The following is a 269,521-nucleotide window of genomic DNA, read 5'->3' as shown; positions in this document are numbered from 1 at the left end:
TGAACATGTTTACTTAATATCTGTACACTATCTAATAATATCTATTGGTCTAACTTCTAACAACAATCGTTATTTATGTACGAGCATATACACATATTATATAATATCTACGTTATTTTTATAGTAAACCATTTAATGTATACGTATTAAGTTACATATTTTAGTAATTTTTAGTAATGTATGTCGAATAAATCGAGTTATAAGCCATAAATAAACTTAAATGACTTCGGCTTACAAACATTCGAGTTATCGAGCTTCCATTGTATTAACAATATTATGCATAAGTAAAAGTTGTGCACAAGACTTGATTTACGTAATCGAAAGAAATGAAGGGGAGGTGCATGAACAATAATTATGTTTATATTAGAGACAGATGTTTTTCAGCACCAGTTTTATAGAATCGTTCGAGAATTTTTAATAGTTTAATTTTTTAAAAATAAATTGCACGAAAATTAAAACACAATCATTATAATAATTAATAATATAACAATAATATTAATTAGTTGGAATTACAAAATAAAGCTTCCATAATAAGGATTTTGATTACCCGATATGATTTAAAATAATAAAACAAAAATATTAATGAATTAGACGTGAATAAACGTAAGCAATATTTCTTATTTTACAACGTAATAATTTGTATATTATGCAAGTATAGTCTCAAAATGTCCTCACTAAAACGTAATTTTTGGTTTAAATGTGTTGCTAATTCAGTATAACATGCGCTGCTTACCATGGATATTATTGATTTATTGTATACTCTAAAAAGAGAAAAAATGGAGATTGATTGACATAATATTCTGTATCAAACGTTTCAATGCTACTGTTGTTTTTTTTACAGTCGAAAATCTATTTGAATAAAAAAAGGGAAAAAACCACTATAACAATTTCGTTTTACATTACCCAAAGTGCGGGGGTAGAATTTTTTTTAACGGCCGCACAGACGCAAGTTGGTTAACAACCATTTCGCTTGATAAATAAAAAAAATAAAAAATATACTCTCGAAAATGTATTTTCCTTGTCGGGTGTGCAATTTTATCACGTGTCAAAGACTAAGTCACAAGTTTCAATGTGTAATGTGTATGTATAAAAAAAGTACGTATAACGACATCGGTTGGTATTTCTTTTGATGGCTAAGAAGTAGCGATCATTAAAGTTACGTCTCCGATTTCAGACGTTATAATATATAGGTATACGAGTATATATAGTTAAGTTTTTTTTGCATTCAATCAGGACACAGAATATTGTTCATTAAGGACACAAAAACGAATACTTAACATTTCTATCAAATATTTCACCGTTCTGTCAATGTTGAGTTGAGGATTATGCAAACTCCTATAACATAATATATGTCTTTTATATATATTATACGTTATACAGTATATAAGTTTATAAACTTATTGCCACTTAATGACTTACGCAGTTACGCATACGATAGAATTTCAAATATCGACTGAAACGATTGATAGTCAAGTTAGAAATAATAAAATGGTCTTAAATTAAAGCTGTAATTAAAAATAAAATAATAAAATGATGGAGTGATTTTCCAGTCTATGCAATAAAATAGTAGAGGTAATAAACGTCCTTACGTCTCATTTATTGTAAACAATAATTCCTGGTTTTAAATAAGAGATTAATTAAACGATTTGAAAATGTTACTACATAAGGTTTTAGTTTTTCCTTAAAGATATAAAAATATGATTTAACTACAAACAACACCGCACAATATTGATTTATATTATTATTTCGAGGTAAGAACAAGAACAATATCAAATACGCATTGCGTGTGTTAATACTTTACATTTTGTGTCTTTATTGGCTGTCAGTAAATTAACTGTAATGGTATTAAACTCGTAAGTTATTCCTTTGTCATAAGGTATAATAAAAGTTTCCATATAATGTTTTTGGTTAGGTACTGGATTTAATATTTTACCTTACGTACACTATACTCATTGTTTAATATTGATATGCCACTTTTATGAAATTGCGTGAGAATAATAAACGTCGTTGAATTAACCTTTTCATTGTAAATACGAGATTTCATTAAATTTTATTTTACAAAAAAACATAATATATTACGTAAACACCAATACTATTCATATATTTAAATATTTGGCGTACAGTGTACATTACATATGATTTACATACTTTATTTAATATTTATATTAAAAATAATGAGGTCTTTTTAATTTTGCTTGTGAGTTAAAATTTATACTTCAATTATAAAGATCAAAAAATTGCACATAAATATTTTATCACAAATAACCAAATCATCAAAACTCATAATATATAATATATAACCCAGTAAAGGTTATGATATGAATAAAACGAATTTTTTTTTTTTTGGGGGGGGGGAAATTTAAAGGTAAATGTATATTTATTATAAGATATAAAATATTATATAATATTCCTTGCTGGAAGATTATTACCAGTTGGTTTTCATTTTTCTTAGTAATTTGTTATTTTTAATAACGGTTTATTTGTGTTCGTTGTATTCTGTATTTTTTTTCAAAATTTTTCGGAAGGTTATTTTCAATCACTAAATTAATGTTCATTAAAAAAAATATTTCATCTTAATTGAATAAAATACTTTAAATGAATGGCCAAATAGTAAGTAAGAAGTTTATTTATAAATTGAGACTTCCATTCGGTTTGAAGCTTCCACGATGTTTATTAGTTCGTTCTTCACTTTCTTTAACTCGATTGGAAAGATGAAATATTTCGGAGAAAAACCTGTAGTTTTTCATTCAGCGTGGCTGTAATTTTTTTTGCCGATGTAGTATTCTTCGAACTAATTAAAATAGGTAGAATATTAGTCTAGTACTTCTTCCAATAGATCATTACAAGTATCTAAACCAAGGATAAGAATTAATGCCAAGGCACAAGTATATACATAATATAGGTATGCATTTAGTAAAGAATAAAAAAAAATCATGATTTTTATAATAATTTAAACTCGTTATCTATCGTAAAATATTTTTTGATCATAAATAAAAATAAATTTAAAAAAATTGAATTGATTTAAAAAAATAAAATATTGATCAAAAATCGTGTGTAAACAATTAGTATTAATTGATCATATACTTTGCTTTATTATACTGAAATAGTTTAAGGTAGAAATAAAAAAAAGTCATTTCATAAAATAGAAAATTTAATACAACTAGTTAAATTTGTTTTGATAAGACTATATATTATTATCGTTCAACTCATTTTACAATAAAGTTTTCAAGTTTCTTAAATCAAATTTAATTTCAATATAATAATATTTATTTTTTTCTTGGAACCAGAGCATTTATATTTAAATCTTTTATTCACTATAATATGATTTGACATTGTGCAAAAAAATACAGTATAAGTATACAGTTTTCTTTATGCATTGTTGTATAATATTATTATTAAAGGCTTTTATGTTTTATAGGTACATATTATAACGTAAGAAGTATTCTTAAAAACATTTCGCTTGGGTTTTTTTTCAGTATTACTAATTCAGTTTGAATTTTTGATAGATAACTCGTTTTGCCTATAATAGCTTGAGTAGTTGAGTGTAAAATATATAATTAACAGTTATCGCGAGTAAATTATAGCTGAATTATGTACTCATAGGTAGTGACGACTGACGAGACCTTGAACACTGCGTTTCATTGTAGTTATATTTTTTATATGAGAAAAAATAATATCACAACTTCGACAAACGGGAAAATTAAATTTTTTAATGTTAGTATAAATGATTTGGCGGTTAGATAAATATCTACGTAGCATATATTTTTGAGTATGGAAAATTTGTAGAAAACTTAGTGTTTAGTTGGCAGTTTTCACCGGTTTAGGATACGGTATCCTTTCATTTATTTAGTGTGTTTTGTAAATACAAAAGTGTAAAGTTGACAGTTGACTTTGAGTTCCTAGTTATCAATCATCTCAAATGATATCGATGCTTGTTTTTGCAATTCAGTTGCGACTGCAGATTAGATACGGTGCTAGTGTTTTTCGGTATAAGTGCAATTCGTTTTGTGTGCAAGTAGCACGTCACGTATAGGCAATCCATCTTTGGCGAATTGCGGACAACGCCCCGGTGCTTGTCTGGTATTTTTTTAAACGTAAAAAAAATAACAAGTTTAAAGATGAGTATGAGTGTAGTTATTAGCCAACTTAAATGAAAATCGATCCCAGATGGGGTAATCTGTTTGCAACGGATTGGATACGTTGCCTTGGACATTTGTTTTTGTATGTAAGAAAGCGTTAAGTCAAAATTCAGAATTAAAAAGTTGTTTTTAGTTGCCGTTGTCTACCTTTGTAAATCAGTTAATGTGTATTTTAATGCACGGGCTAATCGGAATCTAAATTTATACAATCACATTATTTATCAGTGATTATAAGCTATCTATTTAATTTTATGTTAAATTAATATTAAAAGGTAACTTATAACTAATAGATTTAGTATTAAATAATATATTGCTATCACCATAAGTGGAAATTTGATGAAATTACTGGATGGGCTGAGCAATATATGCTCATTACATCTATATGCACTACTACTGTACTAGAGCAGCTGTACCTTAAATTTCTGGGGGGCTTAGTCCCCTCAAGCTCTCTTTTCGATTTCCGCCTATGATTATGACATTATGTCATAACTTAAGAACAGTGCAATTTATTTGATCAATAATATAAATACATACATAGATACGTCACATGTATAAAGTACATAATAAAGCACTATCAATAATAACATTTTAATGAAAATTTAAAAAAGTGATGATGTAAATCGATTTTGCATAGCGCGTCAATGTTCTTGTTCCTGGGAATATAACAAAAAACAATCAGCTCAAAATAGAAAAAGTTCACAAAAATTTAGCAGTATTGAATAGTTTCCGAAACGATTAATGGAAAAACGTTTTGCTTATTATTAGCTTGCAACTCAACAATTACACACAGTTCCATTTATAGTTTAAAAATTAATTTAGTTTACGTTTTATGTACCTTTATAGTGATGACGAGTGACCTTGAGTGACCCAAGATTTTAATACTTTGGGAAAAGCCTAGCTCAAGAAAGGAAATACATGTTTAATTATACTTATGATATATCGTAATTCATTTATATTTATGACTGTGTCCTCGAATAAGCTAATATAATGTCCCCAGTGACTATATTATAATTGTTACCTACAAAACTCCTAAAATATAAAGGTTTGGATACCAATCTAGGTCATTGTTTGTATTAAGCATTTACGCATTTGCGGGTCCATTGTATCGCGTCAACTGTTTAGTTGCGCTGCGACCGTTTTTTACTTACGCATCGTCTCTGTAGTTTTGGCGGGGAGGGGTGTTATGCATATCACACAAGTGTAATTGTATCCATTATTGTGCAGTTATACGGTTCTATTGGTTCAATCGGATTAGCAATGTTAATTTTTTACTTAAACATAACTCGCTTGAAAATTAAAAATATTATATAGTAAAAACTTGATGAGGAAACACATAGATATAATATTTTACTTTAATAATAGGTTATAATTCACTCTAATATTAAAACTAACAACATTAAAACGCGACAGTTGAACAAACATTTGCTATATTATACGATTTTAAGGCGGAGACAATATATTTGGGTGTTGGTATTCTCTTAAACACTACACAGAGTTATGTGCTTTGATATTCTATATAACATTATACCAAGATACCACGACGTAGATAACACATTCCTGAATATAACGAGGAAATGTAAAGTTCAAAAACACTAGATATATAAATATATTTTAATCACTGATTTTACAGAGTTTGATCAAGCATCTTCACGCCAGACGTATGTCAGGATTTGATTATTTGGAATTAAAAAACACTAAAAAATATTTTCAATAAAAAAAACTCTTAGAAATGATTCATTTAATTCCACTCGACAACTATTTGACGTATTCGCGATTTGATTGTATCGTGTAAGATATTTCTAATGAAAATTCGGAATTATATTAGAAAGAGGTCAGTTGTTTAATTTGAATCGTATACATAATAATATATTACTATGTACGGTTCATTTTCATGAGCGATCGGAAGTCTAAGAAGAAACCAGCAACTACAATGATATGAAAAACAGAGATTGTGGATAAGTGGTAACTGTCATAGTATACGGTTTACACATCCACATAGATACGCGTTTTCAGTTTCTATAGGTGACCCCGTCGTACGAACATATTTTTTACGGGTAGCTCAACACGATAATATTATACTGTTATAGTGTGTGGGCGCCGGGATTGTTTACTCTATCCAAAATATCTCAGGGGTAACCGTACGGAAATAGGATTATCGTTTTCGATATTGTTCATAAACATAACAAATAGTGGCAATAACAATAATGTGTGTGCACGTATACAGTCTGCAGGTTGTGTTTTTTATGCGTTTAAATCAGTCGATCAACTACGAGTTGAGTGTATATTATATTTGTCGAGTGCCAAATGGTGTGCACGGGGCCGGACTGGGTTATTTGATATCATTATACTGCCGAGTTTATATTATTAAATTATTATTTACATTAATTGTACTACGTAATTTAAGCCGTCAGTCGACAGCGACGAGTGGTGACAGTATAGCATACTGAACGTTTCATTTCATCTATAATTTAGCAATTGGATGTACCTATGCGTTCATTGTACCAGTGCACATTCGATCCGTTATAGGCGTATAACACTACAAAGCTATTAACGATGATTGCTGTACGCGGAGCACATCAGTCGATTCGTGTATGTATATATATAATATGATATCTACTTATAATTTAATTTAATGCTATTAGGTCAGGTGCGCGAGCATACAGTATCATTATTAACCTACGATTATATACGTGGATATTACCATTTGCGGATCATACGATTTTGATAATTTTATTGGTATAAAATTTGGTAAATCGGTAAAAAAGTCAAATCAGTTTTTTTTCGTGTGATTTACTAACTATCAACCTTACCTATTCCCCAAATTTCTTATGTTGACATAAATTAAAGGTATTATAATCTGGCACGTATCCGGGGGGGGGCACGGGATCTGGATCCCTCGAACTTTTTAAAAATTAAAAATAAAAGATATATTTGTTTATTAGTTATCTCTATTTATCTCTCTTTGGTCCTTATACTAATAGACGGAACATAAGTTAGTGACTACGACGTAGTTTGCGAGGTCTTGTTTGAAAAAAAAAATACAATACAATACCTTTTTAAATTTGGCAACGTCACCTGAAAAAAAAAAAGAAAAAAATAATCGCGATCGTTCGTTTTTCGGCTAAAAGACAAGCCGGATTTGTTCGAAATCGTCTTACAAAAAAGGTAAAACGTTCGCAGTCGCGTTTCATTCCCACGGGACTGCATTTATAATAATTACAGTTTAACCTAACCCATATATTATTATCCATAATAATACGGCGCATACAGAAAGTTCAAAATTTCACCTTATCAATAATAAGTATGAATCGCATAATATTATAGGTACATACGGCAGGCGATGACACGCGAGACGCCATCATTATGGATTCGATTTGATTCAATCAACGATCAATTTAACATATCATTATCGGCACTAGAGTAGCTGATCGTCGGGCGCGTACAACCATGACTACGGAATATTGTGTACGGATCGAGTTTATAAACTTTCTCGATTCGGATCGTACGTTCGCTAACAATGGGATGACGAGTGGTTGGCGGGGCGATAGAAGTAGTCGGAACAGTGCGGAGGGAACGCATACGACGGATATTTATGGCGGCGATGAGCGACATCGGGCAGAGGAGTGACGTATCACGGGGTTATGGTTTTCGGCCGGGAGAGAAGAAGCACCGAGAGAGGTGTGCTTCTTGGGGGGGGGGGGGGCTTACCACGCGTGTCGTGACTCTGAGCAATTAAACACCATCGTCGACACCACGCGTGGCTTTCCGGGTGGCTGCGAAACTTCCGCTAATAACACAATGGATATAATAATAATATAATGTGTATAACGTGCGGAGTTCACTATACTCTATAGTGACTACACATATAGTCGCGTTTCGGGAAGGGAAACCGTGTAAGTTATGATAATATGACGCGTGCTCGTGAAATCACGACGCCGCAGAAAATGTTTGACTTTAAAACTTCATTATACTCTCTAATCTGCCAACGTACTTTTTGAATAATATCGCCAAAACGCCTAAATTTTTTTGCAGCCACTAGAGTTGCCCACAATGTTGACATAAAAAATTAGTCGGTATTTAAGTATTTCCGTGTTGAAATTTTATACATAACATGAAGGTATAGTAACTAGTAAGACAGCCTTTCTGGGACCTTCTTTTTTTATGAACACGAACATAATATTATAAAAAAAATAGTGAGCATGAGCGTACTATTATTATTAAAATTTTAAATTATTGATTATTAAATTAATTTGTTGAATACCTAATACTATTATATAATAGGTACTACATAATTTTCTACATTATATTAGATATTATTTAATATTTTTAACTTCAAGAGTCTACACTTTAAACATTTGGAAATAGGCACGTATATTTTTTTTATTTTATAAAATATGTATTTTAAAGTTTTGCAAAAAATTTATTTTGTTTTTAATATTAATTTATAAACTTTAAATTTTGGACGAGTTGTTATAACTATGTTTAAGATTTTAATACGAACGAACAAAAAGTAGGGTAATGTCGTATTGTTTTGGTTATTATTTAGATAAACTTCTTTGCATTCCTACATTTTATTTGCTTATCAATAGTAAACTAATCGTTCTATATACAATTTTTAATTAAAATTTAATTTACAAACATTTTTATAAATGTATTTTCATAATACTTAAAATTAGAAAAATTGAAATAATATAAAATATAATAAATCAATAACACACGTAATACTTAAATAGTGAATAAATGAACAATATTAAATTTTATTTTCAAATATACATCTAATGATTTGTATTATTAATTATTATTACTAGAACCAGATAAAAACTAAAAACATAACATTATAGTAAGTTATGTTATACATTTGTATGATATCAAATTAAAAAAATTCAATATTTAATCAAAAAATGGCTAATAACGTTCACAAGATATTTTACATTCACAGTATATTCAGCACACCGATTATTAATTAATAGTCATTGAACAATGAACATTGAACATCTATAATTTTTATAAAACAAATAGCACTTTATTCAAGTGACAGGTGTGATGTATGTAGTTATACACGAATTTAAGAATAGTGAAAATACCACAAACCCACACTTTTATTTAAGATCGCAGTAGGTACTTGATATCTTTTGTGTGCCTATCTTCTTCAAAATTGATTATTTCATAATGAAAATTATCGTTGATTGTGTCTTGAGAAATAAGGAAGAAAAATGCCGCAACTTATATTTTGCCTTTGATTTGATGAAATCTTCCACCAGAGAACCATTCATCTACTCCAAGAATAAGTTAAATTAAATTTCATCGATTTTTGTGATGTAGTCAGAAATTATATCAGAAAATCATCAGTCTAGTATTGATAGTTTAGATACTGATGTAAGTTTAGTACGTATTTTTCGATGATTTGATTGGTGTTATATAATCGGCAAACACTTTTAATACTGCCATACAAAAAACAGAATAAGATATGACAAAGTAAGTTAGTTGTTTTATTTTATTATAAGTAATAACTAATAAATAAAAATTAATATTGCAGTGAAATCAGTACCTAATTATATTGTCACTATAAAGTTTAATTATTGTCGTCAGCGAATCTATATTCCATCCTGATAAAATATTTTGGATAAAATAACTCGAAAAATATACTAATTTTAATTGTTAGCACGCAATGTGAATCTTAAAATCTAAAAAATAATTCGCAGGTAGAAGATCAATACCATGGTGAAAAAATATTTCATCATTCGAAAAATGACGGTTTAGTTCATCTAACGTTCTTAATATCAATAAATAATTATTTTAAATTCATTCATTTTCGTCAAGATTACGGTTGTTATTATTTATTAATAAAATTAATTTTTATCGTGTTAGATTAGGAAAAAAATTAAATATAGGTAGTATAATATTTTAGTTTGATGTTTTTATTTTTTATTGAAAATCACTATTGATAATATAAAATTTAAAAAAATGATATTCTACATTTCAGTAGCGGAATTTAGTGGTGGGTAAAGGGTACATAAGGGTGCACTTACACCTACGGTAATTTTTTTGTGAGGGCAAGAGTATCATTTTTCACCCACAGACAATAGTCTGAAATATTATATTTCATAGGTAACACAGTTCATAAACTGTGGTTTAAGTAATGAGCATATTAAATCATAGACCACTTCAATAGTTTATAAAAATAACGACAAGATTATACTTAATTTTTTTTAATTTTACTTAATTTTCGTAATGATGATAAAATAATAGGCGGTTATCATATTTGGACTATATGGTTTTCCAATACCTAAAATAGCAATAATAAATCATTATTATTTTATATTATAGTAAGTATATTAATATTTAATATCTATTAATTATATTTTTTCTATTTGGTATATGCAATAGATACCTATAATGCCTAAATAAGTTTAATTAAAATAAGTACTTACTCATTCGTATTGGTCCTGATTCCTGTATAGTAATTATTTAAAGATTCATAACGATTATGGAGTATGGAATTTTAATTAAATAAAATCTACATTTTTTACTTATCATGCAGCAATGCGAGTAAAATATTGGTAAGAAATTGGAGGGATTAGGGACAAGCCTCTCAAAGATTTGTAAATCATGATAAGAGATTGCACCAACATGAGTTTCTACCAAGTGCCGCTTAATTCAATATACACATTCATTACAGCTTTTACAGATAAGCTTTATAGTCTACAGACATTTTTCAAAAATACTATAAAAAACCTTAATTAAGGATAGCTATTTGTAGGAAATACACTTTAAGCTGTTAAAACTTCAATCTTAACCGACCTTAATTCACTTAAATAATATAAGTCCTGGTATTGAATCTTTAAAACATTCAGTGCTATAGAGAATACCTTTTATTTAATTTTTTTTATATAGGTACATTAGATTATAATTAAGTTAATTTTTAGCTTTTAAATCTACTTAAAAATAAACTGAATATTTTTGTAATTTATAAAATTTATTTAACATTATTTATTGATAGTATATTATATACTTAGAACAACTGTTTTAATGGTTTGAGATAAATAGTTTACTTTTATTAAAAAAAAAAAATTGGTTTCAAGATCCTACTAAACTTTTGATCAAAAACCATTTGGGGGTTTTTTTATGGTCCTTGGAACTGAACTATTTATTTTGAATGCTGTGCAAAAATTCAGTTGTACGGACCAGAAAACATTTTCGTTAAGGTGAGTAGAAACTCATAAACAGAATCGACTTTTTATTTTTTTGTGGACAATCCTAGAAGTCAATTTCAGTTGACCAATATCTCGTTTCGTGTTTAAAAATGACTTTTCTTTTGCTTTTTATCTTGAAATTTCCATAGGTATAGTTCAATTTCAGTTTTATCAGTTTTAAGTTTTAAATTTTAGATACCTATCGTAAAATATCATAAAAGTGTTGAACTTTGATATTGAATTTATTTATAAAGCATTTTGCATATAGTATATTATATTCTATATTCTATATTATTTTTCTTTACACATCAACATAATACACATTACACTTGCATTAGTATTATTTAAATTTATTTATATACTGACATGGCGACATGTAAATTTGTAATAGGACAAAGAATAAATTGGGTGTATATATACTAGTATGGATGGTACTTATTTAAAAAAATATATATTTTGGAAAATAGTGATTAAGTATTACTATAATGCAATAAAAAAGTTATATTTAAACCCAATTATTTTAAACAATAGCGATTTTAGTTATTTTGTATTTTTTAATTGTTCTATGGACTTTAATATTATAAAAACAACTGATTGATAACTATTTAATGAATTGAAAAATAATAGGCATGCTTATAATTTGTGTATCTAATTTTCTAAAATTGTTAATTTCCAAGAATTAATGTCAATATCTGGTAAATTGTAATATTTTTATCAATTTAAGCTATACAATATGTAATTGGTTTAAAAAATAATATTAACAAGTACATGATTTTCAGACAAATAGTTATTTATCAGTAATTATAATTGTGTGATAACAATCTTCTTAACCTTTTAAGACCTTATTGATAAAATTATAAAAATATTCGAGTATTCAAAATTATAATTTGTTGTGTCTCTAATAGTGTTTTTTATCAATATCATTCAAAAATGCATCATCTATATTTTTTTGAACATGCACGAGTGGAATTTTTAAACAAGGTCATTACATATCTAATAGATACGTATGTAGATATTATTATGTATATAATGTAAACTATGTATGGCCCGAAAAATCAGATTATCTATTAATATTTTCTTTTACTTTTTAGTTTCTTGTGTATATTTTAAACCACAATGTATAGTACAAAAAATATAGTTTAACTACATAATATATGTTTGTATACTCAACAGAAATAGTAATTTAACTTTTAAATATTTGTATGAATTATCTCATAATTTTATAAACACTTAAACAAACAATAAATTTTATTTGATTTGGTTTCACTTAACTTAACATACTAAAAATTACCTATATTTTTCTTACGGTAATAAACTAATAATCTAACAAATATAAATTTAAAAATAGTTATTGACGTAAACAAATACGGTAAGAAACTATTGCACATACCTACAGAATTATATTGATAAAACCAAAATTGTTTTCACATTTATAGAAATACAATAGCAACTAGCCGACATTAAATACATTTTTTAAATAGATATCATTTCTAAATAAAAATAGGAAACATTTTAAATTTTCAACTCAGTTATGATAACAGTTGTCATCTCATGACAAAAAAAAAAAAAATTAAAATTAAAAAAAACACGAGTTTGATTTATAGTGTTCTGATTACAGTTTCGTTAAAATGACCGATAATATCATAATCTGAAAATCTGGTGAATACAGTAGGTAATGTTTGAATTCATTGTTATTATGCATTTATTTAAAGTAATAGATCAAGAAATAGGAATAATTCTTATTTAGAGGTATTTATATTATGTACCATATAAATTAATCAAAGAATTGTATACAACTTACAAGTGTTTTGTGCTTACTGCTTAGTGATTAAAATGTTCATCTTTAACACGTTTTACTCTCTTACAGTATAATATGGTGCTTGAATAATAAACTAACAAAATTAATATATACCCATTTGTTATCACTGTTTTAATCGATAGATTAAAGCAATCATTCAAAAATATTCTCAACAATTTCTAAAAAATCTATCGTTACTATTCAAATTAATTTTAAACATACTTGTTGAATATTGTTTTGATTTATAACAGCTTGAATAATTTGCTCTATTGCGTAGGTAATATAGATTTAAAGTATTTCTTGTTGATTACTAAAGCATTGGATGTGTTAAATTCAAATTTATCGTCAAATAATTACACATGAAAAACGATTTTGAGCCTCTATAATTTATTTATACTATTATAATTTGTAAGTAATTTTTTTCTTTTAATTATAATCATGAAAAGTTGAACTCATTTTTCTATAAAATATCAAATATTATACTAATTATTTATATCGTATTTGATAGTTATTAACTTCTATAAGTCAATATTTACGTACAGTAGTACGTATACTAGTAGCATACAAATTTTAAATTTTAAATAGTTTAAAAATTTTGAATTTTATTATTTATATTAAGTAATATTTTTGGTTTAGATATTCAGATTTGTCAAAATTTAAATTTCAAAGTTTTATAAAAGAAAAAAATATGAAAATCTATTTTGAATATTTTTTAATAATTTTAAAGGAGTCCTTATGAGTAATTTTGTATTAAATGTTTATGCATTTTTATTTATATACTTAAGTTGTATTACATATAAAAAGAAAAAAAAATTAAAAATTCAAATTGACTATGAATAGAACTATTGCAGAATGATATTAATATTAAAATAAATTATCCAATATCGATGTATAATTAAATACGTTGATATTTGATATTTCGATGCTAATATTAATGTTTTATAATTTTTATTTTAAATTTAAATTTTGATATGTTTCAAACTAATAACTTGACAAATATGATAGTGTGTAAGATTGTAACAATATTTTTATAGTTTAGCCTTGTTTTTTACATAGCTGTTGTTTTTAATATATTTGTTTAAACTTTTTGTTATGAATTTAAGATGCCTTAGGTATTACTGTTTTTTCATTATTTTCTCCGATTATGCTAAAAATTACTGGGAACTATTCACCTTCCAAAGTACATTCTCGATCAATTTTCTAGCAGAAACCACCTTCAAATTTAAAGATTGAAAATCCATGAAAGCCACTGCTTATTTAATAATCATAAATCAAAATAATCATTGTAAATGATAATATATATTACTATTATTATCTACTGTTATAAACGTCACCGGTAAAGGTCATTGCTCTTTAAATATTTAAAGCTTAATTGTCCCCTACCATAAATACTCAGTTTCTATTGATATAGGTAATACAAATAAATATACACTGATCATCAGTTATTATATTATACACATACATTTTGCTTCCATCTGTTTGTGTTAGTTGTTGTCATATTTTTTTCTTTCAATACTCGTTAATAATATTGAAAAATATACAAGTTCGTTAATGATACATTTGTGAACAATATACGTATTATGTTTTTTTTTTTTACTGAAGTATAAAGTGTGGTTCGATTTTTAATGGCTTGATTTTTTATTAAAAATGTATTTTGGAGCACAATACAAAAAAAAAATTGAAATCACGCCTCAACGTGTGCCTTGAGGCTTGAATAACTAACTACATCTCATCGTTCTAAAGAAAATTTGAGTTCCTTATCCCGAAGTACCTATTGTAAGTATTTTCTAGGATTTGATTTACTATAGTTATTTTTAGAATTTTCACAGTATGTTTTCTGTATTCTATATTATTATACTGGTTAGGTTAGGTTAAAAAATACAAGTTAAATAGTATAACCTTTTTAAAATAAATGTATGATACATTTAATAATTTAAAATTATTTGATTTATTATTTTTATTTAATAAATATATAATATTATGAAACTACTACGTTCCCAACAATTAATTATTTATCTATTAGATTCCATTTGTCATTTGATAACTATTATTAGATAATTCGATAAAATTTAAATAAATCTTCATGGTAATCATATTTTCCATTGCAAAAATATCTGTTACATATTTAAGTTATACTGTACTAGGTACCATTCGAGTTTAGCAAGAAATACAAATCTTAGCAGTGAAAATTACAGAGTATCCATCATTTTTATATGATTTTTAATTTAAATAATATTTTATTATTTTTTCTATACATACATCTATTCTGTTATCACATGATATTAAATTTAAAATATATAACTACTTAAATTTCATAATAGATAATAATTATTTTCGTAAATATTTGACATTTAGCTAGATAATTTACTATTTAACACTTCATATGTAGGTAAACACACATTAATTTTTTTTGTTTTTTTGAAATAAATGAAACAAGGCATCTATTATATATATAGTTAATTAGCATTCATGTAATGTGAATAAGTTTGGGATTTAATTTTATACATTATAACCAATTCGTTATTTTGTACATGACTGCTATCACAAAAGCAAATTAATTTAAATTGAAACCTTTTTTTTTACATTAGATAATACTACTCATAAATTCATGCGTAAGTACTGGATTGTAGATTTTAACCTTGAATATAATATCATGGCTACACAAATGACTAGCGAGTATCATCACATAGAATCATATAGAAATGTTCGTTATATGATCAGTAACTAGTTTCACCACCACGTGATATGAAGTGTTTGTGTTTTTTTAGTTCATTTTACTAACGAAATGTTGCAATAGTTTTTATGTTCTAAAAGCGTGTATGATAAAGTATCCAGTATGGTTGAAATTGACTAAGAATGTAATATTATTATAATATTATGTACAAAACATTTACACAACCATAAAATTAATTTTTCTTTTGTTTATTTTCTATTGATATTTTATACCGACAATACATATAATACTTATAATATTATTCGCATTAATTATACATAAATATTAGATGTTGAAATATCGATTTTATAGTGGTATGTACCAATAATTAGTGAAAATATTATTTCTAGCTTTTATTATTTGAGAATAATATTCTATTTTTCAAATTAGATTTCATTAGAGTGGTATTAATTAAATTAGTTTAGAATTTAACACGTATTATCAAAATGTTCATAAAAATATATTTTTTTAAAAACATGAATACCAAGTATAAAATATTATAGATTAAAAAAATTATGCAATTTGTATACATTTTCAATTTTTTCAATAATTTTTATAATTAGAAAAAATTATTAAAAACTGAAATATGTTAAAGAATTTTTGAGTCAGTGCCTAAGGTTTTCAATGAGAAAAAAAATATGAATCTTTTTAGCACTAACAATGATTATAAACATCCCGTGAATACATTCGGATGTAAATTATTTTCCTTATTTTTGTGTTATTGTACTATTAATCGTTGCACATTATATTTTAAAATTCATAGGTACTTATCATAACTAATTTTCCTTGTGAATATTTTCTAGGTAGTTAATAATAACGTTAATAAATGTATGGTTCTAATAATTTCAGGTTGCACATGAAAAATAAGAACATAAAATAAAATACAATTATGAAATACATTACAATATTGGTAATTTTACTAAACTTTTATGTTCACGCGATAAAAAGTTCGAATATCCTTGTTTTCGTGCCATCGCCATGGAAAAGTCACATTATTGCTTTCCAGCCATTATTTTTGGAATTAGCGAATCGTGGCCATAATGTTACAGTAATATCAAAATTTACTGTGAAAGATCCACCACCGACATATACACAATTGGTTCCTTCTTATAATTTTGATATTGATGGAAGTAAGTTAAATTTATTTTCTATGACGTCGTATCTGTAGAACACAATTTTAGAGTCAGAAAAATCCGTTATATTTTGTTATTTTTAATATCACTGTGAATTTAAAAGTAAGATTATTATTCATAGTCCAATTTAGTTTTTTATCATATTTTGATTTCAATGCTATAGTTACGAGCATTTTAAATGTTTATGCAATTTAAAATTCTTATAATTTGCTCCAAAAATAAATTATATAAAGCCTACGGAGAAACCCTCGCTGTTAAATTCGATAATGAGTCAATTTACTTAAATATAAAATAAAAAATACAAAGTAAAGAAGATTTATCTGAAAGTAAAATTTGCTAAGTTATGCGTTCGAAAGACAAAGAAAAAGATAACATAATAAATAATATATACGACGTCATCTTAAAAAAAAAATATTTAATTAAATGACTATAATATTGATACTAATTATTAAATTTTAAAATATCATTGATAAGTATATAAAATTATAAGATACTATTATATGTTTTCACATATTTGATTATTTAATTTTTAGGATCAGATTACTTATTTCGTGAACGGAGTATGTATTATTCGTTTATTGAAGATCCAATGACACGTAGCACGATACTAGTCGACACAACACTTATGTTTATGTCAGATCCAGTAATACAGAAATTTATTAAGTATGATCAATCATCGTTTGATTTAGTCATGATTGAATCATTTTTTCAAGAGTGCGCAGTAGCGTTGGGACACAAATACGGAGCACCAGTAATTTCAATCGTACCCGTAACTCCTTGGATAAGCGTATCTCGGTGGGCAAACAATCCTGCAGACTTGTCTTATATTAAAGACTTTATGCTGGACGGTGGGAAGTCTCTGACTTTCTGGGAACGATTAGCGAATAGCTTTATCGGGTTTTACTCTCTATTTGTCGAACCCATTACATATCTTCCGAAATTGGAAAATATGATGAACACCTATTTCCAATACCCTGGATACGAAAATAGACCTACTATGGCGGAGATGCTAAAGAATATATCGCTCAGTCTGATTGACTCTGATATTACGATTTTTAGTTCTCGGCCCTATGTCCCGAGTTTCATTGAAGTACCAGGTATCCATTTTCGTCCTAAAAAGAAAATGGATAAGGTATTGATTCATATTTATTTTAGCAATTATTATTTTTGACTAGGTACCTAACAATTGTTATTTATAGTTTTATACAACATGCGGTATTTTACGTATATAGAAACTACAAGAATTTATGGACAAAGCTAACACGGGTGTTGTTTATTTCAATTTTGGCACTATATTAAATGTGACAAGTATACCTAAGCCGTCTCTGCGCATTTTGATTAATGTATTAGGCCGATTAGAACAGAAAATTGTATTTAAATGGATTAATAATAGTACTCAAGATTTTCCAAACAACTTTTATGTCAACTCTTGGCTCCCTCAAAGTGAAATCCTGAGTAACACTTTATTTGAGAATAATAATCTAAAAAAAAATTTATGTTTTAATTATAATTTATTTTAGACCATCCAAATTGTAAAGTTTTTATTACTCACGGAGGAGTCCACGGTATTATAGAAACGATAGATGCCGGTGTTCCAATTATTGGATTTCCTGTTTTTGGAGATCAGTTTCAAAACATAAAAATTAGTGAAGAAAATGGGATCGGTATTATGAGTAATATTTTTACGATGACAGAAGAGACATTTGAAAAAGAAGTTAAACTTATAATCAATGATAAGAAGTGAGAAATTATGAATTATGAATAATATTTAACTTAATTATTAAATTCTGATATCATAGTAATATATTATTGATTTTTAATTGCATTAAATTAAACTTAAAATGTATAGAATCACGTGCATAAATTTAAAAAGATAAATAAAAAATAATAATACTTTGAGATTAATTAATTTAAATTACCTAATATAAATTTATATTTATTATAAAAACAAATCTTAATGAATTTTCACTTTCAAATTATTAGATACAACTAAATATTATATTTTATTTAAAATGTTTGTTGACAAAAAATTATTTATGAAGTACCAACAAAAAATAATATTTCAACTATATGATGGAATATTAATATTTAACTCAAAATTATTGAAGAATATAAACCGCATGAGTTATTAGCTCCTATTATGAAATATTTATAATATTTTCGAGCGGCACCATTGAGTTTTTTTCTTTTAATACATTTTTATTTGCTGTGTAGGTACAAAAAATTATTTATTTAATGTATAATTTTTACTTAGCTGCTATAACATTGTAAGTTATTTAAAATCTATAGTAAAAACAATTTTTTTCAGATGTAACAGAACACATTAAAATATTTTGAACTATTTAATTTTTACTCAATTATAAATACATACTTAAGTACTTTAAAACAATGGTCTTAGTTTTTAAATTAATACATTTAAAAATGCAAAACAAACACTAGCACATTAAATTGAAAATTGAACAGATTGTACTTTTATGGAGATTTTTTTTTATGTCTCAGTTAATCTAACCTATTTTATTCTCGATCATTTTATTTTTATAAAGGAATGTTTTAAGTTTCTATAATTGTTGAATTTGAAAAATTAAATTACAAAAATTGTTCGAAAAGAAATCCTTTTATACGTTTAAATACCTAATTCCATCAATATTTGCACTTCAAACATTCATACGAAATTAATGTGGTTTTATGCTAAACTATTTTTTTAAATTTTAGTAAGAATAATTTATAAGGAATCTTGTATTACACTTTTAAGCCTTAGATATTAAAATTAAAACATATTTCATGAATGTTTAAATAAAAATTATTGCATATTATTTTATTGATTTTGACAAATTTTGTCTAAATGGTGAAAATTACAAATCTCTATGGTTATTCAATTTTTAAATAACAACCATAAAAAAAAATAAATTTTTTTGAATTGGAGTTGTGGTAATCTTCCTGATTTTCTGACTTTTCTTGAATTTTTTACATTTATTTTGAAACAGTACTATTTATTTTCTATTTCTACCCTTTCTAAGCACCAATAAAGTTCATTGTTTTTTACAAACATTACCCTCAAAGTTAAAAATAAAAACATTTTTTTCTCTTAGTAATGTGATAAAATGCACATAAAAAAAATATTGATGAGAAAGAATTGATCTATTGACTCATATAATACAAATGTGAAATAAAAACGATGAATAATTCCGAATTTAAATTAAAGTTTTAAATAAGCTAATTTAACGTTATTTTAAAAATACAAAAATAAAATATAAAATATTTTTTTTTCCTAAAACAAAACTGCTTAATTAACTTTAATATAAGTTTATATTACTTCTTTCAGGATAACAACTAACTGAGATTTGTGGTGGAAAATAATTTAAAAAAATATTTTTAATTCTAAATTCTTAAAGATCTGAGTTATGATTAAAATTAATAAATGAATAATAATTATGTGTATGTATAATATAATTCGCAGTTTGTATTATTACTAAATAATGACCTGTTATACAAATACAAAATATAAATAAGTAAATATTTTAAATATTAAAATAAAACAGAACTCGTGTTTCGAAACATTTAACCGTATAATATCACAGGTATAACAAGAAGCGTAAGAGTTTTGTTTATAAATATATTATGACGTCTACTTTAAAAACGTCTAATGTATTATAATATTGTAATAATTGTAGAATGTTATTAAAGGTTTTCAGAAAATGTTAAAAGAATGTCTTCCATATTTCATGATCGGCCGATGTCAGCTCTTGAAACAGCGGTATATTGGGTGGAATACGTAATCAGAAATAAAGGAGCTCATCATATTTTACGTTCTGCAGCAGTTGATTTTACGTGGTACCAATATTATTTATTAGACGTTATTGCATTTCTTATTATAATTGTATTGTTTATTGTCTGTATTTTCTATTTTATTACCAAACGGATTTTACGGCAAATGTTTAATTTGTTCCATAAACAAAAAATTAATTAATATTTTGTAAAATTATAAGATGTATTATATTCTTACACTTCCATGTATAATATTACATTGTCACTTGTTTATGATGTTAAAAAAATCCGTTGTTTATAATCATAAAATTGTTCGTATCAATTATTAAAAAAAAAAAAAATGTTGAGCTGTAAAGTACATACTAGTCTTATATTCTATAAAACAATACTGTTTTGTTTCTAATATTATTATACTCATATTTTTTACAAAGAAACTAAGTTCTTCTTTCACTTATCTAACGATCATCGATAATATTGACAGTTGCATTCGGCCATGAAAAATTTAAAATGTTCACAGAAAATTAAAATTACGGTGACAATTTTATATCATAAATAATTTCTATTTAACAATATTTTGTATCAAACAAAATAAGAAAGTTGTAAGAAGTTTCTTTATGATATGACTTTGTTGTTATTGCCCACGTGACTTCAAAGTATAGAAGTTTCACTAATAAATTGTTTATCATTTATCATTAGTCATGCCTGCGATCCAAAGTCACCAGCTGGATTTGCATCACAATGTAGGTAAAAGTAGAAATCTATAAAATTATTATAAAGCTTTGACAAGTTTTTTCTTTTATTATTACTTTTATATTTTTATCTTGTGTGGTACGCATATTTATAACATCATTATTATTATTAATAATATTTCTTGGCGTAGAATTCCATATAAGAAATATTAGATATATAAAAGTAAAAATTATATTTTAAGAGTATTGAAATTATGATAATAATTAACCATGATATAACTATTTTAAAATTTCTCATGTAGTGAGTTGAAGATTTATAACTATTTTTAGATACTTTTATTTTATTTTAAACTATGCAGTCAGTCACAAAAACAACTAATTTGGGCAAATCTTCATCAATTGAAGATGTCAACATTGATTGGACTAATCAGTTTGATGGACCAACTGTTGCCTTTTTACATTTTTTTTTATGTATATTAATAATTTAATTATTTAAAAAAATATATAAGGGTAAATTCTATTTTTATCATGTTTAATGAAATAATTTTTATGTTTTTGCTTTTTTGAATGGTAATGTACAATTTCATGTTCAAGAGTTAAATATTTTTACCAGAAATTTTAATATTTAATATTAAAATTTTGAACGATTATCTAATTAATCATATAACTGTAATTTATTATTATTAGTACCACATGGGAACACACGCACGTGGGTACCCATGTAATCATGGTCCATGACTTTGTTTATCTGAATTTTTAAATACTTATAAATTGTAAATTCATAATTAGTTAATTAATTAATTATTGTTAATATTAATGATCTATTAGGATTAACTTCAACTTTTATACATTGAACATTTTCAGAAAAATATTGTTCTTTTGAGTATAAAATTATAAATAATGTAAATTCTGTTGTTCCAAAAGTAAAAAACTTAAAACATGATTGTATGATAAAATAATAAAAGTTATAATTTTTTTTAAATGATTAAAAATTATGTAAAAAAATATTTTTAAAAACATTTATACCTTTATAAGTAAAAGAGAATTTTTTTTTTAAAAAAATAACTTTTCTTGCGTTACATAATAATTATTAATACATTTGAATTATACTTATAAGTATACTTACATTCTACATATTGTATTCTGTTAGTTTTCTAGAAACGTGTTTTGTGATTATGTTAATAAAGTAGAGCCAAGTTAGTAGTCACTCCCACTTGCGCAACTCAGCTATACACGAACCTTGGTGGCTTTCGGTTTAATCAAGACAATGGTAACAGCAATGTCTTTATAAATTTTCAAAAATCTATGTATTATTAGGTATACGATAATAAAAATAAAAATGTATTATTACCTAAAATGTAGAAAAAGAGAGTAATAGGATTTTAATTTCAAACCTTTGTTTGGAACTGTCCAAATCTCTGTCTGTGTAAGCCACAAATTAATTTTTTTTATGATTTATACATTTTTAAAAAGGTATTATATTATGTGGCAATCGAATTTATTTTTTATTTTTTAGTGGAAATGGTAAGTATTTTTATTTATTTTTATTCAATTGTGGTTTAAACTAAAAGAAAAAAAAACATTTAAATTGAAAAGAAATTATATATATTTCAAGGTCGTACGTATTTTTAGATAGTTATGTGAGCTCTGACCTACTATTCTATGTGCTGTATGTAAGTTTTTAACAGTCTTCGTGTAACTCCCGTTTTGTAAACATCTTTTACATGCAAATATTTTCAAATTTTTATGATACAATTTTAAATTTATTGAAGTATTTTAAATGTTAGATTAATAAAAGATATATGTTATTTATAATAATTAAATCAGTTATAGTTAACTTAAAAACGTACGATTTAAAATTCTGTTTTACTTACTATAATAAAGTTAAATGTAAGTAATTAAAATATTGTTTAAATTAAGATATTGTATTTTCTAAAGAAATTAGATTGATTTGAAAAGTACTTATTTTTCCAATAAATATACAAATACTTTTTTTTTTTTTAGAAATAAAAATGAATTGGTAAGACTACTAAGACTTATAATTTTATTGTGTAGAGTATAGAATATAGATAGATATTGTCTATGTTGTATAATAACATTTTGAATCATAACGAAGTAATCACTTATTGTTTGAATATTTGAAATATTTCTAAAATAATTTGACAATAATGTTTGTATTTATAATCATTTAACTTTCGACTTATCGTATTCATACAGTATCCTGTTATACACTAAACACTTTGATAAACATCACCATAATAAACATTATTTTGGTTTTATTTTAAATCGTTTAAAAAATGCTTATAAATTATTAATTTATTACCTTTATCAATTGATTACCTATCAAATTTCAAACGATGTATATCACACAGGTTGGTTAGGCACACATTAGTTAAAATGATACAACACAACATTGTTTCTTGTTTAATAATATAAAACATTTTAAAATCATTATTAATTTTATTTTACCAAGTATGTTATATTATTACTTATTTCAGATTAACAAAAAAAAAAACTTGGAAGCATAAAGTAAAAATGAAATTTATATCGATATTGGTATTTGTAGCAATTCATTGTGCTTTAGAAATAAAATCTTCAAATATACTGGTTTTTGTACCTTCACCTTGGAAGAGTCATGTCGTGTCGTTTGAACCATTGTTTTTGGAATTGGCACATAGAGGTCATAATGTTACAGTGGTATCATCATTTCCTATGAAAAATCCACCTTCGAATTATACACAAATCGTTCCCAAATATGAGCTGGATTTAAGACCAAGTAATTAAAAAAAACTAAACCAACTGAAACAAATATGTTAAAATATGATATTAGTAAATACAAAAATTATAATTTAGTTTATCTAGTATAAAATATGTTACGTTTATTTTTAATGAAAAATATAATAACATTACTAATTATTTTTTATTTATAACCTTATCCTTTATGATATCTATTTTTTAAATTAAAATATTTAATTGATTCAGGTACATTGATAACTAACACAAAAACACACCAATACAGCCTTAACCAGTTATCCATATCTCTTTTCAGTTTATTGTTAGTAACATAATTATAATTTTTAAAGCAACCAATAGATTTTAATGTTTATATTATTTTTTTTTATTTTAGTAACGGACTCTATCATGCAAAATAGAAACAAATATCTATTTTTTTTGGAAGAAATATATATACGAAATATATTTGGTATTTATGTCACCAAAACTTATGTATCAGCTCCAGAGATACAAAAGTTTATCAAAGAAGATCAAACCAAGTTTGATTTGGTAATAATAGAATCGTTTTTCCAAGATTGTACCGTAGCCATGGGTCATAAATATGGTGCCCCAGTTATTAGTATCATTCCAGTAGCGCCTTACGTTTCCATTTCTCGTCATGCTGCCAATCCCTCAGATTTTTCTTATATTAAAGATTTTAAGTTGAATGCTGGCAAATCAATTGATTTTCAATATCGATTACTTAATACATTGTTTGGTTTATACAGTCTGTTTATTGAACCAATCACGTATATCCCACTATTAGAAGAAATAATGGATAACCATTTTCAATACCCTGGATATGAAAACAGACCAAAAATGACAGAGATGCTCGAAAATATATCGCTCAGCTTTATTGATTCCGATGTATCAATTCTTAGCCCACGACCTTACGTTCCAAATTTCATCGAAATTCCTGGTATTCATATACAACCTACAAAGGAAATGAAGAAGGTACTGTTTTTTTTTTTTTTTTTTTTTTTTGATTTGAGTGTTTGTAACATAACAAATTTACACTTAGTAATAGATTTTGTTTTATGCGGCAGACTCTACAGAACTTCATGGACACAGCTCAAGCTGGAGTTGTGTACTTTAATTTTGGTACTTTATTAGATACATCTAGACTACCAAAACCTACACTGGAAGTTTTCGTAAATGTTTTGGGACGACTAGAACAAAAAGTTTTGTTCAAATGGACTAATAACGACACCCAAGGATTCCCAGATAATTTTTATGTCGACTCTTGGTTTCCACAGCTAAACATTCTAAGTAATAATTTATATGAAATTTAAAATCGTTAAAATATTTTTAATTGTTCTGATATTATTAACTTTAGGACATCCAAATTGCAAGCTTTTTATTACACACGGGGGAATCCATGGCATAATGGAAACAATAGATGCTGGAGTTCCGTTTATCGGGTTTCCCTTTTTTGGAGACCAGTTCCAAAATTTAAAAATTAGCCAAGAAAATGGCTTTGGACTTATTAACGATATTCATACACTGAATGAAGATAGTTTTGAAAGAGATGTTAAATTAATATTGACTGATATGAGGCAAGTACCTATACTATGATTTCACTATACAAACGTAAACAATTAGTATGTGACACTAATATAAAATACAATAATATTAGTTATTTTGAACAGAGTGGACAAGTAAGTTACAGTAATTAACTTGAGAGTTGAGATTGCTACAGTGGTGGACCTAGGATTTTGTTTTGGGCGGGGGGGGGGGCAAATATTTTTTTACATTAGTACATCGTGAATTGTGATTATAAATTTTACGTCACAATTATATTCTCACACAACTTATGGGTTATGGGGGGGGGCAGGCCCCTCTAGTCCCTTCCTTAAATCCGCCACTGGATTGCTAGATACGTTAAGTTATACTCTAGTTAATTTTATTATTAATTAATTATATATTATAGATAAACATAAACTTAATTCGATTAAAAAAAGATAGGATTATTTAGAATATTTTTCTATTAGTTTCCGTGTTTTAAGAAAGTATTATTTGTGTTGATTTTCAATGTTTTAAATAATTTTGTACAAAATTCATAGTCACATTTATAATATACTTATTATATAATTTTCCTAATTGACTAGATTGATAACAATTTATCTAAAATATTTATCGGTAAAATATCTATAAGACAACAACTTAAAAATAAATTTGTATCAAATATTTTTAAGTTTTTGGTTGATTTAAGTAATTATATAGAATAAAAACTAAAAAAAAATTTAATTTAAAATACTTATAAATAGCTTAAAAATTAGCGTATCTGTTTAAAAATTTGCATTTTTTAAAAAAAATGATTATTAAAGTAATATTGAAATATTTCATGCAATGGAACTAATATAGAAACCGGATACTCTTGAAATTTGAATTCAATAAATTTTTGATAAATAAGGGCTCTAACATATTAATGATATCAAATAAATATAAGTTTATAAACAGCTAAGTCTGTATTGAATTGGATTATTATTGGGTGTATTTTACTATTTTTACGTGGTCCAAACTATACTCTTTAAACTTTTCTGGTTTCTCTAAGAACAATTTGACATCTTTGTCAAAATCGGTCGAGTAATTTTGGTGTATACAACCTATAAGCCTACATTTATTTTTATATTATATATAGATTATTTAAAAGTTTCTTTTATACCCGTAACCAGTGGCAATTCTATATAAGAACAAAAAAAATATTAGATTTTTGTGAGCCAAAACAAAATTTATATGTGAGCAGCCTTATGACGGCCTATAGGGTGGAAAAACGAAGCTGTATACACATTTCTCAAGTCTTAATGGAATATGTGTGCCAATTGGTTTAGTATTTTTCATTTTTTCAATCTATATAATTATATATATAATTTTATTTTATCATTATTTACATTTTAGACAGTACATTTCATAACATTTTTTGGATATATGAAAATAATATAATTTTGATATTTTTTGTAAAATTTATAATCAAATATGAAAATAATATATTGTTGGTTTGGTTGGGAGGTTGATGACACTTATTTCCGTTAGTAAAGGGACCTAAATGATATAGTTAGAATACTACTGGTTTTATGTTTCTGCAGTTATTATTATTTTTTTTTTGAACTGTGATAAAAAAAAAAAAAAAAAAATCGATTTGGACGAAAACTGTTGTTGATTAAAAATTCACATTTTTATAATACTAAGTTATTTTTAAATTACTTTAGGTTTACAGAAAATGCAAAAAAAATGTCCACAATATTTCATGATAGGCCGATGTCAGCTCTTGATACGGCAGTTTATTGGGTGGAATACGTTATTAGACATAAAGGAGCTCATCATTTACGTTCTACGGCTGTGAAACTAACATGGTACCAATATTTATTATTAGACGTTATTTTGTTTTTTATTGTTATTTCATTATTACTAATTTACATCTTTTATTTTATTACTAAATGTATTATAAGATCAATACTTAAACTGTTCATCAAACAAAAAACAGATTAACATTTAGTAAAATAAAATTATGCTCAGAGCCGTGCCATCATAATTTAGCGCCCGGAGCAAAATTAAAAATATTCGCCCCTTTCATTAATTTCTTATTTAACCTTTTACTTTTTGTCACCCCTTAAAATTTGCGCCCGGGGCATATGTCCCTTTGCCCTCCCCCCAATAAAGTGGCTCTGATTATACTTATTGAAATATATTTGCTCACTTTATAATGCCATTTACTTGGGTTATCTATAAACAATAAAAGTTTTTTTGTTTGATTTTAGTTTTTATATATAATATACTATTGTTGAACGACTAGCTGTTACACTATTTACAAATAAGTTACTAAAGTTAAAAAAAAAAAAAAACCATTTTCTTAAAGTTGTAAACAATAAATTACTTATTAAATGCTTATTATTATAACTGTATAAAAGTTATAAGGTGATATTAAAAAAAAAGTAAGATAGTTTTATATTTTTTTATTATTATATTTCAACTGTCTAAAAATATATTATGATGCATTATTATGACATGTTTTGTACATTTTAAGTTTTAAAAAATATATATATTATATATTTTTAAGTACTTTTTTCTGTATTGTATATTTATTACTAAAATAATTGTGCTTTGTTATAAATTATAATATATTATAATGTAATATTATGATTTTATTAATGATATTTCTTTCGTCGACCAATTTAATGTCACTATTTATATTATGGTTGTGTTGTAGTTTTATAAAGAAATATGAGTAAGCTTAGTTCTAGTTAAATTTTGACATTTTTTTTAGTCAACTAAATTATACAAATAAATATTTTTTGAATACAGTGCCTTTGTTTTCAGATAGAATATTACTTAATATCCAGTTTCACTTGTTATTTTTTAAATTAAATTAATATTCAATTCTACATTGGTAGCACCCACTACTTATATAATCCTATACCTAATGTATAAAAATCATATTATTTTATATTTGTTTTAAATTTGTCCTATATTATAGATATTTATTACAAAGAAAAAGAAAAATATTCGAGTTTTTTTTTTTGCTTTTATATATTACTATAGAAGGAAATATGGAATGATACTAATAAAATAATAAATTTTATTATTGGTAACCAGGACGTATTAAATATTTATAAAAAATCCTTCAGCTTTACTCATTTTTGTCATTATCTAAATAACTAAAATAATTAATAATAAAGTAACGAATTTACATTAATAAATAAATAACTACATATACTAAGCCGATAAATAAATATTGACATTGGTAACTACGTTCAGGAATATTGTAAAAACGGGTGAATGGTTAGAAACGATGGGGATATAATAATAGTTATTAACTTTTTTATAGACCTAATACAATAGATTATTGGATAATGGTATTTGAAAAATAAATTATTATTGATATCGAAAACCAATGCAATAAATGAGTTTTAGTTCTCTTACAAAAAAAAAAAAAAATACTTATTTTATTAAGAAAAAATATGAAGATTTATTTAATTTCATATTATAGTTATATTGTTATAGGCATTGGTTAATTTTATGATTTTTGAAATTAAGTTAGATTAATAATATGTGCAGTGAAACCTCCCTTATAACGGACATAAATAATATAAATGTAAATAACGGTCACTTCTATGGGGCTATAGTTTGATCATATTTATTGTAATTTATAAAGTATATTTTATTACAATGTGCATTTTCCGTATCATTATAGAATAATATCGTTTGGAATGGCCATCTCATTCGGTAATTGATTTTATTTCAAATAATTATACATATAAGTATATGCATACACACAATAATATAAAATATATACCTACGTAATAATATTATGTGTTTCATTGTTTCGGTGTATTTTGTTACTGTTCATTTTTTAGTGTACTTTCCCTCATCCAAATAGCGAACAACATTTTAACGATTGAAAATGTCTGGTACTTATAGATTTCACTGTGATATACATTTTGTAATTTCGTGTGATTTGAATAAAATAAGTTCTAGTTTATTTATATAAATAGGTAATAATTAAAATTTATGTCGACTAGTAAGAGACTTGATGAACTTGAGCCATTTTCATGTGTAGTATTGAGTCATGTTTGTGTGGTGATTGAACACGCTGCCTCTCTCCGACACTGTGACACCGTGACAAGTGTGACAAATGTGAAGGATAAACCAACCACTCTCCCGTACTGTGAGTTATAATCGGTCACAGTTTGGACATTCAAGGGGTGGTGAGCTAATCTTCCACTATCGAATTAGACAGACAGCAGGATAGCCGTCAGATACTCGGGGTCTCCGTTCAGCATTAGATCCTGGAAACCCCTGAAAGGTTTGCTGGAGAATTATACGGTGAGATGCTGAGTGGCTACTCGACTGTCAAATTACAATAACACTCAACAACGCATGGAATTACGGATCTGATGGTTTTAATACGACTACTCGAGATAAAAAGGATCTTATTACTGTCAAGGAGTGGGTGAATTTTTATTTTGACTCTCCTATCAACCAAGATACAAACATTCTTTACATTTTCAAACTAGCTTAAGGTGTTTGAACCCCTACAATCATCACAGTTACTTCAACCGCTGTCTGCTTACTATTATAAGTTATAAAAATTTTCGGCTGTCCTTTGTTAGCCTCCGTAGCTATCAGAAACGTACTGATGTCATCCATTTGATCTACTGACTAAGGTATTTCTACTTTAATTTTTTTACCGTAGTATTAATTAAATTTATTTATTCTTGATATAAAATGTTCCTACAAATTAAGATTTAATATTTAAATTCAAACATATTTACATTTTATAAATAAGTAATATAAAGTAATCGTACAACTATTATTTGTAAAAAATAAAAATCAAAAAATAGTGTTATTCTCAATATTTCAAAAATATTGATTTTATTTTGTTTTTTTTTTAAACTATATGACATTGTAAGTTCCAGATTTATTTTGGTGCCATTTTAGTTTTGGTGTGATATATTTTTGCATAAATTAACAAATAATTAGCCACATTTATGAAATTGTTTCTAATTTCGATAATTTATTTATTTTTTTTTAATTTGCATGTTGATATAATTTTATATTCAATGAATTGAGATGAGTTCTCAGAATTCGGTTTCTGTACACCATCTAAAATTTTTAATGAATTTAATTGAATGTAGGCAAATGAACAATTCGTAATACTCTCTGTTTAATGTTGTACTAGTTAGTTATATAAGATTTTATACAGAAAGAGACGACACAGAAGTTGTATACTTCAATTTCGGTACTATGTAATGATGCACGTGACTAGCTTACAAAAAAAGTTTTGAATAATATGTATCAAGCCGATTGAAACAGTTGTTCGTGTTCAAATGGATTAACAACGACACACAGACTAACTTTAAACAAGTATTGTGGGATAATTTTTTCGTTTTCTCTCGGTTTTCACATGTTAGGACACGACATTTTGAGTATGAAGTTAGACTTACTTAATTATTAAATTCGTTTTGTCAAGTTATCTATTAATAGTTTTCGAATTGGTATTAATTTATTTGAGGCGTTAGAAACATTTAAACTGTGCGATCTGTTTTATAACTGCAGCAGAGTGTGTTATGGTCCATATTCCATACCCCATAGCAATATTAATTTTATTTATACAATTATATATTAATATACTAAATATATTAAATAATAATTAAATACATTTTTATATTAGGTATTTACTATTTATCGAAGATAGTTCAAGCAAAAATTACAAGTTTACAGAAAAATCCCACAAATGAAATTATTGTAATTTTTAAAAAAACGACTTCCTGTGAGCATTACACTAATTTTTTTTGTTAGTAGTAACAAATCATTTTTAATAATTAAATGAAAAACAAAAACATAAAAAAACCTTATGTTCTTAAACCGATAGCTTTAATTGTAATCAAGTTATCAAAAAAAGCGGGTAAGTTTTTAATTTTTTTTTTAGCTACAATAAGAACAACTCATAAAGAAACTTGTATTAAATTTTCAAAGTTTTTTAGCCATCTAAAATTTTTTTATCGACACTTTAAAAAAAAATTCTCATAAAAATCGAAAATTACAGTGGTCTATAAATAACTAAAAAAAATCAAACATTTTTTAAAATTTAACTGTATATAGATAACATTAACATAAACATTTGATGAAAATTTCAAGTATTTACAGTGATTAGTTTTTTGAATTACAACCATATAAAATAGTCGATTTGGTCGAACACTGGTTTTGCGTAAAAATTCCCGTTTTTCCTTAATTTTTTTTTAGTTTTTCCCGGTGCTTTTGAAAACTGTTGGGAATTTTAAAAAATGACCTCCAAAAGCACCAACTAGATTCACTTTCGAACCGGAAAAGCTACTGAAGTAAAAAATCGAAGCATTATTTCGACACGTTCTCGTGTACACACACACACACACACACACACACACACACAAAAAAAACACACAACATTGTAAAATCAATATATTTATCGCTCCGCTCAGAATCTAAAAATTAAAACGCTACAACACGGAAGAAGTTCTTCCCACTATGATTTTAATGTTGGTGATTTTAATATAAATATCGAGAGATTAAAGTCATCATATGCAGAACAATTTTTAACTATGTTACGGATGTATAAGATAAAGACAACGAATACGGGTTTGGCGTTTTCTTAAATAGATTTAGATTTTAGAATAAGATACTTTGAAGTTCGATGCATAATGGTTAATAGAAAATACTTGATCAAACAACTGAAATATCTATCATTTAAAAGTTAATTACTTAAATATTAAACTGTCAAACCGGTGCCAGTATGAGTTCAAAATGAATTGTATTTTGATAGTATTATTTTTAACCGATTAAAAGATAATAAATAATATTTGTTAGTCATGGTTTTTAAAACGAAACATTTTTAACGTTATTACGTGTTCAACGAAGTTTTTTTTTTTAATGTATTACTTTTACGGCCAATTGATAACTGATAAATACTAAAATGATTGTTATGATTATCATTTAAAATTTGATTTCAATATACATTATATTTGTACGATGTATATAGAAAAATAACTAATGATTTTAAAAGTTTATTAGGTATTTATCTTTTGTAAATCAGTCATTTAACTTGTTTTATATCTTCAATCTTGAAAACGTTTTACGAGATATATTTTATGAGTATTATATACTTGGTTTTAGCTTAAGTATCTAAACCAATATTATTACAGTTGATGTATCTTGGATATTTATTTAGCTAAAATATATTGCTTAAAGTTGTCATAAATAGGGACAAAATATTATACCTAGGGTTTGCATGTTGATTTCTGTGCTTATGGTTTTAGCCTTTAGGAAAAACACAAATCATTCAATCTTTATTCGTTTCACAATCACGAGAATTTAAATATAATTTTTTTTCCTGCATATTTTTCCATATTTCAATAACTTTATGAAACCTATTGACAATTTTAAATATATTTTCGTATGCATGGACTCTGAACGGAGCAATTAATGTATTAGTTTTACAATAAATTGTGTAATTATAGTTTTTTTTGTGTACGTCAGTATGTGTCATAATCTTTTGAAATACTTGTCATAAATTATTTCAAAAAGTAATTTCAAGTATAAAATAAGGGCTTAAATATTAAATGAAAAGTATTTCATTATTTATTGTTTGGTTATACTTTATATTTAGTATTTTAATAAAAATAATAAAAAAGTATTAAATACTTGAATTTCGTTGTTTTTTTTAATAATTTAAAAATTAATGAGTCATATAAACTTATATAAATACTCAAAATGTTCACCAAATGTTTATATTTTCTATATAAAGTATAATTTTTAAGAGATATTTATCTTTTTGAGTTATTTATAGATATTTTAAATTTTTAAAACAGTTTTTTTCTTTGAATGTCAATAGGTCTTTGCTCTGATATAAACCTTGAAAGTGTAATACAAGGTTCCTTATATATGTTGAAAATAAAAATAATAAAAATCTGAACTTTTTATCTCGTGAATACGTTAAACTTATTTCAACTTATTTTACTACTTCAAATTTTAAATTGTGTGATAAATAATAAATTATTCAAAATTAAATTACGAGTGTTTACGGCATATATTTTTGAGTATAAATTGTTTGATAAAATTACCAAATAAATGTAATAATCAAAATTATGTGTCCGGTTACGCCGAATTTTAAGTCATCAGTTTATCGCTTATGCTTCAAAGCATTTGGATTTGAACGATTTAATTTATTTTAGTTTTACTATTATACATTTCTAACATTTCATGATATTTTGTATTTTAAAATTATGTTACTACTGAGAAATAGTTTGCATCAACTTACCATTGTAAGAATTTACGTAACGGTTAATTGAATTAATTTGTAAAATACCTTTATTAGCTGTAATTCATTACCATTAAAATAATTTCAATAATAATTTATTATTCAAGTGCCATTATTTACACTGACAATTTTATTGCTTTCCGGTATAATTTGTGTAATCCATATGAAAAAATATTTCAGTCAACGACACGTGAATTACTTTTATATTTATATGTATTTATATATTTACCTACATAGTTTATAATATATATATATTATTTAAGCATACTATTTCATTACAACACACATACAAAAAATGGTGAATTGTGATAATGAAATAGTACCTTAATACTTTCCTTTACATCGAGAATGTAATTTCATCAAAGAAAAATGCTACAAATTTATCTCACTTTTAATAATTTTAAGTGTTTGGAAGCGAAATAGATACATAATTCTTAGAAAAATATATTATAAATAAAACTGACTGCAGAAGAATGTGAAGTTTTATGCTGTAAATTATAGAAATATGTACTTTTTTTTTTAATACATACAATAGTGTAAAAAATTGAGCTTCCATATTTCTTTGAAAAATGTATTTTGTATAACTGAAAAAGAGTCGATTTAAAAAATAACTTATTACTTAGAAATATATAAAATTGTAACACTCAACTTAAAAATTTAACTAATTTTATTCATTATGTCAGTTAAAATTTTAATTTTTAAAAGATTTAATCATATTTACATAAACAATTTTTGAAAAAATAATGATATTATGTCATGAAGTAATATGTCGTGAATTATATAATATTATAATATTCAATAAAATAATTATTTAATCTTAATTTGTTAGGATTTATTTATTCGTCTTGAAATTATGGATGAAATCACTAAGAATTACTCAGTGTCATACATGTAAGTTGATAATGGGCTGGTTTTCCAAAAAAAGTGATGAAAGATAAGTCGACATATAAGTGTGTTTGTATGAAAATTTTTGTAATATTTTTATTATAGAATTTTTAGATTTGTATAGGTATGTAAAAAAAAGTTTCTCAAGTATAGAGGATCATATAGATAAGACACGAAGATGTTTTGATTAGAATGACTAAAAGGTTGTTATTTATAATTTATATTTTATATTTTCATACATCTCATAGTTTGGTACTATTGTATTAAAAATCATAATTAGAAATAAGACGTATTATTTAGTGGTAGAAATTTAGTTTCGAATTGGATATTCGATTTTAAAATATGTTAAAGTTTGTGGAGTCTTATGTTGAGGAATTTTCGTTTTGTTCGTATGTAATTGACCACGGTGTTAGTCTTTTTTATTTTTATGAAATAAAATTCGTACCAGGGAGAATGAAAAAAAAATATATGAACTGACTCACTTACATTTATAGCAACCAATTTCAATCTATGTAAATATAATAAATCCCCCTTGACAATAACTTATGTTTAGGATTATGTTTTATTTTTCGTGACTTATCATGACATTATATACGTATTTAATGTTATCAAATTTACCTATTGTACAAATATACCTACTATAGTTTTTAACAAAATAATAATATTAACAGCAATCATTATTAAATACCTATTAATTTATAGTTAATTAATCTCAAAAAGGGAAATTTTATAATTTTTTTTACCAAATTTATTGCGTGAAAATTATTATTCGTTAACAATTCAATACATTACGATATAAATAATCACTAACTTTATTAGTTTTGAACTTCATTTAATTTCAGCTTAAATTTATTTTTCATATTGTGCAATACATCTATTTCTTACAATTGTAATAATAATTAATAGTTTAAATACTTACGTTTAGAGAAATGTAAATGGAAATAATATGTTCAAATTTACGTGTACATAATAGATAAGCCACTAAAGATATGTATTTATTTTTTAATTAAAAATAGTTATTATAAAATTAATTTTTAAAGTATTGTTTTATCAATAATAAATATTGATAAGAACTTTAACTTTGAAGTTATGTTTTATAACAACAGTGGTAGTATTTTTGATTATAGAACTTCGATAACGAATTCAATAATAAATAAATAAAGACATCTATAAAAATTAATTATAGTAAATGTTTTTACACGTGTACAAACTTTTACTAGTTGAAAAGTTAATTTCTATTACTTAGTATATTTTTTTCTTCTTTGCCCTTCACCCCTAACTATATGAATTCAACCATATTGTTAGACATATATAATATATATAATAGTCATATTTTGTGTATATTTTTACAATTTTTGATCCTAGTGATACCTAACCTAGTGCTTTAAAAATACCATTTTTATTAATATTTATTAGTAAAAAATTTAAATAAAATATAGCTCATTGCTCACTAACTAATACGTACTAATAGAATAAATCTATAGTCTTGTCATTCAAATAAGTGTAAAATATATTAACTACTGTTTCCAAGTAATAATATGTGGGACTATTTTCCTACCTACGTGCTACCGGAGATAGCGCAAATAAAATAAAAACTATTGACTGAAGACGGAGATTGGTATGGCAAAAATCTTATTTACACATTATGTACTAAAAATAAGCATTTCAAGATATTTTAAATATCTATTACTGTATGAAAATAATAATTTTAGGTGAAACTTCACCACTTTTCTGGCTGAGTTATGCTTGTAATGTTAATTTACGTCTATATATTTTAAGCAACTATATATAATTATAAAAATGATCTATGAATTTAAATAAAATATAGATAATATTAAGTACTTAATAGACTTTCTTTTAAAACTGTTTACTAAAACGATTGAAAAATAGATCTAAAATACAATTTAATTATTTATTCTGTCCATTTTCTTGTGACTTTTTAGTTCTCCTTTAGTAATGTATAAGAATATCTCGTTTTATTATAATTGTGTGAATTTGAATTAACAAGTGACTAATAAATCAGTGAAAAAATCTATTATCTATATCTTGTGTGTATCTACTATAGGTATAATATAGTAAGTAAGCTGTACTAAGTATATATAATTCGTATATACTACTGCTATGTAACTAATTTTTTTCTTGTGAATATTAAAGAAAATGTTATATTTTATTTTTAATTCTAAAAATACAGATGGATATACAGTGTTTAATTGTTTAAATATCTATTTAATTTTATATAAGATTACTTCCCATTAAATGATTAGCTTGACAATTGTAATAAATAAATATTCTATACAGTTGAAAATAATTGTATACAAAAAGTATTTATTTTACTACATTAAACTGAATACATTTTTTAATAAAAAAAAAAAAAGATTAAATTTGACTCACTGCATTATTAGATGGTAGTTTATTGGTATTTATATTCACTTGATCATCGACACATATTTGAGAAGTAAATAATATGATTTAATAATTAATTTATTATATTATTCAAAATTCTGTATAATATAATCACTTTTTTATTTTTATTGAATTCAATATGCACTAGCTTTTTATTAAATCCATACTTACATCATTGATATTCATACATTATTTGATTTAGAATGAATATATTATCGTGTTAAGTTTAATACAATTCAGTCAATTCATTTTTAACCATCAAAGAACATATTGTTATTTATTATCTTTAAATACTTATTTTTATAATACGCGTAGTGTAAAATATCTGAAGTGAGTTCTAAGACATTATCAAATAGTACTAAGATTCGAAAAGTGACACAAAGTGTAGTTTTATATTGGAATTTATACGTAATATTATAATACATTTACAGGTACTAAAATCATACTTTTTTTAATATAACAGTGTAGATATAATGTACAATTTTACTGAGTATTAAATGAGTCACTTATGTAATTTTTTTGTCCTTTTGATAAAAAAAATTTATTTTAAAAATTTGCAGTTCTCGAAATACTAATTTTTATTATTCTATTTATCATTATTTTTCCCATCATTTTATTTAAAGTAACTTTATATCTCATAAAATAAATATAACTACACATTTAAATATTTTTTTCTTATATAACTATAAAATCGATAAATTTAGTTAATGATTCAATAGTCAATCTATTCAATAATATCAATAGGTATAATAATATGTACAATGTTTTTAATCAAATTCAATTGATTTTTTTCTAAAATTATCATAATTGATTATGTTATCAATGCTGCATACATTTTAAAATAATAATTCTATAAAACAATAATTTGGTAATTATTTATTTTATTCATACATTCATTTCTGGAAAAATGTTTAATCATGTTTAATTATTTTTATTATAAAAATTTATTAAACTAGAAAATTTGTAAATTTTGCTACTATTTATTTTAAAATATTTATACTAGACAGTAATTTCAACTTACAAATAGTCAATTCAACAATTTTAATTACTTTATACATGTCTTTTATGTCTTAATGTTTTTATGTTTCAAGGATTTTAACTTTTTATTGACTGTTATATTAAAATTACAAGTACCTATTTTTTACTATTATATTGTAAATATTTTCACAATATTGTTTTAATATTTTTTATATGTAATGCAATTTGTAGTTTCAGGTTTCTTAAATATATTTTTAATATTATGATATTATAATATTTAATTCTTTGTATGATAAGTATTAAAACATTTAATTTTTATTTAATGCAGTTGGCAATTCAATGCACAATTTAATGGAAAAATACTAAATTTAAATTTATGGCGATTAGCTCAGTCATGTTGATTAATTTAATTACTACATAGTTGTATCATTATGTAATTTTATTTCTTTTTCTTTCAATGAAAAGATGTTTGTAAAAAAAAGTATCAAATAAATTTATCTTGTAAAATTATTGCTTCTTTCATACTTTAGCAGCATTTTAGGAAGTATAATGGCAATTGAGACAGACAAAGTAGAAGCCTTATTTTTATCGGTAGGTTAGGTTATCGTTCAATATTTAAGTATATAATAATATCAATAATTTAAAATATGAGTTATTGTTTAGTATAAGCTCAAGGAACCATATTGTTAGACAATATTCAAATAATCAGGATGAGTCAACCCTTTTTCCTTAAACAAAGCAATTGTTCAAAATATAATTTTTGAAATTTTTAAATATACTCTTTTAAGACCATATTTTCAAATCTTTCAGATTTTTTTTATTAATAAAAGAGTAGATGATGGAGATATAAACATTTAGTTTCAAATAAAAGTCCCTTTTTTACTGTAAATTATTTATTGATTATTATTTTTTTAATATTGATAAACTTAGTTCAAATTTCTTATGAGCAGTTTTTCAATTTTTAAGATGTTTAAATAAAGGATAACAGTTTTAAAAAATGGTTTGAAAAGATATAAAGTAGATTTAATATTGGATCTAGTGTTTATTATACTTGAACTATTTTTATAAATTATAAATAATTAATATTAATTACTAAAATATTTAATTAACAATTAGTCATCATACACGATTCCATACATATTATTATATAAAAAAGAGAGATGAGCATGCTTGGTAGATCAATTTGTATATTTAACAGAAATTGATTTATTTTACCAAAATACAACTTAATAATATCTCTGTTCAAAGTCAAATATTATAAATATTTTTGGAAGTTGAACATTGTACAATACCATCCAAATTTTGACTATACATAAACATTACACATAATTATAATAATTGATACTCCTCTTAAATAAATATTTATAAATTATATTGAATGGTAACAATTCTAATAAATATATAATAGGTTATCTTATTAACAAAATATGTTATACAACAAAATATACAAAATACATGATATTTATATCTAAGGAATAATTTACCATTATAAGATAATAAATTAATTAAATTTATGCCTGTTCTATCACTTGTACCTCAACCTCGTATACCTCGTAGATTTCAGAACTATTTTTATTAATTGATTGTTGTGGTTTTGGCTTTGAAAACGCATCTAGAACAATAATAAAATAACATTATTAGATAATCATATTTCAGAGATAGGTGAAAATATTAAAATTTTAAAATTGGGAAAGTTTTTCTGCAATAAGTATCTATAGTAGGTTTCAAGTTATTCAGTAAGTTACTGTAATTGGGTAGGTTATACTTATACGGAAATAAATTATGACTGACGTGTTACCTTCTGACTCTATTTTTTTATATAATTTATAATGTTAATAATTTTAGATTATTTTTCTACTAAAAAACGGTTGATTTAACAAATATTTGATAAAAATATGTCCTTTATTATGTAAAAATTGTTTTACTATGATTTGGCGTATCATTGTACTAGGTATAAATTTGTTTAAATATTTTGAAAATTGCATTGTGTAAGTATAAGAAATAATAATAAACATGAAGTTGAAACGTTTCTATGATCAATGTTTTTTTAAATTATAACAAAATAATTAAATTCATTATAAATAGTAAATAATGTCTAAAATAAATAAGGTAATAATTTTCTGTTGTGGTGTAATATTTAAAAATATTATTTATATTATAATAATTTGTATACAACATTAATTTATAAACTATAAAATAAATAAGAATATCTATGTTATTTTTAAATAAATTAGGTACCTATTAGCCTGTTAGCTATAATCAATAATTAATATTAAGTCTATATTAATGAATTATTTTTTTAATTGATACCTACAATTTTATTTAAATGTAATACTTTTATTATAAGTAATACATCATTAAAATATAAATATTTAAATATGACTACCACATTTTTGTATCTATCCATTTTCGATTTAACAAATTATTATGTATGTCATAATGGTTAATATATTAGATTAAATTGTAATATTCTTACCTCCAACAAATAATTTCATTACGTTCTTTTGGAATCTATCAAATGGTGATTCAATCATAACATTAATAGCAAATGCATACATGAAGGCCACTGTGGCGTCACCACAAAATCTCCAAAACTGTAGAAAATTATAAAAATTAATTTCATTGGAATAAGATTAGCATTATTTTTGTATGTCAAATATATTTATAAAAATACAAAAAAAAAGACTAAGCACTTCTAAATTTTTTAAGAAATATTAAAAGTAGATAATTTTTTAATATTTACGATTAATGTTAAGCTTTGGTATGTTGGTGTTTCGATTGCTCCAATAGTTTGAAGTTGAATGATTTCTTGGTACATGTAAACGCAAAAAACTAATTTTCCAAGAACATGGAAAACTCTGTGGCCTAAAAAGCCGCTTATACACACTCCTTCACACATAGATAACAAAAATTAAAATGATGTTAAATTTTTAAAATTTAAATAAAATAAGTGTATTACCAAATCCGGATAGTCCGTGACCTATTATTCCGTAAGATATAAGAATAGACCATACGAGTCGGCCGATCGTAAAATATATTGCGTGTTCGTAATTTACATATTGGTGTTTTAATGTAAAAAAAGTTCCAGAACTCAAATAAATAACATTTCCAATCATAAGAACAACTGGAGCCCAGAAAATACGACTTTTCTACAAATTAATAAATATTTAGCATTAATATATAATAATAAATAATAATAGTTAGATTAACGTGTTTTACACTTTTATATAGGATGCATATTGCATGTGATATATTTATTTCCTATTTTATATTTTATTAAAAGACAATAATTATTTAATATTTATCTGTTGAGTTTTTTAAAAATAATATTATTTTTTCATATTATTAAGAGTTAAATATAATAAATTTATAACAATAATAATTAATAATAAACTCTATATTACCAATGACAATTTGTAATCAGCTTCCTTTAACCTCATATACACGTATCCGGCCAAGATTCCAACAAAGTAAGTCATCGACCTCATATGGCTTTTTATATAGACTTCAGTGTAAAATCTTTCTTTGCTGAGATCTTTAAGATTTCTATAATACGGAAATTATGTGTTATATCATGTACATTAATTAATCAGCATAAAATATTAAAATGTTTGTAAATACTAATTTGTTTGAAATTATTCAAATTAAAATCTCTTACTTCTAACTTCAATAAAATGGTTTAAAATAAATATGTGAGTCAAAAATGTTTTACAAATACTTATAAATTAATAAAATATTGATTTATATAGATAATTATTTAAGATAATAATAAGATTTCATATTTATAATAATATTTAAAATATAAGTTAATAGTTATTCATTTTAATATATACATATTAACAATAACAATTGTTAAACTATTTTTCAAATCAAAATAAACAATAAACTCTTTAAATATATTATTTATCCATTAACAATTTAAAAAAAAAGATTAATTTTTCTATCAAATGAAATATACTGTAATAAATTTGAATAAATTAAAATAATTTCAAATTATAGGTTTTAAGTTATATTAATAATGGTATAATATTAGCCGATAGTTAAACTAAAGAAACCGGGTAGGTAACTGATTTAAATATAATATTAGATCAGACCATTTTGATTAATATAAATGCTTACTGCGGAGTAATATCAGCCGTTCCTCGTTGATTCTCGTTTATTATTATATAAGCAGGAATTACTGTTGATAAAGTCAAACACGCTCCAAGTATCACAAGCCCTTGTTTTCTCCACTTCCAAATAGCATAGGTCAGTAGTGTACCAACTATGAAGAAGTGCATATCACAAGCCAAATACCACGAGGGAATAATACACTATCAACATTAGACCATTAAACCATATTATTATGACAAATAATGTAAATAATATATTATAGTTGCGCTTACCAATTCGTCTGTGTGTACGTAATTGTTTATAAAAAGTACGTTTGTCCACCAATTGACTTTACATCTCTCCGATTCCCTGTATACGATCATCCTCCATAATGGACCACTGTTCAGATACGGAAGCACAAAAATATATGTGACAATAAGTGTGCCGTAAACTGGGAATATTCTGAAATAAAAATATTCAATATTTCTCTACTAAATAACGTAATAAATAATAATACTTGACAAATTAAATAATTAAAATATTATACCACTTACCTCAACCATCTGTAAATCATAATGGGTATGAAGTTCAAGTGTTTTTTTTCTGTTAGTTGTTTTGTAATTAGATAGAAAGTGAGGAATCCACTAATTACAAAGAATGTTTCCAAAAATATTGTGCATTTAAAGTAACCCAACCAGAAATTATGAATCATCTAAGCGAAAAACTTTTGATATAAATAATTATGGCCTGTCAATGTTTTAAAATACATATTGCAATCAATTTACCCAATGAGTGAAATTGGGATTCGACTGTGGGTTTCCGAGCTCAATAAACCATCTGTGACCGATAATGACCTGTAGAATCGCGCATACTTTAAATCCATTTATAATTGAAAACTCTTCGGTCTCCGACGGTTTCATAAGTCTTTCAAAGTTAGAGATAAGTGAAAACGGTTTCATGAATTTTTCTAATAAAATAGTAAAACATTACGATAAAGCACAATAAAAATACTATTAAAAAAAAAATAGACTTATCACAAAAATCTATTGACTTGAACTTACTCATTGGTCCGTGTTCAGATTTAGGTCGGTATTGCAAATAAATGAAATCGTATAAAGTGCCTACGATGACAAGTAGTCCGATCAACACGTACATTGCACTACAAAAAAATAAAGAAAGGCATCAAAATGGCACTGAATAATATAAAAGTATTACTTTTAAACGCACCAGACAAAGAAGAAACCCGCAGTGAATTTATATACATTTTCTTTGGAAGTGTGCAACAATGGGTCGATGGTTACATTACCTTCCAATCCATGACGGTTCAACTCTGGTATTAATACGTTGCTCACGATCTTTTGAACGTCTTCCGATTGACAAGTATCTGGTAAACACACGCCCCATTGAAATTTATGCCTTTGTACATAAGCTTCTTGTACGTTGTGCTAAAGAAATAAAATCATTCGAAGAAAAAACTTTTAAGTTATATTTGGAAAAATTTGAACTGACAAACAAATTAAAGTTGAATACACCTAAAGAGTATCAGTCGAAAATATAAATATATATTTATGCGGAAAATTTTAATTATAATAATATGTAATTTTTCGGTAATGATATTAGTAATCGATAATAATGGCCATAAAAACAGCTTTCGGAAAAAATAATCAAAGAAAAATAAGTTACAGCAATGACCAAATATTATATAGACCAACAAAAATATGACCCACAAAAATACATTGTTTTTTAAATAAAATATTAAAATACAATCCATTAGTGTTTTTATTAGTGATTATATTATGATTTGATATTATAATTACCACATGAGAGATATATTCATTAACTATTTATATTGTATGTACAATAAAATTAATAATTATACATAAAACACTTTAAAAAACTATCAATTTTACCTTCAGTATTTCAAATGTCGTTTTATCTTGATCAAATGGTTCATAATCTTTCGAGTGGTCATTGTCATAAAATCCTGGATATAATTGATAACTTGGTCGAAAATCAATGTCTACCAATGTGTATCCTCCAGATATTCCGAGAATTTTAGATTTTGATTCAATGCATTGGTCGAAATTACCGAAACTGAATGTGTTTGCATCTACAAGTCCTTCTGGACCTTTTGATGTGGCATCTAACACTATAATAACCAATAACGATAACATAAATATAAATTTAACGTTTTTTTTTTTTTTTTAGTTTAAGTATATGAGATTTGATATTTTTTAATTTATTTTTATTAAATTATGTTAAAAATACGGTGAAATAATTAATTAATATACATTATAATACGAACAAATCGGTTGTTTATTTAAAGAATTTATTATAGTTGTGTTTTTTTAAAAGATTTAAATGTTTAAGTATTTTTGTATTCCATATGTTTTGATGTGTTTTTTTATTTGACACATGTCAATTGATGCGAGTTATATTGTAGTAATACTGATTAAAAGGTACTAGGTTGTCTAGGTATGATTGTAACATATACATAATATATACTACAAACGTAAAAAATTAAATACGTAAGTGTTCCAATATTAATTGATAAACGATAAGTTTATAATAAAACTAACTATCACCCGCGTGCTCTGCTCCCGTAGATAGCTTTTTGCAGATTGTAGGGCTGTTTATTTGCTTTATAGTTATTTCGGTCATAAAATACTTGCTATGAAGTGTAAATACCTTACACCTACGTAAAATAATAATAATTTAAGGTATTTATAAATTATCATAAATATACTTATAGATCATAAAAACAATTTTTTCGTTAAATGAAAATCAATAATAATGATTATTAAACAATAGCAATATTGGGCATGGAATTTTGTGGGTTTTCGCATCATAAGCCGATCGGCGCGCTATTGATTTACTATATACTACTTTTCTATTGATTATTATAATTATAGGGTGCGTTTTAACCTATTTTAACTACTCTAGTTTCAAGATTAAGTACGTCAGTCGTAGTTAGAATGCAGTGATCTATACTCCAAACTCTGCAGGATCGTTTAAAGCACCGATGTCAGATCTCATATACGTTTACAATAATAATTGATTCATCGTCGATTCTATATACACATTCTAAGGTTATTTGCATAACTATACGCATTTAAAAATTATTTTAATATATTATAATATATAAATATTATAATCAGGGTTTGAATTTTATAGCATTTGCATATTTCTTATGAGATGCTTAAAAATTAGCAAAGTAAGGCAGTAAGCTAAAAATTTGTTTCATGATACAGAAAAATCATATTTTATTTTTGCATATTTTGTGATTTTTTAATTTTTAGTATTTTTTTTTTTTTTTTTGACTTTCTAAGACTTTTTTGTATTTTTACCTGTTGTTGAATCAAAATCGATTTTATTTTATGAAATTATATTTTAGAAAATCGTATTTTTAGATTTTTGTCAATCGAATTATCAAGGTAATTGTAAATTTATAGATTAATATAATATAAGATATTTAGTTGTATAAAGAGTAAGTAAACAGAATGATTGCGCTGATGCAGCGCTGTACAATTATAACGATAATATTTTATATGTTATAGGTATAATTTACTATTACGATGATTTCGAATTAGGTATTTGGTTCTAGTTTTTGTTATTTGCTGATTTTACTGGATTTTTTGTCGATTTCTACTGTAAGATTTCCATTTTTTGCATATTTTGTTGTTTTCATTTAATATTTTTAGCGCATATTATGAAATTTTAAGTGCTATAAAATCCCAACCCTGATTATAATACATTTATTTAGAAATTCAAATTTTACCGGAAAACACAAAAAATTATTTTGTGTATCTTATTATGTTCCCTTTTCGAAATAAATTAAATAAAGATACACATTTTGTTACTATAGGATCACGTAGATATTATGTTTCGTTTTCACATCAAATAGTGTTTTTAGATAAAAATAACATAGTTTTGTAAAAATCTGAAAATGTCAAAATATTGAACATGTCTCCTAACAAAAGTGGTACTAAAACCTCCAAAAAATGGTCAGATATAAAAAATTTGGTAACGATACGTTGAACGGTGTGGATTTGTATGCGTGACAAAAAATCAGGACTTGCTTTCATAGTATAGATAATAATATCTTGTTTAGCGCTATAAAAAAAAAAAAATTAAAAAATTAAAAAGGATTACTTTTTTAGATCTTGGACTTATTGATTTTACAATGGTATTTTTTTTTTCATTTTCGTTCTATTATCGCTTTCTGGAACAGTAAACATGATTCGATTTTAAACTTAAACTTTAAAAGTGGTTTCTGGTGAAGAATTTTCGACGGTGGTGGGATTTATAATTTAATGTTAACTACTTTTATTTATAAATTAATCATCAAATTTTCACGATTTTGATCAATTTTGTCAAAATTTTAGCTTTAAACGCTTATAAAAATTTATCATAACTTTTTGCATTTTTTAAATATCATAAGTAATAAAAAAAACTTTTTGAGTCATTTATTAAATTTTTTAGATTTTTGACGAAAAAAAAACATTTTTATTGTTAAATCTATAATATTATAGAGATCAAAAGATCAAAAAGATTCAAAATATTTTTATTTTTAATTTTATCATGTTAAGAGAATACTTATATAGAAATGTAGTGAATATTTCTAGTATCTATAAGATTATTCGTTTCTACAACATAAAAACAAAATTTATTTTGTACAATAATAATATCGTGTAAAAATTCTCATTTTTATTTAATTTGCTTATTTTGTATTTCTCGTTTATTTAGAAGCTTATTTTACTTTTTACTTCTAAAGTACCAAATATAGATATAATTTCCTATCAGAAACTACACCTTAAGTAAAAAATCGAAGCATTTTCACTGCCCTGAAAGGTGATGTCGAACAAAAATAAAACATCCTTGCTGTAAAATCAATACGTTCGTCATTTTGCTTAGAGTCTAAAAAAAACGTATGTTACAATTTTTCAAATAAACTAGGGTTGTAACTTTTTTTTTATATTATTGCTTTGAGAGTTAAAATTTTAATACATTCATTATAATATCTAAACAATTCTGTATACTTAATTATAATAAAATAAAATGTAAACATTTTAATCGAATCAAAAATAAGACGACATAAGATATAACTAGTATAAGGTGTTACAATCCTACCCAGTTTTTCATACATTATTTAGTATTTGTAATTAGTTTGTCCGATATCCAACAACTTATATTAACTGATGTACATTTCATGTAAATTATTACTTTTTAATTTTTTTTTATGCGTTTATTTATTTAAAAACTTAATTAAATTCAATCAAATTAATCATAAATAAGGAATAAAATATATGGTAAGTAGATACTATTATTATTAGGTGCTCGTTACTACAAAAATAAAATAAATAATAAGCGATGTAATAACATTATTTATAAATATCTAAGTATTGTATTATATATTATATCATTATAAATTTTTTTGCCGTAAATTTGTGAATATTTTTTTAAATATTACAAAAATTTAATATAAGGAAAACGGCACTTGATGTTAATCGTTTTTTTTTAAAAAAACACATATAATATACATTATATACAATTTACAATAAATTATTGAAACCGGTTGGAGGACAGTGGTTTATTTTGGATTTTACTAATTTTCTAATCTATTTATGCAAAATATAATTGAACTGGAAAATATGCATGTTCAGCGAGGACATCCACTTAGATGTTTTATTGGTATCTATACCTATAATAATATATACTCAGATAAAAATGTGCATAAATCCTCAAAATATTATATTATATTTATAAAATACAATAGCATAATAACAATGAATTAAATAGTCAATAGTCATATTATAAAAAATTGTAAATTTTAGTGACTCAGTACTTGTAACGTTTTATACATTAATTTTATTTTTGAAGAAAAATCTTGTCAGTATTATTTTAATACTTCTCATTTAAAAGCTAAATATTAAGATAGAAACATCGTATGAAACTAATAAAACAGAAGCATACATTGTGTTTTAATTTTGTGTTTGATTTATCAAAATTATAACGTACATACGAGTAAATTTATAAAATTAATTATTTGTACTTTATTATAAAAAAATATAAGTTGTGAAGTAGTTGGAGAGGAAAAAAAATAAAATAGGTAGGTAATAAACTTCAAATTACAACGTTGTATTTGCAAAAATACAATACAAATTGTAAAATCACATATTATCACATAAGATTAATGAAAACAATTTTTGGAATGAGGAAGTTAGGTACAAGTTAAGTTACGCTAGTTTCTTTAAATTTAATGTGTTGTAAGACAAATAAAATGTTTAAAGTGTAATTATGTTTGATACATTAAATTTTTTGATCAATGTGTTGAAAATGTGTCGTGTTTAAAAACATTTTTTACCTTTTAATTTTTTATTGATATTTTCTTTTTAAATATTAAATTATTATAATATAATAAAATAGTTTTTTTTTTTTTATTTTTTTTATTGAGATTTTAAATAAATCTATAATTTATTAAGTATTCGCACACACTAAGCATTTCTATGTTTATTTATTAGCTATTTAAATATTTTATAATTTATAAATTATAATAATAATGTATGTATATAATTATGTTGAAATATTTATAAATAAAGCCACTTACTTTTAAATGCCCACAACGTCAAGTTTTGTAAGTGCATGTTGTATAGCATCATGTCTTTTGCACATTTTGAGTTTGTTTGGGGAGCTAACCAGGGGGCTCCATATAGGACGTTTGAGATAATCTGACCCAACAAAATTGGTTTACCAGTAGATATTTTGTTAGTTGTATTTTGTAGGGGAAGTGCTAAGCTCCTGGATTTCGCATTTTGTATCCTCTGTATCCACTGTTTTTCAGTAACTTTGTTAGCGTTGGATGTAGACTCGGTTGGCTCCGTAGTTGTTGTGGTTGGTTCACTTTTCACGTTGTATGAAACATTCAAATCTGGTTTTTCAGTGTTCGACTGATCATTTACATCATATGAAACTTCTGTTTGAGATTGTTCATCTTCATTGGATTTAGTTAGGTTTAACGGGTTGTCAAACAAAGAGGGTAATTTTTCAATAGCCAGTTCACCATCCAACTTCACCGAAACTTCTGCTGTAGTTGTTGTGATTGGCTCACTTTTCACGTTGTTTGAAACATTCAAATCTGGTCTTTCAGTGTTCGACTGATCGTTTACATCATACGAAACTTCTGTTTGAGGTTGTTCATCGGATTTAGTTAGGTTTAACGGGTTATCAAACAAAGAGGGTAATTTTTCAATTGCTAGTTCACCACCCAACTTCACTGAAACTTCTGCTGTAGGAAGTTTTTCAATTATCGGCTGTGCTCCTAGATTCAATGAAATCTCTGGTTGTGAAACATTTTTTTTCGCTTCGATTTGGTCAAGCTCCAATGGCATTTTGGTGAAGAATATCGTTTGATCCGATGGAACTTTTGCAGATAATTCGACATTTTTGTCTAGTTTTAACGGGTTATCTAATAAAGAGGGTAATTTTACATTAGCCTGTTCACCACCCAAATTTACCGAAACTTCTGCCGTAGGAAGTTTTTCAATGATCGGCTGTGCTCCTAGATTCAATGAAATCTTTGGTTGTGAAACGGTTTCTTTCGTTTCGATTTGGTCAAGCACCAACGGCAACTTGGTAAGTATCGTCTGATCTGGTGAAACTTTTGCAGATAATTCGACATTTTTGTCTAGTTTCAACGGGTTGTCAAACAAAGAGGGTAATTTTACATTAGCCTGTTCACCACCCAAATTTACCGAAACTTCTGCCGTAGGAAGTTTTTCAATGATCGGCTGTGCTCCTAGATTCAATGAAATCTTTGGTTGTGAAACGGTTTCTTTCGTTTCGATTTGGTCAAGCACCAACGGCAACTTGGTAAGTATCGTCTGATCTGGTGAAACTTTTGCAGATAATTCGACATTTTTGTCTAGTTTCAACGGGTTGTCAAACAAAGAGGGTAATTTTACATTAGCCTGTTCATTACCCAAATTTACCGAAACTTCTGCTGTAGGAAGTTTTTCAATTATTGGTTGTCCTCCCAGATTGAATGAAATCCCTGGTTGTGAAACAGTTTCTTTCGTTTCGACTTGGTCATTCACCAACGGCAACTTGGATAATATCGTCTGATCCGGTGAAACTGTTGCAGATAATCCGACATTTTTAATTGGCTTAAACGAAAATGCCAACTCCGCTGCCGAAGTATTTTCCGTAAAACACGACAGATGTAGAACCAAAACTATTAAACAAGCCGCGGACCGAAATGATGAGACGCAGAAATACATATTTGATTGATCTCGAGCGTCTCTATTATACTACATTGAATTCATGAAACGATCATATAACGCTGGGTTTTGGTTCGATGTTTAACCTTATTGATATACGTGATATATTATGTTGAGGTTTGTTCGGACCGCAGGACAGGTTTGCGATGCTGTTACGACTGGTTCGCGTTATTCACTGCGACTGGTTTGTGTCGTGCAAATACGACGTACCGACAAACGGAAATAGCATAGGTACAAAACAAGTCTAGAGAACACGATAGCCTACTAAACGCGTTTTATTGGTCGGAGATGTATTAGTAACTTTTGCTCTCGTCAGAACAGGATTATTTTCAAGTTCACGATTCATATATCCTGTAAAATAATGCGTGACATTGATGTTTATACATTATTAGAAACAAACAATAATAAAATTAAAATAATTGGCAAAGATGAAACTTATAATTAGTTGTGAAATTGGCAAGATTCAATTGATTTAATAATAAATGATGAGCATAAAATAAATTTTATTAAACAAATACAAATTTCGATAAAAAATGAATACAATTATTTTTAAAATCATATTTATATTATTTTACCTTGACGAATACTTATTTTACATTGTTCAGTAAATATTTTATTTTTTATTAACAGTTATAAAAGTTATTAACGATTTAACAAAAATTAAATTAACAATTTATATCGTGATTAAACTATAACGATTTTCGAACATTAATCAAATTTTTGAAAATACAATAGCAATTCTATTACATTGTGCATATTTTTGACTTATAATATGAATCGTCATTATAAATGAATACTTTCTGTGAACGGATGATGATATTATATGGTTTTTCGAGTCTATGACGAAATAAAACAAAATATTTTTAAGTTATCAGAGAAAAATATGGTAATAATATAAATTTATGAAATTTTGAAATTTAATAATTTGATTCTCAAATTTACGTAGTTCAAATAAAAATAAGTTTTTAGATTTGAAGAAAGCGTTTTAATATTTTGTTCAAAATCTGGTACCGACGGGAATGGGAATCGGAAGTAAATGCACTCACTGAGTTTTTTAAAGATCTTATTTTTATTAAAAAATAATAATAATAACAAATTAAGTATATAAAATGAAGAAAAAAATGTAGTAAAGAAGGGATCAGTAATATTAAGTTTATCTTTAAATCTACTAAATTAATATTTTTAAGTAATTTCATCTAGAATTAAATATTAATTGGAGAATATAAAAAAAAAAAAAAAACGTGCAGAAGTATAATATTAAATTATATTCTACATCGTGTTTTAATTCTTAATAGTAAGTTATAAATATTTGTTGAACTCAATCGAATATGTTTATTTTTGTGATTAATTAACTAGTAGAAAATAATTCACAAGTTGTTGCTTATTCTACATACATGATGTTACATAATAGGAAATAATAAATAACAATTATTTTACTGTAAAATATTTATTTAAATTATCTTTTTGGCAATTTGTATATACTATATAGTTTTAAGAACTTATTATTTTAAATGTTTTACAATTTAAGTTATAAATAATTAAAACAATTTATAATCACACATATATTTTAGATAACCACAATGGTCAAAATGAATCCAAATACAATAATTATTATTTATTAGATATGATTGAATACAAAGTTGCAAATTTGTTTATAATATTAAAATATTGTGACTAAATCACGATATAAGTAGGGGTTGTTACGCACATTTTCATTAATTTAATTATTAGCTAATAATATTGTCTTAAGTTACAAGATACATTTTTTCGAGACTAATTTCTTACTAAAATTTTTCATCATATTTTTATATTTTATTATTATTTTTAAAATGATGGTGATGAGAAATATTATTCGATGCTAATGAATTATAATCTAAAATACTATAAATATAATATGATGACATTTTTCAATAAAATCTTATTCTATATTGGGATTCATTGTTATATATCGTAGATATACTATATATTAAAGACAATGGTCGTAAATACATAATATATATTAGAGTAGAATTATCAATCATATTTATGAATAAAAAGTATAGTAAAATGCACAATAATAAACAGTTGGACATAATATAGAGACCAGGTGTTCTACACTCGTCACGCATCCCCCATAAATCACCTTATTCGAAAAACGATTCTGAATGGCCATCAATTTATTAAGTTCTTATTGGAAATATCTAAAATTCTTAGTGATCGTAAAAATAATTCATGAGTTAAATATTTTCAAATTGAATGAATATAATATAATAATTATCGCACGATACGAATAATCACATTTGCATTGCAATATATTTCCACGCCTCCTTAAAAAAATAAGGATTATTAGCTTTGTTATATTATATCTTTTAATTTTGCTTGCATATTAAAATATATTTAAGTATTTAATGATGAAATTAATACGAATTTTTGAATTTTATTCAAGTTCTGAATTTAATTAAAAATATCTGAATCGTTCAATTGTTGATAAATGTATACAAATTAAATTATTTGTTCAAATTTATTAATCGTATTAATTTAAATTTAACTGATGTAGACTATATTATGTATTATGCATAAACAATTAAAAAACATATTATTGAATTAATATAAAATAAAAGCCAATTTACATACCGTTTAAATATTTTTGGAGTGTTAAAAAAGCAACAGCTTCGCGGAATATGATAAATTAATAAGGAAATATTATTGTTTTGTGTTATAACGTTACAAATAATATTTAAACTTTTAAAATAATTAAGACAATGTGTCTCATATCATAGATCCTCCGTTGCGGTACAACTGTGTAGACTAATAACCGATTCGGTTTTTAAGACGTTGCATTTGACAAAATCTAACTATTCATTTTAGTAACTACCAGTACTTTAGGTGAGGGTAATCTAATAGAACGTAATTGAAGGTTAAATGACCAAAAAACAGTGATCATTCGATTTTTAAAAACAATTAGAAATATAGGTAACAATATAAAGTACAAATTATGTAGTTATAAATTTTTCATAAACACAAAACTGTCAAAAGATAAGTTGAATCTAAGATATATATTAGGTTAAACTATATCAAAGGTTGTATCTAACATGAGTTATGATAATATTGTTATAACTTATAAAGTACTTGGAATAAAGTTTTTTATAACTTATAAATACTGCTACTTTGTGTGCAATTTTTTTTACAGATATTGTATCTTTTTGACCTTAATTCGACTTTTGATGAATAATTATGATCTCCTAATATGATATTTTAGAATACATTTACGTATGAATTTATTTATCCTTATAAAAATGAGTACATTTTTTTCCATAAAAGTAACATAGAATTATATTTATCTACTTATTTATATTTTTTTTTATTCTCAAATTTTAGTTACACTGGTGTAATTTAAAACAACAATACATTTTACCATCATTCATATTTTTGACCAATAAGAATAAATGCAAACTATAATTATATAGGTAATCATTTATTTCTTTAATTTATATTAAATTTATTGAAAGTACAGTAAATTGTGCGTATAACTTTATAAATGTAACTATTTTTATTTTTATAATACTAATGAAATTAATATTTTTTTATGGAGGTTAGAAACACGTACAACAAAATCGTAGAATTTCAGAACTTTTTTCTTAAAATTTAAATCTTGTTAATGCCATAGCTATGGTGATCATTATCTAGTCAATATCATGACCAAAATTCAAATTATATTAAATTTGGAGTTAAATTAATCTATTCACTTAATTTTGTTTCTCCAATTTTCTACAAACTAAAATTGATTTTTTGCAATCATCCACTTGATAAAATTTAAGACTCTGAATGCTTGAGTAACGTTTTTCTAGCACCATTATAAACAAAATTATAAAGATTTCAATTAGAACCAAAACTAGTTAGTTTTAAAAGGATACACAATACTAAAAAAGTTTTTTTTAGTTTTTAAGTACGGTAAATTCTAAATAATATAATAGTTAGGTTAGTGCGTTTTAAATTCACGAGACTCCCATGGTCGTCTGCCTATTTTATACGAGTAAATGTTGGTTTTACAAACAATGATTTAACTGAAATCTTAAAGTTAAATTGTTCATGTCCTTTATTATTAATTTGATGTGTATCTTGATAACAGTGATGAGATTTTGGCCTAATTTTAAAAATTAGCTGCATAGAATTGAAAATGAATATTAAATAATTATAAATGAATATTCAAATTTTTAAATCCTCCTTAGGCCGTTAGGACAAAAATTAATCTTGGAATCCAAATTCTTGTAGACTCCCTATTCTCTGTTCAATAAATTTTTAAATGTTTAGTTCGAGTTATAAACAGTTGTAGATTTAATTTTAACACTTACATTATACAATATACTACTAATAATAAGTGTTTTCGAAAAAAACTAAAAACAATCTACTATAATACTAATAAAAAAAAAAATAAAAATCTTAATAACAATATAAAAAAAAAACATACACTATATACTTAACGTGTTTACAATGCAACCATAATATTTTATATAAATACACACGTCATACGCGATTCAAGTAAACAATTCATACAATCACTGGACGCACGTACAACCACCGCTCATAATCTAACAGCAGAATAGTAGAATAGTGGGGTTAGCTATATCTCTCTCATCATCTTGCCTTATCAGTGGCAAATTCTCTAGGCATGCTTAGAAATAAAAACGTTATAATCAATAATATATTACGTATTTAAAAAAAAAAATGTTATATTAATTCATTTATTTCTGTTATACTTAGGTATCTATGTATGTTTATCTTTATTTTAATCTTTTATGACAGAGCATGCGATAGATGTGTGTGCCAGCTATACGACCTTTGTCATCGCTATAAAAAAAAAACCAGTTACTCCGAGACCCCTTCTACTAACAGCCGCGTATTCATCACCCAGGACATGCTCATTCTGTTGCGCTTCGTCAACGTAATTTATAAAATGTACGTGTACGAGTAAATGACAATGTTTTTAATTTTAGTTAAAAGATTTAGTCCAGTCTCAATTACAATTATTAAAGTATTATTTAAGTAAGTGCTATTGTATATAATATATATTAAATTAAAGTCTTATTTATAAATTAATACGAATTTGAGTATTATTTATTAATTATAAAGTAAATAGAACTATAATACATCAATACGTCAATATGATAGTTAAGCATGCCCCTATATCAGAGTCAGCATTCGCCACTGTGCCTTATTGCAGCCAAAGTAACGCTATAGACGATTTTACCCTTTAGCCACGCCCAAAAAACGTTTTACATCAAAAATCTACCAAAACTATAAATGTATTTCCCCCTTTGAAGACCATAACAATATATATATATATAGTGGCGTATTCAAGAGTTTGTTTTGCGAGGTTGAAATATGTATTAATCCAGAAATCACTAATTCGTCGTATGCTGCGCCGTCTTTACCCAGTAAATTTCTCTTTAATTATAGTAACTTATTAACATCATAACTAATAAATAAGTGTAAATTTGTTACCAAAATTAAATTTAACATGTTAACTAAGAGATTAAATGGTTTTTCATAATAAAATCTAATGCTTATTACAAAATATAATGAGGAGTTTAAACATTATTAGTTTTTTATTATACAGATAATTCACAACCATACTCATCCCATCTTTTTCAGTACAATAGTAATTAATTAATTTAAATTTTGATATTTAGAATTTTTAAATGAGCTCAAAATATTTCAAATATTTTCAAATTCTTGTACTTTTTTTTTTGAATCATAAAATGTGTGTTCTCTATTAATATAAACTATTATTTTTTAAATGAGAACCTTATCCTCTCTCCTTTTACTGTATTATTTAGTGAATATATTTTTTTTAATGTTGGTTTGCCTAATTCAAACAAGTGGTTTCTCAGTTATTAAAATGTTAATACTTAGGATAAAACACATCTCCTATAGTGTTTATTTTTCTTATTATAGTTGCTATCGGTTTATTGTTATCTGGAAATTAGTTATTTCACCCTTGTATGAGCGATTGGTTAGTTTAGGCTAGAGAAAATAGCTATTATAATTATGGTAACCATAATTGTGCATATATAGTTCTGTAATATTTATATATGATATTATGATATATATTAGTAATATCTCATGTTTATTTTCTCAAAATCAACATTGAACATTATATAAACATTAATTAGGTATTATTGTTATTGACGTCATTCATCGTAAAAACATTTATACACTTTAAGTACTACGAACAGTGTGTATTTTCTGTGTTATAAAAATGCCTATCTGTATAAACATATTATTGTTATACTTCTTTGATATGCAAAACGGTAAAATAAAAGTCACGAAGGGTGATCCATCTTTCTTGAAAATATGTCAACTGTAATATGCACTGAGACTTAAATAACTTGTAACAATTTTCATCTTCAGAAAATAAAAATAAAATGTATTATTTAATTTATAATATAAATATTTTAACTTGTAGTAATTATGTTTTTTTTTTTTGTATTTGTACAATGAACATCAGTAGGTACCATAACACACAATGTAATACACTAATACAATACTTATTTGATTATTTTTTTGATTTCAATAAAATAAAGTCTTGTGACATTGTTATGTACATTAATAAATTCAACAACTGTAAATCTTCAGTGTTACTTAAATAAAATTAATTTGTATATTTGTATTCCATTAAAACAAACTCACACTGACTTATTATTCTAGCACTATAATATATATATATATATATATATATATATATGTGTGTGTGTGTGTGTTTGGTAAAATAGGTACATTATATATTACACATTTTAAATGTTAACTAAGATTGTACTTTATAATATTGAAGAGGCGTTTAGTTTAATGTTTTTGAGCAATTTTAATATATGAAAGAGCTGCATTTAATGTTAGGTCATTACTCCCATCATGAACATTATGACCCCGCCGTGTCCGATTCTTTTTCAGCTAAAAAGTTTCATTTTAATATGTAAATATTAATAATTTGAACAACGTAGACTATTAATATGTTTTATATGTAAAATAAATATTTATACCTTTAAGAAATGTACTCATAAGTTCCTTGAATATTTTTCTGCACGGTGCTTCCACAATGATATTGAAAAATACAGAGTACGATAGAGCTGTTATTAAATCGGCGTTGATTTCCCAATACTATTATTAAATCATAAATCAATTGGTGTTAACCGTTTAGTATTAAATTTTTCAGCATATGCAATGTATTTTATGATTACCAATGTCCAAAAGTTTCCATATTGTGGTTGACGGATTTGACCAATACTTTGCAACTGAACAATAAAATGTATCAGATACAGGACGTACGATAATCTTGATATGACAATGAAAAGTTTGCACTCAATAAAACTGCTGATAAAACCTATTTAAAAATATTTTTGTTTTGATAGGTTTTAATAAAAATTATACAGGTGTGATAGGATTTATTTTTAATTCAGTTTAAGATTTATCATTACTCTAATATTATTGTTATAAATAAAATGAATTTTTTTCATATTATAATATTATATAGAATTAAATTTTTTTAAACAACTATTAAGGCGTTAAATATACAATAAAAATAAGTACTAATAATATGTAGTAGTAATATAATTAATGCAGTTACGAAATTCACTACCTGTTAATATAGTCAATAGAAACCGCAAGTACTAACTGATAAAAAATAATTAATATTAATTCATGTTTTGTATATTTATAGCATGTTATTAAATGTGATTTTACAGGTATAATAAAGTTTATTGGATTGTATAACCTCTGTAGTCTCTATAACAAGTAGGTTTTGCAGCTATGTTTTCTATGTCTTTATTTTCACTACAAATATATTTCGAGATCTGATCTCAGTATCTTAATATATTAATGAAGTATTATTTATTAGTAATTACTAACGGGATTATTCATTAGAAAAGATAATTAATATTTTTTTTCACATAATTACTGAAACATTATACTGTATTATCGGTTTATATGTTTTTAATAATACTAATAAAAATAAAATTTCAGTTATTTTAATCAAACTCTCAAAATATAGTATACTATAATAATAATATATATTCAATTCATACATATCTGATATTATGTTAAAAAAGAAAAAAAATACCTGGGACATAATAATATATTGTACGGTACTTAATAATTAATAATGTCTGCCCAAATAAACCTATATAAATAATCGTGTATCCGAGGAACATTTTGTTTTTTCCGTGGGATATAATGACTTCTTTAATTAATTATTTGAATATATTTATTTCAAACGTAGGTGGTGGAATGTTCATTTTATATTTATCTACACCTGCAGCTTAAAATTTAAAGCAATATGACGTGATAGCTTAACTCTAAACCTAGAAAAGTTTAATAGGTATAATATTATTTTTATCAAAAATATTTTTTTTTCAACATATCGGTGGGATACTAAACATTTTATTTATTTTTTTATGGAGACTTTAATAAAAATAAAAATAATTTTAATAATTAATGAAGGTTGATAAAAAAATATGAAATTCGCTTTATCTAATATCAAATTAAAGATAACATAATGTTAACGGTGATTATATCACTCGGCCATATACATCTTTACACTAGTAGTAGACAGTAATAATAATAATAATAATAATAATAACTGTCGGCATGACGCAACGAGACGTTTACATAATATGTTATATATAACACCATAGCCTGTGGGTACACGAAGTCTACGATACGTACTTATCATCGCCGGTAGGTAGATACATCTTGTCGCCACATGATGAGAATATTGATGAACACAATAATAATATTATTATATGGACTCGGAAATAATAACAAACAAGAACAAGCTTTAATCATATCGATAGAATTAAAATTGGTTAATTATAATGAGTGTTTTATTTAAACATTTTAAACCGTAGAAAACAACCATCTAGGCGGACAAGGCCGCAGAAAAGATATTTGGTGTTTAAGATATTAGATAATGTCATAGGTATCATTTAAAAAAACAATAAGCGAGACAAAAAAATCTCATGTGAACCGTGATGTAGGTACCTATAAGCTTCATACGAAGATGAAAACCGGGGAAAAATTATTTAACGGCGTCATACATACTTAGATTACGATTAACTTTACTCGCGATACGTTGCATAATAAAAATTGTTTGATTAAAATACATTAATATGAAATAAACCAAAATTAAAATATAAATGACTATCAGATTCATAATACTGGATAGTGGATACATATTATATAATCCTAAATAATAACGAAAAGTGAAATATCGGTTGTTTATCACATAACCATATTATTAAATATTTTATGAATGCGTCTATTTATTTGCAGTTTGTTTTCAGGTAGTTCTATGCAATCAAATCTAATGGTTTTGAAATATCTTACAAAAATTTGATACATATGATTATATTAGAAAACTACATTGTTTAAATTGTTTTTTATAAGTTGTATGCCTATTTTGACAAAATCAAAGAAATTTGATGTATAATACTAAGTAGATACCTATATAAGAAAAAATAATATCCAAGAATTCGTTCCAAAAATGTGTGATCATATAAGTGCTACAAATTCATTTTTTTTTTTCATGACGTTATAATATTAAGAATGATATTAAATAATTTTTAGTTTTTACTATTAAGTCTTTTTATAATATTTTAAACTTTAAGTATGATTATATTAATTTATACATATTTACCAAAATTAGATAAAGAGCTGACGACAAGCAAGTACGATATAGTCAATGAATATACAATTCTCTGGAACGTGAAGTACATTATGTGATTCCATGGATTGTACGTAAGGCCTGGTAAATATAAGTAGCCAGTAACGATATAACAGGCGATATGCAGCAAGAAGCAGACCATAAATCCAATTATTCTACTTTCCTAAAAAAAAAAGAAAAAATTTATCATGCAAGTAATCCGATTTAATTAAGACAATGCTATTTTTTTATTACTTACTACTGAAAATTTAAATTTGGATTGTTTGATACGCAAATATATAAACGCAGTTGCAAGACCAACGAGGTATGTAGTAATCCTGTAATGACTCTTTATGTAAACTCTTTGGAAATGTTCAGTTGTCCTGAGGTTTTTAATATTACTAAAAAATCATAATTTGAAAAATTATTTTAAAATAAAAATAACCACGTTTATCGAAAATATAATACTAATGCTTCTATTAAAAATGTGAGAATATTATGCTAATCCACGTAACGTACATTCATATCGAAAACAAAAAAAAAATACAATGAAATTATTGTCGAGAAACATCGTTTTAACACAATATGTATTTTTTTTTTAAATAATTTATCAATGAAAAATTTTACGGATTAAAATACCTACTTTGCTTAGTATTTTTGACTAAAAAAATTTCATACAAATTTATTAATTTATAATTTTTCTTTTTTATGAAATTTTATTACTGTAGAAAATGCAAAAGTTATTTAATAAGCATAATAATAAAATAATATAAACAACAATATTTACACAATTTCTCAAGTGAAATTGACATATTTACCCATGGAAGTATGGCATCACTCCCCATTGTTTATTATCGTAAATTGATTTCGCAGGTATATACATAGATATAGCAAAGAGAACACCATAAACAAAAACACCGGCTTTATTCCATCTCCATACAATATAGGTCAAGAAAACTCCAACTATAAAAAAATGCATGTCACATGCCAAGTACCACGTGTGCACCATACACTGAAAATGATATCATTAAATTATTAAAACACATAGTAGGTATCTATAGTGTTAATATAAACATAGACAAACACGAGTTTGAATGTATTTGAGTTACAGTAATTAATTTGTATGGGTGCGTAAAACAAATGTGATAATAACATATCTGTATAATATTATGTTCTAATTAACTTTATTGCTCTCCTAAAATCATTACTATTATGCGCAAACATTATAATTTGGTCTATTATTATTATTATTATTATTATTATTATTTCATAATTAAACTAATGCAGAATCTGGTTAGATTAAATTGCACTGTAACGTCTGCATCTCGAACGAGTTGACGGTCTCAAGGATAATATGTATGCACGTAAGATAGTATATGATACACAATAAGTATAGGTAGGTATATCACTCGCCATCGTAAAAACCACTCCAGTCGAACTTGAAAAACTAGGTAGCATGTATGAAGGGCATTGTTAGATCGAAATGTACACCTACAGTTTCCTTTTTTTTTTTTAATGCTGAATACAGAATTTAGTGTGTTGTCAATTCATTTATTATAATCAATTTGTAATGTAAGAAAAATACTTTAATACTTTAAATGGTATTAGTATGGTCAGCTATATATAGAGCTATAATTTTATACACAATAAGGTTTAAGTAATATTGAATAATGTATCAAGTTTTTGAATGATAAAATATTATTACAAATTAAATATTTTATTTGATATGTACCTAAATTGTATATGCGGGTATACTTAAACGTAAGCGAAATTAAATATTATGTGACCTTTATTATAGTGTATTTACTTACACCCCTAAAGAATGTAGCATCATAGTATTATTATTAGATAGTGATTATTATTTTTAATGAAATGTTCTAAATAAGCATTTATTAACTTTGACCAAATCATCAACATGGTACCAATATAATTTTATAAAAGGGATTTTAACATTTATAAAATCACTATATCATCGCAAACAAATATAATATTATGTTTTTAAAATTTAAATTCGTAATTAAGTATGACATGCAAAAATTTCCTTGTCAGTCATCAAGCCTTAAAAGTTATGAGTGGTAAATAAATAACTTCCGGTTTTTGGTCATCAAGGTATACCAATTCATAATTACGAATTTACAATATTCTTGATAGCTAGTAGGTACGAAGGCGACTCAAAGACAAAAACTAGTTTTACTTGTTTACAATCTCCGTAGAATTCAAATTTGAACCACGGTTTCATTTATTAAACAAGATTTTAATTTGCGTTGGAATCAAACATGCGCAGTGTGTGTGTATGAAAACCCTTTACTGTGCCAAAATTACAGAGCCCTTAATTTATTCTTTGGCAATAATAAATAATAAATAAAACATAAAATGAAGTTCGATACATGAACATTTTATATAGAACATAAACAAAAGATTTTTTAAGTTTACATCTAATTATTAGATGTATAAAAAGTAACGAGTATTAGGTGAACTATAGCCAAGGTTAAAAGGTATAAAATTAAATTGAAAATGTATCCATTGTAATTTAAATCTCGTAAATCAATAACAATAAACTCAGTTGGTACATTATAAATAAGTAAAAAATAAAGATTTGATAGATTCGTATAACAGTTCAATTTAATCAGATTTTTAATTTACGGGATGCAAGTATGTGTATTTGCATCCCATAAAACATAGTTACTCTTTATGTGTGTATTTTACAGCTTTGTTATTGTAATAAGTAATTGAACACTTTTATAACACAAATAACATAATTATTATTATTAATATTTTTTATTTAATGTGAAATATTTTTTGAATTTTAATTCTGTTTAGTTATACTATTTTAACCTGTTAATATATTCATTGACCATTTTAGGTAATTTAATAAAAATGACCTTAAATTGTTTTAATTTTTCATTGTATAATATGATGTAGTTACTCATTTTTATTTGTGCATAATAAGAAATACGATCAGTTATTAAAACTTGATAATATTAATAGTATATACATATATATATTTAAATCTGACTAATCTGAGTTTACTTACATATTTTGAGTGGATCTAACTACGGTTTGTTATTAATAAATTGTTGATATATTTTATGCAATAATATTATTCAGTAATTAATCGTGTACAAATATTATTTCGATCGAGGAAAGTGCGTACGTTAGACAAAAATCTCTTTCCTGTGCCTAGGGGATTTATATCACTTACATATTACATTTTACTACCTAAACATTATAAGAGTGTAATTGTTTAAATGATTCAATATTAATTGGTTTCATATTCACAACGTTGTTTTTTATTGATAAGGTGGATTTCTCGACCAGATTCGATTCGCACCAAAGATGACTGATAACTAGACACTCAAACTCAAATTTCAGCCAATATAACAAAACTTATTTACTTCTTAGAAGAATTATTTGTTTATACATACATAATATATATTTATTTTAAACCAGTAGATATCATTGACGGGTAATTCAGCTACAGTATCCTTGCCAATGGTAACATCTGGCTATTGTTAACATTAGTTGGATAATAAAATATAGTGAATTTCTCTAATTGGCACCCCCCGAAAACGAATATTATGTATATAAGCAATAGATTTAATTTGTATTATGTTAGTGCTGATATATGCTCAATGTTTATCGTTTAAGCAGCTTTCGTTAATTAACTACAATGTTTTTTAATGGAGGTGTCAGCGAAATGATTAAGTTTATAATGAGATATGATTTTAATTGATCGATGTTAAAACTGATTTGAAGTTTGACAATTGTATAGCTACTTTTAATTAATTACAAATATGTTTTGGTGAGATGTAGTGAAGGTGTTATGTACCTTTTCCTTCAAGTTTTTTAATTAAAAATGAATCATTCATTAGAACTTCAATACTGATTGACTTTTCAACGTTAATACTTGAAATTAAAATTTGAATAGGAGTTGTTAAGATTTGCCAACACCCCCTCTTTTTTTTAGAACGTTTATTCTAAATTATTTGTTTTATCTAACTCAATTCATTTAGTTATAATAATAATAGGTATTCATCATTTTTAAAACTAAAAGTTCCTATAAAATAATTGTTGTATTAGGAAATGATTGTATAGGATTTTATTGTCGCTTGTACTAGATAATTGTATTTTTATATTCATTAACCGACTTACCGAAATAAAGAAATAATAAAAATATCTTTATATTTTTGAAAATATTTTTTTCAATTCAATAAACTTATTACTAACTTATAAATGTTGCTTCAACGGAATAAATCATAACTTATTTAAAATGCTATTATTTACTTTTAACAGAAAAGAATTGTGACATAATATTATTGTTATTGCTTTTATTATTGTAAAAGTAAAATAAGTGGTAACTTATTTTATTAATAAAATATAGCAAGTAGTATCAATAAATACAATACAATAAATACAATTAGTATATACGTAGTATAGGTACACTAACTATTTTGATATTTGACATAGTTGTTCTTAGGATATTATGTACGGTATTGTATTTTTTTAAATAATGGAATTTATTTCACATATCTATAGACTATAACCTATGTAACCAAAAAGTTTTATACAGGTAAAAATATTAATAATTTATAATATAATATAGTCTCATAAATATGTGGAATATTACACTAATTTAATAGATTTTATGTAAGTACCAGTATGTATACTATGTATACATTATTACCTATGCAATCTGTATAAGTATTATTTTAAATTAAAATACTGTAATTTGTTCAATCATTTATTATTTGTTTGTTTTACTTATAAACGATTTTATTTATAGTATAAATATATAGTATGATTATTGATTATTGAGTATAGTTAAGTAAGATAAAATAAATTATTAAAACAAAAACTACTTGAATTTACGCTGGTAGATAATGCAATACATACGGTTACTTATATACTCGGTACCATAATAGTCGATCCTTAAAAATACTTTAATAAAAGCATGATACATTGATACATTTATTATGGTCGATAGATTAATTTTATTATATTGTAAAATAATTTTTATGTTTTAATATAAATATAATCCTATAGATATAATTCACCAAACATTCCATCGCCCATATTTTTCTTTAATAATTAATTAATTCAATTCCTGATTTTTGGAATTTTTAAACATTCTTTAAGTTCATATTAATTTCAAACCCTTATGATTTTTTTTACTAATTCTTAGTGTCCTTTGACGATATAAATTTATATTTTTTAAATTATAACCATATTTTTCTTCTGTAATTTTAGTGTATATACTTTTTTTCTAAATTCAAACGAATAGTTTCTCAGTTATCAAAATGTTTATATTTTTTACTAAGTATAATAGTTGTTAATTATGAATTTAAAAAATAAGTACAATATTGGATGAAAGATGTAGTGTACTTGTACTATTTTTACAAATTGTAAAACATGTTAATAGGTTAATATTAATTATTAAAACGTTTAATTCAGCATGTTTGGTGAAATACACTGTGTATGTTTTTTTTTTTCATTAAGATTTTACAAAAATGTGTATACATTTTAATGTTAACATTTGTAATTGCACGTGTGTTTTAACTAATGTAATAGATTCATTATAGTTTTATTTAAACAAAGCAAATTCGTATAATAACTCGAAAATGAAATGTAAAAATTTAAATATATGATTAAAATTAGGTAGAAAATTACTTTATAAATAAAAAATAAAATAATTACCATTTCGTTTGAATGTACATAGTTGTTTATGAACAATAGATTGGTCCACCAGTTTTTCCGGCAAAACTCGGCTTCGGGGTAAACAATAAGTTTCCACAATGGACCATCACCCATATAAGGCAAAATAAATGCAAATATTACAATAACAGTAATATACATCGGGTAAATTCTAAAAATTAAATAAAATATACATTTTATTGTATTCTTATTTCTGCAAATATTAAATACATAAAATAAATAAAACAATAATATTTTAAATCATAGGCATTTTCGATAAAATCAGAACAAACACGTAGTCTCTATTGATTCGTAAAATACGGTTAAACTATATTGTATAAGTTATTGTTTTAAAAATTATCAAGAAACAACAATAAACATTTATAATATTTAATGTAGGTATATATTATTTATTTAATTGGATAACTTTGTTAACGTAATCGTTTGGATAATTATTATTTATTTTTAACATTTAACGATTTATATACTTCTATGATTTGTACGTCATTAGATCAAAATTAAAATAATAAATAAACTATTTTATAAGGTTGTCTAGATTTTAATCTTAACAGATGGCATATAATATTCATAGTCTGTTGAAAATATTAATTATCATTAAAACTTTCATATAAATGGTTTTAGGAGTTAAGTTTGAATCATAATTCGAGTACCTTTAGATTGTTTGTCCATGTCTAGATATTTAAACTGTCTCAAAATGTTATTAATCAAAATAACATATAGATACATGAATTATCTTTAGTAAATTGACGTATTGAAGAATGAATATTAAAAATAAAACATGAACAAATTTGACTTAAATCTTCAACATGTTATACAATATATTGGTTATTTTTATTAGTTTATCAATATAATATAATATTTAGTTTATCGTTTATGCCAACATTTTGTCTTTTGTCAATTTTTTTTAATATTTCTAAAAAAATATAATAGTATAGAATATATTAGAATTTTAAGCTAATCAGCTACCATTTAAGATTAGAAATTAGATTTTATTAAAATTTTAAATAATGGCATTTAATTTATTTAATACCTGATTATTCGGTAAATCATTAAGAACATGAACTTTAATGATTTTCCATTCCTTAAACGCTCTTCGATTACGATGTATGTAAAAAATCCGCTTACTATAAAAAATATCTCAACTGCAACCGGAGCCTTGAGGAATGACCACCAGAAGTCGGTAAAAATCTTAAAAATAAAATCATTTTTAAATTGATTACAAGGAAAAAATGTTATTATTTCTCATACGCGTTCCGAGTATTCTGGACCAATGTTTGGGATTCCTAAGTTTAAAGCTACTCTATGACCGATTATCACAGAAATTATTCCCAATGTTTTAAGCCCATTAGTTACACCATAGTCTTTGGTTTTTGGATCTTCCATTAAGTTTCTCATATTTGTTACAACCGAGAATGAATGTAAGCACTTGCCTAAAACACCAAAGAGGTCAATGTAACAATGTTATTTTCAATACATTTTACAATTCATCAAAAATTATATTATACAATATTCATATATCTATTGAACAATTATTCACGTTTCCAAACTTACTGGCAAAAGTAGATTTTCCGGGATTCGAGTGATCGCCAAATAAATCGTATATCGTGCCGGAGATCATCAATGCACAGCCCACGATAAATATTCCACTACGACACATGAAAACATGAAACAATGTTAGCTGTCAATGATCGGTAATAATATCTTCAGTTGAATTAACTCAGAAAAAATATCTCATAATGTAATATAATAATAAATCGGGACACACGCGTAAAACATACAACCCTCCGTACTAACTTATAATGATTAAAAATCTGTGGTCATAATCTAAAGCCTGTGATGAAAACGAATTGTGTTGACAGGTACTTATGGATACTATATTGACACATATAATATGTTATTTTTTAATATATTATTTATTTCTAAAGTTATTATTCTAGTGGTTTATTTTTATGTTTAAAATTGTATATATGTGATATTGCACACTAGAGTTAATTCAACTGGGGAAAAAAAAAGGACAATATGTGTCATTACTATTATCAGCCGATTGTCATGATCAATTGCCTATTATACAATTAGATACTCACTAAATCATCAAAACTGCATTAGAATACTTCATCGTCGTGTTCTTAGAGGTATACATCAACGGCGGCACTACGACGTCAACACTGATATTGCGATCCTGAAAAGCCGGTGTCAACGCACGATCGACGGATAATTGTATGTCTTCGTTGGTACAAGAGTCTGGAAAACACAACGCCCATAATAGGTTTTCCGGTCCTACTACTAACGGATCCCTCTGAAATCGGTTTAAAATATAATTTCCAACGCTGCCGTTTGTTATTTTCACGCGCTTTCCTTCCAGTAGGTACATAATTTATAATAACATAATTATTATCATACTTTCGATCGTTCCCAATCCGCTTTGATTATGTCGAATTGGTTGAGGGGTTCGTGAGGTCCTTTGTCTGCAGTTAGGTGGAATCTTACGTTTGCTAAGGCGTACGCTCCGTTAATTCCAAGACTTTTTGATGACACCCGCATGCATTGGTCAAAATATCCCAATTCGTTGACGTCACCGGATAAAATTGTTCCAGGATATTTAGATGAAGAAGTGTACACTATACAAATGCAAAATGATTACGGTTATTTTCTCTTGTACTCAATAGTGATGTGGTTACAAATATAAGTATATTATTTTTTATGATTTATAATACAACTTAAAAATACACAAGCTCTGGTATTTTACGTGCATATAATAATAAAATAAATAAAATATTTATAAATAAAAAAAAACAAATATAGAAACTAAACCATTTATACATTATTATTATTATCCTTAATAAAAATTAAAAAGCTTATTATAAATATACAATTAGGTATAGGTATTTAATATAATTTAGTGACTTATTACGATATAATGTAGTTATATTTTTCCTGATAAAAAATCTAGAGTTATATGTTTTAGGTCATGTTAGTATCTAACTTACTATCATCATAATATTAGAATTTAACTTTGCTTTGCAACAATACGCAATTTAGATTATTGTATCAAGGTATGTACACATTGTAATTTAAGGAATATTTATTTTGATGGCCATTAAAGTTAAATGATCTATACGCAATCCACAATATTACAAATATTCAAGGTATGTATGTGTAGTTAATTTTACAACTAAATAATGGACACTGTAATTATACGTCATTGTGACTAAACAATTTTAATATAACAATTATTTTCACAATACCTTTCGAAATAAATGAATGCACAATTATTTGTGATGAAATAATATTTTACGTTGGTGATTATACTTAAACTTAAGTATATCAGTTATGTTATTTCGCTTAAATTAATATTGGCATCTATACCTTATATTTTAAAATAAATATAGATGTTTTGATAACAGAAAATAATATTATCAACTATTAAGTCATAGAAAAAAATTAGATTATTTTAAAATGTTAATAAAATATCAATTATTCTAAAGATGCTTTACCGAAATTTTATATACAATATTGCTTGAGTTTTTTATAATAATAATTCCTTAGAAAGTTTTGAATGTATAATGTATACGAATTTAAAGTTATATATTATTTGAAAACAAATTTAAATAGGTAGATACGAATTGAAAAATAAAAATAAAATAGTATGTTAAGAAATTCGGTAGAAAATTAAATAAATGCATTAAATATTCATAATATCGGAGGTAGTTATATTAACAGTACAATGATTAATATGTTGTTAACTAAATGACTACTTTTATACAATTATTATTCATTATAAATTTATACGTTCTCACACTTTGTACAAAACAAACAGTAAAATAGGATATTGCAAGAAATATATTATTTCATAACAGGATGCATAATAATAATTTTCATTTTACGAAAAGTGCTAAAGTTTCTATAGTGAATATATAGAAGTATTACGCGCATATTTCCAATACCGCAAGATTTTTCTTTTAGAAGAGTTGCTATAGTTTTACTATTTATACATAATTTTTCTTGGTATATTATATACATACTAAAATGATATTTAAGACTTCTGGAGTTTGATGAAAAGAACGCTTAACGTTTAAAATATCTACGTCTGCGTATCCAAACGAATAAATACTTTATTGAATTATTTTAACTTAATTATTTAATTTGATTTATTAATTCGCCTTTGAATTATCACTCTTAATTTTATTTTTTAATGTACTCGTATAGATTGCAAAATGTATTTCTAGTTTAGTATACGTATTTACAGAATATTTTCATGATGACCATTTTATAATGGTGTTAAAAATGAAAACACAAATTACCACCACTTGTATAATAAATATATTCTTGTTTACATATTAATCGTTGAATCCAAGAATCATCTACCGTGACAAGCAATGAATACAATAATTAATTGATGTTTTATTTGGATATTCGCCGTAAATATATTTGTATAGGTGACATATATAGCTTTATATTAAATACAAATTAATAATAATATGCACCAGTGTTTAGTTGAATCAATAATTATTTAACGATGTTTCAATAAGAAAATTAAACTAATTTATGGTTATGTATACATTTAATATATTATCTAATGTTATAAAATACTTTAAAAATATTATTTATATATTATGTTTTATGTTATATATTAAAACATTTTAAATTTCTATAGGAGTATAAAAAATAAAATTAATAACTATTTTTATAAGTTTTAAATAATAAATAAAAAATGTGTTACATAGTTATTTTAGGTAAATAATTTTTGTGTAATAAAATAATTTTTAGTCGAAATCTTAAAATTATTCAAGTACTTCTGAAGATATCAAAAATATATTGGAAGTAAAAGTAATAAAAACATTGGACTTCATATGTACAGTCTAGTAATTATATGAATTATATGTATAATTATATGTAGACGAGTTAAGTTATTGACCAATAATTTGTGGTTTAACCCAGTGTCGATCTTCCTCGTTCTTAAAAGCTTTAAATACTTATAAATTTTAAGTTAATTCAATTTTTATGTACCAACCTATATACCATACAAAATGAACAATGATGTAGCCAATATACTATATAGATCTAATTTGAATAGATTTACCCACTGACCATCAAGATCAAATTAGTCTTTATCGTCTTTAAAGCAAATTTATAGTTTATTGCCCCCACAAGAACTTGTTTTGTGGGGCCCATTATTTTATTGAAGGTAAATAAAAATTTAACAAAAATAAATATTGTATAAACATTTTAATTTAAAATTATTAACTTTGATTGATGATAATTACGGAAGTGCTTTATGTAGGTACTATAAACTTTCAAAATATACAATAGAATCATAAAATATGCTCGTATAATCAAATATACGTAGTTTAAACCCAAAAATATCAAAATATGCAAAAATATGCACGAAAAGCTTTGAGTATTTGATCACAAACGTTGTGAAATGTATTGAGTAACTTACTGAGCATACGATTAAGTTAACCAGAAAAATATGCATAAAAGTCCTTATTCTACTTATAATTAATTCATAATTCCTACTAAATGTTATTTTGTATATTGAAATTCTCAACAACAACAAATATTCAACGTCGAAGAAATATAAAATAAAAAAGGTATGTTGTGTTTAAAAAAAGTTAAAAGTATAAAAAACTACAATAAAACTATAATATAATATTATAATGTAATGATTTTCAAAATGTTGTGTTTTTTTTTTTTTGTAGTGTTTTTAAATTATGTTAAAATAAAAAATATTTTTCTTAATACTAATACTTTGTAGGAAAATGAGTGATTACTGATTACCTATAAAACAATCATAAAATATAAATATGAATAGGTTATAGACAAATATAAATTAAGTCTTAAAATAACACCATCATTGATACGTATTACCATTGGTAATACGTAACCCAGCTGTCTCTTAAATATAAAAATATACCTATTTTTTTTTTAAACATATTTTTTTTTCTTTGTTAAGAACTTCAAAAAGGTTCTTGTGATAAATAATATTAAGATAAATAAGTATTTATTTTTATAGTTTCTATTAATAAAATAGTATTTTGAATTAATTTTTGGTCAAATTATTGTATTCACTTAAATCAGATATAATTGTTTTATGTTTACAAATACGTCATAATATAGATTTAATATGTCAATATTGATGTACCATAGATATTAGATATAATATATAAAATGACGTTAATAGATTCTGTGATATTATTCTATATATTTAGAAAATGTTCATATTATGCATTAATTAGCCTAATAATGTTCATAGCCAAGTCTCGGGTTAAATTTTTTGAATTACAGCAAAAAAGCAAAAATTATTTTTTGCAGATAAATCTTTATTTGACGTTTGAAGTTAAATTTCATCAAAACATGGTAGGTTAGGTTCTACACTTATAAATATTTACAAAAATTGTCATTATATTTTGAATATTTTAAATCACTATAGATTATTGTTTAATTTATAATAAAATATATATTATATAATATTTATTTTTAAGGATGTTTAATATACCAAAAGGCATAATATATTTTTAAATTTAATGTAAGTAGGTAGGTAATTGTTTTATCCCATTGCTTTTTTCATCGTTTACCTTCCACCTACACAAAAATAATGTACCTCACTACATTGATTTGAGTAATCGAAAAATAATATAAATTACAATAATTGTAGCTTTCCGAGATTCCATAATAAATCTTTTAAGAGGATCCATCTAATGGCTAGTACACATAAACATAACTATGTAAGATATATTTACAGATTGTAGTTTTTTTTTAATCAGGAAATAATTTAATATTGTAAATTATGTACCTAATACCTATAGCGTAACCTATTGAAAACATATTTAGCTCGTATAAAGAATACGTAATGTTTATTTATAAATAATATACCTATGAATCATAATTAATTCAGCCAGTTAAACTGTGATTTACTAAGATTATTTATTTAACAAATTTGCAACGATTTTAATCATGAAAAATATTTATTAACAATTTGGTAATGTATATTCTTTATACAACAAAGTTGATTCTTTTTCTTTTCTTTTTTCTATGGTACTTTTCCATAATTATAATATATTTTATTGGAAATAAGTTATACAAATCAAAGAAAACTAGAATACCTATACCTAATGATAAAAAGTTATTTTTCATTTTTATTATATATTTTCAATTATATTATATAACTAAACCAAATAAATAAATAAACTAAATATTATTTGTAATAATATTTTATATTTAACATAAATATCATTAACTCACTTTTGACAGCCCACAGTGTTTGGTTATTTAAATCATTCACGAAATGTTGTCCATCTTTAGTACATTTTTCATTGACATTAGAAAAAGGTATAAAGTTTTTCATACTATTCGCAATAATATCTCCAAACAGTGTTTGGGTATTAGTTTTGTTTCCATTATCTATAATTTGTGTGATGTTTCTTGTATTTAGTATATCATGTTCGTTGTGAACTATATCATTTCCTAAATGCCGTGTTATTTTAGATTCACTTGTGTTTTGACTCTGAGCATGAGATACACTATTGCTTGTTATTACAGCTACAGCTGTTAATGTTGTCCAAATGTATTCAAACCACATTGTTCTTAAATCTAAAAAAAAAAATCTATAATTTAAACACATTAAAATAAAATAGTATATAATAGTACATAGTATAATAGTTCATAGTAAGAATATATTATCTAAAGCTGAATATTTTAGTGTAAACAAGTATCTATACAAAATAGGGTTCAGGGACATAGTTTCAAACCGGACGGAAATTTATTTAATTATATAGCTAATAATTTTTTTTCATTCGTCTCATAACAGTATAATAATTATATATTATTATATAACATTTGTACATAATATTAGGTATGATCCATAGTGTAGAACTCAGATAAAATAAATTGTGGATTAACGTGTTTGGCAAAAAGTTAATGGACTTTTTATAATTACATTACTGTTTAATAACTAATGATAATTTACAATTCTTTGTAAGTATTCTAAAAACAGTTCAAAATTTTTCAATATTTGAATACTTACACGTATATTTTAACGTACCTATATATAATATAGAATAGTTAGTAATTATAAAATAATTTATTGTAGTCTATAAACAAAATAGTCGTACCTACTTAAGTAATGAGATAATAAAATAATGCAACATCATAAAATTATGGTATTTGATATATTTTTTTTTTTTGATTTAAAGCACAATGTAATTTATATAAAACATAGATTTACTATTTGTTACCTCCATGCTTTACAAATTTAATATAATAAATATTGTAAAAATAGTATAGCATCTACATAAAACCAAATCATCCATGTCTAATAATTACTAATGAAAACATGTTTGTATATCTATAATAATTATCGGGGATATTAATATAGAATTACTGCAGTGTATAATCTAAATACAAAAATATGCTGATGAAAAATTATATATATCTATTTTAATATACCTGTATAACAGTACTAAAATAGTTTATTAATATTATCAAAATCATTATTAGACGTGTGTAATAATAATTTAAATATGATGATGTTAAACTATAACACAACTCCTAACAATTTTTTAAACCGATATTTCTTACTTACTATCATAACTTATAGTATTGAATACTATAATATAGCATAGCTATAACCGGTCAATAGTTTTGTGTTGTAACTTATATTGTTTTTATGATATATTATTATGATAACAATGTCAAACATAATATTTTTAATATTGTATCAACATAAACGGTACAGTATAAAACGCTTTAACGATACACACATTATAATATGTTTAGCCAATGTACGATTAACAGTTGATACACGAACCTAATATCACATCATATGGCTGACTAGAATAATATATGTGTTATAAAGTAGTAATTTAAAATTGTAATTGTTGAAAAAATTACTGTACACGTATTTGAATTTCAAGGTCTTAAGATAATAATAAATTATAGTATGTTACAAATGGACTGATGGCGTTATAGAGTGAAGATTAATACTCATCAATTAAGCCAAAAATCCTGATTGATGAATATAACACTAAAATAAGTAACGGATAACAGGATATTTGAGTGCTATAATTAGAACTTGTTAATAGGTAGATATTAAGGAAAACAATAATTGGTAAGTTACTTGTGGATAGTAAGCATGACAATAGTTCTTAAGTAGCATACAAGACAAGTACTAATATTGTATTCATACCGTTGTCATTTGTCAAATGAATAATATGTTTTACCATCATAGTTATTCTAACATTGAAATCTAAATAGGTAATATCAAACGACTGCTAGGTCGATTTCTAAACCGTTTTTTAAAGATTAGAGTAAACTTTCGGAAACACTGATGGACATACTCGTTATTATTAAAATTTCCCTTAGGGCTGCTGACGTAAATACGCATCAGTATGTTTCATTGTTGTTAACTGATACAATTGCTATTGTATAATGAATTTTATTAAGAATCCAGATATAAAAAAAAATATATATATATTATTCCTATATATCTGATAAATATCATTAAAATAACATTTTTTTTTTATCTATTGAATTGGTTTCCAAAATGTTATCATATCACTCGATGTTCGTGGCCAATTATAACAGGTTGTAACACACTTTTTTAAAATCTTAAATTCTTAATTTATCTTAATTTAAAGAAAAAAAAAAAATTCAAAATCAAAATTTAATGAGATTTATCTTACAATATTAGTAATTTTAGTTTTAATTTTGAACACATTAATTTTATTAGGCCTAGCGAGTTAAAATATGTTAGTAGTTAATATAATTGTTTAAATATGTATATCGTAATGAAGTCTAAAAAGGTTGATACATATTATATTATATTCGTAAGCATATTTTGGCTTGGAAAAATTTAAACAACATGACAAGCTTCCGTGTATCATATTTAAATATTAGGTATTATTAGATATTAATTCGTATGCGATGAAAAAATGTTACCCCCTAGTACGGTGGTGCAGAATAAACTATAATCTATACCAGGCTATATGGTTATAAAATATAGTTTTATTAAAAAAAAAAAGAACAGTCGCCATAGAGATGAGAATAATTTTTGTATAGTAACCACACGAATTTGTAAAGATTCAAAATTTTAAGTACTTGCTATACCGTTTCAACGAAAATGTGATTGTTTTTGACGTCACCTTAAACATAAATTCACGCAAATAGTTTTAGACACATAGACATAATATTATGTATATAATATTTGGTATAATAATAATCCTGCAATAGCTCGAGTGCAATATTTAAAAGTGAGTTAGAATAGTAATGGACTGTCTAGAAAGCTATTGATTAGAATTATATTCTTATCTCAAGGTTTTAAGAAACTTTGTGATGACTTATTCAATAGATGCGGCGAGAGGAAGAAAGAAACTATTAAGTATACGGTAGTGGTGGTTAAGAGGAAATAATAAATTGTAGGTTTCCTGCAATAGGGTAACTATGAGGATGAAACTATGATTTTTTCAAGCTGGTGTTCTATCGATATAACACTTTATGACGGTAAATCAAAAGTTGATTAGTTTTAAAAATACTAAACCGTATAGCATGAAACATGTTATAGTTTTTAGAAATAATGATATTTATAATAAAATATTTAACAAAATATCATTAATACCTTTTACTTTTATACAAACATCGTTTTTCAAAATTCTTGGTTCGTATTACGAATGCATAGCATGTTCAAATTGTTTTCAAGACTTTAAAATGCACCTATTTTATTTTGAATCTAGAGAATATTTCTTTTTAATGTTTATATTTTTTGAAGATATTATCATTGTCAAAATAATCTTATAACAGAAACATTTTTAAACATTATACAAATGATCTAACTTTTAATCACAATATATTTATATGTATATATTGTATATATATATATATATACGATAATCGATAATTGACTGAAATCTATAAATTTGTACCTCTGTTAGAAATACATAATATTATTTAATAATTAAAATTTAAACATTTACTTTAAATATAAATATTTTCTGCCAAATTGAGTTTTCTCTTAAAAACCATGCTCTATGTTAAAACACAATGTGATAATAATAAGTTCGATAATCATAGATATTTCTTTATGGTGAATCTATGAACTTTGAAAATATGTTATTTTTATCAATAATATCGTGTTATACATTATTAGATACCTAATATACATTTTATATTTTATAAAATTGTATGTTTTATATTTTCATATTCTCCATACTATTTACCTTACTATTTACTATTATATATTCTTTCTAAAATGTATTGAGCCCAGAATCAATATGGTTAATATTAAATTAAAACTCAAATATTTTTTAAAAAATATGAAAACTATTTCAAATAAACATTTGGTTTTAAATACAGTTTGAGTAAAAACATTATTAAGTTTAATCAATTTTTAGAATGTTATTATATATTAGTAAACACTTTAAAGGAGTATAAGTATTTAGTATATAGATAAAATATGACGTGTTTAATGTTTATCACAGTATTAGGTAATGTGAAAATTTCAATAAGTTTTATTTAAGATGTTATTTTGATTTTTTTTTTTGTAAATTAATATAATAATAAAAGAATGACATGTATTAAACATTTTATAACATTTACTATACTGTCTCAAAATATTTGATTCAAATATAATACTGTTACTCGTATAAAGGAGTACACGTCATATAATATTTACAATTTATTTATTCGTGTTAACAATAACCTATTACAAAATATAAAAATGAAATATTACAATTAAGTAAAAATAAAAAATAAAAATATAATATTAATGATAATTTTGTATTGACTTACAATTAATTTTGTTGGTATCTGATTTATAATTTTAATCCAATTCGATTATCGCTGAACTTAAATACGTTTTACTAATTTTCAGATTGAAGTTATTGTTATGAAAGTAATATTTTATCTGAAAATTGAAACATCTAAATAACTTTATAAGTTGACCAAAACATTTATCTAATTTAACTGTCACGTTTTTAAATATAAATCAATTGAATTGTGCATTACTATTATGTATATATATATATATATATATATATGTATATATCATAAGAAGGTGATGTACATAATAGCTATTGTGTTACTACTAAACGTAGGTGCTTGGATAGATTCTCGTAAGGACTGTTCATTCAGAACCCCTACCTAAAATAATAAACGTAACCAAATCATATATTAAGACTTCAATACCGGAGACACAAAATATAATATTATTTTCAATTTTAACGTGAAAATGTGTGTATTTACCAGGTAGCAATACTTTATGACTCATGTCAATGAGTAGTGAAAATGTGTAAAATAAATTGATTAGGTACTATAATGTACTTAATGTGCGTAATATATTAGGTAAAATAAACTATTATTATTATAATACATTTGTGTATGAAATAATGTTTAGATAAGTAAATTAAGCTAGTTACATATATTTTAAAGCATTGGAAATAAATGTTAAATTATTGATGTACCTATCTCGGTATTCAGTATAAAACGTAATGACAATTTATAATTTTATTGTTGTTCAAATATACATTTTTGCAAAACTGTTTGTAAAAAATTCCTATTGTTGGTTAATCTTTTATTATGATTTAGGTTGTTATATCTATATATTATAGCCAACACGATATACTATCTACTTGTATCAAGTGATAAGAACATATTTTATTAGTGCACAGATAAACAAAATATATATTAACTGTAATAGAATGTTGAATGTACAAGAATTAGATGGACCGTTAGGATAAATGATTTTAAATTTGTAAAAGAAATCATGTTAAGAGAAAAAAGTAATGTTAGGCTTACTCTAAATTTTATAAATATATGTAAATATAATATATTATATAATATTTATTAGACTTTAAGTGGAGTGGAAAAAAATTGTTCGATTTAAACTTTGAGAATAGTTTGTATTTTAAAAAGGTCAACATTAAAAAAAAATATACCTAGTTCTTTTCAAAAGTATCTAAAATAACACACACAACTAAGGAAAGACGTGAATATTTATTCAAAACCATTTTTCGATTTTCTGTTTTAGATAAACTTAACTTAAAAACAAATAACAATAAATACTAGAAATATAAATAGAATATTTATATTAGTGTTCTATGAATCGTAGGTATAATTTTCTAAACATTTCGAGTTATTTTTGAGTTGTTTATAGACATTTTAAATGTTTGTTTTTTGTTAAATTACAACAAAATAATCGTACACGGGGTAAAAATTCTTAAAAACGTAATACAATATCCCACTAAATTATTCTTAAATCTATAAAAAACTTAAAAACACAAAGGCATAGTTTTTTTTCTATTCATCTTAAGTTCTAAATCACAAAAATTTCAAAACTAAAAAAATAATAATAATATTTTGTAGTACGTAAATTATAACATTTTTAATTTCTATAGCTGAGGTTTGAAAATTGAATAAAATTTATCCGAAATAGTTCATAATGGAATAAAAAATATAAAAAAAAAAATTATACAATCACAATTTTTCACGAATATAATATGATGTTCATATTTCTACAATATTATAATATATTTTAATGATGTAAATTATTTTATTATAATTCAAAACACTTGAGAATAAAAACACTTTTTCGTACGGTATTTGGAGATGACCGTTAAGTCACTGTAAATAAATAATTCTAAAAATATAATAAAAGTAATGTTTTGGGGAAAAAATCCTATCTATTAAAGTAAAATTAATTACTTTAATAGCTAAATCAAAAAACATATCATGAAATGTACTTTGTGAAATAGCCTAATAAACGCCGTTCCGAATTGTTATTTATATACAGTGGTATATCATTGAACTCAAATTAATGTGACCCATTTGACACCTATTATAAAGCAAACCAGTATTCACTTCTCATCATTTTTTATTTTTGGTGTTAACTATTTAATACTTCTACATAAATCATAAATAGGAATTAAGGAGATATTTTGAATTTGTGAACATTCTATTTTCTCTAATCGTAAAAAATCCACTATTGTTCGGTTTTTATAACCTGTAAAATAGATTTATTATTATTATCATATGAGAAACCTTAGATTACAGTTGCCTAATAATAGATATCATGTTATAAAATTATATAATAATTCAAACGGGTCAAGTCCAGGAATCTTAGACGAACTTATTTCTTTATTCTATTAAAAAAAAAAATCGGACTGGATAAACAAATTCAATATATACAATTAATATTCTACAATAATATACCTACATATGTTATAAATATATTTAAAAAAGAAATAGCGTAGTTTAATGAACTTCATCGTTGTTTAAAAAAATAAATAAAAACTTATGGCTAAATATCAAGAATAAGAAAATTTAAACTATTCCAAAAAATAAACTAAAGTCATTAATGTTGTTCTTCAAAAGGTAAATTAATTAATTTTTTATAAAAAATATTAAGTAGGTACTATTATGTATAATTATCACTTTATCAGTTATCACATACATATTTCTATACTATATTATGTTTATTATCACAGTTTTTTTTTTCTAACGTCATGTTTATTCGATTTTTAATGTTGACTAAAAATAATAAAATTGTTAAGTGTTTCAAATAAAAATTAATTTGTGGTACATGCAATGATTTTTTAGTTATAAGAACTTATAAGAATTTACTCACTATGTTAAGGTTTAAATGGCACCTAAAGTTGAATAAAAAAATCAAACAATTTTTGTATTTATACAAATGAATGTATACATGCAACTTTAGATTTTTCTTATATGCAAAAAAAAATGGTATACTATTATAAAACCAATACACTGTTGAGACCTTTCAGAATTTAAAGTAAAATGTGCAATTTTGCATTTATACTAGTATTTGTATTTTAATTTATTGTGCGGATAAATTTGTAGATTGTATTAGTCATATTGATTTAAATTTGTAAAATAAATAAAAAAGTGTTGTTTTGTTTTTAGTTTTGTAAAATATGAATAGTACCTATATTTACATTTTACAATTACATATTTACATTACAATCTATTTATAATATAAATTTTAAACTATACAACAATAAAAAAAAATCGATAGTTTAATTATTCGATTAGTTTAGTGAGCAAAACCTATGTGAGTGTAATTCTTGTCATGAGTAAGTCACTATAATAAATATAATATGATGTGTTACATTAGAATTCAATGATAATTTATAGTATACGCAACCCTAAATGGATACAGTCCATTCAACTAATATGACTAAGTTTGTTTTATTATGTACCAACTGTATTATCTGAATTTCTCAGATTTAAATTGATCTATATTTCTACCATTTTTAGTTTTATTTAAGTTTAAATATATTTTTAATTTTAATTTTGATTAATTTTATGATTTTTACTTCTAAATAATTCTAGACACGATATTGTTGATTTCAACACAAAAACGTGCGATATAAAGAATGTTTAAAAGCTAACATAAATGTAATATCATTTAGATTCGTATTTCATGTTCGTCTTTAAGTGTTAACATAAAAAAATGCCTAGAATTAAAAGCAAATCGTGCTTGAAAATTATAAAAATAACCGCATTTTTATTGTTTTCGTAAGTTCCTATTTGATTTTAATATTTGTTTTATTTTAAACATACATATTTATTTTTAAAAATCTAAAATCTAAAAAATTGTGTGTGCCATATTTCTACTAATTTAAATAGTAAGTAATCCGTAACTAATTGCATCCATTTAAATAAATAAAAATATTCAATTTTTGTTATCTAAAATTAAATTTAAGCACGAGCCCTTATCTATATAATCTATAGGGATTGGAAAAATAAACTATAAACACACACAGATTCTCAATAATCTATTAATATAACTTTTATCGAATACAGTTATTATGAGTTGTCAATAACGATGTATTAGTAATAATAATAGATTCATGGTAATAATAGATAAAATATAAAATAAATATTCTAAAATACATATTGAAAATTTCAATTATCTAACTTAATACCAGAAACCATTTTCAAATTAAAAACCTGAGTATTTTTACTGCTCCTGAAGGTGACGTCAGAATGTCAGATACACTAAAAAAACAATAGGTACACTCATTATTTTATTAAAAATTTTTAATATATAAATAAATTTTAATAAAATATTTTTCTTATTTCTGTATAATTTAAAAACTAAAATATAAATTTTGTTTAAATTGTGTGTTAATTAATATTTTATTTATAAACCATACGTTTTGTGTAAATAATATATATTAATATTATGTATAATATTTTATTTATAAAACAAACATATTGTGCAATTAATATTAATATGTGTAATATGTAGGGATGTGAGTTTCATAATAATATTATAATAGTTCAAGGTTTAAAATACTAAACAATAATAATACGTAAAAACGACTCACGTAATTAATAATATCCCCATAAAATTCATTGAGGGTATATTCAGTACAACTAAAAACTTCACATAGAGTGCTAAAAATAGAGTTAGTCTACTATATTAAGTTACAGCCTTTTATAACAATTTTTCATTTTTATTATTTTTATTTATTTCAAAAAATAAATATATTAAATATATTAATATTAATAAAAAATATTTATAATTGTACATTTGTACTACCCTTTTACATGCATTACTGAATTTAGCATAAGTATAAATATTTATTATTTTAAGATAATTTTTTTTTTATTTACTATTAATATCCAATGATCTAATGAATAGATAATAATCAATGAATCTTAAATTATTTACGAACAAATGGCTTTATGAGTAAATGACGTTATTTTCCAAAATAATAACAATAATTTTGTTTGGTCTTCTCTATAACATCGTTATCATGATTAAATTGGACATGCATTTTTATAATTATTATTTATGGTATTGACAGTTAATCATAAATATAATATTATTTTATCGTCATCAACTTAATTCGATGATAATAACAACGTCATCGTAATACACAATTTTCGCTTTTCGCCGAATGAAAATAATTTCAGAACCAAATATAATATTATGTTATTCGGATTTTGATCAAAACATATCGCCAATTAAAAAATATAATAACAATTGTTTTTTTTTACGCAATTTCATTGAAAAGCATTGAAATTTGAGAAAAACCCTATAAATACCTATGGGAACACAATTAAATATAATATAGTATTGTAAAAAAAGAAAATATTAGTGTTTTTTGTTACATGCGTTTTTAGGGTAACCATATTGAATACATATGTTTTTATTAAAGAGGATGGTTTAAATTTTAAGGACTATTATTATATAGTCACCAGGAATTTCAGAGCTTAGTTTAAGGCGCAAGTTTATAAGTTCTCATACGAAACCCATTAGTTAAAAACAATAAGTACATATAGATATAATATGTTAGTTCTTATACTGTGGAAAAAATAATAAATTTAAAAGTTATTATACATAGATAAATAAAAAAAATAAATAAATAAATCTAAGATAAATATTAAAATATTAAATAATCAAAAAAAAAAAACCAAATTATATTTATGTGTTCAAATATCATACAATTCATTCAAATAGCTTTAAGTAGTGTAACAAATTATTAAACAATATAATTTTGTGATTATTTATTAGAAATATTGTTTTCTTACGTGTAATAACATAGATATTTTTTTTACCATATAAAAATGTATTCATCTCATATTTAGATTTGTTTGAGAAATTACATCTAATTTTAGGAAATAATTAACGTATATAATTTTTTCATTTAGTACCTACTCTTGTGTAAAAACTTAGAACATACTATTCCCAGTTCTAAAGCCATTGTGTCATGATAAGTGTAAGGTTATTTTATCAATAGTAAATTCTCATTACTCAACAATTTATTATTTTTTACCTTTATAGTTAAGGATAAAGGGTTGATAGAAGTTTTACATGTAAATATTATTGGGTACACAAATAAACATATAACTACTTTTGGAAATTGCAAATAATGTATTAAATATTCAAAACAAACAGAAACATATCTAAACAAAGTTAATTATTTTTGATATAACATGAATGGTCTCTATTAAGAATCCTCTGATTGTATCTATAGCTTATTCAGATTTAATATTTCATTCAAATAATGTGATATAAATGGACTTTTATTTAAATTCACCGAAGCTAATCTGACTCGAAGAAAGTTGTTATAATATTCTATTTAATTCTTTGAAAGTATACTAAATTGGTTACACTAAAAAACGTTACACCTAATTGATAAAAATCTATAATAATTAATTATCAATTAAACAGAATCGTGTATAAATGTATAATTATATTATCGAATAATATATAGCTTGCACCTATTGCAGTAATGGCATTAAAATACTCATCGTATATTACTTGTATTTTACATGGCAATAAAATAAAAATGTTTTTACGTCTTTAGAGATACTTTATATAATTTTATATTAAAACATAGACTTCTTTCCCCGAAAAAAAAAACTTAAAATAGATTTTAATAGACACCCATTTAACTGAATTTCATTCGTAACTGATTTATTCTATTTATATAGACGTACTTATTTTATCTGCTTGCAATAAAATATATTTTTTTGATTTTGAATAGAACGTGTTGTGACTATAATTTATTAGTTTTACAACCATGTATTTATTTATTATTTTTTTAGTGGTGTTAACTCCTTATTACACTTCACAAATCATAAGTCTGGATTTAGACGGCACCTATTTTAGATTCATAAACTTTCTATTCTCTGTAATTGTAAGAAATTAAACCTATCTGGCAGTTTTAAATACAGCTATTGTTGGCTTTTTATTACAATACTCGTTTTATGTATTATTATTATTGTTAGATAATATGTTAGATATTATTATTATTAATTATATATTAATTTATAAACAGTAATATTATGAGAGAGTCGCTTAATTTGAACCATTTATGACATTTTGTAGTTTTTCTTATAGATTTTCATGAAACTGTATTACTAAGATACTTAGATATCTAAGCTACAATTTCACAAACATTTTTTTTAAATTTATAATTTTAATTGTGAAATATTTTAATTTAAGTAAAACTCATTAAATGGTCCAATATAGGCAACCGGTATCTTAAAAATGGAAAAATGGACCACCTGTACCTTTATTTGGACCTTTTAGAAAAACAATCAAAATAATAACTTTATTTTTAAATTTATTAAAAATGTCTTTTCAGTCAATAAACCAATATGAACATGACTACAAACATATTAATATCACATCATTATTAATTAAATACTGTAAACAAATTAAAAGTCTAAACTTGACTTGTTTAAAATTTAAAATTTAATTTATATATATTATATACAAAAAAAAAAAAAAACAATCTAATAAAACAGTAGGTACAAATTTATAAGAAAATAAATCTAAATATATTTATTAATTTGTAGAGTTTACGAGAATTGAGGAATAAATGGACATTTAATGGTAAAAACACCATTATGCCATTTACACGTTGGTGATTTAGCATGACGTGATCTACGTATATTATTTTGATGGATTATTAAAAATGTATGAATCATAACAATGTAAAATGTTGCATAACTACTGTAAGAATGTTAGTGCGTGGCTTTTATTTTTAAACTAAGTGAACTATAACTATTTGGTCGAAAAATTGGAAAAAATGAAATAATTTTAACAATAATATTTTTCAAACATATTAATTTTAGGACGTGACTACATAAAAGTGAAAGTAATATACTAATGTATTATAACCACTACACTTATTCTAGACATATTTCTTTCTTGCTATTGTTATTATTTTATCTTCCACACATAAATATTCATTCTTATTATTAATATCCAACATTATTTTATAAATATGTTTGTCATAAATTTAGTTGAAATTAAGAAATTAAGCTAATAATAAAATAAAACTAATAACTGTATACTATTATTATTATCATAGTAATACTATGTATTAAGTTTTTACTAGTGAGTACAGATATTTGGAAATTTTAAATCATTGAACGATTTTTAATACTAGTTAAATAAGTTCTAAGCTTTTACTTTTGAAAAAAAAAACACTTTAGATTTAAGTTAAACGTTAATGCAGTATTTCATGTTATAAAATGTTTGTCGATTACTTTCGTAAAATAAAATCAGCTTTGCTTAGTACAGTTTTTAGAATGTGATGATAATGGCTTTAAAATTGTTTACAATAACCTAACCATTAATATAACCTCTTAAATTGTCCACTTAAAACCACAACTAAAGTCATAACCAACGTGTCATGTACCTATAACAGTGGTTCTCAACCTTTTTTTTGTTGCCAAAGACACCGTTGGGTAATTTATAAAAATACCGGGACACTTTATCATACCACAAAAACATTTTAAGAATATTTTATTTTATCGTGGATTAAAAGTTGAGCAATAATATTTCATTTATTTTCAGTGATTGAAACCAGTATCAAATTTTAAATGTATTGAAGAATAAATGAAATTATTTTCGTTTATTTAATGTGTATTAAAGATTTTTTTGACATTTTAAAACCTACAGAAAATATTACGTATAAATAAGTTTATATAATAGGTATTGATTAATTTCATGGTACCTCTAATCTAACCTTACATCCGATTTGTTCTTGTATTATTTTCTAGTGTTCAATAACCCAACCATACCTCTGATACTATTTTTTTTTTTATGAGTCTATATGCATTGTGCATCACACGTTATGGAATAACATCGATTCAAACATTCTGTAGGACAACACGGCGTCGGTAAGTAAAAAAATCACGTATGCCGACCATAACTCACGTGTAGCTAACGGCAGTCAGTCATCAGCCACGAGGGGAAAATATTATGAAACCCGACAGAAATATTAGTGTATAAAGTACATAAATATTTTAAATTTTTTCGTATCATTATGTTTCTTATGTCGTCACAGTGACAATAGAGTATATTATAACTCCTGTTACATCGTACAAAACGGTGAAATGCATACAATAGCGACCGCCGTTTTTTTAAAATCACGGAATAATGTCATATATTTTGCGCAGAGTTATCGATTATAGTGAGGCGGAGAACCAAGCTGGACATATCCCCGGAAACACATTTTGTGTAATATTATTGTAAACAGAAAATCGAATTTCGATATAAATTCGAGAGCAATTGATGTATATTTGGGTAAATGTTTCATGTTTCAGTGTTCATGTATTGAAATGTACGTTTATAGTGTAGTGATATTATTTGTCAGTTTTATATAATTATTGAAACATTAATAGAATAATATTCAATCTATTAGGTTTAGTAATTGGTAACTCACTTCACTTACCTACTTTTATTTTGTCATAACGCTTAAGTAATGAATATAATATATATTTTTTTATTTATGTACAACTTAAATTAAGTAATACAATAAGTAAATTTGATTAGAAGAGAAAAACATGGTTTAGAAATAAAGAAAAACATGAATAGAAAATATATCCATTGATATTACTCTATACATATGTAATAATAACATTATAGTAATAGTTATCTAAATTTGAGTTCAAGTATTATTTTATATTTTTACTAAGTTATATTATACAATAATTCAATTTTATAGGCTAGTGGTCGGAATCAGAAATGTCTGTCAGGAAATGGGGAGACAACTTGTAAAAACTGCAGATCTCAAAAAAAATAAAAAAAATAATAGGTTTAATATAATAGCCTAATTATTTAAAAACACAAATTACAAAATCTGGATTAAATGCATCATTGTTACTCTGTGGCCTGCTGGTATTTACTTTATATAATATTTGTATATATGTATACAACTAACTACTCAAGTTAGGTTTGTTTGAGAAAGAGTAACGAATTAACAAACATTTTATTTCTATTCCAAGTTAAATATAAAGCAATTACACGGTTGTGTCAACTAAATTATTAAATCAGGGATCATCATATTTTATTTTATTTGCATTTAAAACAGTTGAAATAGTTTTTACAAACTAATTAAAAAAACAATAACTCATTCATTCGTTTAAACTGCATAATAGATAGGTATACAAATTATTTTAACGTAAAGTATTATTATTCAAATTAAATTAAGAAACCTAATTTGATATTTTGCCAGTTAAGTGATAAAGTTAATTAGAAAATTAAGATTTTTAACTCAACATAACATTTTTAATTACTTAATGCCAATCTTTGGTAATCCTTATCAAACCATATTGAATATTATAAAGTATAGTACCTTGTGGTAAACCTCTGCCACTACTTAGGTCTTTTATTAACAATAATATATAAACTTTTCAAGTGAATAGAATTTATAATTTATATTATAATTTTGTTTTCAATATATTTGACCTTGGTGATATAAAATAAATTATTATAATATGCGAAATATTATTTTGAATATTTTTGCATATTTAACAGTTTAAGACTTATAAATGTATGATTTCGTTAATTCTCAGTGTTAATGTTTTTTTCTCTTTAATAATATTTATGAAATTTCTTGATTTTTGATAGATAAAATTATAAATGTATTGAACAATTCTTTATTTTGATTGTAAATTTATGATACAAATGACAATGGTAGTCAGATGTCCTATTGTATACGAGAAATTAGCATTTTAAAAGTCTTTTCCCATATCCTGTTTTTAAAATTATCTCTCATTTTTTATACTTAAAAAATATGTAAAGAAAATTGCAACTGCAATATTAGGCGCCAAAGATTCATCAAAATCCACTAGCTGTTAAGAATAGCTATATGAATATCATTACGTAAATATTAAAAAAGGTCCTTTTTTTATTTTAACTCTGAATTATATTGTTAAAGAAAATTAAAGGGTGAAGGGTGATCATTTATTTTATAAATAAATAAAAATACATGTTTTATTTTGAAAAATAATATAATATTATGATAAATAAATAAATAATCAAAAAAAAATTATAAATATATATATTATATAATTAAACGTAACGGTGTTAGATAAACGTAATAACAAATTAATAATAATTTTACTATACAGTATTTTTTGTACGATTTTTTTTTTAAGTTCACATTTTAGAGCATATTTAACCTGTTTTTAGTGCATTTATTAAATTTTATTTTAGTCCGGATAGTATCTAATATTATGATTAACTTTATTTTTATGCTTAATAATAACTATAAAATATAACATAAAACTAGAATAAAATGTATCAATAATTTCAAATTTCCTTTCATAATTGATATTTAATACATGCGTCCGTGAAAAATTTTCAACTTATTGAAAAAGTAAATCAATAAAGTGAACAAATCGTTGTTTACAACTGTCGTGGTCACTATTGCGTCTATTTATAGAAATCTGCGATGCTGCATCCACCAACTGGTTTTATTTGACGTGGACGGCTTATTAAAACGACGTTAATAAATAAAACAACTGCTGTTGCGTTTATATTAATTTTAATAAAGAAAACGAGTGGTATAAAAGTGTTGTTTAATTATTTGATTCCAATCCAAGTATCGGAACATCTATAGCCAAATTACGTTAGCTTATATAAATAAATTATCTAATCCTGTATGATACCTATGGGAAAAATTGGCTGTATCGTTTTCGGTATTTTTTTTTTTATTGAAAAGATATTTAAACTAATACGTATAATATACGAGTATACGTATATTATCAGTAACGTGTTTAGACTGATGCTTCTGAAATACTTCCAAGTTTTAGGCTATAGTATTTTTATAATATCATAATAAAAACCCTTTAAAAATTAATTTTTAAATACCCATAAAAAAATATTTTTTTAAATTAGTTTATTAGTAGTAAAATAATTGTAGCCATTATTGTTATTCTAATATATTAGCTTCTAGAATCACCACATTATCATTGTAATAATTTAATTTCTGTGTTTAACGAGCGCTTCCGCCTTTTATGGGCCCTAGGTGCACCAAATTTTACACTACGTCACTATATTATAGTGAAGTATGTTTGATATATTTTCATGTATGAGACGATTAAATGTATACTCAATAAACATGTATTTATACGTATATTTGATATATTGTATAATAGTTACATTGAATTATAAACTAATGACTATAATATAGTGTTATATTGGTACGGAACTTCATTCGTAGTTGCGTAGTTGTAGTCACCGCGCGTGTGGAATTAGTACTTGTTCTAGAAATAGTATGTATAGGGATGGGTTGATTTGAAAACGAATTTAATGTCAGGTATAACCAGCTATATAGTCCTCATACAAATATGAGTATGTTTATTTAGGCTGAGTTTGTTCTTGGTACGAATTACAAATTTATTTAGTTTAGACTGTGATCACTAAAGTACTACGGCAGTTGTACCTCTGTAGTACAATTTTCAATAAACAATGCGCATAATATTATTACGATTCAGTACTGAATTTGTCTTAGTACACAAAAAACTACGAAATACAATTTTAAATTAAACACGTCCCCTACCAAAGTTGATATTAAGATTTTTTTTTTGTAATAGTAGTTTTTTAACTTTTTTATCACAATAAAGTGTTAAATAAACAAACGCCAAGATATTTTTGTTACAAACGTATAGCAACGTGATTGATTGCTTAGAACTTATTTTGTTCACTTATGTGTAACTTGAAAACGTGCGTCTATATAGTATATAGATATAATATATATTTTTTAAATTAATTAGCTGAAATGCATTACTAGATTTATTAAATATTATGATAATATTTTAGAAGTCGTATAGTTTTATGAGTTACATTTTTATTCATGGAAGGAATTGTCATCAATGGTGGCTTTTCCATTCAAATTTCTCATGTTTTTTTTTCACTTAGTTCATATACTCTTTTTTATTTTACCTACTGGTATAAATTGGGTATAAATTATAACAAAAAAAAAATATTTTTTTTCTTTATAGGTATACTGTAATAATTATATTGATAACTTACTGTACAGCCAGTTGATTAGTAAATAATTATGAGTGCATACCTCATATACCGATGCTTATAGGTGTACTGTTACAATTAGATAATATTAAGTACTAAGTAGTTGACCTACACTATTATTGTATTCCTATTTATCATAAATATTATCAGATTGTCCATTTTTTGTATAAAATATTAAATAAGACATATAATATTACACGTATAAAATTATTAGGTATTTGAAAATCGAATTTACACCTTAATAGTTAATATGCTGACATACATAGTTATGAATTATGATGATGATAAAAATATACAACTATTACCTATAGGTACTAATGTTATGCCTATTTTTGATATAATTTATATGCCATATAAATCTATTAGACTAAACATTTTATTTGTACACTGCCAACTTCGAAAATAAATAATTATTTATGTATAGTTATTGCAGAGCGAGTTTTGTTATAATATAAAATAGCACGAATTCCTGTTAAATGAAATTAGAAGATTTAATCTTAGGAACTAAAAAATACTGTTGTATACATTTTAAAGTTAAAATTAAAAAAAAAAAATCTTTCCAAAAAACTAATGCCTTACAATAAAGCGTAAGTATAATAGTTTACTAGACATATTATTATAATATACCTATCCTATTATTACGCTGTGCACTAAATCGCTGAAAATATATAAAATGAAGCAAATAGAGAAAGCTATGGTACTTTTAAGACATTCTACACAAATGTGTTTGGAACATCAATTTCCAACTCAGTGCATGCAACGAGTACGAACAAACTTTGGCAATTAAAGTATTTGTAAAGTGTTTATAGATCATTGTGTTTTAAGTACAAACTATAGGGGAAATTGTAATTTGGGGTTTTCGTCCTAAAGTATATGATTATATTGTTGAGAGGAATTTCAGGTATAGTCATTTATTGTAAAATAATCTAATTAAATGTATAATCGGAGTGAATTCTTAACAAGTTCTTAACTTGAACCGCGCTACAAATTCTAAGCTGATGATATTTAATTTAGTTAAAAGTTAGACATCGACATTTAATAACATTGAAAAATATTCTGACCTATCCAAATTTTATTACTTCACAAATATTACTTGATGCATTAGATAACTAATTTAATGGGTTTTTAATGTGTTATGTATATTGTAACCATTGAAAGGAATAAACTAGATATTACTGTATTTTGATTGTTTTTCTAGCAATAAAAATTTTTTTCTGTTGAAATTAAACACAATTTAACAATTTTAACTTAAAATAAAACCGCGATTTTTATAATTTTTTTTTTATAATGTTATTTTGTTTCATTGTTCCACTTTAACTTTTTGTTGGCTCAATATCAACTCAAATAGCTTAAATTTTTACTCGGCTAAACTAGATCCGATTTTCTACCAGAGACCACATGAAAAACATTCCTGAGCATAAAATGACTATTTGCTAAATTTGGTGTTAATCAGAAGAAAATTCCAAAAACCTCTAAGTCTATAGATATTAGATACAACGATAATAATGTAATGTAAAAAAATATAATCCAACCAGACGGTGGACTAATATTTTACGAAATTTCAATATGCCAACTATGGATTAGGGTGGATTAACTAGAACACAAATATTGATCTAACCGGCAGCCACGGTAATAATTATTGAGAGATACAAAATATAAATACATGTACATAATATATTATTAATTATTTAAATAAATTTGGTTTTGATTTAACTTTATTATTTCTTAAGTTATTATTATATATAGTTTACGAAATTCTAAACTAATATATATATATATGTGTGTGTATGTTAAACAATCTATACGTATTTATAAAGTGCCGTTGGAAGTCGTCAGATAATCCGAGTAAGCTTTAACTCTAAATTCGCATAATACTTCTTATATATAAAAAGCATGGAACTCATTGAATTTCTTTTCAGTCTGAACGATAAAACTCACTACTGATATAACCCAGAACTTATGTGGAAAACTATTAGGTTAGGGTAGATAAGTGATTCATGACTTGTATCTGCCAATAGCCTAACTAAATAGGGCGACTAACAGATTGAATATGTTTTGTGCTTAATTATTTCTTGTAGTCAATTAATTCATCACAGAAGAGTTAGAAAAAAGTTGACAATAGGTACTTTTTTTTTTCAATAACATATTTTTTATGAAACTGATAAGTAAGTAAACTATCAGAATTTGTAGTGTTATAATTTTCAATACCTCAATATCTATGCTTATATTGGTACATCAAAATGTATTGAACTAGTATCGTAATCAAAAATCAAGTTCATCTTTACGATTTTCAATATTTAATAGTACATATCAGTACCAAAATTGTAAGTGATATTTATGTATGGTTAACACAAAATAATGTTCATCTCTGAGCTAAAATAAAATAATTTAGATTTTGTTAGGGTGGTGGCTCGAGCTTGGAACGATTCTGTTAGGTTATGTTTTGTCATTGATTCGAACACCATACTAAACGCTTTAAGTTGTTTTTGTATTATCAGCACCGCTTCGTCATCAGATCTAATGTTATAAATGTTGGTGTCAACTTTGACTTTGAACGCTGAATGTGGTGGCTAGAGAACTGTTGTTCACTGAATTATACGATATAGTAAACAAAATAATTTTTAAAACCATAACCAGATTAGAACCAAATTTCTGAATTCTAAAGTATCGAAACCATGCGATTTTTCGTTTACCGTTACTAATGAGGTTTTGGAATATAAAATTGTGAAAAATATTACCAAGCTCTGTTTGCTAATCACTGAAAATTCCAACGATATTTTCATATTGTATTTATTTTTTTTATAAACATTAAGTGTGAATAAGTCATACCAAAGACCAACCGTAAACTTATATTTGATTTAAATTTTATTATGATAATAAAATAATATGTTAAATAGTGAACAATTTTAAGTTTACATTTATAAGACCAAAAATGTATAAAGTGAGACTATTATAATACTTTTTGTTAGAACTATTTTAAACTTAATTTAGGTCAGTTAATTATGAAAGCAGACACATTTTGCATAATTGTCTTGGCTTTTTTTTTTTTTTTTTTTAAAAAAACCTATATTTTATGACTTTTCTTTTTCTAACGTATTATAATAGTAGGCAATACAAAAAATATAATATTTTTAAAATAAAGGTATACTTATAAAATAAACAAAAGGTAGGCATATTCTATATTATGATAATTTCTACCAATTAATTTTAATACAATAGTTATTATAATTTTAATTTTTTTAAGTTCTAATTTTTAAAATATTGGAAACTTAGTGCTCTTTGGAATAAAATTTGTAAGATAAAATAAATCGTTTAAACTAAAAAATGTCGAGGATGATTAGTTGCTTACGCATTTACATGTAAGTATTTTATGATTGACAACTGATAATTGTACTATAAGTAAAATATTTTGTATGTACAACTTTATTAAGCATATGGGGCTAAAAGTTGTGCCTTTGTTACATTTCTACTTTTAATGTTATAATAATTAATCTTTATTTATTGTAAATAAAGTTTAGTATAACGAAACTACTCTAAAACAATGTAATATTACGAGGAATACAATAATTGAATAACTTCAGTATAATGGTACATTTAAATTATATTTTAAGGTTCATATTTCTGTTAAATATATATATTATTTCAGTATCTATTTAAAACTTTTAAAGTAATAGGTATAGTATAAATGAATCACTGATATAGTACAATAAAATATACACTGTATAATATACAATGTTTTGTGGGTATTTTACTCTGTAGGGCATAGTGTAAAAAGAAAACATTAATTACTTCGAAAAGTATTAACGTTTTTAAAAATTCTTTAAGACGTCATCGTGGTATTTTTAAAAACAATTATTTATAAATATTTTCTTTATTAGTATTATAAACATTTTTAATGACTCCATGCATTTTAAATTATATAACCGAATATTACTCTAAGATAATTTCGTAAATATAATTTATTTTAGGAGAGGAGTTTAATCAAAAAATGTATATTTTCATTAAACGTTTTTCAATATGTAACTAAAATAAAATAAATAATTTAAATTTCATAGTACTATACTTAATGCTGATATAGTGTCTGTAGGTACATACTTGTACACTCGTGTTACAGATTCTGTCAGTTTTAATACATAAAAATCGAATTTTTAACTGATGGTGTTAATAAGTAAGTACCTATTTACATTAAATATCATTCAAAAAATCAAAAATAATTATAACAAACAAATTGTAAAAATAAAGGGTTTTTTTTCTAAAGTGTTTTTATTTTAATAATAAAAAAATGTCATAAACACTGGGTTATGTTTTATAATATAGGACATTAGAATAATGAGTTATATAAATAAATAAATTAAGACTTATTATAGTAATCTATTATTATAACATATACCTACACTGTCCAGAACATTCCGCTGAACTATGTATACTGTATAGTTTCCATACCATGTGGAATTGGTCTCGATTACAAAGTGAACGTGGTAATGTGTTGAATTGGCATGTTCTTTTGCTGGACAAACTACAAAGTATATATTTTTTTTTCATAATATTGATCATATTTAATTTGTCTGAGGAGATAATTTTTATTTTATTAGTTTCGAGTGTCTACTCTGTTATTCGTTTTTAAGTTATAACAAATTAAAAAAATCGTTTGATGGGAAATCACGCGTAACATAACGAGAGAATATTCAATTTCTTCAACATTTGAACTTCAGAAGCTCATAAAATACATTTATGTTATTATGACATTTTAAAATTTTTTTTTACCTACTTAGTAATAACAACTAGCGTATTACAATAAAAATTGTTGGATATGAATTATGAATATTAAACATTTAAAGAATTTCTGAATAACCAACATTGTAAGATCAATACAAACATCGCTCTGTTTTAGGTATACTAAAAAAAAATAATAATCGCAATTTCTAAGAATCTGTCTCCTACTCGTCTTTATACGTATATATAGTCTTCGTCGGCAGAGATCATTGTTTTGAAAATCTGCAGCACCGTTTCACCTTAAATCTCATCAATCAATTGTATGGCGTGTTACTTTTTTGTTCATAGTTAAGCACAGACTATACAGGCGCGTGTATGTCAAAGAATATCGATTCGTGAGACTATAATGGATAGTGGTAGTCGAGCTTGTCACTAATTCGGCCGCCAGTAAGGTTTTCGCAAAACGCGCACTTCCCTGTCAGAAACAGAAACTCGTGTTGTCCACGTTCTATATACTGTTTAAGGGCAGAGAACGGGCTTTACTGCAACGGGACGTTATATAGTCTGAAGACAATGGTTATCTCCTCAATCATGACGAACAATGTATTATAGGGGTACAACCGTGAAATGACGTTTGTTTTCTAATAAAATAAAAACAAACAATATAACGCACACTCCGTGACATCATTGATGAACTAGCGAGATATGAGTGGTGTATATATTATATATATATATTTAAAGGTACTTCAATATATTGACTCGTACAAGGTTTGATTGGCAAATGATTTTTAATTATTTTAAATGCGAAAATGAGAGTAACATCCATTAAACGGTACGGAGACGATCCTGACTGAAACTAATTGGCTATAGCTTCACGTCTATTCGAACAATCCAAATGTAAAAATAATTATTTTAAAATTCTATGTATTAATTATACAAATTATTAAATATTTCATATCGTATAACATAAAGTTTATTTGTTTTGAAATTAAATATAGTATATACCTCTATTTGTGAATGCTATTATATTTTATTCAAAACTAATAATAAAATAAAATATATATCATTTTTCTTATTAAACTAATATTATTGTTAAATAATATGCAATTAATTATTATTTATAAGTTATATTATTATTAGATTTACAAATAACCAAAAAACGTTCGTAATTTTACTTTTGCAAATGTGCATAATATACAGCTTAATTAACTTTGTATATTTAAGAAAAAAAAAAACTATATTTATTTTATTTTAAATAATAAAATAAAATTATCTTCGAATCTATCCACTGGGTAATCATACCTTTTTAAAATAAGCAAATCATACGTAATTTTAAATTCCCAATGATCATTTGCGTGCATTATCTTAGCGTGCATAAGTACAATATAGTCGTCTGTCAAGGCCGATACTCCAGTTAAAATAATAATAATTGTAATGATTTAAAACATGCAGGTACCTCAATGTTGAAGATAAATAAATTATTGTTAAAATATTTAATACCACTTGTCTAATAAGACAATATTACCTATTATGTGATATAAAACATGTGTTAAATTATTGTTTGATAGTTGAAATTACATTATTTAATATGTTATTTATTAATATTATTAACAAAATGTTTTTTTACTATTTCCATCTTATTGTTTTATGACTACAGATAACAACGTAATCCTTAAAAAAATTTTATTACTAATTCTGATTTAGTACACATTGTTTTTCTAGACGCAAATATTTAAAATTAATTAGGAATCTCTGCGTAATAGAAATTAAGGAATGGTTTTTCTCTTGGGTAAACTATACGATATAATGACGTTATTTAGCGGCATATTCGTACTCCATTCCTTACATTGTAAGGACTAAAGGTAGTTTTGTTCAACAACCTATTAAGGAATACCCTCGACCTATTAACCACCATAGTTTCAGTTATAATAAAGGTAGTATAAATAACTAATAAATATAATTAATTACACAAAAGCCCGTGCTGGATGAAGAAAAGGGCGAGACAACCTAACGAATATGATTTTTTTTTTTTATTATTAATAAGAAGCTAGTTACCTGTCCATTTTAAAGTATATTAGTATTTATAAAATATTATACTCACCATACTAAAAATTAACTTAGTTTTAGTATTATAATATGCATAATTATTATTCGTAACATCTATAGATACTCAATATTACTCACCTTTATTTTTTCTTAGTGTTATCATCGTGTTTATGATAGTTGGGTGTCTCAATTTTATTACAAATATTTTATAAGTTATGATTTATTCATATGTTTTAAATGAAATATAAACTGTACAATAAGAAATTAAACTATTACTTTAATCATGTACTTAATTCTTAGTTTCGTGATAATTGCATTTATATTACCATAATATTATGCACTAAGATTATTTTAATAATATTATAACGGACTCAAAGTATTGTAGGTTTATACTACTTATATTACTTTAAAAAAAAATAAATATTTTCTTGGATGTATTTTCAATAGGCTATCTAAGATTACCGTTTAAGTATAAGTTATGGTCGTAATGTAGGTTACTATAAGTACATAATATTTTGAGTTTAATTGATTTAGATAAATATACAATAGGGATGGCAATTTTAGTTTTTAAATAACGATCTAAATAAAATTACTTTATTTTTGTGTGATATTAATATATAATTTTCAAAACAATTATAAAATGGAAATAGTATACATATATATATATATACTATATATATTCCTTTAATGTTAAGCTTTTTACCGGATAATACATCAAAGACACGTAAAGTCGCCTCCATGCTGATGGTCTATTCGAATATTCGGTTAATTAACTGATCTTCCATAGCTCTTGACAAGCCTTCAGGGCTTATACAAAGTATATGGATGTAGCTGTAAGTCAACAAAACCCGGAAGTTTTACTTGTGTCTAAAATTTTTACTGGAAATATTATTAAATTTACTTATTTAAACTACAGATTCATCAAAATCTGTTACCATGTATTTTTTATAACTTAATGAATTGTGTGACTGTTATATTATTAAATCACATAAACTATTATAGAATATAAATACCTAGTTTAATATTATAAATTCTCGGTAATTAAAAAACAAAATTAAAATAAAAGTGTCAGTAATTAATATTTTAAGTGGTTTTTAAAAAAGTATCAATGGAGATATCAATTGGTATAATAAGTATTACGTATTTTTTCATTTCTTTTTTTATCAAGGATCATTGATTGATAAATGAAATCTGGCGTATTGTTACTAATGGACATTAATCTGTATAGGGATAAAAAATGATACTCTAAAACTGTAATATTACCATCACTGGTATTAACGTAACAGATTTAAATCATCATTTGTGCTTTTATTTCTTTTAACTGTAGTAAATTACTAATACAACTTTGGTATAATTACTATAAATTGATTAAAAAAATCTCACAAAACAAAAAAATTTGATAAACCACTTAACAGTATGGACAATTTTTGAAAATTCTATTTGTATTATTTAACGTATAATTTCAAAATAAATTTATAATTTTATTATTTATAAATTAGTAGACAATAATATTGTTATTTTCCTTCATGTACAGTCGTATTTAAGTGTTTTTGTTTTTATTCTTAAATATATTTTATAATTTTAATTCTGATATTAAAATATCTAGGAGCTCTACTTCTGACCTTTCAAGGACTCCGAGAAATAAACATTTACATGGTATGAGTTTCAGTGATACCTAACATTTCCTAACTACGTTATACATCCTATATAAATACTTTTGTTGCTTGTAAGTGTTTCTTCAGTTCCTTTTTCAAGTTCAATTTGTATGTTCCGTTGTCTTAGCAACAATGTAAAATCAACATAACATCACAATATAAATGTGACAAGAATTATTTTATTGAATTGAGAGATATTATTTAATAAAATATCATAAATATATGTAGTTTAGTAGGTACTCAACCATTCTAAATAATAATAAAAAAAATTGTTATTTTTAAAATATTATTACAGATAATTACAATTCATATATTTTTGTTTTCCTTACAAAAAAATATTTTTTAGTTGTAACTGTAAATGTAGAAAAATTAATAACCAAATAATAATTTTATTATTTATTATAGCCAATATGAGCTAAAAGGGATAAAATATAAATCAATCTAGCAGATTTATCAAAAGTTTATTAAAAGAGTCTGACAACGATGAAAGTTATTACGATCTTATAATCTCGTAGGAATATCAAAGTTTATAATCATATTTTAATAGTTGTATGTAATACTGAAGTAAGTTAGATGAAAATTATGTGTTGCAAAAGTTGTATAAGTACACACCAACACTATATATTATAATCAGCTACTACATCAAAAGTACCTAAACCTTTAGATTCTATTATTATTATTTTTATAATATTACTATTCTTTTCTCAACATTGTAATATAATTTATAAGCAATGTGTGGAATGAATTGAATATGAAATAATTGTGTGATAGTAAACCTCTGCTATATAGTAAGCTTAAGCATATATATCGTCGTCGAGTAAATCATTTTGATGGGTGTACCTATTCATAAATCATTTCATACTCAAAATTATTTAAGCGAATATTGCGCATCAGATTCTTCTTTTAAAAATATCTTACAATTTGACTATTTTAATATTAATGATAATTTTTTCCACTAGTTATTCGATAAATAAAACGAATTTTTATCAAGAAAATTGAGTAAATTATATTATAATAACTAGATTTCATCCAGCTGATACTGCACCTCTGGCCACCTGTTAGCTCAATCAGCAAATAAATATCTCTGAGTGCAACCCATCTGTGGTGGATTGAGTAATTGCATTAGCAGATGTATTAAGTGTAATTTTTCAGACTAGGTTGATTAATCTACTAACAGTGAATTGAACACAAGGTTTATGTTATTCTGTTTGAGAGCAATATGGTTCGAATGCAAAGTTATTTGTGTGTAAATGTAACGTTTAGGATTTAGGTAAGCAATCTACCTGTATGGATTTCAGACAACACTTCCCAGCTTTTCGTTTTTTTTTTTAATAAAAATGTCTAAAAGTTAATATAGTTAAATATGAGGATCCTAATTAAATACTTTAAGCTATTAATATTCAAAATATTATGCATTTTTAACTTGAAAATGATATTTGTAATAGTAAGTAAGCAATATGCAATAGTTAGGTACCTACTCAATTCCTAACCTCTATTTTTGATCATCTTTATCATTATATTATCATTAGGTACATCATGTTTTTAATATGCATACATAATATTACAACTTAGTTTTTATAAAAAAAAACTATTTGTGTATACATTTCAAATAAGTTTTCAATTTTAAAATACACAATAAAACTTTTTTTATTGCTAATCATTTTATTATTAATTTCATCATAATTATTGTTAGATTATCATACAATTATGTACTAAATAATAATGTTAAATTAATAATTATAATATACCAAGTTTAAATTGTACGTTTATAATGCTATATATTATTATATTATTGAATAATAAATAAAAAAACACGACTGGGTGTAATTAAATAGCCTATCTAAAACTCCGTATAATTCGCATTTTATTATAAAAACATTTACATTTTATTTTTATTTTTACTTTTAATTATCATAAAATACCAAAGAAATTAGCCTATTTAATTGAGTGTTCCTAAGATTGTGTTCTTAAGTATGATCATCTTATTTATATTTTAATACTTTTAAAATAATTTAAAAAATATATATGTTCTTCTATAAATACTAATAACACCATTTGTACAATTATTACATTATTTTAGACGCAAGATTATAAAAACAGGTAGTGAAACGTTTTTTTTTTTGCAATAGAAATAGCCTTATAGTAACATTATAAATAAATAATAACTAAAAAAATTAACTACCTATTTATTTAGACATATTTGTTTTGTATTGCATAGTATGATAGCAAAAATAAAAAACAATCGAAGGGAATACAATAATTAGTGTACACATTTTGTTTTTTCAAATTACAACTAAAATATGAAAAAACCTTACGGGCACAAAGTTTTTTGGTTGTATTTTTAAGACATACCTATTACTTTAATTCTACTTTTTAATGTTTTTGATAGATTTTTATATTGTAAAAAAAATACTGACAAACGTCGAAAATGTTTCAGTAAATACAAGTAAAAGTGGTTTGTAAAAAATTTCGGAAATGTGGTTTTTAATAAGTTGCAATTGAGTTTTTTCATAAGGCTGTAGATAATGTATTTTTCATTTTGTGTAAATTTCAAATATCTAACATTTCTTAGTAAAATATATGATTATATTGTTTCAACTTTCGAGTAATTTCGTTAAAAATAAGTAATAACATAAGGAGTTTCAATATAATATAATGATACAGTAGATATTTCTTTAAGTAGATTACTGCAGCTTCAAAACTATAATCATATATTATAATTTAATAAATTTATGAGTATAAAATAAGACTCCTGGTTTTAATAATTATTTTATATCCCATAAAATATTTATTAATTATTCGGGTGATTTTCAAAATTAATAGACTTTAAGTTTTAATTAGAAATTAATTAAAATAAATCATAATTTATTAAGTAACACAAAACATTTTAAAAACTATATCATATAATAATACATATTCTCTACAATAGATAAATTGGTATTAATTTTTAGAAAGAGATATTATAATATTTAATTTTTTTTTAAAACACTGGGTTGTATAAATTTGTAAATAACAATATTTAAATTATTAAAAATATTATTGAATACCTTATTATTGTATAAATTTTTTGCATCAGATAAAAAAATAAAATCTTATATTTCTATAAAGGTAATCAATACAACCACGTAATCTAATAAATCTATGTATATATGCATTAGAAGATCGACTATTATACTAAAAATAATTTTGATAATAATATTATTAGTATATTATCCATGGTATTAATGTTTAATCTTAAAAGATTAAAATAAAATTTAATTATCTAATCTTGAAAATATTTTAAATAAGGACTTAATATATATATTGAATATTTTTCTTTATAATGGTTTTCCTTAATTTTTTTTATGAAGGATTATTCATCTAATTTTTTAAAAAATTATTGCTTTACATCGGTATTTACCACTTATCAATACTAAATGTATTTTATAATAATTAAAATTAAAAAAACTATATTTTTAGGACAATATTATAAGATTCATAATTAACTAAATAAAAAATATTTTCTATAAATTAGAACCATTATATTTAATATTTTAAAACATACGATTTAAATTATATTTTGTTATACAATATGTCCTAATAAATATTGAAAAATAAATCTTAGAATTTATATGCCTATATAAAAATGCATAACAAAATATGAATTACAAAATTATGTGAGTTCGGATAAAGGATAATTTTTGCTTCAAAAATACATCATAATATATTTAATAACATCAGGTTTATAAATGGTTGTATTATTGAAATTTAAAAATTGATATACATTAAATTATGCAATAAGTCAACAATATCAATAAATCAAATAGGGTAAAAATTAGATTTTTTTGTAAGCAAAGTATAAAACTGAAGTATCTATAAAGAGTTTATTATTTCTTTAATATTTACATATTTTTAAATATGATTCAACTTCAAAATTTATCTCCTAAGAAATAGATTTGAATAAGATTTTAAGTACTTATTATTTTTACCTTCAATATAACCTTAACAATATCACATAAAATCAAATCTTTTATATGGTTTTTATATGAACATTTTTAAAAATCAAGGATATAAGATTTTTATAATTACATTTTAATGAAGTAACATATACAATATATTTTTTAACGTATTATAATATATAAAATATAAGATGATCCATATCAAGTAAATTTACTCCTGTTTTTCCTAAATATACTGAATTAAACAGATCTTGCAGATATTCAAAATCTGATTGTTGGTATTTTTAAATATATATAATGAATATATTTAAACTTGAGATTTTTTTGTATTACTTAAGGTGTACATTTTGATAATACAAACTTCGATTTTTAAAATTATAACGTCCTTTTTATTAGTCTAAAATTTATACTTACATTAGTAAGTGGATCATTTATCTAAAAATGTTTACTTATCAAAATACAAATTCGAACGAGAAGTCTTAAATTTTTTTTCCTTTGTGATGCGTGATATAGGCTAAAATATAGGCTATGTGGATTTTAAAATATTAGTCTATCTACATTAGCTATTTATTAAAATGGTTCAAAACTAAAATATACTTCCAATATCATATTTATTTTATTTTTTTATAAAATCATTTTTAAGGACTAAGATTAACTTTAATATAAACATTTTGATAACTGAAAAACTACTCGTTTGAATTGTTAATTATGTACTAAATAATTTACAGTAAAGCAAGGGTTTCTCGTTTTAAAAACAGAACAAGGTAATATAACCACAGAACACTCCTTAAGTAATACATTCAAATCTCAATCAATTTAAAATATATAGTTTTTAAATATATCATTTGAAATTTTAAGTTTTATACATTTTTATTTTCAATAAATTAATTATTAAAATTAAAATTAATATGAGCATGATAACTGAATCATCCTGTATATAATATATTAATATGTTAAATTATTAAATTGGCTTTTAAATTAAGTACTAATAAATATTATTTGTTAATGATAATATTTGGTTTTTTTTTTTAAATTTATGTTCAATTATACAATTTATTAATCTTTGTTGTTTTGTTGAAAATATTAACTGAAGAAATTTGAAATTACATATTATATTATTATATTTTATTCAAACTAAGATATTTAAAAAAATATTTAAACTTATTTCAAGAATACATTCACACATTTCTTTGGTAGGTAACTTATTGTAATTAATATCTTTATACGCAATGTGATTGTTATAAATTACTACAATCTAATGTTTTAATAAAATACTAAAAATAAGATAAATATAACACTTGAACTATATATATATCCAAATAAATGCTAATCCAGCCGTTTTTCTCTCAAAATCATATATTAATTTTGATGCTCAGTAATATTTATAATTTAATTCAAGTTGAACACAGATATTATACGTAGGTATCTAACTTAAATATTCAATGATGAAGTTATTACGAATTCAATAATTATACAGCAGAGTGAGTTCCTGATTTTTTCTATTAATGTGAAACAAAATACAGCTAAAGAATTTTGTGTTTATATATATACAATATACATTATACATATTAAAGTTAAAACCATTTGATAAACATTAAAAGTTTTAATTTTAACGGTGACCTCAAATACCTTTTGTATAGTTTTTATGGCGTTTAATGATTCAGTGCACTACTGGGACTAAAACGATTTTAACGGAGTGTTAAACTTTACCTTATCTATCACAGTTTAATTTGCGATGTTAAATTTCATTACTTTTAATCAATAAATAATTATAATTAATACGGTAGAAATATACTGAAATAAACTAAATAGATATTGTTCATAGTATTATTATACTGCTTAATTCCAAAGAAATGTAATTCGAATAAAATATTTAAAATTAAAACAAACGTTGAGAGACCGCGTTTTTTAAATCCGATTTTTTTGAATAATATACATATTTTAATATAATAAACATTTTTTCTAAAATGTACCTAAATATTAAACTATGTAATTAATAAGTACCAAACCAGTTTACAATAATATATTTTTAACTTGACTTTAATTGTAGAACCATTAAAATAAAGAAAGTGGCGTATATAACAACAAACTTTTTTATTATAACCATTAACTTTAGAGTACTTAATAATAAATATTAAATACAAATAGCGGTTTTATTTATTTGTTATTTTTAAATTATCATAAGTAGTTTAATTTTATTTTTGGGAGCTCAATATTTAATTTTTAAACTCAAAAACTTATGAATGAAATAATATGAAAACATTTAAATTATCGCTCTATAAATAAATAATTCCATTCCGGACAAGATCGGAGTCACCGTATTTTCAGTAAGTATGTGCTTATGGAATTATTATGTTCATAAAAAGCACTCAATGTAAGTACTTATTTAATTAATTTTATCTAAAATATAAAGTATATTATTATTTTATTTTGCGTACTTAAATATTTTATGAACAGACAGAAGTTATTTGCTGCTTTAAAGTTTGATCTTATTGATATGATATGTGATGCATACCTATAGAATCGAAACAAAAACAACTTATTTGGTTTTTATATATAAAATATGTATTAGTTGATTTTTGTTATATGTAAAATTAGAACTACAGTAATTATAAATAATTTTTATTTGTTTTTTTTTACTATACAAATGTAGTCATTAAAAATTTTGCAATTTATGTAAAATGTTAATGTGAAGATATGAATATATGATTATACATTTAATTCATAAAAATTAAACAACATGTAATATAATTATATATTTTATAAATGAACTGCATTATTTTTGTTATGCATTTCTAATAATATTATTTTATAAAATATTAAGACAGTAGTTTATTTTAATTTCAATGAATATTTTACAGTATTTTATTAATATTTTAGGGTTAACTTATATTTTCACTATAAATAATTTTAAAAATATCGTATTACCCTAATGTCTATACTATTTATGAGTTATCAGTATAAAAAAATTAAATATCGCTAATGCTTAATAATTCTCATAATTTCATTAAAAATTAAAACATCGTAAAAATTCAACGAGAAAACATAGATCATTTTTGTACTTAAAAGTTTGATAATAAGTCAATTAAATTTAATATCAAAACGAACAGTATACTATTGAAACTGATCAACGAAAATGTACTATATCGTACGGATGCAAGACGGAGAAAATATAACGAGCACGATGTTGAATTATTAAGTATTTAGGCGGTATTTTTACAAAGTTTTGATAATAAGTACCTATTTCTTAGAATGGTTATATCTTAATTTCTTTTTATATTTCTAATTGTTCCAATAAAAATAGCTTAACAATAATCCATAATCAAAAAACGTTTGTTCAGTAATTGAATTTAAAAATAAAATTCACTTTATGGTTTATTTTAATACTTGTTAATATACAATGTTTTTTTTTTTTTTTTAGAACATATAAATACAGATTTTCGACATCGTTGCTTTTTGAACATAAATATAATTGACTATGACAAAACATGGTGTATCAAGAGAAGCTCTAATACTCTTTAACTCTTTAACGATTGTCCTTGGGATTTATTAATAATACATGCAAAGATAAGTTTCACTGAAAATTATCGTCTTTCAAAGCGTATCACTTGGTTAAAGTGGTATTTGTGGAATATACACATTTTCATCCTTTCCACATTTAGTTAATATTGTAGCATCTATTATATAATTATTCAAAGATTTCCACTCAATCGAGTCGTATTACATAATTTAGGTGGATATAAATTTTCGTAATAGCATTGCAACTGCCAAACTACATAGTTCAACGTTATATATTCTTTAATTATTTTCGAAATAAGTAGACAAGAAGTGAAAATTAACTTATTATCAGCATTTATTTTTCTATATTCACCATTAATTTTGGTGTTAATAACAGTTTGAAAACCTCCGATTATTATATATATATTTTTCTACATAAAGAATATTTAGTTTAATCCTATCTAGTGACATCAAACATTCTAGGATGATTACAAAATAACACGATGAATAACTAAAAGTTAATCACGAGAATATGAATTTGCAATATGACTATTTCTTATATAACTATTTCACGGGGAATCATGGACAGTTGACTAGCGGTTGCTCATTGAAATATGCTTGAATCGATCATAGGAGTGTATTTTTAAAATTCATTTAATTGGTATTTGTGGAAAGTAAGTCAAAAGCAAAAAACTCTCAGTTATTTTAAAAATAATCTGGAAAAATTAAAACAAATTAATGAAAAACGTTAATTATTAAATTAAAAAACCAGTTTCTGATAAAATCGACTTAGTTTTAATTTCCCAACTCAATAATAATTGAATTTTTATTGCTTTCGAGTTGTTAAAAGTACAATATCTTATTGCTCATAAACGATTAAATCATTTATTCACATCACAATTCAATTATTGTACCAAAATTCTATATCTTATAATGTAATTTCACTACCTTCTACCAATGGATGGTTTCTTCAACTTAAACCTCATCCATAGGTTAGGTTAGGTTATTGTAAAAAAATATAAATATTAACAGATTGTGTAACTTTATATAATACAAAAAAATCCATATATTTTAATAATATTAAATAATTTTAGACATTGACGATATTACAGACTAATGATGTTATTTTCCACTTAGACCGTAACATAATATGTAATACGATATTATGGTCGTTATACAATTACTGAATTAAGTAATAGGTACTAATCAATATTTAAAATTTGTTGAATTAAATGAGTTTGATATAATAATTAAGTAATAATTATTTAGTTATTTATAGGTCTACAAACTTTATTCGGTATTAAATATATTCAAATTAAACATATAAACTATAAAAAAAAAAAAATATATGAATAAAAAAGTAATCTTCTTTTTTAGTTCATGACGGCATAAAATGATAATTTATATATGAAGCACAATATACTGAAATTGTAGTGAATACAGTTTAGTGATTGAATGAGATACATGTAAAAACATTTTACAGTATTTTTACATTTTAGTAACATTTACTATTGTTCCAAAATACTTAGTTAAAAATGACTGAATATACTTAATATTGTCCAATATCCTATTGGAAATTCCATGTGGAGTACCTATATCGCACAAAAAGTCATAAAATATTTGTAACTGTGTTTAAAGAATTGTTTGATTGATAATGGACTAAACACAAATTTTGAAAATAGATAATTTAATTTGGTAAACGAACTTTGAATTGATTTTAGAGTGTAATTTAGCGTTATGTTTAGGTTGAATGATTACAATGTACAGAAATGTTATTTAGAGATATGAATCAACGACTGTAAAGAAAGCCACAAGACTAGAGTAACAGTCAGTTCGAAAAAAAAATCGTAATATAGACTAAGGATACGATGGTTTTATTGGATATGTAAGGATTTAAGAATGCTGAGAATTAAAGATTAAAGAGAAACTGTTTAATATAAGAAAAGACAGAATGTGTATCATTGGTATACTCATAGTCATAATATATTTAGTAAATACAACATAGGTGTACAAGTTGTATTAAATAAGATATTATATTTAATTATTTATACGATAAAAAATGATATAAATCTATCATAAATTGAAAGCAAAGTCAAGATTAGATTATTTTAGGTACTACATTAAATTGTGTAAATGTTTTTACTTTATTTTTTAGTATATAAAATTTAAAAATTACATTATTTTTAAATCATTTAAATATAATTTGAATACGATGTTTTAAAAATAAACTATCATTGCAAAAAATACTTTTACACAAACATATTTTATTGTATGTTATTTTATAAATAGAAATTAAAACAATAATTCCTTGCTTTTTAAAAGAAAAAGGTAATCGAATAATAAAGTAATATGGCATATGAAATTTAGTTCAACGTTTGTTTTAATATATTACAAGTACGACGGAATAAGAAAAAAAAGATTAAAGAGAATTGGATATCGAATAATTCAGATAAAAAGGTCTGTACATAATATACATTTTTCACGATATGAAGGACAGAAAAAGATAAGAAAGAATGCATAAAAAGCTTTAACTTCAAGATAGTAAAAAAAATGTCGATTTCCTACATCAAGTATTGAAGGTTTCAGAAGAATTGAGGTTCAGTAAAATAAATTAAATTAATGACTAATAAATATATTTTATTTAAAGTACCTAACTATATTTGCACAAAATTAAAACACAATTAAATTACATTTTCCCGCGATACTAAGTATTTTAATTTAAGAAAAAAATTACTCGAATAGGTAAATATTTATGTTGATATCTAAGGTACAGAAAAAAATGATAAAATAAATCGATCAAATAATATATAGAAGATTAAAATGTAAAATATTTTGACTGTATAAAATAATATTGAAATTCCGTTAGAGATAAATTCCTTTTAAATCAACAACGATATTGTATAATATCAAGTATCGAAAAATCAATAACAGTATGCCTATGTTGTCGTTTTGTCAGCGCATCGTAAAGACTGAAGACGTGATTCATCAGTGTTATTACAGTGCTCAGTCATCCACGTAAATCGGAATTTACATACTTATCTGACCAACCACTTGGTCAACGCTATATTGATGTAGTACAAAAGCTATACAAACATACCGTCTTCTTAAGCAATTATTATTCTACCATATATTAAAAATATAACCATAAATTTAAAGCGAAATCCCCAAGAAATGTCATCATTGTTAGGTAATATTTTAAATAACAATATAAATCTGGTATACCATTTATTGTTGTTTAAAATACAGTCATACGAACAATTTGTTTTTTATCACTCGAGTTTTGTAAATAAGTATAATATAACATAAAGTTTTGTTGTTTATTCAATGTATAGTTAAATTTTATTATCACGTAGTAAATACAGCTCGTTTTTAAAATAATAATAACATTGATAACTAAAATTGATATATTTTAATTAAAAAGTTAAATTTATAAACATTAATTTATAATTCAAAGAATAAAATTAATGCAGGGAACTCGCTCTGCTGTATAGCTTATTTGAGCCGATCACAACAGTAGTTGATGTGTTAAAATTTTAATTCAATGGTTAATTCTTAAAATCATTGAATACTAAAAAAAAATTGTGTTGATTAGCCTCTATGACTGTCTAAGGATAATTTTTATTATATAGATATCACTATACTATAATACAATACTACTATAAGTATTTTTTTTATATATAAAACCTATGTTGAATATAATTTCTGGCTAAAAAATAGTCATTTTTAATAGTTGTTAGTTATCATAAATCAATACTGAAATGCTGTAAAATGGTGTAATAAACGCATAGTATCAATAGCTTAAAAATACTCATAATATTTAATATGCTGTATCAAAAATGATAATTAAAAAAAAAAAAATTAATTCAAATTTTCGTATAAATGAACTGATGAAAGCCAAACATATTTTGAAAATTATATAATTTCTATAAAATACTAGGTATTATAAATACTTTTTGGAAATTTTTAGTCTCTTTGGTTGTTTATATTTTAATTTACGCCAAAGTCAAATCTATTTTGTCTAAAAATGATGTATTTAACAAAAATATACCAATTTTTCTTTTCTTTTTTTTTTAATTTTTATCTAATATTTTGAAAAATCCTGGAAATATTCTTTTATAATTAACATTCCAACATCCCAAAATACTTACTATAAATAGATACCTACTATATTCTACCAGAGAGCATTCATAGTTTTAATGGTTTTGATTTTATCACTGCCCCAAAAAGTGATGTACTGATAATGAATAAACAAAAAGCACACTGCATTGCGTAAAATCAATATATTCATTGCTCCGCTGAGCATTCAAGAATGTGTAAATATTCTGTTAAAACATTGGAAATTCAAAGTAATTTACATGGTAATTATATGACAGACGTATACTATAAACTATGTGGGCGGAATTCACCATTACCTAATTGTTGTTTTTGAACTTATATATATGTGATATTTCTAAATAAAATTATGGTTACTAAATCAAGACTCTGGTACTACTGCTATCTATATAATTTTATTGACGTGCTAACATATAATAATGATGTTTGAACCTTTCCACTAGGTACCTATATAATAATGCATATTGTTATGTAAGTACAAAGTTTTTATTCATATCAAAATAATTCTATCATAAGTATTTTCTTGTATTAAAATTGGAAGTATTAAATATACATACATATAACATTTATAAATTTCTATTATAGCTGTATTACTCATAATCTTCTTGAGAGGGGATAATTTTTTGAATTCTTTTAAACAATTTTCATTTTAAACGTCGCAATAAAAACCAAACGGATCATACGGGTGCATTCCTATTTTACCACTTATAGTTTTCTGGATGCAGTTAGGTCGGTCGTTTATGACGTAGTTAGGAATGTCTTTCAAAAATTATTTATAATATTATTATACAAAAACTAAGTAATATAAATCGAATCAATATAGTTTCAAAGTCATCACAATCAATATTTTTAATTTCGATCTTATATAGATATTAAGATAGATCGATCCATTATTTGGTATTATTTAATGAGATTAATGTTTGAATAAAATATTCTAAATTTGGTAAATCAATAATATAAAACAAACTGTTTAATGACCAATATCATAATATGATAGCACTATAAGAAATGATTTGAATTAAAAAAGTTATTGCATTTTATCTTATGAATACAAATATTAGTGAAATATTCTAATTCAAAATACGATATTACCATAAACTGTATTTTTAACTCATAATGATATTCATATAAAAGTTATTTTAATCATAAAAAAGGTCGAATACAATTTAAATAACAAACAAATCTATCTGAGAAACACAAAGTATATACCTAATAAAACTTTTTAAAAATTCGATCTTATTATTCGTTTTTAAAATAATAAAACTAATTTTGTTTACAAAATTCACAGATATTACTAATAATAATAATATTTTCTTACAAATTATAACATAAATAGATAATAAAGTTCCAAAAATTAAATTATCAATTAATAAAAATACAAAACCAATTTAATTTTTTAAGTACATTAATTTATATTTAATACCTATTTAGGCATATTGAGTAATTGTTCGTTTACAGTGCGATTCTTTTATCGAACAACACTTTTTACTTTGAAATCTACTAATATTACTGAAAATGTTTCTTTTACATAATTTTCAAAAACGTTAGTAGATTTTAAAATATGTCGTTTGATAAAATATTCAGCCACCAGAACTTGGAAAATATATCACAAACTATTTCAAAAATGGCTTGACTAGATTTTATAGACCGTGTGTCCGTGTACGATGAATAACATCGTCTACTTGTTCAGTCACATTTCATATTTTTATCTCTTGTTATAAACGAAATACATTTAGTAATTTATCTATTTAGTGGTTTAAACCATATATTTTGATACTTGGTTTTACTAAGGACTTAAAAATATTTCGTCTTGCAGAGTTTTGGATTAATGCAATATAATATATACATTAAAAAAAAAAAAAAAACTCAGACAAGTAGATACCGATCTATTGTATACTATAATATATCAATAGTACCACGTTAATGAGAAGGTCAGTGTAACGGATTTGTTAAATTTGAATTCCATGATAAATCATTGTATACGATTAAATATAATCCTCAGCAAAGATGGACTGATATACTACGAAGTACGAGTATATTATGTCTACAAAATAATTTCCTAAAAGAATATTACCATAAATTTTTAAGGTTATCATATTTCAGTCTGATTAAATTAAATAGAAACATTAACTCAAATAATTGTTTTATTTATTATTACATAATGATAACGATGAAAAAAATTGTGACTGCAAGTAAAACTTAAAAGAAATCTTATGTTCAATTTTTAAGTTTATTGTATTAAAAAAAAAAAAAAAAAACAGTTATTTTCACCATAATTCTAATAAAAATCCAAAGTTGTAGTAGTAAATTGTAAATTTTTATAAAAAAGAATCAAAATATATATATAAATTTATAATTACATACTCAAACAAATGTTATTGTATATTTAAAATCCCCTTAATCATTCGGTTTTGAGTTGTAATAATAATAATAATTATATATTATTATTACGAAAATAAAATCGATGTAGTTGATAACTACAACTTACATACGTACAACTTTTGGAATATTTTGGATTTTCAGATTTTTATAATTAATTTTTTTTTTTTAAAAGTACCAGACAATTTTTATTTTGAATTAAAAAAAAAAAAAATATTTGTTATTATAATATTGTGTATTTTTGTGTATTTCTGAAAAAAGAAAGATATGTGAAGTTTTGTGTAGGTAAATAATTTTATATTTTTATTCTTTTTTTATGAAATTCAACGATACTTGTTTATTCTAAGAGTAAATTATATTTAATTTATTCTACTATATCCTCAGAAAGCTACTATAAACAAACTTATGTTAATTATTTTGAGAATTCTTCCGATATTAGAAACCCTTATTAACAGAAATGTTTATAGTTCCCACCAAATGAGAAAATATGTCGAATTCATTTCGTTAGACTTAATAAATTATACGAAACCATAATTTTAATAACCTAATAATATTTAAAATAAATAATATCCAAACATAGTGTTTAATAAATTAAGAACAATAATTGATCACTTATTTTATATATGAATTTACTATTTATGGATAGTTGAAATTATTCTAAAAATTCTTATATTATTCTTACTCTTTTGAACCCACAATCTTAGATTTTTTTTTTAATTATTCATAGTTTTGTTAATATTTAAATAATTGTACATTAAACGATTTTTTTCCATTTTTCTAAACAAACGTGTAAAATTTATTTTCTTACCTACGATAAAATTCTGCAATATCAAAATAATATGAATTAGATATTATATTATTGCTACAAATATACAGATTATCTACAGATGATCTGTTGTTGAACAGATACACAATATTATAATATTTACTATGTATCACAGATAATGAAATGTATAAATTATTTTTCTTACATTTTGTTGCTGATAGCATAGAAATAAAGAAACGTTTCACGGAGTTAGGTAGCCGTATTGATTTATTATATATTTTTGAGTTCTTGACATTTGCGGTAAAATATGATTTCCTATGTGCGTTAATCTAGTCAAATGTTACAGTTGTCACAGTCGACTGTAAAATGCTGGATAAAACATTCACGTCCTTCATTGGCGACCACGAAATCACCCCGACCGTGGCGGAACGCGGTCGCATGTGCCGACGAAGGGTGGCAATACGATCCGCCAGTAGTTGGTGTTGCCATCATAATCAGTCGTTGTTCGGACTCCGTTACGGTTACTTGGACTTCGATACGGTCGCGAATGAATTCTTCGAGTGAGTTGCATATTTACGTGTGTACAATTCGTAAAATGTATTGGTTTAATTTTTAAATACATTTTTGTAAATACAATAATTTAGTAACGTGTTATTTAAGTGTAATAATTTGGATTATCGTCGAATTTTTGTTGCAATAAAATCACGGGTATGTAAACTCGATAGTATGCTTTAAGATATTATGTATAGCAATTACAGTTAAAAGTCGTTTGCTGGAAACAAAACACAATTTTAAATATTAATATTAAATTACTTAAAAATAATAACAATGTTATTATTTTAAATTCGAAGGTAGAAAATTGTATATTATAGATCTTGTTGTTGTTATGTGTTCAAATTAACATTGAAAAGATAGAAATATAGTGTTTCAATAACTATTTCTATAACAAATGAAACACAAACTATAATAGTTTAAAAGTATAATTTTCTTTAATAAGTTAAACTTTAACCGACCTTGTTGTACGTTTTGTTTGAATATTGAATAATAATACTGAATTGCAATGTATATTTAAATTATTTTATGTCACGAGATATCTAAGAATAAAGTCAGAACTCAGTACTATTAAATATTTTACTTTAATATAAAATAACTAGAATTTTATTATTACTCGGATTTTATGTAGTATTATACATTCAGTATTTCCTCTGTAATTTTCTATTAATTTGTGTACCAAAATATTATAATGTTGTTTTTAAATGATTAGTTGGAAGTTCTGGACAAATATTGAACTATTAGAAAACTATTTAATATAAATCATAAAGATACCAATAAACTTCATCAATCATTTTATTTATTTATTTGTTTCGTGAAATAATTGTGCTATATATAATATAGTTGTAAAACTATTGAAATAAAAAAATATTTAAATCAGTTTATTATTTTTATAGTAAATTATAGTAGGTAAATTTACCTAACTTTCAAACAATATAAAACAAATGGCAATTTAAACATATTAAAGATGTTATTTACTCGTTTACCAAATAATTTTAATTATATAAGCACTTTTGGAACTACTTATTGTGTTATTTTTTTTGATTAACACTTATATACATTCTTAAGAAAATGTCTTAAAATTAATCTTAACCGTAAAATGTAACATTAAATTAATATTTTATTTCAAAGAAGTAGATACCTAGTTAGTTTATTTAAAAAAAAGTTAATTGTTTTATCTTTAATTGTAAATATACTTGAAATATATTGTATTTATTAAGAATATAATACAGGTTTAAATAAAATACGTTCAAACAAAACTCAATCTAATTAAAATGATTATTTATATTGTTTTATATAATTGGTATTAAATATAATGTCCAAACGACATATTTGATATTCTTACTATCGTGAATCGATATTTAGTTTAATGTTAATATTTAACTAACAAGATTTTGTATAATGTCTTAAAGAAAGGAAGAAAATAGTTATTATTATTATTATTTAATAATTATTAAATTTAACTTTCTTTCAGTAAATACATTTTATTTAAAAGCAATACAGATATTTTGTTTTTTCACTTAAAATCATAATGATGATTTATGTTTATATTTCTATGTATGGATAACGAATGATTAGATTTTGTTTGATTTTTTATAATCCATGATTGAAGTTGATCATTAATATAATATTATTAAAAGAAAAAAAAAGAAATGAATTAATAATAATCAGTATCTTTGCGTTTTGGTTTTGGTTAATATCTATATTATGTATTTAAGAAACTGAATTATCGAATAGCGTTTTTTAGTCTCTATTATTTATATATAAAACGTGAATAAAAATAGAAAATTAATTTAATCTTAAACGTTAGACTAAGAGACTTTGTACGATTCTTACAAAATGCTATTTTCTTTACTTTATTTGTTAATAAAAATCCATAAACATTTATTTTTATAACAAGCATGTTGATTAGTTTAACAAATGTAAATATATGTATTATGTCATAACTAATTAAATATTTTTTAATGTAATATTTCAATAGCCTTATAGTCTAATACAATCGAATAAATAGTAAACTCAATACAGCAAGTTTTATGTCTTTTTCGATACAAATCCAAGTAGCTTATCAGAAACCAACAATATATCTGAAAACATTTACATACTATTAAGGAGATTCTATGTATCTACTGTATTTTGTTGTACATAAGTTTATATATTTATATTTTTTGTCCACCCTATCAATAAAACTAGTAGTGTGATAAAAAATCTGAAAACATGATACTTGAATTTGTTGTTTTATTATTGATTTTTTGATATCTATCATAACACTTTTTAGTTTTTAATTTAACTTAGTCTTTTAAATTCGATTTTAACTTTTAGTTTTAAATGATAACATTGAAGAGTTTTTAACAGTGGCCAATGATTATATAGAATTTTAAAAAAAAGAAGATAGTAGTAAGCTGGAGCAAACAATCTCAAGTAAACTTCGATGGAAATTTAAATATATGTCCAATGTCCATATTTCTTATCGAATTACAATAGGTATATATAGGTATGTAATATATAAGTACATGTTTTAATGTTTATAATGAAAAATATTATTTCGTTGATCATAGATTGGTCATTAGTGCTATGTTGGTATATTCCAGTATACGTGAGTCTCCCTAATTCTTATATAGTTATACACATTTATATAATTATCACTTGTATGCACACATTTACACAATTCGCACGCACAACCATAAAAATAATTTATTTATATTGAACTTCTTAAAAACGGTCGATAATTGAATTCCCATAATTAAATATTTCTTTATCGTGGAAGAAAATCACTAATCTATTGAACATTGGTTGTAATGGCGTTAGATATTAAATCAGTTCTTAGCAATCTTGTAGATACGAAAAAAGTTTTATAGTATATATATCATATAACTAAGGTTAAATACAAAAACACTTAGGTAATTTGTCTACACATCTCAGACAACAAGTAATAATTATCTTAAAGGGTAGTTAAATTAATCACATGTATGTATTTTACAAATTGCTTGAATGTATAATACAGGTTTATATAATGTATGTTTGAGTTACCTAGAATTGAACAATTAATTTTCAACTATAAAACTAATTTATAATTTTCAAAATTAATTTACTATAGTTGTGTGTTTTTTTTCAGTAGTGCTTGCTTAACAATTATCTACCAACATAATATTATAAAATAATAAAAATATATATTCATAAAATTTAAAAAAAAACAATATCTTATTAGATATTACATATAATTAACTACAATTTTAAATAGCTATAATTCTGTAAATATGAATTAAGGTAATTTGTACAAATGTAAAATAATTTATTATTTATGTTTGTAAGAGTGTGGTAGTATTATAATATTTATTAATATTATTTACCTCTTAAAAGTTTTAATTAAGTTTTTAAAAATCGTTAGTTAATTTCTTTGCAAAATATTATTAGCTAATTATAATAGGTATGAACTAATTTGTCAGTCAAGAAAACTGACAGATATAATTTTAAAAATATGTGAAAATTATACTTTTAACCTTTATAAATAACTATTAATCGTTACATAAATTTAAAAACAAAAATATTTAAACCCATTGCGTGCTTCTATGCTAGATATAATACTTGTATTATAAACATTTTGGTAAATTTATTTTTATACTTAATATATATTTTTTCTTAAAGTGATACAACTACCTTATATTATGTACGATAAAAACCATAAACGTATTTTTATGGTAATTTTTTTTTAACAACGTTACATCTTGTATGATGTTCTGCATTTTTTTTAAATATTCACGATGAGATGATTTCTTTTAAAATATAAAATCTCCATAAAAAATAAAAACAGTTGAAAAACAATACTGTAAATATATTCACTAATAAATTGATGTATTGTATCATAAATTTATTACTTATATAACCATTGATTTCATAATTTGTTAAATAATTATGAATTAATAATAATTATATGGTAAGTTCTTATCACCTACTCAAGTAATATTTTTATTCTTTATGTACAATAATCTATAATGCTAATTTACTAAATTTGGTGTATTATTATTATTATTTTTTTTAACTGAAAAATATATAATTTACATTGAAAAACGAGAAACATGTTTTATCGCGTTAGTATAGTAAATTTAAATAAAAATTTGACAACGTAATTGAATCTTATCATTGTTACCAAAAGTATATGGTTTGTAAAAATCTAATTTTAAACATTCAGAAAGAGAAAAACGTACCGAAGTTTTTTTTTAAACAGGTCAAATTCAATTATTAATATTAACATAAATAACCTGAAAATATATAGGTATAGTAAAAACAATTGAAAACAATGTGCTATAAAAGTTAAAACCCGAAATTCATATTACGTTATCTTCTTTCATTTGCTTTAATAAACGTATTCTATATATTATATATATATATATATATATTTATTTACAATTACTTTTAAAAAAAAAAACTATTTTTTTTTCTATATAGTAAGTGTAGGTTTCGAGTGCACCTCTTCAGTTGGTATAGATGTTTTAAAATAAATATGAATTCAAAAACAAACCACTACATATGTACGGAAATCGATTTTGATCGAAGCAGTGTGTTAGCTACTTTTTTAAAGAATGTTTTATAATTTAATTAGTAACTTATTGTTTGTTATGCTTGCACCGTAAGTTAAATTTTTTATGCTGGTTGAAGCCTTGGGAAATGACCTTTTTCCTTTTAGTGGACACGAAATGTCCGGCGGGCAGAAAAGTTACTGTCCAAATCAGATTAATATACACTATGTATTGATACATTTTATTGAATTCAAGTTGATTCACAAGCACATTTTTTCTTTAATAATCTAGTTATTAAAAGATCATTATTTCAAAATTAAAAAAAAAAAATTTATATAAACGTTTTTGACAATAGAATCTTCTGTTTTTCAAATAAAATTATTTGATGAATAATTTATTTTTGATATACTGCCCTTTTGAAAGTGTAAACAACTAGTTTCTCAGTTATTAAATTGTTAATAATATTAAGAGCAAAAGTAAAAAAAAAAAAAATCGTTTTACAAAAATTAAAATATAATATTATGTATTATTGGTTTTAATACTCATTATACTTTGAACGTTTGTATAAATTATTAATTTTAATACCTACATTAATAAGCATTAATTATTAAAATTTTAAAATCAACATAGCCCATATAATATTATCTTCTAAATCTATTATTGTAGTCTTATTATCTTAATAAGATGTATTGAATTCATTCGAATTTTGATTTTGATACATCAACACTTTCAGAAAAATATCTGTTAAATAACTTACAAAAAAAAAAAAAAAATAGGAGATCTCTTTTATTTAAAAAATATAATTTTGTATCTTCTTAAATTGTACAAAAAATCTCAAGAATTTTAAAATATAATCTTTAAGTTTATTAAGAATCACAAAAATTAAATTTTGAATTATTTCATCATTAACAAAAATAGAGCCAAATACTATCTGGTGTGTAGGTTGCTTCTGTACTAGTCTACGAAACATTTACTGTATGAATCTAGATACCCGCGAGCACAGCATGAACAGTTCATTATGGATTACAGTAATGTCGTTGGAGGCGGTTTCGGAGGCGGTGAAGGCGTGACAAAAATATAGTTACGTGGATCGTGTGGAAAGGCAATTTCTGAACGAAACACAGCAGGCGTCTGCTACTGAAATAGCTCACTTGCCACACGATATTATAGTATTTCAATTAGGTAATACAGTAGGTCCAATCACCTCATTGTTTTCCAACACATCGCATACATTATACAATAATAATTATAATAATATTATATCAAACATTATTGTTATTAACTCATAAGTCAATATTATACATACAGACTATAGTATCTACGTTATGAATAGGTCCCTAGCTGATATATGAAACAAGACACAAGTTAGGAAAGTTCACTCCGTGAACGTGCCATGGTGTCTAAACCTATTTCAATATAACCAAATAAGTTATAGTTTCATACACGACTTAAAAAAAAAAAAAAAAAATAGTTACCTTTTAATTTTGATACCTATTTTGATTTTATTGATTAGTATGAATGGCCAACGAATACCATCTATTGATTTATTCAACTGCAGTGTTAAAATTTCTACCTATTAATACAATTCTATAAAACACTTCTTTATTTATTATGAAGAAATAAAATAAAAAAATACTATTATATTTCTAATATTCTGTTTTAATTTATAAATGCTTACATTAAAATGGTGTATTAAATACGTAAAATGAATAATTATCTTAATATCGACAATCGTAATTAAATATATTAACACAAAATATCTTGGCTATTATAAAATAATTGCAGATAATAAATAAATTTCTTAATATAAAAAAATAGTCACAACAAAGAAAGAAAATTTTTTAAACTTATATTTAAAAACCTTAAAGATTTGACATATTACTTTAAAGATTCCAATGCGTGTACAAAAAAAAAATGTATACACTTACGTTATTATTTGTGAAAAATGCAAAACGTTTGAATAAAATATATTCACTGAATTATAATTTACATCATATAGTAACTAAAATTGTTATTTTTTTATTTAAATATAAAATTTTTTAAAATTCAAACACTAGAGTTTTACAAGCATATTGTGCTTTTGTATTTTTAATAGTTTCATAATGCCGAAGCAAAATGTATGAGAAACATATTGTACTATATTTTTAAGCTTCTGTTGTTGAAAGCATAATAAACATACCTTACACTATAAGTATAAGGTCTTTAGTTAAAAGTGTACATTTTATTAATTTTAAAATTAAAAATAATTTACTTTATAATTTTACAATTTTTTTTTTTTAATTTTAGTTACGTATTTTTGGTATATTTTAATGGCTGGATAAAAATCGTATGCAGTATATCTTATATTACATTTTAGATCAATTGTTTAAGAAAAAAACGTTATAAACATAAATCGTCAAAATGACTAACAAAAGTAGAAATTTCAAATAAACTATAAATACTATAAAAGAGACAAAATATTTTAAGAATTATGTTTTATTTTTCTTGTTTATAACCGACGATGCCGCGGGATCTGCTTTTACTATGCCATCGTGGATCCGTCCTCCTATCTAGAAAATATTAATATAAATATTAAATGAAAATTCAATATCTACAATTATTCTTTTAATACGCATACACACACTATAAAAGGAATATTTATTTTTCGGTCTATTCAGAATCTATTAAGTTCGAACAAGCATTAACAGAACTTAAAAAAAATCAATAAAATGATCTCTCGAAGACATACAAAATTACTCTTATTTCTCAATTGAAATTTTTTAAATATTTACAATATTTACATGTTATGGCTACTATCATATTGTGACAAAAAATAAATAATAATAACAATAAATGCATTTTACGAAATTCGCCTTGGATGTCTACGTATGAAATTTTCATTTTTATAATATAAGATTCATTTATTGGGATTTTATTAAACGACTTTTAAAGCTATTATTCGACAATATATTATTATGTCAAACAATAATATCTAATGTTGCCTTTGATGAATATTTTGCTATCTTAGAAAATAATTTGAATACATTTAATAAGTTTTTCGTCAACGTTAATTCGGCTTTCGATGAAGTCCTACAAACACCTTGAAGTTATGGTTTAATAATCATCAAAAGTTCAACAGTTATGTGCAACTTCTACAGCTTGTAATACAATGTAATGTACTAATATTATCTACTATTTAAACTGTGTCTTAGCTTATAGGCACATAGGTATGTGCTTTGGGGCTTATAGGTCATAGCCATTACATTATTAAGTGATTACAACGTAAATCATGGTTTACGTAATTGATGCCGGTACGGATTCTCGTAATAAATTTGAACGTTCAATGTGGCAGCTCGATCCGTAACGGAGGAACAAGGTCGTATTTAATATTAATCGTTTGTAAGAGAGCAGGAAAAAACGGAAAATTATTGTTAAATGCCAATACACCATTTACATTTTGAAAGAATTATCGAAACCCGAGAGTACTTAAATATGAGTAAAGATATTATATTATGTTATATCTAGTCCAATTCCTAAAACTGTGCTGCACATTATATTTATATATTATGAATATTATGACATGTTAGATCAATAAGCAACCGTCGTTCGTATATTGTTTTTGAGTGGCATCAAATGCAATGGTATAAACACAACTATAAGAAAATAATTATTTACACAAAAAAAAAAAAAAAAATTTATGAAAAACAAATCAAATAATATTAATAATAATAATTATTATAATAATATGATGTAATCTCGATCCACGAATAAAAAAAATAATAACAATGTTAAAAAAATATTCAAGTGATGAAGAGGATGGTACTTGTGTGTGTATGTATAGCACGCGAAAATACATTGTGCTCTCGTGGCCTTGTTACTTTTACAACCAACGCTCTTGTGTGAATTTCATTGTATTCACATAAGCTTTTTCTCTTACACTTCTATCGCATTGTGTGTTGTTTGAGAAAGGGTTTAAAATATGTACACTATCATATACGATTATATTATATATAGTTATACCCTCACTGACCGTTTGGGGTATACTATATTATCGATCGACAAATTAACACAGCGCGCGAAGTTTAAATATTATTAATATAATAAATAAACGTTGACGATTAAAAAAATATTTTCAAGATTTCACCATATTTTGACGATTTATTTTTTTTTATAATAACTAGCATAACTTTACTATGGATAGCTTTTAGATTTGGGTTGAAATTATTAATTTTATCGTTATTGTTATGTCTTACAAATAGTTTTCTTAAAATGTATAATTTTTATTTTATTCAATTTTAAATATTTGTTTTGTAAAATTAATAAAGTCATTAAATCTACAACAAAACGGGTGTACACATTATTATTATATTTTGTAATTGACATTCGGCTCTAGGGATTTAATATTCCCAGTAAAGAATTATGTAAAACAGTTTACGCTCAGATTATCCTTTTTTTTTCGAAGAAAAAATACAAAAATAATATTAACTATCATGCACGTGCCGTCAAATTTAGCCGATTTATTAACCAATATCTCTATAGCGTTTCAAATGATTGATTGACGGATAACTTTTCATGACACATTTGTACATGTTAATGTTCAATAATGAATTATATTATTAACTACTTTCTACGTCTAATAGACTTTTATTTTTTACAAGATATCTATATAATAATTAAATAATATAAATCATACAAGTTCAACTTCTTTTTGTAATAATTCGTTAATTACAATTAGGCAGTAGTTATTAATTTACTTTTTGTAATCGATATAGTTTCATTTAATTCAGATATATTTTAATAATAAGTTTAAATTTGTTTTAAGAAATATTACTACCTCCCTTTTTATATTTGATTCTATTAAAATAAATATTGTTTTATATAATAATATATTGCTATTATGATTAAATTCATCACAATATCTTCTTTTTTGAAATGTTTTTTCGTGGATAATAGAAATTAGTTTTTTTTTTCATATTATGAGACAGAAAAAAGGTTAATCGTACATATTATATTTTATTTATCTTGAAACAGATTATGCAGTTCAACATTATATTTTGTATACTTTTTTTATTTTATATATTAATAGTTTTTATTTTACTATACAAATAGGTTTTGATTTATAAAATGATTGATATATATAATATATATATATGTACTATTTTTTTTCATATAAAAACTAGTACAACTATTAACTATTTTGTATTTAATAGGTAATGATTTTTTCATGCTTAAATGTAGTTATAATTATTAAAATTTACGTTGGAAATCGGTTTCAAAAAAATAATATATTGTACTGAAGTAGCTTAATATTTTCTATAAATAAGAATATTTACAAATATTACAGTTTATCAATAAATTGATAAATTTATGAATTGGATTTCAAAAATTAGATTATATATTAATTTTAGGAATTTATTTAGACTACATGATTTTTGGTTACCCAAACATTCTAAACTCAATGGTGTATTGAGTATAGAACTTAGAAATTGTTGCATGTGCTCAGAAATAATATTCTGAGTTGAAATTTTATACTGATTAAAATAACTATAATCATCAAATAATTCAAAATATTTATGGAATAATGTTTTATAAATCATATGTTACAGTGAATTAAAAGTTTTCAATAATTTAAAGGAAAATAAATTAGCATTTCATAATATATTTTCGTGTGAAACAAAGGTTATTTAACTTACTGATAAGATATGTAAACTATTGAAACAACTACACGATTAGAAATTGTAATATCTATTAATTAAAGTAAATATCTACTAAATGACACATGCAAAAAAACCTGTTTCAATATCTTAAAATTAGTTATTGAAAAATTTTCATAGATATTGGACAATTAATTAGTACTTAATACATATAAGTAATATGTTACACTATTTGAATGGGTAATTTAAATTTAAGTTTGTTTAAATTAACTATACACATACAACCTATATTGTTTTTACTTAAAATAATAGAATATCTTGATTTAGATATCAATAGGTGCTTCGTCCTTACAAACACTTCATATTATTGCTTTAAATAAAACGTTTACATAATTTAAGTACGGGAAAATTACTATTAAGTACTCATTTGTTCGACAACACAGTCATGTCAAATATTCAATGACGCTTTTGCTTCACAATAACAAATAAGTATTTATATATCAAAAGACTAAAATACCGACAGACGTTTTATGGTAACTACTGTAAGCTTATTGATTATAAATATAAAAAACTATATTTAATTGTATTTAATATGCACTATACCTGTATTGTATATATAAATATCAGTCTTGTGTTAAAGCTAAATTATTACTATATTCGAATTTATAATATTAAAAGTCATAAATACGATGCCATGTTACATTATCGAAAATCGAAGTTAAATATTTCACTGTAAAATAAACAAAAGGAAAACTCCGATGGTATTTGGGATCAGGTGTATGGTCGCCTCTACCGTTGTATACACTTTAATATCTATACATACTATAGTATTTGCAATTTGCATATATGTAATATGTGACACCTATATTGATACAATTATACCTACGTACCCGTCGATAAAATGCATAGCAATAATATCCCACTATTTGCCAAAATTGCATTGGACTATATTATTATAAAGGTATGCTGAACAAAACCAATAAACCATGTTTACTGCGGAATGTAATACAAGGAAATATGAGTAATATGGGCAATTGAGAAAGGTAAAATATTTTATTTACTAGTTATTATTGGAGTTATTTGTATAAGTTATATTGGTTAATACTTGTCCACTTTAGGTGAATTTCAGTGACTTATAATGGTTCACACAAAATATCATGTGATTGTGTAAGGAAGTTATCAAACTTTAATTCCGTAAAATAAAAATAAAACTACCATCAAATGTTCCTCAGAGTGTCACTATTCAAACGAATTAGGTTTTGAACTAGGGCATTTATGCTTACATTATAAACTTTTTAAACTCCATTTTTATAAAATCACCAAACTTTTTACAGAGTACGCTGCAGTGGTAATGTAACGAACAGGATCTAAAAAATAATAATTGACGATTGTTACAGCAAAAAAAAAACCTAGAGTACCTACTTCCCATCGGAATGTTTCCTCAGCCCATTCACAGGGATTATTTTTTATTTTTATGTGTCTTGCGGTCATTTTGTACACGAATGAATCCCTGTCTGAACTGATGACAATAGGTCATGGGGCGTGTGACACAACCGCGGTTAATTGATGATATAATGCGTCCTTTATATAGCGCATTATATTCGAGTGTTTTATTAATAGTCGGGCGTGTACCCAAACAATACCTGAACCCGTACGTTCGGAAAATTTGACGTCTATTGGCGGGCGGGTGTGGTAGCTAATTAAATTTGATAAAAATAATAAATAAAACGTTTCTTTAAACCATTTATCACGTGCTCCGAACATGGTTGGAGGGATCAAAGAGGGGGAGGATGACACGACACACTCATAATAATTTAAAATCAAAATCAGACTTGAGCTTCCAGAAATTGGATATTGAACAATTTTTTGATTTCAATGATAATTTTAAAATAATTTTAATAATATGTAATCACATAACAATAAACAATGTTTTCACATCAAAACGGCACAGATAATAATAATAAACAAATCTAAAACGTATTTTGTTTGACTAATATAATAATAAGTAATAAATAATAAAATAGGTTACTTGTGATGAGTACCTAAATGTTCATAAAAAGTATGATTAACTCCTATTAAAATATAATATAGCAATTAAAAATTGATTTTTATTTCAGTTTTTAGTGAATACTAGAGGAAAAAATGTCAAACTTTAAAGTGCTCCTCTGAAAAGTCGTTGGTACAATACAATAATTTAGTAATATTATACTCTTTTGTTCACTATATAACTATGAAGTACTGTAAATAACTCATACAATTATTGTTATCACGTGTTGTTAAAAAAGTCCAAGCAATAGTAATACCCGTAAACAATACAACTTGACATTAAGTTTGGTGAACTGTATAAAATAATATAAATACTTACAGAACTAAATTATTGTCATTTATCATTTCATGATGGTGTTTAAATTACCAAAAACATTGTTCGAAATATGAAATTGAAAATGTTTTTCAGACTCAAAATCTAAAAAGTATATCTATATAAATATTTGACTCATTGACAGAGTAAAAGTTGGTCAAGTATGCATTTTAGCGGAAATGTATAGTTTTGTAATTTGAACGTGTAAATTGTTTATGACAGCTATCAATTTTTGGCTTTTATTTTTATTAAGTGAACATTCCTCCATGTTAACCAAATGAATATGAATATGGTACACTATTGGTTAAAATAAATATTGATCAGAATATAATTATAGGATATAGGTCATTAAATAATAAACGAATTGTAAAAACTAAAAAACAGTATCAAAACAATTTAAAAAAAAATTTAAAAACTTAAGTGAATTGCAATTATATGTAAAAATGATTGTGTTCTCGATATTAGTCTGTATAAAAATGAAATTTTAAAAAAAAAACTGGAGAACTCGTTCTGTTGAATAATATAATATAGGCATTTTGAATGTCATTTTTCATTGAATAACCTACTATAATGTAAATTATTATTGCATTTAATATTAAAGTTTTGTTGGGTAAATTACTATTGATGTTATTTGTGTAATAGGCAATGTATAACATTTGATCGTATTATAATAAGCGTGAAAATACAAATGATTTAATGTAAGCTTAAGTGTATTATAAAATAAATTAACTAAACAAGTAATAACATAGTAGTTAAACATATTTAGCTATTACTCAAATTTGATAAAATAATGTTCTTAATGCGTTTTGGTTATTTATTTATCAAAATAAAAAAAAATATTCAACTTGTTCAATGTTATCTAAGGTACCATTTGTACCTCAACAAATAACAACTGTATTATTGGGATAAGATTTAGATGCATATTATGTAAAATAAAATATTTATACCGATTTAATATAAAAAATGCGGTAAAATTAAAATACAATTACTTTAAGTTACTGATGAGTTATGACATACCTATAAAACATTAAAATGAAATACTAAAAAAAAAAAAACAATAAATTATCATACGGACACCATGTACACGTTGTCTTAAGCACGAAATTGATTTAGTTAAAAAAAAAATCTCGAAGAATAACACCGATAGACAAACACGTGTAACTACTTTTGGGTCCAGAGTATTCATCAGTCCGTAAAATACGATGAAAATCTACATTATATTATATATAAAAATAGTAACATTTTATTAAATACACAGCTATCACCACCCACTACTCGCCCATCACTTCGTATCTACATCGTTCGCCGTCCTGCAAGGACCGTCGGTATATCGAACATCGACCGTTGCCGCTGCCGTACCTTTTGCAAATCCGTTATTTCAGTCGACATTATATTATCCTGCTGGGTCGCGGTGGTTGTTCTGTCAAACGATTACTATATTTTGCCTCGTGGCCCAACGCACTACGGTCCAAGACAAGAACTCCTCGTAATGCGTAAGTGAGGGTATCTAACTATATCTTTTCTCGAGGAACCCCTTTCGGTAGTGTCTACTGGGATTAAACGACAACAACAACGACAAGGGTACAATGCTTATAGTCTACCTGGAGATATATATCCTATATTTATCCTGCGATATTACAGGGTGTAACGGAAAAAACTTTAAAAATGTAATTACTAACTTTTTCTCCTAATCTACATTAAATTGTTTTTTCTTTATGACGTTTATTAAAAAAATATGTACAATATATATGTTTCTATACCCACACATGATATTATATTAATTACCCATACCAAACATCATTATATACCTACTAACTGTCAGTGGTTTCTGTTATATACCCTCTATATTCAGTTATTATGCTAGCCGTATATTTCGGCTCACAAATGACCTGGATAACGATATACATTATTATACATACACAATATATCATTATGAAACGTCATCGAGGGAATCGCCACTGCTGTTCACACAGTGTCTATAAACAATATAAAATACAATATATATTGTTCAAAATTGTAATGTTTGAGTGTAATATTTATAGCTCGTACCAATGTCTTTGACGATTCATATTATGAATATTTCAATTGGGAAATAACAAAATGTAAAAACAGTATACATTGTCACATCCTTGAAATTTTAGCGCAAAAACACACACCGGGATAACAGTAATTACTCCTTTTTGTATAGTGCTTAACATAAAAAACGCGAGTCACATTTCACATTTTAGAGATAATGAAATTTCCCTTTTTATAAAACACCATATCTGTATACAAAAAGTAAAAACACGAATTTTTGTGTATAACGCATACATTGTAAAACAAGCCTAAGTAAAATTGATATGATTTTCTTCAAAATATTATGGATTCTAACGATTTTGAAATAGTTATTTTTTCTCTACACAGAAAATCCACTAGAAGCAGTATAATAGCTTTTTAGTCATTTCATAAACTCTCAAAAATCAACAATGGCAACGTAATGGGATCTGTTATATATTTTTTAAATTTATCCTCAAATATATTATAATTTTTAAATTTGAATGTTCTTAAAATATTATATTATAAAGACTATGTTTAGTCACAAGTAAAAGGTTGGTTGAACGTCCATTCAAGAATATATTATATTTTAATACTAGTTGTTTGTAGTGATATTTCATTGCATTTGTGTCAAAACAATATTACAATATACTCATCATACAAACAGAAAAATACAAGTATTGTATTTTAATATATTATTACAAGGTATATATTCAATGTTTTTAATATTTTTATGACTAACTAGATTTTAATTTTGTTTTAAATTAAAATATAATGTCAAGAAATAAAAAAATAAAAATTATTTTTAAATTTCATGTCTGTTTTCTTTCGAAAAATACGAATGTTTCATATTTAATACAATTTAAAAATATAACCTAATATTAAATTGGTGTTGTAAAATGTTATGTATTGATAGCAAAGTGTATATTTTCAAAAGTTTTAAAAGTAAATTAAGTTTTATCAAATCTAAAGATAAAAATTGTGAATTCTCCGTGAGTTCATGTTGTAAATTACATTTAGTTTGTGAGCAATATTTTATATGATGTATATTATATGATTTTTTTTAAACAAGATCTATTGATAAGACTTTTTGCGTAAAAAATAGACTAAATTTTTAACACATTATTCTTACTCGTCTGCGTATAAACTGAATAATGTTCTCATATACTTATTTTTTGTTTATATGTTTTTCAGTACATATAACCCTTTTTCTTGGCATTAATTTGCGTTTACTCGTTGATAGTATACCCGTGTCATACCACTACTTGTTTTACATAATACAACCATACGTGAAATTATTTTTTTTACTATACAACATTAAAAAAAAAAAATGATATATGTTTATTATACATTGTTCAATATCTCAAGAGACGTTTGTACCTAATTTTCGTATAAGTGTTTTAAAAAAAAAAAAAACAACAAAACAAAAACATTTTTGAATATTAAATTGCACATTTTATAATGTTTTTGTCCTCTTTATTTGTTACTTAAAACTTGATTAACTAGCTTTATTCAATTTATCACCATAATATAATATATCTACTATCATTTTTAATTTAAAACCCAAATACATTATATCTATTTTTCTTAGTTGTATATATTCGTTATCATTAATTAATTTGTTTTTTTTTTATATAAAGAGTATAAGACATAATTATTTTATAAGGTAAGTATTTAATGTGTTATTTGATCTATTATGTATCATATCGATTCATATTGACTATTTAAAATATGGCATACTATTGTTGTATTTGTGTACTTGAGTTAAAAATATTTATAATAAAAATTACGGTATCAATTCTACCAATAAAAAAAATTTAAAAAACTTAAATAAAATATAGTTTCATATAACCATTGATATGGTTGAATGGCGTCTTCTTTATAGTATAGCTTAAAGTCCATTTTTCACGTTCAATAGGCATTTTATTTTATGATAAAGTTCACGTCCACCTTTTACGTAAAATGTCAACTATATTCTTACAGAAATGTCCACTGGATTGACCTTTTTTGCGAATATTAAGAAAATAAAATATTGTGCAAATTAGGTATAATGTCTTATTCTGTTTGTTATAATAATATAATATATAATAGCGACAGCGACATAAAGCTTGCATTCGTTGACCTTCAATATAATACTTGTTATGAACGTATTCCATAATTTGATATGAATAAAAAAGTGTATGCTATATACCAAAAAAAAAAAAAAAAATACATTCAAATATTAGATTCTATAATTCTTCATGTGATATAAATAATTGTTTTAACATAACATGTATCCAATCCAATTCGTTCAAATAAAAAAAAATGAAGTTTATGTTACAATGCATGTGTTTTATTAACTCAATCCTTCAGACCATATTATATCATATCATATTGTATTATATTATATTATAAATTGTAACACTTTTTCTTATTTCATGTCATACACAAGTTTAATACAATTTATGTTTGGTTAACTATGTTTAAATCTAACAGAAAACCTACAATATGTACGTATCTTAAATGAAAAAAAAAAACTGAAATAAACATAATAGTATATTAAATTATAAATAGAAGACAACACTTAAAAAAAAAAACTAATTTTAATAATATCGAAAATATTTATTAGTTAATTCACTTATAATTGAATAATATGCATTAATAAATCTTGTTAACTAGTTAATATTATTTGTTTTTGTGAAATCGCAAATAGTAATCTATCTAGATTATACATCTATTATCAGACTAGGTAGTATGTCTTAAATTAGCTTATGTAGTTCTAATTCAATTTATTTATTTAATCGTTAACAAAAAAACTCGATGGTTTTAACTCTTAAAGTTTTTATATCAATCACTTCTAATACTACCAACACTGCAGTGATACATCTTTTATTGTTGACTAAATCGATTATCTGAAGAAAAATGCCTGTTGGTTACATCCTGATGTGATCTATTAGTTTAACATTGAGATCGTAATCGGGGGGTTTTTTTTTTTATTAAGCAAATACAATTTACAGAATTTCGTAAATCATATTCAACTATACTGGTATAGAATAATTTATAATTGTTTAAGTACAATTTTGTGTTGCAATAAATTAATTTAAAAGTTGAGATACCAAATATTAAATTAATACAATATAAAAAATTAAATTGTTTTATTTATTGAATACATAAAAATATTGTCATATCAAAAATATACTTATTCAACTTTTGAACATTTAATTTTTTTTTAATCTGTATTAAACAAAAAAATAACATTAAATCAAATTAATTAATTATTAACTATAATACTATATTTTAATTTAATTTATTTAATTAGCTGTATAGATTATTTATCTCTAACGAAAAAAATTTAAAAAATCAAAAGTTTTTATGCTCCCTGAAGATCTTAGAGAGTCAATGTGTATAAAACTATCTATATAATATGTGTTATAGCTTAAATAAAACACAGATAGAATAACATGTCAAAAAGACAGCTGGTAGGTGGATATTTATTTACAGTGCAAACAAACACCGAAACACATTAGGATTTTTCAATCATTTTATAATATGAAAAATAAAATCATATAAAATATTATGAATTTCATGTATTTTTAACTCTAAAGTATCTAAAACGAAAAATGTGTAAAATATCAATTTTTTAAATGATAAAAAAAAATCAATCTTTTATGTAAATATTTTTTTTGAAATTTATAGATATTCAAAAGCATATGAATAGCGATAAAATGTATATTTTTACAAGTCATAAAAAACATATACTTGAACATAATATTATGTTCACATTTTCACATGAATTCTATCGAATTAGAGTTCACCAATAAATTTATTATCAAATGCGTGCATGTATCGTTATATTATATGAATCATCAATGATAGAATACAGATAAAAATAAATTCGTTTTTTTTTGTGACAGAGTAATATTATCACTGTTTGTATAAATAATTGAATTGTATTATTTTTAAATTATTAAAAATATTATTATTTTACAATATTGTCATTGGCTCAATTTTATACCTAGCGAACGTTTATTGTGTAATTTATTATTAATCTATTACGATTAAACTTTTAACAAAATATATCAGCATGCGGTGTATGACAGGTGATTTATACTCAGTAGGTACTCGCATATTCATTTTTTTTTTTTTTTTTTTTTTTTTAATGAATATTTATATAGACCTCAAAGTAACTATCTATTTTTTCGGTATATAGCAACAAATATGTGGTAAGTTAAAATAAAGATACCTCTAGTATATGAATGTTAATATTATATTTCATTATTTAAATACAAATTTTCGTTGGAAATAAGTTATAAGTTCCTGTTTCAAGATACTGATTCTGAGCAGTGAAAAATGCAAATAAGCATAAAATTAATCTGTAATTATATATGAAGTTATTCATAATAATATAATTTGCATTAAAAATAATTATACTAAAACATACAGAGATTTTTTTTTATAGTCAGAAAAGTACTTACAATTTGAAAAATATTCCATTCAAATTATAGTAGTACACAGAAGACAGAACACTACTTAAAATTTTATTAATTTGGTTATATTATTTGTTTTTAAATTTCAAATAGTTTATAGTACATATCTACAAACATTATGATTATTGATATGATCAAAGCGAGATAGAACATAATATATACGGCAGTGTATATTTATTACATATTTGCTCATTAACAAGTAACTTTTTTTTAATGTTTTGTGAAAAAAAAATACTGTCACATCGTGATATATATTAAGTACCCATTCGATAACTACACTTTTTACGATTAACTATAAAATAAAGAGAACTTTCAAAATAAACTATTTACAATGTTAACAAAAAAAACACATTTTTTTTGTGAATACAATTTGATATAAGGATTTTTTTTTATGTTTACTATTCACGTGTACCATAAAGTAAACAGAGTAATTACATTATTTAGTTAATTTCTGACCTGTATTAAAATATTCGAACTATAACTTGAATAGATAATTGTATCAATTTTATTATGCTCTTTATTTTATATTTTCTTCTTTAAGCTACCGTATTAAGATTGACAGATAACGCTAATATCCACATCGTTAACGCGTACATACAATATATTGAAAACAAATTTAGGTACCTAGTTTTACTTTTTTTATCGTGGAAATAAAATGTATAATATTAATTTTTTCATAAATAAATATTTATGTTACTAGTCTAATACCATAATTATAAGTAGAAATCAAACGAAAATAACTTAAAGGTTGATATTAAGATCATACAATTATTTAAATTATTTTCTATACATATTATATTTTATAAAATTAAAGATTAAATGCTAAGTAAAATTAGTTTAGAAGCAGGAAATGTATAAGACTAACATTTATTGTGAAAACTGCAGTTTGCATTTTATATAAACTTATCAATATATACTCAAACGATTTTGAGATAATTTCGAAAATAATTTTTATACGTATTTTGTGATTAATACTCTTTACAGCTATGTGGTTTTTCATAATAATTATAATGACCGACTTGAGCAAAAAATAATACAATGGTATAATAACGTACAAATACATTATAGTAATTGTATCAATAGTTCCAAAAGTACCTACAGTTAAACAAAATACGTCAAATTTAAAGATTATGTAGGTATATAGTTATTTTTTTTTTTGAATACCTTAAAAGTATTTTATTGTAATTTAAAATACAATATAATATTATATTATCTCATTTTAAAACGTAAGATTTATTTTTAAAATAAATTGTGTGGGTAACTTGTAATTCATCGTGTTTTATATTGGTTTATTTATTTTAAAAAAATTTCTTTTTATAAACAAATATTGGGTTTACATTTTTAATAATAATATTAAAGAAAGAATAAAATAAATAAATTTCAACATTAATAGTATACCAAGTTTGATGAATACTATAAACATCGTAATTTTTTTATGTACCTACCTACATTTATCTAAGACATTGCTTTTATCTTAATTTATTTGGTCGTTTTCATTTAAGGTGTGTTTTTTGGGAAAAAAAAATCACCATTTTCATTTTTTAAATAAGTATTTGGTTTTAAGTCACTTTTCGTGTATTTTAAATTTTAATTGAATAATTGGATGTATTTAGCAGCTGTTTTAAGTCACACGAAAGCCCAATGGTATACATACTGAGTTAATAGTAAAGTTTGTTGATAAAATGTATTTAAGTCTTAGATGATTCACGAGGAGTATCGATAACGTATATATATATATTTCTTTTTTTGATTGATTTATTATATAGGTTACTATATGTCTATATACAATGTTTTTTTTTTCAGAAAAAATATTTTTTAAGTTTATATACACTAATTTAAATAATGTAAATGTATCAAATATCTGGATAGCAAGTGTTCAAATATAATATATTTGTGTTTTATAGATATGGGCGCATTTATTTAAATATATTTTATATGGTAAAAATAAGTTATAATTATTTTTTTAAAAACAAAAAAAAAAAAAAAATGCATACCTAATAACTAGTATTAAAAATGAAAATATTTAATAGTTCAAGGTTCTATAGTATCTTCTCACGTCAATAAATCTTGACTCGATCAAAGACATGGCTGAGCTCTCGTTTAAAAAACTCTGTTTTTACATTTTTACACCCATGTCTTAAAGGTAATATATTATATTATCATGACTTTCGCTTAAAATTAATATATTGATTATTATAGTAAGTATATTACGACTCTACTTAATTGCATGTGTTATCTTATAGAATTATTTATTCAAAAGATTTGCAAAGAATAGTTATTGCTATTCCTTGTAATAATCATTCTTCTTATGGTTTCAGTACAGCGTAAGTTGTGAGACTTGCAATATAAGAGTGGTTGATAATAAACTATGTTCGAGCACAAGTCATTTATTGTTCGTACCTAATGTTTTGGGCGGTCAGCCATGAGCACGGCATGACTACAACAGTGAAAGTAGTGTTTAGTTTTTGCTTTGCCAATCGCACAGTAAAACAGTAAAGTTAAAACTGATCGTGTATTCTATTACGAGTTCGCAAAACTAACCGACGGCCGACTAGTTAAGGGTGTGCGTACAACAAATTAGTCGGCATTAAGTGTTAAACCAATTATCCCAACTCTGCAGATCGGTGGTGGAGGCAGAGATGGTGGTGGCAAGTTAACGTAATTCCGTTGATGCATTTAGTCCGATTAACCCGGGGAATTGCACGGGAAATATTCTTCGACCGTCATTGAACGGAAACCAATTTCGGCATTCGTTTTAAATATTTAGAACTACCGATGAACTCTTTGGTCTTGGGTCTCAGAATTTAATTATACACAGACATATTTTCATATCATGTCAATTGAAAATGAGTAATAATCACATCGTTGTACTTATGCACACGATGTATTAAAGAGGTCTGTTTCGACTGTGTGTGTTTGCATTATTTGAGTCAAACAATATTGTGTAAAAAAATTATTTCATTTTTTATTAGATTAATGAAATTTGAAGCACTATTGGAGGAAAAAATATTTATAGTTAGTTAATTAAATGTCTCTCACAACCGACCACATAACGAATAATTCTACTTTTCCTTTTAATATGCATTTATAATAATTCAAACTGGAAATTTTAAGCCATGTATTAATTCTGTCAATCTTCAAAATATGTTGGCGTAAAACAATTAATTATAAGCATTTCAAAGGGAATGTATCTTCTTACTAGAGTAATAATATTTGAATCATATTCAAGTATCTATATATGTATATATAGATAAGCAAGTGGTATTGTCGATTAAATACGAAATTTCAAAGACTACTAGACCCATAAAGATGAAATTTAGTAAGTAGGTGGTATATAAGTAAGATATAATGTCCTCTAATAACGGGTTTTAGGAAATTCAACCCCTAAGAGGAATTTACACGGCCCTGGTGGATGTTGGGATAAAAAGTGGCAAAAATGGTAAAAATGGAAAAATTTATTAAATATAATTATTTTGTTCACAAAAAACAGTTATTTATTATTATTAGAAATTAGTATTTAATTTAATATAATATGTTAAGTATCATGCCGTAAATGTGGATTAAATTTGTGTCACACACAAATAAACTACCTTTAAATGCCTCACCTATCAAAAACCTATTAATTATGTACTTTAAATTATTTGAATTTCTACAAAAAATATCATACATTGGAAGATCAGCCCAAATATGGGTAGTTACTGTCAGCCATTAAATTTTGTGGAACATATTAAAAATGAAACGCAAGCTGGCCTGATCGAGCTTCTACTTCAAGAGTTTTAAAGCATAGACAAATTACGTAAAGCTACTATAATTACTGCAGTGATGATCAAAAAATAAAATCGATCTACAAAGATTTGCTTTAATTACGATTAAAAAAATATGGTATCCAATGTATCGTGATGTCGTTGATATTATTCGTCCAATGAATAAATTGTATTTTCATTGAGTTCTGTATGGTTTTCACTCGCATTATGCTAAACTTTAGCATTGGGAAAGGAATTTAATTTGGATGCATTTTTTATTGAAATAAAGTGCTCGAGAACACTTAGTTTATAACATTAGTATCCATCTGTACCAATATAATTGTTATTATAATTTTTTAAATTAAATAACGTACTTAATGTTTTGCACATTAATTCATATTTATTTTATTATGAATGTCAATTTAGATGTTTAGATGTAACCTAACCGCATTAAAACGTAATTGTTGTTAACATGTATATTTTATTACACCCGATGAAGGTGTTAAAATATGTAATATAATAATTCGTAATATTTAATAAGACTCAAAAATATGAATAAACGATAGTAATTATGCACGTATAGCACGCTTTCAAAAATTATTATTAAGTGCCTACTATCAATCTTGAATTCGTAACATGTCAACAAGATCGTAGTCTTGACAGTAAATTCTACTTGACATAATACATCGAAGTACCTTGGTAATAAATTGAGCGAGTTTTATAGGATACACTTACAGATAAGCTTTTATATAATCGTTTAAGTTATGTTTGAAATACGGTTTCCATAATTACAGCAAATGTAATACTGTTTTACAGTGACAATAGAGTAAATGGTTATACTTCTACTAGGATAGCCATTATATATGTAAAATAAAATACTATTTAGAAAATTATACGTAGTCGTTAATTTTATTAATTGAGGTAAAAAAATATACATATTGTTGAACAAAGCCTACACTTTTCTATTTGTTGAACACGACTAAGGTTTTAAAAATTCTCTTCCAAATTATTCAATGGGTAATTAATTTTTATTTTAGTTGAATACTTAAGTATAATTTATGTAAATAAATACTCTTTTTTTTGTTTGCTTTCTCATTATGTACAAAACTCAATTTAGTTAATGAACCCAATTTTCATGAAAATATTTACAAACAAATATTTTGTAATCTATGTTTTGAAAAATTGATTAACATCAAAGCAGTGGTTAGTTTATTCAGCAATATAATACCACTTACTCAGAAATCTTTTTAAGTTTATTTTATTTTTAACAATAATTTAGTAAAATATAAACAAATTTTATTTACAAAGGAAACCTTTAATTTTATCGAATTAACAATAAGTATTTTGTTTCATAAAAATAAATCTTACTTATTGTCATTAAGACAATGTTTTTCGATGAAATATTTTTGTAAGTTGATAATAATATTGTTATATGATACATATACTGTCATATTTTTCTAAATATAAATATTCAGGAAGTATTTTAGAAATATTAATTACAAAGTGTTTTAAGAGTTCAAAATCTTGTTTTTGTCAAGTGCCGTAAGGTATTATTTTGTTTTTTCGGATAATTTCACCAAGGTGGAAAATTAAATACTAAAATATGTACAAAAGCATAATACTGCGTGGATTATTGTAGCTGTTGGGCATTTCTATTATACGGCTGTACACATTTACAAATTAAATGTACACATAGTATATGTCTTAATTTGATCACGTACGTTTAACAAAAACTACACATTTAAATTAACTACTTAAAGTTTTGTAATATTAATATAATTTTTTAATCATTTGTATGATACGAATATCAAAATAGTCCAGAATATAACAATATTTAATTACTACAGCCTGTCTGAGTGTCAAAGCACAGAACAGTTACAATACAACAGAGACGATATTTCGCTTTCATACAATCATCTATGTAAAGGTTCAGCCCGAGAAACAAAAACTGCATATCTTTTCGCGTGACATATATAATTAAATTTATCACACTTAAGTATTATCATTTATACAAAATGTAAATAACATAATACTTATACTATGTTATAACATTATTAACCATGCTGTCGACCCGTAATAATAATACCCTGTGTTAACAAAAAAAAAAAGAAAAAGAAAAAAGAACAAAAAATAAAATAAATACAAAGTGTTTTATTAGATAAACAGTTAGGCGTTTAACAATAAGCAAATAATATTATACCCTCTGTATTATAGTAATTTATAATTTTTCTAAAGCGTAATAATGTATCTGTTTTGCCTATGATATGCGCCGTGTAACATATTATAATACACAAATATAAAAAATAATACTCCGCATAACCATTTTACAGAAAACGATGTTTCGCCACCCGGTAAATGGTTGGTGTTCCCTTTTTCATTGCTCATAATATTATACCTACTCGTTTTAGAATGGTGTATTATTATTTCAATTTCTGTTTAATCAATGATAATTTATCGTATCGGTATACCATAATTGATTATCGGTGATTAAATGTGTTTTAGTCGTTTTTATAATGTTAAATTAATTACAAAATAAATGGTATAAATGCATAACGTTTTTTACTACAAACAGTGTAACAGTGTAATTTGTTACTTTTTCTGACAAACATTGTGCAACAATTATGCAAAATATAAGTTTAAAATAATTATTTTACTCAAGTGTGACCAATCTTTATTTTTTCTGATTTAAAATTAGTAGTCCAAATTTGAAATACAGATGATTAATGATAAGTAAAAAAATTTTCTATATGTATATTTACACAAAAAGTTATATTAGGTCCTTATATTTAATAGTATGGAAGCCAGTATCATTATTTCAATTAATATGTATTTTATTTTTCGATAAAAATTAAAAGAAATGTGTGCTTACAAATACTTATAGTTCTGTGCGTGACATTTTGACACAGTCAAAGATCGAAATTCTCTATGCACTACGGTTGACTTCTTTTTTTAGATGTAATTAAAGGATAAATGAAATACACATTTTGAATTTTAGAATATAAATTACAAAAACTTATTAATTTTACTCAATATCTTACCTAACCTTAGTAGTTAGTACAATCAAAAACGTGAAAATACCAATACGGACACAATAGCCTCATTAGCCACAATTTATATTTTTTTGAAAAGCACTGAACTTATAAACTAGCGATTTATGCTTAAAAAACACTTATAAATAAATTATTAATTAAGTACTACAAAATCATTATTTCGTTAAATTTTAATACTCGTATTCTACATATATCATACAAATTATCCAGGAAGTATACAATACTATTTAAATTGATGCTCATTTGTCAAGGTATACAATTTCAGGAACATAATGCAGTATACTATGTATTACAAAAGGATGTTTTTGATTGTAAATTATTAATTTTATTTGCAACTCACGTAGGAAACTCATTTTTTTAAGTATCTTCAAGTATTATCAGTCATACTCTGAGCACAATATTTTATGACAAAGTTCATTTTTTTGCATTTTGTATATGATCATTATATCGAATTTTCTTTAGTATTTTTTCTTTTGCATAAATGTATTTAAATATTTTAAACTCATTAAAAATAAATTAATTTTATTTACTTATGTTAAGAATTAATAATTGGTGTTTTAAATTGAAATAAAATCAATATTAAGTATTAAATTGCGTTTAATATAAATATCTATAAAAATGTTGAATTTTATAATTTAACATTTAACATATTATGAACGGAATTTTTATTGATGATACTTTAAGTATAGGATTATGTATCGCTAAAATATTTTTATTATTTTAAAATATAATATTTGTGAATGTTTTTAAAAATCTATATTCAATTTATTCACTGGATATTTTGTATAGTTATTAATAAATTATTATTCATACATATTTTCCAATTACATTATTTTCTATTAAAAGGCTAAATATGGTACAGTGACGAATATATCTATCACAATAATATCTTCCTTATCTCAGTTATTAACAGTATCGCTGTTTGTTATGCATTATAGTATAAATTATATTACCTACAAAACGATTTAATTTAACTATAGATTTTAAAAATATGTTTTGCATAAAACCTCAATGAACCATACGGAGAAACATTATTTAAAAAATGTTGGTATTTTTTTCACAATATTCTTTGAACAGTAGTTCACAATGAAGATAGTTTTAACATTGCCAATAGGTATACGTTTATATATGGTACTTAATAAAAAGTTCATATATATATATATATTTAAAAAACAAAAATAGATAGTATATTATAATTCATTTTTGTAATATCATACCTATTCGAAGAAAATATTGTTTATTGTTGAACATAATAAAATAATGTACTTATTTGTATTCATTACAAAAAATAAAATATAATTTTATGTAAAATATAAGAAGAAAAAACCAACACTCAAAGAATTCCTCAGAAAGTTACAATATAAATTGGTCACATAATTCAATAGTCGTCAATGCTATCATGTTGAACCCATTATTTTCTATTTATTTTAATCATTTTAGAATATTCACCGTACATAAAATAATAATAATAATAAATTGTATAATTAAAGTCAAATTATATAAATCTCAAATAATACACTACGGATGTGGCAGCTTAGATAAAAATGCAATTATTTTCTTAATACAATTTTATTATATGGGTGAATAGCTTTTTTTTTACTGCATATAATAATCATTGTCAATATACCAGTATCATTAAATTTTTATTTTGAGTAATAACAATACTGTGACAGTTTATCAATAAAATCCATTTATTCGATTAACCAACCTGAACCTTTCCACTTTCAGTGAAAAAAATAGCTCTATAACCTTATGATTTAACGATACGAACTTTCTCTTTCTGGTGTTTTAAAACACAAGTTTCTGTTAATATTTTGCAAACACGGAATTTTTATTATCTATTATCAAATTATACTTTAAAGTTTTTCTCATTTTTATGTCCCCTATAATTAGGATTACACACTGATACTTTGAAACCAGTGTTTGTTTCACGATTCAAAACTTGATGGTTTCTGACTTGAGAAAAACTATTGAGAATAATGACATTCATAAAACAAACTTAAAACCAAAAGTTTATTTATATTCAAAAATTATTTAAACAGAATAAAAAATTAAAAGATACTCTATTAATGATAAAGTCGGTTATAGTTAATTGTTTGGATTATTTAATTCATCAAAAGAATACGAATTTTTGTACATTATTTTTGATTACCATTGATGCACTTTTGACACTCTGAAGATTTTATACTTCTAAAGGCTAAAAGACACGCGGCATTAATTTAATTATTTTTGTGGTTGCGTAGTGTCCGCCTGCACAACGCAGTTTATATAATATATATGTATATTAAACACACTTTTCAGCGAACAATGATATTATAATTGTCAGTTGTCACTAATTCCGTTCATCCAACCATCTCCGAAAGACCCTCCTCTTCCGAATACGTGACTAAACGGCACATATTATTATAATAAATTATAATTATTATTATACTTGAACCCTTTGTATAATACTCACACCGTAAAGTTGACGGGGAAATTAATTATTCATCGACAAGTATGGGATATAATATATACCTATTGACTACTGTTATATCTGTCGCACACATTATGAAAGACCGGTGGCGTGTGCGGCTGTAGAACGTGTTTTTGTTAGTCATAAATTAGGACATCAATAATAGTAATAATAACAATATCCGGATCCAACAATATGATAATATGATAATATTTATTACTATATAACAATTTCTCATTATTACTAAATCAATTTTTTTCAGTAATATATGAATTGACGATCATCCTATATACCAGAGAAATATTTCCCGTTAATGGCCCATTGTATATTAATCTTGACTTACTTATGCAAACCAAAGCTATTCTGAGACCGTTTAAAGTGTTTAGACTTAAATATATACTCCATGTTACTATATTAAGTTGTCCTACTATAATAGTCATAATATTTTATTCATATAATTAAGGTCAGGCAACTGGTCTCTTACTATTATAGAAATGTTCTATTTTAATAAAGACTATTTGTATATTTTATTTTAGTCACAAAAAGGTTCATATGTGCGTGTTAAAAAAAATATTAATGTCACTAGTTTTTAAATGTATTATTATTTTTATTTCTAAACGTAAATTAATCAATAACTTATAATATTCAGTTCTAAAAATAAAAAACCCGAGATATTAATATTATTGTTTAATATGTTGTAACATTGTTTATAATAAAACTATTTTTTTCATTTTTCATTTAAAGTAAAGGAAAAAGTGTTCTCAAAGTATGAAGGCATCACCACGTATTTTGTTTTCAACTAATTTATTTTTCAACAGCTCTCCTCCCCTTATCAATACTTGGATTATTTTTATTACCTCGTTATAATACATACTATTATGGCTTAGTTCTATGCCCGTCGAAACCATTCACTAACAGTTTGACTTTTAGGTTACCAACTCAACATATTAATATTATGATTTTACGTTATGTTTATAAAAATGATAAAAATAATTAAAATATATTATGACGTATAAAACAATGTCAAAAGTGAAAAAAAAATACCATTACTTATGCCTTATAGTATACTTAAATAATTGGTTAACTGTGTAATTTAAGTGATCTACATAATATATATTAGTGTTGCAGTAGGTTTTGATTAAAATTATTTACGAAATCTACATACCCTCATCGCATAGTATACATAAACTTACACATTTGAACTAAATATAATACCTATATATTTAATATGCATACAACTATGGTTTGAAAATTTAAGATTTTAATTTCTTTGATGTAACAAAAAGTAACCTACTAGTTACCGTAGAAAATTGTAGAGTTCCACTAACATTTAAATTATCGTGTGTTATACTCAACTTAATTTAAGAACTATTTTCAGCTATTTATATTCATTTTCATTTTTTCTTGTGGAGTAGCGAGTGTTTTGATTCAATTGGAAATTCAAGTCTGTATATTTATAAGACTTATGATCTCGTTGACACCATACGCAAGCAAAAAATTTTACCAACCAGAACTATTTACTAAGCAAACTCAATTTCGTCTCTTATTAGATCTCACGCGTGCGTTATCTGGTGTTGTCTGTTACATACGGTGTTTCGAATACTTATGCAATTTCGCGTGGTCGGAACGTCCCCCTGCCTCACAATTCATTCTTTAATTATATTAGTGTACAGCTCTTATTTGATTAGTAATAAAAACATAGTCTGTATCAATAACACAGTAAATCCGTATTTTTTTATATCGGCAAAACCGTTGATTGTATTATTTGTGGGACAAATATTCTACTATATTCTACCTATATTATATACGTCTAATGTATGTAATTAAGAAATACCTACATTCGATTGAACGAGTCTGTACACATCGTGTTTTATTGCAACCAGATACTTGGCCGGTAAAACGGCGTTGTCTATTATTTCTACATTATCCCCCCACGCATAACCTTTGGGAGTGCTGTAGCCCTCCAGTACAACTCCCACCATCTGAGTGTACCTTTACAGCGCTTTAGCGATCGATCGCCCTCAATAGGTCGACTGACTGTATTCGGTAACTCATGTATCGATAATAGTACAATGGCCAAGAGACTCGGCACGGTATACAACCTATAGAATAATGATAATATGTTAGTTTACAGCAAAAGAAATTATGTGAACTGAAATGGTCTGGTATTATATACACCTAATACCTTGATCGGTGCGTGCAACTTTGTATGGTTAAGTTAAACGGTAATTTATGATCGTTAAAATTTTTAAAAATAAAATTTTAGAATATAATTAGTACCTAAGTAATACTTAAAAATTTCAAAAATCATAATTTGGATACAACCATAATGTAATATTTTGCATGATAAAGGCGGGGGAATTCTTTTGAATTACGATGCATATATTATAGTGATCGAGATTTAAAGCAATAATACAATTGTTTATAATTATTTCTTTACTTTAATATTTTAATATTATGAATATTTGGTTTTTATGTAAATACCTACTTATACTCGTATTAGGAACTTATCTTGAAGCATCTAAAATCTCAAGTGTAATTTCATAATATCGATGTCCAGATGTTTAAAATAAATATTATCTTAAACCTATCAACAAAGGGCTGGAAATAATGAATGTATGAAATTGGGGAAAAATATAATACACGCGATAAAAATGTAAATTATACTTTATGTGATTAAGGTATGCAAATCGGTATTCCTTGTACATGAACTCGTTTATAAAAAAGTATTTTATATGCGGAAAATAATAGTAAAAAACTTTTCATACTCAAATTTAAAATTAGTTAAATACTTTTATCTTGTGGAATCATTAATAAGTTATGTTTCCTGATAATATTTTTCTTCAAATTTATGTTTAATGTACCTACATATAATATAACCTATATTTTAAAATTATAAACATATAGAAATTAAAAAATATATACTTTTATACTTTACAATTCTATTATTTGAAAAAGTTTTGATATAAGATATTATTACGACTATAGTATTTTTGTATATACCAACCTACATATTAAATATATTAATTTAAAAATTGAGTTTTATTTTTATATTTTAGCCTTTATAGTTTAAAGTTATCTATATAATATGAAAAAAAAAATACTTTTTAAATTAATATTATTCACAAATATATATATGGCAGTTATATCTTACATTATAAATCTTATACTTTACAAAAACCAAACGAATAATTTAAAAATAAAATAATAATTAATAAACATAATAAATTATACATATATCTAATAACACTTATTCATGAAAATAGCTTATGCACAATTATTGACATTATACCTACATAATTAAATGTATATATAGATAATCATCTAATAAAATTAAAATGTCCCTATATTGCCTTTGTCTGATGTAAAAAAATAATTAATATACAGCATTTTGTACCTTAAATATATATTAATTTAATTAGATAGGTATAAATTATTTCTACAACTGCTATGTTGGAAGTATCTAATCAAAACAAAAATATAAATAAACCGAGTACCAAAATCATGAAAACTAAAGGAAATAAAACATTACATTTTCTAGAATATTCATATATAATTCTGAAACCTCCAAAAAATCAAATTGAAAAAGTTCTTATTTGTCTACATTACACTGTACAAACTTAACATATAGACTTTATAAAGTAAAGAACAAAAAAAATATTCTTGATGTCAATTCATTTATATTGTTTATAACATAACTTTTATACGGTTTTTATTATATTAATCTTAATTTTAAAGATTTACCTTAAAAATAAATAAATACGTTTTGAAGATATAGTAGGTAGGTAAATAAATAATTAAAATCAAGTAAGAAATGAAAATGATTTTTAACATTGAAACTGCAAAACTTAAACAAAAAAAATGTAGATTTATATAACTATTTGTATCTATACAAATTTTAATTTATTACTCGTTAAGATATTTATACATTTTATTTTAAAAGTATCCTTTTTTTTTTATTAAAATTCTAGTATAATACTTTTTTTTTATAATGAAAACGGTGTAAAGCGATAAAATCTATACAATATAATTATAAATTCAATAATAGCCAGCAGATAAAATAATTTGTAATAGATACCTATTATAATACTTTTATAACACTTTATATTATTTTATAAAAAAAAAAAAAATATTATATTATGTTTTATTAATAATATAAACAATATAACGAAGCACAGCATAATATTATGTTGTGCTTCGTTGAAACTGGGTTTAAATATGAATGAGTAAATTGGTGTAAAAAAATATTAAGTTAACATGAGACGAGTAAAAACGTATAAATAATTTATTCTTTCATCTCACTACATTTTTGTATCAGATATTGTCCCATTAAAAATGTAAATGGGGGAATAGATATCGTTTCGAAATGTTATGGAATACCAAATTAGTATAAAATGTATACATTATAGGTACTGTATGTCTATATCATTAATAATAATATATGTAATATGTTTATTTTCATCAAAGTAATCACTAATTTTTCAAACTTATGTTGTATTATTTTTTTGTATTTTTACATGAAGTTTTAACAATTTTTTTTTATCCCTATAGGCTACAACAGTTATTTTTGTAAAAGAAATTTTAAATGTTTAAGTTCAATTTATTATATGATACACTGATACAGTGTATAATACTAGATAGGCAGTTGGTGTATCAGAAAGTTCCTTCTATTCAATATTAATAACAAATATATAATTATATGTAATATATTAAGATGTATGACCACAGTTGGTAAATGGTCAACGGTGATTGTTGATATTCACCAATAATCGCATTGAATGTAGTCAAAATGGTCTTTTTGATTTCATATATATCAGCGATTGTTGACATTTACAATTAGTGTTTGGAAAATATTGACCACGCTCGAAGTTTTGATGTATACTGAAAATAATTTCATATAAATATTCGTATTATTTTGTAGAATTAAGACATTATCATTCTGTCACAATCTACAGACTATGTACTTTTGTACATAGGCTGTCCAATACGACTAGCAGTTATTAATAAAATCGCATGAGATAATCAGATTGTGAATTATTTACTGGAACCTTTGCTAGTATCGATGCTATACTAAACTGAAAGAACTCGTATTAAATATTATTACAATTAATTAAACTTAAAAATATAAAAGGCGTTTTTTATGAAAAGTTTAGTAAAATTTTATTTTTTAAATAAAGTAGATCATTGTTTTAATTCAGCTCTGAAAATATAATGTAATATATATAAATTAAATTATAAACGCTAAAGGAAAAACAATAAGTAATTAACCGATTAGACTGATTACAGACGATAAAATCGGTTTGATGATGTGAATAATGAATATTATGGATAGTCATAAATTAATCTTATCCTTAAAAATCAGGAGAAACCATAATTAATTATTACGTCAAGAACGAAGAACTATACGACACTATGCATGAAGGGTGAACCAGGATTATGAGTAAATTGTAGAACAAATTAAAAAATGTAAAAAGATGTTATATTATTTTTAAGTGTATGTGTTCAATGTAAAACCAAGCAAAAAAAAGGTATTGTAATTAAACCTATTATAAGTCGAGAACTTAATTTTCTGTGTCCAATAGATTTGGTAGACATACAAACTTGCAATGAGACCGTGAGTTAAAATTTATATTAAATTATCAAGATCGTATCCTATACGATAAGACGGTGTTTTTAAGACAGGTATCGACAGTTCCTTCCAAAAGTAGAAAACAAGATTTTATATAAGATGCAATTGTAAAAAAAATAAAAAATGTAACACAAAATATGTAATTGTAAGAATGGGGTAATAATACTTTACAACAGTGAATGCCGTGATAGGGTACTATGTTGTAATAAATAAAACGTAAACAAAATGAATGGCTCTAAAGTCAAAATATATTTACTGATATTGAGCATAAAAGCATATAAAATAATCAAATTACACCATTTTATAAGATTGTGTATGTCATATTATTAGAATAATCATAGCGCTAAAAATCAATTGATTTCATAATTTTATTAAAGCATTAACCAGTGAAAATCACTATTAAATACTCAGTAAATAATAAATATAATCGTGTGTTACAGTGATAGTGTATAATATAATATATATCGTATTGTAAGTTGTAACCCTCACAAATGAATGGCATATTATTATACCCGATTACAGTGGGTCCGCGAGGACGTTCTGTAACAAAATAATAGGCCAGTTTGTTGTTTTATGTCTGTAAATCACGGTTTAATCAAATAACGAACGAGCATTATTATTGCGGATATATACTTACCAGTTGTTCGTGTCAGGAATAAAACTGACGAAAACCTAGTAGGACGATTTAATGTACTTCTACCACGGAATGCGTATGTTGAACTCAATATTTACGGAAACAGAAAAAAATTAATTTCCTACCAGTTTTAAGTTAAACAAATGTATTGGTGTAAAATGAATGATAATACGTTCAACACTTATATTGCATTTCGTATAAAAAAAAATAAAATTGATTTATACAGAATATTTTTAGTATATTAAATTAAAAAAAAAAAATGAAACAAAATAAATGTTAAATAATGAATTTAAAACAATTCAAGAAAATAAAAAAGTACCATATAAAAACATAGTTGTAAGTCACAATCAAACCGATGGATCATTTATTTTATTAACCATTGAATCAAAAACGATCCACTAGTTCTTTGACATAATATTATTTTAAATTGTAATTGGAAGGTCATGTGTACCTACATTTTTCAAGTAAAATTATTATTTTTTTATGTTTGTTTCTTCCATTTCGTGACAAAAAAACATAAAAGTTAAAAACAAACTATGGATTAGATTTGGACATGGGTCATACTGAAGAAATGTCTTAGTTTATTATAAATTTAGTCTTCGTCTTAATTTTTATTTTTTTTTAGATGTTTCCCAGAACTTGTAGTAATATGTATTTAAGAAATTCTCAAGACATTTTAGTGAACGCCAATCCTACTTAGAAGTAGAATGACAATACTTTATTTAGTTATTTTTTTTTATAAAAACTGACCAAATCGATTGTTGTGATTGATTATTTTGTACAGAAGTTCAATCATTCTATCATTTTGTTTGTTTGTTAAAACATACAGAAACTGAACGTTAAAAATTGAGTAATATGTTTCCATATAATAAAAAAAAAAAAATAATATAAATAAATATTTTAAATTCTGAAGCGATAAATGTAGTGGAATTACAATAATGTGTGCTTTTTTTAAAATTTTTTGGATAGTATAAATGGTCGTCAACTTTGAAAGTAACTTTAGATAATAATAAAAAATTAAAAAGTAAAATAACCATACCTAACCAAAGATACTTAAAATTACATTTTTATATACAATTTGTCTATGTATGGTAAAATTTAAAAACAAAATATTTTTGAGTAAAATATGATTTTATTTTTAATTAATATTCGAAATTATAATTTGTAAGTATTTAAAACTTTTAACGTATTTATTATTATATTGTAAACACACAATTGCATTTTTGGAAAAAATTAATTCAATCTACCTTATTACCTACTATAATATAATAGTAAAATTAATTACTTATTAGAAACATAAATATAATATCATAATATTATACTACATGATTATACAGGCTGACAGTGTCTTTGCATAGATTCGTTTTTTTTATAAAATAATTTTTAATCATTTAATTCAAATTTATCTCATATACTACAGTGATTTACTCCTCAATGATGGGATATGTTTAACATATTATCCAGTAGGTACAACAAAAAATAACCTACTTTCCTCCTTTTTTATGTCGATATTATATGACGTGTACAAATTTAAATAACAATATCAACCTAATAATTCTGCAATTATTTTAGATTTATATTTTTTTTATAAATACTTACCATAAAATATTTTTTATCTGTTTAACTTGTATTTAATAAAATAATAAATGCAGTTGATATAGTTTGACATTTCAATTTTCAAAAAAATGACAGAGCTAATTTAAAATTCAATTAATATATTCTATAAATGTAGTAATCAGATTTAGTATAAGATAATGTAAAAGGAAACCATTATTTTCAAGAAAATAATTTTGTGCAATCACGTAGAAAAGAATTTTGCTATTACATAGGTAAAGTTTTCATCTACCCTCCAGAGTGAAAATTAATGTTCATAAATATGGCTGTACCTCTAAAGACTAAATGTTATAATTCTGATTGAGTTCCAAACTTTCTCTCAAGATCAATTGGTGTTGTGGTAAAAATGTCATGATGACTCAGTATTTTAAAGTATTACTAAAACATGTAACCATTATGTCTTGTGAAATGTATTACACATTTAATAAATACTTAATTTATTTTTTCTATATTTCCAATATACTCGTATATTGGTATATAAGTTATTATTTTGATAAATATGCCAGGTTATAATTTATATATAAATATATATCCTTATTTGTATCTAATACATATATTAATATAACATCATAATATATTAATTTTTATTTAGAAGTTAATTCAAATAAAAACCTAAAGTTTTAAGTTATTTTATTGAACATTCCATAAAGAGAATTTAAATAATACATACTATTCTTTTAGAAATTAATAATAACTTAAAAAAATATGATCATTAATTCAGATAAAGTACATATTTTTTTTTTATTTTATACGTAGGTACCTATTAAAAAATGTAAGACCTTACAAAGAGTGTTACTGCTAATGGTCTCGCTAAATTATCAAAAAAACAATGTAAAATCAATGTAATTTCAATTTATAGGTACTCTACATATTTATTTTAAGGTTACAAAGTGAACTATTTTGTATATTATTGTGAATTCTATATTAAAATTATACATTTCAAACCTCGAAGTGTAGTAGATACCTAAATATTATTACACTACTCACGACAGCAATACATACTATAATATTCAAGAAAATAGTAGATAAACGAATAATGATAGGTATCAATGAAATATTATGGAATATGGCACATACTGTGTTAAAATGTACTTATTCATAATAAAGCTATAATATTTAGGTGCTTGGCGTTTTAAGTTTATCAGAATGAACACGTGCTAGGAAAAGAGAGAGAAAGCAAACTGCTTTTTATGAAATCAATAAGTTTGAGGTTTATTTTTATAAAACTACATAATATTATATAGTAGGTATGTTAAAAATTAAATTTACAATAAACTACTATAACATTGTATACGATATTCAATAAATATTTAGTATAGTAATACTTTGTAAAAAATAAAGACTATTTATTTATTTTATATTATCAATTCATATTACTATAAAATCTCTGCAATTTTTGGATAAGTCACAGGTGGTACATTACCGTGAATAGATCAATATTGCAATAAAAAAACAAAATAAGTGGGATATGATTGACCAAAAGTGAACAAGATTAAATAATTAGCTTAGTATAAAATTATAAAACATGCTTAAATAAATCATATTATTATGTGTTAGATCTAAAATAATAATAAGATGAACTATACGTATTCAGATTATATAAATATATTATTATATTTATATCATGTCTAATGCAATTTAATTGGCTGATGTTTCATGGCTTTAATTTTGACATTATAATACTGAGTACTTAAGTACTAAATAATATGTACCTATATTATCCCAATTTTATTGCTTGATATTAAATTAAAGATTAAAAAGATTGTCAACAAAAAGTATAAAAGAAATATGTATAATGTATATATCACACGATATTCATATCATAATATAATGGTGTGTAATATCTAAATAGTTACAAAAGGTTGACATTAATTTAAGAATTTATTACAAAAATTAAAAAAATATAAATATATAATGAAAAAAAAAACAAAACAATAATTGCTATAATATTAATCTCTGATTATAAGAGTATATTATTATTCACCTGAAATGTTTTGAAAATGTAGAATGTCCTAATTTTTGAAAATAAGCTTGGTAGTTTTTTTTAGAAAGATTTTGTTAGTTTTAAACAGATTTTTTATTAAGTTTTTAAAACATTTTTATCAATCCGTAATCAGGTGTACACAATTCAATAATTTAAAACCTAGGTAACTTAACCTGGCTTTATCGCAACAACAAAATACAAATATATAGATTATAGGTATATATCTAAATAAATCATAACATATTATATGCTCAAACCATTTTATTGTTTGAAAAAGTTTATTGGTTTTCCACTTGGTTTGGTATTTATACTAAATTCATTTGTATGAGATATAACTTTCTAATCTAATTTTATTTTTTTTAATTGAATATTCTATTTGTGCGTGTATAAATTATTTAAGAGAAAAATTGTCACTAAATTATTAGCAGGCAATTAGGAATGTTGTATGATTATAAAAAACAAAATATTTGTTACATATTTATGTTCTTCGGCTTGGAATTTTTCCAGAGGTTTTAAAAACAAAATGCTTAAAATTTTGTTTCTGATAGCAATATTTTAATGTGCGTTAGTTTGAAATTTATACTATTAACAAATAGTATTTATTATTTTCTGTGAATATAATATAAATATATTCTCATAAATTCCATTCTATTTCAAAATAAAAATCTATAAATAATAATAATTCATATTTATTTGTTTAAACATACATATATATATATATTTTTTTCTACTATAATATAATTCACAATTTTTTAGAAATAAAACAATAAGTTAAAGTGATAATATTATAATAATGCGTTTATGAGATTTAAAATATCAATATTGAAAATTGATGAAAATTAATTAAACATCAATATAGTACATTATACTCTAATATATTTTAACTAATAAAATGTAGATCATTCCATCTGACAATGAATAAGTAAGAAAAAAAATAACTTGAAGATGAAATGGTTTATATAAAACCATTGCTAACACTCAAACACTCGACTATGTAGATACAACAAAATTGAAAAAAAAAATTGATTACTAAAATAGAACATTATTCCGAAATCCTCAAAAAGTTGAAAACAAAACAACTTTAAGAATTTATGTAATTAACTAGAAAATACTAATAGTCATTCAAACCATATTATATTAAATTAATAGTAGGTATTATTGTTATATTATTCATTCTTAGTTTACTTTTAATGTTATAAATTAAAAATTAATTCACTTTACTAACACACATCATAAATAAATCTTGAACCATAATCTATTAACAGCCTAAAACCTACACTAAATAATTAATAATGATACATTTGAATATATATAATATTATTAAATACTAAATGCCTTTAATTTAGACGTTTGAATGCATTTCAAAAGTTCTAAATATAGATTTAGATCTATTCCCACGGGACGCAAATACTAAAACATTATGTTTAGTCTTCAACAAGAAATTATACGATTTAAAGTGCATACACCTACCTAAAAATATTTATAAAGATGAAATAATATTAATTTTAGAAATTTAATTTAATATCAATATTATCGCTGAAGTCGTTAGGTATGATAAATATTGTAGTTTCAAACATAAATATTATCATTTAAATTTAATAAGTAATTTTATATTTTTTATAACATCTTATAATTGTAATTACTTTCAATCTCTTTTCAATTAATTAACATATTATTTCCACATTAATATAAATACTATATTCTCGTTCGATTTGTGGGTAAACATATATAAATTATAATGTATGGATAATTATTTTCATATATATATAAAGTAAAAAATGTAACTCTGATAGTTTTGTTTATCTTTTTTGTAGATGCAATTTCTTCAATTTTTGTTTTCATAAAGAAGTATAATATTTTTAGCATTAGTCAATGTTCATCTGTCGAACGTGAAATATCTTAAAAAAGAATGTATGCAAATATTTCAAATCAACAATAATATTTATATTTTTTCCATACGTTTTGAAATGACTAATTAATTCTATTGGTATTTGCTACATAATTTATTAATTATTTTGTAATTTTTTATGTTTCAGTTTCAAAGCAGTAATAATCAAAGACACTTAAACACTGTTGACGTATATTTTTAAATTCGTATTCATATTCAGTTCATAAGATTATTACCATCTACCGATAAACAATGAGAGGTATGTTTGTACGTCAAGGATAATTATTTACATTTACAAATTATTATATTACACACAACACTATTATTACTTTACGGCCTTTAAGCATCAGCCATTGTAACTAGATAAAAAGTGACATTTCGTCAATATGTCATCACGTGTCTCTTGTTCACCGGTAACTTTTATTATTATTAACGTTATTTGAGCAAAAAAAAAAAAATAATAATAATAAATAAAAAAAATAGTAAAAAAAACAAGAGGTGCGAGAAAAAAAAGTAGCTAACGATCATGTCATTGCCTGTACAACCCGTAAACCGGAACAAAAAAAATATTATTATTACTACGTCATTTTTGTCAACAGCAACGTATTTATCATGCCACGACCTTTTTAAAAAAACATAATACCTTTACCACATTTATTTATACGGCCTGTACCTATGTATACTTGCAGTGTATACGTATTATATATTAATATATTATAAATGGGAATACCTTAATGCATGTGCATTATGTAAGAGTGTCTGCAGTATCATTTTTACAATGTCGACAGCTATTGCATCGGTCTTAGAAGGAAGTGTTAACGCAAACATTACACTATTATCTCGGCTGCTTTGATGGTTCTACGATAAAATATTACACTTTTAATTGATGTTTGGATTGGCTCTAAGGTTGAAAAATAAAAGTAAAACTAATTGACTTTTAGTGGAAAAAAAAATATAAAAAACGTACGTACATTTTAAACCTAGGATAATCCGCCTTCAGACTGACTATCATTAGATCGGTATCGTTGCTTGTTATATAGCAGGTCGTGGTAACTAGATTTCGGTAATATTTGTAGTCTAAAGATGAGTGCACTTAGCATCATAAATGAGTGTTTAGTACACCATTAACGCATATATATTTTTTTTTTGCTGAAATAAATTGCACACTTAATGTTGTGACTACATTAAGCGTGCTTATAATATAAACAACTACCTATAATAATATAATATTTTATGCAATGATAAATTGACTTTAATTTTCAAATCAATACTCATTATCACTGAGTATTTGTATTCTAATGGAGTTTATTGTTTGGTTATTTAATTTCTCAGCTTGAAGATATAAAATCTAACTAAATAATCGTTTTTTAAATCACAACTATATGAGGTCTTAAAAACTATGTTTCTTCTACATACACGTCTAGATATTTCTGCTTTAAGTTGAATACATATGTTCGTTGATCGTTTTTATTCGTAGCACTTCTTATACACTCTGTATATCTATCTATCTCTTTATATATATATGTGTATATGTGTATAAACATGTATACTGTTATATTACAGCTAGCTTAATATACAACGATTCTACAATATTCCCAATCCAATCGGATGCAATGACCCATATTTTTATCACGTAAAAGCTATATATATATATATATTATATGTAATATATATGATCATGTAATAATAAAATCCATAAAAACATATATTTACTTGTCACCATAATGTTGGTAGCTAATTATTTCGTGGTTCAAGTATTCCGAGAAATAATATATTATAGAGACATAAAGCATACATTAAATCGTTTTCAGTTTTTTCATCAAATATCATATATAGTAATTTTAAGAATTGGCAGCTTATAAAATATATCATTTCAACTACTGTTTTATAATGATTTTTCAGAAAAATAGAGTTATGAATATGATATTGTATATAAAATTTAGAGGACGTTTTATAAAGGCTACAATTAGTTAACTATAGTTACTGGCAAAACATTAAAAACATGTATTAATATTTCACTGATTGTATCTAACTAGAAATCTGTTATCACAAACTTCTCAACAAAAATTTTAAATAGTAACTAAGGTATGTAGATTTAATATATTGATTCATAAAATACCTATTAAGATAATAAATTAATAGATTTTATTTTAAATTAAATCGTGAATTTTGAAAAGGTTTTATATCTAAAAATTTTAATTGTTCAAGAAACGAAAAAAACTGATTTTCTTTTGAATTATTTTCTTTATTTTAGCAATTAATTATCTACATTTTCTGATTATTATGTTATATTATTATTTCCATGTTATATGATATTCTTGAAGTAAAATATGGTTGGAAAAACGATAGATTAATTAAACTTACCGGTTGTGGTTATTTGTTCAATATATCATTAATATGTTAATAATAGATTTTACAATAAATTTAAACAGATATTATTATAACATATTTTGAACAAAACAAAATTATATTATTATTAATAATATATGTTAATTTTATGGTATAAATAATTTTATTTTAGTCTTGACGTAGTAAAATTATATTACCATCCTACAAGATAAGCATAAGACGTATTATGCACAGGAAACTTGAGCTGTGTATGTGAATATGAATATAAATGGTAACTATTTTTCTTTCAAATCTGTATACTTTGACTTACTTAACGTGGATTTAATATTTTTCATCAAGTCAAATTTCTTGAGTGAAACATTAAATATCTATTTGTAATTTATAAATAATATCATATAAATCAGTAATAAATTAATTATCCACACTTATCTGTAGTGAGTTGCGTTTTCCAGGAGTATGTTACACGAATAATACTTACGAAATTCAAAAAATAGTTTTTGAAACATATACTATAATTTATCAACTTGCCTTGAAGTCTATTTTCAATACACTTTACTTTCACTGTTTTTCTCTTTAAAGTTTTGGGTTTTTTTTAAATCAATATGAATTATTTGCCCTGAAAATACACCAATGTAAAGAAAAAGTTATTAGTAAAAAATATCAGTTCAACATACGTCAAATTTTACATATATATAAATATGAGTTTAAATTAAGTTGTTTACAAAAAAAAAAAAATCTAAAGTAAACAAACTGATATTTTATAAAAATATATTTGGTACAAAAATAGAATAGGTATGAGTATAAAAATTAGGTAGCATAAAAAAACTGCATTTTCTGAATGAATAATTTTTAAATATAACTTTTTATACTATCAATATTGGTATAGGTACTCTTATTATATTATAGGTACCATAGTATTTAATAGCCATTAATCATTATTTTTAAAGACATAATTGAAATAATATTATAGTTCTATCTCCTTTTTTAAGTAAATTTAAAAATTAAATTAGTGTAATAATATTGTTAAATTTAAAACATTATATACTTAGATAAATGTCTGTTTGATGATCATTAAAAAAACCATTTAACATAGCATGGTACTTACAAAAAAATCCGTTATAAAAACTCATTAATATATTATATTGATATAGTGTAAATAAACTTACAGTTTGTCTTTAATTACTTGTATACCAAGCATATTAATAAAATGTTTCTTCATCCATATATTATATAAAATGAATGTTTCTTTCTTTGTCCACTTCAAAAACATTTGGACTGTTTTCAATAAAATGTATAACAATAAATTCTTTGAGATACTCCGTGAGGGTTTGTCGCATTGTACTTCAACTCATATAGATCACTATAATGTACAAATGCATTTTGTTATGCATTTCGAAAATTGAATATTTTTGTTTTTTGTTTTTAAAGAGGCATGTCATTGCCTATTGGTTACAAATAATAAAATAGTTATTGTGAATAATTTTATATATTGTGTTATAATATTTTGTAATTTAGGTTAATATCTATTTTATATAAATGTATTTTTCAATTAAACTTTTAGAGCGCTCATATCGAGAATTAATAACAACCATTTTTGAAATAAATATTTAAAATTATATATTATAAATATATAAAACACGTATACCATGAGTTTTGGTGAAACCTAAATGATTATATTTTAATTTATATAGTATTATAAATAATTAATTAAAAGAGAAAATTAAATAACAAAATACAGCTCCTCCCAAATAATATTATCTAAAAAAAAAAAAGGGATTACGAAGGAAATGCATTTTTAATTTAAGTATTTAAGGATGTAGAGATTAACTGATTATAAATGAGAGAAGAGAAAAAAATAAGTCTGCTGAACATTATATTAGTATATGACATACCAAAATAAAAAAAAAATAAAATAATTTTTGTATTATGCAATAAAAAAATAGGTAACTGTGAATGTAAAATGTTCTTATGCAGTGAATCTAGTTATGATAATAACAGTATGTAATTAAAGCATTAGAGTATTAATTTAATGAGAAAACAAACAAACTTTATCCAGTAGATATTTAGAAAAGTGATACCTAGAATAATATTTTCTTGTTATTTTTTTATTTTAATTTATAGTTGACAATTTTTGTAACTTGTTATAAAAAAATAATAATATAAATGACTTCAGAAATTTGCTTGCATTTAAACTTTGAATACAAATAATGATGGTCATCACTTTTGTGTAAATTACCGCATGAATAATATAATATAAACTTAAATCCACATTGAAATATGAATTATAAATAGATTGATATTTCTAATTTAATGATATTTCTAAATTTTAATTATAAATACGTCATAATAAAGTCAGAGTTGTTCGAAATATTCATCTAAATAATATCATAATTTACTTATAATTTATAACAATGATAAACAATATTATAATAACCTTATAAATGGGGACCTATATGTTTATTCTGATTTCAGACTTACGAAAACTGAATTACCTACTTTGTAAGGTGGACCATACTTTATTGTTATATTTTAATTTTAATTGGATTAATCAAACCTTAAATAATTCTATTAAGTATCCCTAATAAATGTTTCAAAATTTCCATTGTAAATAATTATTGAATTATTTACCAATTAATATTTGTAACTATTCTTTAATTCGAGCATAAATATTTATGTCATGTTTAAATATTAAATTTAAACACACACATTTATAATTATTAAAAAATAACTTATTATTTATTATATTGTTTAATAACCACTGTAGTGTTTAAAAATTTAAAAAAAAACTGATTTCTGATAACAATAACGAAAAATATAAAATATTTCCTCGATTATTGAATATGTTATCATCTTTTATGTGTATAAATATATATATCTATATCTATATATATATTGTAGTCTTATATAAGTAAAAAGTTATTAAATAGCTGAATAATGTTGGTCGCTGTCATGGTGCTTTTAACAAAAGGATACTCAAACTCAATATGCATACTCTATAGCCAACAACAATAATATTTATATTTCAGTAATAATAATTTGCATGATAAACATTATTACTATGATATGTTTTTTATGCCCAACTATCAATGGCTTTATTTAGGATTTTAGTATAATTTATCATTATTTATTTTAACCTAGCGATATCCAGTTGGTCCACGAAAATATTGTTGGCTTCATCGTTTAAGGTTTTTTTTAGTTTTGATGTAATGATAAATTATGTGTAAGTTATAAGTACAACTAAATAATTAATAAATATTAGAGTATAATTTTTTTACTGAAAATAAATTTAAAGGTATGATAATCATTTTTGGATTGGCCATCTAAAAGTAAATATTTTTGTTTACATAGATAGTTTTCTTTTTCTTTAGTAAACATCAAAAATCAACAATATATACCTATAATACTTAGTAAAACCTAAATTATTCATATGAAAGAATATAATGTAATATAATATGTACATACTTTATTGTATTTATATAATATCCAGTACTGAATATAAAACTTTATCAAAGCATTTAAAAAATTTAAACAAAAACAAAAAGTAATAAAAAATACAGTTAATATTTATAATATGTGACAAAAGTATATCAAATACTATATAGGTGCATTATTATAGCTAAGAAACTACTTTTTTTTTTCTAAATTTTTGTGTCTATTTTATCGAATTGATAAAATATTATAAATAAATAAATTGAATTTCGATAAATCTCTATCATGGTTGAATTTTAACTTGAAACTTGAAAGTATAATATTTGTATGATATTAAAATTATCATTAAAAATTAATAATAGTTAATATTACACATTCTGAAGTAATAATATTATAAAACTTGTATGTTTTATTTTTAATGTACCTACTTATTCATCTTTGTTTGTCTCTTAAATATGACATTTATTAAAAGTAACAACTAAGATTAATTTTAAAGTTAAATAAATATGATGTTAATCGTAAATAACTACAAATAATTTATTTTTAAAAAACTTTTTGCAAATACTAAGCCAACAAATATTTATAATCTAAAAAATATACTATATTTATATTAAATAATGTACTTAAACTGCGAAAATGTATATAAATTAGAAAAATTAATTTTTTCCAATATATTTGCCTACAGTATACTCATATTTTTAGGTTCACTCGGAGTTATAATTTGTATAATAATATTATCAAATCATTTTATTTATATTATATACTAATTGCTCTTAAGGGCATTATTTGTTTTATTTAATAATAAATTAAAAACTATTACTATTATTATGACCCATTTATGAATATTAATGTCACGTTTAGGTTATGACCAATTAACAATTTAAATAAAAACATACCCAATATATTAGCACTATATTTGACTACTCAAATACAATAATTAATTTATTAATTTATTAATTAAATCACTAAGTCAACAACATTATAGATGTAAACAATGTTAATATAATTTAAACTTATCTTATAAAATATTAATTACTATTAAATACATTAATTTCCATTTTTGATAGACAATCATCATAATAATGTAATTAACAGAATATTTAACATCATTGGGTATTGTCCAATGTCCATACACTATATACAGTTTGTCTATCGATTTAAAGTCTTCTAAACAAAAAAAAACGTCTTAATTTTTTTTCTCGTGAATCAAAAACCGATTATAAAATTATGTATATATTATTGAAATGTTGTGAAGCACATATCATTAACTCTCTCGTAATAATCTATACGTCTTACGACAAATCCACAATTTTATTAAAGTGTTTGCATAAATAATTAAAAATTTTTATTTTTCGACACCGTTCACAAAAAAACAACCTGATTGATTCCACTGTCTCGGGACGAGTATAAATATTAGGTTTTTTGATTCAATGTTTATGAAGTCTGGTCAAAAGTATACGTGCGCTGGACCACGCGTGGCTAACGAATGACCGAGAGGACCCGTGTGAACCGATCGTCTGCATCGGGGGTGGGTCGATGTGACATGTCACGCCAAGTGTAAAGGGCGATAAAATGTTTAGTACGCGAATGACACCTACAATGTTAAGGGCGGATGTGTGTATATGTGCGCCTGATAGGTGGCTCGAAATTAATGCATCACTACAACAGTATAATAGCCAAGGAAGCTGCGTATAGTAGACGACACATAAAATACACCCACACCACCCCTCCGGAGACTCACTTGTCGACTAATTGACTCCGCGAGCGCTTTTAACGACAAATCCTTCCTCACCCGATCTCCGCGATAGCGGGTGTGTGAGTGATAAAACGTTTGTCATTGTTGGTTGGTCCGCAAGCTGTTGGATGCGACCATATCTCCTACCTACCTATATATATATATATAATATGTGTAGCGAACGACGGCATCATCTTAGTAGATTAATGAACGAATTGTAAATTACATAGCTACACAACACAGTATCAGTGTATATTATATTTTAGGTATACGAAATCGTATAATATACCTGTAGTATAGTACAGGATATATTTATTTTTTTAATACCGATCACTTTTATTATTTCGAGAAAAAATTAATTTTTAAAGTTTTTATTTTTTTGAAAATTTTCAAGATAATAATATATTCTAATATAAATTGTATTAACATTATATCACTTTTATACCTTTTACTTAATATTTTATACAGAAATCCCGTAATAATGATTTTGGTTTTAAAATGTACCTAAATGTATATTTTTAATATGATAAGCTATCGGATAAAGATGATGCTCAAAAATTGGATGGATGTTTAAATAATCATTTGGAGATTAGATTAGTGCAGTTAATAGACACATAAATGTCACTAGTTCACAATATTATTTTACCGTTTCGTTTATATAATATTAACCGTAAACATAAAATAAGTAATTTTTATAATTTACAGACAAATTAAAATTTTTCGTTATATATTACATGAGATAAAATTAGTGTGCGTGCAGTATTTAATTTTCAAAGAAAATTTGGCAGTTCATGATACTATAAAGGTACCTTTTTTGTAAAATTATGAACTTCATTAAAACGATATAGATATTATTATTCACAATGAACTTAAACGGTCGTGACAATTAAATATTATTACGGTATATAATTATAATATTAATCATATTATATTCATTATAACATGATAACTATCTCATCAACAGTTATATTAATATACCTTGTTTAATACGTATCGATTTGATACGATGATTGTACGACCAGAGTTACACGTGTGAAACACTTCTGTAGTTGAAACGTATGTTATAATTATGTAATATATTAGGTTAAAGGTTTAGTATATTATTAAATAGCTTTGATCTTTGGAGATTCTTATTGAATAATAACAGATTACATTATATATAATAATCGTAATATAGTAATTAGCGTAAACATAATATACAAATAGAACCGTCGCAACTTGGAAACCGACAAAATAATAATCCGTTTGAAAATGTATAATAGCACTACCTACATCAAGACATTGTCTATCGCACGCTCAACAGTTCCTTAGTATGCGTATTTAACACAAAATGTGAAAATCGTGTTCAAATAGAATATTATTCTCTGAAATTATTTCAGCGACATTATGTTTCTCGAATTTAAAACTTTACAGATATCTAATACATTAATTTATTGTTTCTCTCGATATTTAGTAAAAACAGTAAACACGTTGATTAAAAAAAAAAATGTGTTAAACCCATAATAGGTGCGATTGAAAAACAATAGACTTAAAATATTATGGGCAATCAAAATGATTTACTGTTGATAATTCGTCAAAATTAAACGTCATTATAATAATCTGTTATTTTGAGTTTAAATAGCTACGTAGTATTTGTTTTGTATACATATGTTTTGTAAAATAAATTAATATCATATTATTTACTTGTAGCATACAACATACTATATTGTATAAATAAAGCAATCATATAGGTAATATATTATTTATTTACAATAGTGTTTTCTGTGCAAAGTGTGAACGTGACCAACATATTTTTATACATCATATTATTACTATAATACCTTTATCACAATGTCGTATCTTCATTTACAACCCAAAATAAATACCATTTTCCGTGAAAAAAGAACAAGAAGATGATAAAAACGAGTTGAAATAATAAAATTCTTAAGATTACGAAAAAAACAACTTTATATTCAAGTAGATGTATTCCTAGTATTTCTAAGTTTAATAAATTTATAGATCATATAATTACTGTTTTTACACAATCAGATAAAAATAACTCGATAAAACCATTAATGTGTGGTGGTGTTGATATAATTATTTAAGCATCATACAAAATAAATTATATGTATACTATTGTAAATATGTATCTGAGAATCTAAATTGACTGTTTTTATCTTTAAAACGGAATACAAAAAAATTATTATAGTATGTACAACTGTTATTTCCCTTTAAAGAGTTTCCGTGAAAAATAAGAGAAAAATCAAGTATCAAATTTATCGATAAAATATGGTCGTATATGGTATATGTATAATATGGTTGGAAAAATATTTATTTATTTATTTATTTTAATATGAAACAATTTTTTTATTCATTTAAAATGTTTTTTTTTTTTTTTTGTAATAAATAAATAATAACTAATAATTATGAACATAATATATAAATAAATGTATAAATAATTTATATATATTTTTTTCTTAACATTGTTTTATTTCAAACAAGGTACATTGTAAGCTCAGTAAAGTAACTAAAGTAACTTTATTGTTTATGTTATCTACAATGTGGGTGTAAATACCGTGATCTATTAATAAAATGTATACTTCATAAAAAAATAACATTATAATTTTACGTTTTTTATTAAAATATTTAAAACATTAATTGAAACATTTTCAACATTTATACACAAAATGTAGTTTTAAACATATTATTTATAATTTCGTATAATTTGTAAAAAACACATTTTAACCCTGATATTATCCCATAATAAATAAAAAATTCACAACTGTATGCCAGTTTTGTTATCAGTGTTTTAGTTTTAAGGCTCACTTAACTCTTAAGCGAGATAATTAAGATTTTTCTTTGAAATAGGTACTTATACTTTATGTCTCTATATATTGTTAGAAAATTCAATCATAATATTATTATTATTTATTTTTTTAACAATAATAGATTAACATTAAAAAGTCAACAAAGTAGATATTCGATCTGTATTTTGGTTTGTAAATAAAATGGGTATTCAAATTTAAATCTGAAACATAATAATATGAAACAATTTCAAGTATTGACTAATAGGACCGCATGTCGGAAAAAAACACCTAATTATTAGGTAGTTAATTTTGGTAGGGTACTGTAATATTATTGAAAATACACTTTAAATTTTGAATTCAAACATATAATTTAATATTAATTTACCTATATGAACTAAATTCTAAATTACTCAAATTTAATTATATGCTAAAAAGTTCAATACATCAATTATATATATATACGTAAATTTAGGTAATATAAATCAATAATAGTGCATATTTTATTTTCTTATAGTAACTATACTCATTTAATTTAATCGAACATTTTTTTTCTCATAAAAACGATTATTATATTATATACATATTGAAAGACTTAATTTATATTATAGATTATTATCCAGTGGTACATTATCCAATTTCAAGCTAACTTTTTAAATTTTATATAAGGCTTTTAAATTGTATAGTCTTAAAATTGATTCCAAAATGTTACGTATTTAGGGTGATAGAGGATTGCAAAAATGGAATAAATACATTTATTTGAAGTTATTTTCTTTCTAAATCCTATGAATAATGAAAGTAAATTCTTATAGTTTTTAAATTATTTACGACATATCAACATTACAAACATTTAAGTACATATATATATATATATTTAATCTCAATTCTCAGAAACTAGGTTAAAATATAAATTCGAGTACATCATACATTAATTTGTTATTAAATAAATCAAGAAAAATGTTTTAAAAATCATCAATTTCATGTATGAAATAGTCTGGAATTCCACGTTTTGAATAATATTGTGAATAAGTACATAATAATTTAGTGAGATAATATTAGATACCTACTCAGTATAAAATTAATTGATTTAAAATAACAATCCAGCTTATTAAAAATATAATATTATCATAAAATATCATAGAATTATAATGTTGACTAATCCTTAAAAATAATACAATTCTGTAAATTTTTTAATAAATTTTTGTCTGTGATATCCATTAACTTTTGAAGTGTTTATTATTATGAAACCTCCGTTATTAATAATATTATTTTTTTATATTTTATTTTGCAACAATTCGATTAAAAAAATCACGAAAATGTGAGTCAGCTAACGCAATGAGCATTCTTAAAACATAGTAATAATATATTTATGTATAGCCTCTCCAATAGTTTAAAAAAAAATAATCCTAAGTCCTTACTCCTTATACTTAATAATAATTAGTTAACACTACAAAAAAAATATCTTTGAAATTGTAGTAGGTTAATTAATATTTCTATCTACGATTTATATATTTCGTATTTTTTTCCACTAAAAAATAAAAATAATAATTTAGCAAATAATTTAATTGATATGTTTATTCATTCAACATACTCACACAATACCACAAACTAGTATTTTGGGCCACAAGGTGAAACACTTTTATGGTCCTAATTTGTTTATACTATTCAAACCCATATAATATAAATGAAGTGGACTTTCACTCTATATTATATGTTATATTAAGGTTTAATAAATTGATGCAAGTAACTCACCTCTATTTTAGATTCTAATCCGACCAAATAACCGAGCTATCTTCGTTGATGTATTGATCTTACAATGATTGGTGTTTATTGTATTCAATATTGTATACATATTCTATCTATTGAAGCAGTAAAAATGCTTCAAACTTCAACTTCAAGATATATTTTGTTAAGAATTGAATCTAATTAGATGATTCGGTTGGATGGTGAAAAGAAAAAGTATCAATTTTTTTTACTTATTGAAAAAAGAATTGTTATATTCAAAATTAGTTTTGTTATTTTAATGTAACTCTAAAACCAATTACTATAGATATTTAAAATTTCATAAAAGGTATGGTTTCTAAAAAGTTTGAACCAGTTTAAAGCTAAGAACATAGAAGAAGAAATATACTTAGTCATAGAGCTTGAAATTTGAATATTATAAGGTTCTTAATATGTAATTTGTTTGTAATGAAATTAAAAAATAAACAAATAAGCTAAACGTAATTTTTAAAAGCGTTTAAAGTTTGAATTTGGATAAAATTGTAAACATTTATAATTATTTTATAGTTAAAAATATAAAATAATTTAAAATTTTAATAGATCTTTATTTTATTAATTCAGATATGGCTGTTTTAGTATTGAATGCTATAACTATGCGTTATTTAATTATTAGTGTGTAGGTATTTGATAAGCATAATATAAAATAAATACTTCGCGACTAAAAAAAATTGTATTACTTAGGTACTTCTTTTGATTAAAAACATAATAATAGTTTCCTAAAACAAATTTTTCCAAAAGAAGATTATTACAGTCATATTAGTCGTTAAAAGTATTTTCATAATAAATTCTTGTTTTATGTTTTAACACGATTTAAAATACCGATTCAATGTCGTTGATACTAAATGTTTCTTATTACCTTCAAAGATTGAACTACCACGATTGATGAACTTTTTACACCTACAATTGCATATCAATTTCATAGAGTGTCTCGTCCTTGTAGAGATAAACAACATTAATAGTAAGCTGGTAAGTAACTACCATCTACACCTGTCAGTTAGATCCAAGAGTTGACGGATTAATAATCCTAAATGTATGCCAAGTTTTGAGAGAAACAAACACATCCTTTTGTTTGAGTATATGCGGTGCCCAAACACGAATGTTTATTATAACCCATTCGTTATAATAAACACTCAGTAGTCAGTTCTCGAATGACCCTCGCGACCGAATATGTATACTTAATTTTGTGTACACCTATTCAACACGATAAAATTGTGAATTTTTTTTTATTTATCTCGGGTTTTTTTTTTTTTTTAATGTTTTTTTCTATCATAACTTACTTCGTAAAAGTGTTTGTTTATAATGGCCATTGTTGAAATACAATTATTCAGGTTGATTTGTTGGATTAACTTTCAATGGACGAAACACGTACTATATAAAGACATTAATTATAGAGGTATATTTTATGTATAGATTAAAATATAAAATGGTAGGTATAAACAAACATCAAATATTATAATATAATTATATTAATTTCATTTAGAACATTTTTGAATTAAAATAATTTAATAGAAATATAACATTTAATAAAATATCAAATATCAAATATAGATACTTACATTAATATTAATTGTAACTTCATTTTTTTTTTTTTTTTTTTACAAGATTGTAATTAATTAAATTTTAATCATTACATATTTTATAATAGAAAATATGATAACAGATATTATATCAATACTTATAAAAAATTTCTAATAAGAAATAATATTAACTAGCAAAAATATTTTGTATAAACTATAAAGATAAACAATCTGATAAAGAATTTAGTACAGATATTAGGTAGATATAAAGTTATTTTTTAAAACATTCAAAAGTCTCGCTTAACAAAAGGTGAAGATGACATTTAGACATTTATAGAAATTAAAATTAAATTTGAGCTACTTCATACAAAACATACAACATACAAAAAAAAAAAAAAAAAATTAAAATATCGGTTGACATTTTAAGAAATTATGTGTTAAACTCAGTAGGTATTACAAGAAACAATATTTTATGATAAAATATATTATTGATTATTATGACTATAATGTAATATATATATATATATTATTATTCTGAAATAAATAAAAATAGGAAGTTTTTATTTCACATTGTTTGTTATATCATATTAAACGATAGCAGACTACTAATTTTGGTTGTCTAAATACAAAATGTTAACCGAAATAATTATAACTTAAATTTAACACCTAAGTTCTATTTTCACGATTTAAAAATGTAAATTAAAGATAAAGCTTGACATTATAATTGTATGTCATTTTCACTTTATGGGTGTATTCATTAGCATATTATTTTTTGACAAATTGATTTTGGCACTTTACCAAAATGACAAAATAATGAAGTTTTGGTTTGGCCAAATCCCCAGTCAAAAATATCGTGACTAATATTAAAATGAATTGCCTGTTTGAAATTGTTTTAATGTAAATAAGGTAAAAGTTTTAGACTTGGTAATATTAAAAATATTAAAGAGGCGTGGAACAAAAAAAAAAAAAACAGATCTCAGATTTCCTCAACTCTAAAAATTAATACGCCATTTCGCTTTACATAATTTGGACTTTGTCAAGAACATTCTTTTGATGTTTCTTGAAAAATGAAATACACAGCTTATTATTTTGGTTTATTATTAAATTTATTGAATTATTATAATATTAATTTGATACAATGATGAGGAGATAAATCAGTAAAATAATATACAATTTAAATTTTTACAAATGTATTTTCCAATTAAAAATTTTAGAAAGCAAAAAATTAGATACATTCAAGTAAATAATAAAATTATTTATAAGTATTTTATTCATATTTTTTTTATATGTATATAATTAATTGTTTTTTTGTTTGAGCACAATTAGATAAATTACATAATTTAACAACTAACCTGAAAGAAATGTTTAAATATTTATTTAATTTTGTATGTAAATAATATTGTACGTGACAATAATTTCAATTCCTTTAAAAATCCATAAAAATTAAATTGAAAAATATTAAATAGCTTATACATTTATTTAAAATATATATATATTTATATATATGTAAATTATTAGTCAATAAAAAGCAGTTAATACTCTTGTTGTTTATAATTGGTTAATTTGTATAACTACATTTTATAAGAACAAACTTTCGTATGTATAATCCACGTATGGTATATATTTACTCAGAACAAAAAGAATCGACTAAATTCAAAATATAAAAATATGGTGCGTTTTATTTTTTTTTGTTGACTAAATGTAGTCAACTGTAAGGAATTTTCCGTTTTTATTTTAGGATAGGCAAATATTTTATTTGAGTAGGTACAATCACAAGATATTTTAATTCTGAAGAAGTTTGGATTGGAATTCCTTAAAAATAAAGAAATATATTATATGGTCAGATATTTGCAACGTGAATGGAAGAAAATATACAGATTTGTCTGCGCTTTTTTGATTTTTGATTCACCACTACGATAACAAGTGATCAATTAAATTAAATTTAATTTGTAGTGAGCTAGATATTTCATTTGGATAATTTCCGAACAAAATACAGTTGAAAAAATCTGCATAAATGGCCATAATAATATTAAAATATTTGTAGTTTTAACTCTTAGGTACAACAACTACGAAAATATTGAATATGTTTAAAATATTGTCAGGTCAAACGATTTGAATTATCTTGAAAAGAATAAAGCTGAATATACAAACTATATAAATCCAATTTATGTATCGTGTTTCAATTCTCAACAATACATATATTGCATTAACAATATTAAAAATATAAATATTTAATCTTCATATGTTGTCATGTATGTCCACTCTAAGATATTGAATTATTATTTTTTTTTTTTTTTAAGAATATTAGCCGATGATAAATCATGATTTTAACGCGAAATAGCTTATACTGTTTTAAGACTTCGTAGTTAGATGTATGAATCTCAAATTTACTTTATAAGATGAATACATCTTAAGACTTAAAGAAAATAACCTCCGTTTATTTAATATATAAAATGATACTGTACCTATTTATGTTTAATATCATATGAATAAAAATTAAAAATTAAAATGTTTTCAGATTATTCGTTTCGTTACGAAGAAATCAATACTTATATTTTTAATACAAATTTTCCGTAGAAACGCTATAACATATTTCTAAAATAGAAATCTACAGCCATCTGTGTGAGCTAATTCTGTTATAATACTTCTTTAACTTATAGAGTAATAAGTTGTATCGCCTATTAAGTGAAAAAACATAATTTAAATACTACTCCAAACACAAGAATGACATTAAGAATGATTGCACTATATTTAGTTGAATGTGAATAATGTGAAGTACCTATATGTTTTATTTGTTAAATGTTTAACCTTAATATATTTTACACCAACGTAGACTTACATTAGCTTACTCGTGAAACAAGAATTTGGTATCATAATTATTTATTGTAACGATTAAAATGGCTGTACATGTACGTCATGTGTATAATATCTAATTAATTATATTATATTATAATATTATTAATTTATAATAAAACAAAAATTATTGAATATTTTTAGTTAAAACAGTCATCATTTTATAAAGAATGTCTATTACAGAAAGACCATAAATAAGTCTTGCAGATGTTTGACTCAATAGCAAATTTATACAATTATTATAATTTCTTCGATAAATTTATAATAACGATAGTAACAACTATAATAGGTCCACATTCGAAAAACCGTTTGTGAATAAACAATTATTTTACGAGTGAATATAAAATTTCACAACAATTTATACTTCAAAAGCTCATAAAAAATTAATTTAACTATCTGGTAGAATTGTTTTTTCTTAATAGAGGTTTAAAAACTTATGAAGAAACTTGTATTCAGTTTTAAAATCTTTAATATAAAAAGAAAATTTATTAGAAATACATATTTAACTATAAAATAGTTTGAAATTATCGAGATTTTATTTTATTTTTTCATTTTTTAATTCTAAATTGAATTGCTTTTAAAAATATAATGTCAAACATTTTATCTTGCAAATAATGTTCTATCAATATTTATGTAAAAAAAAAAAATATTTATTTATCTTATTTAGCCATTAAATTATTTTTTCTCTTTAACCTATCATCATAGATTGTAATAGTTATTTGTATTAGTAAAGTTTTAATAATATAATTTTACAATCATGATTTCAAATATAGTCTTATAATATAAGCATTGACGACAAATTAGTTTACTAACGACTTTAATAGTGTAATGCAAATAAACTGTAATAAATTCGACAAGTTTGTAATTTTCACGTAACTGATGTAGTATTTTATTTAAATTATTTAAAATTAGAAACTTATAAAATTAACTGTATTGTGTAGTAAATATATTTCAAAAATAAATTTCTTAATTAAAATATTTTATTCTAATTGTAAAATGTTTTAAAAAGTAATTTTTTGTCTAACTCAAATTATTAAAATTAATTCTGAAATATCTGATAGGTTTCTTATAGTTTTATTTTAAACTACATACACATTACTATTAGTTTTTACATCAATATAAATTATAATATGGAAAGTTATTTAAATTTTATTAATAGCACAATATTCGTAATGATGATCAATATTTCAAATATTATGTTTTATATTGTTGAATTTAACCATTTCAGATATTAAACAAGATTTTTTTTTGGTTTAATAATAGTGAATTTGATATAACTATGTAATAAGTAATAACTTTATGTATATATAATAGTGCATTAATAATAATTAAAATGATTTATGAATAATTTAAAATTGTTTATTTTTATTTTTTTACGAGGATTGTACACGGTCCTTTCAAGTCGTTTAGAATATATTATATACATTAATTACAGTCTAAATCACATTTTTAACTCGATAATAATTACGAAAAAAAAATACATGTGTTTTAAATGCTCTATGAAAATCAACCATAAATTATTACTTGAATATCTATGTATAATAATATTATATTCTATAATATGTGTTTCTCATAAATCAAATGAAGATTATAGATTAAACGAAATTCACACAAAAGTCGTCAAATACATAAATGAAAGACAAAGCGTATATTATTTTTTAAATTACTATTAAGTATTAGTGCTTGACCCAATAGTCGGGTATTGATGAAGTCAAAACCTTCTATATTCTTCTATTGTCCTATAACCAAATGCAATTTCCGTACTAAAGGACATCACAGAAATCTATGGTATGTGATTTATTGGATGACATTTATTCTCAGTAACTGATTTTAAAGAATCTTTTTTTTAAACGATGTTTCATTTTAAATATTTACCGTATACAATATATCATATGAACTTTTTTTTTTTTTTAATAAAAATGTATGATTTTAATTAGCACAATTAACTGTAAATTCAATACCTACTGTTTATGGTTAATGTTGACTATAAATGTAATTGTACGATTTAAGGTTCGTTTTTTTTTTATTTCAAAGTTTATTTTTAATGTCACATATACACATATAAACAGAAATAATTAGTATTAAACGAACGTTTTATTATTTATGAGCCTATATAATTATCTATTTGAAAGTAACTCGTGCCTAAATTGTAGATTTGCGAGATATCTTACGAACAGACCAGAAACTATACTATAACTAACTTACATACTTACAATTATTTATTATTTTAAATGTCTAATTTGTTATGTAAAATAGTTAAATGTTGTATATTTATTTTAAAAATAAAATATATACATATATTTATAAGTTTAAGTATGAAGTTATACATTGCAGTTAAAGTAAATACTAAAGACGAAACATTTATAAATTTTAAAATTTTAAAAGTTGATTTTGCTTGTAAAATGTACATGAAAATAAAAAATGTTCTGAAAATTTAGAATCAGCGTATAAAAAAAAAAATAGTGAATTTCATCTATTTTGTTTGTGAATGTGAGCTTAGGTTTGCAAATCAATTTAAAATAAAAATTGCTTTTAAAATATCTTATTGTTGTGAATGGAGTTGTACATTTCATAGGATACAACTCTTTTATAATCTACTAATTTTAAGTAGGTATTAAATTGAATTAATTTCAATCTATTATGTCAAATATATTTTTAATATTGACATTGCATTGGCTATCGTGATATTAAGTGTATACAATAGTGTATATTACGGTAAATGAGTGACTTATAGTTTCTAAAATAATAAAAATTTTAAAAACTTGATTAGGATTGAATTATTTAGAATAAAACTTAATGGTGAAAAATTTATAAAACATTCATAATATAAAAATCACACTAACAAAAATAAAAACTACATTAACAGTTACTATTCATATTTTTCTTATATTTCTTTCTTTATTTGTAAAGTAACACAAATATTAAATTATTTTTATATCACATGATACGACCCTCGAGGTTTAATAAAATTGAAAATTATCCTGTAGTTTCATAAGATGGAAAAAACTCTGAACTTAAGTTATACGCAATAGTATGGAAGTTAGTACTTAATTTTGAATAACTTTTTATTAATAAATGTACATTTATTATTGAAATATTATGTTTACAAATTAAATTTCCCAATCATTGCTATTTGTCAATAAAATTGTTTTATATTTGTTTAAAAATATTACTATCGTATGATATTATATCATTATTATTGTTTGTATTTCAATTTCAAGAGAAAAAATTGTTGTTTTATTTTTTTTATAATTTATTGGATAAATACACGTTTAAATCATTGGAAATGATCTAAAAGTCATGCTAAAATAAAATATACATCAATATTGTGTTATCTTATTTACGTTGAGTATTATAAGAAATTCGCATTACCTATTTTCTTAATAAATTATTATAATTTTACAAGAATTGACAAGTTAAAATATGATAGGTCAATAGATAACTAATTTGTTGCATGTCTAAAAAGCTAATAAATATGCAAAGGACTGAATTGTCATTATAAACAAACAACTATTTTGTTAATACGTGCCTACAGTTACAAATTTGTAGCTTAAATTTAACTTAAGTTTAAGTATAGTATATCTTGCCTCAGTGCCGTAGACAGGATTTTTTATGGGAGGGGGGAAGTTCATAATTATATTGAAGTAATATTTAAAACATTATGAAGTAGTCAGACATTTGTACCTATATTTTCTACAATATACAATGTAAATGGGAGGGGTTTGAACCCCCTAAATCCCCCTGTGTCTACGGCAATGTCTTGTCTATATTATATATCTACTTAATTTATTTAATGAATTAAATAATATATTATACACCCATAAATTCATAAAGAAAATGTGTAGATTTACGTATTTGCTTTAATATTATTTACTTGATGTTTATGAAAATAATATTCGGTTGAACCGTTTTGGAATCAATTAACATTCAAATATTCAATGGTAGAAAGATTTGAATCATCTATTGTATTATGACCAATTTTTCACGTCAGTATAATCTGTTATACCAAGCAGAAGATTCACGAATATCATTAATATTTTCGTCATTTCGTGGACATTTTAATACATCTGAGATGTACAATGCAAAGCGTAAAACATTGTCAGAAATAAAAAAAAAAGAAAAACTCGCGGGCTTAATAAATTTAAATAAAATGCAATGAAATATTACGTTTCATGCGGAAAAAAATATTTAAAACAATTTTAAATATAAAACAAAAAAAGCTTTTTATTTTAAGTTTTAATGGTTTTATATACTATTCTATTATATAATTCTATTACATATTTTTTTAATTATTATAAGTTTAAGAATAGGAAATTTATTTTATGTAAATTAAACTAAATCTGTTTAAATCGTTGTTGGTTTAAACGTAAATATAAAATATCCTACTAACAATATTATATTGATTTATCATAGACATTCATATTGATAATAATTAAGAAAGCGCATATTATGTATTTTATCCGTCTTGCAAATGTAAAACAAACAAACAAAAATCGTTAGAGCTTTGATATAAGAGTAATTAATTGACTTATGATCTAACTTAAAGATAAAAACATTATCTGTAATACCTCAGACACACAGAAAAAAAACATAACATCGTACAATTAATACATTCATCGCTCCGCTCAGAATCTTAAATTAAATTATTAGTATAATATATTAGGTACGTAGATAGAATGTAATAATATTTTCAACATCGTAAATTTATCATAGATAAAAAATGTATTGTATGTATTATTTAGTACAATATAATCCATAAAAAAATAAAATAATACAATTTATATGATTGTAATCAATTAATCACAGTAATTTTTATACATAGTTAAAATTTTAAATAGAATACCCAATACGTTTAAAAATTACCTATTTATATCACTAGTATTATGAACAAATATTGTATTGTATTTATATCTGTATATTTAATGGTTTTCCGTATTTCATATCACAAATGTATGGTTTATTCATTTTAAATAAAATTTGTAATGTTTTATATTTTATCAAGTATAACTTGTAATCATATTGATGTAAATACAACTTTAAAAGAAAATCTTAATGTTGTCTAGAAATGAAAAGTTGAGATTTTTCGTTTAAACTTTAAAATATTATTAAATCTACATCGCCATAGGGAAAAGAGGCTATTGTCTAAGTTTGTTAAATAATTTTACTTAGTTAAAAATATTCACTTAAAATGTCAAAAGTATTCATTTATAACTAACTGCAAATAATATTTCAAAATTTATTTTGTACAGAATAATAGTTACTTACTTTATAGTTCATTCATCATAAATGTTATTTTATTAATACTTAGTTTAAATATTAAATGTCTAATGTAGTTCCAATTCAAAGAATAATCATCAAATAACTACTTCCTATAATAAATAATAATAATAATGTATAATATTAAAGTACTATATAATATAAAGTCTAGAATCGTAATATTATTATTATTATTATTATTAAATCTATTATAATATTAATTTAAAGTAACATCGCTGATAATACTTTTTACCATTTTTCAAAATGACATCTTAGTAGAAAAATATTTATAAAGTATTTTTTTTTATTAATACCTACTCCACCGTTAGGTACTGAAGAAGAGGTTTTCCTTAGTGATGTGATGGGCCGTTTAGTATATATTCTATCGTACTATACATTTTGGTATTGTAATTAATTCCTTAGTCAATAAAATACTATTAGATATTACAAACAAATAACATGGATTACTTTACGCTATTGTAAGTTACAATATTCATATTTATTTTAATATATTATACAATATTGAGAATGCAGTTTGATATTAATATAATCATACATTTCTGTTCAAATACATGGGTATTGTAGTTAATAATAATAATTATTACCTAATTATATTATTGCTATTCAAATTTATTATTTATTTATTTTTAATTAGTAGTATTAAGTTTTAATGAAAAGTTTAAAATGCGAAAATACTTAAAAAATAATAATTATTTATATTAAGTATGTTTTAAGAAAATAATTCAAAATTAATTGATTTTATGTATACTTCATAAAATAAATATCACATATAATATTATTAAGTATAAAACTACGACCAGTACTAAGTGTAAGAAGAAATTACATTTTATATTTTAATATTTAATATTTTGTAAAGACATTAAAATATTTTTTCAGGCACATGGAGTATTTTTTGTTTATGCGTTTTATAGTACCTTTAATGTATAGTATACTAAACACCACGAAATAACTTAGTTGCCTAATTGTGCTCAACTAATAAATGGTAGTGGTTATCTATTTCAACTGAACTACTGTAGGATTTAATGTACAGTATACAATGTGTTCCTGAGTCTTGATGGCACTATAAATCTTTTATCGTTCTATAGTATTCTGCGACCTGTGTCATAAGGGCACGTATTACCTTCCATCTACCTATTAAATAATTAAGCAAATGTTATAGCTATTGAACACTTCATACATAGTAAACTTCACTAGGTACTAATTCATTAAATTATTCAAGCACTAAATATTATTTATAAATAATACTTACTTAAAAGTCCATTTAAAATCTATAAAATATTATAACATGATAATAATATGTTTGTACTGAATAATTCTGTTCAAATCGTTGAATAAACCCGTTTTAAAGTATATTTTAAATGTATGTTTTACATTTTAATATAAATTATGTTGAATGGATAATTTAAACTTTAAACTTTAAATTACAAATTCGAACATTATTTCAATCAGCAATCAGTTTAATTATACATTCGTATAGCTTAAATTGGATAACGTGGTAAAAAAAAATAAAATGTCTGAAACCTACGTAAAAAGATAATAATATAGAAAATATTAGAATATCTGCATCAAATACAAAAATTTATACATAATAATTTTTATATTATATATAGATACCATAGATACATATCACATTGAGCATATCGACTATAGAATATTCTGTCAGCCTTATTCATATATAAAAATAGAATTTACATAAAAAGATAGTCTCTTTCCATAATAGTTATATGCGTATACATATTATATACTAAAGAACTGTAGAGACCCTAAAAATTGAATAGATTTTTTCCCCAAATGATCAAAAAATATTAAAAGATTACACTGTACATTATTATTTTATAATGTTATGTTTAGTATTTTTTATTGTTATTTCTCAAATATTCTGTAATTTTTATATGTTTTATTAAAAAATTATTCTACATATTAAGTCATTGGTAAAATTGCAACTAAAAAAAAAAAAAAAAAATATCGATCAAAAACAAAAAGTGAAATCAACTAATTAGTTAAGAAATAAAATAAGTTTTTATGTTTGTTTTATAAAGGAATCTCTATAATAATACACATTTTAAAAATACATCGATACTGAACCCACATTTTAAACTGTATAATTTATGATAATCATTTACATAATTATTAATTAATATTTGAAATCCACCTCCATGAAAATATTGTAAATAATTTAAATATGAATTCTTCAGTTTATTGATTTTTAAATTGTATATACCTAATCTATAACATAATCTAAATATAGATGTTATATTTGTACCTTATAGCTAGGTATGTATATAATTAAAAATTATAATCATTTTTTCTATGTTTAATTTTATTGCTAAAATTCGTAATATTATAAATTACAATATTATGCTATAATGAATTCAGTCTTTTAAGAATTGTGAATTACAATTAATAATAATTACTAATAAATAATGCATATTAGGCTTTATAATTGAAACATACTGAGTAACGTATTATTCAATTCATAATTTATACATTTTTCATGTTATTTAGCTTAGTTACTTACATATTCTGTGTTCTGATATTGTGCAATAAAAAACCTTTTTTTAAATGTGCTATGCACAAAATAAATGTTTGGTTTTAATAAAGACATTTACTGGTAAAGTTTTACCACAATATGTATGTTTTATTTAATTATGTTGTCTATATTAAGTAGGTAAGTACTGTAGACAGCTAGGTCAGCTTTACCAGGTAAGCCCCGCGGGGCTTTGTTCATTTTAGATGTCTCTTCTTTAGTATGTTGTTTTGAGTGGGGTACTTAGGAAGGAACTGTAATTTTGTTCTGCAATTTTTTTTTCTATTGTGCATTATAGCCGTGCTAATTGAAAATTTATCAGGAAGAAATTTAATTTAATACACCTGTAAACAATGGTTTTGTAAAATATCGTCAGTGTCGATAACTTAATACATACCTAGTTAAATATTATTATTATATATTCTATTTATAATAAAAGTGTAACAAATTGTATTATTCATAACAAAATATACTTAATTAGCATCATGAAACTATATTATATTTACCTACTAAAATAAATTATTCAATATTGTGAATACATGACGAATATCTATAATATTGCGTGTGAATTCTCGAAATCGTTGATTTTATGAAATTAGCAGAATGCAACTTCCGTTTTAATGAAATCAATAACTCGATTTCTAAGTACATGAATTCTGAAATTTGGCTACCAACTTTAAGGAATCAGTAAATTTGATTATTGATTTCATGAATTAGGTAGAAATTTTATCTATACTTAATTCGATGACGTAATAGTGTAGTACTTCTGAGCATATATAATAAGTCTAGAATACTAATAGTATAAAATTATCGAATAAATAAAATACAAAACTAACCAAGAAATGTTTTATCATTACTTTACTTTTAATATAAATTAATAAAAATATAAAATGTGTAGACTGCGTCGCGTACCCGTTGGGGAATCATAATAAAAACTTTTTTCTGGTTTTATTTTGATTTATATAGCTAATACAATTTTTGTTTCTAAGTCAAAAAGCTTGAAAACGAATAAGATTCTTCATAAATTTTACTTTATAAGTAATTTCAAAATATCAAAAATACATAAACACCATTTCTTTTTATAACCGCTGACGTTAAAAATTTGACAACATTAGTACACTGGATATTCAAATTTAAACTAACAATTTTACTTGTTATAATGTGATTCAAAACAATTTTAATTTTATAAACTCGAAATATTCTATTATTATTGTTTCTTGTAAAGTATAATTAAATGTTATGTTTATTGTTTAACTTTTGAACTAACTAATTGTAAATTATTTGTACCATGAACTTATTCATACCATTCTATGGAATCTATGTCAGAACTCGATATTTGCTCATCAGTTACAAATTTATAAAAATTATTATTACCTAAATTTAATTTAACGATACACTGAAATATTGTATTATTGTTACTCCGCGTATGTTATGAAAAACTATGAGTATAATTCATAAATTAACATTATGTTTCCCTTATTATGTTTTTGAAGAAAGATTTTCTGCTTTACGCAATCAGTAGAACTATGCTTTTCAAAATGTTGATTTATGTATTCAGCAACAGTGTTTTTTTTTTGATTTCTCAGAATGATTAATTTAAATGCAATTTCGAAAATTTGACGTAATTACATAGTCAACCTACATGTCCACATAATGTACAACAAGCAACATGAACAAACATATATTATATTATAATACTAAATACTAACTAAAAAATATTTTAATTTGTTATGACTTTATGAGAAATCTACATTCCTTAATATCCTAGCGGGAATTGCAATGGTTGATTCTAACTTTACTATTCTTCAGATCTGAAATCACCAATGTAGGTACTGTACAAAGGAAAATCAAATTATAGGTATCTATCTTCTTTATCAATCTTGAAAAGGATCAAGTCATTATATTGTGATATTTAAAAAAAAAAACATCAATCCTGCACCATTAATTAAGGATTAAAAATCACACAAAATGCGTAAAACAGTCCAATGCTATGCATTGTCAAGATTGTACCTATGTGCGTAACTTTCTCTTCACCGATGACTCCCCTTCATAACTCTTATAAGTTATGATAAAAGCATACCTATAGCTCAAACGCATAGTATTGATAATAAGTACACAATACATATAGGTAGATACCACATCAAAATCACCTAACATCTCAATATATTAATTTAATTTTAAATGTTTTATAAGATAATTAGGTAAATATAATGATCACAGCATTTACTTCTTTCTTAACCACCATCCTAATCTCACGCATCTAATAAAAACAAAAAACGCCTCATAATACACAAACATTCACTCACTTTAAATTTTCTTATCGTCAATTTCCAACGATGTTATACATTATTTAAAATAGATTGAATACACCGTTCATGGAAAATATGCGAGTAGGTATATAATATATTATACTCTCATGAAGTTTCGTAGTTGGTCGGATTCTTAGTTCTTACTCAACATAATTATCTCATATTAATCACATATTAAGCTGATTAGTTTTAGCGCAAACAATGAATAGATTGAATATGTTAAAAAAGAAAAGGAAAAAAAGTTTGTTTGGTCAAACTTATTTATTGTGTGTTATACTGTTATGCCCCTCATATTCCTGAAAATAATAATAATTGATAGATTAAATTAATCCATGAAATTGATTAGTCTTCCAAAAACTAAATAATAGGCACGTTCATAATAATATTAAATTAAAAGTACCTACCTATAGAGGGCACATTTTGGCAAACAGATGATAAGTATGTTTGAACAAATTATGTAATCGATTTTATAATAATTTTTAAACATTTAAATTCCGTAATAGTATATGTATCCACTATCCACAAAATAAGGAATGGACAAAGAAAATTGGCATACAATCAGTCGATTCAGTCGTGGTTATCGTACGCGTATTATTGTTAGTGTTATTATTGTTGTTGTTATTATTATTATTATTATTATTATTATTATATTCTAATCATATCGTACATTCGTACGCGGAGACGAAGTTTTCTTGCGAATGCGAGGCGTTATCTCCCCACAGACTTAATTCAAACTACTTTAATCGCCAATCCAATTATTAATAATACAAGTTTCCGTAACTATATAATATATGTGTGTGTGTGTGAGTGTGTATGCATTTACGGTGACGATGGTATTCAAAACATTTATAATAACTTGTAAAACGCGGGAATTATTGTAATATGTTATTCTATAATATATATTGTTACACATATATGCTATATTACTTTGGCACAGGGTCTCGATAACGCGATGGCGTATTATATAATATTAATACTATTAATACTTACATGGACCGCACAAACGAATGCACGCGTGTTTACACTATAATAATGCTCTCGTTATATACATTACAGTCGGAAATTCGCGTAAGAACTCTTATATATTATTTTAACAGGCAAAAGTTTCCCAAAAGGGTAACTTTTAATAAATTCTGAGTAAAACAATAACATCGTTATCGACGACAACGACGACGACGACGACGACACTATGTACATGTGTAGTGCATATATTTATATATAAAATTTCGCACGTATATTATGTATGTATGTAATAATGATAATGCCGAAAATAATATTATACGCACGATAAGGTTTTAAAACGTCATTAAAATAATATTCGTCGAGTAATCGACATCCACGCTCCGGATTTATTTCAGGCGTAAACCAGTGTGCGCGAATGTAATCAAAGGTAAAGCACTGAAATAAAATACTTTTTAAGACCAAACGCGTGTGAAAGCTTATAAATAATCATCATTATTATGTTTGACCAATCACTTCGTTATAACTCATAGCTTTTAGTCTCGAGTGCACCAACATGGGACGGAATTCCAAGGAGCTTTTCTAAATCACTGACAGTCCTCATTAAGTTTATATATTAAATACTACGATAGATTTCTGCTATTATAGATGTAAAAACTTAAATACGGGTTTTAATATTATTGCAAGTTTTATAAATGGACAGAATGCTTTGGAGCAGTTTTTAATAAAAACTTTTATTGTATTCCACAAATGAATAGTTTTGTCCTGTGGTATCCAGATCTGGTCGGATCAGTTGATAAAACATTATAAGAACGTTACTCTCGAATTTCGTATTGTCTTCGCCAAACTAATGCATAACATGAACAATTTAACGATAAAGAAAAATCTATTTTAATCTGTCACTGAATATAAGAGTAAATTTAACTATTATAAATTCTAAAGGTGAGCAATAAACATATTATTATGTAAGGTACACAGAAAGGTTAATTGTATATTCTTGTTTTAAATAAAGTTATGAGCATTTTAAAATGAACAAAAATTTAAAAATGTATGATAAAAGCGAACTCTTAAGTGTTCATAAAAAATATTATAAGTTCCAACTGTTAATACTTCTCCCACAAAAATCATACATGTTAAACTGATAATTATTCAGCATAACGATCGGTATGTAAAGTATGGACATTGGACATCGTAAAATACTATCGTTTTGTCACGCTGCGATGTTTTTCATGATGATCATGAATAAACAGTTAGTTCCATTTCTAAACAATACAATCAATCTATTTTAAATGTGACCATGTATTATATCATGTATTTATATTGATTTAAGCATATACGAGTACAATATAATATATAAATAAATATATGTGTCTATCACATATATAATTCAATACGAGATGAAAATTGTTATTGATAAAAAATTTAATTTATTCCAGTTATTTCTCAAACGGTATAGAACTATATTAATTACTTACTTAAAATAAGCAAACTATGTACATTTCAGAGTCAAGTTTAAGAGTCAAGAGAAATGTATTACTCCGAACCTAACCCCTATTTGTTTCGTATTAAACAAGGTAACTTTTGGAATTTTAATCATTCAAACTAAATAAAGATCATAATATTATCATATTTTGTGCTACGCTACAGATAAATTATAATTGTTTTTAAATTGATTCCAACCTTTTTACACGCCATACGCGTATAATAATTATTTGAATTGTACACTTTTTCAGACAACAGTAAGACCTATTTATAAAAAAAATAATATACTTTGGTGAAAAATATATAGTATAATATTATAGTTTTAGTTCCATTTCAAATCTAAGACATATTATTCATCTATATAAATAGTATATACCCTAAATTATAGAGAGTATTATACGATCACAATTGTAAATTTAATTTTCAATAATTTTAAGTTAAAATACTATAATTAAATTGTGTTTTATCATTGGCCACAAATATTTTCAAAATACATAAAATAAAAAACAGTACATAAGTAACTGTCGAATATGTTCATAATATAACTACTATAGTTTTATTATTAACATAATAAATAGGTTACAAGAACAATTTTAAATTTTAAAATACTTTAAGGTAAGAAAAACTTTAGTAAACTATAATTTGTAAATTTTCATAAAATGTAAACTAAGATCCTATAACATATGTATACGACTTTTAGAGTATGCTCATAAAATTTAGTTAAAACTTTTGGTTCACAGAAGTACAGCATGCTTTTCGTTTGGGTAACTGGTCTTTTATTCATTCCACGTCTTAGATTCATTCAGTTTGTTACGGTGTTTGAATAGAAAAAAAAGTGGAAAAAACAGAAAACTTACCTATCAAGCACTTACATAGTACCATACTGTAATTTTTAAATTTTAAAACAGTGAAATTTTTTTTTAATACGTGTACTTAAAATTACCAAGAATATTAAATTTATTTTTATTTTTAATTTCTTAATTTTTTCTATTATTATTATTAAAAACAGTTATACAGACAATACAGTTTAAAGAGAGTATAATGGATAACGTAGAGTCGTAACTCGTGGAGAACAATCCACAACGTTTCCGACGTCGTAACTTAGACACTGCTGCTGTCGTAATGATATGGCACAAAGCCAACGTTATGAAAAAGTGAAGGGTTGCCGGACACTGAACGTACAAATGGTAAAAAATAAAACAAAGTTACCAGAATTAAAAGATTTTTTTACTTTTATTTTGGTACTTGGCCACAAGAGTATAATATAGGTACATATATTTTACATATATTACAAAGTGTGAATGATGTATTAATAGTTTTATCTAAATGATTTAATACAATGCCTAAATATAATACAATTATTTTTTTAATTAGTAGCACATTAAGAGTGAAATAAAATTGAAAATAAATGTACATTTATTTAATTTTATATTATGATAATATAAGGATTTTTCATAAACATACGCTGATTTTTTTATTTTAAACAGTTGACAATTATAATGTTTTTATGATAGATTTAAAATAATATCAACTTATTCAAAATCAAAATTAACATAATACCTGGTCTACTGTTGGCCATTTGTAACAAATTTCTATATTTTACTCGTACTTTAATAATGAGTAACATACTTATTGAAATAATTAAAATTATCAAACAAAATTGTATACAAAAATTAAATATTATAAATAATAGTTATTATTGCTATCAAATATATCAAATATTTATTAGAATTCAGATAACTGTTGCACACATATTATTTTAAAAAAATGTCGACTAATCGAAATACCATCTACCTACCTTTTATCAAAATTTTTATAAAATGCAAATGAGTAATTTCAAAACAAAAATAAATTCAATATTAACTATACAATAAGAAATTAACATAGCGTTAATAATTACAGAAACCCATTTAACTCCACAAAAAATAAAATAAAAATGCAATTATTAAACTGCTGTTAGTGAACGATATTTTCTCACTTAAGTATTCAGTTCTTTATTTATATTATTTCTTTTATATTAACTCGAACTTTCATAAAACGTATTATGCACTATTTATATATATATATTAAAAATATTTTAAATAATATAGAAAATAAAATATTTATAATTTTAAAGGTAATAAAAATATATTACAATAGTATATCATAATAATTCACAAATTCACAATACACAAAATAAAATCGCTATGGCTAGCGTACGTTTTTTGAATTTCTTGAATATTATATGTTTTGAACTTTTTTAAATTTACTAAGAATATTCACATAAATTGTGTTTTATATGTTATGTGTATGTATTATTTATGTCTATACATTTATATAGGGTGATTTGCCTAGCATGCTCAGCCCCTTTTTTATTCAATAATGCATTTATTTAAAGTCTAATTTTTAGAATTTTCAATTATATAATATAAAGGTCATATACTCATATATATATATTTACCCACTTTTTACTGTAAATTATTTATCAAATAATATTTCCCAACATTTTAACGTATTAAAATCAAAATTCAAATGAGTAGTTTTTGAGTTATCTAAGACGAATATGTCTATGAGAGCTATTTACATTTAAGAAAGTGTCTAAATGTAATAATTACACAATGTTTTTATATTTTTATATAATCGTTTAAGTTATTTAAAACTATCATCCTTAGTATAAACATTTTGTTAACTGCCAAATCGTTCATTAGATTTTAGAATTTGAATTAGATACAAACAGAGGATTTTCATTAAAAAAAAAATAAGTTTGTATCATCACGTCTTAAGTAGTACCAAAATCCTCAATAATCTTATAATATGATCATATTTATAAAAAGTCCAAATATAAGAATATTTGAAATATTTGAATAAATTAATTACTAAAAAGTAAAACAATGGAAGGCAGTGTTACGCTTCATGAATCATCCTATAAATAAATACTGTATCATTCTTTAAATTTTTAACGGTTAGATTAAAAAAAAAAAAAAAAATCGTTAGAATAGAATATTTCTTGAATGGAATTTTTAAAAATAAAATTAATTTAAGTAGAAAAAATATATACTTTTAAGCATATTGTTGGAAAAGTGGTCTTGTTATTACTTCTTCTTGTCGTATCCGAATCTTGTTATTACTGAATCCCATTTTAATATTTGTTTTAATTATCTATAGACTATAACGAATAAAAACTTCGGACATCAATAGTACTTACACTTGATAATAAAAACAGTATTAATCTATGTTCTTGTGACTTAATTAAAATTAAAATAAAAAAACAGTATTTTTTTTTCAGTGTTAGATTTGGTAACAATATTACTTACTAAAAATAAAAAATAATAATTATATAGATGTTCAGGTATTCTGCAAATCAAAAAATTATTTTACAAAAATTATAGTAAATATGCTATTGTAAACGGTGTAAATGCCATACACCACGTATTATCAAACCACTGAAAATATTTGGTTAAAAAAAATATATAATATTAGACGTTTGATAAATGTACCAAAGTACTATAATATAGCTTAAAATAATATATTATGTATTATCGTGTTAGACGTGTTTTTACTCAGTTAGGTATCGGTAACTTTTTTTTTGTATACAGAATTTTAACAGATTTTGTATAACGGTCATCATATGATACATTTCTTATATAAACGACACACGAAGAATTGCGTGACTTATACAATATATATGATGTGTAAAATATAAACTTATTTATAAGACACGGTATGTGCCATGCGGAAACATGATTAGGTAACCTATACAATATTGTATTGTGAATGATATACCTAGTTCAACAGTAAACATAAATTAGCCACCTTTGCGAAAATGTGTCATCTTTGTAGAATTAACAAACCACCCACTTATTATAGTAGGCAATAGATAATCAAATAACATATTTTAAATACAAATAAATTGAAGTTGACAATTATTTTTCGTCAAAACTATAATATTTAAATATGATAAACATTATTATATGCTATTGCGTAATATTATTATTTTTATTGATTGGTTAAAAGCTGTTTTATATAAAAATGTAAATCATGACCTAACGATACGGTAGGAAAGTATGTAAATTGTAATTTTGCATACATTATAGAATAATTTAGGTTTTTTAATTCATATATATATTATACATGTATATTTTGAAATTAAATTCTATTGAAAATAAACATTTTGTTTAAAATATTATTTAGTTTGACTTAAGTGTAGAATAAGCGCAACCATAGAGGTGGATTTCTTTTTAGATCTTAATACCGTATTAATGCAAACAAAAGTGTTGATTAAAAAAAAAAAAATGAATGTTTTATCGTTTATAATCATTTTATGTTATAAAATATTGTAGCACGATACTTTTTAGTTTCCCTTGAGTTATGAGATGCTCATTAGATATATTATATTTAATTTGAAATGTTGTATTTAAGTTTGTCATGAAAGAATTGTTCATGTTTGGACTCAGCCAAACCCCCTCTCACAAACCATTAAACAAATCCCGGTTATGCTTCTGCTTTAGGGCATATTATATAATTATCTGTCCTACCTAGTATAATGGAAAATATTGTACTTTATGCTTACATTTCGACCTTAGTAATTGATGACTAAACCGACAATTTTGCGGAACACAATACCTAAATACTTAAGACAGTTTATAGACATATTAATACATATAATGTAAAATTTTTCAAAAACGATATTCTATTATGTGCAGTCATATCATAATATGGTATGGAAAACTGAATTGTTTTTTTGTCGGATAATCATTATATTGTGAAATAATCTTAGTTTACAGCTAGTGACATAAAATGTAGTAATTAAGCTTCTATTTAGACAAAAAAACTAAAACTAAAACTGATGAATTATCTGGTTCGTAATCTTTATCTAATGGTTTTTTCAGACAAAAACTTACTGGACTTCATGGGGAACATTAATGTTATACGATACATTTTCGCGTATATCTTGCAGTAATTTCACACAACATTAGTCCTCGTCGTTAGGCTTAGCGTAAGAACAGTTTTAATTAAAAATCAAGTTTTACCCTAAAAATTTCCTACGTGTTAATAATTATATTGGCTTAATAGTGTTTGATTAATAAAACTAAGCAACTCTATGTACCTACATATTTATACTATTATAACATAGCTTATAACTTATTTGAGTCCATAAATAATGCAACTATTTATATAATACTAAATAAATATTATATTTATATTAATAGTTAATTATTATTTATTAAACAATTATACAATTATCTGAATCTAGAGAGCCTTGTTAATAATATTATAATTTTATTATATAGGCGTTCTATCGGAATCTATGGTCATTGGATACTAAATTGCATCCATGGTAGTATTATACTATTATAGTAATTATAAAGTAGATAATCTATTTAAAATCTGTAAAATTAAATTTAAAATAAGTTTTAGTAAGTTGAATAAGCTTAAAAATAAAACAATTTATTTGATATTGTAATAGTTATAAGATCTTTACAGTATGTAGTTGAATATCTTAGCTTTCAACTTATCCTTATCAAAACAGTTCTAAAAGTTATTATTAATTATCATAATATTATTAGTTACTGAATAATTTTTTATTTTGTGCACAAATGTATAATTAATGTAGAATATTATATTACAATGTATTTATTTCTATAATATCTACCTATAGCACTTAATTTAAAATAAATTGTTAAAATTGTTCGATTTTTCTCAGTGAAATTATTTTAATTTTTTTATACAAATATTCTTATTTAGAATTGTTCGAAAGAGGTACTTAAATCGTGAGTTTGTAGATTAAGATAATTATGGAGATTGTAATGACATAAACTATATTATTAAATCACTACAATAGTTAGGAGTTTATTGTTTGAATTTTGAACCACAGCACAGGTTATAATAATTAACATACCTAGCTTGAAAGTTTATCAGTTATTGAATAATTTGCATCAAATGATATGTCATTTGTAAAAGAGGCTGGAGAAATAAGAACTATAAAATTTATTTAAAATCTTAAATATTTATGAAAATTGAGTTTATATCATTAGATTCAACTATGGGCTATAATATCTTGAAGTTAATAAAATATATTTATCTTAATACAATTAAAAATGATTGCACATAATAATAAAGGTTGAATAAAAAAAAATATAGATAATTTCAAAGAATTTGTTAAATGAAAACATCAAAATTACAATATTATATTAATTATATACCTATACTATTTTGATTTAAAATTTTAAAACTGTAAACGATTTTTTATTTTTTTATTTTTTTGGAATTATCAATATTCAATACGTTACAAAAAAAAAAAAAATAATAATAATAACTAATTAATTAAATGAAACTTTGGTTTTTCTTATATTGAATCACTATTAAAAATAATTAATAATTAATGACAATTATATTTTTTTGATTGCATCTATATCATTGATAGTAATGCTACTTCATTTATACGAGAGTTTGAATTTATTACTCAATTATTTTAATTTAAAAATGCATACAACGAAGTGCTCTAGAGAATGCATAACACTTGTTATATATTTAGTGAAACAAATTTTAAAACTATCCAAGTTTATTTTTGGGAAATAATTCTAGCTTTATTGTTCTGAATTCGGATGAAGTGGACGAAAAAACCATTACTGTTTCAAGTGTATTCACTACTATAGTTTATTGGTTCAATGTACATTATGCGGACACGTTTAAAATCAAATTGTTTCCAGAATGGTCTCTTGAGAATTTTAATGGCCAAGGGAAGACTATTTTTGTGTTTCACATGTCTACCAGGAATTTATATGTTATCTTACTTAAAGCTGTAAAGAAAATAATTATTAAAGACATGTTATATTGTTATATTATTATTTTAACAAATATTTTTGTTGGTTAGCTCAATACTTGTTATGATTATTTCTTAAAGATAATAATTATAGATCACGTAATCCGTGTTTTTCCGTGATAAACAGAATCCATAAAAATTTTTTCACCAGAATAGAGTATTATTATTTAATATAAACTAATTAGTTTAGAATAATAATTGTTATGTTTAAATATATAACATATTTCATTATTATTTATTATATAAATATAAATGATATTTTTTGTATTAGTCATTTTTTTATAAGCTCTTATTGAAAATCTTAATGATAACGTATCTTAGTCAAATGTTATAAGTAAGTAATTATATTATTTATTGTTAGTGTAAATTTTATTAACTTACAAAAAAAGTATCTACAACTTTATTACATTTTGAACCTGGGTATGATATAGACTGTAACTATTATGCAAGTAATACCTAACTTGTTATTTATATGTATAATACATATTATATACCGAAAGCTTTACCGAATAATCATTAACAAAAATATACCAACTTCCATTATATTGTACTTATATTAAACACCTATCAGTGTATTTTTAAAATAAAATTACAATTAATATTTTCTTAATATTAATTTATCTAAATATTTCATATCTGCATATTTTATATGATTTATTACTTAAAGTTTATTTATATTTATTTACTTTATGTACAATATTAAATTAATTCTAATTTCATATTATATTTTTAATTTCTGAACATAATTGTTGATTTTATTTGCAAAGTTATTAAAATAGAACATGATTATTTTAAAAATATTAAATTTTAATGGTTGATAAATAATTCTTCTTTAAATATTTTAAATTTATTTGTATTTAGTTATTTTTATCCAACTAAAAATAATTTCGTTAAAGTAATTTAAGTTTTATTTTTTTTAAAAAAATAAACAAACTATAATATATTTTAGAACATGTTTGATAACTATGAACTTAATTTCATAACAATTTTAATGAAACTATTTGTAACTTATTGTTTTTTAAATACCCGAATTATATAATTCAAGCAGCGTTTATTATCTTAAGTAGCAATTTGAAGTAGATGTATTACGTACTCGGTATAAAATATTTTTTTTGTCATATCGCCCTTAATAATTAATTATAAAATAAAAAATTATACACTATACAGTAAAACTTTCCCCATAAGATGTAGCTAGTTGCTAAAATTGATTTTTTCTGAGAACTTTCAACACATACTAATATTTGTGTTTGTACCTACTTGTTTTCTTGGACTAAAATCATATATCAATATGTGTACTGAAATTTTAATGAACATTATGTACGAATCTATATATTTACTTTTATTGTTTCATTACTTCCATACTTTCTATTTCATAGTATTACTTAGATTGTAGCTTTTAAAATAACAATAGCTACGAAACTTCATATTCTTATATTTTTTATACTTTACAATTATGCAATTTATACATTTATTTTCTATTAATAAAAATTCCGTCCGAAACCAATGTCAAACGATGGCAGTACATATTAATGTATTATAGTTAATAATTAATATTAAGGAGTGAACACTGAAATCAAAGTGCTCTGATTTCGACGTGTGTGTATGTGTAGTGGTGGTTTTGCGGTCGAGAACACGGCTCTTTTTAGATGATGCGTACATTACTCGGGAACGGTCTTGACATTTTTGGAATTCTCAACCACAGAATAGTTTGGACGTTTGAGGATAAGTGCCCGACAAAAAATGAACTGAAAATTGTACATATATCCAACGGTTAATGATTAATGTAAAATACGTCGGTTATACATAAAATATTAATAATAATAACAAAGACAACAACGACAGCCGGGTATCGGGGTTGCATAGTTTATCTTGTCATTTCACCAATTCCATATTATTGTGTATCTAGATTTATTTAATTATTAAAACACTATATTGTGCGTTCACCGGTGTTGTTTGAGAATAAACTTAACAATGAACTCTAATAGTATAGACAAACCATAAATTGTAGAAAAACTGAACCGAAATAAAATTGATTATTGAAAGATCAGGATTTCAGTTACTTACATTTTTTTATACTGATTTTCCTGGAAATGTTAATTATATGTTTACATACCTACTAAGGGTATGGATATTATTGCCTACTTCTAACTTGAGAGAAAAACAAACAAATAGTTGAGAAACTGAGAAATATTCAAACGCAGCTTATTAAATTATTATGCTGGTAGCTGATATTGTGTTATATTACATGATAACTTAAATATCGGTATAAATTATGAACTTCAATGGTAATAAATAAAAACAAATAATAATATTCTTTAAATCAGTAAAATTCTTTTCTTATATTTATTATATTTGATTACCTATATTAATAGTCAATTATAGAATAATTTTATGTTTGAAGTTTATTAATTTAATAATTTTATTTCGAATTGATTTAAATAAAAACAATATTATTTTTGTATAATTGCTTTTAAATAAATTTAAAGAAAAAAATTCATTTTAATCTCATATAATTTTTTCAATGTTGCTGTCATTCTGATGCATTTCAATAGCCTATAGTTTTATACGGTATTCAATGACTATCATATTATATAATCTATACTTATGCCCATGTCCATGCAACATGATAATAATAATTATTCATTTGTAATTATAAACTTACTATTATGTGTTCTACTATTGAACTATGAAGAACAGTTTTATTCATTAATTCAGAAGAATTCAGTATATTTTTTCAATTGTATTGAATATTTACATTTTAGATTCTGAGTAGAGAGTTGAATATATTGATTTTACAATGATGTGCGTGTGTTTTTTTTTTGTCTGTGTGCGCGATACATAGTATAATTAAATTATTTGATTTTAAACTTGGTTGTAGGGGTTTGTATGATTTCTTGAAGCATAGTGTTTACTTTTAAGAGGACAAAATTGAAAATTCGCAGTATTTTTTAAAATAATCAGATAAAAAAGAATCTGTATGTAAACTAGTTTTCGACAATAGTACTTTGATTTTTTCTCATAATAACCCACGAACTAATAACCAAAGATATTTGAAGCTATCACTAAATATTTAAACTATCATTCCATGAATATATAAGTAGTATACAGTTTTCAAAATACTGTGATTTTTTTATATATTACAGAAATTTGAAACTAAAAATTCCTTTTTGTTATTTTTTTTAAATATTGATAAAAAAAATTCGTTTGGTGAAAAAAAATGAAAACTCAATGCAGGACTTCTTATAAGTTGTTATTATAGTTATACACAAATATTAACAAGACGTAAGTTATAAATGTTGTACACATTTTGAAAAAATTAGATACTTAAACAAAGAATAAAAATATCTGTCATTTATTTTGTAATTTAAAAATATTATTTATGGGTAGTTTATATTTATAACTTATTTTATTATATTTTAAACACTAAACTATCTTTAAATTTAATGATTTTGGAAAATAATAATTCAATTTAACGTTTAGCAATGGTGTATGAAATAGTAACGGTATGAAATTATAAGTAAAATAAATTACTTTAATAGCAATATAAATAATAAATATATTATCATAAAACATTCTTGGTAGGCAATATGTAGACTGATCGTCATCACTTTACTTAAAATTATGTTTTTATTCAAATTTAACATAAATTATAAATTATAAAAACTTACTATTCAATTACCTGTAAGTACACTGTAAGGAAAATTTGTAACCTACTCTCCTTTTTTATCATAAAAATATCAAAAATTACAGCAAAAAAAAAAATATATATATTTATAAACAAAATATAGTTTAATATGACTTTTACCCACTCACATATTAATAAAATTATTATGTAGATTAATAAATGTCATTAATTGTATTTCATATCTGTTTTTGTAGAACATTATAAAAATACAAAACAGTCCATTGTATTTTGTATTACACTTTACACAAATCATAATACATTGACAACCATTATTTTTTTATAAATAATAAATTGTGAGTGTTTTTTCTTTAGAATATTTTTTGAAACGTACATGATATGCCTACATTCAGTACTGCAGTCTTTCTTAGATTTTGACAGTAATTTAAAACGTGCTTGAATCACAATAGTAGGACCAATACCAATTGGATTTATTATTGTTAAGTCTACTCAAACTGTGATATAATGTTTGTGGTTTATTTGACGCCATGACAAAAGTGAAAATAAGTTGAATATATATGTATTAAACCGGCATATCATTTCTTTGACTAAAGTGTATGACATTTTTACATACTTATGTGTACTATTTTGACGACGAAAAAAAACTCAATTTTTGTATCACGACGTATTGAAGTAGCATAACTTGAATAGGTTGAAAATGGAGACTGATCTCATACTTGGTATTATTTTAAAGCTATAGTCTGTAATAGTATATTTCACTAGTAGTTTTTGCCATCCAGAATAAAACATTGATTAATCAATGCCAACTCATATGCAGTATGAATTATTATGATATGCTCTAAAATAGTGTATTATGTACTATGAACGAATACTTATTATTAATACTACTTAGATCTGATTCTATAAAACTATATTTGAGTTGTGTTCATTAAATTTATTATAAAGCATATCATTACCTAACTTTGCTCAAACAAAATTATATTATTTATATATAATATATCACAAATATTATATTGTTGTTAAATTATTCTTTAGTTTATATTAATACTTCAACTATTCAACTCGTTGGCTAAAATTAAAATATTATTTTATAGATTAATTGTTCAAATTAATACAACTAGTACTATATAAACTGAGGTTCAATCACTGAGATTTTCATTGATCTCAGCTTATGCCAAATCGATTAAATATATCAGTTCAATGACTTAGGTTTGTTAAACAAAATTCAATAATCTTATGAAAAAATATAAAACAGTCTTAAAAATCTGTTGTTTTATTCGTATAATATTATTAATATCAGATATTAACAATAATATGGATTTTATTTAGACCAATTATTCAATTTAAGAGCATAATGATATAATATGGAGGTACACATATTTTAAATGTAATACAAAACCATAAATAAATAGATTAGATTCTACATATATTTTTTTTCTGTACTCATTGAATTATTTTTCATTGGAAACAAAAAAATAATCATCGTATAAACAATTTACAATAAATGATAATGCTATTGTGGAATGGTCTGTATAAATTAATATAAAAACAATAATGCTCCACGGATATTTTACTTAAACCAAGTCCAAACATTATAATACTTATAGCTTTTTCTGTGTTTATTTTACGAAAAATAAAAAATAAATAATTACATTATTTTTCCATTATAATAGGTATTTATTTTGAATAATATTAGATTTCTATGAAAATCGTTTGTGATTTTAAACCAAATAGCTAACCACAATCTATAGTGAATTGCTTTTCTACGTACCTACTCATAATAAAATCTGTTTTATGTACATTTACTATCCAACAGCGCTTTTGCGTAATTAACATTTATTTTTTGTTAACGCAACGGTTTTGAGTTTGTACTTAGAAAGCGTGCGTTACAATACCAATAAATATTCATGAAGAAATAAATTAACATACTATGTTATGAAAACTTACAGCCGCCTCTTGGAAATCGCTGTGTGTGTGTGTGTGTGTGTGTGTGTGTGTATGTACATTGTACACGTGTCTTATAATATGTAGTCTTGTTCAATTTAACCAAACGTAGCAATTTTTTTCCACAGGTGAACTTCATCGGTAACCGTCCAAATGAACAGTATCTGACGCGGGAATGGCGTATTCGCGCGAGCCCCTGCGGCTAACGATGGGCAACCGTGACGCGAAGACGCGGTTGGTGTACGCGCTGCTGTTCGTGTTCGTGTATTGCGGCGAACAAATCACTGCCGATTATGGTAAGTACAGTTTTACGAAAGTTTCGGGGTGACGACTTCGAGTTTAGCGGCCACGCGAACGGGTGTACCGCGGGGTGAAAATTTTAGTCTCAAAGTTTTCTCCGCCCCAATACATCAACACCGATACACTTCGATATTATAATATTATAGTCAATAAAGGCAGACTGTACACCTGACACAGATTTGGCGGTACTTCGATAGATGACGGTGTGAGAGAAACGACGGTAAATGGGCGGGGAATAGTAAATAATGACGATCGTAATACGATATTGTCATTGCATATAGGCCCCCTTACTTATTATATTATAACGTATACAATATTATTATATATTAGTAAACTTTGAAACGATTCCGAACACGCGTCGTTGTCCTAACCAAATTATTATGTTAAGACGACGCCTAAATAGGCTCCGTCTTACAAACATACGGCAAATAGAAAATTTGTGTTCAGCAGAACCGATGTTGTGTTGTTAGCTTTAATGTTATAGCGAATTAACATATTATAGGTAATTAAATTTAAAAGTAAGATTGTTATCTTGGGCGTCTTGTGAGCTTTTAATGATATTTTAATTTTTAATCCTAGAGTTTTAAAATTGTATTATATTATAACATAGTTACGACTTAATTTAAAAATGACTTTGTGAAACAATAGGTAAAATCACTCAAATATATTATCTTATATTATTATGTTTCCGATGATAATGTAAACGTATTTTGAGAATTAAAAATACAAAATATTCATACACAATCGACCTACTTATTATACAATATTATATTATACATAAATAAAGGTTAAAATTAATTCATGATCTTAGACGAGTTTTTCTAACTATAGCTATCCAACAAAAATAATTTTAATCACGTTACACTTAGTCTAATTTAATTTTTAATCCAGTACCACAATAGCGTATGTATATTTTATTTTGATTCTTATATTAATTTTTCTTAAAAATATTTTTTAATTAAACATAATGTGACTTTGAAACCAAGTCAGTGTTTAATTAACTGGGACAAGTAGGTCTTGTTCTACAGAATGTCTTTATATGCTTTTTATTATTTCATATAAAAAAATACATTGAAATAGAAAATTAGGATATATATTATGTATTATGTATAGTAATATAATATTAACGATTTATATCATTAATTACGTTTTAGCAAAAATTCATAATATTATGTAATTATTTGAACGTAAAATATACGTATATTTTAAAAACACGAAAATTTAATTTTAAAATTTTCTTTATGGAAATTGCTGAAAAAATTATGTGCCTACCTATATTTTTCTAAAATATTTATTAAAATTATAGTATAGTATTGTACATACTATACATTTATAATATAAACCATACAATAATATCACTCAATGTCATATTTTTTTTATTTTAAACATTTTAAAAATTATTATAGGTTCTAAATAAAAAATGTTAAGGTTAAGTTTTTAAAATAATTTTATTTCAAAAATTTTCTCTTAGAAATGTCTACAATTTATCATTTTAATGCTGACTAATACTATTATCTGATTTTTTTTCACGCAAATGACAAAATGTTTTATTGTTATTCTTTACGTGTGACTACACATCTTGATTAGAGTTATAAAATGATATATAATTGAACAGTTGAGGGCTTTTACGACACTATCATATTAAAAGCTAGTGTTAAATCGACTGGTATTAGTGGTGTGGAAGACCGACCAATCAGAACTCATTATTATAATATTATGCGGTAATGGTTAATACTTGTTATTATCTGAAACGATGAATTAAAATACGTTGTCACTTTATTCACGCTATCCATATTATAGTATACGGTTTAGTCTTGATATCCACACTGCCATGTGTATATGCGTAATTGTGTGAAATCTGTTCATCGTTATAATCATAATATAAGCGAATATTAGACGATCGAATTTGACCATCAAGTAATCTCAGTTTAAAAAAAAAATGTGTAGGTACACATTGTAAGCATTACATTTTTATAGTATCCAACTGTTAATTCGTGACAATTTTTAAAACATCAAAATATATAATTAGGCACCTATACGTATCAAAATTAACATCTAAAATATGTTGGTATATACATTTAAAGTAAAAATAAAAACTTTGTATCTCTAAAAAAAAAAAAAAATGTATAAAAATAAATAACATCAGTGAAATTCTTTGTTATTTTTGTGTGATAACATTTTATTTAACTAAACCGTATAAATGTGTTTTGAAACTTGAATAGGAAAAATGTGTACTTATTTATCCTCGAAAAAGAAAAGAGACTGTCATGAACTTTTTTTTCATCATCGTTTGCCACATATCTGAAAGTGAATGACAATCATATACAATATACATGTAGGATTCTTATAATAATTGCATCAATGCACGTTCCAGTTTTTTCTGTTTTTCAATTTCCTCCATCACCCTTTTGAAGGAATACATTTTTTCAAAAACACTTAATGATAATTCTGTTATTTAAACATTTCGTTTATAACGATGAGATGAAGATGAAGTTTTAAAATCGATATAAGTACGAAAACGAATATATATCTACTATACAGGGTGATTCCCTTATCAGTGAAGAGTCATTTCCTCAATTTAGTTAGACTCGAATAATCAATAAAATTTAAATATTTATAACCATTAGCTCAAAATTCGTTTTTTTTTTTACAAGAATATTAATGGTCAAAACATTTTATAATTCAATATATAAAACTAAAAATAAAATAAAAAATAATTTTTGTTTATAAAAGAACCACCTTATAATACCATAATATCATAAAACTGTGAAACATGAATGTGTTGTTACCTTTACAGTAATATGATGTTCACAAGTGAAAATTTAATTTAATTTTTCATTTAAACTTCAATGGCTATAATATAGTGTATACACTATACACTAGAGGGGTACAAAAGAAGTTATCGTGTAAAAGTCAGATGAGAGTCAAAGAAATAAGTCATTGCGATAAACGTTGGTAATCCAAGCAATGGGGGTTGTAAGCATATGAACGAAATGTACATATTTACAGGAAATAATACATAACGGAATCGTCTTTATGCGTAATACGCACGACTAGACGAGCTGCATATGGCTCGAGAGAGAAAATGTTGTTCCGGTGAGGAAATGAACAAAACAGTTGGTTGGTGAGCAATATTACTTCGATTTTGAACACACACACAATATAATAGGTTACACTCAGCTGTCAGTATGTCGACTTTTGACAATAATTTTGGTATTTCCGGAGTATGGTGATATGATATTAATTTCCATAATTGAACATACGTGATCTTATGTAATCCGATGGTATAATCATATTGAATTGTAAGAGTTTTTTTTTTTATTCTTTCTTCCAGTAAGTATCAGACCAATTTCTATATTTTTTACACATAACAGATGCTTAGTTAAAATGTCTTACGAACATATTATTGTATAATATCTTGTTGGTTTGTTGTCATATTATAATAAAATACTTAAAGTTTATTATTTAATATTAGGCAATACTATGAATAAACTTTTTTTGAATAAATTATTCATCTATATTTTAATCATATGCTATTATTACCACATGCATAGACATTTTAACTAAAGGTAACCATGTATAATAATTGAGGTAGGCGTGTACAATACATTTCGTATTTAAATTCACTATAATTTCATATCACAAGGCATTCTTGTAAAATCGTTTAAAAATATTTTATCTCCAGAGTCCTGGAAATTATCAACCTTTATTTATGTACAAAAATGTAAAAACGTCAAATGAGTTTACATTAAAATAATTGTGCTGAGTGTTTTGTCTCGCGTACTCGTGTGAAAAGCATAGTACCTATGCGCTTTTTGATACCAAAACGAATTCTCAGAGATGTCACGAGCCTTGTGCGCACAACAGTGTAATGACCATTTTTAATTAACAATTGTATGTTCTTTAAGTAAAACATTGATATACCATACGAAGTTAGTACTTAGCATGAAAGTAATTGATTTTATAAATAAAAATTCTGGAAAAACACTAAGTTAAATTTATTACTTAAAAAGTTAAGTATGAGACAAGATTGTTTTATGTATTAAATTTGACATATCTATAGCAACTTATTTGGGTGTAAATCATAATACTGGGGTCATAGAAATATATTTTTTATTTTTTCTCAACGATACCGTTTTATTTGATAGTTTATACTATTTATAAGCAAACTTACAATAAGCATATGAGAGTAGAATGAAAAACAAAACACACTGGTAATAGATAAAAAGAACCTTTTTAATATAATTTACGTATAATTAAATACAAAAAAATATTTATACAGGATGAATAATACTTTATTTAGCGTAAAATAATTTTTTAAGATAAACGTTAACAAAGAAAAAAATATTAAATAAAAATAATAAAACTTTTTAATTCCTAATTCCATCGAATATTTTAATATTTTACCAAAACACATTAATGATTGTAAAAAAAACATGATTATTTGTATGAAAATATATGAATTTGTTATGACTAATACTAAATTAATCAAAATATTCGTTTTTGAAAGATCGAATTTGGACAATTAATGTCAAATGACTATACCTATATTGTACTATTAGTATAGCAATGATGGTATATAGATGGACGTATACAACAACTAATATTTTAATTTAGACTAATTTGCATCAAATATTGGTAGACTTTTGTATTAACCAATGTTAATTTTACATTTTTATTAAGTCATGTGGATGCGATATTTTTGACCTTTTAATTTTTAGAAAATCAATATAAATACATCATAACATCATTACAATTCTTCATATTATGTAGTGAACGGTTTTGAAAAATTATTTACTATATTTTAAATAATTTCTCTATGATATAAATAAAAGTATTCCGATTTATTGTGCTCATTTGTCTTATTTACATAGATTTCATGCAGAAATTCAAATTGTTTGCGTTAAAAAAAAATGTGTTTTCCATAATTTTCTTTTATAAAATCCTTTTCGTGGTAATAACAAAAAATTAAAAAAAAATGAGCCAAATTGGCCCCAGCCGTTCTCAATTGATGAATTTTTATACATATCTTTCACATCATTTGGTAAATTAAGCATTAATTTGTTTATGAATTAGGAAAAAAAAGAATAAATCAATTCAAGCTCAGAGATTCTAATCATATTTGAAGCATATGGATTTAATTATAGTATTATCTATTATAAATTAAAATGTTTATGTTCAACTTCAATAATACTTACTTATTCAATTTGTTTCTAAAAAATAAAATAATAATCACCCGTAAACACAATGTTATTTTTAAACGGCACATTTTTCTTTGTGTTTCTTAAAAAAACTTTCATTGAGAAAGAATCTAGACATAAAAAAGCTTATTTTTAAAAAACATTTATTGTTAAACCTCCACAATTTTATATGATTAAAAAAATATATATTCATATTATAATAATTGGTTTGAGTTAAAAATAAATATTGTATTGTGTTGTAAATTCTTTGTTTAATATGGGAGATAAATACTATTATTATAACCTAATTTATAATAAACTATGGGTATAGTCTCATCTACTATTTTTACTTTGTTTTCGTGTACTAATATTACGTTTACTTATACACGTAGTATTCGAATATATAGGTTAACATAAATCCATGGTCACGGACATAAATAATTTTTTTTTTTTTATATTAATACATAATATTATATACATTAATTAATCATTTATCATCAATATGTTTCCAAAAACTATTAAAGTTTTTGGAATTATTAGTTTATTTATTCATATAAATAAAAATATTAAAGTTTTCTAAATTTTAAATTTTTCACTTTTTTATTAAATAACACACATTTCGAATTTCATATTCCAAAGCGAATTTTGATGTACTAAATTTAAGATGAATAGCTTATGAATTATAAGTATTTAAATTATACATGTATATGAGTCAAAAATTGTACCAACGTTTTGTGGAGACTTGAGATACCGTACACGTACGTCAAATTGTTGGATTGAACCTTTTTACATAATTTGTTCGTACAAGTTGACGTCAAAACCGATCCGTCATTACTACCACAAACGCGGTAACGGACTTCTCCCCTTGATCGAGAAATCAAACTCTATCCGGTTAGCTGGAACGTTTCGCGCCCGTATTTCTGTTACCGTTGTGTTGTTTTCATAATTATTGTTATGCACCGTACTACCGTAGAGATTATCTGATACATACGAAAAGGAAAAAGTACATTTTTTCTTTCGCTCGTTTAGTTTTATGTTTTCTTTAAAAACCGAAACGTTACTGTGACTTGTTGGCCATCCGTATATGGCTGAATCAGTGAAATCTGCGGTCAGATTCGGCCCGACAAGAAAATTGAAGACCAGCTCCGGTTCAAGTTTGTATTATCGCTCATCAATATTCTATCTCACCAGCTCAAGTTCAGAAAAAATCCACTGATCCTTACGGTACCATCCTATTATTCCATTATTATTTGATATTTTAAAGATAAGTTATCAGTACCTATATTATGTAGTATAATATTTTTATAATATGTTTACTAGGTAGGTATGTAAATATTGTAAATATTAAATATGACATCTGTAGGTATAGAGTTCATATCATTAATGTTAGATTTATTAAGGTGTTTATTTATTGGTTTTAAATTATAATTCTCTCGTAGTATTTCGACCAGTTTAAAAAAAACTGCTCAAATTTGAGTAAATACGGTATAATTTGTTTCTGATTCGAGCACTTGTATGATAGTTTTTAAATAAATAAAATACACATTTTAAAAACGACTATGTAGTTAATCTCTATTTACTTAGATGGGTGTAAAATATTAATTTCCTTTTGTTTTTTAACTAAACAATATATTATAGAAGTTATTGTAATAAATATGTATCTTTTTTTCTTGTTCTTTTTTGTTTTTTGTTAATTTTTAGTAAACCACAATCAAAGAATTTTGGATATTATATGTCGTTGCATTTTGTACTATTTTCTTTTCTCTGGTCGTATAATATGGTAACAAAATAACTTTTCTTTGCTATAAAGAATTTATTAATTCCGGTCACAGATCAGTGGACATTAAAAAAATAATAAACCAATTTCCTCATGCATTATATTGTTAATGTGAACATTATTTTTTTTATGTTATCGTTTATTCACGAAATTGAAGTGAGGTAATTTCTTTTTTATTTAATATATATAATATAAATTTAGGGATCAACATGACTGTGGAATTAGATAATGCATGTATCATGGCATGCGCATTATGTACGATTTAACCACGAAAGCTGGTTTATGGTAGAATAACAAAATTTCTCTGTATTTCACAGCCATGTATTATCATTCATCGCACGTTTCGTGCTTGGATACAAGTATTCCTATAATTATTTTCTATACATTAAAATAAAAAAAAAAAACAAAACATGTAGTCTCAGTGCGGTGATATATTTTAAAACAACACATTGTATTATAAACACTTGTGAGCTGTATAATTGTATGACTGTCAAAACAAAAAAAGGGTTATTTTTTACAATCTGAAATAAAATAATTATTTATTTTAAAGTGGATTCAATACCAGCTGTTTTTAATTTGAACTTATAACTTTATTGTGTAATAAAAATATCTGAAAATGTGTTTGAATTTTCGATGAAGTTTACTTGAGATCGATTATACACCATGATACATTTCAAATGTCAACTCTTATCTTGACTTAAAATTCGAATTTAAAATGTAAACGTTTAAAACCAACAATGGTTGCACATAATCGAAGAAAAAAATTGAAAATATGGTATGATCGATCACAAGTCTACTCCATAAATAATTTACCTAAATATGTTTTCATATTTATTATGAAATTGCTGATTTTATTAGTACAGTGTATTACAAGTAAATACTTTTTAGTGAAAAATTACACACGTCGACCACAATATATTGATGATAAATGTGTGCACCCCACTATATATTTTATATTATACATTCACACACATAATAATCATTCACTATGCACACATTCACGTGACTCATGTGTATGCACTTGGAAAATTGCCTATAGGTATTCCCCAACTAAATTTGCCTAATTCCTTAGAAACCTCTAATACCTAGCGAATACTCTTATTGAATCGTACAGGATGAAAGTACAACAGTTAATTATTTAAACTGCTTAATTGCTGCAGTGAACAACTGAATATTTGATTTACGTCAGTCCCTCTGTATAATAATATGTACATAATTACACCTACACAGTACACACCTATACATATGACAGAAACACATAAACTTATTTTGTTTTTAATTTAAATGTGATCACTAAAGTCTTAGTACTACACTTATTTAAATCAATACTTAGATATAAATTGTAATAATTAATGTATTATAATATAAATATAACATATAATTATAATGGATGTTTAATCAATGATAATATTATTAATTATTTGTATACTTGTAATTCACTTAACAAGAAAACTAACGTTCATTATTATTTATATTTCTATCGTCAATCTTGAATATTTATATATTGTCCTTTAACAATAAATAAACACAATAGTATTGGATGAACGTGAAAATAATAATATTTTGAATAATAGTCTACAACTGAAGGAAAAACAAAATCCTCCAAGCTGCACGCAGTTCTTGTTTAATAATAATATAATAACGATATTATTGACTTTTCATAAATTGAATTGGTATTGTATTTTTTCAACTATTATATTCTCTTTGACCTTATGACATTATAAATAGAACGTCGATTTTTTTTTTTTTTTTTTGAGAAATAAAAACTCTGCATACAAAAAATAAGAACATTAATTTCTTTAAAAGTTCAAATTATAATATTCACCACTGCACCAGTTTAATCATGCATTAGCAAAGCATCGACTGTATAGTGTATATCATGGCAATTATGGTTGTACAATATAAATTCATCATGGCTGCTTACCGCAGGCTTAATAATTGCGGTGGTGTTAATTTACCTTAAGGTGTGCATTTGAGACATTTCCTTTGTGTCTTACAAAATATGTACATAAACAACTACAATTTGATTAATTCATTGTCAATAATATATACTGACCGACTTCATTGTTTAGTGATTCAACTACGGTCTCACACAAAGGATATACAATATTATTCTCTTTAGTTCATTTTTATTATCAATAGCTGAAATTGCATTATTTTTGTGTGAAAAATAATTTATTACTAAAGCTTTTTTAAAAACTCTATTACGCAGTAATGTCATCATTAATCGAATTTTAAATAAATATTTATTCTTTAACTAACTACAACGGTTAATTTTAATACAATAACAAAAAAACTCACGTAATACATCCTTATAGCAAATATTCACAGTCATTTAGTTATAAAAATTAAATTATTGTTTTCTAAGATGGATATTTTAGTAGGTACTCGTTTTGACAAAGTAGTTTCCATTATATCATTTCCTTGAGTTTCTCAAGGTGGAATTCTATCCCGTTTATTCTACACGCTGGTTGCTGATGATAAAACTATAATCTGTATAAGTTTCTCCACTATTATTGCTTCTAAAGATCTTTAAAATAACATTTCCTTTGTGAAAAACTGAAATACAAAATTAATGCTAAAAATTAAACAATTTAAATTCACACACACCACATTTACCCTCTCCCATAGTGTCTTCTCTTATGTTATAGAAATCAAATTACAATCTCACAAGCATTTAAATATAAGTATAATAAGCCAATATAATAATGCATTCTAAATTTTCTAATATGTCTACTCAAAAAATTATTGATAATAATTAACACATTAACATCAACACTATAATCAATACTCAATTATAAATTTTTGATTAAACCAGTCAATATTCCATCTTGGTGTCCAAATATAGGAAAATAAAAACAAACCACACCCATGTAAAATTCAAATGTTTCAAAATACTGCGTTTATATAACTTTTAAATACCTACCCGCTTTCTTTTACGATTTGAACAATACTATACATTTTTAAAATTTAAATATGTTAGTTTATGTTATAATTAAAATTCACACGCATGTTATGTTCTCATAAATAAATACTTTTAGTATTATTATTTTTTAAATTCTTATGATAAATATATATATATATATATTTTGTATAGTACTATAATCAATGTATTATATGTTCAAGACATTTAACTGTTTTATTAAATTATAAAATTAATTACTTAATAATAAAAACAAAATAATTAAACCGTTCGTAAACTAATTTATGGCCCAAGAATATGTCTCTGTAGGATTTCAATCAAAGAAGCTAGAATTATATTATAATACATTTTTGGATCTATTAGTTATCAGGGAGTTGGCTATCAACAACATACTTAAAGCTTTATGATCAGAAAAATAATTTTTAGTCATAGAAAGTTTTGAAAAAGCATTTTAAGAATTTTCAAATAAAATTTAACATAAATATTGAAAAAAACAATTAACATTTTCATTTTAGAGTATATAGTTATAATATTATAACTACTAAATAAATTATTACCTAACATGTATATACTCGTATTTAGTATTTTCAGTGATTATATTGAACAATTTTCAATTTTTCCTGTATTGTATCCTTTCATAGATCAATCATTGCTATTTTTAAATAATTTAAAACTATTTTTATACAATTTAAATAATTATAGAAAAATGAAAATAGTTATGGTGTTATACTACTTCAAAAAAGGTATTTAACATTTGCCATAGTATCTTCAGTGTAGATATGATTGTTCGTCATTACTGATTAAACACTACTCATAATTATTATACATTTTACTACACACAGAAAAATCTGAATATATTTCATAACCATTTTTTTATTTTAGCCTTATAAGCTTTGGAAATGTATTTTATCAACTTTATATAAAATATATTAGTACAATATTATTTGACGTTTTACTTGCAATTTATAATCTATTTAATATTAAACATGTTAACGTATACTTTTAAATGCATTTGAATAATTTAACTTTATTAAAAAAAATATAATATATCATTTTTTAGCTTGAGATAATTATAGTTTAAACTAAGACATCTTATTCAGCTGGTTTTGTTCTGTTAGTCTGTACATTTAAGAGAATTAAAATGCTCTAATTTGTTCATTACATCGAATTGAATTAGATGTTATTAAACAATTTTCAAGTAATAAACAATTTTTTTAGCTCTAATTTTATCTTGGATAGAACAATAGTGTACTCGTACAACATGTTTTATTAAATATTAACTATATTTTATGTATATTGTATTACATTGTTATAAAGTTTTTAAAATTCTTATTTCATATTAGTACATTAAATTACTTAAATACTAATTAATATATTTTTCTACTAATTTAATCCTCAAACAAGTTTGAATCAGTAGTCTCATTACATCTAGATTATCAGAATACACGAATATCTATTACGCGTAGAATGTAGGTATATAATATAATATTCTGTACGTATTCCTTTTTGTATCTTTGTAAGTTCATCTCTCTATCTACATATGATTATGGATCTGTTGATGCCACTAAACTTTCAACATCTCAACTAATGATTGACCAATCATTTTATTTCGTTGAAGTATAGTGTGTTATTTATTCTTTTTGCATTCAGTATAATCAGTATAACACTTCCAACGGTTTTCGAACATTTCCAAGTCGATCGCAATCTTAAGTGTTTACCTATAATAAATCACCTCAAGCTTCATGATTTACATTGCAACTAGTTTTATAGTATAAACGACAGCCGTGCCAAAAGTAACCGCAGTATTGATATATTATTGTGCCTTTACCTTTATCCTGTAACCATACATCTTTTCTCCCCAAATTGTAATTTCTTCTCCGTTTAACGCCTGCTGTACATTTTTATGTATACTTTACACGGCAAACCTTTTGACGTACTACATTTACTTCTTATCCATTTTAACAATAGCGATCGTAAATGCATTTCAATTTCGGCAACAACAGCTACCGCGCCCATCAGATATCACTATATCAGCGCAAAAGGTTCAGTATTAGCAGTAGGTCTGTAAAAACAATTTTGTCGATTTTCAAAGCCTACCTATACAATAAATAGATGTAGAATATAAAATATTGTATTGTAATGTACTTACTGTATACACTATAACTATAAAGATTCCATATAATTATAAATTACCTATTAAACTATTTATGTTTACATTATATCCACTGTAAATTTTTTTCAAATTCATAATATTCACTTTTGCGATTGAAAAAACCCCATGGCATTGCAATAGATTTTTTTCAAAGTGGTCTTTATATATTATTTTTTGTTTTAATCACTACGAGCGAATGTCGGAAAATTATTTGTTAATAATATGTTTTTAAATAAATGTAAGAGTTTTTAACTGTGGTTGGATACAGACTAAAATAAAACGCGTAGGTAGTTGTTTTAATTAAAATATGCTTATATTATGTTCCATTTGTATTTTACAAGGCTTTTATAAATTGTTTGCATAATATGTTTTGTGTATATTATATATCTTATATATATATTTGCATAAATGAAACTTAATAAAATGTGTATCAAATTCTCCGACTTAATGGTCAATACGCGTAATCTAACAGTTTACCTAATAATTATTACCACTATTCATAAACTACTTGGTTAATTCACTAACTCGTCTTAATAAATTTATTTACAAAGTTATATTATAATGTTAAGTAATGAATTCAGAGAAACAAAATTTAACTTATCTAAAGTAGTTTTATGGTTAATGAAAAAGCATAGTTTAAATAAAATAAATGCTCTACTTGATGGATATAATCAATATGAAATAAATTGTAATTTGAATGAAATAAAATACATTTTAGTTAATTAAGTTTTTTAATAAAGAAACGGACATAATACAAAGATCTGGGGTAAAAATCTTTTCTATTTTTTCATAATGTTATAATATTATTGTGTATTATTATAATAAATTTAAGAAGGGGATCAAGTAATACAGGTAACTATAAATACAACTACAATTTGCACATTTGCTACATAATTAAAAATAATGTTTTTTTTTTTTAATTATTTACTTAGAGCTTACATAATTCTAAATTACACATATTATATAGAATATTAAACTTAATAATAAGCTGCTTTATCACTTATTTTGTTTAAAGAAAATACAGATTCATATGATTTAAATCATAAATTATATTTCAACAACAATAGTAAATAAAATAAAATAATTGAATGACACTACATCAATAATAAACAAATATAACAGTCAATATTTTCTTATAACTGAAGATGAAACCATCTCTATGATATGTTAATAAGCTTCCCGGAAGTTGTTCCTATGAAATGTGTGTGGATTTGTAACACACTTTACGTACATATGAAATTTACTTTCTAGTTGCCTTTATATCGTTATATGTGTAGGAATACAGGCGAGGAAAATAAAATAGCCCAGACATTTCAAGTTTGTCTTAGAAACATTATGCAGCCTTTGATATTTGAAACATGAATATTGGATGAACTGAAGAAATATATGAGCTGTGTATATGTCCCCTAAATTTAACATCTAACAGGACTAGGTTTTAAAAATGGGTGTAGTACCTAAATAATATGTTATATTTACGTGAAAGCTTTAAAATGTCATATTGACAATAAATCGAAAAATAATCAAAGAAAGTAAATATATTATTTGGTGTAGAATTATATTATGATATTATACACTTTGGATGGTTTATAAAAATAATCACAAAAATGATCATTATTTTATGAATTACAATGACAATGATAAAATAATAATCAGAAAAAGTGTTATTATTTTGTTAGTTTATGAGTTTCAAATGGATGTTTAAATAAACAATTTTAAATTTAATATTAGCACTTATTAAAATTATTTTATGACATAGGTACTAAAATTATATATATTTTTAAGTACGTACATATTATGTTCGTTTAAAATCTATTTAATTTTAATATTCAGTTACTTATACTATTTTTGCCTAAAACACAATAATCTGTATTCATTAAATAATAATAATAATAATAATAATTAAGTTATAATACAATAATATAGTTCGTGGTATCTAAGACTATCATAATAACACATAATAATACAAAGACATTCATATAATTACAATGTACCTATTATATATATATATATATATAATTTATGATCTAAATGTGATAGTATTTTGTAACATTCATTGTTTAGTTGGTCTGTTTTCGAGTATAAAAAAATATTGAAAATTTTAAAATTTAGTTTTCAGAATTAGAGAAAAAAAGACATTTTATATTTTATTTAAAAGTATCTCTATAGAGATATAAATGCCTTAGTAAAATCTGCCGATAACAGACTCAATACACCAGAAAAATATTAATATAATCACGATTTTAAGCATACGTATATTCTAGTAAATTTGTATTTTATATTCAATTTAATGTTGTAAGAAACTACGAAATTAATAAAATAGACTTTTAGTCACTAACTCTAGTTATTCATAAAATGTCTGATTTGGATTTTAAATCATAATATACTTATATAGAAATATAGAAATAGGTACATTCTGTATGTATACTGTTAGTAAATTGCATGTACTTGTGTAAGAGGATATTAAGAAAAAAATATTTTTAAAACTAAAAAAGTTTTTAGAAATACATATGTTGTTGTAGGAATGAAAATAATAATAAAAAATAATTTATTACTCTAAATTTACCGAATAAAATACCATTATAAGTTATAACTTATAAGTGAACAACTGCAATATTTCACATTTTTATGAATTATTATTTATGTCATAATATTTTAACGTATTTATTATGCAATAAATAATTTCAGTGAGTCAACTTAAAATCGAAATACTGAAAAGTAATAATATATATATTAAAAAATAATAATAATAATTGGTTGACCCATTGTCGTAAAGTCTCTTTAAAATTGTAATTAATGTAACTAAATAAATGTTATATTATGTAAATGCTATACTACAAAAACATATCCAATTTATCTATGCTTTCTTTATTTAATCGATTGATATTTTCAAAAAAGAGTTGTCGTTTATATTAAAAACTCAAAATTATTTACAAATAGATGTTAATAAGTCAACCATAATAATTCTCATTATTCTTCTTAAGGATATTCCAAATTACCATTTTTTGAGCAAATACACTTACATATAGGATTCTACAATTTTCTTTTCTAAATTTCAAGTGACACTGACACGTGGCGGTAGCGATAAAATGCAACTACTAAAGCAATATGGTTTTTCCCAGCATCGTTTTTGATCTAACATTAAAGGTATAGGTACATATTATGTGACAATTACGGCGATTAAAAGAGATTTGTAAGAAGTGACGTACCTTTTTCACGAGAAGTCTCTAGCTAATTTATGCTTTTCTGTGGCTATTAGTAATATTCAGTCAATGTAATATTTGTCGTCTGTCAACCAACTCACACTCTTCTTTGTCTATATTATCCTAATTGCATCTCATAACTACCTCTAGTCACTACATTTCTGTGACATGTCCATTGCAGTAAGTCATGAAATTATTTTATACCCATACAAAAGTATATATGATTTCTATTTTTAATGTTTATAGTTTGTACCTATAATGTGTTGTATTTTAAATATAATCGACAAATTATTGTTCACGACATTTATTTAACACATAACAATTCGTACATTAAAACATAATTGACGAGACTACGCGAACTGGCGAGACTCAAGAAAGAGTGACTAACGTACACACGGAGTAATGGACAATACTTATGATAACAAGTAGAGATAATAATATTAATACAGTGTTACTTTAACACATCATCTTTTCTTTTAAAAAAAAAAAAATAAATAAATGTAATATAATAAAAATATAATAATAATTAATAATAATAATACAATGTTATTAACATTGCTTGTAACATTTTTTTTTTTTTTAACATAATAATAGTACAATTTTACCTTATTACAACATAATACAATACAAATATAATAATAATAATGATACAAGAAAAAATAACATAAAATAAAATATTTATAAAATATATAGTAAAACAAACAATTAGTATATAATATGTAATTACTTCATAATAATTATGGCTTATAAATCTAACCGTTTAGGTTTAATTATTATTCTACCAGAACGAGTAGATTTTTTATCTATGTTTGAATTTAAGTTAGTTCATTCATAATTATTTGTTTTAGAAGTAGTTAAAGCACTAAATATTAAATGTTTTCTGTTTTTTCTATAATTGCCCCTTTTTTCACCTTTAATTACATACGATCTAGGATATTTACCAATTTGAATCACTTACCATTAATCCAAGGACCATTGCGTATTAATCTAAATGAAACTTTTTCACCAACTACAAGAGATGTCAATTTTTTTGTTTTTTTATTACAATAATAAGTTATTTTGTCTGTTTTTATTTTAATTTTATTTTGGTAATCACTTAATTCAGTTAATTTAGGTTTTAAGTTATTTATGGATACACGTAATTTTGTTCGAATTGATTTTGACGTTAACAGTTGAGAAGAAGAACATAAATTTCTTTTAGGAGATTTTCGATTATGCATTAGAGGTATACATATATATATATATATATATATATATATATCTGTTTTACTTTCTTTAGATTTTTTTAGTAATTTATTTACTGACTGTATTGATCTTTCTGCTAAACTATTAGATTGAGCATAATTTGGACTTGAAGTGATATGTTCTATATCCCGTTCAGACATATATGTTATGTGGCATAGTGTTATTTATACGTTATGATGAAATATTCCAATGATATTATAAATTTAATATTTAGAAATTGTATAAACCATTATTTATACGACAATAATTTATTCACGAATTACAAATAAATTACCAATTAAGCTTATTTTCAATGTAAATGAGAGTATATTGGACAGTGGTACATGCACTTTATTTATTTTATTAAATAAATGTTTGTTATTTTAAATGTGTTTATACTTGTCGCTCTTACATGATATTGTATGGTGTTTTTTTTAACTTTTTACTTTCTCCAAAAATGTCTATACTTCATTAAATAATACTTTTATTGAACAGGATATGAAATCATGATGTTTACGTGTAATGCGTATACATATGTCTCGCTTTAGTCATCATAACGAAATTATAAAAAAAAATAATAAAAAAAAAATAATTTAACACAAACTAATTTATCTAGCTTGGTATATTATATTATAAGAAAGCAATTAATTCATTTTAAGTTTGATCGGAATTAACAATTTATCTACACTTTTTTGTAGAAAACATTGTTTTTATTTTGTATTTCATCACTAAATCCATTAAATTTCAAACTATTGAGCTTAGTTCCGAGTTATCAATTCTTGCATAAAATTACTTTTAAATAAAGACACATTATAATATAATGAATACCAACGGAGCTACGGACCTATTCAACTCTTTTTTTTCAGAATTGTATTCATTTATTATTATTCTACGTTATTCTGTTTATTTTTTTCCCACTATATATATACGTTTATACGTATATTACATTTATTATATTTCTATGATATACTGTAAACAGTGTATTTTGATTGTACATGCTATTCTTTATCATTTGGTATTTTATTTGAAGTAGATACATCTTCATAGTGTGTTGTATTTGTGGCGGTTTTATTTAAAATGATATAATATATTCAGTTGTATAGTCATTCCAGATAATATTATAATGTATTTATTGAACACTGACAATACCATTATTTATAGATGAAAATAGCTCTACATCGTCTATTATACCGAGACTGATAATGTATTAATGTTTATCATTAACTTAAACGAATAATCAATGTTTATAAAAATAATTATTTCCATTTCCCAAATTGAAATTTTAATCCAACTGATTCCAGTCACAGAAATGTGATATTTAAAAATAGTTTGTATTAAACTTCAATTCATTTGAACTTTTAGTTAATGAGTATCTTCTTTAATCATCGTGGGATTATATACATGTTTTCTGTAAGAATGATGTGTATAGAAAACTCTTTAACCATATTGAACTTTATAAAACAATACTGTACGTATCACTCGTGTAGTTTGAAAAACTTTTAATAGTTTATTTCAAGATTGAACCATCTGTTAGTTATATGCACATTGTACATATATATTTCGTACAATCAACTAAAAGCACAAAATAAAATGCACTCATTTTTCCATTATTTAATTATTTATATCTTGTTTGTATAATGATTATAACATTTTTAAAATTATATCTACAGCTTGTATACAAACATAATATTTTTTTATGTTAAAATCCATGACTTACATTTTAAAAATGAATACGATTATGATAATTTTTATGGAGTATAATTTTAGATTATTAACGGAGTGATAGATGTTTTGGTTTTACAATAATGTGTTTTGTTTTATTTTTGTTTTTTGTGTCTGTGTACACGATAACGTGGCGAAATAATGCTTCAATTTTAAACTGCAGAGGTGATTTCCCGGTGGAAAATTGAATATACTGGGTGCATTAGGGATGTCAAAAGTAAGAGTCCTCCAGTAATTTTTGAAAAAATTGGGGGGGGGAGAGTGGTGGAAAATCGAGAATTTTTATGCAAAACAAGTTTTTGACTAAATCGATTTTTTTTTTTTTTTTTTTTACAGTTGTAACTCAAAAACGAATCAATGTAATTACTTGAAATGTTCACTTAATGTTTAAATTAATGTTATTTGTCTAAATTTAAAAATATTTTCACTATTTTTGAACTATTTATAGAAAGTTGAAATTCGCAATTTTTCTAAGAATATTTTTTTTGTTTTTTTGAATTATCGATAAAAAAATATCATGTAATAATAATATAATGAGTAAAATATAGGTACTGTCTGTATTAATACTTGACTACCACAGTAACATATCGTAATAAAAAAAAATATTAATTTAGCTTGCCTGTTATTTTTCTATTAAATGTCACTATATTACTATAGTAACTATATTAGTATATATTTGTATTTGATTTTTATGTCAATTGTGACATGTGTCATACCTAAACAATTTTAAATACTGGTTTTTATAATAAATGTATATATTTTATCATTTTCATAAAAAAATGTACACTTTTGTAAAATATAGGTTGTGTTGATTATATGATATGACAGTTATCATTAAGTTGACAGTTATAAGACATAAATTTAAATAATTATAATATTTTATAGTCAAAGAATATCACGTTGTTATTATTTTAAGTTAATTCATAATTATTGTATAATGTAATATAATATAGATACTTAATTTATTAAACAGTTATATCATTTTTCAAATTAGAACATACCTAGTCAGCAGACAAAATCACTCGAAACTCGCTCATATCTATCTCACTCAGGACAGTTTTAGTAGCCGTTGGTGGTTTTAGGGGTACTGTCGTGTTGTTCCGCTACTGATAATATTATGCTCAGACCACTGCGTTATCAATTAAAAAACAGTATAGTATTTATTTAACAATTATTATTTGAATACTGTGTGTTATATTTAAATACCTGATAACTAGGTCTCAACACTAAAAATTAAGTTTTTAGAGCCTTATACACTTAAAAGTTAAAACACCAAAATAATTGCAAAAAATAAATAATAAATAAATCAATAATCAATAATAAATTGATAAATATGCAAAATAACATTTCAACAAAATTTTTTTTAAAAAAAGAATATTTTTTAATAATACAAATTTTATATTTTTTTTTTTTATGAAATATGATGTTAGGTATTTGGTTATTGTTAAAACGTACATATCTCGAATTTAATGATTATAATGCGTCTGATAACAACAATTTTTTTACTAACCATATTATTGGAAATGGATAGAACAAACTGTCTAATATCGTCAGCAATAACTATGATAATGTACATACTATTTGAAAATCAAAATATTCGTTTTCAATTGCATATTTTTTTAATTTATTGGATTTATATTGTTAATAATTTACTTAATCGTATAAAAATATGCTTATAAACAACTTATAAATCTTTAATTAACAAAATAGCACTAGAAACCGTTAGCGTGCATAAATTAACTACACTAAATGTCTCATATACAACATCAGAAAAATTTTAAACAAATTTGTATATTATACTTTCCATGTTTAATAGCTTACCAAAATAAATAATATGCATTCGCTAGAACTTCCAAGCCCTACCGATAACATATAAATGTATAATACATCAAAGATATAATATATGCCAAAGTTATTTTACATTTTTCGAGTTATTCTGTAGGTATACTAGTGATAGTGACAATGTGTTTGAATTTTAGGGTTACTGGGTTCATCTTCAAGTTATAGTAATTGATGGTTCTTCTTTTGTCATTGGAAAATTGTATGTTTTTCTGGTGCGTTCAATTCATAGTCTATTCAGTATTGTTTTTCCTTTTCTTCTTAATTCAGAATTTTGTCATTTGTGTATAGTGCTTTTGATTTGATTTTTGACAGTGTGATTATAATTATTTAACTTTGATTTAAATATATTTTTGTTTTTGTACATAATATAAAGTTATCTGTTTAAGTGGCGTATCTTCTGTAGCTCGTTTAGGTCTCTTAGTCATTTTCTTTCATTTATTTCATTCCCTTCTACTACATAACTAACGACAAGTATTTCTTTATAATTGTTATGTTTATTTCTATGCTTCGTGTTTGTATTGTTATTCCTTTAATGCATTTTGTAATACCTGAAGTGTTTGTTGTATTTTCTAAACTTTTCAGTGTAATCGGGATACACTTTGAGGATAGTGTATTTTTTGTTTGTTTCCTTAGAGTTATTTTATGTATTCTACTCTAATGAGAATTTCTATGTCCTACACTGTCTAAATGGATTCATTTTCAAGTAGCTTATACCTAGTTATTAGGGTTTTGTGGATAATTATGATTCTTACATGTCTTTCTGACTTGTTGGCACCTGTATAAAATGTATCTTTATTTTTCGTATTTAAACAATTCCTTGTGGATAATTTTTGTATTTAATTTCTATTTCCTATGTTGAATTTTTGGTAGCTCAATATTTATACAAAATTTTGTGTTCTGTGAATGAATATTGTTTGTTCTTATTTTTATTATTGTGTTAAATTTGATATATTTTTTTGTGCCACACTTTACAAATTTATAATTTTCATATTTTATTTTCCAGATTATCTTTATTTTTAATAGTTCTTGAAGCGTATACCTAGTAAGGATTTTAATATCACTTAGTTTAAAGGCAGCTTATATTAATAAGTTTTGTATATAGTTTCAACAGCGATGGATCGAAAGTTTTAAATCTTGTGTTGGATTTGATTTCAATTTTTATTATTTTTTGATGTGATTAATTAACTGTTTTGGTGGTAAATTATAAATTATTCTGTTGTCTAGTTTTTATTTCATGATATAGCTGTTAGTGTACTTTTATATTTATTGGTTTGTCTCTTAAATATCACATATTATGTGATATTATTGTGACTTTTCATTTGCATTATTGTTTAATTATTTTATTATGGCAGATTTTAGATATTTGATGTATTTCACTTAGTTAAATCTATTATTGAAATAAATTTCAAGTATTATGATTATATTTTTGTTTGGAATTTTGTCATTATTTAAGATTTAACTTCATTTTAATTTGTTTTTGGCAAAAGAGAGTGTTAGACTGATATTTTATTTTGGCTTATATGCCAAACATTTTAATTTATGGTAAAGAAATAGTATTCACTGGTTATTTAATAGTTTAAGTTATTGTGTAATTTATGGTTAATGAGATAACGTAGTCTAACTGACGATAATTGTGACTTGTGATTTTCATTTTTTCTGTTATAGTTCTTTGATAATGTTTTTGACAATACCTAGGTATAGTCGATATAAACTGAGCAAATTTCGATTTTGTCTATGTACATATTTTGTCTAGAGCGCTGAGCTTCTCCATATACCAAGTGATTCTTTGTGTAATATAAATTCTTATCATTTGTAGGTATTGTTTTATATATATATATATGTGTGTATTTAATTTATTTTGGGTTTAGTATTTATGGGTTTTCCAATTTTCTTAGTAGGCACACTTAATACTTTTAATTTGTCAGTTATAATTATTTGATGTTTGGTAATATCGTAATTTTGAACTTTAGTCATTAAGAGCTTAGATTCTTTCAAATTTTTATAGTTGTGTTTGTGTGTTATAATAGTACCTACATGTGTAATTATTCTATGTCTGTTTATTACAATATTATAAGAAATTGTAGTGTTTATTTTATTTTATTTTTATTTTTTGGTGATTTAGGTATTTATTTTTTATCAATTAAGTACTTCTTTAATATTATTGTTCTACAGGATACTTATTTTTAATTTGTTTTGGTTACGCCTGCCGCTTTTTTTACAATGTCTATTCCACGAGTTATATACTTAAGTGCTGTTTTTTATTTTAGATGTTTTTGTTGATTGATTATTCGTGGTGCGATTGTTCTTCTAATAGTTTTGTGTATAAAATCCAATTTAAAATTATAAGAATTCATTATTGGTATATATATTATATGTATACATTATACGTATATATTATGTAACATTGAAGTATTTGTATTTATATTAGGTTACATTCAATTCCCAACTTTGATAACTGTCACTTATTTTTGAACAATATTTAATTTACACTTTTTAACAATTTATTCCACAAACCTTGAATGCTAAGTCCGATATTTTTTTAATTGAACAAATTTTATTTCTGATGAACAGTTTTAAAAATTATTTTCAGTCAATCATGTTGCCAAAATATTTTCAACATTGCGATTCTCTGGTTCTACCAACCGCTTTGGCTGTGTTTACCGTAAACTATTTTAACATTACATTAAGCTCAGTTGTAAGTTGTAACAGTGTTTACATATTTTCTTTTATTGTTAGATAGAGTATTGAAAATACATCAAATGTGTATTGATCACATTGAATTGTATTTCTTCAGCACATTTTGATAAATGTTGTAGTAAAAAATTTGTTAGATAGTCTTCATAGTTTATAGACTTATAGTAAATTGAAATTCAATAAAATTTTTAATTTAAATATCAATAACATCAAGTTGAGTTCATCATTTGAATTCATTACATAAAATATTGGTTTAGAAACTAGACTTTGCTTTAGGTTCGTTGATTTTTTTTCAGTGTACACAGAGACTTAAACAGATCATAATAATTTGTTTGGTAATATTAAATTTCTTGTCGTTAATTTATAAATAGTCAAACAGAAAAATAATTTTGAAGTGAATATTAAAACCATAAAAGATAAAATTGTTATCCAATCTATCAAATTGTAACATTATCTGATTTATTAAGTCAATCACGTAAATATATGTTTATTATAGATACTGTAGGGCTAACTTACCCAGGAATTAGATGAATTGACTAGTCAATATCATCATTATCTGAATTTCCGATATTGATGTTAACATTTGTATATATTTATAATATATATATCTGAAAATTATGTTGTAATTAATAGGTAAAATAGGTTTGTATTTTTAAGATAAAATTTACAAATATCAAAATTGAAATATAATACATCAATAAATACAAACAAAAATGTAAAAAATAGTTTAAATACAACGTGCATCGTAATATTACAAAATATATTTATTAAGTATTCAGGTATACCAAAAATTTAAAACGTTTCACTCCGATACTAAATGATTAAACAAAAACAATCTTATTTTAAATTAAGTAAGAATTAATTTGTCAACCAATTCGATTCGATCTTTTAGTTTTTACATAAAACGCACTATGCAAAACAATAAGTATTGGAGCGTTTGACTTAACTACCAATGAATATCAAAAGGCGCAACAAAGTATGGTGTGTACGCCGCGTTACTACTTTATAATTACGAGTGATAACACTTGATGGTTTATTTTATGCATAATAGGTAGGCATACAAATAACCATTACATTAAAAACATATTTTACTAAGAGATAACAACAATAAGTAATATTGAGTTTTGTACTATAATAAATAATAGTTTAAGATACGACAAATTAATATCACAATAAGATGAATTGTAAGTCATTATATACAGCATATTTTAAGTATGACACCCACTGATGAGGTAAAGATAAGTCGGGTTCATTGAGTCAGCATTACTTTGTTTACCATCATTACTTTCTTTTAGTCTCTAAACAGCGTGAGCTCTACACCCCAAATAATGGTTTTCTGTTGATTATTACTTAGTTGCTACTAAATATTACAACGCTTTTCTATGTAACTGATATATCAGTTGTCACTTAAACGTCATTAAGTATTTCTCAGGGTAGATTTATGTTTACTTAATTAATTTCAATACGATTTTCTGTAAGTCCGTCGGTTTTATTAGTTGGATTGTCTCACTTCTTTCTACTTAATTCATAAACAACATATAATATTTAATAGTATATTGTAATATCATTTATATTTTAGAATAGATTAGTTTAGATGAAAAATAAAGTCTAAATTATTTATAGTATTATGTATTTGGTAAAATATAAATATTTTATGTGGTTTCAACTAAATAGTTACCTATTAATTGATATAATGGATAATAAATCCCATCTTATTCTAACTTATTTTTAACATAATATTATACAAGAATATATCCCGTAATGTATTTAAAATAGATACTGAAAGACCATAAAACGATAGGTTAAATAATAGAATCTAGAATAACATTTTTTTGTGGTCAATACAAGTAATAGGTATCAACCGCGCAAAGGGTCATCGGGTTTTGCTGTGCTTATTGCTGTTACTGGCTTTTTATACTTTTTACATTATTCTCTATTTCAACTGTGTGTAACCGCCTTCACACTTTTACCATTAAAAATTTAATAGCTTTTATCTATTTTATAGACAGCCAATTATGTAACTAATCTTACTCTCTTTTCACATCTTATAACTCTAATTTTGTTGTTTTATATTATTTTCCTAGAGATAGACATAACTGATATTCAATTATTTTATATGAAATGTAGAAAACTTTAAGGCGCTACTTTCGGTATTTGCACACAAAGTGGTTTTATGTCAGAATTCTTTTGAAGTCAGTGGCAATATTAAACGAAAAAAGTATATATTCTGTTCTACTGTCGTCTATTTGCTGTATTATATCCTTATTAAGTGTTATTTGTTTTAAACATTTAACCAAAAAAAAAAAAAAACGATCAATAACACATGAAAGATGGAATAGATTTATTAAAATATAATTACCTTTTATTTATTAAAAACTATAAGACTAACATTCTGTTTATTTGAATACTTTAAAAACTGTATTAAAAAAAAATTAATTAACTACCAATGATTTTGAATATTATTTCTTGTAGACTATTAATTTCTTAGAAAAATAATAACAATAAGATATTATTTGTTAATTTTAGATTAATTTTCCTATTTTATATTAATTTAATAACTAATAACCACAAATACTTTAAAATTTCATGAAAGATTTTTTGGATATTTGCATTGTATACATATGGGTTATTATAGTAAAAAATATTTTGAATATTTTTGAGTTAATTATTTATAAACATTTTAAATTTTCAAAATTAGTTGAAAATATTGAAAATTCACTACAATATTGTTCGTATTTTTTTATTCTGTTTTATGTATTATTATTTCCATTTTTAAAGTTTATATAATTTCAAGTCATATTTATGACGATACACGTTGAATCATCTGATATGAATTCACATTTTTACTTATTAAATTGGAAATTCAGCCGAAACGTTAACGAATTTAAAAAGGTTTTATTTTTTATCCATATACTATATTGGCCCTGTTCTCCGACTACTAAAGTGTACTACAATTTGAATAATATATATCACTATAAGGCATATAATGTGGTAGCAGCGGTGACGTCGTTAAGACCCTTTCGATAATTTATAGCCATTGGCTAGTGGTGTGACTTTATCGAGGGGTGGTACGTTAGCGGAGTCCAATTTTCAAAACGGACAATATCGGAGAATATATTATTATTTTCTTCTCGAGTACCGGCATTTATTTTCGATTTCTCAAACCTTCAACGTACTGAAACTAACCCATAAGCCTATTAGCCAAAATCCCAATAAATATAATGGTCCTCAACTACGACTGAGAGTGGAGATGTGATAAAGAAAAATCTCGTCGTCGTCGACTAGCGGAAACTGTTGGTTTGCGGTTCTATTTCCGGCTGAAGCGCGCATACCGGAAACGTAGAAGACTTTTTGATTACAATCGTAAATTTGATGTCTACCAGAGAACTCTAGCATCTCCAGTGGCGGTAGATTGTTATTATTGCCGTTTTTTTTTTCCGGTGTCGTTGTTTTAATCCTTCGGGATACGTTTTTCGTGAACAGGACTAGTGAAATACTTTGTTTTGAAAGTATTGTTTCCCCATTGTTCACTCCAAAACCAAAACTTCTCTGTAAGTGCAAAAAAAAGTTTTCGTCGATTGTGCAAAACTTTATGATTTCTTTGCTATGTTTTACTCTCAGTAAGCAATATATGGCAATTGTAATAGAACCACGTCCTGCCTGTCTACCAGCTGACCACCAATAATGCGAACAGTTTAAATCGATTATGAAGGAATGGTATTTTTGTAAATCGGACATTACAACAAAAGTACGTGTGTTAAAATAAACAATAATGCCGTATACGAGAGACTCACTTCGCATTTAAACCATGTGACTCTTTTACAGTCTCCATTACTATAATGCTTACATGGCTCGGTAGTGTTAAAATGCAACAGCTGGTTTGTTGAGTAAGTGAATGTTTTATTATTTATTGCACAAACATGTTTAATCTAAATTTTAATTATATGGTTATTACTGAAAAATTTATTGTATTGCATTTTAGAATCTAAAAAGTATAATTACTTATATTTTTTGAACAAAATGTAATATATGATGTTACTAAAGTTCAATACTCATTGAATAATAATTGTTACTTTATAATAATTGTATTGCAGCTCAAATTATTAAAAAGTCTAAAATAGTTAGGTAAATTATTATAAAATATAATTTGAAAATTATTATTATACAATATTGTTATACGCCTTATCATTTCGAATATGACAACTAGCAATATAGCTATAGCTAGAAATCAACGAGACTAAAATATTGTCAAGAATCAATTTAAAAATTAAACAACTATAACTGGCATTTACACTAGTAGGATTTTAATATAGCGACCAAAATTGAAGTATCAAGTAATAATTGTTAAACTTAACTCTAACGCTCATTTACGTGTAGCACTGTAGCTACAATTTTTATTGAATAATGTAAAATAATAAAAATAACCCAAAAATAGTGTTAGTCAGACAGTTTTACAAAGTTTAACAAAAGTTTAAGAAATAGTTCAAGAGATGATTTGACTCAGTATGAAAATAATATTGATAGACACTCACAGACAGGTCGAAATACCACTCACTAGTTTAAAAGCACATACTTCATATTGTCTGTCAGTAAATTTATATTGGGTTTTAAAGTGATAATGTAATATAATACATATAAAACTATATTTGTCGTTTTATTCTTACTCGTTGATCAGTTCAATCGATTGTCAGCCAACAGTATATCGAAGGGATTAAAAGTAAGTAATATATTCCCAGCACATTTAAAAATAATCGGGAAAACTAAAAACAAATCATGAACGAGGTAAATTTTATATCATAAATCCATTCACACTGTCCCGTGGGTATTGGCTTATATTTATTAAATAATAATGTGCAATGTGCATATGCAATGTTTTTTACACAAATTAGCTCAAACATCGAATTTCCAATAAAAATATAAATTACTGATGGTAATATGAATAAATTATAAAATCAAATACCATTAGATATTGACACTAATAAATCGTATCTTTTCAGAGCTGTTTTTCTTTTGCATTTATGATTTAGCGTAATTAAATTAAAATTCTATATCTTTATTTTTTTTTCAATTGACAACAATTTTTATAAATATAATAATATAACTAAATCTTACTGTCTCTAGAAATATTAATATTTTCATAATATGTAAGTGGTGTAAGAAAAAAGCTGATAATAGGTACTCAGGTCATGTCATATTAATATATTATATACTAGGTAGATTTATTGTAGATAATAGGTACTGGTAGTAGTTAGTATTATCTATTACAATTGCATACGTTCCTTGAATCAAATTAAATATGTTCGGGATAATCTTCGCGATAAGTATTTTAATAATATTTTAAAGTATACAGCACGGGGATAAGTGTAAAAAGTGGTCGAATATGGTAACATTTAAAACAGTGTATGGGGTATAAACATGCGTAAATCTTCACAAATAGAGAGTCTCACTATCTTCAATATTTCTGCCTAATAATATTATATACACTTATGTAGAAATATCGCAATGTTTCAAGCCTAATTTTAAAAGGCGAGAACAAGTAAAAAATTCTTCCTAGCTATTTCTCACTCTGGACGCTTTTAGGGATATTACCTGTATTCGATATCGGTGATCATTGTTGTAAATAATTTAATTGTCATTAGTCGGAATCGTCTAGCAAGTGACATGACTTGTTTGTTATCTGTGACACTGATGCGAACCTGTCGAGTGGTCAATGGTACGGTAGAGTGGGTGGAATATATTCTATTATATTATTATTGTCGACGGCACAACATGTATAGTGTTAACCTCAAGGCGCCTCCTCGGATCAGATATTATACAAATTACTCACTCAATCGTCTCCAGACGATGATGTCGACAACAATGGGAATAATAATATAGGTACCCAATAATATTAACGAACGCGGGCGTGCTATTACAATAATAATATACCTTATAATACACCACAACTCGACCGGCGTAGTCGATAGATTATGATAATGATATTAGATGATTTTTGAAATTTTTTTTTATTTCAAAATGTTGATTCTACCGCATAATTTATCATTGTGTTTGGACGTCACTATTCCAACAATATAATATATGTTCCTCCACTGCTCTATATATACATTATTATTAGGCCACCGTCGTTCATAAAACGCATGCGTTCAATAATAATAATAATAATAAAATTATAATAATAGCACGGTGATATTATATTATTCACGCATGCGGTCGACCGACCGACCGATCGACAGACAGACGCATAGACAGACTACCTCCCTTTCTGACAAGATAATATATTATATTATTATATATGCCCATCGAAACGCCTATATATAGTTTAGCGGTTTAGTGCGTCGAACGAGCAGTACACGGGACGCGGAAGTTGGTTTCTGAAAATATGTAGCTATGTATATATTTTAGGATATCGACGGGGTGAGGGTGTGTGCGTGATATTATAAATGTGTATTATATACGGACGCGAAGGGACAGCGTTCTCTTTATACAGCTAATCTTTCAACACGACTTTAACATAATATATGTGGTAAAGACGATGCGTGTGTGTGTGTGTGTGTGTGTGAGTGTGTGTATGTAAGAGTGAGATTAGGGGTAGATTAATATTAATAATAATATGCTCGTTTGCATAATATTATTATATCTAACCTATTTGAAGCGTCCCATTTTGTGTTGGAAAGAGGGTAAACGCAATAGGGGGAAGTGACGGATACTATATGAACGACGACGCATGTGTTGTAGGACTTTGTGGTCGTGACATGGATTCGATTCGCTTTGAATGATTTCCTTTTAATAAATAACGATGTTAAACCCACTTATATGTGCATATGATGTGTGCAAGTATGATGTGTATGTGTGTTGCTAGAGATGCAGAGAGTTTAAATAATTTCTCCAATGACGTTAGATTATAATATTATGCTACAAATTTCAATATTTACTCGTCGCCATCGCAGGCACATATTTAGAAAATCCATGAGGTTTGAAGTCCAAATAATTGTAGAGTACAGCGATACATTAAGCACCGAAAGATTTAAAATGAACGTTAGTCGGGCGAACTCTTCTCTCTGTTCATTGCGAACTATGAAGTACCATCTATTTCTCAGAACGACGTATTGTATATAATGTAAAAAATCATAGAGTAATGATATTTTAGTATTATCATATTACATTAAAATATAATATTTAAGTGACTATTTTTTTTAAACTTTCCTACAAAAATCGAAAGATAACCAACATATTTTTGTTACAAACAAAATGTGATAACAATTAAAAAGTACAACATTAAAATTTAAGTTCATTTTGAAAGTTATAAATCAGAAATAAATTATGATGGTTTGTTTAAAAAACTACTTAATATAGTATCGAAAAATGAATATAATAAAAATAATAAAAATCGATTTTATTTGAAATTGAGATGCTAAAATAATTTCATGTCTTTTTAATTTTTTTAATAAATTTATAACTTTTAATAAAATATAAAAATCACTATTTGAAATATAATGGTTGTTAAATTTCCAATCCATCGATACTTTAAAATGACACTTAGGGTTAACTGGTCCAAAAAAGGTTTGTCTAAAAAGAAAAGATACGCATTATTGTAAAACCAATAGCTCTTATGCTCCGTTGAGAATTTAAAATGAGATTTTGTAACATTTGATGTGTTGCCGATTTATTTCCATGTAGCCTTTATATTAGGTTTCTTTACCATTTGATATTTTTTATTTGGTGTGTAAATGACGGCTGTCATTCTCTCAAGTGAAAAAAAATTAAATTAAAATTTACCATTTTTACTTTATAAACAACTCTTACAAAATATTAATAACTTTACCAGTATTAAAAAATAATCATAGGTTAGATTTTACTTTTATCTAAGTTGATAAATTTATTCAAAATTACATAATTAGATATATTTAATTATATTGTAGAATATTCATATTTATTGATATTTGATCAAGTTTGAATACTCTTATATAATACAATATATTACAGTGAAGTTTTAAATGGTTAAATGAGGGGTGGTTATACATATTATAACAGTGAAAATTGCATTAATCGTTAATAATTGACTTGGCACTTTAAGCGTTGAAGATAAATCAAATAACATTTTTTTAATCGTATTATTTTGTGTATAAATAAATGAGTTTAATTTTTTAAATAGTTTGAAAAATATATATAATAAAGTTTTAAGCCATAACATTCGTTTATAATGTCTTTACCTTGATTACAAATTACATTATTTGTTACTAATAAAATTATATTTTTATGGGGTAGTGTATTGGTGGCGTTGTGTTACAGCCAATTGCATAAAATATCATTGTTATCGTGTTAATAATAAATTAATTTAAGAAAGTATTAATAAGTAAATCTAGATGATTAAAGTTTCAGGATTTGTTGAATACGTAATGATTATTTTGTAATATCTTTGATTTGTTGAGAACAATAAAATAATTTCAATAACAGAAATTATTGAATTGATTTTTTTTTTTTTTTTGGTATTAAGTAAAATAATATTTTGTGATCTAATGAATTTCTTTTTCATTTATTTTTAATAAGTTGTTTAGGTACTGCATAAAATAGGTAATACCACTATATGCTTATTTTGTATGATTGATAGAAAGGCAACGGGAAGAAAATTAACTCGCTTAAAGCTATGTGACTTTGAAACTACATACCAATAATATAATATGAAACAGTTGCCTTCGGTAACCTTTTCATCTTTTTTTAGAGACTTCAAATTTCAGTTTGAATAGTTGAAGTTCTGTGCAGTTTTTCTAAAATAGCATAAATTCTTAATATGAATGAGAGGTGTTAGTTGTTTCTGTCTAAGTTTAAGGCGACTAAAGACCTGAGACGGTATTTATGTACCTACCGTATATGGTATGCTATAGTATTTGTAAAAGAGAACAAACTTAAAATATGATTGATAAAATATGATGAATTCTAATAGAATACAAATATATATTGAAACAAATACAAAAATTTCTTTTAAATTTCTAATTTTTACAATTTAAATTTAAAGATTCGAAGATACTAAATAGTTTTTCATTATATAATTTTATAATGATAATAAGTGAAAACGGTGTGCCATCCGCTATGTCTGAGAATATTTACTTACAAATTCATATTACAATAATATCAATAAATTCAACATTCTATTCAAAATCTAAAATAAAAATAATAAGATTGTTGGTATATTTAAAAAAAAATGTTTATCGAAAAAAAATCCATTAGAATAACGAAGATGTATTTTTATCTGATATAAACAATAAATGATGTGTTAAATGTATGCAATTGAAAAAATAATTATACTATAAATTATACGTGAAAAATATAAATCTGAAAATTTCACTTGTTAAAATTAAGTGAAAAAGCTATTGGTTTTCGAGAAAGTGTATATTTGTTATTCAAAAATACTTAAATTATGTAAACGTTCTCTCGTCGGAGATATGTAGTGTTAACATGTAGGTATTCGTTTTATGTTTGAAAATTTGATGTAGATAATATTTAAGTTGTTCTTAGGGAAATAAAGATATTATTGATTTTTGATAGTTTGAATACAGTATTATAATTTATAAACTCTCTGTGATTTGTAATGATTAAGCGAGGGTAACAAAGGGGCAACTGGTATAAGATTATTTACCATGTTGCATAAAAAAAAAATTAGTTTATTTAATGATACACTAAAACGTAATGGAAAAATCGTAGCCGATGGGTTTATATATATTTTTTTTAAAAGGATCATTATTTCATTATTGATTCATTAAATACTTAAATGTTTAGTAATTGTTTAAGCAACCTGGCTTTAGACAGTTACGTTTAAAACCAATAAAAAATCATAACTGGCTATTCCGTATCTATATTTGACCATATATTGTAAATGTTAATTAAGTTATTATACGTTGAAAATCACTGTAGTGTAAGTACATAAATTTAATATAGACATAGTGTAAACAAGTACTTAAAAGTATTTAATGGTACCTACATAATTAATTTGGAAATTTAATAACATGGTATAATTTTTGACGGAGATTAATTTACATCTTCTTATAAAATATTACACATATCTTTATATTCAGATAAACTACAAACTTTATGATCTATATTCTCAATAAATCATGTTTTACATACATAATGCAAAACATTTTCACATTAACATTAACTTAATGTTTAATGTTTATCCTTGACATTTTCCAGATATTGCATATTATACTATGTACTTTATTAAGTAACTAACGATTCTTATCGAACAACTTATAATTTTCATTGAGTCAAGAAAATGTATTTTAGTTAGTGTTGTGATGATTGCATACTTCTTCACAATTTTAATTCATTGAAAAAATACTTTTTTTCTAATTTAAAAATCAGAAAAATTTACAATAACTTTAAGCTTATTAAACTTTTGTTAGTGTAATGTATACGTGTTTTATGTAATAGTCTTTTATTGCGTAGATAATATTGAAAGCTGAGTCGTAATAATAAAATCTCTTTAGGAATGAAACACCCTCGTATTAGTCATCATTCTTTTGAATTTACAATCGAATAATTTCAATTTAAAAGCTCGTGTAATATGCGATTCGGGTTCAGCAGTATCGTGTAATATTCGTTCGAATAGTAATACGATGAGAGAATAAAGAAACATTAATTGCAAAATTTGTTTTTAGATTGTCACTTTGTCACCGAATTGATTTTGTTGTTGCATTGGTTATGATAATAACAAACAAAAACCGACCTCGGGATTCTCTACTCACAAGTGATTTGCATATAAATGGACCGCCGAATAAAAGGGGTGTTTTCACAGGCACTACCACCACACTGCCCCAAATTTCGGGGGCTGTGTTCAAGAAGAGACGCAAGTTGATAAATAGCAAACCACTGTCGTTGACATAATTCAGGATTCGGTGAGCTTATACCGTCTTTTCCTTCTGCTACTTTGTGTCCTTTCATTTTTTTCCAAATGGCAACAGAGATGGAAAAATAGTCACCTCCTTTTGGTATGTATCTGTGTCTCCACGTTTATTTATCTCTCTTTCTCTTTCTATATCTTATTCTATCTTTCTCTGTTTCCGACTCTCTCCCTATAATATTACCTCTTTCTCTTACTACGGTAACGTGCACGCGGCTGACACGCTTCTTCGGACCGAGAAATGGAATCTGACCCTCAGTGTATTCGACGCGGGGAAGGGCACTCGTATTTTATTAGATTAGATCACGGCTGTACCTTCGGAGACCGCTACCGCATTAACACCTTTTACCTAGAGGATTTATTTTCTCCATTCACGACCTAGAATTATTTATTCCCAACCTCTTATCCGTATGGTTCTCTCTCACTCTATTTTTCTGATAGCTTAAAAAACGCTTAATGTATAAATAGAACAAAAAAAAAAAAACCCAAGAATATAATGTAACATGCTATATATATAAGTTATATATTAAAGACTGAATAAAACATAAATAATCCTAACAGTTGATAATACATAAATTGCATGCGCCAAAAGGTAACAATAATAATAATAATAATAACTTGCAGTTCTTAATTTTATAATACTATTTTTGTTTTAGTGTTTCTTAGCAACATAATAATTATAATATAGTTTTGGCAGTTTTTTGGTAGTTGTCAACTACCGTTGAGGTATTATATCACTATTATGAGTTATGAGTGTTGTGACATTATGATGTTATCTGTATTGAGCGATACTCTAATTCAGTTTTTACACAGTAAAATTGCTAAAATAAACAAAACTAATTTTTAATTTACTTAAACATTTAGATATAAACATTGGTGACAAATGATGTGACCAATGCAAATGTTATTTATAAAATCTAATATTTATGAATTTTATAATAATTATTTAGTTGTGAAAAACTAAATTCTAATTTAATCTATTAAATTAAATTTTTTTTAGATTAATGATTTAATATACTTATTAATATTAAATATATATACATATTTATATAATTGATACGGATCAATTTAATAGTTGAAAGTGAATAATGTTATGTGCATATGACATAATTTTCACTAGTTGAATTTATTCTATCTGATATAAGCGTAGATCATAAAGCACAATAATTTTAAAATAGTTATAGATTATTTGATGTTTATTAATATTTTTTCTTCAATACAATATTTTAATCTGAATTGGTGAACAAATGTTATTATATTATATTGTGCTTTATTTTATAAGATTTTTTTTCGTTACACTAAATCGCTTATGATACATGTCGATCTATTTTTATCCATTAGGTTGGTCATATAATTCTTACAAGCCCAAAATAAAAATGTATGTGTGTTGAGTAAATAATATACCGGAAGTGGAGAAAAATAAATAAATGAACCACTTCCCATAACTGTTTTAACGTCAGTGATAACTCTGATAGCTTCGTTGTTTTATTATATATAGAAAGAGTTACTGCGTACCTTTGGGCGTAGGGACATCTCTGGAGTGTTCTATAATGTTTCGCATTATAATCCACGGACAAACGTCTACAAATCGAATTCGTTTTCTTTTCTGTTAATAATACCTTGAGGTACATTGTATACACATTCCATTAAATATTATTATTGTTATTATTATGTCGCGTATAAAAACACGATTCTCTAATGAATACCACCAGTTTTATTTAAATGTAAAACTGTATAGTTATATTTTGAGATAAATTAAAATCCAGATAAAAAATGAACAATGTTCCGAAAGTTATTTCATAGTTCGACAGTAAATATTAAAACTACAATATTATAGTCGACAATAGACTTCGAAAAAATATCTTACACGCACATCGATTCTGAATATACGCATGACGTACGTTTCCGAGCTTATACTTTGTCGTATCTAATAGTATTACGCTGTACACAACACGGCGCAAACAAATCTGCGAATCGGCGGAAACCTCAATCATCATTAGTTCCGTCCCAATCGTAAAACCAACTTTATCACCCGTGACTGCAATGGCAGCAGTAGCTATTAAAGTATAGTATAATAGTAGTGCGCAGTCCCTTTTTTGTGTAATTTTCATGTGCGATTTTATGTGTATACGTGTGTAAAAATGCATATTACATATTGAATCAAATATATATATTTACAAGAACCTATTAAACATTCAAAACACAATTTTGTAATATATATCAACTTAAAGTATTTTGTATTTTAAATAATATATTGTATACATTATTTGTTCTTCAAAAGTTTTTCAAAAAATATTTCAATTAAAATTTAAATATCTTATTTAAGTTGTACACTAAGGTTAAAAATACAAAAGATATACCTATAAAATTGCATTTTTCTGAATATAATATAGTTTGATATCAAAATAATTTGGTTCTTAAAAATAGTTCAAATTATTTACGATTATTTTAACTATTAATTATCCAACTATTTAATAAATTTATTAAATTATTGATAAATTTATTATTTTCATCAATATTTAAAAGCAGTTTCTTTTGTATATAGAATATAATGACCAGAAAGGGACTTATAGAAAAACAAAATAGTAGGTAATATTGCAAATATTCATTTAAATAATCAAGCAATATAAAAACTGTTGGGTCAATCATACAACATTTTGTAAGATTAATTTTGTAACTGAAATTTATCTATATTTGTGAATCATATACAGTTTTTATTTGTTTTTCTTACACGAATAAGTGAATGACACAAATGCAAAATGTTGATTACTTAACTTAATATATAGTGTAACAATACAATGCACTGAATAGATGATTTTTTTTTTCATTTTTACTTTTAATTCATTTTCGTTCATTAAGATATAGTTAATTATTTTTCACATTTACTCGTGTTATTCATGGTTGAATTGGTTAAGCTAAAATATTTTAAATTATCATTAACTAATTAAAATTATAAAATATCTGTCTGGCTTTAAAATATGTAAAGTTTCATCTTAACTAAAATATTTAACATTTTTAACACTTTTGAATTAATCTTGAATAAATTATATAAAAACTGTAGTTTATAAAAAATTAAAATGTTGTCTGTTAATTTATCTAAATATGAAACTTCTTTACTTTAACAAGATATAATAATAATAAAAAAAACATCATCATTTATAATTATTAATACTATACATTATGATGTTTTATTTGTATTTTGTCCTTATTATTCTTTGAGATGTTTAAAATGTTTTTATTTTAAAATATTCATTTCATTATATATTATCATATAATAGTATATTTGGGGGTGTATTATACTAACCAAATATTCAAACGATCTTTAATGCTATAAATGTCGGACATCGATAATAAAAATAATTAATATATATCGTGTGCGTGTGTGTTTGTGCGAATTAAAAAATAAGTAAATCTACATTAAAACGCGGAATACTTATATAATTATACTGTCGTCGACGAATGGCAACTGCAGTTGCACAATTACGTCGGTGGTGCTAAAATATTATATATACCTCTGGGTCGCAAGACCGTTGTACGTTGGCGACACAAAATAATTAGTGTCTTGCTTTTTAATCAGACTGACGAATTCGTTTGCTTTTTCAGGCGTCGGTGGCGGTGGAGTGCTAGCTGACAACGATGATGTCAGAGGCGGTGGTTCGCGGGTGTCGGTAGTTGACTCCGCTGCAGCGGCGGACAGTAGCAGGAAGCAGAGAGTGCACCACCACAAACGCCATTTGTCGAAATCTTCATCGGCGGTCGACTATGCCCCGGGGAACGCACTGATTAACGAGCTCGGAAATCCGGACAACATGTTCGTCACCGAAAACGGCACCGTTGTCACGTCACAAATCGGCGGCACCGCAATCCTCCCATGCGCCACCGTAAAACCCGGAACGGCCACGGTGAGTGCTGTAATTAATATTCTCATGCAATAACAACAATATAGACGAACGACAATGGTAGTAACAATGATTATTATTATTATTATTATTGTATATATGTATGTAAAGGCAAGTGTTTATTGCGGTCGTGACTCCGACAACTCCGAGTTAAATATTCCGGCCTAACGCGTATAGGCGAGTCGTCGGAGTAAAGTTTATGGCAATGGTGGTTTTTATACTTGATGAATAATTTAAAACGCGCGTCAACTGACCGGAAGAACGGGTCACAACTACTGTTGTATCTATTTCCGAAAAGGCCTTTTGGGTTCTCTTCACGTTTCCGTTCCAATATGGATTGGTAATGGGGCCACTGGAAGGTATTTTTATTGATATTTTTGAAAAAAAAGAAAATAATATTATCTTCGTATTAGGACGGCTGATTAGGACTAGTGTTATAACAATATACGGTTCTTAGTATTTGGCCAAGAGTTATAAGTCAAAAATTTGAAAAGTGGTTTTTTTATCGACATTTTTAATAAAATATGATTATAAATCTTCCACGAATATTTGCATTAAATTATTACTTAACAATTAGAAAATCTCTTTATTAGGTACTTTCTGATAGTTACAGAAAATACCTGAAATTGATATCTTTATTTACATTTGAACGATAATTTTACGTTTTTTTTTATTTATGTTAGTCATAGTTTTTTTTTCTGAAAAAAAAAAATAATAAGATATTAATCAATTCAATATTTATAAAATATCATTAATATTCTGAATTCAATTTATTTTTTTTCTTAGTGGTTTTTAAAAAAAGTTTTATTCAATCTTTCAATCTATTTTTACAGAATAAATGCGTATGTAACTTATACATTATATTATTTTATATCTTATACAGTAAGCAAATATACGACGTACAAAATTACTGTAATATGCATTATTATTAAAGAAGGTAATTTAATTATTATTTAAGAAACGTATACGTAATAGATCCAAAGTCCCACTCAATATCTTAGTATGAGATGTTTGTATTCGTTTTTGTATTATAGTTTTATTAATATAATATTCTCTTTGTACTCAATTGGAATCCTAATGTACTGTGGTAAATTGAATATTATGTTATGAATCGTAGCTTATGATGATTAATTTTATGAACACTGCTAAGACTTTAATGAGTAACTATCGGTTTTAATCAAAGATGTCTGTTGTAATTGGTTAAGGTATATTTCAATTATTCAAAGTATAGAAATGTTTGAAATGGAAAATAGGTAGGTAGATTGTGTTATTAGTGGAATATGTTTATACTATGATATTATGATAAATGTAAATTGTATTGATGCTAATGACGTCTAGAAACAATCTTATAAATAAATTATAATCAATGATGAATAGAAAATTGTGGCAAAAGGGCAAAGGGTTGTTATTTCTCAAATTATTAAGCAATATATTTTTTCTTCCAATTTATTAAAATATATAATCAAAATTATTTGTTGTCATTTGAATGTATTCCATATAATTCGATTTATATCGGTTTGATGTGTAGTATTTTTATATGATTGTGTCTACTATGTAGTGTTTTAATTTGACATTTATATTTTCTATATATCAAACGCTGTTTTCGTATGGATGTTTCTATAAGTATGTTAAATTGTTGATGGATAGAAATCTGATTCTAATTACTATAACATAGTATATATTATTAAACATTTCTAATGACTAAAGTAAAATCTTTACTCATATTAAACGTATGTTAGATATTAGTTACTTAATCAAATATTCTTACACTGAGCTTCTTTAGCACAACCATGTATATCTGTCAAGAAGTGACTGTGATTTTCAAACTGTCTTAGTATTGAAAATTTACCCTGAATATTTATAAATTTAAAATTTTCGTGAAACGTGTTAAGTAAAGCTTGCCAAAATTTAGTATTTAGATATACAGACATTAATTACTCCATCTATGTGTATTCAGTTTTAGTAAATATTAAATTCATACTAGTTGATGTAATTTATTCAGTCATTCTTTAATTATTTTAGGTAGATATTGAACTAATGCTACTTACTTTAATGTAAATTAATCAAATTTAGTACATAATATAACTATAATAATCGTATACCAATAATTTAATTAATTAATTATAATTTAAAATAACAATGGTACTTATACAACAACTTTTATATGATAAACAATAAATATTAAATTTAAACTCTCTATTATGTTAATGAATATAATATGTGATGGTGAAATATTTCTTTTGGAGTAGATATAATACATTTAAATTTAATAGTTAATTTAATAATTATTTTAATAATAATAATTTACTTTCCCATCAAGTTAGTACGAGTTAGTGAGTGAAGTTTGTCTCACAAAATGTTACCAAGTATCGTTAATTTTTGTATTTAATAAATATGTTTTTACAGTAATTGATGGTGTACCTCGCAACTTATTCGATTGCTATACTAGACGTATTCAATTGGAATTTGAAATTAAATCGATACGATGAAGTGAGAGTGATAACTGAATCCATTTTTAAGAATGATAGATAGTATTATACTCGAATAATATTATTTTAAATATTTTTAGTAATAGTTAAGCTTGTTACTGCATTAAATATAATTGTCATGTTACCATAGAAAGTTTTAAAAACATGACATTTTGAAAATGTATGTTCAAGAATACAGAATTTTAAGAAAGTTATGTTATAGAATGGTGATCCTTTCTAGGAAATGTCCTAAAATAAATATTCAGATTGCATAAAAAATCATTACTTGTTATTATAACATATCATTTTCTATGAATTCATCACAAAAAATAAAACAAGAGAAATATGAAACTGAAGGAAAAATTGAGTGATTGATATAACATAGAAAAATTAAAAAGGACCCTAAATAAAAAATAATAATCAATAATATTTGCAAACTAATAAGCTGATAATCCCAAATCGATATGAACAAACTTTTTAAAGCAATTATTATTTTTAATTTTAAAGATAAAACACAAAGTTAATTTATAAAATTTATTATTATTTATTAAACTTAAATGATTTATTTTTGATTATTACTATTACTACTGTATAATATGTTTTGTAACAAGTATAGAAAAGACAAACGACAATATTTTTGAAACATACGTATAATATTTTTTAAACCAAATCGTTTTTTAAAATTGACTCTAAAATTTTCCCAATACCACAATACTATATAGTATGCTAAAATTGTTTTTGACAATTATTTCATGCACTACGTATGGTAAACGAATATTTGTTATTCGTTATTAACATAGAAATGTGTGTATTAATATATGTACAAAACATTTCCTTGTAGAAAATGTTTGAAAAAAAAATACGTATTCGTCAACGTTTCAACCGAATATTCAATAGTATTAATTATCTTCAAAGTAATAATAATTTTATTTAAGAGGCAGATGTTTTTTCGGCGTGATAAATCACATTTTCAAAACGATCAAATTATAAAAAAATATTAAAAACTTTAGAATAACAAAAGGTCGAGACAGTAGCAATAAATAAAAAATAAAATTGATTAAGTTTATTTGTTTTTAATACAATATACATTGTTGATTTTTGATACCTATTTCATAATACTGTATTGATTTTTATAATTTCAATTTGTTAGTAGGCTCTTATATTTAAATTTGTATTCGTATCTTTAACAAAATAAAAGTGGCATTTTTGTATTGAGTTTCTACAAATGTCTTTAATGTTCAGGACACGTGATAGAGTACGAGAATGAATAGGTACGGTATTTACTTAATCCAATGAACGGTTGGTCTCTAAGGAATTTCAAAGCTCATTGTTCAGTCGTGCCACGTAAAAAAGTAAAAAAAAAATCGAAAAAAAAAAACGAAAAAATAGTTAAATGTCGGAGTGTATACAAAAACCCAGTTTGGTTAGCCATAAGAAAATGGCATTTAAGCACATATTAAACGCATCGAAAATATCAATTGGCTTGTATATATTGTAAGATATATCGATTTGAAACCCTTTTCACTGCCACTAGCCGAAGATTTATCACTTTTTAAACAAATTAAAAACAAAAAAATAAAAAAATCACTTTTTTTATATAACTAAAAAAAACAAGACTTGATTTTTAATATAATTTTGCACGAAATTAAAAATAAAATAATACAAGGTGAAAGATAAAAGAAAGTAAAAATTTAATTTTTTTCAATATATCCACGTTACCTTGAGTTATGAAAACTTAGTTTATATACTTTTTTAGTGTTAAATTTATGAAGCAAAATATTTTTGTTATAATTGAAAATACATTATTATTATTTTAATCCATATTGAAGTGATAATATATATATATTATATAATTTCCAAAATGTTATGCCATTCGATTATAAAAATATTTAACTTCTCACCTAATTGTGTTTTACTTAGTATCGTAACCTCATATATGGAATCATATCTATTACTTTTACGCTATAAATTGTAATTCACCAACAAAATATTGTTTTAATTTTTTCTTTCTTAAAACACTAGATCAACATTTTAGTAAATTTAATTTCCATGGATTTTTAAAATATGTTATCCATGTCATACGTTTTAGAGATTTATATAAAATAAACATTCAATAATATGTACATTTTAACCAAACGTCAACACGTATTTTAGGTATTGTTATTATTATTATTTCCCAACTATTGGTATTGTCGAGTATCAATAATATAAATGCGTATATTTAAAAGTATACTTGTCAGACTTATCGCCACCCCCCAATGCAACGGGTGCGTGGTTATACGTGTTAAAACTCAACTTAGCCAAAGACTTAGTGGGCTAGGGTGGAAGATACGGTGAACGGGGATGAAGGGCGTCGATTTAGCGGGTGGTGAGTCGTAGTAACCGTAGTCACAACTCCGGTATAACGCCGCGCCGTACTACAACTGCTACACCTCGCCTCGGTTAATTCACTTTTTACCCTGCACTGTAAGAAACGAAGAAAGTTTTTAAAAGCGCGTGTTCGGAATGTGCAATAAACATTTTCGGGGTACAACGCAAACACACGGCACCACGGCCTCGTCTCGGTCTTAACCCTTCGGCCGTTTTCCCGTCGGTTTCGACCCTTTTACCAAAAACCTACCCTTCGGTCCACCCGCCCACCAACCACGATTGGGATTCATTGTCGGCCGTGGAAACTGTGCAACGACGCGCTGCTATATACACCGGGCGCGTTTCATCTGCGCCGGGCACGAAGCGCGGGGAAGGTCAGCGCCGGAACGTTTCGCGTCGTGAGTTTTAATTACAGATTCCGCGTGCGAGAGAATAAATCCCCGGGAACGCGCATGTTTTCGGGTTTAACGACTGATCTGACGGCGCGCTGATAAACCGTCAGTTTTTATATCGAATCCAATTAATAACCGTTTCCCGAGCGATTTGCTACAGTCATAAATAGGCCATTATAATAAACGAAACGATCAACCCGTACATAGGGCTAATCTATAGGTATGCACATTTATTATAAATTCACTCCACTAATGTTTGTGATATTATTATAATCACTTTTTTGACGTATAATATTTCCACGGTACTCAGTACCGTATTTCGTTTTTAGTCTTATCGTTTAAAATTTTAATCGAAAATCGATAGACTGGTCTTGACTTCTTAACACATTTATCGCCTCTTTAAAGGTATAATCATTTAAAAAAAAAAAAAAAACAATTTTCTCTAGATTTTTTCAATAGATAGGTATGATTTACGTGAGTTTAACTCGCTCAAATCAGGCCTACTGCTAATAGATGTATATATTTTTGTTTTAAACTTTCTAACCAGTGGGTAAATACCAGTCTTAAAATCTCATATAAGATCATTTAGACGATTTTAAGAAATTAAACGATTCATTTTAGTTTATTTTTTTGTAAGTCACTATCTTCATGGTAGTATATTTTGTGAATCATTTATACACCCGTGACGTAAGGAGAAAATATTATTGATTTTAGTATAATGGAAATATAGACATTTTAATAATATCTTATACTTATTAAGCACTCATAAATAATGCATAAGCACAATTTTATTTGGTATAAATATTTAAACATTAAAATTATATAATGCATTTAAGTACAACTTAAGTTAATAATAACAGTACTTTAACTAAAACTCGTATAATATAACAAATGTATTATCCAAATATAATTCTACGTTGTATTTACTATTTAAGCAGTCATATTACTAATGCGCATTGATGTAATATAATATGGTTACTTCTAAATTAGTTAACTACGCTAAAATATGATGATAACTCGTATAAGTGTAAGAGAACGATATACCCGCACGTGTCTGTCATAAACAAACATATATGATACACATAGTAAATTCGCAAAAAGTAAAACCAATTTAGTGTTCTTATCTTTAATATTAAAATAAATTAACTTATTGTTAAACCTAACCTAAGGTAAGAATAATATCATCTAGTTTGGAGACTGTTTTTGATATTTTAATTTTAATTTGGGTTATAATTATTAATTATTTAAAATATAAACATTTAAAATGTTCATGGCTCACTTTAAAATGGTAAAATTATTAAAAGCTCACGATAACCGCTAGTCTTACGTTAAATCAGTTTTTGACAATATTGATTTCATTATATTGTTACAACATAAAAAAACAAATAACCGTTGAAACTATTGACATTTTCACTGAATTTTCTTATTTACTTACATGATTTTATACACAATTTTCAAAATATATTAACTCTTTTTGCGCTTTTTACGGGTAATATACATTTTTGATTTTTTTATAGATCCTAAAAAATTTTATGAATAGATAATGCTTGATAAGCAATATAACACAAAGTTCCTTACCGCTTTTAATTAACTAATTAAAAAAATATAAAAAAATTATTGTCATAATATTTTTTTCATAAATATTTAAATTTCAAATCTCAACATAAATTACATAATTTGTTAAGTTTTTAAAAATTTACATAATATTACAAGTATTTTGTAGTAAAACAATTATAAAATCTTTAATTTATATAGGTTAAGTTTAAAAATGTTAAAAAATAATCCTATAAATATTACGTACTAGGACTAGAAAATTAAAAAAAATTATAAAAAAAATTATTTTTTATAGACATTTGATTTTTGAATTTGATGAAATTATATAAATATGTCTTAAATTAAATAATGAATATCGATGTTAATAATTTTTTTAAAATTTAAAAACAATATTTGTGGTGACTAAATACTATCAATTTATTATCAGAATATTATCAATTTTTCCAAAAAATTAGATTCATTTTAAGGTATTACTTGTTAATACTTAAATCTATTCTCACTATTTTACGATTCAGTGGTATTGGCTCAAAAGTTTATAACAATAATAATAAATTCAATTTTTTTTTGAAAATTGAATTAACTTATCGTAATACTAATTGTAAGATAAATTAAATTAATATAGCAATAAAAAAAAAAAAAAACAAATCATGTAATGTGTTTTGTAATGTAAGCTGACAGATTGTCTCAGCTTAGAATCATTTTTCATAAGTATATAATAACACATTATCATTGAATACAATATTTTAACACATCCATTACAGTTATCTACTTGGCTCTAATTATACGGCTGACCAGTACCCACTCTTTCACCTTTTTAAACTTTGATTATTATGATATTAAAGCTTATAACTCCAAAATTATTATGCTTAACTCAAATTGAATATATTGTACGTTTGTAAGACAGTGAAACCCGTATGAGTGTGATGTCTTCTTAATGCATATTTTAATTAAAAAATATACAATTTTGTAATACAAAATTTAAAATATTTTAATTACCTACAAAACCATTTTAGCGTTTGCCTGTTAGAAAAATAAGTTCCTTATTAAAAGACATGAATATCTAAGCTTAAATTTATCAGGCTTAATTCAGATCATGTTGTTTACTAAAAAAGGTGATAATAGTAGATAATATGTTGACTATTTAAATAATATGTACATAACCAATACTATACAGTAATTTATTACGCTATAAAGTACATTATAGATACAGGCATTATATAAAAAAATATAGTGTTCTTGAATTTTGCAAATCGAATTCCCTTAAACGGCTTGAACAATATTCTTTACAAGTTTATTTTAACAATACAATCGTAGTTTAAGCGAAGTATCTATTGGGTAGGTTCACAATAATATGTGTATATATGTTTGTGACATGTGTGTGTGTGTGTGTGTTGGTTTATTTGTTTCGGCAAACAAAAATGCTCAACAGATATTGAACATCTATTAAGTATTATATCTCAATGTTTAGGTTGTTCCATATTAACTTTGATTGTGATCTTATTTCAGTGAGTGGAGTAGAAATCCTATTGTGGGTTTTGCAAATATGAGATTTTTAAGGACACTTATGATATCTATCTCGTTCCATCTTCAACTTATTGCAATAAAAAATACACCATGAGTATTTTCATTCCCCTAAACGTTCAGTTCTGTACACAAATTATTATCACAATACTGTACTGATACCGTAACAATAAAGGTTTAAAGGAATTTTTAAATTAAAATCATGATATTACAATACTAAAATATACACACAATACAATGTTATTAAAAACATATTAAACATATAATAGTAACTCTACACGACTACACTCGACGATCGTATCAAATAATGCGTCAACGCCGTTATAGGTCTGAAAACGTCTAAAAATATTTACACATATTATGTATTTTCGTCAGTGCGTGTTAATTTGTTTTTTTTTTTTATCACTGTTACACAGATTAAGCTCACTTTGAATAAAAAGAAATATCTCCCTGTTTGGACGGAAATTTTAATATATACAAATATATGAAAAGTTACTTAGTGGTGGCTGATATAGGGTTTTTATTAGGTACCTACCCAAAAATTATCTGTATTATTAACAATACACGTAGCATATACAATGGTTCATTCAACGGTTAAAACACATTTTCTTTACACAACACAACAGTGTTAAATCGTGTCTACATTTTATAGTACCTACGCACTATCTTCTATAACCGTAGATTTTATGGCGATGTACGATATTGTAGGCCATAGTAATATTGTATATGGTAATAACTTTGGTATTTAAAATACGCAAATTTATCTTTATTGTTCTCGTAACACGTACGATTTATCGATGACGTGCCTGAAAAATTACTAGAATAACATTTCCCTATGAATAAGTTATAGCATTTATAGCGTGTTGCGTTCAAGTTTCATACAGGCTAATAATATCCAGCTATATGTTAAACAATGTTCAAACTTCGGTTCTTGCTCAATATTTTTGGTTCAAATATAATTCCAACAATGTTTGTAGTAGACCATTGGAATGACCACGTACATCACATATTGTAAAATTGTTTTTTTTTTATTTCAAAGTGCGTTCATGAGTTTTTGCCTGAAAAATAAATAAATGATTTTTTTCCTTTACTCATTTCCGAATGTTGAATATAACATTTTAAATCTCGATCACTACGGTAGACGATTTTCACGACATCTCCCCTCATATATGATTTTAGAATAACTTTTTTCATTTTAGTTCTTTCCTTATACGCTCTTACACTGCGTACAATATATTCACACTCATCTCATAAACTTGTTGTTTTTTTTTGTTTATACATATTTATACACACTTTCATAACATGTCAAATCCTCTTGATCCGCTTTATTCATTTTACCAATAAAAAGTTCTTCGACGAAACTACCTCATACAAGCATTAAACTATTTCAGAGCACTGTAACGATAGTATCATGTACTTTTTTACGGAAATCAAAAAGTTACATGTACATATTGTGTTACCTAATATATGTGTATACGAAAACCAGCATAATATATACTAGTATAAGGTGCTAATAAAAATGTATTATGTTTCCGTTGAAATAAAATCATGTCTTCGGTAATGACTATTCGGAACATTGAGTGATTTTCGCATACTTTATTTTCAAATAAACATTTCTACATCATTCGTCACTTTAGTGTGCCAATCGTACTAAAAAAAATCTATATATATATATATATATATATGTATGTATTTTATATTTGAAAAATTCATATAAACTAAAACTATAATAAAGTATTACAATTATATTTTTATAACACATCATTTTAATACATTGGCAGGAATATAAAGGTTGTTTGAAAAATATTCATAATTTTGATATAATAAAAAAAAAATATTTTTATTTTTATTTTTTTATATTGTTATAGGCGTCCCAACAACGACAATATTTAAAAGAAAAACCCAATACGAGTTAGGAAGTTACTACTATACTATATTTAATGATTCAACAAAAAAAATCTTCAAAGTTTAAACATCATAAAATAGAAAAACAAAGGTTCTTTCGTATGCTCTTTTAGTAATTCACTGACTTTTTCAAGTCGATCACCCGCGTACCCGCTCTGGGTCAAACTGCTAACCTAGCTTCTAGAGTTCTAGACCATTTCCTACGAGTATGTAACAACTATAGTGCAAGTTCACACAATAAGAACTTCTTAAACAAATAAAAGTATACATGTAATAATATCAATAAATTAACAAACCACTAAAGTACACAAAAATATTTCAATAGAAACATGTTTAATTTTATTTCTACATCATATTTCATAACATAAAATGAATCGTTACATTTCTAATGAAAAGTAATTCTAGAACCTTTCCAAACGAATTTATTTAGTTTTACCTATTAGTTTTATTAATCATTTAAACTTCAACAATATTAATTTAAATTAAAAATTTTGGTTGTAAAAACAAATATGTATAATATATTAGAAATAAAAGTAATACTTAAAATGTATTCCATTGCAGCATACCTATCTAGTTTAATATTAAAAAAAAAAAATATGATAATACAATTATACAAATTTAGGTATATTAGAATATTTTATATTTTGTTTTGGGTATAAATTTAAAATTATGGAATGTCCTGATAATCATGCAAAATATATATAGGTACCAACTATATTATTTTGAATCATTTTAGAAAATAACTATATCTATCGATTTCACTCTTAAACACCTAACAGAATGTCACAAAAAACAGACTGGGCTATACCCTTACTAAATCTCTTATTTACTTCATCTTTACTTCTATTGTTCGAGAATAGAATGGAAAAGTAAGTACTCAACATACTCGAAGAATGAAAAACTCAGTCCATGGCAGAAAACTAAGAGTTCTTGACGTATATTATTTGGTTAGAGCTTAAAATAAATTACGTTATCCCAAGGATCATACAAGTGTAGAAAATGTTCTTATTTTTTTCCCCTCTCCAGTGGTGTAATGTAAATTTGGCTAAGTTTAATTTTAGGTATAGTGTTTATAAAACGTCATTATGAGTAAGGTATTAACAGGAAGAAAAAATATAATTTTAACGTTAATATATGTTCAAAGTCACAGTTGTTGGAGTTTGCATGGCAAAATTAAAAAAATGAGGAAATTACTATTAAAAAAGTTTTGTTTTTCACAAGCCTACTACGTAGCATTTTCTTTTAATTTTTAATACTAGGTGTACCTATTAATATTCAACAGAAAAATAATTACATAATATATTATCCCTATTATATTTTGTTATTATAATAATCAAATACTTTACTGTGTACGATGTTCGTAAATTTAATAAGATAGTATAATGTATCTATTATCTAAATTAAAAACTGTTTGGTACTACCTATACATGGATCTTTGATATTTTTTACAGAGCATCATTATAGATAATAATAAATCAATATTCATTAAACATTCATGTAGAAAGTTTTTAAGGTTTCTCAGAAGTTGTTCTTAAAGTAATTAAAAAATATTAGAATTTTATTAACATTATTTTATTTTGATTTTTTGTAGTTACTTAAAATTTCAATCATAGTGAAATTAAATAGTATACATGTGAATATTAAATAATTTCAGTTACCCTATTTTTTTTAAATTAAAGAAATATTAGTCGTAAAAACCTGAGACATTTTTTTATTAACCATTTAATTATTTCTGTACACGACGAATTTCCAAAATATTTAGGCTTATATACATTTTAAGATATTTAAACCATTATAATACTCATTATTCCACCATTTTCATTGTTATCATAAAAATAACGATAATATAATATGATACGAAATTGCACAATATACCTATGCGATGTTTTTAACAAAAATTAGTTTAACCTATCATATTATATTTAAAGTGATGTATATATATAAATTTAAAAAATAACAATAGAAAAAGGAGCTGACACATCGTCTATGCTCAGAATCGTTTATTTTCCAAATTGGTTTTTCGAGAGTTCACCAATCGAGCTCAAAACATTTAAGGTCGATTGACCAGTTACGCTCAGTCATTTTCAGGGTTGATTGACCAATAATTGTACTTTAATAATAGCTGTTTCTTATTTTTAATTGAAAAAATTTTAAATTACTATTTATTATACCCAGTGAAATGTTAGTTACTTTAATTAAATAAAATGTAAAAAAAAAAAACAAAAATGAACACTTATTTTAAAATATATACTAAAAATAAATGATACATTAAAAAATATCTAATATTATCATCATCGCACCACTCCATATTATACCAAAAAGTATTCTTTAGTGTAAGGAACATATTAGGCCGATAAATATATTTATAGTTAATGCTAATACAAACTTGAACTCGACTATTATAGTTATCAAACTTGTGTATGTTAGTTATAATGACATTTTATAAAAGCCCCGATGTACTGTTAAAAAAAAATATGATAACAATTTGCTGCTATTCATATTTTAAAATATGTTAGAGAATTTTTGATTGATAAATTCAATATACGTTTTAAATTTTCAATTATTTTAACATATAAAGTTTATGTATAGTGTATGGTAATTCAATGTTGGTGGAATTATATCAGGAAAAACATTTTTTCATGCATGAAGGTAAAACTATAAATGGCAACCGAAATATTGGTTTACTGACCGTAAAATAATATAAGGAATGCGATTGGTATACTGACCGTAAAATATAAGTATTTTAATAAGTACACTGATTCTAAAAGACAAATTTTATTTTAGGTGAAACTATACAATAGAGAGACTTTTATGGTTATTTTTATTCTAACTATGTAAAAAATCTTTGATCTATTTAAATATAATCACAATATAGTTTTTTGTTATAATTATTTTGTGTCCAGTCCGAAATGTTTTTTTTTTAATCTACCAAGCTATAACTTAGAACAATATCGTTTTATTTGATGTTGATGTAGTGCTATTGTAATTTTGTAAATTACTTCTGTCGAAACTGCAGAATTAGCTGGTTCTTTTTGAATGTATATGTTCATAAATAATTACAAAACTCACACTAAAGGTAATAAGCAAAATGCACTATTTGTAACGACGTTAATTGTTAAAATCATTCATCAATGACGGTATAGAAAAATTTGTTTAAAAACACCCAATGTAGACATTATGGCCTACATTCAAATATTATGTTCACTAATCATAAAACTGTATAAGGAATCGAAACAGTTTTGAAACTATAAATTGTACGTTTTTCAGCAATCAATAAACATTATGCGCTAAAGCATATTATTATAAATATATCCTTTATTTATGGCATAAGTATTCAGCGACCGACCGGTACCTCAAATCCCGTTACCCACGAACTACAATCGTTGCACGAAATCGGAAAACCGGAAAAACATACTATCCTAATGACTCGATGGTTTTACTGTTCGACAAACTCCGATATAAGTTCGTGCTTCGTATCGCCTATCATACTCTATATAAGTTCTCAGCGGCCGTTTCGCGAGCGTGCCGACTCAGTATCTCGCGAGACAAGCGGAAAGACGTCGAGACGTGTGGCTAGCTAGTGCAAGACTATTATACGAACAGGGCGGGCAGGGTGGTTGAAACAATAACAATGTGAACAACAACAACAACAACAACAACTACTACTACGACGACGACGACGAAGACGACATGAACAAATACAACCGAATACCGTTGGTGAGCAGACTTAGCGTACGCCTTTGTAGGTTGTTTCGAGGGGGGAGGGTTGTGTCTTGAGCGCATTTCGGAGACTGACAAACGGCGGGGAAATTGCGGTATTACAGTCCGGTCGACGGTGGATGATTCCCGACCGTTCGAGGAGTTCACTCCCTCCGACTACCGCCATCCTAGCTCTCTCCGTCTCACACTATTTATCTATCTCTACAATTTCTCCGTCTGCAATTCTCTATACTTTCTACGCGAACTAGTGCGCGTGTACATTTATAAATTCCATCCCCGGGCATGTTATGTAACCGCTATTAAATTTGCATACCATTTAAATACACGTATGTAGACTGCACTACACGCGCTGAGGGGGGGGGGGAGAAAAAACAAATGTTGACCTAAAATTAAGATTGTGTTCGTTTTGGTATAATGTTATGATGGTGTAAACGGTTGCCAAAAACCGTACACAAGTGGACTTCGACGACTCGACTGCCGTTCTCCACGTTCTCGTGTATATCTATTACTCGTAACACATAAAATATATACGACGCAGTCAACTACTTCAGCTTGTCGGCGACTCTACGTGTTTCGTACTTTCGTGTAGATTGACAAATCTCAAATTCGTCCACTGCTGGCTAACGTGTAAAATATTATTAAAATTGTATCTAAGCCTAATTGCTTCTCTGTGGAATCCATAATTGATGGTTCATAACGATTATAATTTATGAAACCACTATGATATAAATTTTTACTTTAAAAAAAAAAAATACCTGCACGGTCAGTATGCCAATAACATCGATATCGATCGTTTCAAAATTTAAGGTTTAGTGTTGTAATTTGAAAAATTTTGTATGAAATATGCACCGATCAATTTAGTAGATGTAGAGAGTCGTTTTTTATGTATAAAAATATTACACAGACAATATAGAGCTAGTTATACTACTTTAGTTATAGAGAACTACATGGTAATTAATTCTTTTTTAAAATTAAATTAATTTTTATAACTAATTTGTGTTATTTTTTAGTCATTTTTAAAAAAAAATTAAATATACCTACTTCTTTTTTGTTATTTTTTTTAAACAATCATATGTTTTTTAAATGACTTAATATTATGCTTTAAGTTTTTTTTTCGTTTATATAATAGTTAAATTTTAAGTAATACATTTTTAATGGTTTAAACATTTTTTGGCTTAGTATATTATAAGATAATAATATCCTAAGACTTCCTTTATTCTAGAAAAAATTCCAAAAACCACCACTGAGCATTTCTATACAATTTACTTCTGCTATAAAACACATTTATAAAAAAAATAATATTATTATAATAAGGTTTATAAATATTATGTGTACATATAAAATTATACATCGTATTATTTTGTACTCTTAATAACACGTTTTGGTAAAAAATATTGACCGATTTTCATCGACTTTCTGATATTAAATAGTTAAATTATTTGATTGGTTTTATTTTTAAAACTGAAAATAATATTTAATTTTAGATTGTTTTTAAAAAAAACTAAACTAAACGATTCTTTTAATAGTCATCCTATACTGTCTTGAATATAGTATTGTTCTTGGTCAATTAACCGACAAGATAATCGATTGACAATTAAATTTGTTATTTACCATATTATATAGAATTTTCTATAGAAACTGGAGCTCGACTAGTTTCTGCAGAATGATTATATGATCTTTGTTGGACTTCAACTTATGTCTTTTATCAATTAGAATTGTGGATGCATGCCCTTTGTATTTATAAAGAACTTTTTTTCCACAATTTCAATGAAAGAGATCATCTATATTTTTATCTTTTACTATTTACTCTTTGACAAAAAAATTTTCATGCCTTGTTGTGACGGAACAATATTAAAATATTCCTTCATTTGCCTAAATTATATAAAATACACATAGAGACAGCATGTATATTCGATGGCTTAGTTAAATTTACATAGTCAGAAAAGGTACTGTGTCAATTGAGTACTCGTTGTCGCACGATAAAATGTTTTGATAAGAACATTATTAAATCTATTTGGACGGTTTATTCATTTCATGACCGATTTTTTTCTACAACATTATATTCTCCGATAATTTCAGTGTAAACCACATTATTTTTAGTCTTTACTAAAGACAAATGATAATATTTTGAATACCTGATGTTTACTATTATAATATTTGGATGCCTTAAACTATATTTAAATATTCATTTTTAATATTGACGATGAACAGGTTTTTAAAATTAAAATATAAATTAAAAGTGAAATTAATTGACTACCTACATATATTATTATCGGTATTTTAGATGTTGACCGATTTACCTTGCAGACGGTTGATTGTCTTGTCGGTATTTTGGTTGCCAGTCGATTGTTCTGTCAGTTGAATAGTTATCGATAGTTGTAAATCTGACTTATTATCTTATATTATTATTTATAATGTAACTTTGCAAGTGAATATTTACAAATAATTTGTATCATACATATCATAAACTTTATAATTAAATTACAAATATACCAAACTTAAAAAACTTAAAAAACTTATTTGTAGGTATAATACTATAACTATATTTTATACGAATTGTATGGTTTATATTTCCTATTTTTTAATATACAATAATCTGTTTACAAGAAGTAATTATTTCAAAAACTGTTAATTAGAAATGCTTTTAACTACAACTGTTTGCATAACTGGACAAAATTATTTAATTATATTATAGTATAATTATTATGTATACAAAATGGTTATTTTGTGTAATATATTTTCAATAGAGATTTCATGCTTTTAATTAAAAAATCGTAGACAGACGATTTTAGTCTTATTTAATGAATAATACTAAATCATCTCACAAGTGCGAAAATTCCAACGTCAAAATTCATAAAAAAAAGTATTTTGCATTTTTTAATATATTATATTACCGTATAAAAACGAAAGTTAATAGTTTCTCTAATAGTAATAATATTATAAAATGTTATAGAATATGTTATGTTAGTATTTATGTTAGTATCTTGAATTTAAAAAAGGCAATTTCGAATAAATCTTATACTTTTTTAAATAATAAGTGTTTACATTATAGAAATGTCTCTATTTATAATAAAATTGAATCAGTTTTGTAGATAAAATTACACTAATATTCGGTTTAGTAGTATTTTTAAGTATATTAATAATAATATTATTATTATAATACGTACACATCATGAATGGTGAGTAAAAATTAAACAAAAAGTTTTTGCTATTGAAACAACAGAGTTTTTCAATCGCATACGTCAAACTAAAAAATAACAGTAATATATCAAATATATTCAATGGCATGGTCGTGTTTTATGTTTTAAAAAATGTACAATGTATGTCAATAAAATACAATAACAATACGAAATATAGTTTATAAAATATTCATGCTGTAATTCCGTTACATGGTTTATGTGTGACAAACATTAAACCTAACCACGCTGTCCGATATTTTACCTACGATAAGTAAATATTTTAGTTGTGATGAGTTTGTATAATATGATATCACTACTAAGTACTAAATCAATTCGAGGGGCATAATACCAACTGCCAAATACGAAATGTTTGACCATCGTTATAAAAGTACTGAAGCTTAATAACTGTAAAGTAATATTAATAAAAAACATTATTATACATTTAATTTTATTAAATTAAAAATAATGAAATATGATAAAATATATTAAACGTAATAACCTGGTGTTTTCATTTGTTTGCTCACAGGTGTCTTGGGTCAGACGGATAGACTATACAATTTTAACAATAGGGATGAGAAGTTATAGCAGCGACAAAAGGTTTTACGTTGACCACACCAGACATTTAAAGGTAAGCCATTTATAATTTTAATTTTAGTTTAGTAAAGCTCACAATATATTATTCTTGAAGTTAAATAAAAAATGATTATACAAACGAAATATTATACTCAAATTACTGGTAAGACAAAATACAATTATAAGATTTATTTTCTAAATTATATATACTATATAAATATATAATATTATATTACAATATACGAAACTGTATACGGTGAAGTGAAAATGAACCTTTATAACTCAATGACTAAAACTAACACAATAATTCAGTATAAAATGTCGGAGCCATGCGTTGCTAATATCGTTAGGAATATCAGTGAATAAATTATTTCACATGCATAAATACACGTCCATGACTTTACAGGTACTTAGTTTTTTCCGTCATTTTGGAGCGTTTTAACACTTTCTAGACATCAGTATAAATCTTGAACAATTTCTCTGTACAATTAAAGATAAAGCACTTTTACAGTCAACACCCCGAATTGCAGTAAATATGTCAATACACGTAGAAAACTAAACGCGCCCACCCCACTTTGGCTCTTTGACAATAGAACTAAAGCCAAATGAGGGAGAAAAAAGGATTAAACGAATCAGTCTAAGTAATCAGTAAAAATAATGACAATGGCCCCATTAGAGACTTTAATAAAGTGCAAATTCTACCTTTTAGAAAAAAAAAATCTTTAACTTAATAGTAGTTAAATAGTTTTGTATATTATAATAAGTATTTATCATGTTAACTAATGGTAACTAAATAATAATATAATAATAATAATAATACTGTTTATAACGGAAACAAATCTTCAATTTACATATTAACAGTATAAGATACTAATATGTATAGATATTAATACAACGTAATGAAAACAAAGATTAAAATTAATACTTACGCATATACAGCATTTTAAATAAAAAATTAAATATATCTTAATCTATAGAATTTCCTAAAGACTTTAAAATATTAGTGAAGGAAAATATCATGATATATTTGGCTTATCTATTTGGTACCTATATTAAATATTATTTTAAATATAAAATTATGAGAGTTAGCTATTAATATTGTGATGTATAATATACCGAAGGATCCATTTAAAGTAAGACACTCATTATAAATAAATATATTTTTTTTATGTAATCCTAAGTCGTTAAAAAACAACATATTTCTACAAAAATTCATTTTTACTTTTTTTTTATCGTTATTATTTTTTAATTATTATAACCGTCTTTCTTTTGTATGTATTTGTACGGTAATATAATATATTGATTGTATCCTTCAGTACAGTGCACCCGCAGGTAAAATTCCACCCGAGGCCAGATCTAAATATTTATAATTTATTAGTTAATTTCTATTATATGCACATATAATAGCATATAATCTGTGATATAATACAAATTGCATATAACTTAAAAGTTAATAAAAAATTAAGGGTGACAATAGCCCATTTTGGGTCCACTTGTGGTGCCTTTAAACAGATCATAGTGTCGCTTTGGATTACAGTATACCTACCTTCTTGCAGTAGAAAACGTTCCTATATAATATATATATTTATAAAACATAACATACATATAAATAACGAAATAAATAATAAATTCTAGGTACCTATTTATATTTACAATATTTTTCTTATCTCTCTAAGTTATAATAAAAAATTAACAACACAATACATGGGTTGTTGGTACTCACAACGTATGTGTATGTGTACAAGAGTTTTAATTGTTTTAAGTCCAAATTTTGTAGAAATTAAATAATTGAAATGATAGTATATAATGGTTTTAGATAATATACAAAAAATATTTTTTTATTGCATAAAAAAAAAATTGTTAAGTAGGTAACTTCTCTGTTAGTGTTAAGTGTACCTTGAAACTGAACTTATTACGTATGTATTAAATTTGAATATAATAATAAATCTTGTATAAGATGAAACATAATTCTGAACAGAGATACGTATTACACTTTTTTATTACCACTAACCAAGCTTATGTCGACAAAATTCATATTTTATAATTATTTTTAGAAATACTAAGCAAATTCTTGTTTATACAAACTAAATTCCAAAATTTATTATATCTAAATTTAAATATAAAATAATCCTAAATAAATATAGAATGGACAATGGACATATTTAATAGTCTTACATTTAAGTTTCATAAATATAAATTAATTCAGTCTAAAATTACTAATAACAAAATATTAAATGGATTATCCAGTACTCATAAAATTTACTATGTCGTGTCTTGTATATTTGTTAGAATCAACATCTATGGAAATAATTTCCTCTTATAGGAAAATAATAATTTTAATTCTAGAACATACCTCAGAGCATATAAAATATAAATAGTTGATTATTAGGTTAATTAATTGATAAAATAAACGTACATTTTTGAAAACAGAAGTATTTAATATATTTGAGTTAAATATCTACGTCTTATAATTTTTGAATAATAACAAACAATTAAAATCGTTTGAGGAAAAATTGTTATCGTTATGCAATTTCATAAAAATTTAAAATTTAAATGCTTATAAATTTTTTTCCTATAATGAGGCTTCGAGTTTTCTCCATCATAGCTACAAAAAAATACAAAAAATCATATGAATTTTCAACTACAAAATTATTTTCAAATTTCACGATTTTGAAATATTATGTCGTAAAAATTTGAACTTTAAACGCTTATGGAAAAAGTGACTAACCTCTAACTATTTTTTTTAACTACAATAAGAATAACTTATGAGAAACCTTGTATTTCATTTTACGTTTTTTTGGGCACCCACAATTTTTGTATTTTCTGTGTATAGAGAACACTAATATTTCACATTTGATGAAAATTTCATTGTAAAATTAAGACATTCATCACTTCGTTCAAAATCTATAAAATATACCATAAATTATTTATGTTTGACATTTAAAAAATAAATTACTCACATAATCAATATAATTTAAAATTAATTAATTTTATCTAAAACTTTTCGTAAACAATAGATATAAATTGTATAACTACTATTAATGACTATTGAATACTTAGTACTTACTGTTGTGTATCAGAATAGTTGATAGTTGATACTTAAATTAGTTTGTTTCATTAAAAAATTATCATTGAAATTTAAATAAAAATAAAATAAAAGTAAACGTTAATGTTAATTTCATGGTAAAACTCACTATTGTGGTTTTATTACTTTAATACTATAATACACTCTATTCGATTTATCATAATTTTTAAATTTAATTTAATTGGCTCGAATAAATTATAGAATAAATAAGGACGATGTGTAGGTAATTATTTCAACACTTTGAAAATATATTAACTTATTCTAAAGCTGCAATTAATGATTAGACAAAATCCAGGCCTTAATCTATTATATTATAATGTTATTATAACAATAAAATGTTAAAAAAATACACAAAAAGGAAAAATTCTATTTCAATGTACCATAAAACAATGCTTAAATCAATAATAAATAATAAACATAATATGATGTGTAACATAAACAAATTATTAAAAAGAATCTTAATAAAATAAAGTTTGTGTTTTTACGCTATATTCGTACCTATGACATTTATCAATATTGAAAATTTAAATTTGTTTTCATTTTGTTTTTAACCTTATAAGTATAAAAAATTTAAAGTTTGTATTTTAGATTCTGAACGGAGTGATGAATGTATTGATTTTACAATGATGAGTGTTTTTTTTTTATATTTTTTTTTTTTGTGCTTTCACCACGTTTTGGAGCAGTAAAAGTACTTCGATTTTTAAACTCAGCCCCATTTCTGATAGGAAAGTGAATCTAGTTGGTACTTTGGTGGATCAAAAGTAAAAAATTTCCAGTAGTTTTCAAAAGCGTCAGGAAAAACCCTGAAAAAGTAACAGAAAAACAGGAATTTTTACGCAAAACCAGTTTTAGACAAAATCGATAATTTTATTTTGCTGTAACTCAAAAAATAATGACTGTAAATACTTGAAATTTTCACCAAATGTTAATGTTAGTGTTATCTATATACAGTTAAATTTTCAAAATTTTTTGACTTTTTTTGAGTTTATATAAACCACTGAAATTTTTGATTTTTATGAGAATTTTTTTTTGAAGTGTCGATAAAAAAATTTTGGATAACCAAAAAAACTTGAAAATTTAATACAAAGTTCCTTATGAGTTGTTCTTATTGAAGGTTAAAAAAAATAAAAATCGTTTCTCACAGTTTTTTTTATAAGCGTTTAGAGTTAACATTTTTACGAATATGTCAAATTTGCGAAAATTTGCAAGTAATTTTAAAGTTGAAAAATCACAAAAATTTTTATGTTTATATTTAAAAATAAAAAATTCAACATTAAGTGTTCCATTAACTTTCTTTCAAGTAGCTATTGAGAAAACTCGAAGCATCATTATAGAAAAAGTTTTAGGTGCGTTTGAATTTTAGATTTTCACGAAATAGCGTAACAATAACGATTTATCTTCAAACGATTTTAAATATTTGTTATTATTCAAAAAGTATAAGTCGTAGATACTTGAAAATTTCACCAGTTATTTAGATTATCATTTTCTTTACATGATTTAATTTTCAAAATATTTTAATTTTTTTGAGTTATTTATAGACAACTGAAATTTTAAATTTTTCTAAATTTTTTTTTTTGAAGTGTCGATAAAATGTTTTTGGCCGAGTCAAAATACTTGAAAATTTAATACAAAGTTTCTCATAAGTTATTCTTATAGTGATTAAAAAATTATAAGAATACATAGGCATATTTTTTTTTATTAGCATTTGAAATTCAAATATTGACAAAAGTTAGTCAAAATCATGAATATTTTGGAAATATTTTTTTAGATATAATTCATAAAAAATGTTGCATAAGTAGCTAAGAGTTGAAAACTTAATACATTATTTTTCATAAGTTTATCTTACAATAATTATAAAAGAACTTAAATTTTGGTGTATTCAGGCCATTAAAACATAAACCACCTTTTACACCAACCACTGGAAATTATATCCTACGCTGACAAATCATCTTCGTTCAGAATCGTTTTTCGTATACAATGATGCCCATCATTGGATTCAAATTTAATACTTCTATAATATATATATAATATATAATAGTGGTCCATAAGGCACCTAATGTACAGCAAAGAGGTACCCACTTACTCGCTTTTTTAAAAAAAATATTGTAGTGTGGTTTTTATTTATAAATATTAAATTGTTTATTGGGTTGTTTATTTTTGTAATTCAACTAATTATCGTGTTTATATACAATTACATTGAAGTTTACAATTTTATTTTTATTTTTAAACGTTAAACTTAAAACATAAAATTGAATAACGTTCAAAAATATAACAACGTTTTACGAAAAAATCAAATAACATTTGAATGTGCAACAGCATTGATCTTTAAAATTGTATAATGTTTAAATACCCCAAAACGTAAGAATACTATTAAGATTTTTTTTTGCACTGGAACAAACCATTGGCAATTTATTGTTCTTAATTTAATTGTTACAGTATTCACAAACGTCTTAATATTGTTAGGAAATGAATAAAATATCATGTACCTATTATTTAATTATTTTAGTGTTGGTTTATAAATAGAATCATTAAACATAATATAACAAATTTAATTTAAATTAATTTAAAATAGGTAATCCATAAAAACCAACAATGTAATTAATAATTATTATAATATATACATATAATAAAAATGTATTATTAATATATTTCTTTTTAAACTTAGTTTATATTTTTTCAGATGGTGTTTTGTGTATGTAAAATAGGTTCATTGTTGATTTTTTTTTTCCATTATAATTAATTAATATTCAAGATTATAATCTGTATTTTTATAACCCTCTATTCAAACGAAAAAAAATCTAAATAACCAATTTATTTATAGTTATTTAATTTATAATATGCGCACACAATATAATATATTAATATTTTGACATTGAATTTATAATGTTTGGCTTGATATAGGTACAATAACTATATATATATATATATATAAAAAAAATATTTTAAACAATTAAAAATCATGAAAGTTATATAGGTATTAATTATATGCACTGTATAGTCAAATTTATAACATATATTGCTTTAGTACATCATACATAGTTTTATTCTCCATTAAAAAACTAAAATTAATTATTGTTATTAAATAATTATTTATTATTATTATAAGTAATCATTATTCATCAGTATAAGTGAATTTATCTTTTCTAGTTTTCATATGGTTGACGTAATACAATAATAAATTCAGCTGGAATTGTTTGGACGAATGTTGTTTACTATTGGAATACATGATACATATATATAACGATAAATTATAATATTATACCCTTTTATATACGTCCATTACAATAAATATATTTTTTGTGTAATAACAATAAATTACTTTTACTTTATATACAGGGTGGAAAAAAAGTGATCTGTATAAACTATAAAGCATTTGTACTAAGTTCATCTTCCAAAAAATAATATACAGTAAAGCCTTTCTATAACGAACACTTTATTAGACGAAATCCTCCTTATAACGGAAAATGTCAATAGTCCCAATTCATATAATATAATTCTACATCCCTATGACGGAAAACAACTCTTTATAACGAAAAAATTGTTGATCCTAAGCGATTCTGTTATATCAGAGGTTTTAATATAATTGATTATTTATTTTTGATCGTATTGTAATAATCGATCTTATGAACTATTAATTTTTAAAACAAATAAATATCGTGACAAAGTTCAATTTGCTCAATCATTTCTTATATATTTCATATACATGAATAATTTAGTAGCTTAGCTTATTGTGTTTAATAGCATATTATACATTTAAAAGAGGAATTAAAAATTATTAATTTGTATCGTATAATAATAACAATCATAGACATTATGTTAATGTTTAATATTTTCTGAACTATTAACAAGCGTAATGTTACAGTACGTTTTACTAGAATAATTTATACTTGGATAACATCTAATTTTGGATATTGCTATAGATCTTAAATTGTAGATATAATATTTTATAACAACATTATGGTGTGTTGTATTTTAATACATTCGTAATATGATTTACACAATGTCAATGAGAGCGAGTTTGTGTTAAGTAAAAGGAATTTTCATATTATATAATTATAAATGACTTCGTGTAACATGACTTTCGTTGTAAATATAATGTATACATATTTAGAAGTACTTTTATTTTGAATTGCAATGTTCATATTGTTCTTGTATAGCATTTAAGCATTAATTTAATTAAAAGCGCAATTCATTATTTTATAAAGAAATTAATGTAAAATTAATACAATTATTTAATTGTAGAATATGTTTGATAGTATTTTAATAAGAATAAACAATTTGGAATGAAAAATGCTAGATAATAACTATAGCCAATCCATATTGAGGCTTAAAAATAAAAAAATTATATGCCCATAGGCCATAACAATATTTTATAATATAGTTTTATTGCTTCAAAATATGTTTCCGGAGAAATAAAAACAATATTGTAAAATCAATTGGTTTTCCAACCCCTGAAATCCCCCAAAAAACTTTTTGCAATAAAAATAAATATTTTTAAATTTAAACTTATGGTGATTTATTATTTTTTATATTTTTGACGAAAATATATTTAATTTCGAACACTAACAATAAACATAATAAATAACAATTAAAATATTAGTTTTTAGTTTGTACGTACAATTTTAAGACTATCGTCTAATTAAAGTGTTTTGCATCTAAATATCTCTTTTATATTTTGGTATTTATGAATAAGTGAAAAATTGAAATAATTATTGTTATAAGAATAAAAATTAAGTAACAAAGTATTAAATCGCACCTATCTATATCCTCATAATATTCATTATTGTATTAATCGTTGTAAGTCGGTAATCAGTATCATATAATGAATACTAATATTTTATTACCTATTTATCACTGAAACATGTTAAATATTTCTTCAACCTCTCAGTATTGAATTTTGCAACGTCTTATAACTCATCGAAACTAATTACGAAATGTTTTTCCCATTAATATTAATGCAATGTTAAGTCAATATTATACTTGTGTTATGAATATTTAATTATTTAAATAAAAATATTTTGAGCAATTTTAGGGAAACAATTTGTTTGATATATTATATTATACACTAGTTGTTTTCTACTTGAACTATTGTATTTGTTGTTATCAGTACGTCAACATATTGAAATTTTCGTTATACATTACAAATTATATAATTATGCTAATTATTAGCATTCAAATGTATTTCAATCTGAAATTAATTAATATATTTTAATGTTTTTCATTAAAAAAAAAACTATTTTATACTTATTTGTATATATACGCTTATAGATAATCATGATTTGTTTACATTTTTTAGACATGGAATTTAGAAATAACGCCAGTGGAAGCATCAGATGCGGGTTTGTATGAATGTCGTATAGCCACACATCCAACAACCAGCAATTTTGTACATTTAAAAGTCACAGGTTAGTAAGTTTTGTTATTACAATTTTTGTTTGTATAAGCAAATATCGACGCAAAATTCTTAATGGATTTAAAATAATTTATCTTATTACGGGTGTATTTATATGAAATAGTATTTAAAATAAAATTAATATCAACAGTTATTCAAAACAATAAATAATCAAAATAAAAAAGTTACGTTTAGAAATCAGTAATTTTGAGCAACCCTGGCCTAATTTTGTCGATTGTTTTTGTGTCAGAGCCATCTATTTCATATATTTAAAATAACTATTACAACAAAAAAACTTGGAAGACTTTTCGTAAGTTTGTATTGACATTGATGGATAATATGAAATTCTCGGGAGATCGTGTGAAAGGCGCGTCATTCTATCAAATTTTAAGACGAGAGCAAAATATATGTACAACGTCGTATACATTGTAACATTTTATATACCTAGTATTATGGCTGTTCACTCCACATTTTACTTACATACATATAAACTGTACATATTGATCCAAATTTTGTGATATTTGACAATGCACACATCGATTCATAGTTTAATTTAGAAATATTGTGCACTGTTACGAATAAAACTATTCAAGCGTTCTTTCATTCAATTTTTACGATAAAATGCCAGTCCATAATCCATTATTTTATGTTCGAATATTTCACGAGTTGACGTTTCTTTACCTATAAATTAAGTGATGCATTTGAAAATACCATGAGCATTAAATTCAAAAAAAAAAAAAAATTAACATAATATGCAGTCGGTCTTTTACTCGTACATAATAATGTATAATAAATTAATAACATATTTAATAAATATATATTTATCATACATACCTAAAGATTCATCGAAAATAAAAGAAAAATTATTTAAATAAAATATAAACATTTTAAAAATAAAATTTTAAATTTTAAGTAAACTCTACGACATTTACATTTATTTTGTAACCTCTAAATTAAATTGTGTCAGAACCAAGAAATTTGAATCAAAATATTCAAAACCTATTTGAATAATCATACACAAACTTAAATAAATGTCTAAACATAATAATATTCACTAGAGTACTATACCATAATAGAGTACAGTTATTTTATAATTAATATTATTATACTTCTAAAATTTTAACTAGTCGACTGACTTTATAGTATCATATGTAATATATGTCAAACTTACCATTATTTCCCTTTATATTTTTCTTAGACTTGTAAATTTTCTGTTTTATTTGATATCCAAAATGTTTCGAGATTATTTAATATTTATGTACTCGTATATTTAGTCAAGCCGGGAGTTCTTATAAAAACTTGATGAAAAGTATATGATACTCAGCCGGTGTTCTTAAAAAAACTGAGTGAACACATGATATTCAAGTCATTTGTAGTAATATCAGTATAGAACAGTCAACTTTTTAAGGAATATAACCTTAACCTACGCAAAGTTTAATTACTTGGAAATTACTGGTTTGAATTTAGATTTAGATACGTCAATATTATCAAAAAAAAAAAATCATCCATTTATAGTAATTTATGATTAAAAAGGCGGTACTCATTTGAAAAATCAACTCTTCGGTAAACATAATTTAAGTACCCATTTAAAAATATGATTTTTAAGGAGATTTAAACCTTCTAAAAATGACAATTTGGAGATAAATATCTATGTATTATTGTATAAAAAATAAAAGCTAACAATATTAGGCTAGGTAAAACACTCTGCATTTTAAAAGAGATTGTCTTTTTAATCTCTGCATTCTCAAAAAATGATATTCTACGCGTTATTCCACACAACGGTTTTAATTTTTGATTCGTTTGTTTTGTTTTTTCATGGCGTCCTTTTAGAGGCCAGAGCGGAAATCCTCGGCTCACCGGACCTGTACATTATGAGCGGCAGCAGCTTAAGACTTGTGTGCCGGCTACAGGGGTCAACGCAAGCCCCGCTATTCGTGTTCTGGTACCATTCCGATCGGATGATCAATTTTGACACGGATCGGGGCCTAGTCGTGCACATCAATAGCACGGAAAGCGACCTGATTATGCCGTACACAAATACGTCGGACAGCGGCAATTACACATGTCAACCACAAAACATATCGCCGGCCACGATTCACGTGCACGTGCTTCAATGTTAGTATATAATATTATGATAAACTGTGTAAACGTAAATAAATAAAGCGCAGTGAAGCCCGCTGGACGTGGATTAGTAGCGTATTTCAAGTGAATATGAGCGGATAAACATAACCTCCCACTTTTGCGAGTTGAGGTATGGGTTTCTTTTTTTATACAACATCGAAAAATCAGTCCAAAACAAATTACAATTAAAAATAAATATCACTGATTAAAAAGAAATCGCAAGAAATCTTACCGTTAACGTTTGAGAGGAGCACTCCATATCAAGTGTTATTAAAAAGTTGTAAACTTTTCCCCTTGCAGGTTAGTTGAAATTCGAATACGCTACTGCAGAGAATTACAACAAAATCAGTGGCGTAGACAAGAATTTTCATTGGGAGAGAAGGGATTATATATATAGGTACCTCAAAAAACAAGCTATAATTTTCCTAAAAAAAAAAAAAAATTATTTAATTTTTCTTTTATTGGGGTAAGTATAAAGAATATATAAAAAAGGTCATGGGAGATCCATCCTCCATGTCTCCCGTATACTCGCCCACGAACGAAATAATGTATGGGAAATATAATTAAAAATTTTTAATGTATCGCATTTTATGAACCAGTATTTGATAGCTTAATTGCAATGTATGATAAATATTTTGTTCTAAGAAGAAATAGTAATATTACAAAGAAAAAATGAATTAATCTAATATTGAAATAAGTTCGCTAAAATATAATATACCATTAAAATTAATTTTTCAGACTCGCTGTTTTTATTTCTACGAACTTAGTACTTGTTTTTCTTACAATTATTTTTTTCTTTTTTTTTTTTTTTACATTTAATTTTAGTTTTTCAAATAAAGGTTTAACAAATATTAATTATAAAAACTGCAAGTTAACTTTATAAACGTCATAACAAACAAAACATTAAATTAATAAGAAATTTTTACAAAACATTGTTCATAAAATACACAAATACTATTTTCACTTTAGTTAATAATATTTTTTTTTCAATATTGGACAGTATATTTATTAGGTTTATTGATTTCTCTTAATGTTTAATAGTAATGTATACTTAAATGTCAGTTATTAAAATTAATTATAAATACATTTTAGTACTTGCATGATAGTATTAAAATCATTGTATTATCACATTAATTATGTTCTATGTTATAAATCAATAATTTAGTCTTAATTTAATTTTTCGTAACAAAGTGATCACAACAAGTTAACAATAATTAAATTTCTTTGAAACTAGGTAAAAAGCATAGTGTATTTGGTAATTATTGTTATTTTTTAATATATTATATGTACAGCTACTGTTTGTGTTATATTTTATCTTAGAATATATTGATTTATTTTCGTATTTTTCCGTTTTATACATTCAGTACATGTTTTAATGTAACGAAAAAAGACTAAATAAATAAACAAATATACATATACAACTATAGAATATATTTTTACTAAGAAATTTTTGGCGCGGAAATATTCAGTTGATCCACCGGATCAGCTGCGTTCAATTTTCAGCTCGACCGAATAGCGATAACTAGCAACTCAGATTACACGGTTTATCTATTACTATTTTTTAAAATCCTCGCTAAGTAATTCTCGTTGTTCAATTTAATTTAAGTAGAAATAATGATGTCTGAATTTAAGCATCTATCGCGTAATTCGTTTTTTAAGACACCTTATTTCTAGAGCAAACCAAATTGTAGGCGGGTGTATAAAACGTAATAATAATATAATGCCTCTAATATTTTACTTAATAAACATGATAAGTACATTCAAAATAATGTTTTATACAACATTTTAAGTTATAAAAGTTGTAAGATTATGAATTTATGAATTGGCTGTAATATATTTTAACCAAAAATATTTTTAGTTAGATTTGCCTATTTCTAGACTTACAATGTTTGGGTTCCAAATAAATAATTTTCTGATATTCATCTAATAATTAAACAAAACATATAATATTAATTAATTTAGTTTAATTAAAAAAGCAAATAGAATGAATATAATAATAAAGTAAAATGAAATAAATTAAAAATTGTTCAGTTTGTATCCATGTACGTAAAATAATATTAACTATCAATCAGATTTAAAATATATATATACATATATATATAGGTTATATATATATATTTTATTATATGGCTTGCAAAAAATAAATAATATTTAAAATAGATCGAAAGTCGTATAAGGGTAATGACCACTGGTATATTGAATATATATTACTATGCATTTTGGAAATACAAATATTTATACATGTATTTATTATATTTAAATTATCTTATTTCAAAATTTTATTTTATTTCTATACGAATTTAATTTTAATCTGTTTACATGGTTTTTTTTGTTTTAATATAAAATGTACAATATTAATTTACAATCTGCATTATTTATACTCCATTTAAAATAAATATTTTATAAGAATCAGTAAGGCAATTACTATTTATATAGTAAAGTTTAATTTATGCATCAATACTGATTTTCAAACTTAAGTATGGCAGATAAGTATTAGTTTGATTTTGAGTAATTTTGATGTTATTAAATGATTATTAATCTAGTCACGAACATGGTTATTATATCAACATTTATTTGAATCAGGCATCACAAACGTGTATTCAAAAATTAAAATAATTCTAATAATTTAATATAGTAATGCGTTTATTAAGAATGAAATAGTTGGTATAGTTGTAATCAAGTTGTTCACTTTGTATTCTATACTAAAATTAATGTCAAAATGTTGTCGCATTCAATGCAAACTTTATGGTAGAGGTGCCTAATATCAAAACATTAAACTTCATAATTATAGCATACAGTCTGATAAATATTCAAGCACTGAATTTGCATACACAATTATTATGTTGTAATCAATTAATTGTATTAAGTGAGGTGTTATGTCTTATGTGACATAATATAAAACTTAAGTGTAACAAATAAAACAAAAATCTACATATACAAAATATAAAGCTTATATTTTGAAAAAGATTTATAATCAAGATTTCGTATAAAATAATAATAAATAATAATAATCACGTATTGATTTAATCCATTTATTTTTCTGATTTTTTTAGTAATATCGTATATTATTAATTTTTGGGTATAGAAAGACCATTTTTTGAAATAGCATTTGAAAAATTAAAACGAGGTTAATTATTTTTCCAATATTTAAAATTATTATATTTATAACATTGCATACAGATAAAACTGTACATACTTTATCGTTGAATAATATTTGGTGTGAAATAATGTGTTAAGGATAAAATTTATAACAAATTACAAGGTCGTAAAAATAATGAATTTTATTCGTTCGCTAATGAAATTTTACAGTCGTTTGTTGTCAGAAAAACAATAATTATATACTATGCGAGGAAAAAAATGTTGATTTAAAACATAATGGAGCGATTTAGTGACCAAATTGCATGTTGGGCTAAAATTAAGTTTAAACGAATTAAGAGAGGTGTCGAACAGTACATTATAATATAATATGACGTTTATACATAAACGCTGTTCGACGCTCTTATTCGGCATTATAATATGTAATAACAAAATGCAATATTTTCGAATTTTAATGTATATAATATTATATTATAATGTTACACACTTTTGTTTTATGTTTTCTTAGCTGAAGTACCGGCGGCCATGCAACACGGGGTCCGTAGCTCGACTTCGGGGTCATTCGCCATCTCCAATTGTGCTATGTTTACAATAATTTATATGCTTTTGCAAATGTTAAGCTAAAATGGACTGGAATTTAGTGGGTCTTAACTACTATATACAAAATATTATATTATAATTTTCCATCATACTAATAATAATTATATATTTTGTCTTCAATGTAAATAATAAAATGGTTACGATTTATTATACTATATAATGACATCGCTATCATATACTTATCGATGTGTAAAAACTAATAAATATAGAAGAAAAAAAAAGGAAATAATTATTATCAGTTTTTTTGTGTAAGTTTATTAACATTCTATTTCGCTAAGGCGTGACATATAGCTTTTAAATGTCGTTGATCTTAACTTTTGTGTTATTGTGTGTAAAGAAATGTAAAAAAATTATTAATATTTATGTTAATTGAACTTTTGTGAACAACTATCGGTTCAATAAATTCAGAAGAAAAGTTAATTACATTATGAAAAAATCATTTTTCATTTTATCAATCAATGATAATATGTGTAATATATTACTTAATACTGTTTATATGCCACATATACGTACTTAATCATATCACATTTGTATTTGAATACTGTCACAAGAATAATAGTCACTATAGGTATGGTGAGTTACTTGAAAAATGAAACAACAATTTTAAATAATTATTAAACTGTTTTTAAACGTAAAAATAATTTTAATTTATACTTCAATTTATGAAATTTTAATAAATAAAAAAATTATTTTTTATTTAATGACCGTACTCCATAATATTGTAAATTTAAAATATTAATTAATATTTGTAATATTAAAAAAAAAAAAAATGCTTTTAGGTTTTAATATAATCAGTATTAATGATCAGACAATATAATATTCTCTATGAATGTAAAAAAAATAAAGTAAATAATCAATTTACATAGAAACAAAAACATCATTGCTAAGTTCATTAGATATTATATCATAACTTAAAAGTTAGAACTATTATTAATCATAGCCATGAAACTTTAACTAACATTTAACTGAAGTAAATAATTTAACGTAACGGTAAGGCTGTACATTGTATAATATTATTAATATTATGTTTTTAGTTTCATTATAAAAGACTGCGAAATTGTTTTGTTTCAATAAAAGTTTTTGACTGGTGGCTAACAATAATATTCCACACATGCCAAACAAATATATAGTTTGCCGTCTGGAAATTGTTCGAAGGGTTTGTAAATTTTCATAATGTCCGTATAAATATTCTTAATCAAAATTTGGTTCATCTAATATGGTTAATATTAAATGATGCTTTGAAATATTCAACGTATTTATTAAAATATTTTTCACACATTTACAAGAATCGGACAACTATTCTCTACACTTAAACTATCGAGTATCTATCTAAAACATTGTACATCTATTATTAAAATTACTCGATCGAGTCATTTTTTGTTTGCGGTTCAAGTTTTTGTTATACATAATAATATATAATATATAAAAGACAATATTTAGAGACACTTCATAATAAAATGAGCTAATTAATTTGAAAACAGTTTAACTAAAATCATAATAATATTGTAAATGCAAAAGAACTGTAATGTATTACCTATTTAAATTTACATGATTACAAAAATCCTATACATTACGTATTTACGTTTTTAATTTATTAATTTATCGTCGACTTTAATAACAACTTTAAATCATAGTTTATTGTAGATTGCCCGTATGATTCCATCAACTATTGTATTTTATGTAGGTACTACACATATTTTACAGTGAATAATAAATTACATTCCACATCGTACACTTCAATTGATCGTGACATAAATCTCGAATAATAAGTTTCAATGGTATTATTATTGTTTTTAATAATTAAACATTTAGCATCGTTGAAAATACAATAATTTTATTTTTACAACCGTGTTTTGAGATGATAACTTTGTATTCATACGAATGTATTTGATATATTTATCTCTCCTCAAAGAATTGATGACAATTTTTTTCGAAAAAGATTTAATATTATACGATTTTTTGCGTATGTGTGTAAAAATAAATAAATAAATAAATTATTACGTTAATATCTAGTCAGCTCTCTAGCAAAGCTCCATTTAAATATCATGTTGCACAGGAAAACGTATTTAATGAATAATGCAAGTCATGTTAAAAAGAGGGAGCACTCCATAATTTATTAAGTAAAGTTTAAAGGCAGGAACATTATTAAATTTACCAATAATCGACGTATTCTTGGAATAATTGTGTTGAGTTTATTTTTGGTAGGAAGGATGTATAATAAGGAAAAAAAATTTGCATCTTATTCATTATGACTGTAAACTAAGTGTATTTGTATACACGCGTTGAATCGATCGGTGAAGACCTTAACGCATCCTGTGAAAATCGACAGAATATATATATATATATATATATATGTTCTTTTTTTTTAATGGCTGGCATCCAAAAGAGTTATAAAAAAATTAAGATAATAGTTAGATAACTTCACACAGACAAAAACATAATGCTCGTTTAATAACGCTAAGAGAAGTTGTTTTTCGATTTTCTGATAATAACTAATAAGACTTAACATCGACAACTAAAATAATCAAAATTTACCTACCCGTAATTTATCTTCTATAATAATACAGCAATATTATGGTTATTACTATAATAAAACGATACTTACTGACATTAAAACAAAAACCAATAACTGTATTTTATGATTACTTAAGTCAAATAATCTTCCGGGACAGTGTTTCGATATTTTTCGGAGACAGTATACACGTACTCGTCTCCACCTGAAAACATGTACGTACTTTTAAATGATAAAAGTATTATGTAATTATTATGTGTAAACATTATGTTATTTTATAATATATTATTATTATAATCTAATAAAATAATTATAATATAAGTTTTTTTTTTTTAATTCTCGATTGTGTGGAAAACAATGTACAAATTTCATTCCATTGTAAGTATTGTGTACAAATATTTTTTTTTTATATATTACTATATGGTGAAAAAATTCATCAATGGCTGGGTTTTATTTATTATTATTAATTACCTATACAAACATAATTTCAATACGCATAAATTTTAGTACGTTAATATTTTTACGAAACGATTTATGTTATGCATGTGTTATTATTACTACTTTTAATCAATTTAAGTATGTTTTATAGCAGTAAAAATTAATTTCAATGAGAAATTTCAAAATATTTGCCTTGTGACATCAGTTAAAAAACATGTTTTACAATATTTGGTTATAACTAATTATATGATAAAACATAGTGCCGTTTCGGCCAATATAATCATTATAATTATGTATTGTAAGCCTAAAAATATTGTACATCGAATCGAGACGGTACTTTTTTATTTTTGTGTAAATTATTAAAATTTTGTTGGATTTTTATTTATAACATGTGAAAATAAAATAAATTATGTTAAAATGAATTGTTCAATTTGTTCGAGTCTTTTGGGGCGTAAGGAACCGGAAAAAAACAACATCTATAGTTTTTCCGCTTATTGTAATATTATAATATACAACCATCGAATATTTTTTTATGGTAGAGAATGTTCGATTTTGAATAACAACCATGACAGGAAAACGTGATGGCACAAGAAAAAACGAATTAACACATTAATCATACGTCGGAGAAGTGATATATTATTTTGAGCTCAACCTTGTCTGACGGCAGAATTGCAACCAATTTTTCGCTTTATATTATGCACATTTCCAGTAGCTAGTTCCATTTTTCATAAGAGTTCTCCGCATTTTCAACATTTTCCTTACTCTATTTATCATATAAATCTTTATTTGAAAGATACTATTAATATAGTTCTTGAAACGATTTTTTTTTGTTTTAATGTTTAAATACGAAAATCTAATTAAAACGTTATGGTTTCATACATTTAGTTAATAATAACGATACCAATAGGTTAATATTTATAATA

The 269,521-nt window shown here is 24.4% G+C and overlaps 4 protein-coding genes and 1 long non-coding RNA gene across 9 annotated transcripts; 2 read left to right on the top strand and 3 right to left on the bottom strand.

Moving 5' to 3' along the window:
- Window positions 1-14,150: 14,150 nt before the first annotated feature.
- LOC114131013 (uncharacterized) lies at window positions 14,151-28,342 on the top strand. Its single transcript, XM_050203713.1, has 11 exons — window positions 14,151-14,906; window positions 16,693-16,973; window positions 17,510-18,108; window positions 18,209-18,431; window positions 18,497-18,716; window positions 20,661-20,940; window positions 23,930-24,206; window positions 24,558-25,156; window positions 25,249-25,471; window positions 25,539-25,758; window positions 27,412-28,342. Exons 2-11 carry the CDS (start codon window positions 16,733-16,735, stop codon window positions 27,689-27,691), a joined length of 3,162 nt encoding a protein of 1,053 aa, XP_050059670.1. The 5' UTR covers window positions 14,151-14,906; window positions 16,693-16,732; the 3' UTR covers window positions 27,692-28,342.
- A 10,941-nt stretch (window positions 28,343-39,283) lies between these two features.
- LOC114130998 (nose resistant to fluoxetine protein 6-like) lies at window positions 39,284-53,409 on the bottom strand. Of its 2 annotated transcripts, XM_050202954.1 has the most exons (15): window positions 53,243-53,409; window positions 49,565-50,980; window positions 48,961-49,363; window positions 44,264-44,502; window positions 43,581-43,798; window positions 43,415-43,512; window positions 43,139-43,320; window positions 42,908-43,065; window positions 42,647-42,815; window positions 42,381-42,574; window positions 41,666-41,807; window positions 41,221-41,410; window positions 41,005-41,150; window positions 40,738-40,855; window positions 39,284-39,873 (listed from the first exon to the last, which is right to left on the bottom strand). In XM_050202954.1, exons 2-15 carry the CDS (start codon window positions 50,627-50,629, stop codon window positions 39,773-39,775), a joined length of 3,423 nt encoding a protein of 1,140 aa, XP_050058911.1. In that variant the 5' UTR covers window positions 50,630-50,980; window positions 53,243-53,409; the 3' UTR covers window positions 39,284-39,772. The 2 variants fall into 2 exon arrangements, with proteins under 2 accessions (XP_050058911.1, XP_027851916.2); XM_027996115.2 differs by having other exon boundaries at window positions 48,961-50,980.
- A 3,365-nt stretch (window positions 53,410-56,774) lies between these two features.
- Window positions 56,775-78,066, bottom strand: LOC114131052 (nose resistant to fluoxetine protein 6-like). Of its 2 annotated transcripts, none has more exons than XM_050202955.1 (14): window positions 77,796-78,066; window positions 73,257-73,597; window positions 68,415-68,632; window positions 68,099-68,310; window positions 67,566-67,660; window positions 67,263-67,444; window positions 67,045-67,202; window positions 65,997-66,165; window positions 61,121-61,314; window positions 60,562-60,703; window positions 60,297-60,486; window positions 57,844-57,986; window positions 57,646-57,763; window positions 56,775-57,556 (listed from the first exon to the last, which is right to left on the bottom strand). In XM_050202955.1, exons 2-14 carry the CDS (start codon window positions 73,591-73,593, stop codon window positions 57,525-57,527), a joined length of 2,190 nt encoding a protein of 729 aa, XP_050058912.1. In that variant the 5' UTR covers window positions 73,594-73,597; window positions 77,796-78,066; the 3' UTR covers window positions 56,775-57,524. The 2 variants fall into 2 exon arrangements, with proteins under 2 accessions (XP_050058912.1, XP_027851976.2); XM_027996175.2 differs by having other exon boundaries at window positions 56,776-57,556; window positions 73,257-73,604.
- A 36,345-nt stretch (window positions 78,067-114,411) lies between these two features.
- On the top strand, window positions 114,412-269,020 carry LOC114131060 (uncharacterized). 3 transcript variants are annotated; one of them, XM_050203220.1, is made up of 8 exons: window positions 114,412-114,626; window positions 154,619-154,729; window positions 195,991-196,158; window positions 233,377-233,675; window positions 251,308-251,409; window positions 259,736-259,844; window positions 261,662-261,946; window positions 265,557-269,020. In XM_050203220.1, exons 3-8 carry the CDS (start codon window positions 196,038-196,040, stop codon window positions 265,670-265,672), a joined length of 1,032 nt encoding a protein of 343 aa, XP_050059177.1. In that variant the 5' UTR covers window positions 114,412-114,626; window positions 154,619-154,729; window positions 195,991-196,037; the 3' UTR covers window positions 265,673-269,020. The 3 variants fall into 3 exon arrangements, with proteins under 3 accessions (XP_050059177.1, XP_050059179.1, XP_050059178.1); XM_050203222.1 differs by lacking the exon at window positions 154,619-154,729; XM_050203221.1 differs by lacking the exons at window positions 114,412-114,626; window positions 154,619-154,729 and adding an exon at window positions 167,700-167,941.
- On the bottom strand, window positions 199,426-200,007 carry LOC126550846 (uncharacterized). The gene is made up of 3 exons (XR_007604886.1): window positions 199,910-200,007; window positions 199,706-199,851; window positions 199,426-199,514 (listed from the first exon to the last, which is right to left on the bottom strand). It is a non-coding gene; the product is annotated as an uncharacterized LOC126550846 (long non-coding RNA).
- Window positions 269,021-269,521: the final 501 nt, after the last annotated feature.

The sequence above is a fragment of the Aphis gossypii genome, chromosome 3 (genome assembly GCF_020184175.1).
Source record: "Aphis gossypii isolate Hap1 chromosome 3, ASM2018417v2, whole genome shotgun sequence".
Classification (NCBI taxonomy): Eukaryota; Metazoa; Arthropoda; class Insecta; order Hemiptera; family Aphididae; genus Aphis; species Aphis gossypii.
The sequence above is the reverse complement of the archived record's forward strand: the minus strand, read 5'-3'. Positions and strand labels throughout refer to the sequence as shown.

Bases quoted from the DNA above. Each gene is read 5' to 3' on its own strand.
- LOC114130998 (XM_027996115.2), bottom strand. From the start codon at position 50,629: ATGTATTTCTGCGTCTCATCATTTCGGTCCGCGGCTTGTTTAATAGTT. The intron at 43,799-44,263 runs GTAAAATTGATA...TTATTTCTTTAG, and splicing joins CGACATTTGAAATACTGAAG to CACAACGTACAAGAAGCTTA. The intron at 41,411-41,665 runs GTAATATAGAGT...ATTAATTTGTAG, and splicing joins CTGATTACAAATTGTCATTG to AAAAGTCGTATTTTCTGGGC.
- LOC114131013 (XM_050203713.1), top strand. From the start codon at position 16,733: ATGAAATACATTACAATATTGGTAATTTTACTAAACTTTTATGTTCAC. The intron at 18,432-18,496 runs GTAACACTTTAT...AATTTATTTTAG, and splicing joins CCCTCAAAGTGAAATCCTGA to ACCATCCAAATTGTAAAGTT. The intron at 25,759-27,411 runs GCAAGTACCTAT...AAATTACTTTAG, and splicing joins TTAATATTGACTGATATGAG to GTTTACAGAAAATGCAAAAA.
- LOC114131052 (XM_050202955.1), bottom strand. From the start codon at position 73,593: ATGTGGTTTGAATACATTTGGACAACATTAACAGCTGTAGCTGTAATA. The intron at 68,633-73,256 runs GTGAGTTAATGA...GCATTTGTATAG, and splicing joins AACACTGTGGGCTGTCAAAA to TGTACACTTCTTCATCTAAA. The intron at 67,203-67,262 runs GTATGAGAAATA...TTTATTTTTAAG, and splicing joins GTCCAGAATACTCGGAACGC to ATTTTTACCGACTTCTGGTG.
- LOC114131060 (XM_050203222.1), top strand. From the start codon at position 196,038: ATGGCGTATTCGCGCGAGCCCCTGCGGCTAACGATGGGCAACCGTGAC. The intron at 196,159-233,376 runs GTAAGTACAGTT...TTGCTTTTTCAG, and splicing joins ACAAATCACTGCCGATTATG to GCGTCGGTGGCGGTGGAGTG. The intron at 261,947-265,556 runs GTTAGTATATAA...ATGTTTTCTTAG, and splicing joins TCACGTGCACGTGCTTCAAT to CTGAAGTACCGGCGGCCATG.